Source organism: Larus michahellis, chromosome 1 (genome assembly GCF_964199755.1).
Source record: "Larus michahellis chromosome 1, bLarMic1.1, whole genome shotgun sequence".
Lineage (NCBI taxonomy): Eukaryota > Metazoa > Chordata > Aves > Charadriiformes > Laridae > Larus > Larus michahellis.
In genome coordinates, this window is record NC_133896.1 from 25,843,300 (window position 1) to 26,074,034 (window position 230,735).

The following is a 230,735-nucleotide window of genomic DNA, read 5'->3' on the forward strand; positions in this document are numbered from 1 at the left end:
AATAAAATGGTAAGTTTTTGTAACTTCTTAAATAATTTGATTCTGGTGATTTTGATGGAATTCTTCCTCTTATTCTCTAACCCATGTCCTCACAGCTGTGTCACATTTAATAAGACCCTCTTCAGTTATGATAAAACTTGTCCTAGAGTGGCCATACAAATGGAGTCTCCTTGCTCTTGTCCATCATCGTGGTCTGTTGATTTGCCACAAGATCTAGTCGTGCGTCTCTTCTCTTCTGCCTTGAGTGAGCTACTTCCAGTATCCCCTTGTTGAGGTAAACTTTCTGATGCCTAGTCTTCAGCAGCAAGACTTTCTGATAATTTGTCTGCATTTCATTTGAGTTACCAAGCAAAAAGATGACTTTTCCGCCCTCCCTGGTCTCTCCCACAGGTGGTGGGTGGAAGTTGTCAGTTGCAAAGATGGAGGCATTTTGTACGGGTAGCTTCATGTGAAAGTACCTGTGTGTGGCAGAGCTCAAGGATGCGTGTTTTCCTACACAAATTGATGGGAACATTTGCAGCATCTTGCAGACTTGCTGAGAACGGAGCAGTGACGGAAGGAAAGAGAAAGATTGTGGAAGATTGTCTACCTCAAAAAGTGCAGCTGTGAGAAGAGGAGGGGAGGATGCAAGAAGGTTGTAACTTCATTTTCACCAAGGAGCACGCAGCTGGGATTCAAGCTGCCTGAAGACATCATTGTAAACCACAGCTTTCAATTGCTGTACTAGTGTTGCTTTATGTGGATAACGGGAGTTGTAAGACAGAAGCTGAGGGAGGGTCTCTGCCTTGACCTACCCTCTGCATCTTCCCTGGTGTCTTTCATGATCAGACTTTTTTTTTCCCCTTCTGGAAGCAGCAGAGCCTTTTTACAGCTTTAGTTTCCCAAGCGGCAGTTTGGAAAAAGCTTCCTTTGCTCAGCATGTTTTGCTTTCCAGATGTCTTACTGGGGCACTCGGTTCCCTCAAATATTGACGTGACTACTGAACGCTTGATGTGCATGTAATGTCTCCTAAACTGTTTGGATCTTCTGCAGTCTGAGTGTTTTTCAAGGATGAATATATTGATAAAGTAGAGGCTGGGTGGATACCTGCAGGAGGGGAAATTAATAATATTGCCACCATAAGTGTTGACTGACTTGCCTGTGTAAGGGTTGGAAGGGCTGTGGTCCCTCCCTAAACTTACCTGGGTCGTGGCTAAGGTGGATACCAAGCAGGGACTTTTTATTGATGAAATCCTCTTCATGTTTTTCATCTGTAAGGCCAGGCTAAGGCCGTACCCTAGCCTTAATACAGGAGGCCTGGCTAAGAAAATTGAAAAAGAAACCTGGAAGGTTGGATGGGAACTTTGAGGCCAAAGCAGGAAGGTGCAAGAACAGTTCTTGGCCTGTTTGGTGATACCATGAGGTGTCAGTGGCTCCTGATGCTGTGCTAGGGCCAGGAGGGACCCTGCTCCTCACAGGGCACCGACACCTTGGCTCAGCCACGTCCTGCTGCTGCCTTCCTGGAGGCGAAAAAATGAGGAATGGCAAGAGAAAATGTGCTCTACTTGAGGTGTTTCATCATGTTTCTTACTATCTTAATACTAGCTTAATCCCACTTTTAGTTCCTCCTTGCTGCTCCTGTAGTCAGGAGCCTTAGAAATAAAATATAATGCATCCTTCATAGGCTCAGGTTAAAACGGGTTCCTCAGATGTCTCTTCCTGTGATTAACCAGCCATCTAGGTGTGTTGGCTCATGTACCATCCAAATCTTCTTTGCTGAGAAGTAATGATTACTTCTTTGCAAGTTAAAAATTGATGACTCTCCTCTTAGATGTCCTTCACGTTCTTCCTGGCCCTATCTTTTCCTTTCTAGAACATGCAACCCAGTTCCTTTAATCCTGCATTTATCCTTTATAAATGGCTATTTTCTGTGAATCTGTAATTGCTTGTTCCCTCAAAAATGTCTGATCCTGTCTTAGGGTGTTGTCCGTAGCAGGATACAGCTACAATACAACCTCACTGACATTGAGAAAGGCCCTCCCAGCTGAGGAGGAATCACGTCTCCTCTCTGAGCTTGATGGATGGCAGTGGAAGGGAGTGCTGTCTCTTGTGGAATGTAGTCTGCGAATCTTTTTGCCTATCAAGTGCTGCAGCAATCCTCTCTGACTAATGATCTTCCTCGGCCTTGAGTATTTCAGCATTGTCTTTATCAGTACAGCCTCACGTTCCCAGATCTTGGCAGCTGCATCATCCTTCCCATTGTAAAACCTGGTGGAAAATGTCTTGATTTATGGCTTTTATGTCTTACCCCTCAGAGATGCCTTGAAAGAACCTAACACACAATGTAGATAACTACACTTTGTGTTAAATTTGGTAGTGTGTTGATAAATAAAATGAACATTGTGTGTTTATCATGTGAAGCATGTAGAAATGAAAACTTTCTTTCAGGGCTTTAGAATATATATGGAGAGGGGCAGGGATCAGCATAGAGCACTGTAGTAGTCCGTCTGCATTGTCTACTGTGTAAAATGCACACAAATCACTGCATCCTCTATGGGAAATTTCTGATCCCTGGAGGCAGCCCAAAGCAGCTGGTTAATTCTGTTCCTCTTGCTGATCTTGCACTACGATGCAAGAGGTTTAGACTGCTTTCTTAGCATTGCAATTATGGCACACTCAGCAAATGGAAAAAAAAACCAAACAACCAAACAACAAACACCGAGCCCAACTAATATTTCAAGGTTATTTAAATGGTCACAATTGTATTATGTCAAATATGGTCTCATCAGAAAGTACAGTACTGTTCTGTCTCGCCTTAGTGCTGTTTAGTCCTGAGTGACCAAAAGCAAGGAGGGCTTTTTAAGGAGGGTAGTTGTGGTTGTACTGCCATAAAGTCATTGGTGAATGGAAAACCTGCCTGCCCTGAAACATCAACCCTTCTTACTGTACGTGGCTTGCTTGTTTTCCTGAGAAGGTTTCTATGTCAGCACGTTGTAAGGGATCACAAAACTTCTACAGGAGGTGGTTGTAGCATTGGATAATCCCAGAAGTTTGGTTCTACTTAAACCTCTTGCATAGAAATCATTAAAATGGGTTTATTTCACTAGCTGTTTGTTTGCAGAACTTTTGTTGAATACTCTCCATTCATGCTGTGTAGGTTTTGGTTTTGTTGGTTTGTTTTATATTAAAAACCTGGAGTTTTCAATGCACATGAAGTGTGAAACCATAGTTGGACAACGTTCTGACATTGGCAGCACAATCAGCTCAAGGAGTTGCTACTCCTGGTGACCTCCCTCCGTTCTTACTTCCACGTCCTCACTGCCGTTTGCTGCTCCAAACTGAGCCAAACGTATTGTTTGTGGAGCTTTTCTGTGAACTATATCATTAAACCGATCAACAGGATGGGGCCAGGGCAGGGGGATGGGAGCCTGAGCTCAGCCAACCTGGTGGGCAATCCCAGCCTGCCATCAAACTATGGCCAAAAGCTCCAAAATCAGCAAGTATAAAACTTAACAACTTCATTCTCTAAGTTTCAGGTAACTTCTGGTTTTGCTTCCGTTGGCATAATCAGTAATGACCAGCCAATTTTTCTTTTTTTTTTTTACAAACCCCAAATAGCACATCTTAAACTGGAATTGAATAGTATCTTGCTGTTGTGCTCCTCTGCACGTTGATTCTCTTGATGATATATAGCTCCTCTAAAAACTCAGTATGTTTAATGTCAAATTATTATTTAGCACATACTGAGGCACAATAGAGTGTCAAATTAATTTCCTAGATTATGGGGCAGATTGGTCCATGCAAAAGAATAGGACATTGTTTCGGTTGTCAGCTGGTTTTTCTGCTACTGACACGAGGCACAATGTACCTTTCAGCACAGAGAGTAAATCATCATCCACATAAATAATACTGCGGTCAGTTTTTAACCCCTAACGTAGCGTCAAGCTTTTTCTCTAGAAAACAGAAAGGCTCGTGAAATGTGTTCCACTCTGCTAAACAATTTTTCAGGGCTTTGGGCAAAATGATTCTAGAAGTCATACCTAATCAGAAGTTTCAACATTTAATTAAGGCATTCTGATACACACATAACTTGATATTAAAAAAAAAAAAAAAATACAAAAATCGGATGGTAAGCTGATGGATTCTTGAAGTATTAACAAGGAAAATGTGCAGCTCATTCAAAATTACACTGTATGGTCATAAACATAGCAAGGCTGAGAGGAAAATGAAATGGCCAAACCCTGAGATGGGCTCTGATCTTTTAGCCTGTGACAAGCTCTGCTCCCGCTTGTAGGCTCAGGTCCAGCAGAAGGTTTCATAAGGTATGTGGCGCTACCCTGCAATTAATCTCTCTATCTTTCTCCAGTTCAATTAGTGCATCTAAACTCCATGCGTTTGTCTGCCTTCACTCTCCCAGACACTTTGTTACACCTCTTTGCTGTGCAAACGAAGCGATAACTCCCCTCCACCAAAGGCCATCCATTTACTGTCAGCCCTGGCACCCGAATTCCAGCCTCGGCCAGCGGGATCACCAGTCAGTGTTACCTGCTGGCTGCGACGTGAATGGCAGTCTCCTGTTCCCATCTGCCACCGCGCTTCCAGCCCTGCAGAGCTGACACAGTGGCCGGAGAGGATTAATTCCCATTTCATTCTCGGCTGAGTAAACCATTAGTTATTTAACAGAACTACCAGTGGAATTACACAGTTGTTGGTGCAGGGTAACAGCAGACTCTGGGATAGGCACAGGTATTGTAGCACTAATTATCTGCAAATTAACATGGAGGTCACAGGCACCATTCCCTTCAGGATGAATTTCTCATTTGTGTGTGGGGAAAAAGGCATACTCGCCTTCCAGAAATACAAACCGTAGGTGGCTATGTTTAGGAAATGCCATTTTAGCCAACTGATTATTTTAGTCTTTGCCTGTTCTTTAAAAACTGTACTGGGCGCTGTAGCCGGACGTGCCCAGTAGCCACAACTCGGATGGTTACTGTACAGCCCCACCTGGCAAAACACAGATTTCAAACTGCGCGGGCTGAGAAACAAATGCAGTGCCCGGGTAACCAAAGCATTCGGTTGGTGAGCAGGAGACCCGGCTAGTCTTTTTTTGTTTCGAAGCCTAGGTCTGCCACTGCTTTTGGCAAGTGACTTTCAGCAAGTCCTTTCTCCCCAGTTTCCCATGTGAAGTCAGAATACTACTACTGCCCTCCTTAGTGATGCTCATTGCACGTGTGGGTGTGAAGCCAACCGTTTCTCAGCTATTGTTTGCTCGTGCAGATCCACTGAAAGTAAAAACTGTAAAAGTGTGTAAAAATCCTAAAAAATGTCCATTGCAAATCCTTGCACGAAATTTAAAATAAAGCCACGATACTACATTCACCACTACTACTGCTACTGGCTCTGAGGACTCCAGAAGACCTGGCAGGAAAGATGGGATACAATAAGGAGAGGATTCACAATTAGCAATTTTGGGCAGATTATCTAGAACAAATAATAACATTTATTCCACTCTGACACTTCCTGATATTCCACCCTGTATAATATCTATCATAAGGTAGAGGGCTCAGACAAATAGTTCTTCATTTGTCATGAAGTCTGACACAGTGGGATGAGCCTTTTACATGTTTTTAATAAATTTCAGCCAGCAGAATGAGTTGGGATGACCTATCCACGTCAGTTTTGATCTATGAGGTACCGCCCTGAAATCAAGTTTGCCGTCCTGTGAAGCCTCATCCTTCAATGAAATCAAGCATCTCAGCTCCATCAGAAACCCCAGCCAATGGGGATGTCCTTTTAACATCATTTTGTCTAATGACCCCAGCCAATGTGGATGTCCTTTTAACATCACTTGTCTAATGACCGACGCTAATTGTTGCTGTTTACTTTACACCTACGTTTCACATTCTTGTCATTCACTGAAAAGTGCTGCCCAGCCCAGAGACATTTTGGTAGCGATGGAGACAATCTCCGTTCACCACCCATCCTTTGACAAGGGATCTCCAAGAGGCGAGGACAAGACGATGCTCTCCAGTTGCCGCTGCACACCCAGGCGGCCATGTGGACGGACTGACCAGCTGTATTCCTGCAGAACCTCCCCTGGGGACGCCAGCACTTCAGCCGGCAACAAAACTTTGCTCTTAAAATACGCAGCCAGTGCACGTGCATTTCTGTTTCCAAAATGGCATCTATCTTTTTCACTTTCAGAAGAGGTTACAATCCTCCTTTCTTCAAAAAGTAAACTTGTGGCATTTTTCGTACGTTTGCTACTTTTCACAAACTGCTGCTCCACGCATAAAAGGGCAGTGGGAGGGAACAGGACTGAGATAAGACCTTTCCCCCACTAAAGCTGTGAATGTCTTTCCAATTTTCTTTCTAATCTCGCTTGCTCAGATAAGCACACACGTAGCTACTTTCAAACAGAAAGGATGTATTATTGCAAAGCTGTACAAGAGTATTATAAGGCTCTGGTTTCAAAGTCAACAACCTTGATCCTCCAGTCCCAGCACTGGGAAAAAAACCCCACCCTATTAGACCGAGTGAATTAAATTCATTCCAGTGCCACATGCCCACAGAAGTAGCTGAACCACGTATGTCGTACGTAGGCTCCTCTTTGAAAGCGGAGGCATGCTGTCTCACAGATGGTTCCCCCTCTCGCTCTCACCCGAGGAGAGCTTTTCCAGAGCGTGGAAGGAGCAAAGGCAGTTTTCTGGAATAAACACTGCAGTAGATGTCAGCTAATGCCTTTAGCCCCAGTGCCACTACAAAACAATGTTGACATCCTGATCCCGTCCAGGATGGCTTTTACAGATGCTGCCCATCCAGAACTAGTTTTATGGGTGTAACTTAGGTAAGTTACAGCGCAGCTTAACTTAAACAGCAGTTGCAGCTGTGATAGGTAAAGAGGGGCTGATGCTCCAGTCTCCCCAGCGCACTCAGCTTTGCTTCTGCTTCCCCCTCCAAGCCCCCAACGCTGGTGCAGCAGGAGAGCGAGGAGCAGCCCCTTGGGTCGCTTGTGCTTGTTCTCACCAGTGCTCTGCCCTTGGTGCAGACAGTGTAATGCCACTTCCCATGAAATACCTTTCTTCAGCTTCTGAAGAGGCAAGATGGGTCCTTCTGCTGCCAGTGAAGCTTCAAACCCATTACCTTGTTGGCTCAGCCATTATAGCTTTCATAAACCATGTGTGTTGCCACTTGCCTTTGCTGCCTTTTGCCACTCTTTGAAAAAAATAAACTCTTTCCCCCCCATAAACCAGAAAAAAATCTTTTATTAACAACATTTAAGAACAGAAAGATATCTTGTTGGAACTAGATGAGCTCTCAAAAATACCGCAGCCTTACATAGTGGCTAGCCAAGCAGGCAAGAGACACCCCGTCTGTGTTGGCTGCATCATGACTGCCCCACGTCTCCATGCAACATTGATGGGAGTGCCCTTCCCCTTCAAACCCACACAAACAACCTACTGAGATTTTTCTCCTGGGCAAATCCAACCTTAGACCCAGGAATCCAGGATCATTTTCTCCCTATTTCCTGCACTGCCAGAAGTTAAGGCATACCGAGATGTGCATCAGCAATTTTCCTTGCTTTACAGATCAGGCATGGAAGAACCTTTCAGTCCGGTAAAAGCTAAGGTAGTCTTGAGACACAGATCAGGGCTGCTTCAAGAGAAGCTCTTGGCCTCCACACTGAACTCCCAGCAGCTGGTTCCTGCTGGAGCCCCACACAACAGAACAGTTGTGACCTCAACACTGAACTCCATGGAGGCACTGGTAGGAGCAGCCTCACGTAGGGCTCCGAGGCACTCACCTCTGCCAGCAGCCTGAGGTAGGGCAGATTCAGAGAGAGGGAGAGAGGGGTGGTCTCTACAACACCTTCATATCAACGGTGACCAGCAGCATGTCCCATCCATGCTGCCAATAGGTGCTGTGGCATGGCCTGGGGAGACTGTGGGTGTATTTTCATCGCTGGAAGATGGGAACAACCAGGGGCTTACAAGTCTCTCTTCAGGGTCTTCCACCAGGATGCGTCCCCTGCATCCAAGTTTTCACAGGGAGGGTGCTGCACCCTCCAGTGACAGCGAGTGGTATGCTGAGCCCCCTTCCCACAGACAGCAGATTTTGTGGCCTCAGGATAATTACCTGGCTAGGTCAATGGAGACAGACTAGCCAAATGTGGAGATAAGGTCCAAAAAAAACCCAACAGATAAAGGACTTTGCGGTTGCTGAACTGATGTTCCTAAGATACTCCACATAAGGCAGTGAAGTACCACAACACAGAAGATTTTGTTTGCTTCTTCCTGACCTACACATCTGATAAAGAGCGACAGGGAATCTGGTCACCATCTTTCATGGGAAAATAATTGACAACTAGGAAATTAATTCCTCAAAGTAACTTTGAAAGCCTTAACCAAACTGTCTAAGATGATTTCTTTCTAAAAACTGACTGTCAGTTTGGAACAAGTTAAGGGATTGCAAACCCTTGCAAGTCCCCTTGATGTCAGTGGGAGTTCTGCGCTTACCGCTGGAGCCGGGATTTCACTGCTTGTAAAATGGATTTAAAAGAATAAAAAAGTATACAAAATATTAATCAGCTGATCATTTAGAAAATCATAGTAAGTGTTTCTCATCAGTGTGTATTACCTGCAATATTTATAACCACCCTGATGGTAAAAATAAGAACATTTATGTAATTCTCTAATTTTCCCCTGCACATGCAAATAAAAATCAATTAAAGGCTACTACAATAGTAAGAAATATCTAAGCAACAAACGTCAAGGCTGTAATCTTATCACATTAGTTTTGGAAACCTTTTACATAACTTGCATAATTTAAATATTTACAAAATATAAACTTTCTTGTCTTATCAAAAATAGGTCTTTGCACATTTAAACAACAGAAATCCTTTCACATGATGCTTTTTAAGCCAGGCATTAAATCATTGCATAAAAATAAACAACGTTTCACAGATGTAAAATAAAATTGAGCCAACATATGGAGGGGGGAGAAAATGTTTTCAATAACAGTTTAAATATTTTAGTGGTGTGAGCCAATCCATAAATTACATTGTGCATTGAACTTACTTAGGATGCAATGCAATGAAAAGTTCTAGCTGCTGCTTCTATAAGAGACAGCAATGTTTTAAAAAATCTTTTGCTTTATGGCAGATTTCTTTGGGCTGAATCTCGTATGGTTAATTGTCAAAATGATGGTGAACCACCAGCAAGGTTCAACATGGCAGGTTACTGCATACAGTCCAACAGTGGGGTGACAACCGGCTGACTCACCAATTATGTGTTCAGATACTGAGGAAATGCCTGCGAAGGATTTTATTTCCTTCAAAGAGTAAACTGTATTTCTGTCCCTCCTCAGACCTGTCCTTTGTGCGTTTGAAAGACAACCTATAAAAAATACCGAGGCTGCTATTTGGTACACATTCACCAAGCCGTGCTCCAGCCCCTCTTCTCCGGACACAGCTTGCTCCATGCCGATGGACCCTCCTCATCCACCCAGGCAGTGCCCAGCTCTCCGCAGTCACACACACTTTTCTGCATATCGTGCAGAAGACAGCTTTCCAAACAGTTGCAAAGCAAGTGCTTCATGGTCAACAGCAAGACATTTCCCCTATCTTAGTTTTTTTTCCCTAAAGCCTGCAGAAATGAACCATCTAGTCCCAATTTTAAAAAATACAGACATAAGGATTATATCTACCGTGCCTTACATGCTCTCTTAACTCTTCAGTCTCTGGCTAACAAGATCTTGAGTTTTCTCCACTGTACCTACTGACCACATGGATCTTCATGATGTTGTGGCTATTAAAGACTTGGAAAGTTTAGTATCTGTTCCTGCTCATGGAGTTACATGTTCAAACGGGTCAGCGGGAATCATTTTTTTGTGGTTTTACCTGTCCCTGTGTGCAGGCTGCTGTTCGCTCTGTTGCTTTCACACAGGCCAAACGCTTGGACTACCCATCGTTTGGCCATACCCATTCCCCCTGAGGCTGATCCCCCTGCAATCCCGCACGGCAGGAGTCACCGCTGCCTTACTGTGTGTACCAAACAGTGCGGGTTTGGCCGTGTTGTCTGTACTTAATCTTATTTGCAGGTGTGAACGTCGGTCATGGTCTCGCACCGCCGGCAGCGCACATAGCAGCACCAGACGAACTTGCACTCGCACCGTTCCACATGCCTGACGACGTGGGTGTTGTACCCGCGCCCACAGCAGAGGAGGTTGCAGCCGTCGGGGCCCTCTGAGGTACGGTTACATTCCCTTCCCTGAGTCCCAGGGATCCCCAATTTTTGGTCTTCGACACAGTAATTGGGCGATTTGTTCACATACAGCAGGTCTTCTTTGCCGATCGGTATTTTTCGCTGGCTTTTCTCTTTCCTGCGTAGCTTTTTTTTCAGTCTGTCTGATATTTGTATGCTGTTTTCATACTTATCCTTTAAGAACCGGCCAATCTTTTCAAAGGAGGACATTGTTTTCCAACAAGTTTTCACAGCGCAGGACCCGGAAACACCGTGACAACGGCAATCCACAGACATCAGCTTTGCTACAGCCTGAAAGCAAAGGGAGAACGACATTTGGACATGGTCTTTCAATCATCAGGAATACTGCCTGACATCAGTAACACAGTGGTCTCGAAGTACTTAATATTACAGCTGCCATTGCCATTTCAGTGATGGGGAAACCAAAGCACGGGAGGATACGTGTTAGGAATCAGGTTTCCAACTCTGGACCATCACGATGAGAAGCCTGACCTTCAGAAGCACTCTGCATTTGCACTTTGCAACGGCGATAACGCAGCAATATCAAACCACAATAATGAAAGCTTGCATTTCTGTCTGGCTTTTCATTCTGGAGGATCCTAAAGACCTGAAACGACACGTCCTGTGTCGCTCCTCCCACTGCTGGAATGCAAACAGCCCTTGTGGGGAATAGCAGGGGGGGAAGCAGGGATAGGGCAGGTGACGGCACCATTCCTACATTGGAAGACATTTACTGGGCAGGCCTATGCCATCTTTTAAGGGTGCCCTGTGGCTACCATCAAGATCACTAAATATTCACAAGAGATTCTGCAACTAAGACCACAGGAATGGCTTGAGGTCTCAGAACAGCATCTGTGGGACCGCGGCGGCTCCGTACCGAAGCGGCACAGGGTTCAGCCTGGAGAAGCCTTGGGGCAGACCCGATCTGGAAGAGCAGGAAGATGCCCACGTCTCTGAGCTCCATGGAAAGTCTATCAAAGGAGCCACTATAGCTCAGCAAAGGTATCTTCAACTTTGGTATTCTGGAGTAAATCTCAGGTGCTTCTCACTTACAGAATCAAGTCCTGTTCTTGTAATTCAGGCATACAAATACTATCGTGGGTTTCTAGTGTTTCCAGTTGCATAATGTCTCTATTTAACACAATTTAATAGTTGTGTTCATATTACTTTTATAACTTTCAATGTTTTAGCAAAATTTCCACAGTTATTATCAACATTACAATACCCTTAGATAGGCGACTTTTCCTTGCCCATGCAGGAGCACGCACTGGGCTGAACAAGAAGAGTCTGACCAACAGTGGGAATCTGCAGCCTGCGTTAAGCTTTTGCAACACACAAGAATTTTGGCTCAGTTTATAGGAGACCAAGCCTCAAAGAACCGGAATCTGTAAACAAGCAGTAACTTTTTTTATCTGGGACTACAACTCAAATAGTCAGCAGACAATCAATATAATACTTCCCTCTGGAATATCTAATAGTCATAGTATGAAATTTTACAATTAGACTTGTGACACATCTCACATGAGAGTTTGGAAAAGTGCACAGAAAAATCGTCTCATGCCCAGATACAGCAAAAGGACAAGGTATCATAATTTCTGTTTTGTTTTGTTTTACCTTTTTATTAACGAACTCTCTGGAGCCATCCTCTAGACTCATATGGGCCAATGTTAATGGTGTGGAAAGCCCATGTTACCACCTTCCATTTTACTAACCTTTCTCCCCATATTTAATTTCCACAATGAAGGCAATTGGGAAATGTACCAGCAAGTGTGAATTTTAAATTAGGTTATAGTAAATTCCTCTGGAAACTTCTCATGCAGCAAGGACAATACAGATTCAAATTATTCCTCTGCCGAGGAACCACTATTTCCCACAACCTTCATGACGTTTATTAAATTTCACCCTAAACCTTCAGCTACCCCACAGCCCCCACAAGTATTAACCGCTGTCAATCTATATTTTTCTCAAATTGTCTTAGGGAAGAAAAAAACAGAAGACAAGCCTATCTAACATCCTCCTCTGGTTTTCCCTGAAAAAGTACTTTCAATTCTGCCTGTTCCTAAGCCTTGATGCTGCAGCGAGATCAGAGCCCTGAAATCCTTCCGAGCCCTACTGACCCTATGCAGAACCAGAAATAAACTTGAGTCCCTGATTATTTGTAGCTCAAGCAGCACAAACGCCATCCTCAAAGTTTCAGCGCTAGTCAAGGCATGGAGCAGATAAAACGAGCTGTTTCTACCCTGTGTGTTAAACTAGGAATTTTCATCATGGTGAATGCGGTCACGGAAGTTTGGGACGAGTCCAACATGGTTAAATCCATCGATTTCAGTGGGAGTTGAGGCCTCCTGGCACGTTCTGCCCCAAAGATATTGACACAAGCCTGAGTTGGTATTTGCATATAACTCTACAAACATTATTAAAAATACACATGACCAAAGTGTTTGCTTGGAGTCACAGCTTTGGTGAATGAACAGGACCTATTTGTTGGTAGAGGTTACTACGGAAGCCAAACAGGCAAGGCATTCAAAGAACCATTAGCAAGAAAGAGCAGGTGTATGCCCTGACCTAGAACAGCCGTCAGCCTTTGCAAACCACACCTGGTGAAGTGACGCACCAGTACAGGAGGTATTGCCAGGGTCTGTGCATTGCTTGTGAGATTGGAGATTTTTGCCGATTCTGGAAGAAATAAGAACATTGCAACAAGCAGATGCTCACCCCAGAGCACGCACTGACCCTCTCAGTGGCAAATCAACTGGCAGCAATTCTTGTAGATACTTCTCTTCTCTCCTTCACAGGCTAGTTTCTGTTTAATAAACAGACTTGACCATATGCTCGTATCTGAAGAATCTATCAATAAGGAGATCACTGGGTAGTCAGAATATGCATCGTTAAGAGGTAACAGTAATGAAGGCAGGTGAGATTTTGAGATCCAACAACAAAAAGTCTTTGTCAGAATACAGATAACCTAATAAAATGTCAAGGAAAAGAGAAACATGCTGTCAAAAGATAAATCATACACACAATTTACCAACAGAGATTTAATGGTATTTTCCAATTTCTAACGATTAGTCATTCATATCAAGGCAAGTAACGAGAATCTCAAAGTAGTCTTAAATCATGTTACACTACAAGATTTCCAAAGTTACAGATGTAATCCTTGCTTTCACTGCAGTATGACAGGTTACTAACTAGGGAAGAAACAACAGGGGAAAAATAAACAAGTTGGCTTGGGGAAAGAAGTGTACTTCTAAGACTGATAAAATCAGGCATAGTAAAATCTGGATGAGGCAGAAGGATCCCGAAATTGTCAGAGGAAGCACTGGACATGTCTGCTAGCGGCTAAGGGTGAGCTACTTCCACGTGGGCACGTAGCCCAGCAGATGACACCCAGCGTCTTTCTCTGAGGATGAATTAATGAAAACTAAAGGGAGTTTCTAAACAGGAACTGAAACTGATGTTGGCATCTCCGATTGATATCAAACTATAAAAATGCAGCATATATTAGCAGTGTATGGACGATCAGACGAATGCTAGAGCTACAAATGTGATCGAGTGCAGAAGCACCAAGAACATCCATAGCAGTTACAAACATTTGTGGTTTTGTTCTGTGTTGCTCAGGATTCCCACATGAAGCTTTGATCCACTCTGTTGTAGAATGATTGATGGTGTCATCACAATTGTGCATGACCCCAGGCTATTGCTTCACAGCTGCTAGGGTGGGCAAGTTTTCTGATTGGATTCCAGCATAGTTTGGGTTGCCTCTACTGTCATGACAAGGAGCTGACGTCTTGCTTTGGTGGATCACAAACCATGCCGCTGGATGTCAGGCTGCCATGTGAACTTTAATGAACAAATCCCCATAGTTCAACATCTGACAAAATTTAGGGACTAGGAACCTTGTCTTGCTGTTTTCTTGCAAGCAAACCTAAGATGGTGCCTACAGAGCCAACACAGCCTTCTGGTGGGACGTGGCTGCGACACACGCCTGTGTCTCAGCAGCACACAGACTTACTGGGACGCCCAAGGTTACTGGGAGCGTGACTTCCAGACTGACTCCACAACCAGTGCGCAGTTTCACACCTTTAGATTCACGTGGCGAATCTTTTCAGTTATCCATGGCATGATGAGAGGATTCTCCCTAAGGGACAAAATTGCGTAGAGAACTTCAGAGGAGCACCGTTACTCACAGAAACACGATGGATAGATGTTTCCTTCTGTGGAAGCTGGGGCAGGTTTTCAGTTTTCTTAGGCTGGTCACGAAACCGACTGCCTGCTTGTGAGAAATGCTCAGTGTGGAACTGAGCAGGATCCATGGGTGTCGTGTTCGGCCACAAGCCCACCTGAGCAGTTCCTTTTGCCCCTATTGCCACTCGCTGCCCTCAGCCCCGGTGGTACTAGCACAACAGGAGGGTTAAGTGATGAACTGGATACAGTGCTGAACACTGTTCTGTGTTAAAAATTAACCTGAAAAAAAGATCATTTTTAGACTGACTTCCTTTCACCATTCCAATGCAATTAACAGAGGGAGCGGCCTGGGGTGGGAACGCGTGGCTACAACAGGCGGATGGGCAGAAAGCAGGGACTGGTGTGCAGCAAAGGAGAGTGTCAGTGGAATCACAGTTTGTATACCCCTTACTGCCAGTTAATGCTTAATATCTCCAAGCTAAGCTCTCCGTTTGCAGGCACTGGTCTCAGCTGTGAGACAGGGGCTGCCAGTACTTGTTTTGCAATGGGAATCGATGCCTCTAATCAAACAGCCTAATTTAAGCCACTGGTAGAGCTAATAGGACTATTCATGAATAAAAGCACATGTCCTGCTGAAGGTACAGCACTTAAGAACAGTTGCAGACTGTTGGTGAGTCTGTTACCAACCCACACAAGTATCAGTAAAAATAAACTCTCTGATGAGCCAAGCTAATTCAATGTGAGAACACCAGTCCCGCCAGTCAAATAAATCTCCACAAGCGGGAAACTGAGCAGAATTCTTCCATCAGTAAAAGAACACGAATGCAACAATAGTCAATCCACAGTGCCTGACTCCCCTTATCCTTTCATAAGAAGCAGAGGTGCCCGACTCACGTACGTACATCCAAGTACACTGAACATTACAATGCTAAAAGATGATGAACTTTTATCTTGTGGCAGAATAAGGAATGAAATCCAGATCTTCTGACGTTCAGGTTAGTACGCTAAGCAGTGGACAACTCGGCCAGAGGTCCCTTACTATTTTAAGATTGACATATCTTGGATTTAACTATGAAGTGTAGAAATGTAAAGTAGCATTTTATACAGAAATGGGAAAGGAACAAGAGAATTCTGCACATACCAGTTCCATTAGTAACTCCAAACAAACACAGAAGTATTGTCCCTGGAAGGCTGCTCTTGCAAGACAGAGAACCAGGAACACGATAGTATTTATTACAAAAGGTCATAAGGTACCAAAATATATTGCAAAACATCCTTCTTGTAAGCCCCAAAACATGAAGGTCAACATTTTCCAACATCTCCTAGTCAAGGATTTTGAAACTACAAAAATGAAGACTTCTGCTAAACTTTACTTCAGCTAATATTGCTGCTAGACATCCCAAGTACCAACGATAAACATTCTCTTTCACTCTGGACAGTGGTCAAAATATTTGCTTTATCCTACAGTTTGCCATTAAGTTACAAAATATTTATGCACGGAAGCTGACTAAATACTTTGCATATTTTCTTCCAAGATAATGAACAACAAATACACCATTTACACAAAACCAGTGAAATAAGGGTCTTCTGGCCTTTCAGGCTTGCAGTGGATGCTTTTTTTAAAAAAAACACCCACTGTGTCTTGAAAAAGGAATGAGCGTATGTTTTGTGTGAATCAAAGAAGCCTGTGACAGTGTACTTTGAAAGCCTTGTGGGAAAGCTCAGTATTGTGAAAAGCCTGAAACCCCAAAAGATGCTCAGGACCTACCAGATCCTGTTGGGCCAGATTCTACCCCATTCCCAGAAACTGCCAGCCTAGTCTAAAACTGTGGTTTCATGAAGTTATATACTGTAAGAGGTACCGCTCAACATGAATAGTAATAGAAGATGCTGCAGTTGCATGACATTAATGATGTGGACTCATAATCGATTAGATTTTCGTGCATGTAACCGTCATCTAAGACAACTTGGATTGATGGAAAATGAAGACTCGCTTGACCACATCTTCCAACCCCTTGTAGCTTTATCTCACTGTTTGAAAATACGTTATCTTTGGCTGAACGCACCCTTCCCCTTTGCCAGTCAGTCCTGTCCCCGTGACACAGGCCTGTGTGACCGCTATAGAGGAGATCAGGGAACTGATCGAACTTTAAAGAAAGCAACACCAAAAGAAAAGTTTCTCTTCTAGGCTCTGTGTGTGTGCGTTATTATTTAAAGCTGAATGGTTCCTTGGTACAGCGAGACCCCGGACAGTTGTGCTGTCACACCTGCAGCAACGAGTGACGAGCACAAGGATGGGATGGGAAGACCATAAGCCAACACTGTCACTGAAGACAAAAGGACAGCAAACTGCTGCTGCTGCTAACATAAAGCTAAAGGCAGACAAGAGAAAGGTATCAAAGGGAAGACCTCTATCGCTGCCACCTAAACACAGAAACCACATCTCTCTTTTTCTTTTAAGTTCCTCTGGAGCCTTGCAGCCTTCTTCCCTACACTTCCACTGTCACCCTGATCCGAGAAAATGGCACTGTCTAATGACAAACATGAGTATTAAAATAAAAATACATATCTGTACTGTATATTAAAAATAATTAAATTAAGACAGATAATTTTATGTAGATTATTATCTCCATTAACTATTCCTCTCTACAAACTTCATAAATGACCCTTTGCTCTTTCCCTAAGGAAATAATCACTTAATCTTCTGTTCCTCTTATGAACATCCCTTACTACACGATACCAACCACCTTCCCTTGGAGATGAATTAGCTGACTGGCATCTAATTAAACTCACGGTAACTGTTCTCAGCATCTACTTAGGTTTAGAGTTTGGTTCTTCTACTTCAGTCCAGAAAAGGGCTTATGTCCCTGAAAGATTTCCTGGTTTTCCAACTATATTACTTAATTAAATTGAATAACATATATTACCTTGTAAACTGTAAAAATTAGTTTAAATTAAAATAGTTTGCAATGATACCTCCATGAGTCTTATGACGGCTTACTATGGCTATTCCCCACCTATGGCGGATAGGAAAGTTGTTTTCAGTCAAACCCACTCTGATGCTGCTTCTGGCTACAGGAAATTGCTGAGTTACAACGGAGTCCATCAGCACGTGCAGTCGAAAAACAGAGGGTCTACATTTCTTTACTTTAGTTATAGCTGCATCACTGAGCAGAACAGATTTAAGGTATTATGGGTCCAGAGAGAGCCATTAAATACTTATGAGTTAAAAACTCCAAGGTAAAGCAGAGAAAGTAATTTTAAAGCAAGAGCCAGCATCTAGGTCTCTGCCATTCCAGATGTAAGCCCCGAGCACTAGATTACAGACTCACATCTCCCTGTGTTGGCTGTTTCTGCCCTTATTTATCATCCTCTGCAGAACAGGACAGGAGGACCTAACGTCACACACACTCCCCCCAAACATTTCCTCTGCAACTGTGGGTTTGAAGACCTTTGGGCTGAAGAAAAGCTATCCGAAGCCAGTCTCCTCTCACTTCTCTAACGAGTGCCCTACCCAGTGGGCTACTCTAAAACAGAGGTGTCATTTCCATCCCATCTTTTTAAATGGAAGGTTAACTCTCGATTCCCTCTCTGAACGATTTTAGACGATTTAGACCCAGACTGTGGATGGGTCACGATGCCTCATGTCCAGGCTGCCTGCTCATTCAGTATTAGAGAGAATTAATAAATGCAGGCCATGATAATAACAGAATAATCAGTGAAAAAACTCCTACTGTATTATGCTGATAACAAGACTACTTCAAGTTTGCTACAGAATATCAAATATCTATTTAAGATAACTCTGATTAGCACTCCAGATCCAATTCTAATTCTGTGGATTTGATTTTAACCTGTGCAGTTTAGTCAGTTAGTTAAAACCAGCTCTGATTCCGAGTTTGCACCCATGTGCCTTGGCAACGTTAGTGCTGTTCTCGCCCTTGGCCCCATCTGTACCCGCGGCCAAGGCCAGGCCTCGTTTGGCTGATGCCATTTTGCCAATGAAGGCGAACAAGCAACTGCTGCCGTTTCCGAACGGCGACACATACCTGCCTCCCAGCCTCATTGTTGTGCCGGTTCATGGCCGCCAGCCCGCTCCCGCTCTTGCCCGTTAGGTTCTTAAGGGGCACGTCCAGGAACTTTCTGCTGAACGACATTCCGTAGTGGATATCGTCGGAGCAGCCGCCCCAGTGCCAGCCCTCGCTGGCCGAGCCGCCGTGGCGCAGGCTCGTGTCGCAGGAGCACTCCGTCATGTTCCCCGCGCTGCACGACCGCGTCACCGAGTGCACGAGGCCCGCCGACGTCACAGCGTAAATGAACGCAGTCTCCTTCGTGCCTGCAAAGCAACACACCAGTGGGTTACTTCGTCACTCCCCCCGACTACTGTCCTGGTGGAGCTGGAGAAAGCGATTTTACAAGCCAGACTATTATTAAAAGGCAACAGTTACAAGTTTAAAGTCATCACAGCTTGGTCGGTAGAGTTAACTTGTTTAAAGGGGTGGATGTTCACATCCAAAAAAGACTTAAGGGCCTCTTCATATGACCATGCTATTAATGATGCTGTTTCTAGCTGCCTGTACCACGCGATTTTTGGTGACTTCTTTCTAAATCTGGTTGGGAACTTTACTTGCCACAGCAACTTTGAAGCCAATTAAGTTTTAGTAATAAAAAAAAATAATCAAACCCGAAACAAACCACCACCTCCCACCCCTTACTGTCCACTCTGCTCTTCACTGTTCAGATTGACTTGAAGAAGAAGAAAAGGTTAGTTCAGATCTTGGAGGAGGAACTTGAAGCTGTCACGATCCCAGGTTACATTGGTATAGGGCCAGAACTTACCTCATGCTAAATTTAGCAAACATTGAGGTTGTTCTAATTCACAAAGGTTGCAAACAGCCCTAAGAATCTTAAACCAGGCAGAAATCAGGATGGCAGAAGGGTATTTAGGCCATGTGCTTTTCCTAGAATAAGCTGACCATGGGAAAGACAGGGGTATAAAAAGCCTTGAACTGTTACACTACACCTCAGAAGAATCATGGGGGGACCTGCCAGTCCCGTTCTCTGAGACTTCTGGCATAATGTGGCACAGATCTTTAACCCGTGTTAAGCAAGGTATACTCTCCAAGCAAACTGAAAATCAATGACTGGCCATTGACTGCAGCTAAAATTCCACTGTACTAATGTTCACTGGTGTAAAAACAAATTGTTATTTCCAGTCTTCCAAGTTTCTGCTCATGGGCAGGAAAGTTCCTGTTTGTTTCTCCGGTTTGTATTAGTCTCTATTGGGTTTGTATTTTATTATTAGGTGCTGGTACCATCATAATATGCTTCCACAGGACCTACTAGTGAAGCTTGGTGGGTTAGCAGTGGCACTCATTTATGGATCTGCAGGAATAGTCCTTCCCATTGGACAGAACTGCTCCCCATTTTTTTCCCCTTTTCTTTTTTGGAATATGCATCACTTCCTATTGCTCATTTTACATTTTCATGGTTACTGTTTGGTTTTTTTTTCCCTGTTGTATTGCAGTGAAGACCGCACAAACACAAAATTAAGTACTACAATACTTAAGTTCACATCAATGGCTATGCCAAAAACCTTGAGCGAAGTGTTCAAAAGAAACTTGCAGGATCGAGACCTTTGATGCTGCCATTTGATACAGAACCCAAATGTCCCTATTTCAGTGTAAATTTCAGCAATCCCATTGGTAGTCGATGCAAGGAAAGCAGCTTTGGTCTTGCGGTGCTGAGCACCTAATTGAGCACATATGATACATTTTAAAGCGTTTCACATTGCATATGGTGCTGTGAGCAGATTTTCACCTGCAATCAAGTGACCTTTTCGAAATCCTATGTGTCATTACCCCACTCATTTAGTAATTATGACATAAGGGGATAAACCCAACATCAGTCTAAGAATAACAACATTTCAACACAGTTAAGTGGGTATAGTTGAAGGCACTGTCACCCACGGACGCACTGAGCAAAAAATCACAATAAGCAACAATAATTTTGGAAAGACAGCTGCCAGGTTTTGTCAGCTCGGGGCATTTCGTGTACCTGTGTCAGCCTCCCGGGGCGGATGCGGTAACCGCCCGCCACGACGGCGCTTCTCCGCCCGGCTCCTCCGGCCGGTCCCTGCGCCCGCCCCGACGGGCCCCCGGCCCCCCGCCCTCTCCGGGGAGATGAGAACCGGGGGACCCCCGTCGGGGGTGGGGGGGACCGAGGACACTCACCGCTGCTGAGCTGGTGCCCGAAGGCGGCGGCGGGGAGGGCGGCGGGGGGCGCGGCGGGTCCCCGGCGGGCGGCGGGCGGCGGGCGACAGTCCCAGCGTTCGTGTCGGAACTGGCTGCGGCATTCCTGGAGCCCCAGCCGGGCTCCCTCCCGGATGGCGGGCACCAGCTCCGGCTTCTGCTTGCACAGGTCCTGCTGCCGGCGGCTCAGCGGCGGGCTGGCGCAGCCCGGCTTCTCCGGCCCGCCGGCGGCGGCGATGCCCAGCCACCTGCAGAAGCAGCCCCCCCCCGCCCCGTCAGCGCCGGGCGACACGAGGGGACGGGCGCCCCGCAGCCCTCCCTCCCGCCCCCGGCTACTCACATCCAGGTGCCGCCGGCGGCGGCGGGGCAGAGGGCGAGCAGCAGAGCTGCCCGCAGTAGCCACGGTCCGAGGGGGGGCCCGCGCCCCATGGCCGCCGCATCGAGCCCCGACGCGCCGCCGCTGCCCGCCGCTCGGCCCCCCGGGCAGCAGGGACCGAAGGGGACGGTCGCCAGTGGTGTGTCGTCGTCGTCGTCGTCCCCCCCACTACTCGGCTCCCTCCTCCTCGGGGGGCAGGCGGCAGCTGGCGGGGGAAGCCGTCGGAGCGCCCTGCCGGGGAGGGCGGGCTGGCGGGGAGGGCGGCGGGAGGGCCAGCATCGGCAGCGCTGGGTTCCCTTCAAGGTGAGAAAGTTGGGGTTTGATGTTTTCCCCGGCTCCGTCCCCGGCTCTGCCTCCCACGGCCGCGCATTGGCCGCCCGGGGGCCGGGGCGGGCCGGGGCGGGCCGGGCCGGGGCGCGGCGGGAGCGCGGGGGTTGCGCGCTTGCTCCGCACCGCTCCGCCGTGCCCCCGCCGGCAGCCGTGAGGCTGGTCGCCAGCCCCTCCGTCGTGCTGGCCCTTTCCTCGGGGATGTGAAGCGCTGGGGGGCGGGGGGGGCGGGCGCGACAGCGTGGGGCTGGAGGCAGAGGAACCTGTAGGTCTGCAGTGATTCCATCCGCAGCGAGAAGAGAAGGCACGAAATACGGATGTTACTAAATCATGACATTCCCTACACTTGTTATTCAAGTTTTCTAATGGTTTAGCAGTATTAACTAACCGGCTCCGGAGCCAACATCAGTATTCATTAGGACAGCTTCTGTCCACTCTGTTAACTTCAGTGAGACACTCTTATCAACTACTACCTTAATAATAGTTACTCATTTTATACGTTAAAAGCCAGTGAGTCAGCCAGCACCTGATGAAGAGGTGGTGTTGGCACTCTGGACTTTCACGTCCTCTTTGATCTCCATATATTGCTGCTTCCTTCTGTGTAAGTGAAACACCTGCACTAAAAATACTCTGGATAAAATGACAGCTCTGTAAAGACTTTCATTTGACACAGTTGTAAACTAGCGTAATAGCTTTTGTTGACTGACAACAGCTCCAAGTGAAGAGCGCAATAAATTGTCTCAAATGACAGATGTGTGTTTTAAGAGTACAACATGTTGAGAAATAATCACATAATTGTGGTGTTTCCCCTGTCTTTTTCCCCATGGATGTGCTGAGATATTTTAAGAGCACGGTCTGTGATACATTTAAATCTATAAAATAACGTCTCCTTCCTACTTTGTGCTCATTTGCCTGTTCTTAAAGGGTCTCCAAAGCATTGCCAGTCCTCAGCAGATGCCATATGACCCCATAAGCTACTTAAACCTTCCGATATAGCTTTTTTTCTTGTTCTGAATTTTAGTCTGGAGAACATCTGCTTGTGGTTGCAGAGGAACTCAGTCCGGAGTGAGGGAAATGGATGGAGGACGACAACAGAACACGGGGAACCGGCCATGAAACAGGCCTGAACCAGCCAAAACTGTGTGGGCTGTGTCAGAGAATTATCTAATTATTCCAGGACACATGGTTTGTTTTATCCTCATTGCTGCTTCCTGGCTCCACCTACTACAGTTAAATCAAAGCCCTGGTCTAGCAGCCGTGTATTTCTTATGTGCTTCTTGATCTGCTATATGCATTTATCATCCACTCTGACATTATTTTTTCCTGCCAGTTCTTTTAACAGGGTTCATCCCTGTGGTCTCTTTGGTTTTTCGGGTTTTTTTGTTTGGTTGGTTTGGTTTGGTTTTTTTTTAAATTAGTGTGGAGCTTTTGGTACTAAATTCTTATATGTGAAGTTTTCTCTAGAAGCTGCAGAATCTTACACGCTAAAAACAATGTAAGATTTAAATTAGAAAAATATTGATTTCAAAAACTCCAATCCTATTTGTGGCATATTTTATATATGGTACAATAAATAATTTATCTCTCTGTTGGGTTCCCATATGCTGGGATCTGATTTTGTCTACATTTTTTTGCTACAATAATGATTAAGTAGTTAGGAAACGCCCTTGGTCATATACACTTGCATAAACTGAAACAGTTGCTCTTTGGAAGGCTGATGCTAAGAAAAATTAATATAAATTGTAAGGGACTTCTTGACATCATCCAGTTCAATCTCCAGCAGTGACTGGAAGGAAACCACATTTTTCCATGACCATGTGATATAAAGAAGTTTGGATTACTATGTATTTGTGTCCTAATCCCCCATCTGCCTCTCTTCCCATCTGTTTCCCCTACAACCACTCCCCCATCCATTGCCCGTGGCCCCTGCACCTCGTCTCTGGCTGCTGCAGTCTGGTTCCCCACCAAACCCCCAGCCTCTGCCCTTCTCCTGCCGCTCAGCTTCCTGCCTGCCATTTACACCATGTCTCTTCTTTATTCCCTCCAGCAACATCCTCCTCCCTGGCCAAAAGCAGCGCATACAGGAGTATTTCTATCAGTCTAGAGCTATGCGTCTGCATATAGGTTGGTTGGCTACTAGGAAGGGATGGGCAGACAAGTTACTTTGCAAGTTATGTGCTTTGCAAACCTGCAAAGGGACACGATTTGGCAATGCCTTGCGGATCTACTAAAATATATTGAAATTTGCCAAAAGTTGCTAAAGTCTGTAATTTTAATTCACTGGCACTTCAAAGCCCCCATTCACTCCATGACAGACAGCAATGTGAGTGTGAACCAGAAGCCAAGCCAAGGACAAGTGCCAAGCCTCAGTGATCAAAATTTACTATAAATCAGGGGAGATAAATTAGACTTACCGCTTATCTTACTTTCTCTGGCCAAGGTGGGGCTATCTGTGGCTATTCATACTAAAACGCATGCATTTTTCCATTTTAAAAAGAAGACAATAAACTCTGTTAAAAGAAAAAAAAAAGAAGGAAATGTGTCTAAGCTGAGTGGTATTTCCTGACTGAACATTTACTAATTTACTGTTTAATGATGATTAACATGAACTTAACAGAGCCAAATACAGATACATACATTTTTGATTCACTGTTAGATAAGGAAAAATACTCTGTCGTGCAGAATCTGTGTGAATAAGCAGATCATTGGACAGACAATATGTTTCAGAGAGAGACCAATTGTCTCTTGAAAAAGTTAGTGGCTAGTGCTCTCACTATAATCAAGGCCTGATATCTTATTTACTGCATGCAAGTACATACAAAGTTAACTTCTAAACAAGCCACCACTTTTGAAAGCTTTGTTCAAGTTATTTTCCTTCTCCTGAAGCTTCTGATGCCCAGAAGGCACGAATAGGACACAGCAGGCTGCATTATGCCACCGGTACGTATGGGCCCTACTGACCTATGGGGGCATCATCCTCTTGTCTTAAAGAACTGAGCAGAGATAAACCTGCCATCCATATGGAAGAATCTCCCAAGTTCTCTAAATCAGGTTATGCCTTCAGCTAGGAAATTTACCATGTTTGGTGACCAAGCACAAATTCTGCACTTCTAATGCAACAAATGTGCTTTCAACCCACCTCGGAGCTTGGCTGCCTGATGACGCCCGTCAGCCCTGGGAACCAGGGATGTGCCGAGTCTTTGTGTTGAAGAAACTGGAGCTGTGTCAACGTTAGGTGTTGCCACCAAGGTTTGTATGTGTTGGCTGTGACAAACCCTTCCGAGGAAAGCAGCCAGGCTGTTTCCAGGTGTCACGTGCCAGCAGAGACTTGTAGTCAGTGTAAAGGTCGCTGCCACTTGGTCAGTGGCCGCGAATTGCTGTGAGCTCACTTATCTGTCACACGGTGTGGGGCAATACCCCGATATCACAGCTGTACGGCAGCTCTCCACGCACAGCTCTGCACGCTGCCAGGGTTGCTGGGAGCTGATAGCTCCAACAATACTGCAGCATCGGCAAAAACCAGCTTGTGCCTTGGGAGGCCTGACCCAGCCCGGCCATCCCCGGACTCTTTTCTCTGCCCCGCTCCCTTCCTCCCGGTCCGCAGGCAGCGCTGATGGTGTGAGCTGCCCTGCTCCGGCAGCGGGGAAGGGCTGGATGAAGCCACCATCATGTCCCACTCCCCAGCAAAGCAGTGGTGCCCCAGCAGAGCGTTTGCAGCTTGGGGGCTGTGAGAGTACCGTACCCCCAGTGAGAAAGGACGTGAGGAGACATGTGCACGGAGACCCCAGGCTTGATGCTGGTGGGGTTCTTACACCCTTGGTACAGTGCCCCCTTACTCTGCAGCATCTCTGTGAGGTGTTGTCTCAGCAGATGAGTCTCAGGCTTTCGATAAACTCAGGCTGGCAGAAGAAGGGAGATTAGGAAAAGAGAAATGCCTCTTCTCCCATACATAGTCCTCTGAGATCTCCCCTGCCTCTTGCCCAGAGGTTTAACATTATTGCTCTCCTCAGTGTTATTTTTCATTTTAGTATGTATAGCCTGGAAATACACGTGCCCCTTGCTAATGTAGACCTGGCACACTGAGTTCACAAATGACCACGACGGCAATTAAAGTGCACCCAGTAAGAACACGGTGGCAGACGGAGACCTCACACACACACCCCACAAATGTGTAATGATTCCAAAGCTACACCTTAATATTATCTTTATAATTGCTGCACAACACAGTATACAGATCTGTGTTATCTACGTGCGTGGATAAGTTAAAAAATGGAGAAGTAGGACCTGGAAGGCAAGGAAAGAGCGGATCTGTCACAATCCCTTCTGTTCCTTACCAAAAAACCAGAAGAAAGTTAGCGTAGCCTCCAAGTAAGTTTTCTGGAGCCCATAACTCCGGTGACAGTTGCTGAAGCAATCGCTGAGCACATCTGCTGGCAATCTATGGCTATTGGTGATGTGCTGCCAGAAAGCCAGGGCTGGGGAAGAGAAGACTCACACTGACTTTGGAGTCTGCTCTTCCCCGTGCTCGCAAACCTGGAGGCAGTGTCCTGGACTTACCGATATTTACACCAGTGCTTGAGATCTGCTCATATTTTGGAGGATCCTGGAAGCAGATACAGGTTTCTTCTGAAGCGCTGCTAGCAAATTCTGTTCTGACACGGCCAGTCTCAGTGTAGGTATTTCCTAGAGTTACTCCAGAGAGGTGTTTTTGGCATACCAATATTAAGCAAAAGGTGTCAAGGGAAGGCTGATAAGGCTTCAAAGCATAACTAAGAGGGGTGTGAAAGATGTGGAAAAAAATTCCCCTTTTTAATTCTGATTTCACCCACAACCTACTTACTACTAAAAATTAAAATTAGCAGTAAAATTGTATTTCATAATAGTGCACCTTTATCCCATCAATGAATTTCCCTGGTTGTTTTGAGGAGGATGGGAAATGCTTTAGGAGACGTGAGGTTATGAAAAATGAAAGCTTTCACTGACATAAAATTTGCTTAATGTTTTTCATCATACTTAAAGCAGTATTATTTAAACTTATTGGGTTTTTTTTGTTTTACACTTAAAAGGTATGAGATTGGAGGAGGATTGGTGCTACTGGCTGGTGTGGCAGGACTTCTAGGAGGTAATTATGGACCTTGGTGAAAAAAAGTCGCTCAGGCGTGTGGAAGAGCCCAAGTGACTTTAATGGAAAGGGGAAGTCTGGAAGTTTTTAAATCAGTCTCCTCTGAGTGTAGGACCACCGCTTTGTTGCCGTAAGCGGAAGCTTTATAGAGAGGTTCCTGAGATAAGCGGGATGAGGCACCCTGTGTGCGCACACGTGTGTGTGTGTGTGTGCGGCACAGGAGTGTCACGCTCCCGCCCAGGTGGCTGTACTTTAGGTGTACAACAAGTGGAAGGAGGGGGAGCTGCTCCCCTAAAAGCACTGCAGCTCCGCTCGCGTTCCCGCCCCAGCTGCCGATTTGCGTTAACACTTTCCACACAGCCCTTTCAGAGCAATAATTTTGTTATATCTCGTAATAGTGACACGACTCACGCAGGCAGAGGTATTGCCATCCTGTGATGAGAGAACTGAGATTCAGAAAGATATTTAATTTCTCAGGTGCACACCATCATCAAATCCACTATTAGGACTTCAGTTCTTGACCGCTAATTCTCCAATGAGATGCTTATTCTTTGGGTGAGGATAACAATAGAAACAGAAGAATCTGCTCTGTAACAGTCATAACATAAAGTCGCCGCTCAATTTATTATATTCTCATGCATTGAGGCACAGGTGTGTGTCTAATCCGCAAAGCATTTGGTCCGGTCATCAGACCACTTGCATCATATGTGTGATCTACCTGCAAGGCCAGTTGTGAAAGGAGGAAGTTTAGGAAGAAATGGGAGGGAATGGTATTTTGTTGACAACCACAGCAGTCACTTGTAAGTCACCTGCTCCCTGCCAGGTGCTGGTGACGGGAAAGAACGAATGGCCTAAGTTTTCAAGTTCACAGTCTTTCAAGTGATCTGGCAACACTTAAAAAATCGCAAGCATGGGATCCAAATCATTAATTTCCCACCTTTTCTCCCAATTCCAATGATCTTACCTGTTTCAGTGCATTAATTTAATCTTTTCCACCTCAGCATTTTTCCTTTAGACCCTCAGTAAACCTTGCTTCACGTCTTGCCTGCCTTGCTCCCACTTATTGACAAAATTGCCAATCAAAGATTGACAAAAATAAAATAAAATAAAAATTTGTGCAGTTACACTCTTTTTAACCCAATACCTACATAAAATTGCCTGTTTTCACTGATAATGAGGACAACAGAAGTTAAAAATGAAGGTGCAAGAGACTCCCTAGTAAGAAGGTAATCTGTAACTTCACAAAGGTTAATTTTAAAGTCAAAAGGTTATGGGTTGCCTCGAAGTCGCAGGTTTTATAACACTTCCAACATTTTTGATTGCATTAGCTGATAAACATCAAATCCCTCCTTGAATGTTACTAAATCTTACTAAATCAGTGTAACACGTTACCTGTTTCCTGAGCCACCTTCTTATTTCTTCTCCTTAGTCATCCCCTCCTCCTCTCTTTCTAACATGCTTTTTTTGGCTGGGCCTGCTTCTGGGGTATTTGAACCCACTTAAACCTTTTAGCGCCATTGTCACAGAGAGTCTTTCAGCTTTGGAAATCTCACCCTTGTTATATCCCTGCAGCTGCGCTATTTATCCACTGTTGCACGAGGCAGGGCGGTTGTGGTTTAAAATGCGTGTAGCCACAGGCAAGATGCCAAAGTCTACAGGGTTTAGGCTGTCCCCAACTAATTGAACTCTCTGCTAAACTGGCGAGTTATCAAAGTAGCTGGGGTTTGACATCTCAGCAGCCTTGTAATAGCACGGACCTAAATCATGCGAAATTTAAGGCCAGTGCGGGTAAAAGGGAATAGTTTAGGTTGTTTGGGGAGGTTTTGCGTGGTTTTATGCCCTTCCTACAGGTAGTTTCTTATTGTGCTGATAATTATTTATTTGCACATATATAATAGTGCAAATTATATATGCACAATTGTCTTGACTCTTGTCTTTTGAGATGTTTGAGCGGTTCAACAGCTGCAAAAATCTCCAGTCACCACCAGCGAAAATGGGGTCAGCGTGGACCTTGAGCATCCACGATTTCCCCTACTCATGTGAGCAGAGGAGAGTATCCCTCAGCACGGCACGGGCAGTAGTAAAGATGCCTTGGGATTCATCCCGGAGAGTAGGCCAAGGCACTCTCCACCCCAACCCCGTTCAGGAGCTAGTACAGCCAGTTAGTCTTTGCTAGAAGAGGCAAGTGGGAGGAACGTGATCCGATGATGCCCTGGTGGGTCCGGCTGATGCCAGGACTCCATAAACACCAGCAGCTCTGAAGGAAGGCTCTCAGCTCCTTCAAAGTGCGGTGGCTAATGCTGACCCTGGCAGTGGAGCTGGGCAACTCCCTGCCGTTCCTCTCCTGTCCTACAGAGACAGGGCTGCTTCCCAGAGCGCTGGGAACTCTAGCCGGTTGCAGTTCCTGCGGTATGCGAAAGATTCCCCAGATGAAGCTTAAGGGAGCTCACAAACACAGCTGTAAAATTAAGTGCTGAGGTGCCATAAATATCTGTTTTTAATAGCGCACACAGTATTAAGTTTCCCTCTTGAATGAACGATTTATTTACAGCCTCAACACCAAGTTAATGACTTCTTCTGTCTAGAAATTAGACATATTTTTATAGTTTCAATATGCTCATAGCAAACGCTTTCAACCTTGTTATTGCTCAGAAAATTTAATTATCTCGTGATTCAGAATTTTCCTGCCCTTTAGCTAGTGAAGGACAACAGACAGGACCATCAAGTCTTTTAATTTCTCACTTGCATAAATATTAATCAATTTTATTTCCTAAGTATCCTTAGAAGTTGCTGTAGAATTTGCTCCGTCTCATCACTCTGCTCCAGCTGCACTTGGTACTTTTGTGTGTGAGAGCCTGACAGGTGCTTCATTGCTGTTGCTGAATTTCTCTATATTTCTACAGAAGTGATTAGGAAATAGGTTTGTATTATGATATTTGAGTGTAAGCTATATATGATTACTTAGAATTGCTTTTTAGTGCCACACATCCCATTATCTGTGTTTAAATGGAACATACACCCTCCTCAGGCGCACCCTGGGGGTGTTATCTGCAAGGGTCCCTAGAGAATCCATTCATTCATGGACAAACATCATGATGATATACAACAGGCCCGGTCCAACACCAAAAAAAGAAGGGAAAACGAGCCTGTTTTCTGGAAATGACTGTCACTATCTTCACCTCATCTTGTGTTTTCCAAGGCTTGTAACACTTCTTTAATATCTGTTGGAGCAAAGGGGAGGAAAGTGATAAGGATTTCTATTTTTATTATCAGAAGGCTGGCTTGGTTATCACGAGAATCCAGTGTCTCTGTGCACTTCTTGTCTATCTAACCTCCAGGCTACCCAGGAGACCATATTTGCTGGACAGTAATCTGGGTGATTCATTAGGAAAGATTTGCAGACTGACTTGGTGATAGTTGGCCTGTGTTTTGAAGTACAGCTTACTGGACACGTGTGATTGAAAAGCTTTCATGACTGCAGAGGACGCTTGGGTGTGTGATTCAGATGCAAAAATATACGAAAGAGAACTCAACTTATTTTGGTTTATTGTAGCTGCCACAATTTTTACGTCATTATCATGCTTTTGAAGCACTGGTGTATTATTTTTATTTTTACATTTGATATGGAAAATGCTATCGTTAGCAATGCCAACAAAAATGTCTCCATCAAAGTGCTTCTTCTGGTAAATGTAGAAACTGAGAGGTGAAAATATACTGACGAAGCCAAAACAAAAATATAAACTGAATTTGAAGGACAGAGAGTAAATAGTTTTCACTTACCTTTACCAATAAAGATGACTTGTATTGTTATGGGAACTGGGCACAGCAAAAACTAATGCAGCATAGTTAGAAGGGAAGCTTAAATACAAAATGTTAAGTGAATCATATGTATTCAAAATGGAGAGGAGCATATTCCCAGATCTCGTTATAAAAAAACCCCAGAGCTTGAAAATATTCCATATGGTCTCTATTTTATATCCATGACTACTTTCAAGGAATAAATGGCACTATCTGTACAGTATAAGTAAAGCAGAAAAATAAATGTCTGCTGAATCAAACTATACCAGGCTGTATTTATGTCATATAAACTTAACGGTAAGTGTCTACTGGATCAGATCCCTGCAGCAATATTGGAGGACAAAGTTTCATTGTATTATTTGTGGCTATAGAGGGGCTGTATATTAACTTTAAATTTACCTGCCTTACAAAAATAAGCAAACTGGTTTTAAAAAAAAAATAAAAAAAAATCAGATGTAAAACTACTCCCTAGCTGCAGAACCTGCGAGGCTCAGAAAGTGGCCAGGAGCTATGGAAACAACTTTTTTTTTAATAGAACTAAGCTTTAAGACACTTAAAGCTGTACGCCGAGGTGATGTGTTACAAGGTAGACTGCTTTACAGTGAGACTCCTGAGACCACTTACGCACGTGTGAGTGTGAGAGTTGGTGCAATTTACTCACCCAAATCCCGAATCTGCTGTGTTACAGGAATACAGCTCCACCTATTTAAGTCAGAGGTCTCCACCTCACCAACACAAAACTTTCCTTCCTTTAGTACACTGTCACTGCATTAGGACTGGGTAAAAAGGAGGACATGGCTGTGTAACTACAGCATGTAATTTCACCTATACAGGCGCGGGGGATGGAAGATAAAAAGGTAGGTAGGACAGATTTATGTGAAAATAGAGATTTGACGGAATTCATGTTCTGGAAAGCAAAACAAGGGTGACGAAGGAAGAGAACATGGAAAACTGAAATGCATTCATCTGTTGTCTTGTCATTGCCCAGTATGGCCTAAACCAGGACACCGCCTTACTTAAGTTTTCATCTTCTCACAACTTTTGCTTCTGACAGGTTTTAGTTGCACAGTGGACCCTGGTTGTAAACAGGAGTCTTAGCTCGGGAGAGGCATGCTGAGTCCGGAGGCTCGCTGAGGTCTGGAGGTCGTTGTAAGTCAGCGGTACAGCTCTCTCTGACCTTCTGAGGAAACAAACTGCGCAACTTGCCCCTTCTGCTCGCTGTCAGGACAGCCTGTAATCCTTATGAAAGCGGCTGCAGCATGGAGGCACGCTGCCTCGCTCACAAAGCCTTCACCACTTGTCCACCAAGATAAAGCTGATGGAGACCACAGCTTCACCAGCTGAGAGCTGGACGCTAGTCGGCAGGCTAAGGTGGTGTGTGGGGACTGGGAAAATGGGCTCAGTCAACTCTCCACAGGCAGGGGTAGGGGGAGATGGAAAGCGTGGAACCCCATGCGAAGTAAGGCAAAACGATGGAAGTGGAAAAGAAAGGCTGAAAGGTTTTGCAAAAGAATGTTCGACGAAAGGCAGGGAAAGGAAAAGGCTGGGAATGCCTTTCTGATAAATGGGAATTATCTATTTGCAGGACTCGTCAAGATGAGCCAGGAGAGCCCATGAATTGCTTGCATGCGGTCATGCTCACACAGAGCAGCGTGTGCATCCAAGTAAAGCACATGCAAATCTGAAGAACTTTGGGCTTCTGAGGTTTGTCATTTTCTAGGAACCTGGAAGCCCTTTTTGGGGATCCTTCTAAATAAAAATGTGAACGGTTGGAGGAAGGAATCTAGACATGAGGAAAAGGACACAGGTAGCTTGTCCTCACGTTGGAACTATGTGCAAGACATTAATACCAAACCGCTTTATCTACATTCTTGACTAGTTGGCTATAAAACACTTACGGATACAGGAAGCAGGTCTGTTAACAGCAGTTGAATATGTGGCCGTGACAGGGCATTTGCTTAGATGTTTTCATAGTATTTGTCTCTAAATCTCTCAACAATAATCTGGAAAGGTACTGGGCCCTTCTGCTGGGTATCTTCTTTTCCTTCAAAAGTAATAAGATATCATGTATGAACAAACCAGGATTGGACCTTAGATTTCTGTCTATTGAGCATCGCTTGCACTGCCATTAATATTGTTATGTGGTGAGAAAAAAACCCTGCAAATATTCCATCTGAAACTAAGAAAATAGGGCCAGGTCCCTCAATATTATTACTTAGTGAAAGATTTTAAGACACAAACGGAAAAATCTACCAGGGTTGTGTCACAGCATTTTTACCAGAGCCCTTGTAAATCAAGCCTTGGATTTTCTTTCACTTTATATTGAAGTGAGCTGCCACTTGGACATTAGCCATACTTTTCACTTCAGCAACTTGTCTGTGGCTAAATTACTGTCAAAACCTTAAATGTGCCAATGGATTTTTTTTTGTCTCCCCATCAGTTTTCCTTACCCAGACCTTCTATGTTCTGTGTAGAAAGCCTTTGCCCAGCAGGGGCAGCAACAACCTTGGACCAGGAAACGAATAGTCAGTGTGGTGTTTTCACTTATAAACATCCCAGAAAATGTGTGGCTGGGATGGAGGAAAGCGGCAGGATCATCCCAGCTTCCCCAAGCCCCGGAAGGAGGCAAAGTCCTGGAAGTCCTGGTTATGGTGGAGAGAGCAAGGCTAGGACTTACTTTCCCAAATGGAAGAAATCAAAGGAAGTCCACGGCAGGGAGGGCCTCTTCAGGACAAGAAAAGCCTTGCTAGATGTGCAAGTGCTGCCGTTTGCTGGCCTGCAGTCCTCGGTCACTTTGGCTGTGGAAGCCTGGGGTGTACTGCTGTGCTGACTCTCTCCCAGCAGCTGCAGGACCGTACTCCCTAGTGTTGTGATGGCCGTTCTGTTATTTGGGCACTGACACCTTCTAGGCAGGTCAGCTCACCTGAATTGACCTTCCCACAGTCTAAACGCAGGTTTTTCTGGAGGTTATCAGTCCAAACTTGAAACAACTGTGAACTTGGGGCACACGTAACGATGAAACGGTTGATATTCTGTCCCTCAGAATGCCCCAGGAAAAAAAACTTGGAAAAAACCTAATTGCCCGGGCTGGAGCAGCACTGAAGATGATGTGCCAGATACAAAGTAGGACAATTGCCTTGTGCAAACTGTGCGGCGTTGTCGAGGCAGCCTCTACTCCAAACTGGCTCCTGCGCAGCTGCAGATCACTCATTAAAATGACTTGCATCTCTACTGAATTTTAATTAAGAAAAGCATGAGGAGCAGGTGTTAACTTGATCTATAGACTCATTATAGTCCCTCGGGACTCCCTAGGCACAGTTGGATATAGTTACTGAACATTTAGAAGTTCCTGATTTTGACCCTTTTTGTCTCATTTACAGACTTGTATTTGTAGCAGGTATTTATTCATATTAATTTAACGATATTGCTTTGAAGCCAGACATTCAAACCCCAGGAGCTGCAGGACAAGTCCATCAACAGGACTTCAGCAGGGAAAGATGCAGCTAACTTGCGGAGAGACTGTCAGCTCCTCGTTCGCCTTTCCCCTCTATGTCTTCAGGGATGCTACCATTCACCCACTGGCGTAGCTGCTATCTAGCAGCTGCCCAGCCCAAATCATCTGACATTGCCCTGATTAGTTTACACACCTTAATTCAGCAAGGTCTCTCCTAGCCTGTATTGTTTTGAGTGAAGTGGGTTAGAGAGTAATTGCGTGAGCAGCTGTAAATCATGGCAATGGTGTTGGGGGTGTGTTTGTGTGCGTGAGGTGTGGAGAGGTGCTCAGGGCAATAAATTCTTCATAGAGCCAAAATGGGGTATGTGACCAAGGTATTTGACTCAGGTTTTTAACACCTATTTGATGCTTTTACTGCATAGTGAAGTCAGTAGCCCCTAAAGTACTTAGGCTGACCACGGACTTCAAGCACAGGCGTTAAGAGCCATAAGTTGGAGCTTTCAAGACACCAGCCAGGTACCTATCTCTGATCTGGTTTCTAAACTTGAAAAATAATCTGTAATATTTTCTGGAGTAAAGTACCTGACAGCTTGGCTTTTCTCACGGAAAGAGAGACATCCACCCAGCCCCCTTGTAAGGCAGTAGATTTGTTCTTCATTTTTCCAAATGAAGGGTCTTAAACCTGCATATCCCATACTACCATTAAATGTTCTACTCACCAGTTTACCTGGAGGGCTGTCTTCCCTCTGACCCAGCACACTGTTAAACAATCAAGCAGCTCCAGGAGCAGGTGCTGAGAAGGTACCACCCTAGGCCATGTTGGGGACCATGTCCTGATGGTGGTGGTGGCCTTGTGGTCAAATTCCTGGTCTAAATGATCAGAGTGGGGATGCAAAAACATCTACCTGCACAATGAATCCAACAGTCACTCCTCTGTTGAGTTGACATTCCTCTCTCAAAACTTTAGGCACCTATCAGAAGATTCTGAGACTTAGAATCATAGAATCATAGAATTGTTAGGGTTGGAAGGGACCTTAAAGATCATCTAGTTCCAACCCCCCTGCCATGGGCAGGGACATCTCCCGCTAGATCAAGTTGCTCAGAGCCCCGTCCAGCTTGGCCTTAAAAACTTCCAGGGATGGGGCTTCCACCACCTCTCTGGGCAACCTGTGCCAGTGTCTCACTTACTTTAAGTTCCCTGTACAGTAAGCAATATTGGACAAGTAATAGAGAATAACTCAGACCTTGGTCTTTCTCTGGTGACTATGAAGAAGCCTAGTGTGACCACACTCATAATTACTATGCCTCAGTTAGATATCTAGAGTTAAGGAGGAATCTGGGTTCTGGTGCCTGAAAATAGATAGTCCCTAGAAGTTGTCATCCTGGACTTCCAGGCTGAACATGACGCAACAGGCGTGTTTTGAGTATGTCTGCAGGCTCTGTTGTATGTGTTTCATAGCTGAAGGTGTGCTATTTTGATAGCTCCATCGGGGCTTCAGCGCTGAACTGTTCTAGAGACTGAGGAGCCACGCAGACAGCCAGCATCACGGGGTTACTAGACCCTGACTCCTTGTTACTGCACCGGAATGACGCAACGTGGAATTTAGGGATCAGCAATGGGTGGAGTGGTAAGACCTGTTATGATTTAACCTTTTACCATCGGCAGTAAATCCCTTTGTATGTATGTGTCTTAGAATAACTGGGCAGGACGCAGTGCACAAAGCAAGTTGAAACAGGATTTTACAGTAGCTAATAGATACCATTTGCTGTAAAGAGAGCTTAACAAAGGCCCTGAGATGAAAAAAACCCTATGAGTCCACACAAATCACTTTCAAATTGTAATCGCTCTAGTAAAAACTTTAGTAAAAGACAACATCACATTATTATATACGTGAAGACGTGATTCTGATTCTTTATTTTACCAGGAAGCCAGTTGTGGGCTAGATCATGCTGAGTGCTGCATTGTCTAATGACTTGCAAGGTCAGGTTTTCATGGTTTAAAGTATTTTCTGTCCTATTAAGATAAATAGGGATCAGCAGGTTTCTTTGGATGTGTTGGAGGCATTGAAGTTATCATAACTAAAGCCATAGATGATTAACTGTAAATATACAAAATTTTTGGAGCTGCTATGTGGAAGTAAAAGAAAAAAACCCTGCAGAAATAATAAAACTTCCCTGATTTATAAGACAATTGGACTACCATGCGGGGAGGCTGCATAGTCATTATCAGGCAGAGCAGAAGTATTACTTTAAGCTCCTTAATCCCAGAGAATCATAACGGAAATATGGAAGTTGATAATGAGAAGTACAAAATAAGAGATAAAAGACGTTTTCAGAACATGGCAAGTGAGAAACTCTGCCAAATACAGATCTGGTCTTCAAACTCTGGCAATATCCCAGAGAATTTACTGACTTTAAAGGGCTCCTGACAACTTTCATTTCACCCTCTTGATCTGTAGTGAGCTTTTCGTAACTGCCCTGACTTTGCCAAAAGGTGTCTGAGGCGTTTTGATTCCTCACGCAAGGATTTTAGTTCTGCAGTCTTGTCTTCACCCAGGCTCTGCCTCGCATCCTGAGAGCAGCACCAGGGCCGGCAGCGCTGGTGGACACCGAGCCAGGCCCTGGCTGTTTGGATCGCATTGCCTCTCACTGCTCAAGACAGGAAAAAAATAAATCACGGTATTGAGAACACCGTCTGCCGTGGGAAATTTCTCCCCATAATGAGGTATATGAGGGAAAAGCCTACTGCAGTGACTGTGTGCTAATGCGGCTCATCTCACTCTGTTAGGCATGCAGAGAAGATCCCTCCCTTTTTTTCATGGAAGCAAGCAGTGGGGAAAAAAGTTTGTCAAAAGTCGAGAAAAGACCCCGTTATCTGAGATTCATCTGAAAGGGACTGAATTCTGCTCCTCATTAGAGCAGTTCAATTCTAGAGGAAGTCAAGGAGATGCTGAGTAGGTGCTGTGTTTCACAAAGACTTCAGTTCACATTTCATCTAAACATACACTTTATCTTCAGTTCAGGGCTACTTACCACGGTGTGCCTTGCCAAGGCTGTTGAGCATGTTTGAGGGATTGCAGGAAGGGCTGCCCACAGCTGCCGAGGAGCCGGCCAAGCAGACAGATAAATGAACCTGGAGAAAGGAGAAGTCCATCGCAACGGAAACTGGTGCTGCAGGAGTCCCTGTTATGACCCTCCGGGCCCATCTTGCCCTTCAAGTCAATGACTTGAGAAGTTTTCTGGGACACGTGGCTCTAGGTACTGGCCCAGACCGACACATGTAACACTATTTTTAGTACCACCAAACCACAGGCGGGCAAGGTTAAAACGCATAGCATCTTTTTACTGTGTAGTCAGTGCTTTTCCATTCAGTGAGTAGTGTGAAGGCACCAGTAAATACTGGAGGATGTGTACCAGCACCGACACATAGGTGTGCCTGCATTACACACTGACTGCTCCAGTGTTTTGAAGATTTACATAGGTAAAGTTGGCTGTGCAGTTTGGAAGATGGAGTTTGGCTTGGTAAAGGCAAGCTCCATGAAGAGCGAAGTGCTAGTGCACACTAAGTGCTTACCACAACACAGCTGGTTTAAATCCGATACAGAAAATCACTGCCCTAGAGAAGAGGCATGCTTTACCCATGCTGCACTCAGTAGATCTTTTGCTCTTGGAATTGACAAAAACATAAGGATAACGACATTGATATTTTGCAGGTTCTGCCTGAATCTGCAACAAGCATCTCTCAGATTTCTAAAAGTTGCTTCTAAGATGAAGAAGAAACTTCTCAGGTCCCCTGAAAGAAAGGCTGGTGTGGAATAGAGCAGGTACAGATAGTCGTAACAGCGAGGTAAAACAAGCCAGATGCAAGGCTAGCAGGCAAACAAAAAGGTAAGACTGTATTTTTCATGCGAGCCTACAGAGGCTTGTTTAGCAGTTTGACTCCATGCCAAATAGCTTGCTGCACCTCTAAAAAATTGCTTTACTCTAAAAAAGTAATCTGAAAGATCCCTGGACTGCAGTCAACTTAATATCACACATATCTGCTTCTTCAAAGCATTCTATTTGGCTCAGCATAGCAACAGAAGCATAACTATTAGTGGTTATTTCAACCTTGAGGTAATTGGATGCCCTGCTACCCCACCCACTAAGCAAATAAATTGACTTTGATGTCCCTTTAGTATGTCACAGAATAGAAAACTAAAGGCCTTAGATTTAGCGGTGTGAAAGAGATTATGCTAAAGAATAACATTTTCAAATAGTACTAAGTGCAAAAATAGTATTTGTAGTTCATTCTTTCAGCTCCTTGTCAAGCTGACTTATCAAGGCATTTCCCTACAAATAGGGAAATCTTTTTTTGTTATAGCCATTTATTTCAAAGATACTCAGTGCGAGGGACTTGATCATGGTGGCCATCTACCCAGCAAGGCTAAAAACCAAGTCACTGTGCAACGTCTATGGAGTTATAGGAGAGAGGAGGAGTTATAACTCATTGGACACTGGTACATCATACTGCTATAAGTGTAAAGGGGTGCAAAAATAGCTGAGATTGCTGCTTTGTATGTCAGGGTATTTATTTTTTGCAGCAGAGTTTCAGTCTCTCTACCTGTAGCTTAAAGTATACCCTGGTTCTGCTCTAAACTCCATGTGCTGCTGGGCAGATGTTGGGCAGGAAACACCACTTCTCAGAGTACTTGTTCCCCAGCCTGATTATTTCAATCCTAGCACCAATTCCAGGGCTATTCCTGTCTGGATTAGGAAGTGGAATTCACCTTATAATTAGGCCTTTTGCTGTTTTAATGGTAAGTAATGGGACTAAGGTAAATTTACGGGGAAAAGAATCCTATATTACGAATCAGTCTTAATATAGTAGGAACATTTTAATGCTTATTCAGGCAAAACGTCATAGCAGATGTGATAATTCTAAAGTAAAGCATTGATAGCAACACGTGTGCTCTGACTGGAATTCAGACATTATAGTTCTTTTATTGTCTTAATCTGTAAATTTTCGTGTGTTCAAGCGAGTGATGTTTCCATGTGAATCTCAACTCTCTTCTTTCACATACCTATAGATGCCAAATATATTTGAAAGTTAAATGAAAAATGTACCTTGGTACCTGTTTTAGTCTGCATTCCCTTTGTTTATTCCTAAGATTACATGGATCATATATAGTGTTGGAACAAAGCTTATTCAAAGAACTTGTTTAAATAAAGATCAATTTGCGAATTGTACCAATAACTTTGTACAGACATATATATGTACATAGACATGTAAAAAATAGAAAACACACAGGAAAATTTCAACTTGATACATTTGAAAAATATTAAGATTCGGAAAACATTAAGACATCTGGGTGTACAGCACATGTAAACCATTTTGTGGTGAAACCAGAAGTGATGAATTGCACATTTGCTGATATCAGCTACAATATAAGTGTCAGCTCTTTCCTTTCCATCAATATAGCTGATGCTTCAGCAATAGGCTTTGACTCAAAAAAAAAAAAAAACAAAAACCCAGTTCATGCCTTAAAAACATTTGTGTACAGAACAATAACAGTAACAGCATGTGGATTTAAGTGAGCTACAAAAAAAAAATTAACAGAAGCAGAATTGTAATACACCTATCATTGATCATTTTCATACCAAAGACATCTGGCTGCACATTGTAGCTAGTGATATTAATGACATGATATTAAATCCCTCAACTCTAAGGTTGTGCAGCCCCGGAGTTCCAGACCCAAGATTATATATTACAAAATTTGCATACAATTATATTTCTTAGATAATTATATTGCTCAAATGCTGACATTTTCAGCATTTATGCACAGTTCCTGACCCGTCTTTCACGTAAAGCTCCATGCCAGCGAAAACCTTACATAGAAATTCAGGGACATTTACTGTAAGCATAGCAGCAGCATATCACAGAGAAACAGAAATATTCACACTGTCTCGCTAAATGTAATGTCGTTGTCTAAATTAGAAGCTTTGTCAATATAGCGGAAAGCCTCCTGAATTAGATACGCCAGATCCTCTTTTTGACGATCCTCCAATCAAGTCCATATTGCATGAGAATTTGCCATTATATCTCTACATAGCTTATCTCAAGGAGCAAGAATTCACAATACTTTGGCTGGAGATACAGACTGTGTTGAGTTTAAGAATCTTTGGCAAATACTAATTGCGGTGTTATGAATTTCTAGTCCTACTTCTATACAGGGCAGCCCCTCTGGGTGGTACTAAGGCCAATAAGATGTTGATTAGTTCTGTGCTATAATTTGTTTCTTCCCTAACATTTATTGAGGCTTCCTCTCCCAAAGGCAGTAGAGGCTAGTGGAGGATTAAATACAGAATTGTGAAGGGGGAAGCATGTCACAGAGCTCGGCGGATCCTTCATTAGATTCGTAATTACCTCATTCCGATTCCCTTCTGTAGTGGATGGTGGGAGAGAGGGGTGCCCTGATTGCCAACTTTGTGACTGGATTCATAAAAATCCATAACTGGATAATCTGTAGGGAGAACAGTGTCAGGGGGCTTTGCTCTCTGTCACCATTAACCCACCACCCAGCTGCTAAGCCTGGACCACATTTGGTTTCCCATCAGGGCACCACAGCTGTGAATGAATGTGCCGTCAACGTGATGGCAGGGGATCGGCAAACTGGTGCCCCCTGCAGTGGTGGAGCCTCTCCGTGGGGTTTCACCCAGACTAGATCTGCAAACACTGGTGATGTAGCTGGGCTACAGCATGAAACTAGTGCTCAGAGAAGGTCTTGTCCCTGCCAAGCAGGAGATGCAGGCAGTATATTCTGCTCCCATCACATTGCATCACACACTCATCATGACAGATTAAAAACCAGTCCCCAAAGTTCTTATGTGTTTTTGCAAAGGGGATTTTTCTTCTGTGTGTGGTACTGACTTCACAAATTGGCAAGTATTTTATATACAATCATTAAAAAAATGGCACTTCCATGTGGAAAGAAGACTTGCTTGGCTTACAGGCCAAGGAAGATGCTGAAGCACATATCTAGGAAGTCTTCCTGCATATGGCTACTCTCCTAAACTGGGACCATAAATAAGGTTATTCATTATATTTACATGCTACATTGAAACGGTTATAATCGGTCCCAAGTTTGAGTAATCTATCTCTATATTAGCTTTAGAACATGCAAAAAATAGAGTAGACATCTGTTCCATCAAAGAAGGGGTGTGTTTTCACTAAAAACACTAGAGTTCAAAACTTGGCGTCATCAGTAAAATGCTAATAGACATTTTCAAATTGTATAAACCAAGTGTCTAAATAGAGAAGTTTTGATATTGAAAGGAACCCATCCATATAAAATAGAACTCTTTAAAATGGAATGTAGCCAGTTTCTAAATACATTCAATCATTACAGTGTCTCTATAAATAGAAAACTAGATAGCGCTGAAGAGCTAAAGCAGTCCTTTCCAAATCGTTCAAGTGTATATATTTCTTCCTCTTTACTATCATTAATACACAGTTGCTTGAGCTACAGCTGTTCTAGCCTTTGGCAACAGTTCAAGTAACTTCCCCTCTTCTCTCCTTTGCATCCCTCCATCTTCCATTTTGACACCACAGAGTTGCCAGGGCATATCTCGATTCCATAAAGTTTTAGGAAAAATGACACATGTCCCAAACTCTGTTGATGTGTGCGCAGCCAATCAAGGAAGCATGTCATAAATAGCGTGTCATAAATTCACCACGGTCCTTCGATTGTCACTCAGGTAGTGGCAGATCCCTAGTCCCAGCCCTTCATCCAAGAGACGCTATGTGCTGACAAGCTCCCTCTTACTTGCACAGCCTGCTGAGAAGGATTTCAGAATAAACTTGATTTATTGGACCTCGGACATGGTATGGGGACTGAGAATTTGTTGCATAGTCCTGCAGTTGTGATGGTTTGCTTTGACTGCGGAAATATTTCCCCAGTGTATAGTGCCTTGATAACGTCATTGTTATGTGCGGACTTTCTTCAGAGGGATTGGATTTCACCACCTGCAAAAGAAGTGACATATGTGAGCGCTTTCTGCCTACACCTAGAAGGACACACAGCTGTGTGTACAGAAATGCTGAGACAGTTCTCCACAAAGCAGGTCCTGACATTCATACCTTGAGCTGCAAGTTGCTCACAAATAGTATTTTAGTAGGCCAACTTGGTACATACTAATTAAAGTGCAAAATATTATTCACTTAAGCATTGAAAACTAAATGTATAGGCCTATTATACTCACTTGGTTGGTTCTGTAATGCCTTTGTATATTAGACTCTGCTCTCTTCATTAGGGACAATTTACCTGAACAACAAGATTCATACTTAACAGCTTGTCTGTATATTTACCATGGGGAAAAATAAACTCAGGACAGCCCTGACTTGCAGGAAGGTTTAAATACTGCTCTGATCCCAAGGACTGATCCCAAGGACTTGAGGAACATATGCTCTGTCTCAGCTGTGAGCCCTGCGAGAATGTCTCACTCTCAGGTCTTGATGCAAATCTGTCCCAGCCCCATGTTGAGATGGAAACACTCATGTGTCATTTTTCTCCAAGAAGGCAGTTACGGTGCAATTCAACATCCCTCTCCCTGGGGCATCACACTGACGTAACCACAATGTGGTTCAGTAACTTTTAGTGCAGTAGAATGGTCCTCCTTGGACCCCCAAATATGTATAAAGCTCTGTAATTACCATGTTCAATTTGTATGTAATAAACAAATGTCCGTGAAATTAATGAGAGGGAAAGTGAAAGGTATGGTTGTCAGGAGCCTAACGACTGGGGGGTGTGTGTTCTCCTATAAGATGCAGAAGGTCTCACCTCAGTGAACACACAGTCACTGATGAAGCAAGTCCAAGAGAGGCAAAACCTCAGAACCTTGCACAGATGCAGGACAGAGGACCCCAACCCGAGCACTGGCACATCCAGAGGTAGCAGAAAAGGGACCAAGTGGTTAACTTAGTTTTAAAAGAGTTAATATATGCTGACTTGATAGCTCTGATGCTCATCAATTTTCCTGCTATATCAACCACAGCAGACACTTGAAAAAGCAGACTTCATTAATTAATGCATATATTTATGCGGAAGCATATTTGCTTTTTAGAAATATAATGCGTATTTACTATCACTGAACAATCAGAAACAATGTTCATATGTAGTGAAGCTCATAACAAATGAAACAACTCATACAAAATTAAATGTGAGTGAAGGAATAACATGTGCAAAGGCTTGAAAGACTGGGCAGAGAGGCTATGAGGGAGCTGGCAGAACTAAAAAAAGACCAGGAATTATCCATGTAGAAAATTAATATATCCTCTGATCAATTTGATACAGCTAAGCCAAGAACTGTTATTTGTTTTCATGCAATTACTGCAGGTTCATTTTTCTAAATTAGTGCCTTAGATCTTACAACTATTTCAAAACGATGCCACCTTGAACCAATCACCCAAACTGCATTCCTGTTAGGCATAATCTCCCAGGAATGCAATCTAATGTTCATCCAGCAGCCAGCCACTAATTAAGGCACCAAAATCCCAAGGTTGCTAGTTTCTATGACCATGATTTCATTGCCATTAAATTAGGAAATAAATCTGAATAAAAAAATAGGTTCCGTAAAGGTCTTTATAACTGTTGGCCAATCTATTTCTCCATAAGCATTTGTGAAGAATGAGGTAATTAAAATTCAGGTTTGCATGTGTGCGTAGATCTGAAAGTATGTTTGGGGCAGAAAGTGACAGAGTTATGCAAGATTTGTTGTCCCAGATGATTGATAAATTCCCTTTGTGAGTCCAGATCCCTTGGCAATCTGAACGAAGATTGTAGGATCTACTGAGCTGCAGATTTCTATGCTATCAGGGTGACGCAAGGGCCCTCTGAAGTGGGTTGGTGGGAACTCAAATAATTGATCAGGACAACCAGGGAAATAGGTTTTTGTTTGGCCAGCTAGTGAGAACTAAATGAGAACTGCTGAATGCATTTCATTTCTTGTTTTCTGACTGCAAAGAATGGCCAGCCCTCCATTCCCACACGGCCGTGCTTTAGCTCAGATGGCATTTACAGTTTACTCCTAAACTCTGGGAGTTTAGGAGGTCACCGTTTAAGAGAAAGAAAGTGAAAGTACAAAGCGGCAGATTTAATCCATCTCATCTGGTTTCATAAAACATGAAAAGTGCTGGGGTTTTATGCAGTGTTCTTGGCTCCATCCTTGGAGGCAAAATGCCATTTTCCTTGCACTAACTGCTTCAGCACCTGATGAAACTCCACTGGCCAGGATGCAGAAATAAACTGATGACAAAACTGTTAAAACTAACGAGGTATCAAAAGCATTCAAGGACTTTCTTTTTGCTTTCCTCAAGGATCAAATCTCATTTTGGGGGGGCTGATGGATTCTCCTGGGCACATCTATGCCTCTTTCAGGCACAATGCCCTCTTAAGCCTCATTAACAACAGCTCCGTGAGCCAAATTCTATCAGGGCTCCATGAGCCAAATTCTGATCCTCACCAAAACACGTACTGTCTGTTGAGATTCCTCCGGCAGAGAAACAAGGCCAAATCTGCACGTGAGCTCATACAAAATGATGGAGGACTGCATGAAAAACGCTGATGACCAATCATGCCCTGCTGTTTTCCACCCAGTTCCATACAAAGCATCTGACATATTTCATTTTGAAGCTCTCCATTTCACTCAAAAGCTCTGTGGAAATGGTGAGCATCAGCAATGACCCAAGAAGACACCAACATCTGGATTCTAGACAAAAAAGGGTCAATATAGCTGTCTGGGTAAAACGGAGGGGGGCATTTACTCCATGGGACTATTTATCCATTGCATAAATACCTGCTTGGTGACTTACTCCCCCTTTTCCAGGTCCATTTGGACTGAGCTGTGTTCGTGCCTCTCTCGTCTACTGAGCAGCGTAGATTAAAGGATTGGTTAACTAACCGTGCCAGCTGTGTTTGGTCCCAAAGCAGGACAGAGGCTATGGCAATGGGCTGAAAACAGGTGAACTGCTGAGGAGCCTCAGGGTGGAAACCAGCTGTGAGGTTGACACACAGCACGTGAGGTCAGACGGGTCTGGTAATGCTCCCAAACCTGTGCTCAGTCCCAGTGAGAGTGAGAGACTGTGGAAGAGAGTCCCAACCAGTGACAGCTCATTGTCTCCCCACTCTCTTTTGGGAATGCATTTGTTGTCCAGTAGACTGCCTCTGACATTGTATATCTGTCTGCGATATTTAAGGAGAAAAATCACAGCCTTATAGTTATTAATTTTTCATTCTGCTTTACGTAAAGGTGACTGCTGTGGCTAAGAGAATTAAATATAATCCACTGGCTACAAGGAAATAGTTAGGCTTGCTATGCTAGTCCTTGGCCAGCAGACACCGCAAGGACACTCCGGAGCCTATGCTTGAATTTTACTATCATCACCACTGAATTTCAGTTTGTTTAAACTACTCCCAGGTTTAATTAGGCACAGTATATTTTGTTTTCCAGTGTATGCTGTGGGTGTCTGATGAAGGAAACCTTATTTTTAGGTCTTTGCTTTTTTTGGATGTTGAAGGAAAATATATCACAGCTGTCCTGACATTTCTTCACAGCAAAAATTAGTGCTTCCCCTTCATTCTTGGTGTCATGGCCCACCTTTGTACCTGTGAAGCTCTGCGGAGCTTCTGTGCTAACCCTGCACACATCCATGTCCTGGGAGCAGGCTTGGCGAGGAGCGAGGCTTACAGAGAAATAGGCATGACTTGGCAAAATAAGCAAAGGGGTTTTATCCTTCTCTTGAGAGATTCAGAAAACATTTGGTGGTCTCTCTTATTTGAAGTAATGTGTTTTGACAGAAAACAAATTCCTAAATTCATGCTGGAAAAATGCTAGCATTTCACTTCTGTGGGTCACAGTCTTTTTTAATATTTATGCACTTTTGATAACTCTAATAAAAAAAGTTCTAGGATTTTCTCTGTAAGAGCTAACTTGTGGAGTTCTGTTCTCTAAGTGACACATCCAATTACCTGTGTCATTATTTTAGTGAGTAACCAAACTCCTGAGATTTCTTCCAACTAGTAGCTTCTTACTGGCTCAAAGCCCCCAGCTGACTGTGAAACACCATAAATTCATTAACTCTTGGTTTCAAGCAGACATCTTTCATTGCATAGTTTTTTTTCTCCAGTTTTAACTTTTTGGTAACAATTTCTTCTCATTCTATATTTCATTCTATGAAAGAACTTGCACCTGTCATCTCTCTTTTGGAGAGGAGGAAATGCAATCTTCCTGAAAGATATGACAGTTCAAGTTTTACGGTCCTAAACAGCTTTTAATGGGATAAATTGTGGTAGTTTCCCAGTCTTTTTACAAGCAGACAACCCAGATTCAGCTCATAAGAATGAAGATCCTTGTAGCATCACAGGCAACGTCTTCCTGTCCTAAACATGACTTTTTCTATAGAGGTACCAGAAGGCCTCTCTGTCCCTAGATCTAGCAATAAATTACAGCACGGGGTTACTATGAGTGCATGATTCCAGTTTTCACTGAAGAAATATTTTTTACTGGGAATCAGGAGCTAAGCATCTGGAAAGATATGAGTCTCCTTTATTCCCCAAAGCTTTTTCTGATTTCCAAAAGGAGTAATGTAATATTTGTGGGTCTTCATTAGGGCAATGAAAGATGTGTTTGGATTCTCAGCAGACTGACCACTCAAAATGGGAACCCGGGACCTGTCCTTTTGTACAAACAAGTTGGTGTCATGGGTACGAGGAAGGACTTGGTTGGAAGCTATAGGAATATTCTGGTGATCTCGGTGACAGTTCTTAAACGCTATACAAGAAAGCCAAAACTAAAACAGATCCCTCCTTTGCTGACGGGGAAGAGCACTCACTATAAAAAGACATACCACATACTCAAAATACATCTTAAGGGAAACCAGAAAAACTTTAAATATCTTGTTTTTCAAACTCTTGAGTTTCACTGGTTTGGCAGCCTCTGGGCTGATTTTGTGCCTAGATATAATAATGTGTTTGCTTATTCATTTTTGATTTAATCCATGGAGTCCTGTCATTTTTAATATATTGTGAAGATTCCTCACCAGAACTTCGAATGGACAGAAGAATATGTTCTCAATTGCCCTACTCATATTTTATCATGTCCCTGTTTCGCTAGTCCAGCTGTTATAAAACAGAAGACAGAACTTCTATAGATTTCAGACAAATAAGAAAACAGAACTATGGGCATGAGATTTGTGATTGTATAGTCAGTCACTATAACTATCCCAGATAACTCTTTCTCAGATACATGGAAAGTGATATACAGCAGTAAGACTGGTCTTTCAATTTTAAGCTCCATTTTAAATGTACCTCTGATTTGATGGGAGTCTGTAGGAAGGCTTAAGAGATTGAGGTGTGGCAAAAGATGAAGTGAGCCCGTGCAGAAGCAGTAGAGATATATAGTGCATAGCAATAATATAAGAACCTGGAAACTGTGCAACACCCTTTTATACAGGTTGCCTTTGCAGAAAAGCATTCTGGTTTTTATTTCAAGGAATCACCACGACATCAGTTCAGCCCCTCCTCGGGCAGCACTGCACTCTGAGCAGCAAGGGCTAAATGCTGCCATACAAACTGCTTCTCCACAGCTTTTATTCACACCTAATTTTAAGTCATGAATGCAAATCCCTTTGTGCACCTTTTGGTTTCTAGCCACCTGACAGTTAAAATCTCTCTTAAATACCTGGGATTGATATAAGCATCAACTATTACCTCATGGAAATGGCAGCCACACTTCCCTTGCAGGAATTCTTTGTAACGTCCCATGGTGATGACAAAGGTGTCAACAACTTCATAGCCGAAATTTTTTGCTGTATCCAGAATAACCAAGTTTTCATTCCACAAGTTTTGCACTTCTGCCTGCATTACAGATAAAATATTGCAATGCCTTGTCAGAATGACTGTTTAAAGGTTATTTTATTCTGCCACTGAAATGAATAGCAAAACTCCATTTTACATAAAGCAATTATGTATATTCCAAACTTGAATTACTGTAAATTCACTCTTGAAAGCAGCTCTTCCTCCAAGACTACTGTAGATTTTTTCAGAAATTTCTTAGAACTGGTTTTGCAGCACAAAAATAGTTACAAGACAATCTGAAAATGTTTCCCTCAATTACACTACAAATCAGGTTGATTTCAGTAAGATCAAGATTAAAATCAAGTTAGCACCAGCTACAATTACTTTTCAATAGTTGTGGAACTTCCTTCATAGAAAGAATTTAATGTTTAAAATATAATTACTGGGTAACTTTTTTTAATATATACTCAGCTAACATGAGGTGTATTTCAGAAAAAAATAATCCTATTATAAAGTTGTCTGTAACAAATGGTGAAAGTGCTCCTGTAAAAGAAAAATCCAGCTTCAAATCAAAGTCATTGAGACTGTTGCTTAAAAAGGAGTATAGGGCCATGAGTATCTTAGAAATGGTTATACTGAAGAACAGATTATTATTTCTCAAGACACTGCAGGAAGGCCAGGAATAGAAAAAAGGTTAGCCATAAATTTGTCAAGGCAGTGGATTTGACACTGAAGACAGAAGGGCTTTGAGAGTAGCTGGGGTAATCCAGAAGTTCAGAGCACCCAAACCACAGGGGTAATTTGGCATATGATTCCAATATTGAAAGGGAAAAGAATGTCGGTTATGCACTGTAGTTGATTTTTGGAGTTTTATAAACTACTGGATGAGAAACAGAAAAAGGCGGTCCTGGGAAGCCTTTAATGCTCTTTCTGTCCTTGCCTCACCTACCTTCGGTCAAACTTCTGCTTCTTCCTCCTAGGACTGAACTCCCCTGAAAGCTATGGCAGCAGCTATGACAACATAGCCGGACTAGGGAAGTGATCATCCCCTTGTACTCGGCACTGGTGAGGCCCCACCTCGAGTACTGCGTTCAGTTTTGGGCCCCTCGCTACAAGAGGGACATTGAGGTGTTGGAGCGTGTCCAGAGAAGGGCTACAAAGCTGGTGAGGGGTCTGGAGGACAAACCTTATGAAGAACGACTGAGGGAGCTGGGGTTGTTTAACTTGGAGAAGAGGAGGCTGAGGGGAGACCTCATCACCCTCTACAACTACCTGAAAGGAGGTTGTAGAGAGATGGGGGCTGACCTCTTCTCCCTGGTGACAAGTGACAGGACGAGAGGAAATGGGTTCAAGTTATGTCAGGGGAGGTTTAGATTGGATATTAGGAGACATTTTTTCACTGAAAGGGTTATTAAACATTGGAATAGGCTGCCCAGGGAGGTGGTGGATTCACCATCCCTGGAGGTGTTTAAAAAAAGGGTAGATGGGGCACTTAGGGACATGGTTTAGAAGTGGCTTTTGTCAGGATAGGTTAAAGGTTGGACTTGATGATCTTAAAGGTCCCTTCCAACCTCAGCGATTCTATGATTCTATGATTCTAACATTTCTTCATGTTAAGTCCAATCATTTCCCTACTGTATCCTAATTTGGTCATGTGGATAATTTAAGGAAATGGTTGGAATCAATAAGAAGACATTTGGTGAAGACAAGGCAGATAGATAGTACTAACTTAGAAAGAAAGAATGGGCAAAATCTGACAGGGCAGTCTCCATAGCAAAAAGGAGGGTGAGAGTGACAGTAAGTCACACACTGAATACAGCAGTGTGTTATGGTTGCAAAAAGACATGGGCGCCAGTCCCTAGTGCGATAGGAGCGCTGTACGTAAACTATGAAAGCTAATAATTTTCTCTTTTCAACACCTGTGAATAGCTGGAGCATTACACGCGGCGCTGGTAGGCACCGTTTACTCCGCTCTGCCCTCCGGCCCTTCCCAGCCCCGTCACATCCACACATTTTGTATGTGTTCAACAGAAAACTACCGACCAAATTGTAAATAAAAATATTGAATTGAATGGGTTACACAGCACATTGAAATGAGCCCACCTATTGCTCTGAGAGTCTTGGACATGATTTAAACTGACTGTAACATCCGGTTAACATACAAATCACACGCTAGATTCACCGGTACATTCCAGCTGCTCTGTAATGTTCTGGCTTCAATAGGTTGGTTAAGATAGATTTATGGAGAGCTGTGCGATGCAGCCAGAACAGTGAATCTGAGCCAGCAGTAACCGTGGAGGAAGCCTGGGGAGGGCCAGCACTCAACGAGGGCCAGCAATCTGCCTACCCCCAGTTCGATTTCTCAACTTTGGCAGCAGGATTAATGTCGGAGCTTCTTCTGGTTCCTGGGACATCTGACTGAGCACGGCATCTGAAACGGTGCTCTGATTGCAGCGGAATCCACAAAATGAGGCAAATCGGTTTGAATCTGCATCAGCAAGCCGTATGAGCAAATACAAACATTATTCTTTCTTTGATCCACTTGAAGCTTGCTCAGCAGAGGTTGCAACATATTTTGACCAGATAGCAAAATTATTGCTGAAATGACAAGTCTTCCATGAAAATGCACTCTAAATATACTGTAGATTACCTGTGACAGAGAATGTATTCCATCCACTGGGAGGTGAAAGCCCATCCCTATGGATTTGATAATTACCAGGATATTTGATAGATTTTCCCTGTTTGGGAAAAAAAAAAAATACACATTTTACTCAACAGACACATCAAAAGACATTAAATTTTTATGTTTTCAAAGTCCATTAAGTGTGCACCCATGAGAAAACAAATGAAATGTTGGTATTTAAAATTTTTGGTTAAGTTGTTTCTCATAATTTAGCATATCAAGACTTGGAATAACACCAAGCACATAACATTACCTGTTCAACACCTTTTGGATAATTTGCAGGTGATTGGAATTAAGCCACTGAACGCCACCTACAATTAATACGGTCTGGTCTGTATTCTCCAGGGGACGTGATCTGAAATCCAGAGAGGAAAAACAACACATGTTGCCTTAAAACAGATGGCAAACATTTTAACTGCATTGCATTGCATTTCAGTGAACTGTATCTGGCATCCTGATCAGAGGCTTGATGTCATTTTCTGCTGGTTTTCAACCACACAATACGGTCTGCACACGTTAGGTTTAATTGTTTACGGACTTTAATTGTAAAATGTGTTAAACATTTGTGAATAGAACAAGAATACAAACAAGCCAGCAAGAGAGTTTGTACGGTACCTCTGCAACAGTTGTTCTAGTGCTTTTTCAAAAGTTGGTCTCTGGTTTGCATTCATCCAAAACTGGGGGTAGTAGGAGTAACTGATAAAGGTTTTCCCCTCATTGATATTATGGTAACATTTAACATCATGAGTCTTTTGCCATTCCTGAAGAGTCTTATTCACTCTTTCTATTAGATAGTACATCATCCCTCGGTTAGTTGAGTCACCTATAAAAAGAATCTTTGGATAGAAAAAAAAGATATGACTTAGAAGCTGTACACTCCAAATTCCAAAAGCTAAGAAAAGAATACAGCTAGTCTGGAGGATTTTATACCCTTCTCATAACGTTCAAGAAATATTTCTGTGAGCTGCCAGTTCTCCAGCCCTGACACCTCAATACTAAAGTCCTCCTTTAGTAAAATCTGTGTGATCTGCTTAACAAAAAGTTATATTATATGTTTCAAAGACAAAAAGTACGGGTTATAGATGGCTCTAGATGCACAGTTAGTCCTGCATTTTTCATCCTTGCTGATAATTTCTTTTGCTTAAGTTTTTATTTACTTCCAATTGCTATTACAGAGCCTCTCATGATTTCTTGCAACTTCCTGCTTTCGTTCCTCCAGTTTTTCATGTGGTTTGTTCCTACACAGCACGTCTTGGTTAATGTCTGTCTTCCATAAATGTGATTCATTAGAATTTACACTAAAGGGACACAAACACACACACGCTCACACATCAATGGATGCAGCTGCTGCCTTATTTGTAGAGAGATGGGCTTTCTGCAATTTCAGAGAGGGAAAAAAAAAAAGGGTTATTTTGGTGGCAGATAATCTGAATAGAGTCCTGGCTTGTGTGATGTGGCCACCAGGAAGCATCATGGCCTGAAGGGAGTTAGAAGTGTTGTCACAATGACAGAAGAACTTCAAGTATCAGCAGTCTTCGCTGGGTTACTCTGAACTTGCAAATGACTGAAGAAGTCAAATTTGAGCTTGCTCCTACCCATTCTGTAGACTCCCCTGTCAAATCAAACATCTCTGTATGTGGAGACCACAGAACTTAATATGTGGGGTTTTTTAATGTAATTGCCCTATTTTTAGTGGATAGGACTAGCATTTCCTCCTGCTGAAGAGAACATGTAAGCAATGACACAAGTCCAAAGGGGAAGAGAACCCAGGTTCACTGTGGTTTGCCAATGAAACTGTGTGCGTAATCAGTTATTACCACAGTCATCTCAGCCAGAAGTCCACACAGAGGAGCATAAACGTAAAACTGGGAGTCAGAAACCCCACAGAGCCAAAACACAGTAACAGTCCTGTTCTCTGCCCAGCAGTATACTGCTTCTCCTACCTCCTCTGGCACTCAGGGTAGTTGGCACCCTCTAAGTTCGGTTGTTGTTGTTTGGTTTTTGAAATTTGATTTGGGGTTTGATGCTTTACCACTTCCACCTTGAATATTTGGTTATGCAAATAAAATTCAGACTGCACAAGATTACATGTTTAATTGTACATTTCCAAAGCTTCTCTTAGAGATTTTACGTGGTAAAGGCATCTGGGACTTCTTTCATCTAATACATCTCTATTTATCTATTTCCTTCAGGAATGTCACAGCTTTAGAGACTGATTCCAGTTCCCACTATGAACCTATTGTGAGTAAAAATAAGCCACAACAGCGTATTGATGACAGTTCCCACAGAAGAGAAGCAGTTTCAGATAAACATTCCCCGATCTGATTCGATGGCCAAGAATAGGCATGACAAGGACTTGAACATCCCATGCCTCCCCATTGTGGGCTGCAGAGAAGTCTTAGATAGATTATTTATGGTAGCAATCATTAAAACAAGCACCGAGGCTCTTTCACCTCCTGTCCTGGACCTCTCAAAGCTGCTTCACAGAGTAAATTCTTAAACAGCTGCTGTTTATTCTTGGACTGCACAAGGAGTTCCCTCACATGCAAGGGGATTTCCAACTCTTTTCACATTGTGTCAGAAGAAACCCCTTTAAACCAAGCATAACATGAGTCAGAGAAGTCAAGGATCCTTGCATCCTTGGAAGGACTGGTTGGGTATTCTCTCTTTCCCTCTTTGGCAGACACAAACATGCACACTATTATTTACAATTAGGAAGACAGACCACACTTACAATATGTCCTAATTCTAAAGTAGGTTAACTTGAGGTTTTAAACAATTCTTTTAACTTGCAAAATCTTTTAATCTCTCCAGTCTGTCTGTATCCACATCTTTTTAATCTCCCTTTCTTAAGTCCGTCACTGTAGTATGTAGATGTGTATCTATTTAAAAAGCAGTTCTCAGATATTAGCAGGCAAGGATATCATTAACTTGCAATGTGGGTGAGAACATTTCTGTGAAAACACAGAACATCATTAGCAGAATAACAAACAGGCTCTACTAAGTTACACACATAGAGCAGTTGGTAGAACATGCTAGATTGTTTTTCTTCTACTTCTAATAACATATGATACCATTTTGTTATCATTGCACATGGGGATTTCTAGTTGCAAAGGAACATATTCAGCTATTAATTACACTGATTTGGCAGATGTGGCATTTTTATCTCACTCATTCTACTGTGACTAAGATTCTGACTGATATTTTCTCCTTGTAACTGTAATTGGTCTACTCACATCTACCACTGAGTACAAATGGCAGAACAACACTTTTTGTGGAAAAAAAGGAGAGAAGAGCCATGGCCAAGGGCAATGAACATGAGGCACAGATGTCTAGTTTTGCCAACACTGTGTATTCTCTAGCAATTTAAGTGTGAAGTATCATTCTAAATATTTCCAGTGTCTCAAACATCGCAGACCATCGAAGACTGAGATAGACTCATCAGCCTCTCTCCCATTTTTTCTTTACGTCAAAACCAGAGCAAACCCCCCAGCCCCTCAATTTACACTATTAAATACTTCAGCGTTGGAGGGCTTTACAATTCCTAGATGCACACACACGTAAGCAGTGGATCCATAAGTGTGTTTTCAAGTCTGCTCTGAGGTACCTAGCTGGCCAGGTCTGCAGATGGGATGGCATACTTCTTTAAAACCAGTACCAGGAGAGACAAGGTAGGTAAGATCACTTCTCACAGTGACAGTTCTAGCCCTTAAGTGCCATTACGCTGGGAACCATATGAAAATATCATGTGGGCATTGGAATAGTATTATTGTTGTTGCCTGATGTTCTGAGAACATGAAGGGGGTGAAAGAAGTCAGAGCAGATTCCTTTAGAGCAGTCAGTGTAACTGGACAAAATAACTGTTAGGGCTCAGGTATGCTTCTTGAAATACCATCACACGACTGACAAGACTGCACGCAGCCCATCTCTGAAGGAGTGAGTTCTGAGTCTCAGAACGTCTCCATTTTCAGTCTTAAGTGAGCTTTTTGTGAGAAGGTAAAGCAGAAGGTCAGGAAATTAGATCAGACAGCTAATGCAATTGAGTGTCTGGGTGTCCATCTGGGAATGTATACTTATTCCTAGGAGAAGGTGTGGCCGAGCAGGATGAGTCAGGAATGAGACAGATGGCAACATCACACTGGTGAGGAAATTTCACTAGGGAAATTAACCTGAATACTCAGAAAATAATCTGCTAAGAGAATACTTAAGACTTGATGTAAGTGGGGAAGAGAGAAATGAGACAAAGTGGACTTGTGGTCGTACAGAAAACCAGATCAGAAGTGTAGGTTATCCTCAAAGATGTCAATTATAATAACCATATTAGATTTCAGTCAAGAGGTCTTTGACTGCTCAAGTCCATACCAGGACTGTATCACTGGAATCATGCAAACCTTTTTAACTCCAGCTACTTTTCTTCACAGTGAAATCACAGCATTGTTGAACGATACGTCATTAAAACTAGGACTGCAGTATGTGAAATCTATGGTCCCTGCCCTCTAGCTCTGATAGAGAGCTCTTTGCAGTTGTCACAGGAGGGGATCAGCAGTCACACTATGGAGGCTGTGTGTGCTGGGCTTTTAAAGGGAATGCTCTCCCATATGCAGAGAGAAGATCTCAGCTAGAAAGATGGGTGTGCATTCCTTGTAACCCAATGCATCCCAGGCTGATGGATGCATAGTACATCAAATCTGCACACACAGAGCACCCATTCATTAAGACCTTGTCTGCACCCAACAATCTGCTTCTAACTATTGGTCCAACCATGCTGTGAGACATGTAAATCCTAGAAAAATAAACAGATTCTTCTTTTGCTTCTCCCCACAGAAAATCCATGTGGAAGAGGAGGCCATTTGTAGGTAATTCTACCTGCTTTTCAAACTGCCCTTGCACAGAGCTGGCCAAACACATTTTCTTGTGGTATCACAGAATCATGCAATTTTTCAGAGTTGGAAGGGACCTCCAGAGATCATCTAGTCCAACTCCCCAGTATGCAGACCACCAGAAAGCATCTTTCAAAGCATCCACCTTTTGCAAGTCAGCTTCATTTTCAGCAAATGCTTGCGAGACTCAAAGGTTAAAGTAAGTGGTGTTTAGCCCCAGAAAGAAACCTTATGTCCTACAACTAACACAAGAGCTTCGATGAATTAGAATAATCATTCAATGTAACTGAATGCGTGGTAGCTATGGCCACATTTATTTCTATACAGCTGCATGAACTTACTATAGTTGTGTGTGCCATGTAGTGTTTAATATGATTTGAACCAGGGGCTCTGGGGATGATTCTGTATTTAGCTCTATGACAATAACGAGGAAAATGATGGCTCAGATGTGTAGAATATGAAAATTCCTTTACAGTCTGGCACAAGGCTGAGTCATGTACTGTTCAGGTCAATGGGGGATTTGTCTGCAGGATGACTAAAGGATCAGGCATACATAAGTTTGTAATTTTACCAGACAAAGAACAACACTTTCATGCAGACAGATGTTTTCAGTGTCTTCTCTTGCAAATGTTTGGTGTGAAAAATTCCATTATAGCTTACAGGCTTTAAAAGATTGTGTAAGCATAGTGGAATTCACTTCTTAACCAGACCTATCATTATAAATTAACCACACTTAGGAAATTTAAACACCTGTAAGTCTAAAACACTACTTAACTTTAAAATATTATTTAGAAATTATAAGTTAAGATTCCTGTTTTAACAGCTGAATTTTAAGTACTTCAGCAAATATTGCCTTTTCATATTTCCTGTTCTTAATTACACATGACTCAATGGTACTTTATTATAAGACTAAACTCCGAGTAGTATTTCTCAATGATAAACAAAATACATATCCCCCCTGCTATTGAGGCCAGCTTTCTATATGCTGCTAATTGGATAAATAATTACCTGTTAGAACCCCTTTTCCTTCACCCATTTTTTAAAGTTCTTGTACAAAAATCAAAGCATCATATCTGAACAGAATTGCATAAATATTACAGCAAAAACTCATTAACCACAGTTACAGAGGATTTTGTTGAGCCAATATAATACAGATATAATATTTTTATTATGATTGCCTATTTCTTTGATTCAATTAGGACTTATATGTGGAGTTCCCTAAGAAGAAGACAGCCTGCATCTCACTACTCTTAGAGTTTAAAATGGAGGAGAAAAAGGACTGTTGATATTAAAAGTGGACTGAATGAAAATCTACTCAGCCAGAATCACCTTAGCCTCAACACTTCAAGATTTGCCTGTTTACTGTGCCTGAAATGCAAACATATGACTGACTAGTCTTGCTAACACATCATAAAGCAAAATAAGGCCCCATAAACAGTTTTTGTGGATGTATATCCTTTTCTCATGTCTCCACCAATCTGAGCGTTATTGTTTCACTACAGGTGGTCTTGCATTTTTATGAGACAGAAACAACTTAGCTCAAACACAGTTTTATAGGCACACAAATTAAAATAACAGTTAATGATGATGTGAAATCAACTGGAAGTCATAGTCAGGGAAAATGAATTTCTGTTATAGAGAAAGGAGATGGTAATTTTAGAGATGAGCTCTGAAAAACAAATCAATTTTAATATGACATAAAAGCAGCCTGGAGTTAGAAAACTAATTAGAAAGCATTTTTGAAGGCTTATTTATGCTCTAGATAATAAAGAAGGGCTCTGTTTGGGTGACCATAAACATATTTCAGAAAGATTGACAAATGCATAAAAGAAATTAATGAGCAAGAAACATATTTGAATAGCATTTTACTGCCGTTCTATGTAACATGAGAAAAACAGAATAATTGCACTTAAAGATACAGTTGATCTTACACGTGCTGCATTTCAGCCAAAAAGAGCGTTCACTTTTCATCTTATTTCATCACTTGCTGAAGTGATCAGGGACACAGCACAGCAGCGGTTAACTCATTACATGCTTCCCTTCACATTCATTAGAGGTAGAAACACAAGTAGGCTTCTTTTCTTTTTCTTCTTTTTTTTTTCATGTAAAACTAATAGGGGCGCATAAGAAAACAGCCTGCATTTATCATAGTTGGAATTTCACAGTGGCATAGAGATTAACACCTCCTATTTAAAAGAGAAGACATAATCACAGACACAGTATTTATAATGTCTTATCATGATGTTTTTAATTGTAAGAAGTAAAACCAGCGGATCAGATTTCTGAAACCAAATTATAATTTTTCCAGGACAAAAATCAGAGACTTAAGCCTAGTGAATCACAAATGTCACTACTTGCTTTACCTGTGATTCCTGCTGAAATCTTGCATGACTGATTTTTTTATGAAGGTATTCAGAAGTGAAATTCAGTCATAGAGGGCTGTTAGTGTTTTGACGGAAGGTATGACGTCATTTGACCCAAAGACATTTCAGACATACATGTCTCTGCTTTCCTAAGAAAGGATTGGTAATTATGTAGGGTGTATGGAGGTTTTATTGCCTTAGTTCAGAATAAACTTTGAGCAAGAATTCAGATGATGTAGATCATGATACATGACTCCTTTGTAAAGGATTCTGAACTCCAGAGACCAGAGTTACGCAAGCTGAATATTCCGTGTAGTGGCTTACTAAAAAATCCCAGCATACAGAGGCACACGGGTCAGTAGAGCCCATTTTGAGAAGTGGACACAAGTGAGTTCTGTTGTTCTTAGCTAACTTCAGCAAATGACAATATAAATCAAACAGCATTCTAGATCACCTCAGTGTCCTCACTTGGGTTGATGATTTTTGCCCTTACGTTTTGCACTCATGCTTTTTTTGCAATCTGCTTAAATTTACAGTGTTGAAACCTTCTGCTTATTTTATTATGGAAACTATGATGTCGTTAGTTTAAAAAGTCAGTGGTCTCTGTACTGCTTAAAGAAAAGGTATATAATGGTTTAAAACTAATATCACAAATTAGGAAATATAAGTGTTTATAGATGGTTACCAAAATCTCTTGTATAGTAAAAATGTATTTGTTCACAAGAATTATATCTTGCTGGCTACTCAACAGCTCCCTTATAAAAGATCCAGGTTGCTTAACAATACATAATAGCATACAACGCAACTGACAGGCAAAAGTCCCTTTCAGTGAGCACCTGAAAAAAATACTTTTTCTACTACATTGCTTAGACTATGTAAAGTAATATTAAAGTTTGCCTTAATCACAGGCAGAATCAGGACCTTATCACCCAATGGTCCTCACAAAATGGTCCTCACCCAAGCAGAGGACCATTTTTCCTCATGTGATTTAGGTATGAAGAAAGTCTCGTAGTTCTTAAGTTCGTTCTACTGACACAAGGGAGTTGGTCCAGGCTCTACATTTATTTATTTGGTGAAAGAAGCAAAAATGCTGTTGCAAAATGCCACACAAAGTTAAAACCACTGCAAAGTTATGACAAAAATAACATCGGCGGGAAAGGTCTAGGAGAAATATACCAAAAGGGGAACACAGGTTAGAGTGAGCACTTTAAAAGAATAAACCAGTTAAATGGACATCTGTGCAAAGGCAATAGGAGTGATTCAGCAGATTTCTACAGAGCAGTGAAGGTTACCAGACAATGACAGAAGACTTTTGCAAAAGATGAAAAATGGGGAACAAGTGCAATTAGTTTTACAGAAAATTTTCTCGCATGGTGTTAATGTAGATCACATGAGATCTGGCTCTCATCTGACACTAGAATAGGCCGGTGACCCCAGAGAGTCACAACACAGTGGAATCTGGATCAAGCTCACAAACGTTCATTTCATATACTTGGTTTTAATGGACCCTTAACAAACGCTGTCCTGTTTTGGACACTGGTGAATGTGAGTGCTTGGGTTCAGGAGGTGGGAATGTCAGCATAATCCTCCCAGCAATACCCTGGCAATCCACTGCCATGATGATATATTGTTCCTCTGCTATCCTTCAATTGTCTGACCAAAGGGTGTTTGTTTATTGAAGCAGCCCGATGCCTGTGGAAATTAAAGACCAAAGCAAAGCTATCAAATTCTTCTGTATTTTTTGCTGTGGTCAATCCAAAAGTGCTTGGTTTGTACAGGAGGAGCAAATCAAGCCTCTCCTCTGTCATACAAACCTATGTTTTTTAGAAAAAATATGCTAGGAGAAACCCACAGCTCCATAGCAATGGAGAAAAACAGAGGCAGAAATGAAGCCAAATGGCAATGAAGGACTTTGTGCAGGAAAAGAAATGACCAGAAAAGGAGGAAATGTTAATTGAAAGGCTATTATTTTTGTATTTTTCTATATAGAAACGCTCTTGGATTTTATCAAAATGCCGCTTTTAGTTACTCTTTTGTTACCTAGACAATACACTATAAAAATCTTTATAACAATTAATTACTTACTTTCTGGATACTTGTATCCTCAGTAAGGTACCTGAGCCTCAGATCAGAGCTCTCTCTCAACAGTTTTACAGTCATAGCATGCTTATTAAGGAGACCTTGTATTTCCAAGCAACCACCTTAGAAGCTTCACTACAAGAAAAGAATGTGCAAGAAGACTTGGTAAGATTAGTGTGCACAAGCAATGCCATGCATTAGGTATGCAGCAGAAGAAACCCAACTTGCATATCAAGTGTGAGAAAAACTGTGACAACAATGCAAATCTGTCCTCCATTTACAGACCTTGGATACTCACTGCAGGTCTAACTGGTAACCACAAACACCGTAGCTCTTGAAACTCCACTGGTGTAACCCAAGCTCCTATGCAAAATGGCAGCAGACAACCGTGTCTGCATATGAGGCTAAATTATAGATACTGGCTGCTTTTCATCCATGTGGATTTTCCATCTGAATCTTTTTCCAGTTATAATAAAAAGGGATCTTTCCTACACATCAATCATAACATTGTTTTTAAAGCTTCAGGACACTAAATAGCCAGGTAAATAAAAAAAAAAAAATTAACACGTAAAATCTGTTACATACCTTTCTGCCCTCCACACAGCGCTGGAGCTCAGGTTTGGCGAGCACAGAGTATCGGCAGCCGTGGGGCTGCCATGTTATTTCTCTCCAGTCACAGGTCCTATTGTCAGAGCAGCTGAGGCAAGGGACAATCCACTGCCCTGGAAAACATCAGTGGGATGTCAGCACCTCCTGTGTATTTTTGTGAGTAGCTTTATTATACAGCAAGCAAGATATATTTGAGTATTTTGTCACGGGAGTTTTCCCTAAATTAAATGCCCCCCAGCCCTTTGAAGAGATAATTTTGTTCCTCTGTGTTATATGCCCTTTTCATTCATTTATGGTGGTAGCTTTTCCTTTCCCTGAAAGAGCTGCAAATGCTCAAATTGACAGTAGTTTGTGGGTTCATTTCTCAGTTCATGTTGCCTTTCTTGTAGCAGCTTGTCCTTTCTCCACAGAAGGGATATAAGAAAGGGAAAGGAGGTGAGGAGGATGAATGTGAAAAGAAAATATTCACCTTCAGAAGTGTCTAAAGACAAGATTCGTTTTCATCTACAAGATTCATCTCATCTAAAAGTTGGGTAGCTGGTCGAAGCTAGACTTTGAGAGACCCTTGTTAGAAAAACGAAGCAAGAGAGGGGATGACTTTCCATAGAAAATCCTAATTTCTTTAATTTGTGAGAATTCAGAGGACTTTTCCAGGCTACACATATACATTTCAGAAAGTGAAAGTAAGGTGAGGTGAATAACCTATATGATTTATTAGAGCCTATTTTCAAAAATTACTTCGTATATTGTGGGTTTTGGGCATCTCTTACCTAAAGTTGAATGGTTTTGTCATTTTGTTTTTTTAAAGCTATTCATTTCCAAAATCCCTCTGGAAGTTTGAAGGATTTAACCTCTGAAGGAAGACAGAAAACTTTTGAGTTGCCCTTATATTCAGATCAACACAAGAAACACTTTTTCTAGCCCCTACAAGTGTCCTGACAACATCTCCCAGTGCCTATGTAGCTCTGCCAGCAAAACCTGCTTTTGCTCTGATTAAAAGCATTATATGAGGAAGAGCGCGGGGGCACCCAGGTCCTTGTGTGAGTGCTATCTAGCCTTGCTAGCACAGCCAGGCTTCTCACCGCAGCCCAGCAAACAGCTCCGAAAGCAAATGTTTGCAGAGCAGACCTGGCCTTAGAGTTTGTGACCGTCACAGACAGACAGCATCTCTGCTGGGTGTGCTTCGCTGGGTGTGATAGATTGCTGCTACACAAGAAGCCACAGCAAAAAACCAAGGCTGCTGCCTATCGACATTTATCAGGCCAGGGACTGAGTGGGAGGCTGAGTGAAGCAACCCTGTGGGATCCCAGTAGCCTTGGGAGAGTCAGCTGCTACCTCAGGAGCAAGGGAATTTCCAGGGATGCAGCCTGCGCTTGCACTGAGCAAAAGCCCCACGCGAATATGTTTTGGTAAGTAGCAGGATGAGTTGTTTCAGCAGATAAAGAAGTCCTTCTAAAGAAAAACATTGAGAATTGTTTGTATGGGAGCCCGCACTGGCACATCTAAGGGCAGAATATATCCCATGGTGCTACGACCACGCAGCTCCAGCTGCTGTGTAGCCTGCACAGCTGCCACTACTTCTGCCCCGTGCAGAAAATGCTCACCCCACCCTCAGCTACTCTTGTAGATGATGTGGAGCAAATAATGGCAGACTGAACCTAAACAAAAGCCTGGATGCTGACTTTACCATGCTGTGGGTCAGTGAGCACAACCCAGCTCCCCTGGTTCCCATGGGTGTGGGTGTTTCCTGAAGGCTCCCCGCAGGGCAAGCAGCTCTGTTCAGCATGGAGGAATGACGGAGAGGAGGGACAATCAGGACCATGGTGGTAGGGTGCAAGCAGGGAGATGGAGCTGCCCAGTGCTCCTTGCTCAGGGGAGTTTCAAACTTGCATTGTCTGTGTCCTAATCACCTAGCTGTTTGTCGTTAGGGACAACATTCCTCCCTCTTCTTCTTAGCTGAGGACAACTTTAAAGCTCAAAATCCATTAGGACAGAAAAACAGCATAATTGTAACTTGGTAATTTTAGGGGGAGAAGAGAGACCTGAACTGTGGTCCCTGGTCCTATGTAGACATTTGATATAGGCATTAAAGTCAGTCTACGTAAAGGTACAAAGTGGATAACCAAGTTCTGGAGCAGGGAGTGCTCTTCCAGTTGAATATCTTGCTCAGCTGGGAAACTGAGGGCTGAATTAGGACAATTAATCTTTCTGGCAGCCTCCAGTGCTGGCCATTGTGAATCCCTTTCTCATGCTGGCCCTCCTTTGGCTTTCAGGTCCCTTGCTCCACGTTTTGGCCTCCTGGCTGCCAGTGGGGCCAGGCATACTTTGACTTTCCAAGATTTGTATCGCCACTTGCCCTTGGCTGCCTCTGCGCTCCCTTTGCAATCCATGGCTAAACAGTCATTCCCAGCTTCATAGCAGGCATATGAAGAGGCTGAAAAGTGCAATGTCTCAGATAACACAGCAATACGTGCCAGGCAAACACCTTCTATTGCTTTGTGCCTTTTGACAGAATCATAGAATCATGGAATCATTTAGGTTGGAAAAGACCTTTAAGATCATCAAGTGCAACAGTTAAGTTGAGTAACCATTGACTAACAGAGCAGGGACAGAATGGTTGGTTGGTTGATTGGTTTGAGGTCTGGACTCAGACCACTGCTGTAGAATACTTCCTAAATGATCCGAAAGTTGGTTTGGGCAATGGTTTATATTTAAAAATTATATGAAAACTGGGCAGGTTTTTTCCTGACATTGTAATTTTTCTTTCAAACCAAATACATAAAATTTCTGTCAATGTCTGCAACATCTGAGATCCCTCATTTTATAGAATTTTCTTCTTAACATCCTATACATTTACGAGCTGATCTGGTTTTAGGTAATAAACTAGAAAAGTAGAACTATATAAAATTAATATTGAGGAGCTGAAACATCTGAATAATAAAAGTTTAAACTTTGGCAACTGAAAGTGATAAGTACCTTTTGAAAAGCTTGTTTCAAATAGTTTGGTTTATATTCAACAGCTCTCTAGGTATATTAAGAAAAAAACAGATCCATTTTGGTATATGCTAAAGGTTAGTGGCAAATGTAAAAAAAATAGAGAACAAGGATATATGGAGATAAACTCATGTTTATAGGAAGCACTGACATTTAATGCTAACAGAATAGTTGCAGGTTTTGTATTTATAGATTTTTTTAAATTATGTGTGCAAATTTATGCATTTTTAATCCAATTATTATAAACTTTTCCTACTGTAACTTCACAGCAGTTAGTAAATGCGTTCTTAACCTTTAAAAATAAGATTGTGTTAAAAAATAAAACGAATCTCATATATAAAAGACAATTAACAGTGAAAAATTGCTAACAATCCAAATTAGTTTGGAAATTAAGCTTATTTTCTATTGTGATTATAAGTTGTTTTTTCCCCATTACATAAGGTTTTGCACACCATGCAGCTTTCAGTGCCATTTCAGTCAGCCTGTGTTTTGTGGTGCTTCAGCTGAAAGAGTTCACATCGGCTCTACCAGGCAAGGGAACATTTACTTACAGTTCAATGTAAAAGAGTAGGAAAGAGAGAGCTGCTCTTAGTTTATTCCCGCATTAAAAACTGGTAAAAACTCAGTTTTATGAAAGCCTGCAAGTAGGAGGTTTTCACAGGAAGAATGAAATTAAACTGGATTTTTGGCTCGTTAGTGCAGTTTATCAGTTGCATACATAAATCTTCTGCTTAAGATATGAGAATAAACATCGCCAATACTCCCCAAAACTGCTCCCCTAAAATGGCATGAAAAGAAATATACTTTCTAAACAATTCATTAGGACTGCTTAATATGTATTTTAAAAATATTAACCTGAAGTTAAAAGTTTTAACTAATAAAGGCTGTTTGCTTAATTTGACAGTTTTGTTTCTTCCTTCAGCCTCTTTTATTTTTATTCAACCTTTCCCATTGTCATAGCCACAAATACACACACTTTGGTTTCAAGATCAAAATCAAAGTTTTTCTATAGTGCCAAAGAATTATCCATATAAAAAGAAAAAAATATTCTAAACTGACAACTCAAAATTTAAGTATTTAACCTAAACTGATGCTAAACATACTTTGTTGATTTATGACTAGTTTACTTTTACATTTGGTGTCTATTTGGCACCCTAAGCCTTCTAAAAATCTTTTTTTCCATGAATAGGCCATAGAAATATTTTTTCTTTTGCTTTTACCTGCATTTATGAAAAATAAATTAAAATTATTTTTAAAAGGACACGATTTTGATGCTGCCAAATAAATGGCCTTAGGCCTAAAGACTTATGTCCAAACTGAAATTTGCTCCTTGTAGCAAATTTGACGAGTGTTGTGAGGAGACACTCATTTGGTTGAACATCAGTTTATGTCTCTGCTGGACCCAAATCCAGGTAGCTGTTGAAGGCAAAGAGAGAGCTCATACAGAATTACGTTAAACTGGATAAAGTTGCAGAAAGTGTGTAAAGAGGGACACGATACAATGAAAACAGGCAAGTCACAGCAACGAGGCAGAACATTAGCAATGAAGCTGTGATCTCTCACCCACCAGATTTTCTAATTGTCTGCAAACAGAATTTCCACAGGCTGTAGTGGCCTGATTCACCTGCAGGAATTTAGTGCAACTTGGGGTTCTCATGGTCTCTATCAAGTGTCTCTCTCTCAGGAGCAAAACACACGGTTAGTGCTTGCTGACTTCTGTGTTATTGATAATACGGCAATGCTGAACAAAGAGCTAATTTTCCTATGATAGCCTGGTTCAAACCCCATTGAATCAAAGGAGATTTTCTGAAGGAAAAAGGATTTTTGTTGCTACAAAAACCATAGTTTCATTCTGTGATCTAAACAAGATGGAAAGAGAGAAACTTCCCCTGTTGAATATTCCAATTTGTATTTATTGGTTAAAAATTAGAAAAAGAAAAAGAAAAAGAAAAAAAAGAAAAAGAAAAAGAAAAAGAAAAAGAAAAAGAAAAAGAAAAAGAAAAAGAAAAAGAAAAAGAGAAAGAAAAAGAGAAAGAAATGGTGTAAAAAAAGCACATATTTGGTAAGATGCTGAGCTTCCCCCAAAGAATAGTGCCATGGTGACTAGGACAGGAGGTGGTCAGCTCTGCCTTTGGTTAGACCCTGAACTACTGTCTCTACACTCCATCAAAGGACTAGAAATGAGGCATGAAATTGTGGTTGTACTGACCTGCAAAGCAGACTTCTAAGTTTTGCCATTAATGTCAGAGGAACCAAGGTTTCATCTCTGTCTCTGCTGCTCTGCCTCACCCTCTGACTGTGTCTGCATAAGCAGAAGCTTTTGTCAGCATAGATTGATTTTGCTGTGACGGTACCTCAGTATCCCTACACAACTAAGCTGTTCCCTGGCATAAGAACAGTGTGCAATGCTGCCTTACTTCTGCAGAAATTCTGAGTTTTCTTCTGAGAGGAAGCGACATTGCTTGGCTACTCTGAAAATTTAACTTATTTAAGTAAAAGAGAAGTTGCTGCTTTAGCCGGGAATTTGCAATTGCTCCCATATGTGTTAGGAAAATGTTCACTGCCAAGATTAGGATATCGTTTCGTTGTTACAAATTTGGAATGATTTTCCACAAAAAGCCATGCTTTCCAGTTCCAGTTGGAAGTTGTGACATACATTAAAACTATACAGCCACTTGTTGCCAGATACTGCAAACCCCAGACCTAGGCTCATTAGACACCTCTTGGCAATCTTCGCTTCATAAGCAGAAATTATTCTTCCCTGTTTAATATACTTGTCCTTTGAGACTACATCTTCTGAAGCTTGTTTCCATTTTAATTGTGTATATTATTCGCAATAAGGCTGTAAAAGATATTTTATATTCAGCTTCACTTAGCTAGATGCAGTATTCAAAAAAAGTATGTTATGTATCAGGAGAAAACAGATTATCTGCCCCGGAAGGACTCTTCTATGGATTTGGTTTGGGCTTTCTAGTCAGGAACTTTATGTCCTGATATAGTACCTTAGGATGGGTTGTGCTTCTTTATGATTCACCACTTGCTGTGTGATTAAAATATGCTGCTAGATACAATAGTGTCTCCTTTGTGCATTCCCTTCATATAACAAACAATTAATATATGTCTCTGTTACACATGAAGTGATGTATTCGGGCAGTTCCCACATTCCTTTTACTTTCTATTGATTATTCCATGAGTCTGTGCAAATCTACGGCTGTAAGAAGCTGCTCCTATCTATAGCAAGATAAAAAATACAGTTGTGTTAGTAGACCATACCGGAGTGTTGGGTTATTTTTCATTTGTCCAATAAAAAAATTGAACAAAATTACTTATCGTCTAATCAAGCAACAACTTAAGCTATGAATAAGACTGCATGCCTGAGCAGTCCTGTGGGTTACTCAGATTTGTGAAAGTACACTTGCATAAATCTTCATCCAACTGTGACCTAAACAAGAAGACCTGTCCGACGATCTGTTGGCATCTGGGTTCTCACTAAACCAAAGAGATATCTTGATTGTATTGGTTATTGTATAATGTTTTGATTTGATTTTTAAGGTCTAACTATATATATAAACACAAAATTGTAATTTGTTTTTGTGTTTCCAATGTAGAAGTGGAAATATAAAATTCAAACTGTTGTGTTCTTTTTGTAAAGCTAATTTCTACTTTTTAGTAGATAATCCCTTCCATTTAGAATAAAACATTTTTATTTTAAATGGTTTTGATGGAAATATCTCAATGCATTTTAGAGGCTACATGACAATAACACACCCTGATTAGAAACTTATTATGAAACAAATTGTCACGTAAACTAATTAACCCAATTTTAAACATCTGTAACTGTTACAAATGATTAGTTAAATTTATTGTGCATGGGTTAGTGCACGTCCATAGAAAAGAGGAAACATCCTTTCTAGTTTTACTTTGATGAGTTAATTTTCAGAAAAAGAGGATTAAGTACAAACCTTTTGTGTCTCCAGCTTCACAGGTCTTAAACACCGTCTGTGAAATTGCTGAGAGGTATTCACGAGACAGGGGCTGCAAGCCACAGGATTCCTCTGGACGAATTCGAGAACCACAGTCCTGAATTAAAATGAAATCTGTGAAAACACTGCACCCATCTATATGACTTTAAAATCCTCTTCAAGGACATTTAAAGAGGAGAAAAGTTATTTGGGGTTCGTTCTGCAATTCATTAATGCTTTGCTCTTCAATATATATATTTTAATATGAAATTTAGAATCCTTTTTCCATTCAGACAATGGTTTTGTAATAAATTATCCCAATCCACAGTAAACCTACAAGATACTACATTTGCTAAAGACACAAGAAAATTTATTAAGGCAAACATATATAACATTCATGTAATGTCATGTTGTCTCTACTTATCATACAATCTCTACCTATTTGCCCTCAGCAATGTTGTATGCATATCTGCAGTCATATGGAATATATTTCTGTGATGAAATGCCCCAAATTAGATTCAGGAGATAAAGGTGCATAAAGGAAAAGAGAAAGAAAAACGAAAAATTACAAGGGAAAAATGTTTGAGCTAGTAGAGTGGTTACAAAAACTCATTAGGTGTACTGAAGGAGAGGATTTAATATAAGTATAATCTTCTTGTGGGTCTTCATGTGAGATGTAATCCGTAGTGAACCTCAGACACTACCATAATGGTAACATAAAGAATGGATGTATTTGTGTTTAAAAACATCCACCTTTTAATTAATTTTCTTCATAGAAAAGAATCTGTTTCATGTTCTAGTTAAAGAAGAGTTCGCTAAGACCCACAACTAACACAGAAATTTTTTTTCTATGTTTATGCTTGGGTACAGAAATATGAGCTGCTGATTAAATCAACAGAATGTAGTAAAGAACTGGAGACTGCTAATGCAATGGCATACACTGTAAACACACTTCATAAGGAGCTGAGTTTCTCACATTTTGATAATTTCTAATACATTTTACAGGCATTAGGAGAAACATATATGAGAATTAATTAATGCTAGATGCCTAAAAAATTAGCAGTAACAATCTGGAATCCCAATGAATCAATTTGAAATTAACTTCCTTAAAATTTGCAAGCGAAAAGCATTATTGGCTTTTAGAAAACTTGAACATTATTCTACATGGAAAGCCAGAAGTGCTGCCAGCTCCCACAAATTTCAGACGAAATATCCTGCTAAATAGTGATTCCTTACTGTAAGTTTTAGTGCATGTGGGTTCTTACATTTTAAGTAACGGGCTGCATCAACCTTGTGCCTTACACTTACAATGTTCAAGCATCCACTGACATGCTATAAATGCCATCACAGCATTTGTGACATTGGGCAATTCTTGTGATTTTAGACATCTACAGTACATACGGCTGCATGAGTTGCTCATTCTAGTTTTCTTTGATCATTTCATCAGAGAAATAGCATTCCTGGGACACATTTTGAAGCTGTTTTAGATGTGCACTTCAGGATAAAATGAATCACGTCCTAAAAACACCTTTCTCCCTCAACTGTAACAAGAGTTTAGAACAATTCAGAGGCATATACCTACATCAGTTCAGATTTTAAAATTACTTTGAAAAAATACTCATCCTCCATACTGCATTGCCCAAACCGATGCTATTGCCAGTCGTTTAATCAGAAGTTAGGAGCATCCTGGGGTCAGTGTTAGCTCAAGAAATGGTGTCTGCTATCTCATATTTCATTGTCTCACCCTCATTTCTGTATTGTGATAAACTCACCAGAACACAATGAGTGTTTTTTTCACCAAAACTGAAAAGCTATGAAACTGGGACTTAAAGTTGTGAAAAAGATCATTTTATGACAAAGGAGAAAATAATATGAAAATTTAACCACGGCAATCATTATTTAATGTGATTTTATTTTTAAATACTCTATGAAAAATGCAGTTGTAGCCCTTTCTGGCTAAACAGAATATTAGCCATGGTAATGTTCAATAATTCAAAATTTGCCTTTTTAAAGAATTGCATATGCTTAGTACTACTAATTAGTTACAAACTACACAAATGGAAACACTTTTACTAGAGTGTGTTATTTCAAGAAGGAGTATTCTTGAAACCAAAAAGAATAATAAAATGTAATTTCTCCAAAATGAAAAAAGAATATTTCATTGGTATTTTCTTCACTGAAGCATGCCAATTTCTATTTTTATTTTCTAAAATGATATTAAAATTAATTTTGAAACTGTCACGTAATATCATTCACTGTTTCTATGAAATCATGGTACATCTAGGATGCTATGCCTAAATTGGACCAATGAGCAAAATGAAAATTATGTCCTAATATTGTCAAGGTGAAACTTGACAGTTAGTAGGATACGTGCCACTGATATAGATGGAGATATGAATCCATCCTGGAATTTAGCAAATACTGGTGGGTCTTGACTATGCAATCAAAAAACAAAGCAAAATAGTTGTCTCACAATTATTCTGATGTCACTAAATTCCATGATGGGGAAAAAAAAAAAGGTAAAAAAAAAAATCTTCCCACTGACTTCAAAGGGTTAGGGTCATTTTTGTGCACAAAGAGTCAATGAAATGGTAGATATGTGTGGGTTCTTTTGTACAGTTGTCCTGTTCTCTGTCTAATGGTCTATAACTAGGGAAAGCCGTTATGACAAAATGAATGGCATGGTATCTTCTAGTGTTAAACTGTGAGGTTGTCTTGGAGCCTGTGGGTCTGGACACACTGTACAGCTATTTGACAGTATTACTTCAACTAACATTAACATCAGAAAGCTCCTACCTTGCAGTAAAACAATTTGCACAGGACTTCACAAGAAAGCCTGAAATTCCTGAATGTGGTGCCATTGCTCTCAACATAGTGCCATAAAATAACTTAACAGGGATTTTCTTGTTCATACCTCTGCCCAGGGTATGTGTTTAAACAAACAAAACTCAATTTTAATTGCATTCCTTGGACAATATCATTAACAACGGTTTCATGTGGCTGGTTTATTACTAATCACAATCAATCTGCAGGTCAAACTACATCACTCATTCCCTTTGACTTCGTTGTGTTTTCTAAGTACGTAAACCACGAATTTTAAAAGACACTGCTTGCGTTTAATATGTAACCCACATATAAAACTATAGGGTCATGAGAGATTGTGAATCACCGAACTAGCCTTATTTGTTTCATCTTTACTTTTGTGGGAGACCAATCCTTTGTCATCATTGATATATTAATAATAACGTGCAAAATGAATCTGTGGCAGCTACAGATTTACTGCAGCTCCACCAATGTACAGCACATTAAGGGCTTTTCTAATTGCCTGCAGATTTTTTTAAAGTTTTCTTCAGGTGCTGCAGTGACATGACATCCTTCTTGCCTTGCCCGAAGACAAAACATCTCGTGATCTTAAGTATGTTTACAAAAGATCACTCGTGGCAAAGCTGAGAGCCAGACACGTAAACTTAAAATGATAGCTCTTGCTCTGTGTCTGTTCTCCCTGCAAACCCTAATTTTAAGAAGGCAGACATAAAAAGACCCTTGAAATGTCTGGACTAGAATCAAAAGAAAAATTCCCCTGCATTATGTACTTCAGTGCACAGTTAAAATCGACTCTTTATAAGATTGGTTTGGCATTTTGCTAGTAAACTTTCTTTTATCTTTAGAGAAGATTTTCTGGATACCAGCAAATAAAAGAGGACTAAAGCTTTCCTCGTACATCTAGATAGCTTTCAGTCAACATCAGATGACACTTAGATAGCGAACATTTCTGGAGTCCATCTGCCGTATGAAATGAGAATTGTTTTTGTTCTGACCACACTACAGTGTATTTGATTCTTCATAAAGTTTTAGCCTTTAAGAGATCATGCAGATTTTTGAGCCTGCTACTTCACAGTTTTCTCAAATTATTAATATGGAGCTATTAATGCATATGTTCTTTCATATATTTATAGTCTAGGTGCCGGATTTAATAAGAATTTTGTTTGTTTAGCTCAGCTTTCAATAACTGCACTGTATTTCCTCTCATATATTTCTACATATGCATATACATACATAGTTTCACTCGGGTGCACAAAAATGCTAAAAAAACCCCACAGTTTTAAAATCATATAGATGTGTGTGTGTGTGTGTATGAGAGAGAGAGAGAGAGAACCAAAGCATTATAAAGATGATCCACACTAATGCAGCTAACATAATGGAATGAATGTCATATATATAATACCATCGTAGTCGCAGTTATGCTTTAGATTAAGAGATCTAACTTAACTATTAATGGATTTTTAATTGCTGCTGTACCTTTTTACTATGTCCACCCTAACAAAAAAATGATTACTCTGAAATTACAGTAATTGCCTACTGAATAACTCCATAAGCTTCCACCAAACTGGAAGCAGTTAAAAGGAGAGAAGGTAAGAAGCCCCAAACTTTCCTAGGAGAAGTCATATTGAATAGGGACAAATTGTCCCTCTGTGTTTGTTTGAACAGTCAGTGCTCCAGCAATAACAGAGCACCACATAACAAAAATAAAGTTACTTTTAGGATCTACGGCTGCTGCTATCTGTCAGCTCAAAAAGATATTTTAAAATAGAAAGGTAGGATTTTCAGAATTTTTCTGGAATAATCCAACTCTGTCCATTCCAAGCTGTTGTTAAAACTACCATTTTTAGTGGAAGTAGATTTATGTTAATGAATTGAATAGTTTTGAAACTCCCATGCAGGACGCCTGTATCTAGGCTCTACATTCAGCTTCCTCAGTAAAAGTCTTCTTGCCCGTGTATTAAAATCCCTGGCGATCAATGGGGATGGTGGGCTCAATACCTAGGAAAACAGGCAATTTCTACTTAGGTACTCATGTCTGAAATTGCACCCAGCCCAAACCACTGAAGACTACCCCTACCAGACTAATAAAGGATTAGCGTCTCAGAATGTTTTAAACTAAACAATAAAGGAAATATAACTAAGCTCACAGGAATTCATTTTAGCATTGCATACAACCAACATGCAGTCGAAATCCCACATTTTTTTAACAACCAAAGCCCAAATGTGTCTGGGAACTGGTGGACGAGATAAACCTCATTCACTAGTTCTTTGCAAAGAAGGGAGGAGACCTTTCCATCCATCAAGCTCTGACCCTGCAGTCCTTCGTCCAGCGTTGCCCATCAGCCTGGCAGGTCACTCAGCCCCCCTCAGGCACCGCAGCCCTGCCTCATCTCATGATGCTGCTGCCACTGCCGTATTTCTTTTGACAGTTTACATTTTAGACATGGCAGAACAAAGCTTCCTGTGAAAGATGTCATTTTGAACGCTTTTCTGTTGGCCTTTGTAGGCTTTCTGACTTAACTTTATTCGATCTGGTTCTATTTAAGCTGACCCGAGTTTCTCATGAAATCCTTTCATCTCTCTTTAGTCCATCTTTTTCTACTATTTTACACATAACTAAAACTGGATGAAAAGTGATTAAAAATGATGCTATGGAAGGAATTCTAATAAAATTAGTCAAAGAGTGAGCTCATGAAATAGTGAAATTGTATCTTATTTCTCAGGAATAAATTGTGAGCAGATGGATTAGTTCCACTCTATCAACTTTATTAATATGGCAGTAATAAATGAAGGAACAGTTGGCGTATTGACCTCTATTCAACCGTCCCCCTCTGTCCGGCTGCATTATTCAGTGATAGATGAACCTCCAAAGATTCAGAGATTCAGGCTGTTTCAGTTCAACACCCATATTAACTAGATGGAACTGAAACTCCTGGGTGTACAAAATAGGTCTAGAAAGCTCTCACAAGGAGAGAGGCAGTCTCCCAAGAAATTTCAGTTCACTACTGCTTTTGGCTGGTAAACAATGACTATTATTATTCATCAAGCACTGTCTAAGACATAGATGAAGACATTGCCTACATCAAAAGACACACAAATCCATTAAACAAAGAATACAGGATTAATGGGTTGAACCGATGGAGTAATGTGTCCGTGTGTTGCAGCTATGTTTTAAAGGAAAGGAGCTGCCACCACTGCATTTTGTGGGGAACCTAATGTGTTCCATCTGTAAAATGGGATAATATTTCCCCAATGACCCCAAAGGCACTGTCACAAAAAACACATTAAAAGACTATGAGATGTTCAGTTCCATGGGGATCTGGTAGGGGCTATAAAAACACTTTAGAAAAGGAGTCTGGGCACTCACAGGGTTGGAACATGCAGTGCACAGACATGAGTAGGAGACTGGGGATGATATGAAAAGCTGAGATACTGGCCATATTGTCAAGGCATGGTGGAGACATCAGAGAACAGTCTGAAATGTGGACAAAGTGCAGCCATCAGTTTGAATTGCTTTCAAGTTCTTACTAGCGCTATTCTTGTTGTTGCTACAGTTCTTGTTTTGTCTTAAGAATACAAGCATATCACAAATTGCAGGATTTTTCTCTCTTAATCACAAACCTGTGACGGAAGAATGTCATATCTACACAATATCTTTACTATCTGCTAAAGAGCTTTTGAAAATCCCAGTAGGTGCCTTTCTACAAAGGCAACAGCCTCAAAGACCATATAGATTATATGGGCAAATAAATTTCATCTTGACACTAGAGCAGATGCAAAGTGGCTTCCTCTGTGCTGAGAACACTAACCTCACAGAAAGCTAAGGAACTGTTTGAGAAATGAGCACTACTTATAAAGAGAATATATTGCAAATTTCATACCATTATTTTAATGTTTTTTATGTGTGGAGAAAATAAAAGAATCCCTTCAATCTATGAAGGACTTTGATTCGATTACATTTTGCATCATATTAATATTGCACACGATAGTTTAAAGTTCTGCATTTGTGAACCATAGAACAAAAGTATTCTTGAGGACTAAAAAGAAGGACTCTTAATCTAGCAGAGACTTGTGAATTATGACTCTGAACAGCTCAGAGATGTAGCAGAATTAGTTGAAGTAAGAATGTGAAATCCAACTCCATTAAGAATAAAATATTGTAAACATAAGTTTTGGAAAATATGTCACACTGTACATAAAGATAATTACAGCTTCTTTTTTTTTTTTTCAATACTTGAAGCTAACATCTGCATGGATTTTTCATCTGCTTTCTTAGCAAACATGTTTTCCTAACTCAAATAATGATAATTTTTCCCAAGCAAGAACAGTGACGATTTCCAGCTTGTATCCTTTATAAACTAAAAACAAAGCAGGAAAAAAAGGAATGAAAAGAATTTAGTGTTTCTTCCTCCCTCAAAATGAAGATAAAACAGGAACAAGGAACAGCAGATAAGAAGAGGCTATTTTAGGTTCTGGTGGTTTTTTAGTTTAAAAAGTCAGACAGTAATGTTGACCTGGAGACTTTAAGAGCTGCATCAGTTTTGGATTCCCACCTAGTCCTCCTCTTTCCCCCTCTCTTTTTCCAGTACAAGCTCTGAATGCGAACTGACTTGAATTTTGCCAAGTCTACTATCTGAAAATGGGGAAAAGCTTGAGAAAACCATGTGCTTTGATAGTGTAAGAAGTAAATATTTTATATGATAACCAAGGGAATTAATAGGTATTTACTGTTCTCTCTCAATAAAGTGCTGATGTGGCCCTGACTCTTTTCCCTGGTAACATAGGTAAAAAATGTACTATATTAACTGGGAAATCCCACAGCCTTGTGGCTATTTTTATGGAGCATTCTTTTCTACCCTCCCATGCTTAGGTTATGTGGCATTCACGGTTCATATTGCAGAGACATCTAGACTCTACACCCTTCTATGTGGAAGAGGCACTTGAGCTCTAGCCTTGTCCCTTTGGTTTTAGACTAAGACCTTTATATCATGGCCACGCTGAACGCAGCAGAATGCTGCAGTCTGAAAAGGTAATCACTACCTGCAGAAAGTATGAAAAGGTATGAGAGAAGGAATGAGTTGAGAAGCATTACTCTTCATTCACGAATCCTGAAATTGAAATACTTTGACAATGTATGAAATGCATTGAAAAAACTTATGTTAGCCAAGGACTCGGTCCAGTGAGCTATACATCTACTAAAGCTACCGTTAAAGCTGCTTTTCACAGTAAGCAAGGCTTGCAGATTTGAACTCAGTGTTTCGGGGTGTACCATACCACAAGTACTTTCTCACTTTCAGCACAAAATCCTGTAGACCTTGCAAGAACATCTATTAACTTTATTTAGGGCTTGGGGCATACCGAGGTGGAGACTCCAAGGAGAGACTTAGGATGTTTGTGTCCAATTCACAGCTCTGCCTATTGTTTTCTGCATCAGTTTGGGCAGATGACTTGGATCAGCATCCAACACTATTCACATCTGCAACGTATCATTTCAAAACGCTCACTCAGTTGCCACCATTCTCCTAAGTGCCTAAGTTTCTTCTAGTGGGCATAGGCAAACCCACCCATAGCTCAGCAGAACTATGTAAGTCAGCCCCTTTAGCCCTGACAGAGTTCAAAACTCCCTTTGCCAACAGTGCTTGATCTGATAGGGGTTCTCAGGACATGCCACTGGGAGTGTGCATTGCACAAACCATTAACTGGTATTTCCTTGGTAGAACATTTCCCTGTGATATAGTAAAGAGAGTTTAAAGTCCCTCTTGTGACTGATTTGCAGTAGAGATTTCAGTTCAAGCTCCCAGTGTCCTCCCTCCAATAAGTGGGCTATAGGCTTTTCTGGGCAGTTGTGTCTCAGTCTCTCCCAAGGAAGCTGCTTGCATTTGCTTTGCACATACAATTAAATGCTGACTTGTAAAGAGCCTTGAACCTGCCCTGCCCACTGGCTAGATGTGTGTAAGGAACACAGGATGAAACTGGATGGAGGGAGCACCACCAGGCTCCCCGTTAACTCTTAACGTGAGAAAGGACTGACTGAAGTAGGTACTTCACTCCCTGAGAGAGCACGTGGCAATTCAAAGTGGAGGCCAGGCTCTCCTGTAACCCAAGACTGGATGTGTAACTCCCAGAGTAAAGATACGCTTAAGATACATTCCTCTCCGTATGATTTTCTGCAGGGCAATACATCCGACTCCCTAATCACTGTGGTGGCTCGTGTAGAATCTTATATTTACAATCTGTACTCTTCTATTTCAAATTTAAAAAAAGGTTATACACAGATGCTTTTTTGTGTGTTCTTTCTTCCCCCAGTTGCATTAGATGTTCTACTCAAAAAAAATAAAAATAAACCTTTCTCTGCAAGCTTTACCTCACTAACACTCCCTACGCAATGCATAAGGAGTCTAGTTACACTGCTTGTGTTTTCCTAGGCCTCAGGATGCTTAAATCTCTCTCTTCCCAACTGATTGCTTGTGATTCTTCCGCACATTCCCTGAACATGAGAAAAGGAATGTAATACTGACTTTTTTTTCAGCAAAATATTCATGATGAATAGCAAGCTGGTGACTGACAAACAGGATGCAAAAGAACTAAGCCCAATTCAACAGGAGCAGTGATTTTGCTTCTTTTTTCTTCTTATTAAAAAAAATAATAAAAAATTGGAAAATCAGGCTTTCCTTTCTTAGTCTAAATTGAGCTTAAATTGGCCCAAAAGATTGAAAAAGTTTTAGTGAGCCATGGACAGACTGAGAGCAAGATTTAGAGAGCTTTGTTACCTTGGGAAAGTAGTAAAAAACAAAGTTAAGGAAATAATAAATAAATGGACTAAATATATTCATCAAAAAAGCCAGAAAAGTTTATTACTCTACTTATGTTATGTTGGCTGCAGGGTGAATTAAAATGTTTTTTGTTTAAGGAATTGGTGCACACACTGTTTTATACAGAAATTGCTCTCTGTGGCATACTAGGTTTTGGAATACACATCAGAGTCGTGTATGGTCTGGGGAACATTGAGGAAGCCACTAATAGAGGCTCAGAAACACCAAGTGGAAGACTTCTGAAATCGTTTTCCCAAACAATGCCAAAAAAACCCAGCGAGTTCCTGCCTTTCATGTAAAGACAGAATCTACATGTGTGCGGAGGCTTCACTCTAATGGAAAGCACGCTGAGATCTGGTGGACAACAGGAGGTATTTCCCTTTGTGTATTTACAGTCTGCACTGACGCACATGTTTGAAGAGCCCAAGCACATGGCCAGCTTCGTGCATCCATGCGCTTTGATGTCGGCTGACTTCAATGGTGTCCCAGGGAACACACAGGGCCAGATCCTGGGAGCAGATGTGTTGAAAACGTGAGTCATTCAAGTCCGCTCCCAAGAGTTGAACGAACAGCCTCCTCTTCAAAAAGCAATACTCCAGGTGAATGGACCTGTGCTTGCTCTCCAGTGAGAGTGGCACAGATGGTTTGCCTGCTCAATACCAACTCTGCACTGAAAAATATCACCCAGGTATAGATGGCCAGAGGGATACTGAGGTGTGCCATGGGACCAGAGCTGAGCCTGTGGATGTGCATTCTGTGGAAGGCCACCTCAGCAACTACTGCTCCTCACCTGAGAGGTACCGAGAAGGAAAGAGGCATGTGAAATAGATGTGCGCGGGTTGCGATGCCCCCACTGAGGGCAGGGACGATCCCTAAAACCTTACGCTTTGCTGGCAGCTCAGTGGGAGGCAGGTCACAGCAGCTGGTAGCCCCACAAGCTGCAGTCTCACCATTTTATACTTGGCTCTCTTTTTAGAGTGGCTTCCGATGAAGGGCCCATCTCTGATAAAGGGTCCACCTCTGAGGCTTTTCTGGCCAAATGTCAGACCCTTCTCTTGTTAAGACATTAAGTGGTTTGTTTAAGTCAGTCAAGAGGCTCAAAGATCTTAGGAGGGTATATTTTTAGAAAGATAGAGTTTACACAAATCTTTCTAACTGTAACCAGAAAATATTTTATGAAAAAATATATTACTGATGTAAAGTGTAGAGCCTTGTTGCATACACAAAGAAATGTGAGGGCTAAACCTAAGAATGTATAAATGACACTAGAAAAAGTCTCTGTGCAAATGCCCAGGACATCTCCATTCCACACTATCCATAACTCATATTGAAGCTACTTATATTCAGAAGGTAGTGTAGCTATGGCAGTGCAGAAGGGAATACGATGGCTTTTACTCTACATGTATGAAAGAGAGGGAGAGAATGTGAAGATTTAAGAAGTGGTGGGGTTTTTTTCTTCTTTCTTCCTCTTGAGTTAAAAGCTTCAGTAAAAATACGATACTTAAAAGGAAATCAATCAACATCACTCGAGATTAAAGTTTCTTGGACAATGCACAAAATTATGTCTACCAAAACAGAAAAGATAAATGTATTTTTAGACAGTATCTGGTTATCATTTATACTTCCCTTTTACCACAGTGGCTTACGATGAAAAGAATGAAGTAATGAAGGACTGATTTGTCTTAGAAAATCAATCCATATTTCATTCAAAAGAATGTTTGAGTTAGAATGTTTTCCTTGCTGTCTAATAATAATAGCTATGTCCAGCACTAAATTTTACATATCCCCAGATATTCATTTAACATACACAGCTGGGAGACAGAAGTAAGACAGGCAAATCTGTTTTCCTAGAACACCTACAAATCTGGCCATGTAGTAATTTATTTTCTAAGCTATAATGGGGTCAAAATTGACTCTAATGAATTTGCAGCACACTTGCTGCTATAATCACAGAAGTGAATTTCACGGATTTTTATTAATCATGATCTTTTTCAAAAGATGCTGATTAAAGGTTTGCCTTCTGGTGCATAGCAGACTGAAAATGCAGCCTCCTTACAGCTTGATGGCTTACTGAGGAGCAGACTGCATGCAGGTAGCTTTCACACATGGGCAGAAACAGATTGCATGCAGTTAGTGCCAAATGAGCAGATTGAAGTCAGAATTCACCCTCTTTCTCCAACAGCCTGCTCGCAGTAATTTACTACTGTGTGTCCTTTTCATTCAGCTAAAGTAATCAAGCAGCCACTAGTTGAACAGGGCCCCCCTCACGAAAACCAACTAATTACTTCTGAAAACTGAATAATGTGCTTAGTGACAATGTTTCTTTTACTGCATGAGGCATGATAAATGACGCTGAGCTGAAGCCTTGCTTTGGTCAATACCGAGATGACATTAGCACAGAGATGAAGCACAGTGAAAACAGAAAAAAACCACTTTAAAATCAAAATTAAGGCTCCCTCAACAATATATTAAGACATTTAATTACAGCTTATTAATCACCCAAGTTCTCCTGACCTACACAAATAGTTTTACACAGCAATTTACTCGCCCTAATAGACAAACGTCTGGAAGATTTCTGTGACTCACTTCAGGTCTGGGGAGCAATGAGGAGGCAGATAATTCAGCCAGTGCAGCACTACAAACATAACTGAATCAAAATGACTCAGGTTGTTCCCCCCAGAATGTCAGAAACATGTTAACTACTGTTTTTCTTCCAAGGAGAGAGGCTGCACTTGGATCTGGGCAATGTTCCAGGCCCAGGTGGTGACCCAACCTACACTCGCCAAGATTCAGCACTTCAAAGAAATAACTCTGGATAGAGCTAAGGACTCCTCCACCTTTCGTATGTATTTTGAGTCATCCTATGAGGCATTTTATGTTTAACTTTCTTGTGTCCACTAATAAAATCAATTGCTGTAAATTCAGGCTTCTAGAGATGTGGAACAAGTTTTTCCTTCAGCAATCACATGTTGTAGCAAACCCTCCCACATAACAACTCACATCATTGTTTTCCTGACTGATAGGACTATTTGATTACAGGCAATGCCCTCTGAGCAGCTCTGAAACCATGGATTGAATATTATCTTATTGTTTAAATATTTTTGCCTAGACGGATGAACAGTCTAGCTGATGGATTGCTCTTAGCCTGCCCATACTCCTGGTTGTTAACCACCTATTTTTCATCTTCCTACTCTACCTAGGTAAGATACTGGATAACTTGCAATAGGAACTTCACTCAGAGTGTTTGCCCAGTAGTAACACAGAAAAACCCCTACAAATCCAGAACCAAACACACAGCTTATACTCCCTCCAGCACAAGCTCTCTTCCACATGGTAAAGGGTGGCCAGAACTTACGGTGGACACCGACACCCTGGCCTTACTGCAGACTTGGCTGTTGTGAAAAACTAAAACATTTCCAGTTCAGATCAGGCTTAGAGGATGTACTACAGACAAAAGGACTGAGATAATGGAAGGGACCTATTCCAGCAAATATTAGGTTACAGTATATTATGATATAGCATACATTAGATACCATTATATACAGTATACTGTAATCTATATTAGATACATGATAGTAATTTAACAAAGGTTAAATTAAGTATTAGTGCAAGGATGTTGTCATTTTGCTTTTACTTCTCTTTAATTCCCTCCTTCCAAATCCTTTCTACAGCCTTTTTATCATTTGACAACAGTAGAGATTGTCTAAACTTTATAGTCTTTTTTTATAGCAATACACAGATGTGGAGTAATCTTGGTGTGCCGACTCTACCATACTGATCTTTACCCTCCAGCTGCTAATACCCCTGTGTCTTATAAAAATGGCAGTTCTGCATGACTGAATCAGGGGAGGATACTTCTAGGGAAGTATTTCTGTTTGATAACTTATTATTTCTTTTCAGTTATTTTCTTTTCATATTTCTAACATGAGGAACAGAGTGAGAAAGCTTGAGGGAAGATCAGAAGGAGGAAAGGGAAAAGAGACGGATATGGGTTAAGTAAATGGTAAATGAGTTTCTTAAGGTACGTGGCTGTCTAGATGTGCCATGTTATGACAACTGAATAGAATTGCTTAAATAATTTTTTGCAATTGCTAAAAAATATTAGGAAATACTTCAAAAGACCTCTATTTTGCAATATTAAACTTGCCTTCTATTGTGTTGAAAGCATTACATAGGAGGAAACAACTCAAGATTAGACTGCTAGTCTAAAAGAACCATATTACTATTTTCATATAGAGTACACTAAAAAATCACACAGCAGATAAATTCTAGCTTACAATTTTGCACTTCAAAATGTCCGTACAAAGACTGATCTTAATGGACCACCACACTGAGATTATGGTGATTAAATAACTTCCTCCTTCTAGACTGATGAACTTCAGCATCTAGCATACTGGGGAATGCAAACGTACGCAGGTCCAACAAATGACCTCAATGCAGCTAAGAAAACCCGGACACACAGAGGCACCAAATGGTCTTCATGTTGCCAAGTTCAATGGCTTGGGAATGCCTTTGCTCTCTCCTGGCAAACCAGTATAAACCCCTTCACTGTATCAGAGCATGAAAGTGAAGCTCCATGTAAATGAGACTTGGATGTGCTGGAAGGCATCTCTTGTAAAGCAAAAATGCTGTCTCAGTCCTCTTCTGCTTTTCTCACCCTCCGCTAACTGACTGAAGTTGGGAAGTTAGTTCTGGGTTAGAGCCAAACAAAAGAGGTGCTATCATTATTTACGAGCGCTGGTGGTCCACTGGCAGTGTGCCGTTCATAACCAGTTTTTACAAGAAGTTGGACATTTCCCAAGATATTTTTTTTTCCCTGTCTTCTAATTGACCTCAGTGGCAGCTGTTGAATGCAATTATCGCAAAGGTCCACAAGGCTAACGAGTACCTCTCCACAGCAAATACAATGAGTTCCAAAAGTAATCTCTATCCTTTCACAATGCTTAATAGTGAATGCCTCAAATGCCAGGAGCTAACGCAAGGTGTAAGTGCCCCAAATACTCATTTTTGTACCCTACCAGATACAGCTTACATACATAATTTTTTTCCAACAGAGCAACTCTTCAGATCTGGTTGTCCTTCTTTCTGAAGTACAAGCTCCTTACCCTAAGCTCTCCTCACACAGAGAGTAATGGTATCAAAAAAATACAATGTCAAATCATGATATACTGTCAGAAAAATGACGGAGCGAAAGCATGATGATCATAACTTTATAGCGATTTTATCTGGAATAACTTGCCACTTGCAACATCCACATGTGCAGTGTTTAAGGAGTTGTCTGACCACATGTTTTTGCTCCACATCTGTCAACTAAGAGCAGAGATCTGTTTGCACAGTGTAGTGCTCTGGAACATTATGATACTCCCACAAGTATTTCTGGTTTATAAAGCAAGAAATGGGTTACCTTCAGGCTGTGGTATGTTCATCTGTGTTTTATAAGTTACGTTGTAGCACTCTTCATATTTTCTAAATTATATTAGTTACTTCAGATGACAAATGATAGAATTTCAAAATGAAAAGGCACTTCTATCATTAATATAAAATAAAATATATAGTTTTGAATCTTTCACATCATAATGATTTGCCACAGTCAAAGAGCACATCTGATTTGTTTTATTCCTCTCAAAAATGTGTATTTCTTCCATACAGTTCACAGAATCACAGAGTCACAAAATCATTCATTGGAAAGACCTCAGGAGGTCTCTAATCTAACCTCTTCTTCCATGCAGACTCAGCTATGATATCAGACCAGGTTGCTCAGGTTGCTTTGTCTATTCTGCATCCTCAGAAAACCTCCAGTCTGCATCACTTGACTGTCCTCAAAGTGAGACATGTTCCCAGCCAGAACTGTCCTGTTTCAATTTGTGACCATCAGCTTTTGTTCTGCTGTGCATCTCTTCCATAAAGAGCCTGGCTCCCTCTTCTTGGCAACCTCCTCTTAGATATTGGAAGGCTGCTATTAACTCTCCCTGAAACCTGCACTCTGGGTTAAAAAAGACCCCTCAGCCTCTTCTCAGAAGGTAAGTGCTGAAGACTAAATGTGCCCTAAGGGCTCTTTATGCTGTAGCTTGGCATGCACACAACCACCTGAGACCTGACGGTGCTGAGATTCAAGTTAGAAGTAGGTATTCACCTCTAAATTTGTCAGCAGAGGCTGTTTAGTAAATATTCTGGGAATTTATATGCCAGACTAAGACCAGTGGAAAACACAGCTAAGAGAACTCTGTAATCTCTAAGAGCCTAATGAGTAGTGCTGACATGTAGGAGATGCAAGTTCAAATCCTTTACATACTGATTGATGGGAGTTCAGTTAGTGGTTTAAGTGAAAAATCTCCAGTGGGATAACCAGGAATTAACCCTAAAGTAAGGGTTTGTCCAGCATGAGGATTCTACTTCACTTTAGGCAACTGTTTCCTAGATTAAAAAAAAAAAAACACAACAAACAATAAAAGTATTTTTACTATGAGCTGTAAATAGAGTTCCTAATTTAACCAGCTGCACTATACTTGTGATGAAGTTTTATTCGAATGATTGCAAGTTTGACAAGTCCTCTATTTGATGTTACTAGTATTTTAACTCCTACTTAGATAATTTGCAGCTTCAACTAAACAAGGAGCTGTAATTTAGCATTTACATGGAGTTTACAATTAAGTCTGGTTATCAGTCACAGTTCTGGTGTATAAAGACGATATTTTTAGCAATACAGAACTCAAAATATGTATTCATTTATATCAGCTTCTGTCTGCTTCATTAGGGGAATGGACACGGTAGCTCCATTTGCAGAACAACCTTTACAAGTATTTTATAATTTTCTAAGTTGTGTAGTATGACACCAAATGCGATTTATTAGAAACTAGCAATAGCACGAACCATTACAAAAACATAAACTAAGAAAAATCTATTGCAAATATATCTGCAGTTACAGCAAAGGGCTTAGCAGCCAGTCACTACAACCAAAGTGTCCTGAAAAATAAGAGTATCGAACAAAAATGTCTCGCTCCATTTTAAAACATGGCCCAGTAAATTAATCAACAGCCTGTGGACGGAAAGCTACGTGTGGCAGCTGTGCAGATAACAGAGGGGTAGGCTCTTTGACTGTCTTTCTACTCCCCAGAATTGCTTGCTCCAGGCAATCATCTCTAAGGAGTAACTAAACAACAGTATTTCTTTGGTTTAATAGATCTGATTCCTTTAGCAGGACAGAGAGCTGAGATGTGACAGAAATTCCCAGTTCTGTGGCAGGAGATGGAGCAAGCAGACAGGGTAAGATTCTGTTCTCGCTAAGCACAAGCATACGGTTCCCATTTACACCTTCCTGCTTTAGGTTCACAAGTTTAAGGTTGAGCACTCATATCAACGCTGGGTTGAGAAAAAAATACTCAGCATTGCCCAGGAACAGCTACTTCCATCCCTGCAATTGCTGAATGTTATACAGGCACAGAGACTTTTTTCTGTAGTATCTTTACTGTAAGAGCGCCCTTTCACAGATCATAGTAGGAAACTCGCAGGTCTTTTCTGAAGCTGCAAGACAGTCTGCAAAAATTGTGGAAAGCCAGAGAACAAACTCAGCAAATGTCTTCTGTCTCATCATCACCTAAACTAGACTTCTGGTTTTAAAGTGATCATGATCTCTGAGAAGGAGAAGAATAAGGTTGCTATTGACTTTGAGAAGAGCTGTTTTCTGTAATGTCTGGATGGCATGGGTTAGGTTCTCCAGCTCACTCCCTGGAGGATTGCCTTTCTCCATTCACTTTACTGAGGACTCTGAAGGACTAATGCTCTAGCTTAGGCATCTGAGAGAGATGCTCTGATTTGGACAGGGATGAACACCTCTCGCTAATTTGTTCAGGGGATCTTCAAACACACTACAGACGTAGGGAACTGAGATAAATATGGACATATTTAGGATGACACTGAAATCCAAAGCTGTCTTAAATTTTTTACCTATAACATTTTATGACAGAGACTATCTATTGACACAAGAGTATTGTATCATTCATATCTTGGCAAGTAAATTGATGCTTTGGCCCATGTGCCTGTTTAAAGGTGTCCTGTAAGTTATTAAGACAGCAGATGAAGCCATCTTTAGTGAAATGATAGAGAGTAGCAGCTCCAGAAGTTGATTCGGAGTATGCCAAAGCTAATAGCTTTCTGGAGGAACCAGAATAGTGCTCATTTGCCACTAAGGGCACTTACTGTAAGTATCCCCTGACACAGATGCTCCCATGAAGAGTTAATGTGAAATCAATGCTCCTACCAAGAGGAATGGAATTAATCCAGGTCCTTATCACGACAAATTATGTTTTCAAGCTTCTTAAAGCCCAGCACTTGCTCAGCAAGTGAGAGGGTCAAAACCACATACAAAATTAAGTGCATGATGTGCTCTTTACATCTTGATGAACACCTACCCCTAAGACTTAGACACCATCCATTTCTTTCTTCTTTCCAGGAAGACAACTTTTTCAGATGATCCTTACCTCTTTTCAAGCTTGGTATTTATAGTTTAAGGAACACTTTTGAAAGAGCCCAGATTGACAGCTTGGGATTTGAGAACTCAAAAGAATGAAAAGAAAAAAAAGTGCCCTTTTTGAACCGCTATACTGTATGTTAATTTGCTGTGCTGTTCATGTTATTATATTACAAAATAATAAAAGCAAATCATAATACTTACAGATCAGTTTTAATATTCCAACTGTTTTTGAACAAGTTATAATGTGTTTCACACCTAAAGGTAGGGAACAGTCACAAAAGTGTGTGACTGGGGCAAATCTTTATAACTTCATAAGGTGAGGGGCGAACACTTTGAATTTTTATTTCATAGAAAGTAAAGACAGAGCCTTCAGTCTTATCACTAGTGGGTTTATTTCTCTATTGTTTATTTAAATTATAAATGGCATTCCTAACAGATGATAAAACTCTGGATGAAGGGGAAAGCCTCAAGGCATATAAAGAAAAAGTAAAAAAACAAACCCACAAATTTATACTTTCAAATAAAATTATTATGGGAAAAGTGGTTTTGCTGTTCAATTTCCTTCATCACCAGTCTTCTTTTTTTTCCCTTTTCTCTTCTTTCACTTCCTTTTCCAAAACAAACCTTTATGCAAAAATCACATTACCTCTGTAATGACTTGACCCTGTACTGGTAAGAGATTTAGGAATTTTCAGTGGGTAAAGAGTCAGATCCAACACAGGACAAATTATTTAGGAACATATGCTTTCATTCTGCTGAAATATACGTATACAGAATATCCAGCACCCCACAAGTCTTCAACTTCCGAACATAACATCCATCTTCAGATACTCAGTAGTCACAAAGTGGCACCACAGTTATGACAGCAGGTTTGAACTATGTGTATCTCATGTGCTAGTGGATGCAACCAACATCCTGCTAAAGGAGTTTGCACCACATTCCCCACCTCCTGTGAACATGAGACCCACCTAACTTCGCATGCATGAGTTGTCACACATATTTTATCAGGATTGCTCAGGATGCAATTTACACAGGATGGATTTCATCTGGTCAAATATTAACAGCTGAAATACAGACACTACATCTTCATAGCTAAGCCATTCAGACAACTAAAATAGATATTCAAAACAGATCAGCTGAACTGTGCCTTAAAACTGCCAATTTTTCCCAGTTGATTACAAAGGCAGCCAAAGGAACAAGCTCAGCTGTAGAGCTCTACATTGTTGAAAACATAAGTCAGGTAAGACGGATCCCATCCACAGTGTATAGACTGAGAAAACTTCTCAGGTCACAGAGGGCTTTCCCTTCCATCCCACCACCATATTTTCATTTTTTCAGAGAGTGGGGACTGAGCAAAATATTTGGTACAGAAGGTAAACATAAGCCATCAATTACTAGAGCACCCTTTAGAAATGTACATGGTAGCTCTTCAGGTACCATGTCAGCTCTCTGGCAATTCATCATCAAATTTCTTTTAAGCCTGCTATGAAGCACAGAGGGAATCCTCACTACTATCCTCATCTTTTCTAGTGTCAAAGAGTAGGCAGCAGAAGACTCTGTCAATACTTTTTTCTACAGCAAACCAAATATAAAACTTAACGGGACACAATATATAGTAATTTCTTTCACAATCTGTAGCAGAACCAGTCAAAGAACATATGAGCTTTGAAAGGGCTTTGGAAACAGTTAATAGTGGGCAATAAGCCACAATAATGAAAAACAGAGCTTTGAGGCTAAACTGAAAACTGTACTATTTTCGATATCTTGCTTTCTAGGGGAACAATGAAATGCATTCTGAAAAGATGATACTCTTTTACATTTCTTTTTCGGTGGATTTACATATTTTTCTGGGTTCCTGTCTAAAGCTGATGATTACTAATTTAATTTATTGTAAACCAGAAAAGAAATAATCAAATTCCTATTGAGTGTGGTGTACCTTTAACCTGTGACTCAGTTGTCCATCTGCTTTTCCCTGAAAACAGCCTCAAAACACAGAATTATTGAAGTAGAACAAAACAATTACAGTGCTCCATTTTCTTTTTCTGAAACACTGTTCTTTCTAGCAGAGGTCTCTGTCTTTATTAATCAACCTTTCAGACAGGTCTGGTCTATAAAGCCTCACCTTAATTTGGCTTGTCAGGCATTCAAACTCTATCACACCTACAGAACAGGAATAAAGAGTTTCTTGCCCAACCTAAGCCCTGGTGGAAAGAATTATTAAAGAAGGTGTGGGTGATGTATTGACCCTGCTTTTCTGGGTTTGTGCCTGGAAGAGGTCTTTGAAAATGTCCCTTGGCTAAGGACATCGCAATTTCACCTACCTGGACCAAATACCAAAGTTGCATAATAAAGCCTACTGCTATTTTGGCCTTCCATAGCTTTTGTCAGCTGTGGAATCTTCCCACACAGAAGGACCGGGTTGACACTTTTAGATTTCTATGGTTATTTTTGAAGTCTTATCTAGGCTTAAAATGTGATACACAATGATTTTTATCGTTGAATTCAACATTTTTTGGTGGCTAGACCAAGCATAGTGTCAATAATCGAGACTGTTTGATCTTTTACTTATTACTAATGAGGAAGCCTTGAGCCCTCCTTTACTGGATTAAAGCATCAGTAAGGCAGAGTGGAGTGTGTGTAGGTAAAATCTGTAACGCAGTATTACAAGAGGAAAAAAGGCGGCCTAACATACTCCTGCTTAACGATGCACAAGTGTGTATGCAACCACAGTCCAAATTTTATCTTCAGAAACAACCAGACAGATACTGCATCTAATAAATTAACAAACATCTTGACAAGGTATGTCCAGCTCTTCTGGTACCTATGTATTAATACATGTTTCCGAGATGAGGAATGTAGCATCATTAAAATTGAAAAAAGTCATAATTTCAGTATTTGTATGTGATCACAGGTCTTCTTTTTGCATCTGCTTTTTACTGTTTCATTTCTGTCCTATTTCTGTTCCGTTGTTTCAACAGAACAGAGCTTTACATACTCTGGCTTTGTTCAGCACACTAGAGCTTAATGTAAGTTTAACACATGTGACACAGCTGATGTTAATAGACATAAATGTCCCCTAAAGTAGTTTTCCATACTTATTTTGGAACAGATGTTTTACCTCTTTTTGTGTCCTTGGACACTGGCCATTCCATAGGACTCTAACTGAGATACAATAGGAGGTGTGTGGCTAAAACACGTTTTGTTCAGCAAACGTGTCTTCCTTTCAGTTGGAATTACCACCAATATCAGAGGAAAGATTTTATCTGAACAGGAAAAATATGAATAATTTGCTTTCATTGTGCACAACTGACCAGAAGTGAAGAAAAAGTGTTAAATGCTTCCTATGACTACGCTGTAAAAAAGAAGTTAATTAGAACTTTACCTCTTGTGACAATATATAGCTTTTCATACTTGTACACAGTAATTATCTTCTGATAGAAAAGGCCATTTCAAACAAAATGCTTTTGTTTGTCTTCTCAATTTGGTCTTATGAACCAAATATGAAAAAAGATTTCTGGAAAACTTATTGATTATTATTAAGCTGAATTTCTGGGAAAGCATTAGAGCAGCAATATATAGTTTGACATCACTTTGCTAGCAAGTAAAATATGTCATCTGAAAATGTCTTTGTTTTCTACTACATCACAATTCATTAATTTAAACTAGATAGACATAATAGCTTGCTTTGAACAATGGATTAAAGTAATTGCTTTCTTTCTTTTTATACTTTTATGTAGACCATAACACCACAGTTCTTTTGACCTCCAACAACCTCATAATTCTTCAGAAATCATAAATGAAGCCTTTATTCTTGAGCCCACCTCAATTTTGAGTTAAAATCTGTATCATGAGTTTGTCTTCAATTCAGTGACTTCCTTTTTCAAATTCTGCCTTCATTTCCCTAATGTCCATATGTATGGTTACATAGCTCCGTAACAGAATGTTTACTGGATCAAAAACAAGGGAAAAGTCTCATTGTTCTGATGATGGCATCCATCCCAAACCGTATTAGCTACAAATAATTGCTTCCTAAATTGCTCAGTTGGCAAGGAATATCCTGGTTTAAAACCCTCTTGACCTTTATCTTTACAGAGAAAAGCTAGATTTCCGGCAATAAGAAGTCTCTAAATTACACTTCTCTCTTGTTTCACTGCTTTAAAACTGAATGGAAAAAGAAGCTCTTAAATTCAGATATGTGAAATATAGATAGAGCAAATCACTAGCAGTTCTATTTTATTTCTGTGTTTAGGCTAAACTAAATGCAGCACGGCACAGCTTTTTACAAAAAGAGCCTGAGTTGTGAGAATTACAGACACACGAAGCAGGAAAGAAACCCAGGAGCAAAGAAACCCATGAGGTCATCTAGCTCATCCTCCCATACTGAGGCAAGATCAAGTTTACCAGCAGTTTTACTAATCTCACTTAAAGTCTTCCAGTGAAGGGCATTCCGCAATAAAAAATTCTGGGAGAAGCCACATAATCTATTACTCATGAAATGCTAAGAAACATCGATGGGTGAAAGGAACGAGCAATAATGTTCTTTGCCAAATATCTGTTTTCCATTTCTTGTTTCTTCTTTATAGGACTTTCCTTTGTTTCATAGATGGATCTATAACTAACTGTTATTAGAAAGGAATTAATTCACAGGGCAAAAAGCAATTCTGTACAGATCTGCAACTATAAAGGTAATTAAAACCATTGCAATAGAGAAGAGACACTGACATGAATGAGCACATGGATTCAGAAAGAAGTGAAAACAGAATTTTAAACCAAAAAGGATATTTAACCAAAGGCCTGATAACAGAAAACTCCAGATTCTTTATGCTCATTTCAATTTAAAGTGTTACAAAATATGAATTCGTATAAAATACTGATTACTAATCCCAGTTACTTTTACACGAATATGACTAAGTCAAATTCTTCTGAGTGGAGTTTTTGATTAAATGTGACACGAAGGAGCACATAGTATCCTTTGGACCTTCACAAACTCTCTTCTTCAAAATGTCAGAGTAATGGTAGAGAAGCAAGATGAGTTTTTCTTTGGATGTGATGGAAATAAACAGTGGTTTACAAAATGGTAAATAAGAATGATAAAGAAATAAAATGCATAAAAATATAAAAACAATATTAGTGAATGTGCTCCCTCCTCTCTGATGAACTTCTGTGCATGAGAATACTAGGATATATCTTGTCACATATTTAGCTTTAGATTAAGGCAAATGTAGCACAGTTTCTAGCTTGGTGAGTGGGGAGTTGCAGTCTGGCTTGGCAGACGATGCTCCTACCTTAGAGTGCCAAAAGTCCAGAGGCTGAAACCCAGCTGCAGTCACGGGTACGATATATACACAGCAAGTCCAATCCCTCACTAGAACTAGGGTCCCTGCTAATTGGTTATATCCACTTGTATATCAGATGGCCAGCTGGCAGGCACAAAGTACTAGCTGTGGTATTCAGCAAAGTGGGAGTGCTACAGTCAACTCAGACCTTCAAAGACAGGTGAAATTCTGCTAGATGCAGTGAAAGTACTCCCTGCTTTGCTCACTGCGGTGCACACACACAAAGGAGGTGGAAAAGCTGCGTTCACAGGAAGAACAGAAAGACTAACATATTACGGGATGCATTCTGGCTTGAAAAGTGCCCAATGTTCTTCATGGAACTGTGGAGTCTTAAAAGTGTCCAATGTTGGGGAATCCACCACTTCCCTGGGGAGATTATTCCAATGGCTGACGGTTCTCATTGTGAAAAATTGCATGACATTTAAGGTAACAGAGAACCACCTTTTTGTACCTCAATCCATCATCCAGCGACATAAGAGATCAAAGTCAAAGAAAATTCCACTCATTTGGGATTTTGTCCAAGACAAAATATTTGCAGTATCAAGCAGATGTTAAAATTTGTAATTATCTTTTGGACTAAACTGTCAGCGAAAGACAGTTCAGTTTGCTCAGGGTTCAGTTGGGAGGGATTCATTGGGAAGCTTCCTTGGACGATAAAGGAGCTAGCGAGTGCTGGGAATTTTTCAAGAACTCTCTCCTGAAAGCACAAAAACAGTTCATCCCTTAAAAGGTAAGGAAAGTAGGTGGAGCAAGAGACCCCCTTGGCTTAACTGTGAGCTTCTGAGTCTGCTCAAAACCAAAACAGCAGCATACCAGTGATGGAAAAGCAGATAAATACTTGTTGAGGACTACAAAGGCATTGCCAGGGTGTGCAGAGATGCAGTTAGAAAAGCAAAAGCTCAGCTTGAATTGAAATTGGCCAGCGATGTCAAAAACTACAAGAAAGAGTTCTTCAGGTACATAAACAACGAGCAGAAGCAGAAGGAAAATACTGGCCTGCTGTTAAATAGGAGAGGTGAATTAGTCACCAGCAATGCTGAAAAGGCAGAGGTTCTCTGCATTTTCTTCACCTCTGTCTTTACCAGCACTGATGGGCCCCAGACCTTGGAACAAAAATCCAGGTTGATACAAACACAGACCCACCGCCAGTGAAGGCAGAGTCGGTATGTGAACTATTACAGGAGCTTGACCCCTACAAATCAGTGGTCCCTGGTATTATCCACCTGAGTGTGTTAAGAGAGCTGGCTGACGTCATTGTGAGGCTGCTCTCCATAAACTTTGAGAAGTCATGGAGATCGAGGGTCAACCCAGAAGACTGGAAGAAGGCTAATATCACCCTCATCTACAAGAAGGACTTACAGGAGTATCCAGGAAATTATAGGCCCATCAGTCTTAATTCAGTCCCTGGGAAAGTTATGGAATGAGTCCTCCTGGGGGCAACACAAGTCAAATCAAACATGTGATCGGGAAAAGCCAGTGTGGATTCACCAAGGGCAAATCATACTTGACAAACCTGATCGCTTTCTATGACAAAGTAACCTACTCAGTTGACGTGGGGCAAGCAGTGGACATTGTCCACCTGGATTTCTCCAAGGCTTTTGAGATGGTTTCCCACAGCCTCCTGCTAGAGAAACTGACGTGTTACAGTCAAGACAAGTGGTCTGTGGGTGGGAACTGGCTGACAGGCCGCATCCAGGGGGTGGTGGTGGTAAATAGCTCCTTTTCAAAGCGGCAACCTGTCACAAGTGTGGTCCCCCAGGGATCGATACTGGGCCCAGCTTGTTTTATTCCATTTTTCGGGTGTGCTCATTTCAAACAGGAATTCGCAGGTTCCCAGGCAAAATATATTATTAAGGGGAGTATCTCAGTCTTTCAGACAGTGAATGAATAGTTCAGTCCTCCAAGACTTTTTCTGATTTAAGCTCAGGTGTGTTACGATGCCCTCAGTCCTGTTTTGGAAGCTGACTAGAATGCCAGAACTGCTTATACAATGTGTTAAAAGTTCGTCATGCTCAGGCACTAGATTCAAAGTCTAACAAATACATTTTACCTGTCTTCAACACCCTTACCCAAGCTAGCAACAAACAAAAGTTAGAGAGAGAAATATATCAGTTCCCGGAGGTTTGCATTTAAAAGACTGCTGTTAAGAAAATGGGATATTGTATGTCATAAAATCATCACATAATCAGAGCAATAACAATGAGTTACGGTTTTGGCTGGGATCCACCAAAGTTTCCAGATGCCTTGCAAAATGCACAAGCCTACAGTCTGTACTCAGTTACAACAGCTTCAGTTACTTCGGTGGGATTATGCCAGACTGGCAGGGCACAGCAACAGCTGAATGCAAGCTCAGTCCTTATTTGCAACAATAAAATATAAAAAAATATAAAACAACTTAAGAAAAAAAACACGCAAGGTTATTACTGATTACAGCAAATAATGCTTCATAATGTCAACATAAAGTATGCAATATATCTGAAAAGAAATGCATGAATCTAAGTAAAATAAAGACAATAAATTGTGCCAAGCCCCTCCTGCGTTGCCATCCTCCTAACACTTTCCCGTCTTTGACATGCAAGAATTTCATGCAGTTTAGTGTCAACTTCTCTGCTGGAAGTTTCGAGGCCCTGTGTCTCACAGTGGGAATTTGCCTTCACGTCGTTTGTAATACGTGTTAGTTATCACACATATTTATAAAAGACTTCTGCATATTTATTATTTGTTTTGGAAATGCATTGTAGTCATGTGCTCAAATCTCTTTGAAATGTGTGGGCAAAGCTGAGTGCGGAATTGAAATCAGTACACACAAATGTGTATTTTTCAAAGGGACTGAAGAGGGTTGGGGTTCTGGGAGCCAAGCACTTTCTCATCCTTCAGCACAAACTCTTTCCAAACAAAAACAAAAAAAAAGGGTGGGGGGGTATTTTATCATGCCTACTGCAAGTTAAGAACTGCTAATAACGATTTCTCCCACTGTGATCTACAATGCTTTGCTTGCTGATGCCTTCAATATAGATGTCTTTTACATTTTCCTCTTAAAGGTTTTATGGCAAGTAGCATTGCCTTATACCGCCAGCTGCTCTGTCTGTACCTGAGAGTAAGCAGTACTGGGAATTGCCTATGTCTACAAGCTTATGGTGCATTTTCTCTGTCTTTATCAGGAGAGAGTGGGCCTGGGACAAAATGCTGAGTCTTGGCACCCTGCCAAGCAAAGTGTGGAGAAGCCCTCCCTGGGCTCAGGTGCAAGGAAGCAGAAGAGCTCCCTCTCTGCAAGTACTTTCTGCACCATCCTGCGAACCGGATAACTAATGTAACTGCCCGGCCAGGGATTCACAGACCATGTCTTTACATCCCAGCTCCCAAAGGCCTTGGTGCGCAGTTCACCAACAGCCCCTAAAGTGCTCAGTGATTTGGTGCAATATTTAAGAGTGCAGTAATCCTGTTTTCAACCAGGGGAAAAGGACATCAGTGCAGGTGTTCGCTCTATTCTGGGTTTCACCACTTGACCTAGATGACCTTACAGTCTTTTGTACTCATCTTCCGGTTCTGCTTGGGACCCGCCCAATTTATTTGCAAGTTTGAAAGTTTTCCTAACACCTACTTTCCTCATCTGACTGGGGAACTGGAAGGTTTGTGAGAGCGAAAACCTGTGTGTGAACTTTGCCAGTGACTGAGCTGATGAATGTTGTACTTGCTCCCTAAGGGGAGGTGGATGCCTGGGAGCATCAGCTCATTCAGAGCAAATTGCAACCTAATTCCCTCAACCTATATACATCCTCCCAACAAAATACAGCAGAATTCTCAAAGGAAATGAGAAAAGTGAGAAAGCTGAAAGGGAAAAGGAGGGGGAAAGAGAGAAGAAAATTTAAGTCCTATAAAACTTCAGGCAACAAAGTACCATAATCTTGTACTGTTAGCTAATTTTATTTTGTTAGTTTTGCTCTAAACGTGAACTTTAGTTACTCCAACCCTCTGTAGCAGTCAAAATATTACAGTGGAAGAGTGAATGCACAAATGAATAGGGAGCAGCAGTGGCAGAGGTTATCACAGACAAGAAGCTTTGAATACCAGAAATAAAATACTGAAATACCAGTGTAAGTGCACCTGCCAGGGACTGAGATCTACTGCTGTAGATGTTGCTCTCGCATGGCTATTCTGCTCAGTGAATTTGGTGCTTGTAGAGACAACTGTAGTGCTTTCCTTTGGTCACTGTAACCCATCTAGAGTATTTTGATCTCAAGGTTACTGAAACACAAATAAATTCTTCAGTCATATGTTCCTGCCATTTGTTTAGTGGTACACAGTACGCATACTGCAGAGACCCATCTTGTACATCCCCAGGCAGGGACTCTGCTCATGACTGGTGCTGCCTACAGCTTTCATTTAGATTTCAAGTTTTCAGCGACAAGATTTGAATTTTAGCTTAAAAAAACTCCTTCTCTAAATCGTTCCACACCCTTTAAAGAATGGAAAAGTCATGTCCCAAGATTTTAATGCCAAGATTAAAAGACAGTCCTGCATCACATATCTGCAGTTTTTTGATGTTTTCCGAAGATCCACTACACATACAGAATTCTTGCTGCCTACTTTTTCTCTTCCACATTAAGACCTCAGTTTATCCTCTGCTCTCGTTGCACAATCAGCTAGAGGATTCCAGGTATTTACTCCTAGGTTAGGCTTGTCAACTCATGCAGTGCAAAGAATACAAAGGTTTGGTAGAGGGAAAACTTAAAAGTATTTAACTGCAAACAAAAAGGAACAGTAAGAGGAGTGGTTGATTTGATAGCAAAACTGAGTATCTTGCAGATTTCTGACAAACGAAAGCTCATGTTGAGCTCATGTTGAGGAAGAACATAAAATCATATTTGCCAAAATACATGATGTGCACCATGTAATATTTTAAGGCATTTTACTATTAAAAATACAAAATGCTTCAATTATCACTTGAGCAGGTAAAGATTTCATTGAATAAATCTTTTTGTCTTGAGTAAACCAGCTACAGAATACTTGAAACCCTTTGATTTAATACTGCTGGTAAACCATTTTTAAGGAGAAATTTTAAAGGTACATGCGAGGTAACTATAACTAGCTGAGTACTTTGTTACTCTGTTAATAAATGAGTGGAAAAGATACTCACAACCTAAGGTCTGAATAGTTACGCAAGTATGATGCTTAGAAGATAAAAACTCAGTCACTCCAGCACAAAACATACAATTTTGTCTCTGTCCTTTGATTACTTGTCCTGCTTAGCAAGACGCTCACCTGGTGGGAATTGAGGAGACATACACTGTGAATTCACTAGAGGTACTTTCTGAAATTACATGTCTTTTGACCTGTTTTTTCCCAAAACATTTTCTCAAACTTTATTACTTTACCAGCCAATGAAGACCAGCATTTTTTTCATTGTGAAAGGGACATCAATGGTGGAACTGACACATTTTCCACAAACATTTGCCCAAACAAAGTGACCAGATGTTACTGATGGACATATAGACAGAAAGGCTAAAAGGAAGAAAGTATAAGAGGATATATTCTTTCTTTGTTAGTTCTGATTATTCTAGCAGATTACGATGTTACATCAATTTGTAAAGACTTCAGGAAATCCCAGTGTAAAACTAGTTCTGAAGAAGTGATTCAGGCTCCATACACGTATAAACAACTGCTTGATATTTATCAACGGCTCTGTGTAATCAATGAATTTGCTTCTCTGAATTACTAACGTAATATTTCACATAAATTGAAACAGATCATTTATTTTTTCCTTTCTAAAGAACAGGGTCATTTTTCATAAATATCAAAGCATGGCACCATGAAAAAGAGCAAAAAGAATTAGAAGACAAAAGTCATGAGCATTGATAGGCACAAGTATGTTTCTGTTTTAGGAATAAATAAGTACTGACTGTCCTGTTTTAGCACTGGACAAATGTGAACATGGATACAATTATACACATCCCAGACTTAATAAATTCTGCTTAAGACTTCGGGCCTGCAAAGATGGAGACATATGGTATTATTCAGAACAAGTTATCCCACTGACTTCAGTGGAAATGTCCACAGTGTGTGAAGCTAAGCGTGCATACCCCTTTGCAGAAAAATGCACTAAATCTTCATGTTTTCCCTCTGAAACCTCATCAAGCCATGGGGATTAGAGCTCTCCTCAAGTATGTTCTGTGTCTTTCTGCTGTCATTTGTATTGTTGTTCAGTTCCTGCATTCTATTAGTGATCCCTTTTGCCTAGAATTTACTTGGCAGCTCTTAGAGATTTTTGGTAACATTATAACCAATTTCCATGACATCCACCCTCTCTCATAATAAAATTCTGAAGTGTCAAAGGTTTGCCTCAAAAAAAAAAAAAAAGCAGCAGCAAACAAAAATTGTGCAACCTTTCCGTCAAGCATTGCATCTCTTGATAACGCTATTATGACAAACTACATAATTTTACTGAGGAATGTTTTTATTTCAATTCAAAGAAGATAAATGCTCAAGCAATTTATTTCCAATCCCTTTTTTTCATTTTTATCTGTAGCTTAATACCATGAAAAACACTAGGCTGTTGGACCAGGAAAGGTACAGCACAATGGAGACAGATATCAGAAGGAGTATCAGTAGGGTTTTTGAGTTGTGACAACATATTTCATAGAAGAAATTGATATAGCAACAGATCATGGGAATTACCTTAACTTACCAGGTCACCAGCCAAAAACATTCAGGGTTTGGTACAGGTACTGAAACACAGGTGTCTAGTGCTACTTGGGTGCATTAAGGTGTAAAAATGATCTTTAACATACTAAGCACTTACACAGAACTGGCAAGTATGCACAGTCCCAGTCTCTTTGGGTTCAGCAGCCTAGGGTGAGATGTGATACTGAGTTTCTGGTGTGACAAGAAGTCCATATCGAGCCAATTGATCCCTGTTCCGTTCCTCATTGTATCCTTTTCACATGGCAGTTCCTGGTAGGTTCCTTGGTCTTTTTCTAAAGTGAATTCATTGCTAAAGAAGCAATTGTTGGGAACTTCCCTGCTGAAGCATTTCCTTTCCTCGGAAGGACTCAGGCTAAGAGGTCTGAGTGATTGGAAGCAATCCTAAACCCTTCTCCCAACAGACCATGGGAAAGACCATGGCTGGGAAAGGGCTTGTGCCTTTGTATCCCATTAAGTTCAACAAACAGAGAGCTGACTAAGGAGTAGTGTTCATCTTGAGATACCAGGATAGTCACTTCTTTAAACTTTTAACCTGTTTTGGGGTTGTTTTAAGACTTTTATTCTTTTTTGCTGTTGTACTTGCCATCCATGCTGAAAGCACAGTCACATGGGGAATGTCTGAAGGAAGAAGAAAATAACGAGACAAAAATGAATAGAAAAGAAATCCCTAAAACATAAGTGCAATGGTTCCACAGGAAAGCGCAGGCACTATTTGTATTCAAACCTATCACTGGTAAGAACTGAGGGATGTTGCAGCTGTCTCCAAGTATTTTATAAATTAAGGCATCCTGCCGGACATAGGAGGGGTAGGCATAAATAAAACAGATAATTCTAATGAAAAATAAGCCAGTTTCTCACACCTAGAACAGGAATACATTAAAGGGTGTGATTCATTTTGAGAAACTCTCAAAGTAAAAATGCTAGCCAGGGCACTGGCCACACGTTGTGAATTACACAGATTCACAGACCCTGTAAAACAAATGACCTAGAGAAGACAACATCTCTTCAGGAGGGATTTCACTGTGTAAGTGAAGAAGGCTCTATTCTGCAATCTCTTTGAGGAGAATTTTTCCCCTTTTTCAGAGGGTTAGACAGAGGAGGCAATGCTCATTTAGAGGCAAAGGAATAACAGAATGACAGGGTAAGACATCAGCCCACCTGTACCACATATTACTCAAATTCTTTACTGAAGCCCAGAGGTCTTCTGTGTATGGTGGCTCATTGTCATGGCTGTTTCACTTTTCATGCCATGCTCAGACATTAAGCCACTCACAACTGGTCCTTCTTAAATAAACCCCAGAAGCCTTTGATCTGTTTTCTACAAGGCTTCCCAGCAGATATTGGCATCTACTTTATTTTTCAGACAACATGGATGGAATGAGATTTATGAATAACTTCTGTCCTCTGAAGCAGTCTGGTTGAAAGCAGCTGAGCACATGCCACTCAATGGAAGACTCGGGATCAGCAGCAGAAGTTTGTTTCCTTCCTAAAACTTTTGGGAAAATATATTTTCCAAGGTCAGAACCACTGACAGTGTGGTCAACACATGAAGACTAACAGTTTCAGACTGAAGATCCCAACTCTGGTGGACGCTAATGTTGAATATTTTCAACGAGATTAAGGTCCAAGGCAGCTTCATTGTGATGCTTATGGTGGAATTTTAAAATTGATGCATTTTACTACAAAGTACAGGCATCAACTCCAGAGCAATATGTGAGTTTTCAGAATGAGCCACAAAACCAAAAAAAAAAAATTGCTAAAAACATCAAAAAATAAAAGTCTCAAGTTCTAAAATTAATTGCCCCAGCACTGAATACTGTTCTATTTTTTCCCCACTAGCATACTGCTGTCTTGCTCATACAGAGTTGTGCATGTAAATGAAAGGAGTTTGAGATGTACAGAGACTCCAGCTGGAAAATATAGTCAGTTCAACACAATAAAATGAAATCATATCTATATCAACAAAAATCACATAAATAAAAAACGTACCAAAAATATTGCAAAGTAGAACATAATAATTCTTTATAAAGAGATCTCATACTGCAAAACCTAGGGATCCAACATAGCATTAGTGAAATGGTTTTGTCTTCTTTGGAATGCAGTGAAATATGCCCCAACCAATTTTTTTCAGCAAGTGGGTTGATTGTGTCTTTAGCAAAAGGGCAAGGATTCATTCCAAGAGTGGTAGTATATGCAAAGGTAGGCAAATGACCTTCAGACTCCATTTAAAGTTCAAGCTCATTTTCTTCCAGTAACGAGTCAGATCCCCAGGACACCCTTACTGAGGTACTCACGTATTCCATTCTGTTTTCTGCAATGAATCCCACCTTCCCTCTACAAATATAGTTTTAACCAGCCACCGTTTTTATTGCAACAGCCTGTGACTAATTCATGCAGATCATTATAAATGTTTATATTTATTTCAATTTGACTAATTAAAAAACAGATTCACTGGGTAAGCTTTTCATTGATAATCTTTTAGTTCACAAGCACCTTTTATGGCTGGAGGTTCTTAACCTAAAGGGAACAAGGTTGGCCTTGATTCTGACCTGGCTGCGACTACTCTGATGTGACTGATTTAAATTAAGTACTTCCTTGTTTATATCTACACACTCCAACCCTGAGCAAAATCATACATCAGCCATACCATGCTCTTTTACGATAAGTTCTGTAAACACCTAACCTGACAACATTTAACACACAGGTAGCACATTTTATTTGTGCAGCTAAACAAAATAGGTTGAAAGCACACACACAAAAAAGTATTAAATAGCCTGAATTCCAGATGGCTCGTTTGCTCCATAAAGTAACAGTATCTGCTGAGATGATCATGGAACTATAGTTCTTTCTCCTTACCAAATACATGCAGTAGGAAGTTTTCCTCTGCTCTTTTGTCATCTTCTTTGCTGCTCTCTTATTTCATGACCTCTGAGTTAATCCTTCTATTCTTTCTATTAGCAAGTTTAAGCAGGCAAACTTCAAACAGAGTAGCGTTGGGTCACAAGGTTTAATGGGCATGTAGATAATCATCTAAATTACATTTCTGGAGCTGATGGGCCAGACAGGCTTAGAGAGTAACTTTACCAGCTTTCACTGTTAATCAGCAAGGATTGTGTGTCTCAGTATGTATCTGCCTTTGCCTGCCTCCCCGAGGGGCTGGCTCGTACTGACTGATTAGCAAAGGCAGCTGCATTAGCTTTCTTCTCCCACAAAGTGTGTTATGGAGGCCCAAATGACTTGAAAGGCAAATGTGACCACAGCTCAAACACCAAGCACTCTCTTCTCATCACTGTGGAATTGCTGGCCCTCCTCTTGCAGATTATGATACTCAGCACAACAGTTGTTGCCAATTTTCATGATCTGTTAACGCTTAGGAAGCCTCACGCTGAAGGCTCTTCTTTCACATCTATTGTGGTATCATCAAGGGGAAAATTCAACAGGCTATTTCACATTTTCTGATGAATTTGAGAGCAGTGTATGACATGAACTGAAAAGAACACAGTAATTGAACTGTCAATAGTGAATGGCCTGGATTTCAGCTTTGAAACACAAACTATAGAGGGTTAGGTAAAGAGAATAACAGTTCTCTGTAGGATAAAGGCAATTTTACAGCTACAGAAATAGCAATGGATATGTACTGTGAACTTGATTTTCTCAGTGAAGATACTTATACAGCAAAATGTACCAAATCTGAGTCTCTTTTTTGTCATATATTGGTGGTTGTGTTTTATACCTATTCTTTTGATTCCAAAAGGAACAGGAGCAGTGGAAGATTGGCTTCCTGACTTTGGTAGAAACTTGTCCTTCAAGTGTTAGGCTCATCTTGCATAGTAAATACAATGTAAATACTCAATGTTTAATTTTAATGCTCTTTATCAAGCTGTTAAATAAACACAAAATCAGACCAATTAAACTATGATTAGCCATGCAGTAAACTTCCACTGTCTTACTTAGGTGCAATATAGGCCAATACCAGCAGTCTTTAGAAGTAACAATTGTTTCACATATTTATAACTCTATACAGAAAAGAATCTGACCAACTACCTAAGAAGTTAAACAACTTTCTATTTTGGATCTCAATTAAGAATATTCTACAAGAAGAAACTACTGAGGAACCAAGTGAAATAATCAAGAACAGTGATTTCCTTATTTGCCTCTTGAACTTTGAGAAAGGAAGTTGAATTCTGAGTTTCCACAAGCTTTCATAGACAGAGCTATGAAACGCCTATGTCTCTGTGACTTAGGTCCAACTACTTCTGACTGATGTTAGAGAAAGACATGAGTTAGGCTAAACACTTCCATAGTTTTCCAGTCTACGAAGCATGCCATTTCTCAAGCTTCTAAACAAGGTTGAGCAAATTTTCTACTTGATCTGGACAGGCCCAGAATGCAAGGACTGCCCCATATTGTTATAAAACCTTCAGATCCCAGTTTTGTTTCAAGTATTCACTGAGACGTGGGATTATCCCATTTCCCGGCTTTTGTGTGGCAGCCTGAGTAAGTTATCCACTCTTGGTGCCACAGCATCCTTGGCTCTTTCAATGGGAACATAAATGGTCAAACCGCTATGCCAGACCATGAAACTCACAGCAGGATTTCAGTCATGTCCCATCCTCTTTACTAACATAATGCACAGGGAAAAGGATCTGAATTTCAAATACGCATTGTGAGTATTTAGCTAGAAGAGGTGACAGACTTTAAGCAGTGCAGCAATAAATCACTTCAGTCTCCATTGTTCTATTGTACCATATGGCTGATTCGCAGAACTACTCTTTTTGCTTTTATTTTACCAAATCAGAATTATAGGATTATCATTAAAAGACCAGACAAATTACTACAAAGAGTTATGGAGTCATTACTATGACTCATTAGTCTTTCCCTTATATCATCTTCATAACAACGTATACCCTCTACTTCGCCTTACAGATTTCTAATGGCAAAATGTCACCAACAATTTCCACTAGTGTCAAAAGCTGAGATGATCAAAGCACAGCTATTATTTCTGGAGATGCAATGGTAGGCATACTTTTCTGCACGCTCATTTTTTGACCCCATATGCTAACAAAATAACTCTAGTTAGGTCAGATCCAAAGTACATTGAAGTCAATGGGAGTCTTGTCCCTTTTCAAAAGGCTTGGATTAAGGATATTTTTCTCTTCCTTTACTATCATACACTTGGCAAAAATTGGTACAGGAGCTGTTACTAAATCCAAATGACAGTCTGCTTGGAGAGTCTCAGAACTGGAAGAGCTGAGGTGTACTCGCACAACTGCGCACTAAGCAACACACGACTTTTTTGTGGCCTAAACTTGGCTTTAGACAGTTTTACCCCTCATGATATGTCTATGAGCATGACAGAAAGTCTTGCAGATGGAATAAGCTCAGGTACCAGAAACTGTGACAGCACATTAACATGGAGCTGGACTAGCCTGGGTGCCATGCAGCAGTGGCACCTTGTGTGTTCCCTATACATGCAGCAGCTCTCTCACAGCCCGCACAAGTAGCTCCACAACACTCTACTGTCACATCAGCAATTTAACAAATGCCACCATCCACAAAAAAAATGTAACCAAGGCACCACAGAGCCCTGGTATGCCACAAAAAACTACTGAAGTTTAACCTTATAACAATAACTTTTGCTCCAGTACAAACTGCAATGACCATTCATTAAAAAACAAACACAGATGCATGCGCAACATATATTTTGCAAATACTTTGCCCATATGCATGTACTGGTTTGTCTGCAACTTATAAAATGACAGTCTGATGGTGATTGTAACACTGTGTGCTGTCATACAGTCCAAGTTAATAATGAACTTTCTCTCCATGAATCAGGTACAACTGACAGAATGCAAACACTGACACAGCTATTTACCCAAAACATAAGCTAAGTATTTCAGCGAGGCTTCAGAAACTTTGGATGACATTTTCTTCCTCCCCACCCCCTTCTATTATTGTACTTTTAAACGTGTCATTGCACTTCCTGGAGCTTACAAAAGGATAACTGCTCAACTCCTACTTTGCAGTTCTCATATTTATGTAGCTCATCCAAAGACTTGCAAGGCTTTACACTTTACTGGGTTGTTAATTCTTACATCCTGACATGGCACAGTTAGAGATGGAAGCATGGAAAAATTATGGGTTATGCTCTGACCCCCTAATTAAGAACAGTTAATATAGGCAGTGCAAAGTCTGAAGGCAAGAGCTTGGCCCACCATGTTGATTGAGATAGCTAAAGGTAGGTTCCCTGTGGAATCAAGGAAAAACACCAGCTGTTAGAGGGTGACTGAGAGTCCCCAAGCACATCATCTGTTCCTCTCCAGAGATCTCAGGTGCCTTCACGAGGTGGTATCATTAGTACAGTACACAGGGTATGTCTCAAGGGCCCCCAGCTCAGGGCTGCATGCTAGCAGACACCTCTGCCTGCCCAGGGTCTGGCTCCAATGGTGCCCTCCTGTAGGCAGGGGCAGACAGAAGGAAGCAACCCTTCTGTGGTTAGTCAGGCTGGGTCAGGATTCCCCCCAAGCATTCAGTCTCCAGGCTGGTCTCAGGCTGAGGCAACTCAAGCACATGGTTCCCACTTACCCCTCCATCCATCAAACTGTACCTCTCCTGCCCAAGCTGGACCACACTGCAGAAATGCATGGAGGAATCACTGAGAAGGGCAGGGAGAGGAAACAAGAACAAGCACAAAAAAGTCTGTGCCACGTGGAGTCTTCTGCAGAAGTTACTGCTACCAGTTCTCTAGCAAAATGTAATTGATTCCAGTGGCGTCACTGTGCCTGTACTAGATTGAAATAATCCAAAATAAAAGCAAAAAAGGAGCATAAGCAAAAATCTATTTGAAATATGTGGGATGATTGCCTGATAACTCAGCACAAACAAAAACCCCATAGCTAACAAGAAAGATATAAAACCGTTTTTTCTGATAAGCTTTTCCAGAGAACAATGTTCTCCCAGGAATTGAATTGCGTACCCAGGGTTTCCTGTTGCCTGTCTCCTTTCACAGCCACCCACAATGGCTCACTGCTATTATTTAAAAAGGCATTTCAATCCTGTGGTTAAAGGCAAGGAATCAGAAAAACCTGGGTCTAGTCCAGTCTGTACTAGCTGTCCTTGATGGGCTCAGAGATAGTACTGTATCTACAGAATCTGCATCCACAGCACTGTATCTGTCTCAGCATCTCCCCATCCTGCAGCACCCTAGGGAGCAAGTATTGCAAGGCATCTATCAGGCTGAAATGTCCAATTATACCCCCCACCAGCACCAGCAGAATCTTGTTCACCACTTGCAATGACAGTGGTCATAATTTGACTCCCAAACATTTTTAGTCACACACTTAAGAATTTCTGCTTGGCTAGTTCCTGTGCAGATCTTCATCTTCTGCACCTTTAATGTGTCATGCACACCCATGGGATGATATCAGTAATTGTATGAAGGGGGAGAACAGCCTGAACACACAAAAGAATGGAATCATTCTGTTGCATCATTGAGGTTTATCTTTTATGGTTTTGTTCCTCACATAATGATACACTAATGATATTTTTCTATGGCAGCATAATAGCAAAATAACCATTCAAGTCAGGAGTCACCTAACTGAGTGTCTAGGATGGTGGGATGTTCCTAGTAAGACTGTGCTAAACTGCAAACACAGAGAAGAGGGAAAGGAAGGGGAGGACATTCTAAATTTCCCACTGCTGAGGTAGGAGGTGCTACAAACAACACTAGCTGGTGCCAATAAATTCAGTGGTGATGAAGAGTGATATCATTCCTGATTCAAGAAGTTCATAACTAACAGAATGCTGCCCAAGGAAAGGGAGCATAGGAATAATGAAGGCTGAAAGTGGCCTAAAAAATTCTCCCTCTTCAGGGACTTGTAGCAACCTAATACTTCCTCTGGCTAATGATTATAAACAAAATTAGTTAGTTGGCATCATCTCAGCCATTATTGGCTGAAAATTGTTGAATCACTAAATCAGCATTCCCATGGATCATCTTAAAGCACTGGTGGCAAGCTATCCATCAGTGATCTGTGTAACACACCATTTCCAGTGTACAATGCATCGTAATAATGACAAATGGAGCTGCTGCATGGAAACATCCGCTCTCTTCAGTCTCTGCCTGATACTTCTGGAGAGTTTTCCTGGAGGGTATCTGGTATTAATCTCGCATCACATGTTAAACAGGAAACTTAGCTATATAGAGAAGACTAAGCACAAGTAATATAAAATCAGGAGTGTAAGTAAAATGCAGTAAACTGGAAGACTATATGCTTTTCTCCAGGCAGCTGGACCCAACATGGACTTGAGCCTCAAAATTTGGACTCAAAATGCCGGAGAGTATGATGATGGTCCTAGTCAGGCACAGCCTACTGGAGATACGGGACAAAACCGTAAAGCAAATTTTAATTCCATGCTTAGAGAAAGAAATGCCTAAGTAGATACACAGCCAAACTCATTCTTTTGCTGCTTCTTCCCACCTTATGCCCTAGTTGTGCCCATTTTCTCTCTATGGCCTGTTCAGAGCCTGGCAGATGTCTGACAGTGAACAGTGATTATGGGAACCCTTGATTACCAGATGACAGTGCAGATTATGTACGAAGTCAGCTGTATAGTTGAAAGAAGTGAATGTTTGATTTCTAGAGAAAACCCAGAGCGTGACAATAATTCCCCCAAGGACAGGTCTGTGCTCTGTTGAGCTTTTGAGACCTTTCCTTAAAGCAGCAGATACTGACCACTGATCAAGATACCAGCCTAACAGTCACATCTCTGATGCTGAGATCCAAAAGGAGTTGAGCACAGAACAGCATAAATGTAAAGAAGATCCATCACAATGGTTAATTATTCCTCTGACTCATCTACAAAGCAATGCTTTAAATCATCACAAAAGTCTTTGTTATAATTAAGAAAATGTGGCAAGCCTTCTCTCCCTAATGGTGTAGATGTTGACAAGGCCAGAATATGCTGACTCTACAAAACATTTTGTTCTGAGATAGACACAGAAATTAACCCTCTACTTGCAAATTAGTCCAGTGTACTCATTATTTACAATTCTACCTTCTGTATGTTCAAAAATACACTTTTTAGAAGCACCAAGTTGTGCTATTAGATTTACATGTTTATTCACTTTATATTTTCAGTCAATGGTAATTATATGTCCCTTGACCTTTAAATATTTTAAAAGCCCTTCAAATAGTTTTTAGGTTTTCCTGAGCTGTTGTTTGACCGTGAATATTTAGGAAAGTTCCTGCAATTTCATCAGTTTTATGCAAGTGAATTCACTCACTAACATTGCCTGGCATATATAATGGAACAGGATTTAGCCATATGTTTCTGTCAGGACAGGTACTCCATCAGTGTAATTTGGACTTGCTCCCCTGAAATTAATTGAAGCATGCTGACATACAGCAGTTGAAGACATAAGCCCTCACTCTTCTTTTTATGGCAGTCTCTCTGTACCAGCTATCTAATCATTTTGTGGCTTTCATCTGAAATGCCTCCAATTTAACAGTGTATTTAGTTTGCTACATATTTGCTCCTCAAGGTTATGTGAACACTACTTTGTCTTTCACGGTGAACGGGCTGCAAGCACACAAAACCCAAAATAATTTACGCTTTATTTAATAGATTAATAGCAATGCAAATGTACTTCAAGTATTTTGTGTGTTTTCACCCATAAATTGCTTCTACAATTTCTAAACATGAAGGTCCTGCTCATTTAAAACCAGGTCTCTGTTTTGTTTTTTTTTCTGTACAACTATAACTACTCACTCGCAAGAGCTTTAAACCAACCTCCATGTGAATTTCTTTCTTTCATGAAGGAAGCAAAAGCTGCCTTTAGTAGCACCCATTACCACTCTTCTGTGCCTGGCTACTCATTCCTGCGCTTGCACCTACCCCTTCCCTTGCGTCCACGCAGAGAGATTGAGAATCTCGTCCAAGAAACTAGTCCATTTAAAAAAAATAAGTTCTCCCATCTGCTTCATGAGTAGCTGCAGGCAAGGAAAGGGATGCTTAAGTTGGCATTGCTCCTGGAAAAAATGACTGTCATACTATGCTCTCACCAGTGTTTCTGAAGAAAATTTAGAGTATAGACTAGAGTATTTCAGATCTAATAATGAGTGGGATTTTTGCTTGTCCCAGCCACTCCCTCCTTGAAAACAGAGTTAGCATTACAGACTGCACAAGAGCTAAAATCTCTAACTTAACAACTATGTCATATATGTCATAAAAATGTAATTTTCATATTCTAATCTCTTTTCATCAAATAACCCTCTTTGAATCAAAATATCTTCTTTTGAAGAATGAGTATGCTTTTCTTTATATTTTTTTCCATAATCAGAAAGCTTTAAAAAAAAAAAACAAAACAGAGAAAGAAAAAAAAAAACCTGACTCCAACTATTTTTTTTTTAAGTTTGGGGCATTTTTTGTTGTTTTCTGAAAAATTCAAAACCACTGTAAAAAATTCTCACCATCACTAGATCTGACAAAACTGAAGAATGCAACATGTGATTGCTCCTATAATGGATATTCTTTTATTCTCTGAAAGGGAAGTAAGCTAACTGCAAATAAGACAGGGTCTGGCTATAATGAGGCTGTATATTCAGTTCCAGAGATGCACTTTCTATGTGTTTGCAAGCAAGACACTCAAACCCAGGACAGCCAAGAAGGTCAGCAGCTGCTACCACAAGCACTGCAAAACCTGAGTCTGCACATGGCATCCACAGTGTCCTAAGGACAGAGGAGATGGGTGGTTTGTAATGGGGCTCACACTGAATCTAATGCAGCTAATGGGAAATACGGAAGAGACTAATGTGCTTCAAGCCTGTTCTACTACAGGACAAGTTCTTTGTTTCTCTCCTAAGCTTTTTTTATTTTTTTTTTCATTTAATATTTGCAGGTTCTTTGAAATCTTTGCATGAAAGCACTAGGCAAAGAGTTAATTCATGTTTCTATAATTGAGAGTTTGTACTTGTCTGGTATGAAAGGCATTGTAACTGTAATAGCACACAGTTTAAAATGAAGTTAAAACATTTTATTTTCCTTGGGAAATTTAAAATTTGAGATGAAAAAAAAAACTATTCTTATACCTTACATAACGAGAAAATGAAATTACTTTGATTTTATTTTAGAGGCTTCTTTCTTTCTAAAGGGTTTTCTCATCTCTACCCCTCAAAGACTATAGTAAAGTTCAATATAGTTATTATATTAGGCCTAGGTCTTAATTGCTTTTTCATCAATGGAAGTTTAGTAGACGTAAAGAGAAATCAACATATTGTTGCTGGCATCTTGTTGCCAGCTGCACTGCAGCCATTTGGCCTTACACAGTCAGCAATGTTATACCAGTATCTCATTATCAGCTCTGTTGGATTTCTTATGCTATCTGGACTCTAGGAAATGAATATGATAAAAGGGTTTATAAAAATACAAGAGATCATAGTACTTAAGAATAAGTTGTGCTATAAAAATCAGGAAAGTTTCTCAAGCTGTTCTCCTGTAAGTCCATTCTTTTAGACCTGAGAAAGCTGCAGGACAGCCAGAGCATCAGCCCACTGCACTGCACTGATTCTGGGAAGTACTTTTTCACATTTGTGCAAATGCACAGATAAAGAGAATGACACATACTACGGCTATAAAACATAATATTAGCTATCCGTTACTCACAAAGCAAATGCAAAACCAAATAAATAACTGTATTACTAAAATGCAAAAAAAACCCAAAACCAACCAACCAACCAACCAAATAACCCCAAAAAAACACAAACGCAGAAAACCAACAAAAATCCTGAACTATGTGGCAGCAGGACACTATAGGTACAAAAGTTCACAGTGTCAAACAAGGTTCCCTAAGCACATCACCCGTTACTTTACATGATTGCAACTCGGCAAAGATTAACAATCAAAGAGGTGGCATCCATGCATTTCAAGTGAGGCATAGATAAATTTGTTTGCATTTTAAAGATAATGCACAGGGCAAGAATGAATAAAATATTTGTCCTTTATGCCAATGTGTTTGTAGTCTGGGATCTTTCAGTTGAGGATAATGCTGATACCCCTGCCTTAAGAGCTCACTGTTTTTTGCTGCTTGCTTTGTATTCTGCCTGTCTTGGTATCACAGCGTCACAGGTGATAATGAAATGGCACCACTTCTCCAAAGGACACTTGATTTGAATATTGTCAATATTTGCACAAAATTAAGTTAAAGCACAAACCAATAACCTCTCCATTTGCAGCACAAGCAATACTGTCAGAATGCAGAACACACCATGAAAGGCAACCAAAGCTGCTGAAGGTGCTATGGTGATGCCACAGTTTATCCCCTACTAATTTGGTTTTAATGAGGATATTATAGCTGCTATCAAAAAGTAGAGAGGGCAATATTTTTTCCCCTTTTAGAGGCTGCAAGGCTTGGAACTACACCCTTCTTAATTCAATAGCCTTGAAATTAATCCAGGATTATTCAACTGCATGAGAATTGTTAGAAGACTGGAAACAACATCCTGCACTCTGTCTTTTTATTGTAACCTTCTTTATAGTATCATCTTGCAGTGAAACCTGAATATCCTAATGGGATTAAACATAAAAGAAAGTCAGGAAAAAAAATTGCTGGATTAGAATTTTAACTGAAGCCTTCTGTGAGAAAGACCACACCACTGTCAGCGACCTTTCTCTCCCCATGTGTGATCCCAGTTGTGCCTAGTCAAGTGTCCAAAGGAGACTCCATCAGTTCACGCTGTATTTATCCTTTTGCTCCTAAAACAGGTGTCTTGTTACTAGGAGAACAAGCATTCGTGCCATTGATCAGGGTGTATTAACCCGCCCTGCAAGAGCTCATAATGTTCTCTGGTATGAAAAGCAGAATGTAATGATACTATTTAAAACCTGAGTTTTGTATTGATAAAAAAACATCACTCTAAGCAAAAGGCAATAAATTCTGTTTTAGCAAATAGGGAAAAGGGGGAAAAAATGCAGGCTTTTGAGTGTTGTAGAATGCCATTTCTATCTCCAGCTCCAGCCTTCATTTGTTTTTAATTGCGCTCTCTGATAAGTTTGCCTTTAACATATCTAAAAAAATGTTAGTTTAGAATCTCATAATCTGTCTTCACAGCCCTCATTAGATACCACAAGAATGCTTTTCATCTCATTTTTACTCTAAACTCCTGAAGTCCTCCCTAGCTCTGAACAATTATATTAAGTAGAGAGCAGTTATTCACAGATGAGCAGAAACCCAAGCTCAATCAAAAGAAACTTCTAAAACACTTTTCATTTTTATCGTTCTAGATCTCTTTCCCTTCACAGGGCTTCAAAGATTCATACTCAGTCTCATAAATGCTATCATAAACCATTAACAACAGTGTAAACTCTAGTGTGGGAGGATGTGCATGAGGTTGAATTCCTGTTCTTACACCCAGATACATGCCCCAGACTGGGCAACAAGAGGAGCTTCCCTCACATCTTTCCAGCCAGTGTGTTCTCCTAGTAACATAACTCAAGCTCAACCTATTGCTGCTCTCCTTTTCATACTAATTCACACTTAAGGTGTCAGGCAAATTGCTCCACACCCAAACTGAAATCTTAGGTATTATATGTTTTGATTCTTACCTGTTTTACCATAGGAACTACTAGATCTAGTGCTGAGCTGGCACAAAGAGCAAGAAGATAGTCCTTGACATTTTGAGCTTGTAAGATAAGTGTAAGAGAAGAGACAAAGAACAAGTGGAGGGCCAGACAACACCATAATCAGGTATTCAGATCAGCAGTCAGTAGGCTATGACTACTATATACATTTTCTCTGACAGTTTTGATTCGCAGACTGAGATAATGTCAACATACAATTTGCTATCAACATTTATAATCTGTTTGGCTCCCGTTTTAAGCCCCTTTGATTATTTCTCCACAAACAAACAAACAAGCAAATCCCTCTTGATCTGTCCCACCACATAAAATCCTCTGCATTCTCCCACGCTGGTCTCCCAACCTCTTCTGCAGTTTATGGAAAGAAACTGGACAAGGGAAATAAGTTTTACAAAAGGGATATATTGATATATAATGATCTTCATAGAGATAAATAAAGATAGTATTAGATATTTGATGTGAGCACGGATGACAGTTTCAGCACTATGGTTTTGAAAATCCTGCTTCTTGGTTGGAGAATCAATTGTGACAAAATGCACTCCTTCAGAATGCTCTAATATTTAGAATGAACCCACTAAACCTTTTAATTTGCCTAAAATCCCACAGACAAAAGCGCTGCCCTTGGTTATGATTTACCATGTCATTTCCTTCTTTGAATTGACTGACTCATCTTTGCCCACCATACCAAGTACCAACGTTTAGTCGTCAAACTTTGGAATCCAAACAGCTCTGCTCCAGCCTGTGTCCTAGGTTTTCTACCTTACAAAGAATATCTTTATCACCACAGTTTCACTAACTGAAAACTTCACTGTTCCTTTCTTTCATTATCCTTCTTCCAATTTTGTGTTCAATTTAGCCTCAGCTCCCCTTCCCCAGGAGACTTTTAGACTCTCACCCTTTTTTTCATTCAAGAGACTCACTGCTTCACTGCTTCCTAAGGATTGTTATTTTTTAGGAGTAATTTATTGACATTCCCAAGCTTACATGCAGATAAATGTGTTGTAAGCAACAATCATCCCCTCCTTTGGAATCATCAGTTGTTTTTTTTTCCATTGTGTTTGTTGGTCTTCTAGAATAAACACTTTTCATTCGTAAATTATCTAGCAGCATTAGTCTTGAACATTGATAAACACACCGTCATCATAAATATCTTTCCTGGTAAAAGGATTTCCATGTTTCCAATGTCATAGATAGATAGTTATGAAAACTGCAGTCTACCCACTGCATGGTACAGAGGGGCTGTTTTCTCACAAGCAAACAACAGCTCTCTGATGGGTACGGTTTTGGCTGACCAAAGTAATGATTAATTAAACTGGAACTCTCAAATACATGGTAACTGTAATAGGTACTTATGCTGGACTTACTTTTTATATGCAAAATGTTGTGTAAATGCTGTATTTCATACAATTATTATTTGGAACTCAGATTCTAATCTCAGCAAAACCGACTCTACATCAGCTTTGGCACATGTACCCTAATTTATACTATCGGATGAACAGAAAACAGTTAAATTCACTATTACTTTGTAGAGCAAAAGAATATAGAAACAATACCTGCACAAACCCGCACATCATATAGTCATCAAACAAAGGCAGACTAGGGCGGTCCTCTCGATAAATTGCGATTTTGTAGCTGCTCACAACCTGAGGGATGGGCTGCGAATCATCTGTTACAAGAACAACAATTTTGTTCAATCCAAGGCCAAGGGGGTAGTTAGCAATGCTGCAAAGCAAAACAGGAAAGAAGCGGAATAAACACTAAAGAAACAAAGATTTACTCTGCTTTATCTATGGCAGCTAAACTTTACTTGCTTCTTGAGGCTTCTATTTCTAGCATTTTCTTTCTCTTACAAAATACATATGATTTTAAGTAAAAAACTGTGTAAAATAAGATTTGTAACAATTTACAGTTCCTTCAGGAAGACAGAATACTGACAGCAAAACTTAGTGAAAACAGCTTCAGTGGCTGTGAGAACAATTCTGACATGGAATCCATGAATGAAGCCACTAGGGACAATAATTCCTGGCAGGTCCAAGTTCACAGTGAAGTCAGCAGGGTGACAAACAAGATCAGAGGTGTCAGCTAGCTGTTGAAATTGTCCACTAGCCAAATGTGATGGAGTCCTAGACAAATGCAAAGCTGGCCTGTGCTCTTCTTCCCTTGGCAGGGAAATGAGAAATGCTGAAAGACACAGAACCAGCACATTCAGGGGTTTTACTTCTCAGTGTGAAGGACATATTGCTATTCTGTTTTCCTTTTACAAATAAGAAATCTCTTAAGTTTTTTGCATGTCTCCATGCTGGCTGCCAAGGTGGTTAATATTAAAAGACTAAAAATTTGTGTGGAAGAAATTTATAGGAGCTTTTTTTGAAATGATAAATCAAGACTAATTACTTATTGAAAATACAGGAATCATATTAGGCGTTAGGTCAGTAACAACCGTATAGACTGTCTGGTTATTAGCAGACATTCTAGGTCAAAGCATCTGCTTCATAATCAGTCAAAAGACAGTGTGTTGCATAGGTACTTCATGCCATGAAGCAAAGCTAGCTCTGTAATGGTTAAAGATTCTTCCGCCCAAGCAAATCTTTTTCCCTGCTCTCACTTTTATCCACTCACTAATGGCTAGTATGTAAATAGGCCAATTCTCTGGTACCTGACCTATAAACACTTTTTGTCCCTCCCAACATCCAAAAACAAGTCATGCCCAAAATGCCTATTGTGATTGTTCCTGCTTCTTTCTGTGAGAGAGCTGGTTGGGAAAGCCAAAACTGTGCCGGGGATCATAGTAGCAATTAAACATCATGGATGATTATGGGTCAGTGCTCAAACATGATGTTTAGTGATGACTTTGCTCTCTCCCCTATCCTCCAGCTTTATACTTCTCTAAAAGATCAGATAAGCTGGGACTCTTGCTGATGACCAGATGACCCACTTAGTGGGAAAGGCTGTGGATGTTGTTTACCTAGACTTTAGCAAAGCCTTGACATCATTCCCCACAGCATTCTCCTGGAGAAAATGACTGCTCATGGCTTGGATGGGCATATGCTTCACTGGGTAAAAAACTGACTGGAAGGCCGAGCCCAAAGAGTTGTGATGAATGGAGTTAAATCCAGCTGGCAGTCGGTCACAAGTGGTGTTCCCCAGGGCTCAGTACCGGGGCCAGTTCTGTTTGATATCTTTATCGATGATCTGGACAAGGGAATTGAGTGCACCCTCAGTAAGTTTGCAGATGACACCAAGTTGGGTGGGAGCGTTGATCTGCTTGAGGGAAGCAAGGCTCTACAGAGGGATCTGGACAGGCTGGATTGATGGGCCAAGGCCAATGGTGTGAGAGTCAACAAGGCCAAGTGCCAGGTCCCGCGCTTGGGTCACAACAACCCCATGCAGCGCCACAGACTTGGGGAAGAGCGGCTGGAAAGCTGCCCCATGGAAAAAGACCTGGGGTTGTCAGCCGACTGCTGGTTGAATATGAGCAAGCAGTGGGCCTAGGTGGTCAAGAAGGCCAATAGCCTGGCTTGTATCAGGAATAGTGTGGCCAGCAGGACTAAGGAAGTGATCGCCCCCCTGTACTCGGCAGTGGTGAGGCCGCACCTCGAATACTGTATCCAGTTTTGGGTCCCTCATTGCAAGAAAGACCTTGAGGTGCTGGAGTGTGTCCAAAGAAAGGCAACAAAGCTGTTGAAGGGTCTAGAGCACAAGTCTTACAAGCCTGGAGAAAAGGAGGCTGAGGGGAGACCTTATCACTCTCTACAACTACCTGACAGGAGGTTGTAGCGAGGTGGGGGTCAGTCTCTTCTCCCAAGTAACAAGTGATAGGACAAGAGGAAACAGCCTCAGGTTGCACCAGGGGAGGTGAAGCATTGTGAAGCATTGGAAGAGGCTTCTCAGGGAAGTGATTGAGTCACAATCCCTGGAGGTATTTAAAAGACGCGGCACTTGGGGACATGGTTTAGTGGTGGGCTTGGCAGATTGATAACATGTACAGTGGCGAGTTTTTTAATGCCTGGTTACTCTGAGACTGATAATCCTGCTGAAAGGTCTTAATGGAGTTTGTATTAGCACTTGAGAGAATTTTTTAGACCCTCGTTTACAGTTGGACTTGATGATGTTAAGGGTCTTTTCCAACCTAAATGATTCTATGATTCTGTGACAATCTCTTATAATTCTGATGAAAATGGATCATTCTGAATAAGTGAACTTGAACTTATTTCTTCTTTTGATCCCAGCTGCCCTACTCTGACTCATGTAAGCAGACTGTTGGCTGAGGGACCAAGCCCAGCGGGGCAGTAGCTTAGGCCACAGTGCAAAATCAAGGCTTGGATATGGAACTTCAAATTTTTTGCTGTCTGCTGTGTGCAGTGTAATGACAGTCTGTTCCTACCCAGCTTTGATGCTGTCAGTGACTGCAGAAGCTGGGGGAGGTGCTAGCAACTGTGCACTCCATAAAGCTAGGATTAATTACGGCTTGAGAACATATTACCATTGCCTTCAGGACATTGACAAAAAAATACAAATTGCTGAGTGTTGAACTCCCTCTGACTTTCCTGTGACTAATCTATAGGCATTCTGTGCTTTTGGAAACACAAATAAATTCTGTAATATTCTGGCATATTTCCAAATTTAAGGACACTTTTAGTTTTTACAGTCATATTTTGTCACTCATACCTTGGCCCTTTCTTCTCATCAAGATGTACTTGGCATTGACAGTTAGAGGGTTCTGCTCCTATCTTCACTGTCACCATGTCAAATGGGACTTCTGCGTAGTATTCTTTGATCTTTGGGTTAAACTGAGGATTCAAGTCCAGCTGTGGACTGGTGAAGATCTGCCTGATATGAGATAGGGTATCTTTATCTGTTCCAAGAAGGCATCAAAGAAAAAACCGTGAAATGTATGAACATTTTTAGGTAACATGCAACTTCTGGCAGATTGATAACATGTACAGTGGCAAGATTTTTAATGCCTGGTAACTCTGAGACAGATAATCCTGCTGAAAGGTCTTAATGGAGTTTGTATTAGCACTTGAGAGAAATTTTTAGACCCTGGAGGGATTTTAATCATTCAGTGCCCAATGACTCTAGTCAGAGTCACAAAACTCAAAGTCTGAGTAAGCCTTTGAAAATGCAAGGATTAGGTCTGAGAGATCCTGTCTCCAGTTGGTGAATTGAAACTTAAAGAAGAGTTAGGCCAAAATTCGTAACCTACTTAGGTACCAGCCTGTGTACAGGGTTTATGTACATGTGTAATTGCCAATAAAAATCAAAATAAGTTAGACATACTCTTACTGTTCATAAGAACAAGTCACATGTAGGTATCTAGACCCATGGGGTCATTTGTAGTACAGCTGGAAGAATGCTTTATTAAAATTCCCAAATCAACAAATTCCAGCTCCTTGCCTGTGTATGAAATCTCCACAATCAAATCCTATTTGCTCAAATGTATCCTTTATTTTGTAGTGTTTGCCAAACGACTCATGAGAATTATTTGCTGGCAACCCACTTTTGACAAATATTTTAATCCAACCTATTGGATTCAGATTTACAGTATAATTACACATTCAAAACTTGCTTTCCACATATACTCTCTAGTATGTGTTTAAAACTGGGTACTTCAGAAAATACTCCAGCCAGGAAACTCTTCTACTATAATATCTGAAAAATCTTGTGGCTTAAAACATGGCTTAAAAGGGTCACAAAGGATGCAAGCAGCTCTATGTGGGCCTTTTCTACCTTGAAATATCTACCTTGAGAAACAAAACAGAGCAATTTCAGCAGTCTTTTGCATGGAAGAAAATGTAAAGTAAGTTATTCCAGTGGAAGAGCAGAATTTGGGCTAGATTTGTAGGGGAATAGAAGCTTATAAGTAGACACACAGAAGGTATTTTTAAACAATCCTACAGATGGGTATAAATAGTTCTCCGGATCCTGTGTACCTTACCTAGAAAGCTTCTCTCACTACTAGCTTAAAAATGAGAAGGAATTTTCAAAATAAAATGAATTGAGGTATTTTCAAAATAAAATATGCAATCAGAATGGTGATGCCAGCCAGCCAGCCCGGGAGCCTTTCTGGCCTCTGACTGACACAGAGAAGTTCCTGGAGGCACCACGAGATCAGTAACAGAGGGGAAATGAGACTCAGTGGATAGAAAAGCCTTTCCACCACAGAGCAATTGTTTAATGTTTATAAAGCGACTTCTCAGATAATGTGTCAGTGAGGAGGGTGGCAGAAAGTAGTGCTCCCACCAAAGACAAATATACTTTAAATCTTTACATATCTTTAAATATACTTTAAATATTCCTACAAGCAGATATTTTAGAAAAACTCTTCATCTCTTAAGCAGCTCTTTAAAACTCCACCATGGAGCTGAAGACTGGCCTTATACAAGGATGATTAAACTCCATACAAGTTTAAAGGTTATTCCATAAGAACAAATGAATGCTAAAGTTCTTGGAAATAAGGGGCAAAAGTCTACTGAAGTGCGGCAAGGGATCAATGAGTACTGGAATACTCACATTAATATGCATGCATAGCAATGTTTAACTTTGTGCTTGAGGCTTATTGAACATAATAGCCCGATTATTGAGTGATTCATAAACATTCTTACTACTTAAAACCCCCCTTTTTTTTTTTAACATAACAGCCCACAGGCACTCTATTCACTGAATGGTTATGCAGAAAAACCCAATTGGTTCAAGTAATCACTCTTCTTCCCCCTTAGTGGTCTAGAAAGACCTTGACTTACCATAACTGCACTGTCTTTCTTTAGTCTTACTGGAATAATGCAATGCTGAAAGATAAACAGAAACAATTAATAATTTTCTTCTCTAAGACTGATTCACAGTCCTATAGGAGAAGGAACCCTCGTTGTGTTAATTATAAAAAATACAGTGCACTTTTATTCTTTTCAGTGTGAGATCTTTGCTTTAGGCTCATGAACGCCACTTGTGGGCTCAGCAGAACAACTCACACAGGTAAGGAAGGAATTGGTCTTTTATATGTAGTAAGCCAAGACCTTCCAGCTGGAATGCAACACAATGTAATCTAAATCATACATGCTATCAGAAGTAGTACAAATAGGAAAAACATACTGCATATAAAAGACCTTACTCTGATCCCTTACCTTCATGATTCTTCCTAAGGTCGGAAGGAACATTCTGCTTAGGACTCGCATTTTCTTGAGAAGAATTCCTGTCAATTGAACAGCAGACATATTTCTACATGAACAGAAGTAACAGAAACCATGGAAAAATTTTCAAAAATTTATATATGGCAACCCAGGGCATATGGTATTTTAATATTCTCCTTGGAAAGATGAACCTTCTGGATTCATGTTCCCAACACTAGGTATATTACTTGAATGAATTTGACAGAAAACACACATTCCATAATTAATGGTAGCATATAACATGAAAAAAGAAAACCAGAAATAAATTTCAAAACATAAATGAACTACTGGGAAAAGGAAGAGTGGATATAACCAAGAATAAAATAACCCAAACCATGTCTCTTAGCTGTTTGTATGATGCTTTTTTGTATATATTTGAGGTTAAAGTTAGACTTTGTTTCAAAAGAATTAGATATAAATGAAGGCCTGTGTCAACGTGAATATCTGTACCGACATTAGCATGAATTCATATAATGGAACAGCTATGTGTTTGATTTGTTTGTTAATTCAAAAAAATCCCATAATCAACATCCAGAGTGTACACACACACACATATATATATATAAATAAAAATCCTCAATGCAACAATTGCAATCAATTGAATCAATTGCAACAATTCATTAACATGTTAGTGGTGCCCATATTGCTAACTCCACAGTTTTCTTTCATATAGCATTTTGGGAGCATAGTAGAAGAAAGGCAGTAGGCTTCTCTCCAGTCCATGTACTGAATCTCTGGCTGATAAGACCTTTTCAGAGGTCCATTATCATTCCTTGTTTTCCTCTCAGTGTTTTCTGTAGAAGTTCTTATAAAGTAGTTTCTTCCTAGATACTGCTGCCCATTCAGTTTGGATTTTGAAAGACACAAAGTCACTGTCTGTCCCAAGGAAAGGAGGTGGCAATATTGTTCTGTGCAATCAGCTATCACTAATGTTTCAATGGGAGATGCTGAAAGCAATATTGAGGTCAATCATGGTAAAAAGTAAATTGTCCAATAATAAAACAGAGATTTCTGCATTATCTTAATAAGATAAGGAAATAAGCAGCTGGCAGATCAGTGTGTCTGTGTGTGTGTGTGAAAATGTAGTTCTGAGCTTGCAGTGTCTAGACACCGCCCTAATTTCATGCACATTCATGACTTCCTTCACAGGAGGGACTTAACGAACTATGAGAGAGTGTTTTCCAAACTATAAGTCATTTTGCACGCCTCTTTCTACTTGCCAAGGAGGTAATGGCTAACACCTGTCAAATACATTTTTTTCTCTCCTCTGTTCCTTTTTGATTGCCCAGTCCCAAACCCTATTGTAAGGTGAAAATAAGATGTATTAACTCTATAACATGTCAGATTTTGGTTTAGCCAGAGAAAACCTCAAAAGTGTGGCAGCCACCACCACTGCAAGGCCCCGGATCCCAAAGTAACGGTGTGACCTGTACGTGTAAACTCTGTAAGGGGATTGTAATTATCATCAGTCAACATTAAGAGACATAGAACTCTATCTAATTGCAGGGGGGTATCAAAATGTAATATTTTAAAATGTTAGTACAGAAAGATACTCAGATTAGAGTGTGTCCAGCAGGACTAGGGAAGTGATCATCCCCCTGTACTCTGGTACTCCCCCTGTGCACTGGTGAGGCCACACCTCGAATACTGTGTTCAGTTTTGAGCCCCTCACTACAAGAAAGACCTTGAGGTGCTGGAGCATGTCTAGAGAAAGGCAAAAAAGCTGGTGAAGGGTCTTATGAGGAGCGGCTGAAGGAACTGGCGTTGTTTAGAATGGAGAAAAGGAGGCTGAGGTGCAGGTCAGTCTCCCAAGTTAACAAGCAACAGGACAAGAGGAAACAGCCTCAAGTTGCACCAGGGGAGATTTAGATTGGATATTAGGAAATATTTCTCCACCGAAAGGGTTGTGAAGCATTGGAACAGGCTTCCCAGGGAAGTGGCTGAGTCACCATCCCTGGAGGTATTTAAAAGACATGTCCCTTTGGGACATGGTTTACTGGTGGACTTGTCAGTGTTAGCTTAACAGTTGGACTCGATGATCTTAAAGGTCCTTTCCAACCTAAATGATTCTACGATTCTATGATTTATCTCTGATGAAGACTGGGCTTTTTAATCATCAGCATCATTAAGTTTTCCTTTGTCCAAGCTCCTTGCAGTCAGTAGACTGAGGAACAATGCAGTTACGAAGTTCTTCCTCAGGCAGGGAGCGACTGAGATCCTGGACTCTGCAGAGTCCTTTCCTTCACATGCTGTTACTCAAGAAGGGACCTTCATCTATACGACTGGCCTCTTATTTACTTAGTATCTTGGAGGAGCTATCAAGCACAGATGTGTGCATTGCCTACATGCTTTGCAATTAGCTCTAACGAAACTAATGACTGTACGTCAGATACCCTAGGTGAGTACATGCTTGTGAATGTACCTTTTGAAAGATCCCCACTGTGTACATCACAAACTATTGTCAGTGAAGTTGTCCTTTAGGAATCTCTTTGATTCCACAAACGAGAAAACTAGCGGATTGACAGCAGCAATAGTAATGTAGCTCTGATGGTCTAAGCAGTCAGAGACATAAAGAATGAAGGATGTAGATAATATCCTTCATAAGATTAAAATATAAAAAGTAAAAAATCTAGTCACTTTTGTGGCTTCCAATGGATGTATTAGTTTTCAATGGTGCAATTTTTAATGGGTCATAATGTCAAAATTTAGACCATATTTCAGTATTCAGTAGAGTTATGAATTTTATTTGTTTAGATGATGTTTTGTAGGTCTCTCTTGAAAATGAGGAACCACTGGAGGTAATTTTGTGAGACATGACACTTGCAATTTTTTCTGTTTGGAAACTGGCGGAGTGTTTGCTTGGCTTCAGTCACAGAGTTTCCAGGAGGGCATTTGGTTCACAGAATTAAGTATCTTGCACTGATCTTCAAAAGAGAAATACAAAATTGCAGACTCAAGAGTGGGATTGGTTTCCTGGCACGTAAACGCAACAGTCTCTCTCCTTTCCTCCTTCCCTTTCTCTCTCATTCCTCACATTGCAGATCAGTTATCCAGACTTCCTTGCTGCTGTCTTCTTCTGACCCATGGTCCAAACCGTGTTTGTTTCTCAAACTGTCCAGGTGATGAGCATGACCAAGTTAAACTCCAAGAAATTATTCTCAACCCAAATTGAGTTTGAGGGATGATGCTTTTATTTTAACCTAAAAAAGGACTTGCATATGGAAAGCTAGCAACATTTTTCCAAATATAAAATTTTGTTTCATAAGAGCATTTTCAATTTTATTGAACCACTTAGGCTTTTGTGTTATGCAAATACAGAAGGGTTAGCTTTTCTCACTAATCTGATTCTCCCGTGCTACCCTGCTGCCTGGACACAGCCAAACATACTTGCCATGGTACTTCACAGCCCCTATTCTAAAAGACAGTAACGAAGTACCTCTTAGTCATATCAATTGAAACTGCATAAAGTTGAAAAACAGTGCACAAATAATGCAGAAAATGGATTCCAGTGCACATGTTAGGTAGTAGCACTCCATAACTTTGTCATATGTTATACCAATACATCTGAGATGGTCATTCTCACCTAGGATGTAACCATTTCATTATAGTTTGAGATGAGTTTCTAGAGTTGTTCTTGCTTCTCCTGTGGAAGGAATTCAGAGTTCACTAATATCATTTAAGGTTTCAATACTAGTCATGTGGATGAATTGGGTTAAGACCAGGAAACGTCTTTAAATCCTGTCTCCATCCTATGGATTCATGATCAGTGAACAGAATAATTGTACAAGACCTAAGTCAGAAGTCGTTATTTTTCCCATAAGTATCTTGTCTGGTTGGACTGCATACCTGAGTTACTTGGGGAGTAAGCTCTACTAAGCTCTTTCTTCCTTGCAATTAAGTATAATTACATGCATATCTGACACATGCATCACCATCATTGATTTAGCAATGTCAAAACACATGGTTTTTTATACAGTGAATGAACAGAATTATTAGCTTAGCCATTGCAGAAAAATACAGTGCAAAGAAGTAGACTGGCCTATGCCCTGGAGAAAGGTCATGGTGATTCTACATATTTACACACATACAATAAGAAAAAAAAAGAGGCCAAGGGTCTTGCTAAAAGTGAGTGAGTGGCACAGCTTAGATTAGAACAGAAAGCTGCTAAAGGTTGGTATGCTTTGATATGCAAACCTAAATATTTTGGCAAAAGGGCAGGGGCTTACACATGAATGCAAGCAGCTGCATCTTTGAGTTACATTTCATGGAGTGGAGGGCAGTAACAATAACACTTAGTGCATGCATGGAACCATGTATTTTCAAAACACTAATAAACAGTTACCTAGCATGGTGGCAAAGTATAAACTCCACTTTATAGCTGAGCAAACAAAGATACAGATGACTATTGACTTACTGAAAGCCACGCCTAATTCAATAAGGAACAAAATTAACACCTTATATAGTCATTACGGCATTCTCCAAGCAAAATGTACAAAATAATGTCATCCACACATTTAACTTGAGACTTAGTGGAATGGAGCACGCACATTGTCTGATGTGCCTCCGTTCCCAAGCCTTTGTTTGCAAAATCATATATGCCTGTAGTCAGTAAAGAAGTATGGCATACATGTGTATGAAAAGTCATTAGCCAAGAGATAATGAGTACAGAAAACATATTTTTACAAATTTTACACTAAACACATAGTATACCACAACTTTTCTCCTTCCCTCCATTCATTCATTCCTCCCTGCCTTCCTTCCTTCCTTTCTCCACCCCTCCTTATGAAAGTTAAAATTTCTCGCCAGAAGCTCAGTGGATCTAACCTTGTCGTTACAATATTTTTCCAGCTTTTCAAAAGGAGTTAAAACGAGGTTCTCAGAGCATCATGCTCTTTGACCTGTCTCTTGTTGGACAGAAAATTTAGAGCCACTAAAAATTATTAGTTCCTTTTGGAAAAACTTCCACCTGAAATTTTATGTTTTCTTTACAGCTTTGCTTTTAACTGATGAATAAATTAAAAGACAGTCTTAACCCTGGTAAGCACTCCTAATTTTGAGTTTACAGTTGTTCAGAAACAACGTACCTAATTTACTTCATCTTTACTAGAAAAAAAATTACTGTAGCTCCAATTAATTTTTTTAAGCCAGTCCTCTGCATTAGAAAGAGAAGCAAAGGGACAAAACTGTCCTATGCAGAAATCTAGCTACATCTCTAATGGCAAAATGGCTGACAGTGCTCCATGATGGGATGATGAACCTTCATCTCAAGTGTTATAAGCCGACCTGCATCTACTGAAGGATTAAGTTTTATGATGCTCACTGGAGCCACTGACATTAATATAATTTGAGAAACTACCCTCAACTTATCATATAATAGCTATCTTACCATGCTGTAAGATTTGTATGTGCTTCTTTAGTCATGAACTGGAATTGTTCAAGTAAACTGGAAAGCAACCAATGCACAGTCAGGACTGAACCAAGCCGCCTCATTGGGTCTACCATGTGATAAAGGTCGCGCAGTAAAGTTTGAATCTCGGGTGCAGCAGAAGGGAAAAGCTGAGAAGAGAGACACTGATTAGAGACTACACATTATAATTGTAAAATGCAAAGAAGTGAGAAATGATCAGCAGACAGTGTGTATAGTATACAGATGGATACCTATTAACATTCTTTCCCACACGCGTAGAAAATGACTGTCTTTCCCAGCCTTGCAAATCAGGATTACTAGTACTGCCATGGAAGGCTGACTACTTAGCCTCTGATTTGACTTCTAGATCTATTCAACTCAATCCCTCTTCAGGAAGTCTCATCAGTCTCCAACCCTAAAACTCATCCAGGAGGGCTAGAAAAAATCCTGATATCATGCAGACTTTCTGAACAACAGATACAGTTGCAGATCTTTTCTTTCCCCAATACCCATCATTTCCCTCATTAACTGCCATGCCGATTCACAGACACTGACTGTTATTCCTGCATCTCTATTCTTCTCTAAAAATTAACTCACTTGAAGTGTCAAGAAGACACATTACATTTTTCACCTGCTTTTTTGCCACTTTTTCATCTATATCTACTCTCTGGTCATGATCTCAGTGTTGTAATGTCTCCAGTTCTTCATTCACACCTGGTTTGCTTCATTATCATTCTATTTTCTTACCAACTCATTGGTCATTTACATAATTTTCCTCCTTTTCCTTTCATTTTATTTTCTGGTCTCTGTTTCTGGTTTAGCTGTCCTTTTCATTGAATCCTCAACTCAAATTCTCTGTTTTATTTCTTTATCTCTTTTAATTTAAATTCCAAAAATCCTCCAGATTAAAATGAGCATAACCTCTACCTCCCTGCTTCCCTGTCTATCCACCTAACACATGTGCCAGAGACAGCAAGGAATGGTAATGAAGGAGAAATGTTAAGAGATTTACATAAAATATGCATCCAATACAACAAAACCCTGTTTATTTTACCAGCTTAAATTGTCCAAGACTCTTCAGCTCCTTTATGAAAGTAATCATTGAATTTATCTCTTCTAAAGACAAACATTGCTCATCTTCTCTGTGGTAAGTTCCATCCTATGAAGGAAAGGGCAGCATATACTGGTGAAATCACATGGAAAGCAATGTGCTTTCATTAGACCCCAAACCCTTTGGTGATCAAAGGAACAAGTTACAACAGCTCTCAGTTTGCCCTAACCTCATCCAAAGTCATGTCAAGCCAGCTCCTTGATAGCTCTTCCCATTTCTCAGTCTAGAACAAAGTAGACTGTGCATTAGCTTTGTGTAGAAAAGTACCCATGGAAAACTACCGTGGAAAGAGACTGCATAAAGTATAGAAAATGACACGGACAGTTTGAAATGAAGGCTGGTCTCCTACAGAACACAGACATAGGTAATCATATCGTACGTGTGCATATGCCTGCGGCTTCCTACTTTATCCTGTCATAAATTGAGAACCCATCATGGATAATTTAGTCCCGTGCAAGCAGGGGGCTCCTCAGAAACGCGCCCTTAAAAGTGCTCAGACTGAGAGAAATACTGCTAAAAGTGATTGCAGCTTGTCAGAAATAGTTTTCACTAGTGATGCAAACTTTATACAGATCTTATAAATGCAAAAAATTGTAATTGGATCTTGGATTCAGAATAAGACACAAAGTTGTAGGAAACAAAGTTTAATTCCGATGCTCATGAATCTACTTGTCTGAGTTAATCAGTTCTAGGTTTATGAAAACACACAAGCCTGTATATTGAAAAAGACCATTTTAAAAAAAAATGGTGGGAAAATTACTTTGTTAAAGTTTTAATATATCTTTAAAGTACTGTACTTTGGGGAATGACATAATCTGAGTGGAATTTTTATAAAAGAAAATTCAGTTGTTCAATATAGTTACAGTTTTTTATTCCCTAGAATTCAGTAACAGGTAGTTTCGATTAAATAAATCCTTCATTCTATAAGTTGGCACCAAAAATTTCAGAAAAGCATACGATAGAGAACGAAATATTCTCATATAGTTAATAACAAGAAAAAGGTGGAACGAACTACCTTGCTCACAGTTGACCCATATATTTTTTGTAAGGCTTCTATGAAACTGGATGTTGAGGATTCATTAGATAAGAGAAATTTAAAAGTATCTTCAAAAAGAAATTCTTTGAAAGTTTGGTCCTGAATATTTGATTCATCCTCATCTTGAAAGTCAAAATTTTCATGCACCTATGGGTAAACAATGTAAGAATTTGTAGTTTGAATATCAAGTCCAGTCTTCTCATAACCACTTATACCACACTATAACTATTTATAAAAAAAATATGTCATAACAATACTAATAAAATAGACAGGATTATAATATAACAAATACTGTATCACATTTTCTGTCAGAAGTACACACCACAATGTTTGCTGACCTCCAGTGGATAGAGTACAATATTGCATTCTCATGTGAGAGCTTTTTTCCCATGTGTTTGATTTGAAATTTGATTTAAAAAAAATAACAAAATGTCAGCTTGTATGTTAACATAACTTTCGCAAAACTCAGGTATTTAGGAGTTACTACAGGTGAAAGTATAAGTTTTTCAATATATAAACACAATGAATAAACTCATGCTTATAAAATATGAATAAATTGGTCTTTTATCATAACACAAATATAACTTCAAGCTGCATGGGCTGTGTGCATACTACGGTTTCCAAGGGATACTATTCAAAGTCAAATGTCATAGTAATTATCAACTGTTAGTTTTTTAGAGTAATTTGTATTTTCATAGCAAACTATTAAACCCTACTGATTCACTGTACATTTATGGATTATGGCTGATGGCTGAGACTACTATACAGGCAAGTAAATATTATGCTTTATGTTTAGTTTTTTAAGAAACTCCTGGGAGAATTTTTTAACAGCCTGGTATACAATTACTAAATTGTTATGACATGTCACATTTCTTATACTAGCTAAACAAGTCTTGTCAGGCTAATTAAGGATACTGTCTTCATGGATTTTTTCAATTGTGCGAACTTTCATATGTCCACTTTTCCTTTGTGTTTAAAGGATTCTTTTGTGAAGGACAGAGGGATTGACTGCACTGTTGTTACTAGAAACTTGAACAGATTTTAACTGAGGATGAATGTTAAAAGTGTTCTCCTGTAATTTCCTGGGATATATTTATTAATTGTTTTATTAATTGTTTTGGGTTTTTTTTTTTTCAGTTTGTGTGTCATAAATATGGACAAAGATTTTATATACCTAGGTATACACACATATTTGTATGTATATATAGGGGGAATGAGAAGCAGCTGGAAAGCAGTACAACTTTTGTTTCTGGCCAGGCTGTTCTGAGGCAGAAGTGGTACAAAACCGGGACAGGGAGTTTATGCCACAGGTCACATTTCTCTGGCTTTGAGGGCCTTGAGGACCATCCAGGAAGAAGGCAGCACAGTGGAGGTCAAAGCAGGTCATGAACTGAAGTACAGAACAATTCAGGGAGAACTTTAATTTGTATTAAAAGCCAGTTGTGGTATTTTAACTTCCTCCCTTCGTCTTTGTTCTGGCACAGTTAATACTTAACTCTACTTTCATGCAATGCTTCCTAAGGATTTTGTTTCACTGGTATTCAGTTGGGGTGATAGTCCTTTAATGCTAAAACTGAAAGATCTGCACACTTACTGGGGTGGTGAACTTCACCTCAGGAGCTCTGTCCCTTAAAAACTGGTTTCTTCCACAGCAACTCTCCACTTTTAGGCAAAATTAATATTAATGTATTTGTACATTTCTCAGAGATTTGAGGGTATCTGTCAAACAGGGTTCCCTGCTGTGTTCTTTTTGGTGTAAGTTTTTTGTGTCAAGCAATAATTTGTGTAATTTTCTCACCTCAAGAACTACTGGGTATACGGAAGCGCCGAATCCAATGTCAAAGGTCAGCATTTGAAAACATTGGCTGCATCTGAAATACAGGAATATAACAGGAATCAGATTCAGAAATACAGGAATATAACAGGAATTCAGATTAGATAGGTACTGTTGTGAAATATAGAATCATAGAATCACTTGGGTTGGAAAAGACCTTTAAGATCATTGAGTCCAACCATAAACCTAACGCTGCCAAGCCTGCCACTAAACCATGTCCCTATATCAGCTACAATGACATACACAAACAGGTCCAGAGAACACATGCAAAAATATATACACATAGGTCAAGAGACAGCATGCGGCACAGACTAAATAAAATTTCTAAGAAGAGCCAGCAGCATTAAACATAGATGGAGTCAGATTGTGAACTGATGAAAACTGTGCTATATTAAAGTGTATTTATATGGCTGACTTTTAAATCAGTGAGGGAGGTGAACTACGTGGGAGGAAGAAATGCCTTTGGATGAGAATGAGGTCCTGCAAAAGTTTTGAGGACATTTGGAGGGAAATATATATGGCGAAACTCTCTGCACTCATTGAAGCAAGAGTTGTGCTGCAGCTATGGGGATGTTTAAAGGCACAAGCCAGAAGCTCTAAAAGTCTTGGCTTACATAAGCAAGAGATATCCATCCCACTGGTAAGAAAATATTTGGAGTTTGGACCACTCTATAGCTTCATCCCTGTTACACTCATTGCCCTCCTACCCTCCTCACTACCCTCTCCGCTCACAATGTAATCTTTATTCCCAACGTGCATAAGTCAAATAATGAGCTTTATATTACTGCTACTAAAACACCTGGGTTCTCAAATAGCTTTATAAAACATATAAATGTAATAAATAGTAATGTATTTAGTATTTATCATAAAAATGTCAGGGATGTGACATAACATATATCGAACAAATATTAATTTTAAATAATAAAAATATTACATAATAAAGGTTGATTTATGTGTAAGAACTGTTACACTCTAACAGAAGTGATTACAATGATTTAACACCCACAGAAATGTCACTGTTGCTGCCTAGGTATATTTCATAAGGTACATTTCATAAAGTATTCTACAGTGTCTCTTGTTCAGATTGCCTGCCGCAGCCAGCTCTGAACCCTTTGGGCTACTCTAACATGAAATATTTGACATATGACAGAAGGCTTACTGAAGGGAAATACAGCTTTATATATGTTGTGACTAGCCCAGTTGTGAGTGATTTCTGGTCATTTGTGCTGCCTGAAACACTTCATCGGGACACAGCATCTGGTCCTAAGTATTCATCATAACCTTTTCACAAACTAGAAAAACTCTGGATTTTGAAGAGTTTTACTCCTTAAATGCAGCACGTCGTCACTTTATAAGGAAGAATGAAATAGAGGGGATTTTTTTATTTTAGGAGTCATGTATCCTCTAGAGTTTTTAGTCTGTTTTAAGGAGCTATCTTGACAATAGCATAGCAAGGACCACTGCAAGTCACTTACCGGTTGAAAGAATTTGGTCCTGAGGCAGATGATTCACTGAAGACCTCAGTTATAAGTAGAAGTTTGGTTATAGCTTCCTTCATGTTGTTGAAGGCTTGTTGGGGAGAACTGCTTTTGAAGAATATCTCAAAAAACCTTTGCAGCTGTGAAAGAGATTACATATATTTTTGAAGAATTACAGTAATTCAGTGCTTAAGATCATAAATAAAAAAGCTGGTAGAAGTAAAAATTGCCTTAGAATGCCAACTTCAGTTCTTACTCATTTGCACAGTAAAAAGTGGCATGAAAAGCTCCAGGCAGCATACTAGTAGAGAATGACTTTTTCTTTACTAGTAAGTATATCAGAAACAAACTCTGTATTACTGTTTTTCAAAAATATTGCTCACAGTCTAAGCATACTTTGATAAAACCTTTTGCTGTCAACTGGTTCTAGGCAACAGAAACCACAAACACTTATTTCTTCAGCAGTAGGTCAAAGCACACTCAAAGTAAATGCCTTTTCTCTTGTTAACGTACTATCCCAAGGGCTATCCCACTTGACCATGACTAAGAATTCTTACCCCAGGTTAACAAGCTTTAAACAGAATATGGAATAAAGACGTTGAAAAAATGATCATCCACCGCAGCCTGTGTTTTGACTGAACTCTTGCTCATCTTGAGGTTTTCAGACTCGTGAATCCTCTCAGTGGCATATTCACTGGCCTGCACAACACTGTCCTCAGCTGCTTTCATCACTCATGTGAATTCACCCATCTCACCACTCCAGAGAGAGACTCAGGGAAACAACTGGAGCAACGCTGAGCCTCAGTGAAGAGTGGGCCATAGGAAGGTTTTGTTGCATCAGAGTCCTCTGGGCTAAGAAAGGTGCTGCCTTTGAACCATATTTCCATCAGAGTTATCACGCGGCACAGAACCCAATTAATGTCTGAACTATGTAAAACTGTTAGATAATTTAGTAGTACTATATGACCAGTTACATTTATATAGTAGAAAAGTACTATCTTCAGAGATAAAGCACATAAAGTACACATAGAACATGTTCTGCATTGATATTCAGAAAAGAAAAATTTTGGATTATTTCCAGGAATGTCTCTGCTAAATTGACTTAGATATGCCATTATATATTTTCGGTTATCACCCACTTACACATGTCGCAAACAAGTATCCACAGTAGATGCGCTAACCACGCCCGGCCTTTAGCAGAAGACCGTAACAAGGTTTCATGTGATATTTTGGCTCTAAAGCATGATCACAGAATCATTCAGCCACAGAATGGTTGAGGCTGGAAGGGACCTCTGCAGGTCATCTTGTCCAACGCCCCTGCTCAAGCAGGATCACCTAGAGCCGGTTGCCCAGGACTGTGTCCAGACAGCTTTTGAATACCTCCAAGGATAAAAGCTCTACAAACTCTCTGGACAACTTATGCCAGCGCTCAGTCACCCTCAAAGTATAAAAATGTGTTTCCTGATGTTCAAAAGGAACCTGCTGTGTTTCAGTTGTGCCCATGGCCTCTTGTCCTGTCACTGGGAACCACTGAAAAGAGCCTGACTTTGTCTTCTTTATAGCCTCACTTCATGTATTCGTACACACTAATGATATCCCCCTCTAAGCCCCTGAGAAGCTTCTCCAGACTAAACAGCCCCAGCTCTCTCATCCTTTCCTCATATAAGAAATTCTCCAGTGCCGTAATTATCTTAGTGGCCCTCCACTGGACTCTCCACATTCCTCTTGCACTGGAGAGTCCAGAACTTGACCCAGTACTCCAGATGTGCCAGAAGGGCAGAATGCTGGCTGATGGTCAACTTCGTGTCCACCAGGACTCTTAGGTCCTTTTCTGCAAAGCTGCCTTCCAGCTGGTTGGCCTCCAGCATGTACTGGTACCTGGGGCTGTTCCTTACCAGGTACGGGACTTCGCACTTCCTCTTGTTGAACTTCATGAGGTTCCTGTCAGACCATTTCTTCAGCCTGTGGAGGTCTCTCTGGATGACAGCATGAACCTCTGTTGTATCATCCACTCCTCCTAGTTTTGTGTCATTAGAGGGTACGCTCTATCCCATCATCCAGACATTTCACAAAGATGTTGAACAAGAATGGACCCAGTAGGGATCATTGGGGCACACCGCTAGTTAACAGTGATGTGTTATGAAGTATTCATCATGCTGATACAAGATCTTACAAAATAGTTCTGTGCACTCTAGTCCACAGGATTTTCTAGACAGCGTTGTAGCCTCCCCATGTGAGCATGAATACTGCCAAGCTGCTGGTCTGCATTGGTGTAGATTAATGGCTTTCAGTTTCTTCAGGCAGCATACTGCAGTGAAATGTAATAAGCACTTTCCACTTTCCTTTTCAAAAAATACTGTATCGTTGCCTACAGACAGCCATGGGAAATGCTGAAGTATGCAGCTAACACTGACCCCCCTTTGCTTTTTGCTCTCTTCAGTTCTGGTAACTCCATTTTGCTATGCTGGTAAACAACTGGTGGGTAGGAAGTTGATCTGCCAGTCTTCCTGTTCTTATCACCCCTGGTTCCCTTCCCAAGTGTTACTGACTAAAATAAATGTCCCCCATACACAGGTTTGGGCTGAAGGTTTGCAATGCCTGGGACTTTTTCTCCTCTTTTTGACAAAGATACTTAAAATGCCAGTAGGAAAAAAATAACAGTATATATGACTAAAGTTATAAGATTAAACCCTGACTTCCAGGAAACTGCAAAGCAAAGGGTGCACATATAGCCTCAACTCTGCCCTTTGGATATTTGCAACACGTTGAAATCTTGAATTACATCACACTGTATTTTTATGCTGTAAAAAGTTTTCCATGTGTACTGCAATTCCATGAGTCTCTAGGGCAAAAGAGCCCCGGAGCTGCTATTTAGAAAGAGATTATGCAAATCCTCAGATCACACTCCATTTCATTGCCACAACAGGCAGAGAGGGAGTCCGTGTTTCCCAAGGTCTAAGATCACCAGAGCTGTGTTTCTCCCACAGAGTAGTACAAAGATTAAGAACAAGAAACTGCATATTTTTCAAATCAGTTCTGATTTAGATTCATCTCTGAGTGAAATTGTCCCGTTTCAGTTTCTTGTTCAGGCCAAAATCAGTTAACTAAACTGTTAATGTGAAATAAAAAAATTAAAATGAAGACTCATCTCACCAAGGTGCGACCACATGGTGGTTCTTCAGCTGTCTTTGACAACTATTTCCAGCATCTCTGCCTGATCCTGAATCACTCACATTCCTGCTACACTGGCTTGCACCTTTTCTCTAATCTCCTAAATCTGCAGTGGGTATTGAGGGGTTAAGTGAGAAGCTGTGTTATTTTGCTGCACAGGGAACATAAGGAGTTGCAGAATCTTATCAGGAGCGATGGCATGACTGGAAGGAAGGGCAAGAGGGACAGAAAAAGCCTCATTAGCTCATTTGCTCCGTAAACCAATTCCTAAGCACCTCAACACAAAGGATACACAATGCATATATTTCTAGTAAGAATTGATGAAAGACAGGCTGATTTGCCTTATTTGCACTCGGAGCTTTCTGTTGGCTATTATAGTCAACACAACAGGCGTTAAAATAAAACTGGCTTCTCCAAGGTACTGCATTTTTGTTACAGCCCTCCTTAGCCAGACTAGAAAAGAAACATTGCACAAGAGGTTCTCCTTAGGGGATATCAGGTTTTAGAACAACGTTTATTCTAAGCCAATGGCTGAAAATAAATATTTAGTCAGGCTGGTTCAGGACCAGTGGAGACAAGAGACAAATACTTCAGGTTAAGTTCCAATTCATGAAAAAATCCTATTTAAACACGTTCAGGTTAGGTTTGACTCCTACAGATTCTACAGGATTCTCAGCAACTGATAGGGACAATGTAAACTATATGGATTAGGGGTGATAAAGTGTGAAAACCTGCAGCAACCTCAGGTTCTTGTGAGTATGCCCAACAAAGATATATAAATATCTGTGTTCAACTGCAAAATATTAAAGTCACTGAGTCGAAGGTTTCCTCAGATGATCACCACTGATGCTGATTCTCTCACCTTCAGAAGAAACAGACTACCTGTCCAGCAAGATTCAATCTCATTATTGATTGAATGTGATTAAAAGCAGCATTGAATAGTAAAAAGAGGACAGAATGGGAAAAAACAGCGGCAATCACAAGAATTTAGTCTGGGAGAAAGCTGACCTCTGGCTGGCAAATTTTTAAGCAGAGGAATAGGGATTAAATTTTAGTAGGCTGTAAAACTTGAGGCAGACATGCACATATATTTTGGACAATGACACCATTGTATACAGAAATGCAAGACTTCTCAGAAGCTTGAAGACATTCGTCCACATGCTGGATGCATGCGGTTAGAGATATGATCCACATATTTATGTAATGCCTTACAGAAGTGTGTAAATGCGGTCAAATTACATGGATCAAGCACATATTTCTGTAAAGGCAGAATGAACTAGAAATATTTTTAAGATTAATTTTAACTCATTGACCTTTCCCTCACTGATAACTGCTTTTGCTTTAGGATAAGCCACAGCAAAAAAAATATTGTCTAACTCAATATTAATTTTACAATGCTTTTTCTCTACCCACTTTGACATCCACTTTTTAAAATCTGCAGTCATTAAAATAAGGTTTATGATCTCAGTGACATGGATCCCTTTAGCTCCTCAAAAAATACACTGAATCACTAGTTAAAGACCTGACACGCTGAAAAAATGCAATTTAATTGACAAAAGAATTCTGATTTTCAAGCTTCATGTACAGTGCCATGGGGCCTGAAGGAGAGTAGAAGAGCGTGGCACCCCCAGGGCTGGATGTTATGGTGACTGTAGTAATTCCCTTGAGAGGATTTTCCTCTGGCAATTTTTCTGCAAATGAATTTCTTATCAGAGATGCTGGGGCAGCCAGCTGAATGGTCAGTTGAGGCTTGCCCTGAGAAAGAGTATAGAAACAAACTGTAGTGATCTTTCTGAGATTGCCTTCTAGCTCAGTCCTAGCACAGTCTTGCCTCCTGATGAGACAAACAAGAAAGATTTTCCTTAACTAACCTTCAGAATGGCAATAAATGCAAACTTAAAACACCTGCCTTCACTGACTGCATTGATTAGCTTTTTGTTGATTGTAATAGGCATTCAGAGGCACAGCTCGCGTGACAATTCAGTGAGGTGTCAAAATCTGTGGAGAAATCCCACCCTACGAGACTACATGGGTTATGTTTCTATATGAGCTAAATGTCTAGGTTTCTTTTATACCTCACTGCAGAACACAGACTCCTGAAGAGCATGATTTATGCCGTCCTAAGGTAGACACCTCAAAACGGTGACATTAATTGCAATCTAAAACTGCTCTGTTCCTCCAGTGACTGTACAGGGAATCTAAATGAGACACTGAAGACAGGCAGGTGATACACCACGGGAGTGCTCACACAGCCCACCCACGGACAATAAAACCCGTGTGCCTGGAATATACAGAACTGCTTGGAAGGATGTTTGTCCCAAACTTATCATGCTCAAAAGGAAGGCAACCATCAGCAAGTAACCAGGAAATTACAAAGTGACTTTTGAAACAAGGAAGGACTCAGCTCAGGATATAATATAAAAGCAGCATGAAAATTTGCAGCAGGGGGAGGGACTTTGGGGTGGAAACAGTAGCAGTCAAAACCCGGCCAGGCACTGCCAGAAGTCAGCCCGTTGGCATCACAGCATCTGTAGAGACTGCAGGGAATTCTAGGGTGTAAGGATGGGCATGGGTCCAATGTGGGTACATGTGAAACGGGCACACACAAGAGCTGGAACTTCTCCAGGTGGTGCCTGCAAGAAAGGAAGCTGCAGTCCCAGGAGAAAGGGGTTGTGTTTGTAGCCCATGCTACTTGAGAGACAGGGTAAAGGTGGGTGAGTGGGTGGGCGTGACTACTACTTCAGAGGGTATTTATAGAAGGACCTTTAGAAATATGCAATGTTTATTAACATTTTTGAAGCATCTGGTATCATGGTTTACCTGTTCTGTAACTGAAATTCTTAGTGAGTGTATTATTATTAGTGGTTGACAGTTTATTACATACCATCAGTTAGCCACTTCTGTCCTGGTTTTGGTTAAACAACGTGAAGTCATAATTTTTTTCCTGCAACATTAGCTCACCTTTGGAGGTGTAGCTGAGCTCTGAACTTGCCCAAGAGGCAAGGAGATAGAAGATAAGGGGCCATCGGGGCTACTGAGTAATTCAGTGTAATTTTGAGGTTTACATTTCAGGATTTGGTGCATCATATTTTGCAGGATTTGTATGAATAGATTGTGAAAGAACCTCACTGGTTCCTAGTTGTAGCCTTTAAAACTACATGGCAGAGTTATCGGGATGATACCTGAAAGCAAGGTTTACATCTGAGGAACCAAAGCATGACTTTTGGTTTCAAGAAATTACTCTCTTTGTAGTAATGGAGGGTGTCCTCTCCAGATTGTTCTGCTATGCATCAGAGCTGTTGCACTCTTTCTGATCAATTGGATCCACAGGGTCCCAAAAGACTTAAGGTAATGCCTCTCCTTGAAAATAGCTGAGGATATTTCCACTTGAATTAATTCAATCAATCTCTGATAACTTTTAGTATAGGCTCTGTACTCTCAGTTCATTTTTGTACATTCAGTCTCCTTACTGGAACTACATTTGATGAAATCTCTTCACCAAGTCCAAATGCTTTTGGGTATAAGTAGTCATTCATAGATACAAAAATACTCTTTTGCACACAAACAAGAATCTCTTTACGTATGGAAGTATCTAAATATCTAAGATATCTGCAAGAATACAGACTGATTCCTCATAGAAGGCCAGAAAAAACATATTTTGCAATGAAGCTATTTCCTATACTGCCTGCTAGCACAGGCAGACCTCTCTACTGATCACAGTATATAGAAAAAATTCGTAAGACATGTAATGGGAGAAAAATGTACCCATAATCAAAACAATGGTTCCAGAATACATCACAGAGAAAACAGTGCAGTAATTTATCATAAGTTTATAGTGTTAGCTGTAGGTAGGTCTGCTTATTCCGGCCCTGATTTATTGTTATGATGTGCCATTTCTCTGCAGCTCTAACATGGCTTTTGATGAAGGGGGAAACCACAGTATTGTTCAGCTATTTTATACAGTAAATTTCCCACGTATGTATATTTTTTTCTTTACATAACATTTTTTTAAGGGATATAAATTAATAGTTCAGGACAAAAAAACTTCTTATCCCTTAACACTTTTATAACTTATTTACATGGAGGAGAAAAGGCCATCTGAGAAAGGTTTCCTCTAAAGATCCTTGCTCTTAAGTACAAAGACAAAAAGCCACTCACTAGCTCCAGCAACTACAAAATTAGATCCTTTGACTGAGACTGAACTAAGGATGGTTTCCCAACCTTGCATCAACTTCTTAGTGGAAAAGTAAAGGTGATTTACTAACAGCATTTCTCAGCTTGCTTTGAGAAGCAGCAGTGGATCAGCTTGACTAAGGGAAGCTGGAAAGCAAAAAGGGAAAGATGAGAAGAAAAATCCGGATAATGGGAGGTAGGACTAGGGAAGCTGGGAGCCACAAAGGGGCATGCTTACAGAGCTGCCTGGATTGAACAGCCAGAGGAAGAGGATCCGTGGACCAGGAGAAGTGCAGAGAGCTAAGGGCCGGGATAACAGCATAAAGACTTACTTATGACATAACCACGTTATAAAGAATAATCAGCCTAGAGCTCTATCTAGCTAAACTGGGGTGTTCATAATGTGAAGAGCAGAAAAGAATTTTAACGTTATTTGTGCACTGCATGACAGATTGGCACAGCCATGGAGAAGATAAAGAAGGAAGGATTACCCCTTCTTTCTCTTAAGACAAGAATTAGGGATCTGAAATTAAGTACTCAGGTAGAAGTTTTAAAGCACACAAATATACTTTCTCAAGCAATACGTAAATAATCTGTAGAGTCTCATTGTTGCAAGATATTAGGAAGACCAAAAGCATTAATGGAGAGAGTTAATACAGAATTGCATGGCATAAAAGTCCACTGGATCTTATTAAACAAAGACATATATTCCACTCCTGGTTTTGTGTTTCTAACCTTGCAGATTACCAAAAATAGCTATAGTCTGTCTAGGGATGAGTACCACTTTACGCTTGTCGTGTTACACAGTTTCATGATGCTTTCTTCCCTGGTTGTTGCCAGAAACAGAATGTCAGACTAAGCATGTCTTTGATCTCCCCCAGTCCAGACAGACTTTCATTCTTTTATCAGTGAAAAGAGAAATGATAGGGCTCTAGATACTGTGAGGACAGAAAACAGAGATGGTGTTTATGTTATGCTCAGTCTCCCAGGAAGAGATGCGTTACAGCATTTGATTCTCTACACAGGCTACTTGCAAGAACAGTGAAATGCATATGCTAAATTTTTACAGAACTTAATAAACAGATTTAATTTTGTTCCCAAATAACCCTACAATCTAATTGAATAAGAGTTGATGGTGATTTTCCTTTGTATTTTCTCCTGCTAAGTGACAAGGCAAGAATATAGAATTCAAAAATAAAACAAAGGGAAAAAATTGTGAGCCTTTCTGCTGTTTCTAAGCATTTGCTCTTTATCTGCCTGTGTGTTTGGATCCCATCTCACAGTAAATAGCTGTGGCTATTACTTGAAGCAGTATCAAAACTGGCCACTTGAGGGCAATACTGCAACCTAATTTTCACACTGTTCGGCTCTAAGCCAGACCTCCATGTCATATTAAGAGATATATTTCCTGGGTAGGCAAAGGTCCAGTTTTATTTGCATATATGTTAAGTATAAAAAATATTTCTCTTTACTCAAGTTTCACAATGCTTAATACACAGAGAGAGAATTTCAGCAAGAGTTACAGTGATTTACACCACAGCAATCTTAACAGCAAACTGCTTTAATAAATTATGTTTACTTCACTGGACAACTGGAAAAGCGCTTAAGAGCAGAGGTTCAGCTGAGGGTACTGAGGGTTATGCAAGAACACCAGTCAAGGAATTCAAATCCAGGAGGCACCTGACTGACTATTTTGGAAGAGTAAAGGCAGGATGAGCCAGAGTGGAGGCCGTGGGAAGCTGCCAACAGCACAGGAGACCCTTCCCAGGTGACACAAGACGCAGCACAACTGAAGTCTATGAAAGTGCATCCCTTCATTAGGAACAGGGACCAGATTGGGAAAGGTTAATGGCAGGGCAAAGGAAGCACTTCACAGTGTGTTAAACCTTGAGATAATTAATCATAAACAACTGTTTTGCACACTAGCTTCTATAAACCAGAAAATTATTCAGGGGCCAGCCTTCTGCTCACATGCATCATGTCAATTAACGCAAAGGGAATCGTTGCATACATTGACAGAGGCACATCCCTTAATTGGTACCATATGCAAAATAGAAAGCTTCTATTTTATTATTAATTTTTCAAAGCACAGATGGTCTAAATAAGGGGTTTCCAAATTTACTCAAGGAAATAAGGCTATTACGCAAGTTTCATATCAAAACATTTATGTGGCAGAAAGCCATTCTCTCCCCTGCATTTCCTGCATCTTCCCAATCAGGGCCCAAATGTCGAGTTGCACTTTTGCCACTCCTTGACTCCACACAAAATCCTCACGCCAGCGCAGGATTTAGCTGCCTTTGCTTTCTGAACTGAGATACTAAAATATGTATAATCCAGAGAAAACCTGGCAGCTGGTGAGCAAAACACACTTGAACTCTTCCTGAACTGCCATTTGGCCAGTGCTTATTCAAGGAGTCATTCTGAAGCCTTGCCACTATGATTAGGGTAAGTAAATCTGAGTTGTAAAAATGATTTAGAATAGTTTACTAACAAAGAAGCAGTGGGGAATGCGGTATTATTTAATTCATGAAACTTCTGTTTTCCTTTACACTGTTTCTCTTAATCATTTGATATTATCTGGTAGCCCATCTCCAGTCTTCTTAAAAATCTCTCCTTCATATATACCACATTCTGGTTGTTTCTAGCAACCATAAAGAGTTGTTGTACGTAGGGGATCAAATTTTAAACTTAACATACTGATTTTGTGATAGTGATGTTGTAACTAAGTTAACCACAATTATGGATCCATTTCTTATCGATAATAGTTCAATTATACTGGTATAAGAAAATTTGCTGACCAGAGGCCTATGTACACTGAGGAGATCTCTATTGTGCAACACTACTGAAAGCAGCACATCTATGATGGCAATGCAACAAACTAAAATTATTCTCAGCTGTTCATTTAAAAAAAAATAATTCAGTCAGCTGATCTTGGGGAAAACCACATCAAACACCAGCAAATTTTTCCAGACCAAAGTCTCTTCTATGGAGGTGTTCAGTCCCCAGTGACACCCATGGGTATTCTGTTAGTCAGCAGAAGAACAGGTCTTAGAGATCCTTTCTGTCATTATTGACTATTGACAGGTTGGAGCTTCACAACCTAACAAACAATTTTCTGTCCTACACAATGGAGATGGCAGAAATCAAAGCTTAGGAGCTTTCTGGACCAGGTTCCTTGGCTGGTACAAATATGCATAGCTCCACTGGCTACTTTGGCAGAGGAGACCACTCTGCTGGCACTGTAGATGCCACTAGCAACAAGTGACACTCCATGAATTCCCAGTGTCTCAGTTCTCCTGGAGACTCCCTCACTCCTCCCAGCTTCTTTATAGGCCACACAGTTCATGCTAAGAGGCAGGCTTCTACACACCATTTTCCATTATTTTGTTAATTTGCATTTCAATCTATACATCACTAAAAATGTGCTTTCTGTGATGCCTATTTTTTGTTTATTCCTTGCCATTTTGACAAGTCTGCCTAAAGCTGTGGAATATATAACACCACAGCAGCAGTAACCAGATTGGAACTACTGTAGATGTGCTGCTGCTTCTATCTATCATTTTTATTGCTTCTTCAGCTGCCAAAGTACTCTGTAAATGGTGGCTGGCACCCCATTCAGCAGAACTCCCTCAGTGGGAATTATTTTACAGAGCCATATCACAATCACTAATGACTACTAGCCTTTAAAGTATGTCTCTACTTCAGATGCAACAGTGATGCTGCTGGACATTGTGCTATTTTAATAAACATAAAACAAAACTGGACCCCAAGATTTGAAAGCGAGTGACCATTACTCTTCCTAAATGTAAATAGAGGAAAATAGATGGCAAAATAATATATCTCCATGGGCTTCCACAGCTTCTGAGGGGTGAAAGAAAGAGAAATAGGTTCATCTCGCTTAATTTTGGCAATCTAGAATTTGGCATGTTCTCTAAGAATGTCATAGCCCGTGGAAGGAAGTAGACACTTTTAGCGGAAAACTCATCTCATTCCAAAATTAGAGTTTAAATCGGGTGGGATGATACATTCTCTAGAGGTGTCTGTTTCTCCAATAACTAGAATTAGATAATGAGCTTAGACTAGGCACTTAACTTTGAGAGAGCTAAAATTGTAGAACATACCAAATGGCTGGCATCATCAGCAGTCCTGACAGTGACACCACAGCACACAGACTGATTCAAAGCCAAGACCTGCTCCTACCCTAAGAGGGCTACATGGGCAAAGTGCACCCATCCTCATGTGGCTGCTGCAGGAGCTGAGCTATGTGACCTCAAGAAATCACTGCTACTTTGTGACTTTATTCCTTCAAAAGGAAAAAGGAAAGGGGCAGCCACAGAACTGTAGTTCCTTCATGAAGACCTGCCATGTTGCAAGCACAGTTCCTTGCTGAAAGAACAAAGGAATGAGAAGGCATGTTTGGAAATCCATAGGACTGTTGAGCGAACTAGACATCAAGAGAGACGGGTCTCTCCAGGCACTTGGAGATGTCCAGAGTTAATCCTATTAATGCACATGTGAAACATCCTTCTTCATAAAACCGGGACCACGGGAGGCCCACCCTCTTCATGGAATACTTCCTTCCCCTTATTTAGAAGTGCCCTGACCCTCTTCCATTCTGTTTTACTGCACCTAAAAAAGAAATCTAAACAAACCATTTTAAATATTTACTTTCCTTTTTTACAACACTGTCAATATCTGGGCAAAAAGACATTACTGCATGACAGCACCCACACTGCTGTACTTTAGAGAAAACACCAACCTCGCTGCTCCTGTCAAATGTCACCAATAAAAACGGGCTCTGAGGCAAGCAAATTCCCGGACCCTTCATAACCCCCAATGCACAGGGCAACTCTTCCCTGCTTCATGAAGCAAACCCCACCCATTCTGAGAAACAAAAGCTGTACATTAGGAGAATATGCACTGTCAGCTGTGGACTGTAAACAAAGAAGGGGGAAAAGAGAAGAAAGGTATTATCTGTTTTTCTGTCTCTGTACTTTGCCTGAAAGATGGAAAAATTAGGAAATGAAATGTTTTACCTTTACGGAAAAGTGCTTCTTCTTGGGTGGATGCCAGACAGTGGTGGTTGAATGAATGAATGCCCGCAGAGGCGTTAAGGATGTCACAAGCACATATGCTTTGATGATGACAGAAAGGTCTTGAGCTTTAAGGATGTCCTTGTGGTCTGATGAAGCTGACACTTGATTCCTGGAAAGTAATAAAAATACATAGCATTAATGAAGTGCTTTTGCAAATGAGGAAAACGAGCTATAAGAAAATAGTGAAATGGTGAAATTAGCGGAAATAGGGAATTAGCCTTTTTTTCTCTGAGTAAACCAACACAGTAGATGAAACCAAGCAGGATGGAACAAAGTTTTACATCATGTGTTTTTATTGCTTTCAGTATTTTTGAATCTTAATTCCCATACATAGAAATTAGCTATGTTAGGAGGGAGTTACGTTTGAGAGTACATATGGGTAAATGCATTGTGGGCATATTATAATTGTTGCAAATCCAGGACATTTAGCATGAAGGTAAAAAAGTTAAAGAAATCCAAGCAGTTTAAATAACAGAAGTGCATAGTCAAGGTACCCAGATTTAACACTGATTTGTAATGAATACAGAAAAAACCTCCGAACAACCCTATGGAAAGACTGCACTATTGTTAGTACTTTCTTCAGTGTAATAAAGGGACACAAACATGTGGTACTGCATACTTTCCCTAATGAAAGCCATAAACTATAATTCCAAACATTATGAAAGACCATGACACCTAGGAATAACCCATAATAAATCAGGTAAACATAAAAGAATTATGAAAGCTAACTTTGTCTAGGAAGTGACGTGGCACTCTAGCTACTGGCCTACAACTCCCACAGCCCCCACAAAAAAGAATCAGCCACAGAAATAGGACAGAAAAAAAACAAACCTAAGGGAAAAATCTGTTATTTAAAAGCTCATTACTTGGGAAAACCTGAGCTATACTTGCGCGTATTCACAAATATGGTTATTATTCTGCCTGTTAAAATATCAATCTACCTCATAGCAAATGCAATGAGTAGATGACTACAGAAATTATGGGTCTCTCAGACTGATTACTGGTGAAAGACACGGGGCTCTCTCTCCTCTCATTTCTGTGTAATCTTTGGCAATATGTGGCCTTTCCAGACCTCAATTTTGCTATCTGTTAAGGGAATCTAATAGTATCTGTCTTAAAGAGACCTTTTTTTGTCCTCTGCAGAATGGAGCATAGAATTTGTGAGTTACTGTAACATAGGAAAGAGCATTTGCACAGACAGTTCTCAAGTACTTCTTGGTTCTTCACTTAAGGGAGGGTCTCTGTGCAAAGGACTACGTACGTGTGTCTGTGGTAGGGGCAAGGCAGGGATGGGAGCAGGAAATAGCTCAGCTGTTCTGAGACCTAAACATTCAGGGGTGTCTCTGGGTCTGTATTTATCTGTTTAGGTGTTTCAGTGCCCTCAACATAAAGACTCACCTGTTCACACATAAAACATTCAAGCTTGGCTAGTACAGAAACAAACATTATGCAAGGATAAGAGATGCAATACATCCACATGCTCCCCCCATGCTACATTCTGCGTCCCTGACTCCCAACTAAAAGCACAATGAGGCACTCCCAGTTTCTGAGGGTGGGGTATCATTAGCTTACAACTGTGTGCTGCTGCTCTGCTTCCACCAGTACCGCAGATGGGCAGTACGTGTCTTGTCAGTGCTTTCGCCGCCCTGGGACGTGTTGCTTGTGGCGCTGGCCCTTGACAGCCCAGGCTGGCCGGAGCACTCTGGGGTGATGACTGGGAGCTGCAGGTCTGAAAAAGTACCAAAGGGATGAGAAGGAAAGCCAGCAGAACATTGAAAGCAGTGGTCGACTCCTGCTATTAAGGATAAAATGTGTAAAACACAATAGGTAGAGAGGAGCTACTAGCATCAGTTGAAAATGTAAATTACAAAATGCTGAGACTGTAACCCTTTTTGGATCTGCTAGCAGAGAGCTTTACACCCACCAAGCACCCCCTTCCAGCTGCAAGCTCAGAGGCTGAGCTGCAATTCCTGCTTTACAGGTGAGTGCATGAGCGCTGCACACAAAAAGCATCCCCTTCCCTCTTCTTCTTAACAGAAATCCTTTATCTCTAAATATAGAATACCAAAAAAGTTTGCTTCTCATGTAGCTCTGATGACAATTAATGGGGGTAAAAAATTTATTTGACTAAGGACCAAGGGACTTTGCCACTGTAATCACACAGACAGCTCAGTAAATAGCCACATATCCTTGTTTCTAGGTTCACTGTTTAAGCCTACATTTTCTAGCTACTGAAAGCTATGGGAGGCTCAGTTCTGCCACCGAATGCAGCGAGAGCAGGACTGATGTACCAGAGTCCTCAAGATTACTGAGGCATGTGACTATTAATAGTAATCAAAATATTGTGATGTGAGATCAGTCAGTGGGTGGCATGTATTTTCTGCTTTTACCGTGATGATAAAAAGGCACAGAGCCCTTACGTTATGTCATTATTTCATGTAGGGTTGTTTCCATTAGCTCTAACACACCTCACATTTCAAGTTCTTAAGTAATAGTCAGGGGAAAGTCAAGCTGTTCACATTATTCCCAAACCTTATTACTTATCTTTTTAATGACATACTGCACCGTGCTAATGTTATGAATTTATTTGTACAGCTTCTCTTTTAATGCATGCACTTTCCACTTTGGTGCATGAAATGAAAAATGAAACTGAAGTTGCATTTCTGGTGATGAGCTGTGAGCAGCCACTCAAGGAAAAGAACTATTCTTTTTCATACAGATCCTGTTAAAATGACATTGTGATTGTCTGTGTTTATCGGCTGTTCATCAGATCAGCTCAGTTCAGCCTTCCAAGCTAAACTGGGATCTAAAATTAATCTGGTCCTTTGCCTTACATGCACGCTTTAGCAGGATTAAAGGCTTACTAATCAAAACCAGACCCTTATTAATAAAGCAGCTCACGTTCAGATTATACTCTCATTGGCATCTTTGTGTTGTGCTACGCATTATAACTGATTTGGACTTTGTAAGTGACTACCTGTTTGCTGGTGGTACACAGACAAAACAGACTACTCTCTGCCTACTTGGCTGTGCAGTGATAACAGGAACAAGCCCGTAAACTCCCATTAAGTGATGTACGTTGCAGACTTGCTTCTGAATATGCACAGGGAGCATAAATCAAGGGCTTTTTCTTCCATATCCACCCTGTAAAGACACAACGGCATTTCACTATGGCAATTTCCGCCCTCTAAAGAGACAACGGCATTCCACCACAGTACCAATGGTCCAATGGTCTTACTGCAACTACTCCTATGCATCACTTTAGTTACCTAAGCAAAGTGTCTATATAAGCAAAATAGTATTCTTAGGCTTTGTCTTTAGGCAATGGAGGGAGAGAGAGAGACAAGTCCTTGGAGCACTAAGAGAAATAGTGGTTCTGAACTGCTCTCTGAAGGGGTCTGTTTTTTCACTGACTATGCAAGAAAACTAAGCTACTTACTTGCAGCTGCAAATAATTTCTGGAGTGTAAAGTTTGATCATACAGCTTTGGTGTTCAGGCAAAACCAGAATTAAGACACATAAAGGCCCTCCACAGTGCACCGATGACTTCAGAGATCTTTTGCTGTTTTATCGTCACACTGGTAAAAAGGCAAGACGCAGCGCTCTGCTGTTGCATCTGTCTAGGGAGTTCTGGAGCTAAGCCCTGTTCCCCTGTATCTTGGTACTGCAGCACATCCATCAGGAACAGCCAACAACTCCAGTTCAGATCTCATGGCCTACATCTTCAAACAGCACGATACTGATCTATTGACCATTAGTGGCACTGAAGTCACACAAAACCCAATGAATCCCATGACAGCAATTCAAGTTACCCCCTTGCCAATGCTGCCTAGGGGGGCAGACAAGAGACATGTTGTCCTACCTTGGTGGCTACAGCACACAACTGAAAGGAGGCAGAACTGTGCTTTCAGACCAAGCTCCCTATAACACATACACCTTTTACATTAGGCCATAGCTACATGACACCATTAACAGAACCACACAAAGGACAAGAACGACAGCTCTGCCCTTCTCAGCTGATCATCTGAAAGCCCAATTATGTCAAGGGTCCACATTTTTCCGCAATTGCTTCAGTTAAAATGACCATAATGTTGAGAAATGCACAAAACATAATTTCCTTATTTAAAAGAAATCAAATATTTCACTGAAAATAAGAACAGGGCAGCAGAGAAGGGCTGTTCAGCTCATTACTCAAAAGAAAGTAGAGTGTCATTTCCTTTTTAAAATATGGTTTTAATTGTGTTACTAAGGGAACAAGTAACCAATATAGTATTAATTCACAAGATAGAGTCTGAAAAGAATGAGATGAGGTTTGTACCTATATTTACCCCTCTTAAATGAGAGTTTTAGCTCTTTAAGGGAAATAGAAAAGATTACTTTAACATTAATTTGTTTCTCACTACCCAGTAAACCATGAAACAGATGAAAAACAGAAATGTTCTGAAATTCTCAAACTACTGGGTAGAAGATCCTTTGTATTGCCCTAAGGCATCACAAAATGCCTCAACATTAAAAAAATGGAAAACTGACATGTCTTAAAGAAGAGAAGGTTAAACAAATTCAGAGTGTTGGTGATTAACATTGAGAACTAAAAAACGGGCAATGCTTGTAAATTATTTCTCGTGCTTTAGAGCATCCTGTTTGTATGGTGCCTTACACACCTCTGTTGATTTTGTGCTAGCATACACCCAGCAGACAGCCCATCGCCAGGTGGCTGGAAGAAGGAGAAAGGGGAGTGAGACTGTCACAAGGTGCTTGCTCTTTTGAGAGGACACACAACATGTACATCATCAGGCAGAGCTAACGAGGGAGTGACAGTCCATCACTTTAGTAAATCTACTCCTAGTAATCAATGAATTCAATTATCATAATAATAAAGAGACGTCAGTAGCGCTGAACTGCAGCACGCTCGTCTGCAGCAGTTCTCATGGCAACTCTTCACCTGGTCTTGCACTGAAAAACAGTAGTACTGTTCATTAGAGCTGTAAATTTCTTAATCAACATTATCATCAATGAAAATTAGCCTGCAGTGCCTTTACTGTTTGCTGTAATTGCCATGTTTTTCTGTCTTGAAATCACTCTACAAGCTGTTGTTAATTAACTAGTCTTTTTGAAGTATGTAAATAACATCAACATTTTATAATAGAAGAGGTGAGGCAGGCTCAGTAGTTGGTATGTGTCAGGCAGCTTGGGAAACTAAGTTAAAAAGAGCCCCAGCATCCTAGTCTCATGTCCAGGTTACACCCCCTCTTTCAATAATCCAGATCTTAATATCAGTAATTTCTGTAGCAGACTCTGAAGACCAAAAGAAAAAAAAAAAAAAAGACGTAAATTAGAAAAGAATATTTTCCCTTTTAAAGTGGCTATGCAGTAATTGAAAGACTACACAAACTACAGAAACTGCTGGTTTTCCTGAGGAGCCGCTGCAGGCTTTGCCTCAAATAGCTTTTGCTGCCACCATTTGTGATGATCCAGTGTACAGCAAAGCACCTAAGGCCAGATACCTGCTTTCACTTAAAAAAAAATGCTTCACTTCCTTGAAATTCTGGCTTGAAGAATGTTTCTTATGCTGACATCTCTGAAATGGTACCATTGAAAACACCGACAAACAGCACCACTTTACCTCTGCCTAAAGTGTTCTCCATGATAAAATTTTGATGGGTAAGGAAGCCACTACAAGATCTCAGTCAAATTCACACATTAGCCCTCTAACCACAGCAACGGGTAAAACATAGATCTGAGGCACAGGAACAGCTGGGGGGCACATGTGAAAGGGAGGTATAAGATCAGCCAAAGCAAGTCAACACCTCTAGATCAAAACAATTAAGCACCTCTTTGTCACATGAACTGGTGGTAGATATTGTTCTGTCAACTGCAGTCTCTCAAAGTACCACAGAGTCAAACAGATCAGTTGACAGCGACAACTGATATCTAATGCAGCAGCTACACTGACATCTAATGAGGCCTTTCAAGTATTTTACACAGCTATGACTTCTTGCTCCCTCTCCCCCCGTCTCTGGCTCCCAAATTATTTACTTGTCTTTGGCTCAGAGTTCTGAAGTGTAACATGAGATTCAACCCATATGCAATAAAGAATAGCTGATTTAAGAGTTACAACGTGTGGCTGAGCAAAAGGTTTACTGATAGATAGAAGTACATTTGGACAAATTAAGACTTCGTGGAGCAGAGCCAGGTCAGTGTTGACTCGGCTGCGGCCATGTGGACTGTTGATAAATGGAACGCTTAGGTTAACATGAACATCTGGTGACCTGCAAAGGTAATGAATTCATCAGAAGACCCTACTGGCTGAACTAAGTGAGTAACACCCAATTGAAAGAAAAGGAAACAGAAGATGGATGAGAATGTGTCCTCTTTAGCCTTCCTTTTATGTTATCCTTTGTTGTTACAAGGAGGGTTATGATATGGTTTTGTTTCTTAAATATTTTAACTCAAATAGGCTCAATAGATCAAATAGGCTGTATTTTACACACATCAAACATGGAGCAAGGACAGATGGTTGTTTAACGAAGCACAAGGCTAGAGATGGATGAAATGCAACTAAGGTGCTGTGCTTTGTCCTGAGCCCAGCACAATGTCCGTTTCTTTCATGAAGGACATTGTAAGCTCAGGACATTTGTACTTGCGGAGTCTTCATCCAATTGCTTTTCTTTTCAGCAGGAAAAACATCACTTTAGAACATGAAAGTCCATTAATCCTGAAAGTATGCAGGAGACTTTCCATCTTCATAGAAGCCTTCTGAACTTCTTCCTAGATTTTCATAGTGGTAGTCTGTCTCTAGCAGGAGCCTAAATTCTCTCACACAGGAAAAAAGGAGAATGGCAGGCACCTCACATCATTTCTCAGCAGTTTCTGCAGCACAATATTCAGCAAGGACTGATAACAGGTCCTCTCCGCCTGCCTTGCAGGCTTGCTCTCGGACAGGGCATCTCGGTGAGTTAAAAGAACTTCATATTGCATCCTGTGCTGGGATCATCCATCTGCCTGACTGGCACAGGATGCTGGAGCACAAAGAGCTTATTTCTGAAACAGACGGGGCAAACTGCATTGCTACAACCTGGTCCTCTTCTGGTATTTACAGCTGGGCAATTTTCCAGCCATTGTAGGTTGAAAAGGTGTGTTAAACAGCTGCAAAGATTGCTTCACATCAGGAGATGCTTAAAAAGCTTTCATAGAGTCTTAGGCAGATTTCCGAGCACCTCCAGGACTAGAAGATTTTGGTCAAAATAAAGTCTACTATCCAGTACCTTTTGCTCAGTCATGTATAGAAACCTGCTCTAAGCTGCATAATCATGAAAGTAATGAACATTAAAAGTGCATTTTTTTCATTTTTCAGTGTTGATTTTGGAGGATGGATGATTTCAGTTGAACTGCTGCCGCTACATGCCTTGAGGTCATTGCAGACTTGTCACAGAAAGCAGACCTATTCCATTTAATTGCCTCCTGTTATCCATTTGACCTATGAGATGAAAAGACTCTGAAAAAAAAGATAAGTACTCTCCTATGGCTTACACATTATGCCTTGAGGTTGCTACAGAAAGAGAGAGAACCTTTAACACTCAGTTTTATAACCTATGGATTTAGAAAAGGGTGGCTGTGAAACTCAAAGCAGATGCTGAATATTTGAAGGAAATTAGGACGACTAGGGGCAATCCTGGCCCCCAGTGAAGTCCTGGCAAAATTTCCACTGATTTCACAGGAATATGGTTTCTTCCTTGATAGTTAACACTCCTGTGATGGTTTTGACAGGTGTTATTAGCTTCATTTGTGATGTGCACATTGCTGCAGGTTCAATATCCCACCCACTGCTGACTATTGATCTAGCTGTCCTTAAAAGGTTTTCATATTCAAAAGATGCAGTGACCCCTCCCTCTGTAATACAGTTAATCTCAAAATAAGCCACCCTGAATATTTAGAATGGGGAAATGTCAAACTATTAGTCATTTCTAGACACTTAAACTATCTAAAGTATGTTTAGTATTAAAAAAAAAAGTTTATAGTGAAGCAGATCTAGAGGGAGAAGAATTTAAACTGTGAGTTGGAATGCACTGAAATTCATGCTAAAAAGCACTTGTGAAGTTTCAGTTATAAAGACAAAGCGCAACATTTTGAAATGTACGTGTTGCTTATTTTCCCCTTCAAAACCATCAGCAAATACAGCTTCAGTTTAGATTAATCATTTACCATGGTTTTTTGCTTCTCTGTTTTAGCAGGTGCATGGAAAACAGTATTTATTAAATATAGTGATTGCTTCTTCATTCCTAAAGCATCCTCACAGTTAAAAGATGTGGGGGTGAGGGGGAGGAGGGGGAAGGACGTGGTCAATATTTGCCAGAAGGGTTGCTTCTTCTGTGTGCACCCTTCATACTAGAATTTAAATTTACAGATAAGCTATAAAACTCTGGAAAAAGCAACTCAGTTGCTCAGTTACGTGATTAGAACCACAGCTACAATTCTGTACTAGTAACAGGGTAGAACATGGAATAGTATAGGCCAAGGAATTAAATTCATTTAGCTGGTTTACTTCTTTTAAGTGTCCTCATATTGGTTATTACAGAAGTACATTTTTGTCCCAGCTGAGATCTGACCCTGTTGTAAAACAAAGAAAATCCTGCCCCATGTAGTTTATAATCAAATTAACTCAAAGGAATCAGATGCTGATTTTATTGGCCATTCTTGAAGCTCTTAGCAACTTCAGTAGCAGAAAGGTCACAGGCACAAAACTGATCACAACTGATGTGCAGACATTTATAAGGGCCAGCTGGAAAAGAAATGCATTGCCCTATAAATAAGCATGTTTCTGTCACAGAGATGTTGAATTATTATAAGAGAAAATAAATTTAATCTAGAATTTCTCTCTTACATAGGTGGACCAATGACGGTTTCCTTCCTCCCCTCACCTCATCACGCTTCCCACTGACTCCACAGTAACCCAGGGACGCTGGGGACAGGCAGGGCAGATTTGCTAAGCAGGAGAAGCAGAAAGCTGGAGTGGAGTTAGCAGCAGGCAGTAAACATATCACACAGTGAGAGCACAGGCAGACATCTGGGTTACAATGGCTCTCCCTCCCACCCAATTTCATTAGTCATGCCTATCCCAAGACCTTCTGTGTGATTAACACCATGAGCCAGCCCTGCAGGTGACCAAGTGAGCATGGAAGGCTGGTAGACACTCATACAGTCTCCGCACTAGTGACACTAAACAACAAATGCAGAAGGGAGGCATACAGCAGAAGTAAGACTTGAAAAAGAATTGGTGATCTGGATGGGTAGAGAAAACAGCTATGCACGGCACAGGCTGGGCCCTGGAAGTGATGAAGCAGGACAAATGCTCGTGTGGAAAGAGAGACTAGCCTGGACTGCTCAGGGAACAGGAAAATCAGGGAGGCAATGCTGTAAGCATTCCCACTACTTTCTCAGGCAAAACATGTCAAAAAGTGTATTTGCTGTGCATACATCAGGATGCCTTTCTTGTGCCCTAAACTGAGACCGGGCAGTTCTGTTGACATTGTGGACCTTAGTCCTCTCCATCTCTCAGCTGAGAGTAGTTCCACAAGGCAGCCAAGCCCAGTTGTAACTGTACCTGTGGTGGGACACGAAGTATAAGCACCTGAAATCTCTTTGCCAGTCATTCTCCAACTTCCAAGGGCTTCTAGGTTTGGGTTCCTTGCAGGAAGACTTAATTCACAGATCCCTGCAACAGCTGCAGCTTTTTCTGACCTGAGCAATAAATGCCAGGAGCCTTCCTTGCTCATTCAATAGTCACGCCAGAACTTTCTCATGGCCCAAGTCCCATATAGTGAGCAAACATCAGGAACCTGAATAAAAACTGGGCCAAATGCCCTGCAAAAGCAGGAGTAAAACCAATCTTAAGACTGAGCAGCCCGTGCTTATCAGTGTGTTCTATGTTTAAGATCCATTACCATTCTTATGCCTCATCACAAACCTACTGCCACATGTGCTTATCCTCCAGCAACTGCTTTCATCTCTTTCCTTCTCTTACTCACAATTTATCCACACACATCACATATTTTTGCCTTATTTGCTTCTCTAAATTCTTCCTCCGGTCTGTCTTTTCTAACTTCTTTTCTCCTCCCAGCTTCTCTCCTATCTCCTAAACAGGAGTCATCAGTGGCACGTGCATAAATTTTTCCCCCATACAGATAGAGCCAGTCTAAACTTTCAGAGTGACAAAAAGATTTTTCCATTAAAGAGACAAAGCAAACAAACAAGCACTGACCTGATATTTTCTACAACTAATTTTCTTTTCCATATCGATACAACAGAGATATGAGAAGGGGCATGCTCCCTTAAATACAAAACCTAGCAGCAACAAATAGAAAAACATCTTTTTTAAAATAACCTTTACCCTTGTACCCCTTGTTTATCAATATCACCCCTGTCATACATACAGTAAATCCAGTAATGCCATCCTTTCCCCTTGCTGCCTGATATTTCTTTCTACGATGTAGTGTGTCTTTAATTAGATCACATAATTCTTAAAACAGAAACTTTGTGTTTTCACTTTTACAGGAAATTGCTTGGCTCCTTGGGGGGGCTGACTAAATGACAAACACAGTAATAACAAACCAACTGATCCTCTTCAACAGGAATTGCAGAGAAGCCCTGTTGACTCAAACACTCAAGAGTGAAAGTACGTGACTGATTTGAAAGGAAACAAACTTCTGTGGAGGAAATACTGATGAAAACCACTCTTTCTCCAAATAATTTTAAAATTGAGGATCAAACAAATCCTAATAATTGGCAGCTTTGCAGTTGGGAAGAAAGGTCTGTCAGAGGATGCAAGCAAAAGCAAGAAGTGGAAAGAGCCGGCTTTATTGGATGAATGGAATGGGAGGATGTGAAATCTTGGCTTTATGTAAAGTTTGCTTTAATTTTTTAAGTTTGCCTTAATTTTTTATGTTTGCCTTTTTGTCCTCTTAACGTGAAATCAAATTATTTACCCTTCTGATCCTAATTTCACCTTCTATAGGTGAATTTCACTAATAGTAAATTAGATGTCACATACCCAGTGATACTGAAAGGGATTAATTTCTGGATTGAGACACTTTGAGGTCCAGTCTATGCAAAGACAACCCCCTGTGTCGTCTTTGGGACGACATCTAATGGGAACCATCTAAGTTCCCATTCCTGTTGGTGGACGTTAGTGTAGTCTATACAGGCAGTGTGGAACAATTCAGCTAATACTAAATTCTGCTGAAAGTAAATGCTCTTTTTGGGCTTGCTCACTCTGAACTGTACTTCTGTTAGTTTTGGTAGCTTAGATACCAAGTGTTACATTCAGATGTCCACACACAGACACCTACTACCATCTAGGACACCACAGGATATCCCTCTGAGCCTCCAGCTTCTGGACCAGACAGACATAAGTTCTGTGCCGAATCTGCCCATCCTACTGGGCTTCCTGGACTCTCCATGGTGTCTCAAGTGGCATGAGACCCTTGTGTTGAAACAGCTACCTCAGCCCCTAGGACACATGCTGATGTAGAGACTCTGTGATTTAAGAGATTAATTTTTTTATTTTTATTTTTTTACTTTAAGACACTGCAGCTAATTAGGTTCAAGATCTTTTTTACTGGTAAATGAAAGGTGAAGGATGGGCCTTTTTCTATCCAACAGTCCTTCAGCAGACTGCTAGGATAATCCTCCTTTACTCGGTGGGTAGGACTCAGACCCCTGCTGCCAAGCGCACCTACTACTTTGATTTCAATGGGATTTCAGCATCAGTCAGAATGGCTTTCCTCTTTGTAAGGAAAGCACTAATAATATAAGTATGGAATAAGATGTTTAAAAATGTCCCTTCCCTAAAGAGGGGAAAACACTGGACAGCTTAACAGACTGCATACGCAGTGGCTTCTAGCACAGTTTATGGACACCAGTGAAAATGTGCATATTTTAAGGGGAAAGCTCTGTGTGTGGTGAGTGCCTCTTGTGTTTGTGGTTTTGCGGTAGCAAAATAATAAAACTACCGCAATTGGCCTTTCTCCAAGTAGCAGGGCAAACCAATGTTTTTTAAAGGCAGTCTGTTGCAACATGAGTAGGAACCACCAGTTCCTGAAGTCCTTGAAATTTTCGGAAATCTGCTCAGGTTTGTCTGAAACTGGTACTATATCAGAATACTTTCTAATTCACTTCCCAGTGAATTAGTGCAAGGGAACCAAGGCACTAGGCATCACTGAAGACATACTTAAAACTCAGCCAAAACAGAATATGTCACTTACCCGGTGTAATATGACTTCACGATAAAGAACTCTCACAGGACCTGTGTAGATGTTCCTCATACTGTATGTTCCTTATGATCAGTTTTGACAATTTACTGCACCAGGAAAATGAAAATGTCCAATTTAAACTGACCCTCAACATACAGTTCTTTAAGGGAAACACTTCACATAAGCTTTAGATATTGATCAATCTCTAGATGAAACAGAAAAGAAATTAAAAGGGAAAATATGGTATGCTTAGGTTAGGAACCACACAACGTCAACTGTAGTCAAGCATCCAAGTGTCAGGTATTTAATCTAAGCTACTTGTCTAGGCTCCATTTACAGTCAGTGGTGACCGGTAATTGGATAGTTAAGTACATGCAGAGGGTAATTCAACACACCTACTTTAAACACATAGTTTAGGATAAAATAAAGTAATGCTTGAAGGTTCCCCTCACTCTCCACTGGCTTAAGGGGAAGACTAGAATACGGGTGCAGACAATACCTGACTTCTAAATGGTTAAATGAGATGTAATGAATCCTTTCCTTATGTGCTAAGTATAGCATAAATAAAAAGTGAAAAGAAAGGGGAGGAGAGGGAAGGGGGGAGAGGATCAGACCGATCAATCTTCTGTATTTGGCTGCAAACAAGGCTAAAAACTAATGGAATAAATGCGAGGTTGGTTGTTACTGTAATCCAAAACCAAAAAGGACGAGATTTTTTAATAAGCAAAGTTTATATAGAATAGATCATAAATCCAAAATAGCATTGATGTCAGATATTTAGTGGTGTAACTAAGATCAAAATGTGTCCCTGTGTAGTTCAAATAGATCTAATATGGTGCACAACAGTTTTTTTCCAGTTTCTATTCAAAGCTGAATTTCACCCATAGTAAATTAGAATTCGCTGGCAACTGGCCCATAACCTTTAAACTTTTCTGGTTGATGATCTTAATACACAAAGGCTTTTTATCAGTAAACTATGTCTGGATGGGAACCAAACTCCGTCTCCTACTCCTTCTCCATGCCACAACATTTTTGTAAAGCTGAACAAACATATTACACCGAACCCAGGGCTTTGAAGTGTAAACACCAATATACTACATTAACACAAAACAGTCCAAAAATAAGACACTTAGAGCCAAATTATTTCTGCAGTATGCAATGGCTAAGCAATGCACTATCTTTACCTGAAAAGATACTGCATGACTGTAATTTGTATTTAAGTGGTGCCTGAAATGGATTCTCATTCTTGTTTCATTTCTTCACCTATGCATTCATGACTAAAAATAAAGAGGAATTGTAAGCCTGACAGTGTCATTTCAGAGATTTCCTGTGACAGCTATTAAGGGACCATCATCACATATGCAGATTTGAAGAAATTAGGTTACCTGAAAAAGCTTTTGTGATCTGGCATAATCCCTCTTTTCTGCAAAGGAAATGCTGGATTTCTGGAAGTAGGTTTACCTGTATGTAAAAAGAGACATTTTAATGATTTGATTCAGAAAAATGCTTTTTCCTGGAGCCTTCAATGAGTTTGTGTTTAATTTATCAGAGACGCCTCACGTGCAAAACTCCTGTCAGTGTCAGAAGCGAATTAAAACTTTGCCATTCCTGCAACGTGGGATAATGAAGTTAAAGTATGGGCTCTTCCTCCATGGCCATCACGAAACAAAATTTTAGTCTTTCAGTCTCCTCCTGGCTGCTGAGTTTTCACCCCTTCCCTGCCCCCTTTTCAGTTTCTGCAGCTTCTCTGTTCTCTGCCAGTTATCAATCACTGTCTCCCACTGCATGGAAACAACATGAATTGCTGTGCTTGGGAAGAGTGGTAAGCTAACCTAGCTAAACCACATCCAGGCTCTGCAACAAAGAACTGTGGTGCACCGTGGTATGGACATGCCAACAGCGAGTAATGTTAGTCCAATATTTAAAGTTATCCGGAGATACGGGCCATCTGGTTTAAGTCCCTGCTGTGCTGCAGACTTCCTGAGGGAACTTGGACAATTCCTTTGATCACCTTATGTCTCAGTTATTCATGTGTGAAACTTCTGGGCATTGCTGAGTGCTGTAAGGATTATTATATTGCACAGTATTAGAGGCTCAGATATGATAATATCGGTAGAACGAGCAAAAAGCAGTTTGCACAAGCCTGGGGTGTTCTATGATCTGAGATCTGAATCCAAAACACATATATTTCTAGCAAACTGGAACGGCTATAAAAATTTCCCTTTGATTACACTTAGATAAGGCATCCTGTCCCAGGGAACCCCAGTGTACGTGCTCCTAGTTCTGACTTCTGTGGACACGCAGTGATTTTTTGCATCCTCATGAACTTCATACTTGAACTAAATACCTTTTAAAAGTAGCTGTGTTTCTCCCTGTTCTTCAGTTCAGAGACTATACTTTGTGGTTTTGTCATTATTATATTTCAAGTACAATGACACAGATAAGCCAAGCTTTATCCATAGTTTGGTCACATTTTTCCAAATAAAGCTCTCAGTTTAAATCACTTACATAGTTTCAACAACAAGTCAGGTGCTTATTTAGACATTTGCATATCTAAGTAACCTAAACTGTGCCCACAACATACTCAAAAAAAACCCCAACCAACAGTCCTGAAAATATCAAGAAATATTGGCACCACTGATGCTTTGGACTGTGAGTAAGCAGATTGCAGTGCCAGAAAAAGGAACTCCCTGGAGGCCCTGGAGAAGGACACTGGTCCAGCTCACACATTATCAATTGCAGGAGCACTGTCACTGTCTGGAGACATGCCTAAATTATGTTTACAAAGGAGCAATTAGATTAGATGAAACTCAATACTGATATAAGATGTGAAGCCTAAGTTAGTCCAGCTATCTTCTGCTTATGCTATTATTCTGTAACACTGCATGCATTGGCTAGTGGTTTCTCCCCATTTCCAAATGCTCCTTTTCCAATAGAGCGAATTGCTTAAATTTCCTTTTGACTTCTGTAGACACTTTTGCTGCCTGACATGCCAGTTGAGGGTTCAAGTTCAAGCCAAAGAAGAGAAAAGGAAAACTTGACACTCCATTGTAAAAATGTTCAGTATTTACACTGAAATACTTCCATCCAAAATAACATACTATGTCCAAATGAGAAATTGCTTTTGATCACTGGGTGTGATATAAAGAAGAATGAAATGTTGGTATCTGACAAGTATTTCTCAGTAGGTAGGAAACATGAAAAACTTTTTACTTGCTGTTAAACCTTTTGTTTTTATGAGTGAGTGCTGAAAATTAGCCCTGTCCTGTCATTCCCACAAAGTATAAGACAATAATTTTGTACCTTTTGGAATAACTCTAGATGATGCAAGTCATCTACTTGAATGCAGCCAGTACCATCGTTTTTTCTGGGAGATAAGCAGATCAAAAGATCCCAAGGGCTTATACGACCTATCAGGAAAGAAAAGAAAAAAGTATATTGAGAAAAAGAATATCATGCAATTCCTATTTGAACAAAAAAAAAAATACTTAGAGACAAACCCTGAGGAATGGCAGACTGTTGTAGTACTAAGTACATGAACAGCTACAGGTGCCAGAAGGGGAAAAAGACATATTCACTATCACAGTTCAAGGTCTGGAACTATATTCAGGTATTTCACAGTTGGCACCTCCTGTTATACCTGCCTACTGATGTCCTGTCCCTGGGTGTCTGATCTGTTTAGCATTCAGAAATGAAAAAGTTCAATAACATGGTGCTGCTTTAATTTGTTCTTTTTTCTGAACTCCTCAACATGAATACTTACAACAGACATCCCTGATACGCAGCGTGATCTTCTGAGGTCTTCCATTATTGGTAGTAAATTTTACAGGAAGTAATATTGGTAAGGCTATTGCAAACAGCAGGAATTTCTAGCCTGGATTTTGCTGTAGCAGCTCTCCAAATATCAGACACCGGATTGCCAACAGCTAGAACTGGTGTACAAGTGGGAACTAAGTTGCAATGAGCAAGTATCTAGCTTCTGAGCTACCTCTGATTCTTCCTTTCTGGGGCAAAGCTGACCTGTGAGACCATGGGATTCTATTATCAGGAAAAAAGCAACACCAGGCTCAGAGGTAGCTGCTTGAAGAAGTGACAAAACTAAAAACACCATTACAGGTTAGAAGATCTTGGGATTTTGCCACAGTGGTACAGTAATGTCAGTGTAGCTTCAAATGAGCTTAGTCAGCCCCCTCAAGTGGTTATTGGTTTTCTTCCATATACAGCCTTCATAAACTGGACTAGTTAGAGATGATGGCATCTCTCAAAAGATTAACAGAATCACTACATCTGTTGAGGACACCATGAATACGTTCATTAATGGGTAAACTATTTCAGTGACAGGATGACAATTAGGAACGAAGAACTTCCAAACAGAAAGGGCAGCCAGAGCAGCCGTACAGCATCCAAGGCAGGGTATAGCATTAGGTCACAGCGCTCTGCCAGACAGCTATTTCAGTGACTGGTTGGTTGGTTCTTTTTCCCAAGGTTGGGAAGATTAAATGCATTTTGTTTCATTTTATACTATCCATCTGTGATACCTTCCTAATTTTATTAGATTACTCCCTAAATTAGGTCCCACTGACAGCCTACAGAGATATTTACTTTGCCTGATTTCCCTCTCCAAAATGTAATTTTTTCCTATCCCAATAGCAATTGCAAATGCCAAGCAGGGTGAAGATTTCTCTTAAGGAGATTTAACACTCAATTTACATTAAGTACAGTAATGAACTGATTGTGCAGAATGGGTCCAGGACCATGAAAGTAACTATAAGCTTTTTAATATTTGTAAGCAGTGCAACAAAGCTGAAGAGTTGAATTTTTAGTTACGCTGCATGCATTACTGTAAAGAATCCTTCAATTCCACATTACGAGAAGCAGTGTTACGGAGTAAACATAATTAAGGCATGTGAAATTTAGGCAAGACAGATTCACTACATGCGCCTTTGTGAAAGAAACAAACAAAAACCTGCAGGGAGATAAAAATGGCACAGATAGCAAATGAAACATTAAAGAAACGTACAAGCAAATACTTCATTTAAGTGCAAAAGATTGACAGTGTTAACAACCTACTCGATGACCTCACCAGCTATGTAATTATCAGATAAGCAAGATGTTATGCCTTTGACTAGTAAACACCTTTGAATAAATCATTATAATTACATATAAAGCACAATGCCTAGCTGTGTGCAAATTGAAAGGGAGCTGGAGGGAAGTCCATTTCTCAGAAGCAGTTCATTTCCTTCCCTTGTTTATTGTTACACATCCTGGCCAGGGATGAATTTGATCCCTGACTCCAAAGGATATGCTGCACTGTCTATCATTTGCCTTTAGGACACAGCAGAGTGATTGATATGAATGTGCCAAAAAGAAGAAAAGGAAAAAGGGCCCTCAGACCTGGCATGTTTTTGAGCCAGTGCCCAGGAAGTAGAACAGTTAACTGCTAGGAAAAATTTTTCAGGAGGGGTTGAATGCCTGCCATTATTTGTATTTTCTATTTAGAGTAATTAGATATCTAGCCAGTTATTTCAGCACAGAACAATCAGAACCGAAACGCCTATTTATAGAAAACAGGAGACTTCCTATTAGAAAAACAGCGTACACCTAGTGCTGTCCCTCAGATACAGGCTGACAGACCAGGCTGACTTCTATTTAAATGTATCAATACATTCCTCATCAACTACACCTGAAAAGTTGTTCTTGGAAAACAAAAACAACATAGGCATGTGTTACAACAGTTACTTAGTTTTGGAACAGACTCCTCTGTGAATAGATATAGCCTAGAAATTGCCCGTGTCATTCCTCTCACAGTTTAGCTTCTTGTGGAATATTAACATCTGTGATCATAAGACCATGAGTCTGCCTCCCTTCTGCAAATCTGATAATTATAAAACTATATCTCAGTGAAAAGGTGCTAGTGTTATTAATATTCCAGTAACGTCACATGGCCCTGGCAAAGGTTCCCAAGCTGTCAGGCACTGTATTTTAACACATAAGATCCCTTTCACAGAAATTATGTCTAAAGCAAAACAAGATATAATGTGTGAGCTGAAACAGTCCACAATTAAAGAGAAAGGAAGAACAAAAGTGACAGTAATAACACCAGTCATCTGCATGGAAAAACTCATGTTTCAAAATGCTTTTAGAGATGTTTAATAAAGAAACATTAATAATGTCCACATTATTCCATCTTCAGTGTACACACTGTTTTGCTGGTGTCCTGCAGACTTCACATCAGAAGTGTCTTTGACAGGACATTTGCAGTGGAAGGTTAAAATGGATACTTCATATCTGAACAATTTAACTACTTGCAATATGCATTATTTTTTTCCACGTAGAGGGCTTTGTCTACAGTTACTGAAATCTCATTCGCCTTATTCAACAAAGCAGTGAAGCACAGCATGCAGGAGCAGTAAACCAGTTAAACAGTATGTAGTCCCACCTCACAAAGATGATCTCTACTGCTTTGTATTATTTTGCGTTTGGAGCGGACAAGCAGAAGAGCAGTAACTTCTTATGATGAGAATATACAACTGTCTGTTCATCCCCTCTCTGAGCATCTTGTCAAACCAAAATTGTTTAGTTCAGCCTCTTAATTAAGGCCTTGCCTACACAAGGAATGTTAATCTGCAGAATGGCATTTATTATGCAGGCAAAGTGAGCTAAATGTGGATATGGATGATGCTGGCAGCAGGATGCTTTTATTCATGTCTTTTAGGCCAGGTCTTTCCCTCTCTTCTCCTCCAGTCTTTGTAGCCCCGTCTTGCAGTCCCATCTTAAAAAGTGTTTGTGTACCTGAGATGTGCATCTCATGTTTACCTGGAGATATCAACCTGAGTTGCTAATCCAAGAACCAGTAAGTAGTACAGCATACTTTGATTCCAACCCACTGTGACGACCTTTAATTACTCTCATTCTGAATGAGTCAAAGTACATGCTCTACAATTTAGAGGGCAATAAGTTTTCAACTGAAAATTGATATAATGTACAAATTATAATTTTCAACAAGATACCACTGTTTTCATTGGCTTTGATTCTGACTTGTTACTTGGAATAATTAACAGGGTTAATGTGGAAAAATAATCGAAAAGATAATCTAGGCAGAAAAACAAACATGTTTTTTAGCAGCAGTGGAAACAGCAATGCAGAGACCAATAAAACATTTTATTTTTTCTATAAAAATATTCTCAGAGAGTTTTTGTATTCTGATATAGATCAAAGTGGACGGAAACAAAATGAGAACTGTAGGATTTAGTGGGGTTTTAAGCTTACAGCACATACATTTTATAGATGAACTTTAAGAATTTCTGAAGGTGATTTCTAAAATAAAGCCATCTTATCACTACCTTTGAAATTCTTCACATGAGCTATGGCATTGGAGGCTCGATTTTGCAGGAAGACTGTTAGATGCATGCAACTCCATGGAGTCTTTAATGTCTTATATGTATACACAGGAAAATATTTGATTTAACCAAGTAAGTTTCATCTCAATACCATAGCTTGAAATTTCATTTTTCAGTGTTAAGGTCCCCATCCTGAATTTTGAAATGAAAGAACTTTGAAGGTCAAATACAATTTTCATCTTTTATGCTTATCTTTCTGTACTTCATTTATTCTGGGAAATGAAAAAGCTGGTCAGCTTTATTTTTATTTTAATTTCTAGTCAATTTGCAATTTTGTACTCGCTCACACCATCACCCTAAAGCTAATCAATTTACAAGCACTAGAGGATAAGAAGATGACAAGAAACAGCCAGCATTTGCTTGTCAAGAACACATCATATAAGACTAGTCTAATTTTTTCTGACAGAGTAACTGATTTAGTGAACAAAGAGGAAATACTAGCAATGAAACAGTTTGACTTCAGTAAGTCTTTAGACACTGTTTCCACATGAGATACCTATCAGGTGAGGCATAGCTATTTGAAAAAAGTCTACAATATCAAAGTGGATTTTTTTGGCAGCAGAACCTCAAAAAAGCCCACTGTACATTCAGATCTGTTCAAATTTTCCATTAGCAAATTGAATGATGGAATAGTGAGTGCATTTACAAACCGCAAATGACACCCAGTTGAGGGGAATTACAAGCACTTTGGAAGATACAATCAGAATTCAAAATAATGTTGACATATGGTGCAAATTCAACCTGAGGAAATTCAAAACAAGTTCAAAGTGCCATAATTCAGAAGGAGAAATCAGATGGACAGATACAATAGTCCAGAGAACACTACTGCAGAAAAGGACCAGATTCATAAACAGTATATGGCTTAACAATATAATACTGTTGCATAAAAAAAATCCCCAAATAACTTTTGAGTTGTTGGCAAAGATTTCTTGGGACTGGAAGAGTTGAATCCCTCCTCTTTAGAATTGCAGCTTGAATTTATTCTATGCAACACAGAATTCTAAATAATAGGACTATTGAATTATAATCATAAACCTGCAGACATTAAGTACCACAAAAAAAACCTGATTACGAGTGTTATATGCAGCAAAAAGGTAATCCTGCTACTGCAGTTGTTGGTCAAACCTCACCAGTAACACTGTTTCCCAGTTCTGGAAAACATGGTTTCAGCAGAGGGTTACAAGAAGGAGGTGGGTTTTGGAAGACTTTGTGCTGGGTCTGACTGGGATGGAGTTAATCCTTTTCCTAGTACTAGAATATGTTATTTTAAGGAAGCTACCTCTGCCAATGGAGATCCTGAGATTTGTACATGATGTTTTTTAAAAAGAAATTCCCCTCCACTCCACTTGAAACATATTTCCAGGCACCTCTTTGCTGCATGGATGTGAAGAGAAGGTTTTCAGGAAAAGGTATTGTTTAGGTACTGACGCATTAAGCTGTATTCAAATATACTTTAGCATGTTGTAAACCTGATCTGTAAAAAAAATAATATTATGAATGTAAGTTTTAGGTTCATGAATCATGGCTCCTTGCAGTCTACAGGGGGGAAAAAAAAAGTCTAACTCCTCTGCTCCTGCAGGGTAATGGAGTGAGCACAGGTTGAACCTCATTTGGGGAAGAGGCACATATTTATGGAACTAGCTGCTTGTGCACAAATCCAACTTTAAACAGGACAGAGAAATATGTTTTACAAAGCAGGCTTCATCCCTGCAACGTAGTCAATTTATAGGAGCCAATAGTTTGCTAGTGAAGAGTTTAGAGTGGAAGAATTACCAGATGTCTGAAAGACAAAACTACTGCCTCACTGCCTGGCTCCGGACTCCAGGCTGGATTTTATGCCCTGCAGCATCTCAGAGGGCAGCAGCATCAGGCAGGCTACATGATGGGGTTTGGGGAGGTGGGAATTCTACACCTCTGAAGATCTGAGCTTCACTGATAACGCTCCCAGGAAAAATATCCTTTGAAGCCTATTTCTGGTTATGGCAGCTTGGCTGCCTCACTAGTGCAAAGATCAGAATGCCGCTGGCTGGACCAAATGCTTTCTCTTTGTTAACAATACAGCCTTTTACAAGTTTTTGATTTGATACCACTGTTTCATTTGTAGAGCTTTTCCTAAAGGAATGGCTCATACCTAGGTGTGCAGGAATTTTCCCCTTAAAGAAGTAGTTATTGGAAGTATTTTAATTTTTCTTTTGGCATGGTTCTTGATTGTCATGAGCTGTCATCAATTTGCACTCATTATGACAACCATGAAGAAATGATCACTGCTGAGCGAAGACAGCATAGGAAAAGATGGCGAGGTTTCTGATATTTTCTGAACTATACTGGAAAGCAGCTGTTCACCTGTCCATGTGCAACCTTTCTCTGTTCCCACAGCATGCTCTGTGCTCCTTGTTGAGACTGACTGTACTCTGCCATAACACACACTCCAGCCCAGTAACCTCCTGCTTAACTAGACAAATTAGGCTGAAATCTTTTTGGCACATGAATTACAGTGTAGCATTATAAGTGTAAAAAAAAAAACCCAAACCCCACCCTATGTATCAGGCTGAGATTGTTGGACGCAGTCAATTCATTCACAAAATACTTGGTACAGTTGCTGTATGGCAGCCAGGGAAAGGCTGCAGCAATCCTGAGGACAGTCACTATTCCCCCCCGTCCCCTTGAGGACGATCAGGGTTTTATTTTGGCTCTGGTACACCCTAACTAAGAGGGCCTGAAGCACCAAGGGAAGCATTCTTTGCGGAGAAGAGACTGGTGTGAACCAAGTGGAACCAGTCTAATTCCAAGGACAGCTCATCTGTCCCTCAACAGCTTGGCACAAAACATTGCCCTCTGCTCAAGAATTAATGCATAGTCACAGCTGAGCTCAGCATTTGGGGACTGAAATAGCTATCTGAAGTCCTACCACAGTGCCTCACCCATAAGACCAAGGTAATGCTTGACTATTCCGTATCTCTTCTGCAAATACTGCAGAGAGATGTTAGGTCTAACTACAAATGGGGAGGCATAATGCTTCCACTCTTGTCTGGAAAGAAAGAGTTATTTTATTAGTTTCCTTATATCAAGAAGAGCCAGGCTGCAAGCCTGCTTCTCTTGGCAATCCACAACAGAATTTTAAAACCACAAAAATAGATGAGTGTAACAAGCCAAAAGGTACCTGTTTCTTCCAGAACTTTTCTCAAATTTGGCAAGATGTTTTCCATTTTCTACCTGGTCTCACGATCTAAAAGTGCCTTGGACCTACCTACCAAGTCAACCAGTTACCATCTTCCTTACTGGAGTAATTGATAATACAAGGCAGAGGACTTTCTCTAAAAGAAGCAAAATAAATCTCTTGCAGGCCTAAATACAAGAATGGAGAAGAGACAGGACAATCCTGTCTCCATTTATGTCACATTCAGTCATGCACTAGGTTAACAATCCTTTCTTCAATCAACAAATTACCCTACTATAAGATACAACCATGAAAGGATTTGCAGACCTGCAGTGAATGATTCAAAGTGGTGTTTTTCAATTTGCAGATAACTGTCTGTAAGACAACAAAAGGTAATGCACAAAAAAATTGCAGTATTATTAAACTATATCCGTATATTTTTCTGTGCAACCAAAGAATGAGCAGAATACTGGAAATAAAAGTAAATAAAGTACATTCAAAAATTATATTAGTCTGACATGAGGAGAAGAGTATGCAGTATGTAAGACAGGTGCATTAGATGTTCTTACTTTATCAGGGAGAGAATGTGTCAGGCTAAGAATAATTCTCCACTGAGTTGTATTACAGATTGTAACTCTAATAACCTATAGTTTTTATCATGGCATAATCTGTCAACTCAAGCTAAGAAAAGATGCTGTCAAAATACTTTCTGAGCTACAGTAGGGTGCAATAGCAAACAAAAGGAAAATATGTAGTCCTGACCCAACAGCAAACACATCAGGGCAATTCCAACACTCAAGCCTGTTATTCCACTTCTGTGCTTACGTGCCGTGCTTTGGGTGAATATTCAGATTACTCTGGTACGCTCTCCACACGTGTACTTTTTGCATAGCAAGCCTCAGTGAAGCCAAAAGCATCTAGTAATCCAATATGGTATGCTCTACTTGTACGCAAGCTAAAGGTTTACATCCCTCGTTGCTCCCAAATGCTGAAATTCTTGCTCTATACTTATTTAATACACAGGGTAGGCTACTACAGTCAAAGCTTCTACATATGTTCCTCACTTGCACAGGAAAGCATTGTGGGACTGATGGAAATACTTCCATCCCAGAGGACATACTTGGTACCTCGTTAAAGCACATAGCTGTCAGACCTGCCAAAGCTCACCTCATCCATCTGTGTAGGTGCTTCCTTACCTGCTGTGAAGGTAGAGAAAGAAACTGTCTGACAGAAAAGTCAGATTGAGAGATATTAGAGACAGGCTACTGACAGTGGACTTGGAGAGAGAGGATATGCATGAGGGGAGGAGGGTGATGGAGCTGAGACACACAGGGATCAGAAGAAACTCATGGGGAGGGCAGCTCTATAGTTAAGGAATTCATTGTCCATATGCTCCATCTGTCATAGGCACTGGAAAAATTTGCAGTGATGTCCCTCTCCTGGTAGCAGGGTTTGGGGCTGAGCGTGAGAGGTGGCAATGCACTATGCAGGCATCAAAGAAAATAAATCAAAATATTACCAGATTTTCACATGTGCATCCTGCTGAGGGAGGAAAACTCCACTGCTTCATGTGATGAGGAAGAGGGCACACAGCTCTCCAAGCCTCAGCTCCACTCTGCTCTGTGCCAAGGAAGAAGACTGCCTGACACAATTGCCTTTGGACAACCCTCACTGCTACATGATCCAAGTTATTCTAACTGATAACTCTTGGGAACATATCCAGGGAAGAACTTTTTACCCCTGTTCTGTGCAGCCTCAGGCAAAGTCATGAGAAAAAGCAGCATGTAGTCATGAAGTGGAAGGATGTATCATGAGCGGGTGAGTCAAAGCAAAGTTGAAAAGAGTCCATGGCACAGCTTTTGAGTAGCGAACTGTGTGCTGCTTGTGTGCATATGTGCCCACTCTGGTCTGATATTCACAAGGTTCTTCAAGATCTCCCACTGTTTATTATGAAGTTATGTTATTTACACTTCAGATAACGTAAAGAAAAGTAGCAGTTTCAATATGTGAGGTAGATACCCCTGTCACTCACAGAGCAGAGTGGCAAAAGAAGGGAAACAAACACATGCAGCAATGAAGAACACACTGGGGACAGGAAAACCTCCTCTTGGCTGGATACAGAGATGTAAGATGAAAAACCAACAGAGTCATTTGATGCAGAGTAACCAGAATTCAAAAATTCTATTACAGAAACTTTTACTAAAACACCAATTTTTTTATGTTTTTTTTTTGGGGGGGAAGAAATTTAGGCCTGAAGCTCTGTTATTTTACTGTGAGAAACTCAGAGGAACTCAGGTTACAGTTTTCAGACCCATGCCTTTGTTGCTGAATAAGCAGAGTAGGAGTGCGGTGATCGCTGCTTCTGTGATAAAAAGCTCACCTACAGACGTGCCCAACAGAGCCCAGAGGAACAGCAGCAGGTGGGGGAACCCAAATAGCACCCTGCTGCTCCCAGGGACATCGCAGGGGAGGGATCTGCCCACAGATCACTCTTCTCTTATGCACGTGCACAAACATGCATGTATACGTACACACACACAAAGGAGCACAGAGGAAACCAAAATGACAGCTTGACTATACTTTCCATCCTGCCCTTAACCCCAACCTTTCTACCACTCCCACTCTTTGCAACACGAGGTGAGGAACCTGAGATGAGAAGCCCTCTGAATGATGGCACTAATCAGAATTAATCATTGACTTTAAAGGGCAGAAACTGTGCTAGAGCTGAGAAAACAGCCTCTTCCCTTCTATGGATACAGAGGAGCCTCAGGATAAGCAGCTAAGGAGCAGATGGCTTTATTTGTCTTAATGTCCTGTCTCATTCTAATTACAATTAATTTGGATAACAATGACAATGTTGAAAGTATGGTGTTTGATCACCTACGGAAGACAGACAGACACATATTTTAAAATCTGAATGGCAGCCCTTGATCACTTCACTTACAGCACTCAGGCATCCTATGAACACTAATTTATGTGTCAGATTCCTTGATACCCTAGAGGCAGGAAACATCAGAAGACTGAAAAAGAGAAGCTTAGGAATAGAGGCAATGGCTAAACTAAACAGTGTCAGTACACAGGCTCAGCCACTGGCCTGCAATCATCGTTGTGTTTGTTTTCTTCTCCTTGGGTGGCCATGCAATGCCCCAGGAGACAGTTCAAGCCAGTGACAGTTCCAAAAACTCAGCGAAAAGCAGGCCACCCTCCGTCAGGGAAAAAGAGTTTAGATACATGGACATGAGCCATACTGCATCACTTGTCCTCAGGATTAAGGAATTGACCCGTTTCATTTATGAGTTAGACAAAACCACAGAAGACAGTGATGCAATGATTAAGTCATGGCTAATGTAAGGGAGATTTACAGCTGTACCCCACAGGTGCTATTTTCTATGCAGCACCCCGGGCTGCCTTTCAGATCTATTCACCTGGCATGGGGTAGTGAAAGCCGGTGATACAGACATCATCCTGCCTACCATGTAGACCATCCATGGAACATGGACTCTAAAGCAGAAGTTGAAATTCTCTCTCCAAAGATTTTAAAAAAACATAGGATCAAATCTCTCACTTTTGGAGGTCCACAGATGCCCCCACATTGTTAGATTTGCAAAGAAAACGTGTGCTGTAACGTCTGGGTTGTAAATCAGACGTTGTGACGCCAGGTAGAGAGGAAAAAAACCTGCTGCTTTCTCCTACCTTACACATTATCCTGTCATAAAGAAGGCAACTTAACTAGTCTACAGGTACCTTCTGTGATAGTACTTTCTGGAATACTCCTTTCTTTCTATTCTTAGAGCTTTCTCCAAAGGTCCTCTAATCCTTTTTCTAAAGCCATAGCACTTTGTTCCAATTGAAAATGGGGTTAAAGCGTGCCAAAATCTCTATATTTAAAGTCCTTGTTTTCAGCCTACTCTTTACAGAATATTACCTCAACTAATTTTTTTGAAGACTGACTTCTAGACAGGTTCCAGTGATACTTTGTCTCACTCTGGTTGAGAAAACCAAACTGGAGTGAGGGCTTTTTTTTTTTTGTGAGAGAGTTGTTGAAGCCAGATGGAAACAAAAATAGTTTAAATGCCTAATTCCCATTTAGACAGACAAATACTTCTTGATTTGGTCCAAAATATCTAGGTCTTGTTCTTCTTTTGTTTATCAGCCTGTTTAACAAAGTACTTCAGTATGCTGATAGGTTTTCTATTTTATGCCTTGTAAAAAAAAAAAAAAAAAAAAGAATTGTAGCAAAAAGTAGTTTCTTCCAAATAAAGAAAAAATGTTTTTGTCTTTTTTTACCATTTTATACTAAAAGTACTTTTTCAAAGAACTGAACAATTGAATTGTATTCTAACTGTCACATCTAAAATAACTGTGGTTCTGCCACATTCATCTTGCATTTACACAATGCAGAAGAAAACTCAGTATATTCTATGTACATACACACTTTTAGCAGTTGCTATAAATTAAAAACGAAACTCCTTTTTATAGCTAAATATTTATTTTGGAAAGCATTACGACAAATGTCAGAAACAAAGTCATTACAACAATGAGCTTGTTATGGAAACACTTTATGCCTTGAATCATTTGTTTCAATCTTTCCAAACTGCATACCACTCAGCTCTTCTGTCCTTCCCTCTGTCCGAATATATTCTACTCATGTGAGGCACCATTGAGGAAATATGTTAAGACTTTATGTTTTTAATCTTGCTACCAGTTAAGGTTTCTCAAATCCTGTTTCTTTGTTACTTTTTAATCCAAATCCTTTCTATATTTTGCCCTTCTGTCGTGAAAAATGGACATTGATTTTGTAAGGAAACACACCTGCCAAAAATGATAGCAATTAATTATATATGGGTTTTTTCCTATCTAATCAAAGAGTAGGTGTCACTTTTAGTAATATTTTTCTGTATTAAATAGATTTTTTTCAGAAATCTGAAAGCTCTCATGACCAACTTGAAACCGAGGGATAGTTAGTTTTGATTTCTGAGTACGTCAGAGAAGCTTCCTTTCCCTTCAACATCTGTGCAAACTAGGATTACCTCCAAATGGACAACCTCGGGGGCCAAATAAAAGAATATTCAATATCACATTTAAGAATCAACTATGAGGGAGTACAATGAACATCAGAAGGGTAGAATAATCATTCCTCTCATGAAGGAAAGATTCCCATTTGGTGTAAAATAAGCCAGTGTAACAACAATATGGTGTGTGAAATTTTCAGAAACAAGTTCTAACCCGTGGGTGGCTACTGCACTTTTGATGTCTGGGGCATTTTTGGGATGCAGCATTCAAAAGAGCTGTCAGCTGAAAGTGGATGCAGCTGGAGAAGTTGGAATCTGAATCTAGGAATGGAGTGGGCTGGCTGCAAATTACAATGAAGGCCTACACAGTATATAAGCTTTTTGTTATCTGAACAAATAAAAGTCATGGTTGCTAAAGTGAAAAATAAAAATTAAAAAGAATTGCTTTGGTTTCAGCGGTGTGTAACGCCTCTACCTAAAATGGGAGCACAATGACGAAAGACACCACATTTCTCACAGCTGACCAGGGCTTGGAGCCAGCGAGTGCATCAAAAAGAGCAGCAGCCAAAACATTGGGCAACACTAATGCAACAATCCCTCAGGGAGAGCGCTCTGGCGGGACTGCTCCAGGCTTCTGGCTGGGCTTACTGTCATTCTCCCAGCACCTATATTAGTCGACAATCATCTGACATTTAGGAACAGTCATGTACCTTCATAAACCAGAGTCTCTGCCTGAACCCTATCGAAGCCAGGATTCATTTCTTAAAGTGAAGCATTTTAAAAATACTTGAATAAACAATTATCTGCTGTTACCTTCTTATCCCATAGGCTACAGTTACAAAACATTGCCTCAAACTCTTTTACAGGATTTGCATGTTACTAGCATATTATAAAGCTTGTATACTTACACCTTAATCCCTTGTATTTGTTTAATTTCAGAGGACTTGCACATTGCTGCTTTCCTTTGGCTGATGTGTGTATCTGCCTGGACACCGGTGTTTTTCAGATTCTATTAACATGACATAATTTATTCCAGCAAAGGTTTAATTTCTCACCGTGTAATCAGTGTGAAATATTTTAATTATTTTAAGTTCTAAGTCAGCCCAATAAATACCACTCTCCACCAGACTGTATGTTCTGTTTATATGACTAAAAAGAACATTAAAAGAAAAGTGTGTTTGGTAACTTTATGACTAAATGCTATATTTTGGTTTTAACTTGACAAAGTTCAATGCCCTTACATGTTTGTTATGAACAAATAAAGAATTTCCCTTCCTCAAGGAAAAGAGTGAATTTGAAACAGGGTTTTTAGTACAATTCTACAGAGGGTTTATTTTAGTGACGCACAAAAATAGTTTGTGTACTCTTCTGCTAGAAAACACGAATACGCTCTGTTAATAATTAGGAAGAAGAATACATATTGTTCAGAAAAATATACGATGCGTTTAGATTTTCTAACAAGAAACCACAGCATGACATTAGAAAGCAGCATTTCTTCGGGTATGTCAGGAACTGACCTGTCTTGTCCTGAAACCAATGATGTCTGTGTCACAAGATTAAGCATCCACTTTCAGCTAGTTAGCAAACCGCCAGGCTTAATTGCCAAAAGCAAAATTTAAAAGTGATCAAGACAGTGTATGTTTCTAGTATACATTTTCTTCCTAAAACTATATGAAGTTTCATCTGAAGGAAGCAGAAGAAACTTAACAAATATGAAGTATGCTTGTAACTCAGTATGCTCTGAGGATCACATTTCTACTTATTTAGCTTGTTTAGGAAGCTCCTCGCCTAACAACATGCAAAAAGAATGCTTCTTAAATGTATGTTTTACTTGTCAAAACTTTGCCCAGGACTCACATGACGTATATTTTGCATTAGTAAACCAACCAGCTTTGTATACTGTCAGCCATATAGTTGCACCAACAGTTAACCAAAATGATTTTTGGAAAAGAAGTTACATCTTCTACATTTGAAGATATACATGTATTTGTATAGTAACCCACAAAACACTTCTGTGGCTAGCCTCACCATTATTACTTTGCACAATATTTTAAATGACTTACTTGTGATAGAATGATCTTGTGCTTTTGCTGGCATGCTAGGATCTCCAGTCCTGCTTATTTAACCTTACCTCCACAGGGTTGTTTACACTTTCAGAACCTGATTTCAATTTACTTTAATTTTCTCAGAGACTTTTGTATTTATAAAAGCTGAGCATCTAGTGACCTCTTTACTCCTGACATTTCCTTTACTCTCCACTATGAAAAAGAACAAAAACCCCAGTGTCCCATTTCTGTTCCAAAAAAACTAAACTGCTTCCTTCAGTGGGTTGGTCCTTGTAATTGAAAATGGCAACCAGATGTTTACAGAACACACCAGCAATTTTCCTTGAGGCTTTTAGTCTTTATAATTGTTTGCTAAAGTTAGTTTGATTTCATGGAAACTTGTCTGAGGCTGTAACGAACAGCAAGTAGGGTCTCTTCCTAGCTGTACTCGGGACAATTAAAAATAAAAAAAATGAAATAAAAGTTAAGTTAGAACTAACGTTACCTACTCTTGTTAATATATTTCAAACTCTATAGAAAACCAGTCACTAAGGGAGGAGATTTCATTCTCTTAGTACTGATTTTTACATGCTGTCCCGTGAAAACCATCCCTATTTCAGAGTACGTTATTTGCTTTCTACCTTCTCAAACTTCAGCTGGCTATACTATAAGCACCAATGACTTTGGGCTCCCTTCCATTTTCCCCATTCATGTCAGCAATATTTTCTCCTAGATTCGGGGTTTCTAAGAATATTTTACATTTGAAGAAGATGTTGTAAACTACATATTTCTTGTTCCTCAGTTGGAGCCCTGAGTCACCACAGCTGATTCACACTTGAAATCTCTCCATCTGCTTTAGAAATCGCTGTTTTCCACCTTCAGTTCCTTGTCTGCCTCATTTTCTCAAGGCTAGTCAAAGACTTCAAGAAGTCTATGCCTCCATCTTGTTACCCCACAAGGGGACACACTGCACCCAATAAAATCTCTTTACCTAATATTTCAAAACCTCTAAGACTGAACACTCCACAGCTCCAGGGCATCCATTTGATTACTTCACCAGCTTAACCCACAAAACAGATTTCCTAATATCCAACATAACTTTGTTGTTGTTGTTGTAGTACTTCATGTCCTATTTACTATAGCATGAAGAACAAATTATTCTTTCTTCCTTGACAGCAGACTTTTAAAGTATTTTACATTAACAAGCACCTCTCTTCCCCAGTCATACCAGTCTTCACACTTATTGAAGAATGAGCATCACTGTGTCCTCCTGTCTCTACCACCTCCTCTAATTCTCACTACTTTTGCTGATGTATTATGTCTTAGAAAATGAAAAGTGAATGCATGACAGTCACCAGACATGGCCCTAGGGGCCCTCCAAAACCCACGGCTGTAGTTTATTCTCTGGATTAATTAGCAGCCCTGAGGAAACCATTACTGGCTGCACTTACAAAGTAGCACTTCTGCAAGTTCCTACCTTGCTGCTGGCCAGATGTCAGCGATTAAGCTGATTGTTTTTCTGATTTAGCCTCTGGTCAAAAGTGTAAATAGTGAGGAGTACTAGAGGTGATACAATACGTTAAAGGAATAACATAAAGATATACAGCAAGCAGCATGCATTTCATTCTAGGTCTGGCAGTGACTTACAAGGTTTCTATCCTAGTTTCTCCATCTCTAGCTCTGGTGCAGCTGCCTCCTAGTCCTACTGTGAACTGAACTGAATAGATACAGACATTTTCTTCCCATGGAAAACAGATTTTCTTTAAAGAGCAATTTTTCCAAAGGATACCCAACAAAGCTAAATGAAAAATGGACAAAGACTGACTTGGAAAATAGCCTTTGGGGAGAATCAAAACAGAATTTTCTTTCATGTGTCCTCAACTGTTTCTTCGGTCATGCACCATCTAGAGAGAGACAGAAACCTGCGGCTAGCATCACTCCATGTCTGCTGAACACCTGTGCTTGCTCCTGCACGCTCATGCTTCCTGACATTCCCCAAGCAGCAGCTTTTACAGGGAGCAACCGCCAGCTACAAGGAAGCAACAGAGTGCTCTATAGAGAGCTGAGGAGGGAGGCAGCAGAGGCCATATCTGCTATAACAATACAACAATTCTCAAATTGGCATTTTACAGCAAAATTACTTATGTCTGAATATGTTCAGGTTGCTTTAACAATGAGGGATTATTCACTCCTTGCTGTAATAACTAAGCAATTCCATGAGATGCCACCTTAAATATCAGAGAGATGTCCTGACCCCAGCACATAAAGAGAAGGGCCAAGATTCACTCAGCTTTGCTCCCATGGGTCTGTTGTCTCACTCATCCCTTCCTGTTCTTAGAGCAGCTCCACCCAAGCACCGCTCCCACATCTGCAAAAAGCCAGATCATCCTCATAGTTAGTTGCTGGAACCAGGGCTTAATTTACACAGCCAAGTACTTAAACCCCGCATGCTCTTAAAATGGCAGAAAACAGAACAGAATTCAGCGCATATTGATAAAGTCAGAAAAGAGGAAATAACTTCAGATCTAATATTTGCAATATATGTATAGTATATGATCTCCACTTAACAATCTCAGTTGAATGAATAGGACGTGAAGCTGCTACTGATTTCAGTGGAAATAAATATCAAGACTCACTGACTCAAGAGGTAAATATCAACCAAAGCTAAGATGGGTTCAATATTTATCTTACGGAACAATAAATCACAGAAAAAAATCCAAATCAATATATACACTGTAACGATCTTTCTAATGGCATGGCTAAAATTTCATCTTCAGTGGATGTCACTCAAACAGAAGCCGTAGTAAAATTTAAATACTTAACTGTAGTACTCTAAAAATAGAAAATGATTGTGTAAAATCAATACTATGAAAATGGTTTATGATTCTTTTTTTGAAGTCACTCATTGCAATTGCAAAAACTTCCACCAAATTAAGGCAGCCGGGAGCACACAATGTTACACTGCACTCACTTTGCCAGCAGCCTGAATAGATGTGCCTTTTTCCATGGCCAAACTGCCTGGCTATCACTAAGGTTATGCAGAAACTTTTCTAGTCCGAAAGCAGTGGTAACAACAGAATTTTGCACGTTATTGCAGAATGAATTAAAACTGGCTGGCCAGATTTGTAGCATATAACTGCACATGTTTTTCAGAGCCTGCAGTTTTCTGAGATTTGTGTAACTGTTAGTAAAGGCGAAGAATTGAGAAATTAAGGAAGTGCCTATTAAGGGAGGGTCACCATTGACTAATGAGGCAGGCGCATTGAGCAAAGGCCAGAAAAACTGATGGCTCCAGAAAGAAAGATACAAGTAATTTATGTATCTTAGAAGATGTCAGCTTCGGAAAGTATGGAATTCAGGAAAGGTTCAGGCAGCAGACAGTAACTCAGCAATGTTATTTTTGGAGGGCAGAAATGCATTTTAATGCAACAAATTTCTGAGATAAAACTTTCCTGTTAAAAAACCTGAAAACATTGGTAGGGCATCACAGAGCTGTAGGGACCCACAGATCTGTTCATCTTTGCTCTAGCCCCAGAGATGAGAACTTCTCTGACTGGAGGGAAAGGGAAGAAGACAGAAAACTCTGGAAAATATTTGGCGAGTTCTTCTCTGGCGTTTGCCACCATGGGAGGACCTAAGGGTGCTCTGAAGCCAGGTGGCGCATCCCACTCACCTCTGACAGAGCAGCACAGCTCTCTGCTAGGCTGAGGGAAGGAAGGCCTGCGGCTTGTGTGGCTCAGCACAGGAAACATCCTAGAAGAAAGCCCAGAGGTGTGGGGCTTTCTCACTCCTCCGGATCCTTTTATTATTTCCCACGAAGCTGTGTGACACCAGTTTCAAACCTGCTCCCAGGCTGCAGCAAAGGCAGACCATGTCCCAGAGGCTATGTCTCTATGAGCAGATTCTCACATTTTAAAAATATGAGGATGAAGGAAGGAAGAACACACCAAGCACATCTTCTTCTGCCTAGCTGGCAAACAAAACAAGTGTACCATTTATAGATGTGCTGGCCAATACAACCTGGTATCTTTCTCGTCAGCTGTTACCCAACTTCATTTGAGCTGCCTGCTTCACGATGGACTTATAGACACTGGAGAGACCCACCATGCTTGAATGGATCTACCCCAGCAGCCCAAGGTGGCAATCCCAGCTCTTTGCAAAACCTGACTACCACCTCTCTATCTCCATCCCTGCAGCAGACTAAGAGACGTGTTAAACCTTACAGCAAAACCAGCTCATCTAAGGCTGCCGAAAAAGGAAGACTCAAAGAGCTCAGAGCAGGCACAGATATCATCAGTCCACGGGCTTTTCCCTCCATGTGGGTTTAATTGCTAAGGAATGGTGAAAGCACAGCTACTTTTTGTTCAACCAAAGCTGCTCGAGAATTTACTGACAGAGCTATTTTTCAGTGAAAAATTAGGAGTTTGAATAATTTATATTTTACTGCAAAAAGCATCTGTACAGATTTTTCATAGGAAACCCATAAACCACAGTCTCTTTGACTGAAAGAAGAAAAAGAAAAAAAAAGATATTCTTTTCCTTTTTAGCCAACAGTTTTCCAGTTACCAAAACTCAAGATGTTTTGGTTGGTCTGTAAGAAGTGAAAAATTTCCACTGAAGAAAACTATTCTTCTGATGTTTCTCTCTGACAGCAATGAACTCAACACAGTGCTGCAGCCCAGGTGTGGAGGATCTCTCTGGAAGATCAGTGCGCAGAGCTGTTAACGTTTGGGTTTCAAACAGGAGCAGAACTGGTCCCAAAATGAATAGCGGGCCAGCACAAAAAAGTTAGGAATGTTTTGTGGTGAATTTTTTTCCATATATGACTTCAGCTAGAGTCTTGGCTCTCAGCCATTCTAAACAAAAAATCCTTTCAAATTTAAAGTGAACTTTGAAAGTTACACGAGTAAGACAGACTGCACAAAAATAAAAGCACCGGATAGAGCTGCTAAATAATACCAAGTAAGAAGGAATGACTCTTTTTATAGATTTTTCACAACACTTATGATCTATGTTTCTCAGTCCATTATCTATATCCTTTTAGTAGAGGCTTGAAGGAACATATTTTTTAATCATTTATAACACTCCTATTAGTAAAATATTATGACAAAGCATAGCTCAAAATACCCTTCTCCAAAATAAGGAGCACTATCCCATCCAGAACAGTAAACCCCATCATGTACTGGCAAAGAAAAATAACTTTGAGTGTAACTTGTTTAGTTCTAAGAAAAGATCATTGGTTTGGTATGCAGACATGCTCTTTTACTTACTTCTTGTTTTTAAAATGTAACTTTAAAGCTAAGCACTTACATAACACAGGGAAAAGTTAAAGGCAGACTTATGTTGCCATGAAATTGAATTAGTAGAGTCTTACTCTTTACCTTAAATTGGCAAGTATTTCACTTTTTTACATACTCCAACATCTGCTAGAAGCTGTAGGACATTCCTGGAAAATACCTAAACCCTTTTTATTATTTTTTTTCCCTTACTGGAAAAATACTACAGGAAGTACTGGTGCTAGCCTGTAAAATATAAATACCCACAGTCAAATTGATTTCTGCAGAGGCAGTGTATTGGAGAACTTCAGCCTGAGCTGATCACTGTAGCAAAATCTAGTACAGTCATTTTTTTTCTAGGTCATAACTGAATTTGGCATATCCACTTCCTTGGCCATTTGAAACAAAAGTATTTCACAGAGATGGAGCACATGTCCATCTTTTCTCCGCAGCCTGTCTGACATTAGCAAAGCCTGCAGACACACTGACTTGACACCCTGAGATGGAAAGTACTCAAGGCAAGGAGTGGCTGAAAGGTGCCTATGAAACCAGATTAAAATAAAAGAGTCAGATGAAGACAATTTAATATTTCTGCCAAGAAAATTGCACGTAGCTCGTTTTCAAGAAAGTTTCTTAAAGAAACTTGAAATTAGTGGTGGAATTTTGAGCAGCCTGAAGTATGCTAAGTAACTATGTTTTTCATCAATGAAACTTCTCTGATTGGTTAAAGCACAAAACTGAGCTCTCTAGTAACCTGAGGAATGTATTGCAAGCCTGAATGATGTAAGCGGCACTCCCTTTAGCATGAGAAATAACCAGCCATACCATTTTCCTATTGACAGAATGGTGGCCTGTGTATTTTTTTCAAAGCCTTCCAGTTCCGAAATGGACTTCCAACTGAGATCACAGTTTCAGTTCCTACCTCTAAGGTGTCCAAGAGCCATGGTCAGCATAAATATAACTGGTGCCCAAAACTCCTCTATCAAGCACAGTGTAACTCTACACAACAAAGATACAGTCCCTTGTGCAAGAGATCAAACTTCAGTAGCCTGCTTTAACTGTGGATCAAATTTCAACAAGTGCAAAATGCACTTCTTCTGTATTGTGTTCTTTAACAAGCTTACAGAACAATCAAAACATTACCAGAGGAAAAAGCATAACTTCATGCATACAGCTTTTCTTCAAGAGAAATGAGAAAGAACCAAATATAGCAGGTATTTGTTTTGTTATTAAATGCTCTACTGAAAATCCCTCCATTATTATATTGATGAAGTTGGTATGAGAAGACATCAGGAACCAAAATGATCTGATTTACTTGTTAATACTACGATGCTTCACTCTGCTGCATTTTTTTTTTTACAGAAGGAAGTATCTAATGAAAGAATCGTCTAATTGTGGGAAATTAGCTGCATAACTGGGAAGGGCTAGGATTTGGTTTGTATCCTTACTTGCATCCAGAGTTTATAAGCTTTATCTCTGTGGAAGAATGCTAGATCAACAGCTAACATCTAGTAATTAATGAATTAACTAAGTCCAATAATTCTTACTGTGATAAGGGGCCTCACGCCTGGGATCTTCCACCAATCTCCTGTTTTCAAGGACTGTGACTGTATATCCATGCTTTGCCAGGATGCGCTGACAGAGCTGACGCTCGGTTTCATGGTGGGCAGGAGGTGCGTACAGAACTGCTCTTCTCGTATGGCTTCCAAAGTACTGGAGAATGGAGTCATCGATCTACAGCAAACACAATGTAAAGACAATGGTTGTAAGAGAGGACACTCCTCATCAGTATAATATATACTTGTTATTTTTCACAAATACTGTGACAACCCAGGAAATATTTCTGATATAATTAAGGATTCTCTTTGTATCAGGGACTTCTGACAACAAATTCCATTTTGTCTGCCTTTCACTTTTTAATATCTTCGTATTGGACTGAAATTGCAAGGGTTTGAAAGCTCAGGGTAGCAATGGAGGATCTTCAAACCGTGGTCTTCCCTTCATGGAAACACCTTTGGTGAAATCTGGGCTGCTGTGGTGAGCTGGTAACAGTACTTGCCAGCTGACTTTGACTGTGGCCTCAGGTTGTTCTGTGGGTCACCTACCAGAGAGAACTTGGTGGGTCCCATGTCAATTGTTCCATGGAATATGGGTCCTATGTAGATGGTAGAGTGCAGGGGTCTGAGTTCTGCTGTGCAGTGTGATTAAGAAAAGTAAGAAGAGTACTGAGCTAAAAGCATGCAAAGGCATCCTAAACAGTACTGTAGAATTGCTGTGCCTCTAGAAAATTAAATGTAACCTTGTCATACCTTATTGCCTTATTAGTCCAACATGATCCAGCCCATAGGAGGACTGGCAGAGAGACTTGTATATAGGAGCAAGTGGAAAGGTATATGATGTCTCCAATGAATCCTAAGGAACCCTTGTGTTGTCTACCATTCACTGTCTTCCCACATAATGCCTAGGGACAATGGGATCTAGAGAAAACCCTTCCTCTGTATAGTAGCCTGGGATGTGAGCTTCTTGCAAGAAAAAAAATGGAAAAGAGCCACCCCAAAGACACAGAGATAGTGTGAACTTGACATTAAGATCTGAAAAGAGCAAATTACTGGACCACTGTCATCAGGTCTTTGGGAAAGGGGGATATTTTATGTCTTACATAAGGCATAAAACTAGGATGCTCCATGTGGGAAACAGGTCACTAATATCTGCGATAGCCTGTCTGTTCTTTTGCAATAATACACCATTAATAGACAAGATTTTATTTTGGTGAAAAGTATTTGCCTTTAGGATTGAAATATTCCAGCATTTAAGGAATTAAATTCAGGACATGACATTAGCTCTTGGCAAGTTCATGAACTTCAACATAGCAGTAAGTAGCAGCATGTCCTTTAAAAACTAAGTTATTCCATAACTTCTTATTTTAGTAAGCTTATCACTGGAGATAGGAAGTGCTACACAAACAAGGCACCACCATTTTGTGCACAGCAGACCACACTGAAAAGAGACTGATGCTTTGACATAAACAAATGTCATTCAAGATGTGTCCAGTTGTTTATAGGCCTATAGTCACTCTTCTCAGCAGTCTGTTCCCCAATTACAGGATGCAGTTTTATGTTACGCTTGGCTGAGGTGTAAGTTTCTCTGCGGCAGTGAGGAGCACAAACTACTTCAGATCCCTGAGCCTCTAACGCCATGTCTGCTTCTGCCCCAGAGCAGACACCCCCTGGGGGAAAGGGTTAGCACCATCATGGAGGGGACCCTGAAAAATATCTCGATACAGTGCTGTCAGCGTCTTCCCCATATATTTGCTAAATGTGCAGCGCAAAGCTACTTTAGACACGGGGATATTCAAGTAGAGGTTGATCACGTGCTGGCCGGAAGAAGCACAAATAGCACAGGGTGAAGTCACGGGAACTGCATTCGGTAACCTGTCAGACGTCCTCCCCGGCATCGCAGCGGTTTTAAAACACATTAATCAGGCGGCAAGCACAGCATTACAGCATCTCAGATCGCCCTTCCCCACCACAGCACCCGCCATTCCTTCCCCTCTGCCTTTGCACCTCCCTCCTCTCCCCTTATCTCCTCTCTTTCCTGCCCTCCTGCAGCGCCAGCAGCGCTGGCAGCCCTTCCTCTCCATTTCCCTCCCTCTTCCTAAATCCAGCCCTTGCCCCGGCCCCCTCCTGTGCTCCCTCTCCCTCCTCCTCCGGGCAGTCCAGCCAGACACTTCCCACTTTCCATCTCACTTGCAGCGTGGAAGAAAATCAGGAGAGAGAGAGAGGCAGAGAAATACCTCAGCCGTTATTTTGCGAGCAAATCCATTCTTCCATCCCACGTGTGCGGCACGGGCCAGCGTGGCGGGGTGAAGTGAGGACAGGTGGGGAGCGCAGAAGGGCTGCAGCCCAGGACACATCCCTGCCCAGCTTTAGCTGCCGATTGCGGCTTCTCCGGTGCCTGTCCCTCCCGCTGCAGCTGAGGGCGAGGGTCCCGCCTGCTGCAACAGGCCTTGGTGGCCCTGGTGGCCACTGGGGCCTGGAGGCCGGGCTGTGCCCCTCGCCAGGGCTGGCTTAGCACTGGGGGACAGGACCCAACGGGCCTCAGGGTGTCCCCAGGGCCCTGGGGACCCCCCCGGGGTCGGCCTGCGCCAGCCTGCCGGTGGCAGGATCTTCCACGGGAAGGGAGCTCTCCCTCACACCGCCATGGGAGGGCTGAGGCAGACAGTGTCTTCCCCAGCTCCCTGGAGATTAGCAGAAATGTTTACAAGGCTCTGGTTTGGCAATGGCAAATATTCAGGAGTACATTGATAGTAGCATTAAAAAAAAAAAAAAAAAAAAAAGAAAAAAGGAAGTTCAAGCAATTGCGGTAACCTAGGTCACTTCCACACAGCACAAAGGCAAACGGCCCTGAGCGGCTCCGCAGGGCCTGCACAGCAGCCGGCTCCCAGCGGCCACCTTTCACAGGGGCTCAGAGGGCTTGCGGGGGCCCTCGCACACCACCAGCTGCTCCAGAGGGCTGGACACGCCGTCCAGAGACACATAAAAATCCTTCAAGCTGCCAGTGCCCAAAGCCCCCAGATGCAGGGACAGAGCCGGCCTGGCTGGGGACACGCTCGCCTGCGCCCCCAGCCTCCCCTCCTGCTGCCCAGGCGCTGGACACCAGGCATTTTTATCCTCCCAAAAAGCCATGATGGGATCTTTGGAACACCGAGTCAACTCAGGGGCCTAAATTTAACAGCTTGGCCTGATGTCTAATCTGGTACTATTAAATAATATGAAGTAGCTCGACACCTTTTACGGTGCTTGCTTGAGATCCGTGCGCAGTGTTGCCAAATTTATTTCCTCTGCCCTTTCCTTTCAGAGCTATTTGCAGTCCAGGTTACAAGATGCAACGTGTCCTCTCTGTTTTCTTGCCAAGGCAGTGCAATGTAGGGCGGGGGTCTTTCTTCTTTTGTTTTAAACTACCCGTTGGCTACACAGAATTAAAAAAAAATATTCTGGCCAACTGCATGCTTGTAACAAGTGATTCCATAATATTTTCCAAAGCTCTATATAAAATGCCTTACATCACTGGCCATGCTGATCTAGTTACTACTGGATGTATTTCAGAATTTCCAATATTATAGCAATAGCAGTCATGTTTATACACTTAAAGAGTGCTGGTTTTTATAAAATGTTTCTCAATCATAAAAATGCAGTCTGGGCAGAGAGCTGGTATAAAAGCAGCAGAGTATGATAGATGAAAATAAGCTGTTCACATATTTCGATGCTTTATGGTTCTGATTTTTTTGGCATTCCTATAACTTTAATGTGCAGTAGGCTTAGACTAAAAAAAATGGATCCATAACATTTTGAATATTTGAGAATAATTGTTAAATGGTCAAATGTTTTCACATCCCAACCATTTTTTAGCTCTTCCCCAGTTTGAAGTCTCAAGCTATTTGTTAGCAGGTCAGTTTATTGCAGATTCAATACACCTTATGTGAAAGGGATTGGTAAAGAACATCTGCGGCCTGTGTCTTACCTAGAGAATGGTGTGGCTGTCTCCACTGAAATTAATGAGGCTTTACAGCAAAGCTGAGATTTCCCATATGATTGAGGATGAGGCTTATGTCAGCTTTGATATGATATACCTGCTCTTGCAGCTTGCAAACCATTGCACTTAGCTGAGTCACTGACCTCATTTTAGTGCAATAGGCTGTTACGTAGATGATCCCCAGCCTTAATAACTGGTCTAAACAAACCACAGTGGGCTATAAAGGGAATAAAAATGCATAAAAATGAATTTTGTAATTTTTTCAGTTTATAGACTAACGTGAAAAACACAAAAGAAAATGAAGTGAGCTCCATAAAATTTATTATGGATTTTCAAAAAATTATCAAATCGAAGGTATAGTCATCTGAGGTCTTAACGAACGAGATAAACAGCCCGGTTTATACAATATGAAAGCTCAAGAATTACGTAACCGTCCTCGTCTGAAAATAGACATCTATTATCTGAGTTGCAATTCTTAGTTCTGTCTGCCTGCAAGTTCCACATAGCTGCGAAGTTCTCTGTTAAAGAGAAAATGTTTTGACATTTTCCTTGAAACCAGTTTATCCAGTTCTAGGTTATGAATGTATAAAGATATAACTGATTATATTAGTTGCCGAAGTTTTCCGCTATGTACCAAATCTCTGGGTTGTTCCAAAAATCCAAAATTCCGTCAGTAACTGAATCTTATAATATATAATTACTGTCATTGTTTTGGCCAAGAAGAAAATAGCAAAGATATTTCAAGTTGAGGAGAGAAAAACAGTTACTTGGCGTTTTTTCAGATTCCAAGAAGATTGCATAATTCCATAAATATTGATGCATTGTCTCTGCCTGGCAAGGAAGCAGATACACAGGTTGAACTGTTGCCATAGAATTTCATTGACCATCACTTCAACTGCAGAAACAAAATTCTTCTTCCTAACATAATGGCCCAACTCATGTCTGCCTCAGCTTCTCTCAGGAAAGAACTCAAAAACTGTGAATCATCTTTTCAGCTACCCAGTTCTGGTGGTGTTGGTCCCTGCGTTGATTTCAGGCAGTCACTCTTTCACACAAAGCTGGCCAAGGCTGTCGGAGCCTTGTCCAATAGCTTCAAATAATTTGACTGCAGCTTGCTTTAACCCCACTGCTTTCTGCAGGTACTGGGCTGCTGCAGAAGAGATCTATGAGCCGCTATGCAAACCAAAAGGCCTTTGTCATGAAAGGGGTGTGCAACAGAAATACCATGAAAGACAACCAGCGTTATACAAACAACACTGGCACTACTGGCACTATTCGCAGGCAGTGAACTGCCTAAACTCCCATTTAGCCAGCAAAGGAAGCGTGGATCTACCTTCGCTGCTAAATGCCCGTTAGTACAACAACATTACAAAAAATCCGTGAGTGGGACTCCTAGAAATTACTGCACTAATAGTAAACAGCATTAATAAGAAGAGCAATAATAAAAGCTTAGCATGTGGTTCTAATGCCTTAAATCATTCATTTACAGGACTGTGCAGACCTTTATTAATTCCAAATGTGACTTTTAAATTCTTTTTCATGTTTGCATAGACGTTAGAAATAGTAAGTTGTTCATACTACAGTTATATTTGAAGTGCACATAGCTCCTGTATCAAGAAGTAACAGAGAAGTTAATTTCCTGTTTCACTTTCTGGAGGATATTTAAATGTGTTGGCTTTATGTTCTGTTAGATTTCCTAATCAGAAAGGACTGGGTTGTAGAATGAAATGGGTGGAATGTAATTCTGCTTCCAATTGTTTGCTGAATAAATACAGAACAAGCGAGACTAGATTATTGGCACTACTTTGATGGCTGGTTTCTGATGACTTCATAAATCCAAGAGCAAAACTGGAGTTATTTGCATAGTCATCACCGGCGCTCTGAGCTGGAAGTACAGAGCTATTTTATCAAAATGCCTTTGCTTTATGATTGCGTACATTTGACGGTACCAACTGCCTTGTCTTGAGAACAGATGATAAGCCAATCCTACCCATCTTATCAAAACAGCTATGTGTGAGGAAAGGGCTCCAATGAAGCGCGAGTGAAATTCTGCCTCCATTTCCCATTTGCTGCTGATGCAACCTTCTCAAAGTTCCCTTCCTGCAAGGTCTCCACCCTGCCCCTCTTTCCTGACCGCTGCCACAATAGCCTTGCCCTTTATCACCAAAATATCTCTAGCTATCTGCGCAGTAAAAATAGCTGTTTCCTCATTGCCTTTTGCATTTTACATTGAAAAGGGGGGAAAAAAAATGTCCCGCTTTCGTAGGGTGCAATGTGAATGTGGTATCATTCCAAGGAAACCAGTTGCTGATACCATACCATCTGTCAATTGCTTTCTTTGAAGAGAGGTTTCATACTAGCAAAGTTCTTTGTTCTTTTGTGGGGAGAAAAGAGTTCTTATCCCCCTACTGTATTCTATAAAATAAATATCCTTTTTAAGATTAAATTTACTTTAAAAATGTATCAAACCTTATTAGGCATAATGTAATCTTTTCTATCCAGAGCTCTCGCCGCACTCCATTTCTGCATAATAGCAAAAATCACCCCTTCTCATTCCATCATCCAGCTTCGTTTCTCCTTTTTTTTCACACATTTACATTTCAAAAGTTCCCACTAGCTTTGTCTTCTTTTCTTTCCGTTTCCATTCCCATCTCCCTTTCTCTTCCCCTGCACAAATCCAGCCCCCTCTGTGCACAGTCTCTTTTCTGTGCCTTCTGAGGATACTGTTGCTTTGCAGCCATAGTTCCCTACTCTGCCTCCCACATCTGCCCCAGCCAGTGACTCCTTTCCCCATGCCTTCTTCCATGATGCTCCCCTCCTGCTCCTGTCCTTCCCTGCTTATTCTGACCGAAGCTAGTATATTCCATCCGAAAAATCAACAGAAAAACAACAGACACATGCCTTTAGAGGGTGAAGTTAATCAGATTTGTTTTAAATGACTACATCAAGTCATGATTAATTTTGCATCAGAGGCAGTTATTTCCATTGACTATGAAGTCCAGCTTTCTGACTCTGATGAGCGGAACACTCAAGTAAAGACAGGATAACTCCACTCTGGAGTGGAGTTGAGGGCCTTGAAAGTGAAAACAGCTTTTTTCACTATATCTATTATATTTCATTTATTAAGATACCAGCCTCACCTACTCATGAAATTCTCATAAAATCAGCTGCTAGTCTTGCTTGTTTGCACATTGTTTTTGTCATGTGGCCTTAAATGGCCAGGGGATGTATCATAGAATCATAGAATGGTTTGGGTTAGAAGGGACCTAAGATCATCTAGTTCCAACCCCCCTGCCATAGGCAGGGACACCTCCCACTAGACCAGGCTGCTCAAAGCCCCATCCAGCCTGGCCTTGAACACTTCCAGGGATGGGGCATCCACAAATTCTCCGGGCATCCTGTTCCGGTGCCTGGAAGCAAGGCTTTTGTGAGTATGCATGAAATAATCTCCTTCAAGACCCATCGTCAAATTTGAAATCTCATTTTTTATACCTTAGCCATGGTTAGAGAGTTAGTATGCTGAAACAGTGCCTAGCACATAAGCAGTACTGACTCACTGCTTCCTCACAAGAGCAAAGGTACTGTTTCTACCTGGGCAAAACGTGCTGCTATGCAGAGACACCTAAGCTGGCTCTGGCTGAATTAATTCAGAGAGTGGAAACACATCCATGACCAGCTAATTAGCTCTTCTCAGAAGTGGCTGAGAAGCAGAGCTGAATCACTTAAAACGAGCACAATGGTTTTACATCTGTCTGGTACCAAAAGTATTTCTGGCACAATACCATGCCAGGCAAACCTACACGGGGCTTGTATGGGCTTTTTTGGTTGATACCGATTTCAGTTTAGATGCTACAACACCAAGTCTCCTCCTTACTAGATGTATTCACAAGTATTTCCTCATGCAGGAGGAAAATGTGTCTGGCTGAACCTGCAGACAGCCTGCTGCTGGATGTGGTATCTCCCTCTCATGCCTTTAGTGCTGGAGATTCAGAAATAAGCCTTCTATTTTTCAGGCTACAGATATTAACATTTAATTTTATACTAGAAAATGTTGACCTCTGTTCATGTGAAAATAAGGCTACGGCACCAGCTCTCCAGCAGCTTTTAAAACTCCTGTGATGTGTGATACCTGCGAGAGAAGTACTATTAATTCTGTCAGGTTTTCCAGGCTATGGACAAAATCTGCATTTTTGCAATTTAAAAAAAAGACAGTCACTATGTGCCTGACAGTAATGGCTCCATCCCAGGGCATCTTGGATGTAGTTAAAGTCACATTTACAGACCAAATTGGCAATTTCCAGCCCCATGCTTTTTCCGCATATGTCGGGAACTTTCCTCCCTCGCAAAATGAGACGAATTTTGAGATCAGAGATGCAGTGGCAAAGCTGCACTTTTTCTTCAGATCTCCCCCTCCTCTTCCCGTAAATGCTTATAAAAGATGACAGCTATTTTTTTTTTTACCCTCTTTTTTTTTTTTTTGGAGGCACTTGTGTAAAGCAAACTCTGAATGGAGAAATTATCAGTCCTTGCAAGGGGATTTTGCTCATGCAATACCAATCACAACCAAGTTCTCACAGCAGGCTCAACACAATACTGATTGTTTCTCTGAAAGAAGCAAGAATTAAATCTGCCCCTACCCAGTCAGAAGAGATTCTGCAGTGTGACAGACGCTATGGCTTAAAACACAGAAACACTGGGTATTGTCTAAAAAATATTACCTTCAGCAGGGTCTTCTTTTCCTTAAAACTTATTCGTGAACTTTACTTTCATAAAACATGTCGCAGTGTTTGCTTTAAGTCACTGTTTAACTGCACAATAGATTATTTTTAATAAATCTGCTTGATGGACTATTTACAGAATAAGAATACATGTGTGACTAGTCAATTAATTAAAAATATATTTTAAAGTGTTTTTCCAGATTCATACATGAACATCTAAGCCAGAGCTTTGATGAAAACTTGTTTCCAAGCTAGCTACTGTGGGTGGGCACGTGACTGTAAAATAAAAGAGTGTAAAGTTTCAGCCATGACATCTGTCTTAGATGTTACTGGATACCCAATAAAATCAAGAAAGATAACAGTTCTGTTATCTGAATAAGCAGTGGGCGAGCACACACAGTTCAAGAACACCCTCTCAAAGCAAACTGGTAGAGATTTTTGGAGATGTTTGTCTTTTCTGTTCCCTGAGATTATTACTATTCAGCCCACACAACCAGCAGAGCATTCTCTGGAAACCGAGAGCAACTTAAGAGTAACATCCCAACATGTGCAAGACATTTTGTTCCTTATGCTCTAGAGGAAACTTTCAAGACAAATAGGGAGCCAGCTATGGGTGGTCTTCAGAACTTGCAGAGGAATGTGTTAAGAGTAGCACAGCCATGGAAAACATACCTATAAGGGTTAACATAAGCATTTACATCTGTACTATAGGTTCAGCATGTGCGTGTGATAGTCACATCCAGCCATGCAGGCTGGAGGGCCATAAGTACAGCATGTTGTGAAAACATAAGCTTTCTTCTCATTTCGAACAGCCAGCGCACCAAGTTCAGTGTCAATCTGCATTTTTCTCAAACAAATTGTGAAAGAGGAAATTACAGATATTTCCAGCCAAACAATATGCTAGCAAAACGTTGCCATTATTCCACCAATTCTTACAGACTTTAGGTAGCCCAAGGTAAGATATTAAATGTTCTTTGCCGTTACAATAGCAATGAGGAAAAGGGAATGGACTGCAAGTGTCAAAAGTTGTAATGCAACGTGAACCATACTCGTCAGCTGTGCTTATTTCCCTTTAAATTGTAATTCTTCATGTCACATTGCTGAACAAATCTAAATCTGGGTACCTAGCGTACTAAAGCATCATTAAATATAAAATTATGACAAATGCAGCATGGACTAGATTTCTGCAACTCGTAAGAAAAATCTCTCTGACCTTCACATGAACAAGAATCCATTTTTTAAGCCTTAAGGTTAAAGAGTTCATGCCAAAGTTATTTCACATGTCTGTTTTCGATTGTTGCAGAAGATGCTCTTTACAACTGCTCTCCTAAAATCAATATTGCTGACCTTTCAGAGTGTGAACCCTATCTAATCAAAGAAGCAGTCTTCTAAATTTTTTTTTAAAAAATTTGAGCTGCTTTATGTGGATGCTATCCATAATCTTTGAAATCACAGATTAATATTTATAGTCCCAATACAGTTGAATATAAAATACCAGCGTAATGATAATTTCACGGTAAGATATCTGCTGCACTATTAGCAGCCCTCTATAGGATTGAAGAAAACCTGAAACATTTGCGCTAGTGCTGATCACAGATTCCAGAGTAAAAATAACTGCCTCAGTCTGGACCACTTAACAAACCACATTTTCCAACTAAAATAACAGTGTCTGCATTTGTTAGGTTTTAACACCCATTCTAGGAACCCTATACAAAATAAACATGAGGTCAGGTAACCTAAGGACAAAGTAAATTTTGTGGGACAAAGATTCTAAAGTAAATAGTGTGATTTGAAAATGTGAAAAGAGCTTTTTTGTATTTCTCAAATGCACTTCTTGTCAGCTTTTCAGCAGAATCCCAGTAAAGTTCAAAACTGACGAGCAGATAACTTTTAAAACAGGACAGCTGCAGTCCCAGTGCTAATTAATAGCCTCAGTCACTTTCATGAAACCCCACTGGCTCCTGATTTACGTGCCCGTACTGTAAAGCCTCTGACCCGATTCCTAAAGCCAAAATAAAATATGGTCTGTGCAGCAAACTGAAATCTCCCTGGAGTCACAGAGCAATGCCATGTTTCAGCCGAAGATTTCAGGAACACCACGCCAAGGAGCTGGTAACAGAGAAGTGCTTGCGCATATGCTGCTGTCATTAGATCACCCATTTGTTTGTATACAGATCTCAGACTTCCAAGCTTAGGGCTAATTTTAGCTGGACTCAGATGATCCTGCCAGACTCGCTATCCCTCTCTTTGCTAATTATTGCTCAGCACTCTGCTCCAGCTGACTTACCTTTTTCACTGTCTGTGAATTACCGCCAGGGAGGAAGCAGTGAGTGGTGCTTGGGGAGACCTCCTTGTATCTTCCTTGCTGTGTTTTAGTCAGTTTGCTGGGTGCAATCCCATTAACGACTGCCGAAAGGATGCTGCTGGTCATGAGTGGGGTCAGGGTCTGGCAGAACAGGCAGATGGCCACCACCAAGGCCAGAAGGAAGGGACGAGGGCGACAAAGCCTGCGGCACCTGGGGACTTGCCCACAAACCATGGCCTCTTTGCCGTCCTCACTTCACCCTTTGCCACATTGCAGATGCAGTCCAAGTAGCCACGTCGTGCCAGGGTAAAACAAAGTCAAAAGCACTCCTTACCCAAAACTAATGAGGGTTTTCCCCATTTCTGCTGCTGAGCGCTTTCCTGGTGCCTGGCAAGAAGTCAGGGTTTCCAGGGGAGCAGAGGTTCGGGAAGTGCCCTCCCATGGGGGTACGGGAAAAACCTGTGAAAAAACAAGAAGTGAGCAGCAGCAAACAGCAGCGTGCCATGGGGCGTTCTGCAAGGAGACGTAGAGAGCTCGTCCACACCACGCTCTCAGGAGAGCAGACCTGCCGGCAGACAGGTGAGGAGCAGAAATCTTCACCCCCTTTGCAGAAGGAACTACTCAGCCAGACAACAGTATCCAAGAAAACAAGAGGTTAAAGCTTAACACGTCCTGTCCACAGCTGAAAAGAGTATGAGAGTGTACCAACTTCATGAACAACCGTTTGCTGTTTTTTTCTCTCTTGCATTCTCAATTCCCACTTTGTTTTTACAGTTTCCTTCATTCCAGTCCTTTTAAATTGCCTCCTTCCTGTCAGCATGCACAGCTTTCTCTCTAAAAGTGATCATTTATCTGAAAACTGACAGCCTATGAAGAGTTTCGCTTGCATTTGTTTTGTCCAGATTGCGAGTTCAAAGTTAGGTTTACTTACTCGGTTCTTATCCTGTTAGAAGTTTTCCGTTCTCCTCTAATGGGCTGCTGATTAAAACCACTTGGAACAACCCTGGCTCATGATCCCAGCTCGTCTCACACACTCAGAAGGCAGGCACACGCACATACACACGCCATCTGAAGCCAGTTGGACCACAGATTTCATATAAATAAAGGCTGGACGGCTCAGAGGGTGGGGCTAAAGTAGCTCCGCTCAGAGCAGGCACGGGGTTTGGAGACTCAGCCTGGGATCTGGATGGGGAACAAGAGGTGTCCTTGCTCACACTGCATGCCTCGAAGCCACCATCACTGCAATTTTTAGAAAGCTGCTGTTGCAGCAATCAGTTTTAATTGAAACAATATTAATATCTTGCAAGCAGGAGAAATCTGAGCAGCACCTGCAGTATTTTAGTCCAGATTAACAAAAATGTTGTAAAAGGAAGCAGATTTACTTGGACATAAGCGTCACTGACAAAGCAGTTGTCAGTAATTTTCCACAGAAGATATAATATCTCATAGCAGTGTATAAATAAAACTTCTTACTGATGTCAAAGAGGGAAAGAAAGGAGGGCGGACAAAAATACTCCAGTGAAAGCACTTAGTATCTAAGCCACAGAAGGTCTTAGTTACTACTTCCCCCTGCTGACACAGGACAGGGACGAGACAGATGGGAACAGTTGAGGAACTCTGTTATCTTTATAGACCTAAACTGCTCATATAATCAAGTTTTTTTAGCTAAAAATATCTGTGTACAAGTCGTCTGTTTTACCCTCCATCCTTAGTTATTTTTGAAAAGAGTTCTTCCTGCACTGCCTCATACATAAGAAATGAGCGTTGTTATGATAACTTTGAGCCAACCTACACAATTCAACAGCAGCAGCATTAGCAAGTTAGAGGCCTATATACAGCAACAAAGAGTAGAGTATATATTTGTTTCAAGTGTTGGTGTTTATTCAGCTTTCAAATACTTTTTTTTCCCCCCATGCTAAAACCATCAATTTGCACATACAGAAAAATGCCACAGAAGTGATTCAACACGTCGTGCAGAACCTCATCTGTCACACGCACACTGCATTTTTGTTTTCTGTCTGGGGCTGTAGTTGTCTACATTAGATTCCTGGGTTATCCTGAGCAGGAAAGGAGTACAAAAGCTGCCTGTAGCCTCTTGTGATAGATGCTCGCCATCCACACAGAAACTCCTATCTCTGCTCGCTGGAGACACGTTGCTTGTGCTCCCTCATCCCAGCACACTGGCTCACATCCTTGGGCCCTGCCCCAGCCAGTCCGTGCTGCAAAGCCTCTGGCAAGACAACAAATCTGGCTGGTGGACATCGGAAAACCATGGGTTCCCTGCAGCTGGCTTCAGGGTAGGTCCATGTCGTACAATGGAGATGGGTGCCCAGGGAGCTGGTACATTCAAAGGAGGATTGTGGAGACACTGCAGCCAGCCTGGGAGCCACAGTAACCTCATCAGCAGAGGAAGAGAACATAACAGAGTCACTTTATTGTTCTAAGAGATTGTCCTGTGGTTTTTGGCATGCCCTGACTTCTGGACCCACAACCACCAGCTGGGTGGGTGGCATTTGCATGGTTGTCAACTTCTTCCAAATTCTTAGTGAGGGGATTTTAGTCAGAGCTTTATGTGCTATTGCTAGAAGACTTGATTAAAACCAATTTATAAAGATTTGGATTAATGGTTTATTCATGGTGTGGAGATCATACCCCTTTGCTCCAGTTCCACACTTGGACAAAGTAATCCTTTCTGTCTTCTCACCCTGTTCCCTCAGTTGCCTTCAGCACAGCAAGTAACCATGCTCTCCCTCCAGCCCAACATCATCTTCTCCTTTCAAACTCATAAGTGGGATCTTTATCCTCACATTTTCCCCAATATCTCAGAGCCAATTTATCCTTTATGCAACCCTGAGGCCACTCATGGGCTCCAAGTCTTTAGCACATTAGCACAAGCTGACAACTTTTACTCATTTACTGTACCAAGACTGATACTGCAGAAGAAGAGATGAAGGGATATCAGCAGAGGGCAGACAGATCACTGCCTCCTGCATGCTCCTGGGGACCAGCCTTGTGTTCATCTGCTTTTCCCAGATGTTCCAAGGAGTGAGCTGGCTTTTTCCCTATGTCTTGCGGTTTCTTTTCATGACAATAGCATGTAATGCACATTTCTTAAGCTGTAAATACTTTTCTCAATCACGGATAGAGTGCAATGAACATGACTCCTGTCATCTTTTCAATCAGGATTCCACTACATCTCTGGGCTTACGTCTCTACTGACTTATCTGGTCACATTCTGACACTTCAGAAATTAAGCCAGGACTATTGCAAATGGGGACTAATTCCCCTAGCATTAACTAGTCACTTAGGAAAAGGATATACGTGGATAAAGAGTCAGGCCTCCTGGTCTCAAGCTCACGGGAAAGATTCTTCAGTGCATAATGTTCAAATAACTGCAGTACACAATTATCTGTAAGATCAGACGTATCCAGCTAAGTATTTATACTCACAGGTATATGTACGTATTTCAGAATACTTAGCAGAAAGCTGCGAATCTCCTCTTTCTGACATACAAAATAAATTTAGTATTCATTTCCTATTTGGGATTCCCAGACCCGTTCCTTCCAGCGGCTGCTCCCAGTGCATGGATGAAGGGCTCTCTAGCCGGCTTACCTCTCCCTGCTCCTCCTGCTCACTCAGGACTGCTTGCCTGGATGCTCCCCACAGCAGCCAGCTGCTCTCCTGCTCTGCGTGAGGCAAGGTCCTGCAGGCATCGCTTCTGCCAAAACCAACCAGCCGTGTCTGTCAAGAGTGATCTCCAGTGCTTGCAGCCAGAATCCCAGTTCCATCTGCATCATCTGGAATAGACTGTAAGTGTTTAAAGACACCCTGACATAGAAAAGGTGAGAGGAAAGTCACAAGACTTGCTAAAAATTGCCAGGGACTAGGATTTGAAAGGGCTTAGCCAATATGCCATGCAGGCATGTAATGTGCACCATTCATCATCTCACTGGGGTTTTTAAGCAACCCGGCTCATGTTCACACAGCTTCCATTTTACACAAGTCTCTGTGCTTGTTCAGTGGTGAAAGCTAGTGACCACTGAAGAATGATTTCCATGGTCTAAGTAGTGACCTGGACAGATAATTGCCAGGAGCTAACCAAGAAGAAAATATTAGGTACAGAAAATTCGCAGGAATTTAAGGCCAGCTGAATAAATCCATTTTATGCATGCTTAACTTCACTCAGAGATCTAACACGAATCATTCTGCACCTCTGAATAAAGTTAAGGCTAGATATAAGCGCTTGTAAGATCAGGTCTTGATATAATAAAACCATTTTGCACCAATAATTTCACTATATAGAGGCTGCCAAGAAGAAAATATGTTTAACAACCATTTCACAATTGCTCTTTTCTAGAACAAGTTTCAAATTTCAAAGTATAGTGTCCTAGCAACCGTTTCAGTGATAAATGAGCTCACATGAAAAATAAACTCAAACAGATCATTTCTAAATTAACTGATAGTCAAGTCCTTGTAATCACATCTGTCATCTTCACAGTGCAAACCTATATGCAATTTTCATTGTTTATGGACAACTTTTAAAATCGTTTTTTATTTTCTAGCATGCTAAAAATTATGCCAAGGGCCATAAATTCTCACTAACTTCAAAAACTGGATAAAGGCTTTATGAACAATAGGCATTAATAGCACTGTAAATATTCAAGCATAACACCCAGTTAAACTGTGCTGGAGAAAGCCGGCTCAGCCACACCCTCTGCGATTTTGTACTTCACCCTGAATTCAATCCAGATTGCAGTTAGATTTGCGGTGTCTTCAGTCCTGCGTGTGGTCCCATTGTAAGTCATGAATGGGGAAGACTGGCACAGAATGAAGAAAATCAGTGAAATACATTTCATTACTGCTCCGCACACTGGAAGATTTGATACTACTGAAGTTTAAATTAATCCCAGCATAGTGAAAACCCAGACTCTCTCCCCTTTTCCCATTCATAGAACACTGTAAGCATTAGTGATATTGTGATTTTGTTCCACAGAGCACTCCAGAGAAAAAAGATTCACGTCTTAATCCAGCTTTGGCTCAGCTTTCTGATTTTGGCTCACAGAGAAGGCAGGCTAGCAGGGAAGGTTCTGCAAATCCTTGGAAAGCAAACCAGTCGATGTTAATGGGAGAAAGGTTTTAGGGGAGACTCCCCTTTTGGTTTTGCTTCTCATTATTGCTCAATTGATTTAATATTTTGCCTTTATGTAAGAGGCAATTTATTATAGGGACTACATAAGCAGTGTGTTTACTTCTCTTATCATAGAATTTAGTCAATATATATGTGTAGTTGATATATAGTCAATTTTAGATCCTTTAGATTCATTTTATCTGTGTGTTAAGAGCTGTGATTGCTGGATATTTTGTCCCAAGAAAGATGCTGTTAGGCCAGCAGTTCCGTGGGCAGATCAGCCAGTCTAGTAATTCCCTGCCATGGAAAGGGGAAGGTCTTGCTTGCTCCCCTCGCCCCTGCCTTTAGTGTCTCCTCCTCACCTCTGCTCCTGCTCTTTCCCTTCCTCTCTTCCTACCTGGTGATCATGCTTATTAGGTCTTTTCATGAGAAAAAAACTGCGCAGTTGGGTTGGTTTTCCGCCAGGTGAGTGAGTTGAATCAACTCTTGGAGCGGTCCAATGGGCCCCCAGTGCTGGTACGAGTTGAACAGCAGGAGAACACGAGTCAGAGAGGATGTAAGCAGAGGAAGGGAACAGGACCTTTTAGGCAGTGGCAAGGCTTGATATTCATCTCACCAGACTACTGAGCCCGCCCCAGCTTCCCTACAGTTTTAGGTAGGATCTCAGCCAACTGAATTATTTGTCCAGAGCCATCTCTTTGTATCTCACCATGTTCTTCACTACTATGTTTTGTCAGAAGGGTGACAATGAAACACAGGTATCTATTTATTTATATATGTTAGTAATACAGAGAGTTACTTGACATGACGGTAGGGGAAAGCAGATGAAGGCATATGAAGATACTGGTTCCTGCTTAACGGGCAAATTTGCACGTCAGGAGAAAGAAATAGACCAGTAAATTCTTTGCTTCCTCCTCTCTACAGTTATTCACTGACTCTTGACATGATCCCCTCGCAGCAGTTGTTCTGAGATGGAGACAGGGATAGCAAGTGGTAAGCATACTGGTTTGGAGGCTACTGCGAAGAGGAAGGAGCGATCCCTCAGCCAGGCCTCCAGGGTGACAGTAGGATGTATCCTAAATCGCTTCCTATATACTGGGAATGCATGAAGCTTGCATTCCACGGAGTTGCTAGAGCAAGAGAAGCAAATGTGAGAGAAAGGACCAGTCTGTAAGGGCATTTAGCACAGGGAAGAGAAGCATTTACAACCCTTTTATTTCTAACATTTAGCATTCTGCATTATGACTGGGGTTCTTTTTCATTTTGTTTTTGGGTGGTTTTTTTTAAAGTTAATTGTTCTAGTTTCTGTTCCAATAAACCCCAAATATAAAATTGAAATGTCGTAGTCCTCCAAGTCCTGTCACAAGGTATTTCCTCTTCTTTTGTGTAAACTAAATTTCATTCCCTTTTCACTTTAACCTGGCCTCATCATGTAGGTAGCCAGGACTAGCAGAATGTTTATATTTTTCTCCTGTCGCACGCCACAAGTGGACCCAAAACAGTCTGACAAATGAGAAAAGCCAAGGTAACTGGAAAATTCATGACAGTCATCCCTAAGCACCAGTTTTTTATACAGTTGCCCTCAAGTTCAGAAGCGAGACGTGTTTCAAAGCTTTATACATGTTTTGAAGCTGAAAAATACAACTAGACTCCTCATTCCATAAACACTCATCTTCCAGTTCACCCCCTAAATTCCTTAAACTATATTTTCTTCTATCCCATTACCTTTGGCTGCCTTTCTTCACTGCTTAGTTGGAACATCCTCTCTTTCTTTAGCAGAGCGGTTGCTTTGCTGAGACCACACAGACTTTTGAAGGACTATCCCAGCGCCTCCTCAGTTCGGCAGGCCCCTGATGCCCTTTGGCAGCAGAGAAATAAATGGAAGGCTCCTAAACCCAAGAAAATAGTGCTACCACTATTGTACGCGTATAAAACAAGAGTGCAAATGTTCTCAGGTCTTTGTGTTGTCCTCTAGATGACTTAATCTGTGCTGCTGCAAATGATGTGCCTGCCACAACTGTCAGACAAGCTCTATAATTTTGGACCAAGTTTTCCAGGTGCCAATCTCTTCAGACATTTTGGTCATTAAATTTTGGTTCACCCCAGTAAGTAAATATCTATTGAGGCGTACAACTTAGGCCACACCATGGCCTCCACTGGCTTCGGTGGATGAGTTCATGCATGTGAGTGTTTTAGGCACAAAGGAACAAGAACTTTATTTTTCCCTGTCAAAAGGCTTGGCACTGATGGATATTTGTTTAACAGAGCTCTTCTGTTGGCAAGGAGAGTTTTAAGACATCAGACAGAAATGCAGACTAAATGCTCACCTGTGCCTCTCAAGCCACCCGTACACTTAACCAGCCCCATCAAGACCAGCCATTAGTATAGATACTGGAGTATGCAACAGTTTATTCCAGTTTGTTGCATTCCCGTGGTGCTGCCAGAATATCCAATAAGCCAGTACAGAAATGCGTCACCTGGGGCACTTCACATATTGTGCACGTACATGAGAAGTTATTATATAAGCAAATAGAATACATGGAGCTGCCAGACACGCTATTTTGTTGTTGTTAAGGACAAGCAGATAAAGATAACCGTATACTGCTGAACTTACTGATCTGATTATAACTATACAGCTTCTCTCATGAGTCCAGCTGCCACGGCGTGATTACAGCAGAACAAGATAACAGCAACCACTGTGGCACAGAAGTTACTTTAGAAATACCCTTAAGTACATTACATCTTTTAAGCACTGGGTTTTGACAACCCGCTCCACACGGTATTTCTAAAAATAAGGATGAACAAGAAGTTTAACCATTTTTACAGCTAACAAAAGCAAGGTGGGCGGAATAAATAGAGTGGGGGAGGCCACACAGAAAGTCCCCGCTGCAGCTGGCACGAGGAGTGATGAGTTCTTTGTCTCCTGCCCCAGGCAGGGTCTCTGTGCTGCCTCTCAGCCCGGCTCTGCTGGGCTGCGCAGATTGCCCAAACCACGCCGGGCGATGGGAGGAAACGGCTTGAGAGCTGAAACTGAGGGAGGGAGGCGATGCTGAACCGCGGGGATACGGCTGGGAGGAGGCTGGACATCTTACCGTCAGTGGGGGATCCTAACCATTTTGATTAAACAGGTCATGCGTGAAACTAGCATTCCAGGCACGGGGGCTGTGGAAAAAGCAAGGTTAAGGAAGATATTTCTCAGGTCCGAGAGATCTAAAATGTTTTCCTGTCATTTTCTAGCCTTCACACCTAATTCAAATTGTCCAGAGGGGCTGAAAAGTGAATAGAAGCATTTTTCTACTTACTGGGTTGTTGGGGTTGTCTCTTTTGTGGGTTGTTTTGTTAGATTTTTTTAATTATAGAGGTATGTTCTATGACGAGAGGCAGATGTAGATGTTCTTGGGATTTGATTTTGCAAAAATTAAAATATAACCAAAATATAATCAAATCAGAATCCCTCTGAAATACAGTACGAAGTAGCTCGTATGAACAAGCGTACATGCTCGTACGAACAAGCTCCTATTAAAATTTTTAAATCAATCTCTATTTCCATACAACTATGTTTTGATGCACTTTTAAAACTAAAGCATATTGAAGATGCTATTTGCTTTGGAAAATAATGTAAAACCAGGTAGTGCCAACACAGAAAACTAATAAAATGTATATAAGGCTGATAGCTAATTTGCTTGGTTTAAAACAGACTTTAGAAAGAGAATTACAAAGAATATTTGGGGTTGATTTAAAATGATGCCATCAGTAGCCAAATATGAAATCAGGCTACAGTTTTATAATGTGCTGGTGTAATTACGAACAATATATTTAGACGATTCCTTCTTCATGAGTTTAAATATTGCTGCTTGAGGTTTAAACAATAGGGAAAAGGAAAACTTAGAATCTTTTCTATTTAAAGGCTTGTCAGTCTCCATAAAGAAACATTCCCAGTACATTCCTTTCACCCTCTTAAGAGAAGTCTTTAAGTAAATAGCTGTAGGTGAGTGTTTGGAAAGCACTTTCAAAATGAAAAGTACTTTAGAGTTGGTAAATCTTGAACATTAATGGAGATATTAACAACATCACATTGCAGTTGTATTTTTTGTCTTTTTTGGTTTTGAGAATCACCTTTAGTTTTCCTGTCCTGGGCTAAAACTTCCCTGAGATGTTTCCCCAGTGCATATGTTCGATGGTGTTTGTGTCTTACAAGAGCAATCACCAATCTTACAGAGGAGGTGGGCAAAGCGGTTCTGACGTAAGTGTTTCTCTCAAAGGTAATCAGCACTTCTGAAATCAGCACTTCTGTGTGCAAAAGCGTGCTTGAAGTCAGCGTCCAAGAACATTTCTACTCTGGATTAAAATGATTAACACATAATTTTAATTTTTGGGGGTAATTTTAAAATAACTGCTAGCTTAACTTCTGGTTATTCCTCAGTTCCTTGTCTGTTCCAAGTGTATTAGGCCATCAGGATCTCTGGGAAATGTATGGTATGCCTTCCTAAATTAAAATAAAGGGTCAACGCTAGTGGCTGTAGAACCATTTCATTTTCCAGACCTGACGAAGGAACACATGTTTTTATTGTGAGTTCGTTCAACTGTTGACGAATCCACCCATCTATAGAATGTGCTTTCTTTAAGAGTCTGAGATTAGTTTAGCCCCAAATAACACAACAGAGAAATTAAGCACATTTTAAAGTAATTTAAGTCAAGAATACCATATCCAGATGAATTCATCACAGCAGAAACACTCCATACTGTCACCTTTTCAAGCAAACCACATAACTGAACGTTTATTAAAACAATTTTTAAGTATGATGAGCACTTATTTTTACCCACACACAGAAACGTCATTTTAGTCTCACCAAAATAAAAGAAAACAGAGCTATAAAAACCATTTTCTTTATCAACACAGGGAAAAATAGTCCTGTATTTCTGACAAGAAAGGATTCCCTAATTCCACAGCACTTCCCTGACTGACCCATTCCAGCACTTAACTACACTCACGCTGGCAAAGTTTATCCAAACATCTATCCCACGTGTCGTTTCCTTAAAAGAAATAGTAAAACTGGCTTTGAAGTCAGAGGGCCACAATTCCGCAGGTGGAAACAATATAAAATTAGCTTCGCGTTCTTCCCCTATTTCTGTTTCACCAATTCTCATATGCGCAAATACAGTATAACTATTATTTATTCTTTTAGAAAGAAAGGCTTAGCGTAACCCTAATTAGGAGAACCACATTAACCGTCAACTTAATAAATAAATGTGTTCAGCAACAAAAGTATACTTAGAATTCCCCAAAATGTCATTTGTTATGAAAAAATACAGAAATTCTAGCTGAACAAATGCATGTGCTTTATTTAGTTTACGAATCCCCTCGCTGTACTCTTAAACTTCAGTAAAACTTTTCTTAATTGGCAGTAGCCCGTTCCATAAGCGTGGGCGCACAGATTTGATTCAATGTATAGGGCATTGCTGCGCAAATATTTAGAAAGAAGCAGAGCAGTCAACAGCACTCAGAAGTTTTCATAATATAAGGTGCAATACAAATAAGTATTAGGGCTATAAAAATGTTAAACCAGCTGCGGATCCTACCGTTGTTCCTCATTTTCTACCGCATTAGGTAGGTTTCTTGTACAGTCGTGAGGCAAGTATTTCTCTACTGTAGTTGTAATATGCTAGGGCTTTTTTTCAATACCTTCAGGATTTATTTTTTTTTCAATAAACAGAGGGAATACAGTTTGCAACAGTTAAAGTCACGTTTATAATAAAGACTTTAAATGTATTGTGAACTAATGTAGGAAACTACTAGTTTTTCTAAAATATAAGACATGACGTACTCAAGCACAAGTCTGCAAGGAATCATGCGACTTGTCAACAACTTCTGCATGCTCAGAGAGCTCCTAAATCTTGTGTCCTGTGCAAGATATATCTAGAGGAAAAAGCTGCTGGGGGTCTTTATAGAATATAGTAATTCTAACAGCAAGGTGCGTATTTGAAAGCGCTAGAGGAATATTACTGTATCTTGGTACAGATCAGCTGAAGCGTGGCGTTTTTCTTGCTTTAGTTACATTATTCTCAGTGCATTTTATGCAATGCTGTGAAGAGTAGCGACTGCGGAGACAGTGCTCGTACAGTGTGGCGTAACTTTAGTTATTCATGGATATCCCTAAGAGAGTGTAAAAAGCCAGTCCCGTCTCCCTCCTGCTATTCAGCCTCTCAGAGATTTTTAGCATAAGCGCAGGAGTGAACCTTCTGCTGTCTAGGTGAAGGCCACCTGGGTCCTCCTTCTGTCACCTGTCACCTCCATCGCACAAGAAAAGTGCACGGTCCAGACGTCCCAGGGAGGACGAGGGGGGAGATGACAAAACTTGCCAAGAAAAGCCAGCGAACAGTGGGAAGTCCCGCCCTGGTGAGGGGGAACAGACAGGGGAAAACAAACCCCGGAATTGCTAATCTTTATTGCGTGGGGTGGAAGAACATTTTGCAAAGTTTGATGGAGAAGAGAAGAACGCAAGTTACTCTGTACTCTTCAGAGAGACAACCGAGCAGGATTTTCAAAGCAGGAAGGGTAACTGTATTTCCTCTCTCTTTTTATTTCAGACCTAGAATAAATAAAACCTACAGCTGAGAAAAACTGTTACTTCTTCACAATGCAAACGGACAACACAGTTTACAAGGCAAAGACCTCTTTTTGTACTGCTACAGTGCTCAGCACATCGCTTCTCAGTTTGTGGTGCTACAAATACCTCCTCATCCTAAAAATTCACCCAGGTGCTGGGGCATTGAGGTGAAACTAAACCCAGGTGCATCGCATAAAGCCGAAGGGTCACCTAACCCAGCGTCTGGTGCCAAACAGCATTCCCTGCTGGGTGCCAGAGGGCTGTAGGACTGTCACGGGCATCCAGGAACACCTCCCTGGTTACAGACTCTCCTCATTTCTAGTGATCCGTCTTCAGTGAGTTTTTGATCCAGATGTGTTACTTCTGCATTGATGCCTCCGTGGGCTTTGCTTCCGTCAATGTCTCGGTCACTTCCTACCCCCATGTAAGCGATACGGCCAGTTTTACAATTTAAGCATGCCATGAGTGAAAAAACGCTGCTCTTTTCTCATATTGGACTGTCTGCCTCCCTGCTACTTCTTTTATTGAAAGACCCACCTTTTCCACAGCGCTCCTGAATTTACAGATCCCTGTTATGTCCTCGCTGAGCTGCCCCTTTCCAGCCAGAAGAGCCCCGGACATCTCAGCTGCTGCTTAGATTTGCCTACTTGGAGCCTCCTGTTTGAGCCTTTCCTAGTTTTGCTACATTTTTGCAGAGCGGACCAGGATTTTATGCTACATTAAGGCCCAAGCGCGCATCAATTTCCACTTTGTAAAACTGTTTTCTGTTTTATTCTTTCTTTCCTACTGAGTCATTCTTAGCACTCGTCTGACCTGGCATTTCCATAGAATTGCCTAGATAACTCCAAAACCCCATTCCTACGCAGCGGTAGCTACTTCAGAGGCCCCAGATGCAGGTAAATTAAGCTTCATTTTATATATTATTTTATATTTACATTATTTTAGCAAATGTTGAATTACGGCTTCCATTTTATCAGACACTCAGTATCATGAGATTGTTCTGCTACTTTTAACACGTCGCATTTTTGTAGTTTTTGAGAACCCAATATAAGTGCAAACATCACGTTACTGTTTACCCCACTTTAACCAACCTTTTACAGATGTTCTGCGCAGCAGAGTCCTGCTGGACTCCTCCAGCAGCCTCTCCTTCTTGGCAATATTGGTAATTTATTCCTTTACAATTTATTATTCTGTTTCGCAATGGAGCATTAAGGGACCTCCACTATTCAACCAGCGCATCACTGTTTTTTAAATAAACTTTAATGAGAGACCCTGTGTACATCAACCTGGCCACCTTTGTCTACTCAGTGAAGCGTTCCAAGGACGCTGATGGCCGTGAGGCAAGGGCTCTGCCAAAATGCAACTAATCACACATACGCTAATTCTAGCCTTTATCAGTTTCTATCAACGTACAAAGAAATAAAAACTCAGCTCATAGATCCAACTTGAAGTTTTTTAAAAATTGGCGTTTTTTTATTGCTTTCTATTCCTTTACGCATTTTAAAATACATAATTGCTCAGTTATTCCATTCGGAAGTTCTTCTAGAACTCTCCGTCAGGTTTGGTCCCACCAATTTGTTGCAGACCCGTTTCTACGGGTGCCTTACTTGGAGAGCAATCCTCAAGCAACCTGCAGAAAGGGCCCTCTTACTCAAATTTGTCTGACCTCTTGCGCAGTGAAGACATAATTTTGCTTGTCTTACAAATTTTCAGTCCCTTTTGCACCATAATCATGAGCTGACCCTTCAGCTTCTCTCACAGGATTCCGGTTTAGAAGAAAACAAAACAAAGGCACGTACAGGTTTTATTGTTCTACATCTTTGACTTACGCATTGCATTTTTCCCACATTTTTTCACATTTGTCCATTTCTATTTTTTTACCTTAGACACAAAATCCTAATGTACTCATGAGGACAAAGTTTTTTCCTCTTGTGAGTTCTCCAACTAGCTCCTCCATGAAAATATGATTTATATTGTCTCACGAAACAGTGAACCGATGCTCACACTGAAAATTGAAATTTTCATTTGGAGTTGCAGTCTCTGCACCATCTGAGGTATGGTTGGTTACCACCAGAGCGAAGGATTTTGCTACATAGAGTCTTAATTCTTAATGGACTTACTTCTTAGCCCTAGAGACGTAGACATTCAGTCCAAGGGGAGTCGAGATTACCTGTCGCTTATTTAACTTCAATTCATAGCACGGCACCAGTTTCCAATAGAACAAAGAGTTTGTTATCTCTATTGTCTCAACAGCCTCACTTAAAACCAGATATTCTAGTCCTCAAGTGTTTTTTTTTTTTTACTCAGATTTCCACAGAAATACATACACAGCGGGTTCAGTTCCCAGTTTTAATGGAACCTTACTTACACTGCTCTTTGCTCTTTATTTTCACCGACTTCTATGCTATTATTTTACCAAAGTCTATTTATCATACATAGTCACATTTTCCTTCTTATGCATCTACTTCTTCCAAGTTCATGGATTTAAAATGCCTACTTTTTTTCATTTTTAAATAAATGTTGTGGCACAAGCCTGGTTTCATCTTGGTTTAGGTAAAGCCTGCGTTTTCTGCACATACTCCTATTGCTAATGAGCCTAACTGCTTTTATTTCCTTCATGCTATTTGCATAGTGATGCACTGAAACACGGCTTCTCTCTCTCTCCTCCCCCCCTGCACGGCTTTGCAAAGCGACTATGGTCGTGATCTTCCAGCCTGACAGCCCCAAGAGCAACCCAGCGCTAAAGTAAAATCTTTATTCCAAAGGGAAAGTGTGTTTTTTTTAAGTAGTGGAAGGAAGTAGGAAGGAGAAAAAAAAAATGGAGTAATAATCTGGTTTCTGCTCAGTGCTGCTGCGCGAAAGAGCCGTACAAAAACAACAAAAGGAAACTGTCAGTGAAAGGAAATCTACAAACTATGTCCAAAATAAGCAAGCGGGGAAAAAATATAGAAAATCTTTCCATTATATTCAAGGTCAAGGGTCTAATTTTAAGATTGATTTCTGATCCTGTACAATAACACGTACAACTCACAGATCCAACTGTTTCTGGGGCTGCATTTAGGCTTCCTGACATGATCCTCCCCGTTAGACCAGGGATCCCACAAGCAGGATGAATTCCCTTTCTTCTTTCCGGAGCCGTGTGTTGGCTTCTACGTCAAAACCCCTGTCCAGGAAGGAATGTGGCAGCTGCAAAACACACGTACCATGGTTTTCTTCTCCCCATTTCCATCCGTGCCACAGAAAGAGCAGCGCAATCCTACCTTGGGATATCTCGACACAGTAGGGATTTTTAACGACATGGAAAACAGAACTTTTGTGTCCGTTTAAGCAGGTGCCGCTTACCCTCTGGAGACAGAGACAGCGAGGCAAATGATGCTTCAGCATTTGCCTATATATGCCTTAGTTACGCACCCACCACAGAAATGCCCGTCTGTACAATGAGCCTTCCCATGGGTCACGTCTAGCAACTTCTTCTGTAAACTCAGCTGCCGCCTTCTGAAACCATTTGGGGACAAACCTTTTTTTGACAAAGGTACAGGAAACACTAATTTGAAGAGTTGAGGTTGTTTTATTTTAACACCTAATACAATTCAAATTTAAAGGATTACTTGCACAAAAAAATAAACACATTTGGTATAAAAATTTATCATCACTTTAACACCTTTTTTTTCCTCTTATGGCCTGCGCCTTCTCTGGAGCAGAAACATATAAAGACTAATGGCACAAGTTTGTTTTATTCTACAGCTTTTTTTGTTTGTTTTTACATACTCAAGTACCCTAGAGGACAACAGCCCGCTGTATACAAGAACCATTTTCTTCAGCCTGCTGAATTAAGTTTCATAAAGAACCAAAGCTATAAAGGCATTTTAAAAACCATTGTCTCCTTAATTTTTTTTTCAGAAGCACTGCCTTTTTGCACCATTTATATACATAGTGTTACATAACAGCTCTTGAGTACAGTTCATGCAGCAGAATATATCTGTTGAATATAAAACATACATTTAAAATCTGGACTTATTGGAATTTTTTGAAGATTGAGTAATTGTAGAATGCCCACTGCTTAGAGAAAATGGTTTGATAGTACAAATGTCTGCATATGTTGGCCACTGGAACAATCCAAGGCTCACTGGAATAGTATCTGTAGCACATCAATGTGCATAAATAATTTACTTACAATATTAAAACACAACTAGCAAAATCAATAGTTCAAGATCTTATGACTGCTATGTTAACCCTTAAGTGGTTGCAAGGAAGTGTGATGGGGGGCTTCCTCCCCCTCCCAAGTCCCCTGTAAAACCTTTAGTATGCAATTTGTTTTCCAGATGAGGAAATTTATTTATGTCTACTGCCTCTTCTCTTCATTGCAGCCGTACACTGTGGACAGTACCATTTCCCTTTCGGTGCTTCTGTCAGTCCAACACATCCGTAGTGGAACCACTCAATAGGGCACTATAAAAACAGAGTTAAAGAGAAGGTTTGGGATTTTGGTTTTTTTTTTTTTTCAACACACCTGTCTCAAATACAACTCTATGAAAATTAAGCATGAGTAAAAAGCATAGATTCTGTTTTTCACACAAAGTTATGAGACAAAACGAGAAGAGGAGGATCTCAGTCCCTAACATACGCTCAGTAGACGAAGAAAAGCAATAAAAGTCCTAGGAGTCATATATGGATTCACAGAACGAAAGAAGTATTCTGTGCTTCAAAATTCTTAGTTGACAACGTTAACTGACACAACAGTAATCTTATCACTCACTTCTGTTTAAATGTAGCATCCTAGTAAATACATAATTACATTCAACTGTTCTTTTAAAACTTTTTAATTTGAAGGGGACAACTGATATTAGTAGTGACACAGCTAAAGGTTCCTAGAAATAAAGGACAATTTAAAGATGTGAAACCTTCCCAGTAAAGGGTGAAGCCTTCTAAAAAAACCCAAACTGTGGGGACAGATGAGGAAAAGTTTCCTGAAAAATGTTTCAGGTCATACGAACATTACACTAAAAAACTCTACTCTAAAACCAACTCTAAAGAAAACTAACTCCTGCAAGAAATAGTTACACACACAAGCCTCTCAAGAACCTTTTGATCTTTGTTACTTACATCTTGGTTATCACAGCCTACCATTTCACCATAGGACACCTAGTAAATAAGAAAAGAAACCACCTTATTAATAATTGTTACTACTTAAAAGCAATCCATGTTTTCAAAGGCCTAAAGTTCAAGTTCCTTCCTTTGAGGAGTTTTTCCATTAACAGCAGCGACAATATTTTCATTTTTCTTTTGCTACACAACCCAAAGAACATATTCACAGCAAATTGCTTTTCAGTATTTTTTATGCAAAAAAAAAAGATGCTTCTGCGTATTTCTGGGTGGATAAAAAAGGTCAGCATTCAAAACCTGAACGAAGCACATTTTCTAAAGAACAGCGCTCAGTACGTTATCAGTCCAGTTTTCAAGATTATGCTGATGTCTGGCATTTCCCTTGCATACATGACAATTTCAAGCACTTTATTGAAAACTATCAAAAAAAGCCAACAGTCTTAAAAGCGTTTAAAATAAGAAAAGGCATTTTTAAACACAAGTTTCTCATGTTGTCATTCTGTCTCTCAAGTTTCCGGGTGGCTTTTACAAAACTACATTTTTATTTCATTGTGGGTTTTTTTACCTGTGGAGTTTTTTTGTCTCACTTTTTTTTTTTTTTTTTAGGAAAGCAGGAGAGACCAGGCAAATTCCTTACTAACTTAGAATTTTAATTAAATTCACTGTGAACATGTCCAGTTTTGAATTTAATTATTCCTGAAGTCTTCACTAAAAGTTTTAAAACTCTCCATGTGTCACAACACTGGAAAACTTGCTTGTTTTTTAGCTTCAACAGCTGAGTTCATTATTCATATCGCCAGTAAGTAAATAAAAACAGATCAGAACTTCAAAAGACTGCAAACAGAATGTGTTTTTAAATTAGCAATCAGAGAAGGAAGTTCAACTACAGCGAAACAGCAGCTCTAGCTATATTCCAGGTTGGAAGCCATCCTTACCTGATTACAAATGCAGTATCGTGGCTCATTTGGATCGTAGGTCCAGTCCACCTGGCTATTGGAATCAGACTCTGGTATCACTGCCGTTTGCTGAGACAGTTCTTGTGCCAGTGCAGATGAAGAAGAACACGATGACAGAGACGAAGAAGAGGAAGATGATGAAGACTGCTGACTTGAGGATTTGTTGTTGTTTCTGAAATAGAAACAAAAGAAAAAAAGCATATCCTAATTTAAATTCATTTGCTGCCAAGTGAAAGCATCACAAAACAAGTACTTTGTTGACTCTGAATTACTGCAGTAAGTAAATCCCAAAGCGTCATTCCCTAATACAGTTCATTCAACAACTGCAAGAACTGAAATGGACACAATGCCCTTTGGAAAAGGAAACAAGTCTTAACAGTTTACAAGTGCTAGACAAGCTATTCTAATCAATGGAATTTAACAGCTTTAAACTGCCAAATGGCTTTAACGGATGTTTTTCTTCACAAAGTTGTCCATCAACAGCCTTGGTGTAAAGTCCCCATAAAAATTATGTTACCAATAAAACAGGAATTTACATATAAATAATGTCATGTGTCATGTACAATAGATAACTGTGTTCTGAAGATGACTGATTCAATGTTAATCTCCGCTCAAGCATCACCAATCCCTCCACAGCAACAGTGCCAGAATACAAATTCTATGCTTTTCCTTATAGGTCAGATCTGACACCCAAGATATCCACAGATGAAAAATGCTTCTAAGACAAAATTATTAACTGAGCTGTGAACGCACACAAATTTGTATGGAGAAAAAAAACACAAGTCAGTTTAAAAGGATGGGCATTTTGAGACAAACTCTTTCAAGTACAATTTGTGTCATAACGTGCCGTCACATTGTTTTGTTTAAAATGTTTTTTTAAATTTCATTTTAATCAGAAATAAAATTCTTTGTTTCCTGTCCTAGATGGTCAGCTATTGGAAAGCGTTGTGATTGTAAGGTCATGGCCCATGACCTTTAAAAGAGAGCTTAGCTGTCTTAAAAGATGTAATTGCAGTCAACAAGTAAGAAAACCTACTTGCTTTTTCTGCCACTTCGTGAATCTGTGGTTGATGAACTTAATGTCTGTGTTAATGTAGATGCCAAAGCTGATGATGAATATCCAGTTGAATCTCTGGATAATGAAAATTCTCTTCCAAGCTGAAAATCATTGTTCTTAAATGCTTCATAGCTGGCTTTTAGACTGGATGTTCGTCTTCCTTCCTTCATCTAAAAGGAATATGAATATTGTTATCAGATCACACAGTAGAGTTCTTTAAGAAGACATATACCAGGCTGCTAGCTGCTAATTATTTGCACAGGTTCATTAGTTACCCTATTAACAAAAAGATGTATAGTAAGTGGTAAAGAGGTGTAAGAACATCCCACAGGAAAAGCCAGAAAACAAGCTGTCCCTTTATGCAAGTTTTACAGGATGAAACTGTAGCATATAAACAAAAATGATAATATGAGAACTCAATCACATCAGCTGAAAGTGATCACGGGAATTCAGATTTTAAAAAAATTCACCAGTCTTCCTTCTTAATCAATAGTGGATGGCAGAGTGACAAGAATGTTTTGACATTACCTGTGCCGTGGCTTGCACTGCTTGAGCTGCTGCCATGGTAATTGCACCGGCCCCAGATCCTGAAGATAATGAGCCCAGGTTATATGATGCCAATGGTTGAGAAGAGTTTGTATTGTATGCATTGTTTGAAGAGGATGATGAATTACTGTTTCGACACCCTTGATGAACAGAACACATTTATGAAATTCAAAATGAAACTAAATTCCTTTGCATTTTAAGAAGAGTTATATACGATAACCAGTGAAAGAGTGGGAAATCCGTTTATGCATCAGAGCAGTCTGATCACTTGAAAAAAGTTTAAAAAGATCATTTGACACAGCCAGTATTGGCTTAAAAACAACAAAAAAAAATCTGTTCTGCACCTATCCTCATGTGCAAGGAGTCCGTTTAGAAAGACAGTCCTATCATATTCAGCTATCAAAGAACAGATGCAGCTGGCTATGTCTATGTCTATATAAACCCAATCTCCATTGAAATTACACTGATTACTGTAACTATCAAGAAGGTAAGAATTTGACGGCACACCTATACTGTTTCAATGTAAAACTTTTAACGATCTTGATTCTAAAAACTACAAATCACAGTTTTAATGCAAAATAGACTTCCATGGTCATCTACAGTCTGACAGCTGCTCAAACACAGTTACAATTTATTTGCCATCTCATGTGAAGTTCCTTCAAAAGAGAAGTAAAATGGATATGAGAGAGACTAGTTAATCTGATGAACAGTACTAAATTCCAAAACAAAGTAGTTTACCCACTACAATTTCTCACAATCTTTTGTTTTCAGAAAAGAAACTACAAAACACCCTGATTTTGAAAATGGGAAGAAAGTTGTGGGTTTTCTATTTATCTGCTACTCAAAATCACTTCTCACCTCTTTTGAAATAGACAACACACCAAAGAATTATATTTTATTGTAGCTGAATGCCATGTCAGACCAACCCTTAAAAAAAGTGTGAAAAAAAAAAAAAATATCTTTTCCTTTACTTTGGAAATTGTTGCATGCGTTTCTTTTTCCCAAATTAGTAATGCACTGAGTTCATATTTCTACTACTGGCTGAATGAAACTGTACTGTTATCTTCTTGCAAGCAGCGTAAATAAAAAGAAATGGCCAACATGCAGCTGTTCTATGACAACGAAGCTGATGCACTTCATGGACAACACAGATGAGTAACAATGCCTGCAATTTCTCATGTTTCAAATGACTGAAAATCCCAGAGGAAAGGGTATGAGCCTCTGATTTCAAAAGACTCACAAATATAACTGGGTCTCTCTTCCAATGACGAAGTAATAAAGTGCAAGACAATTAAGATTACCTGGTGTATTTTCTTTAGAAGCATCTGAAGTAAGCGTAGATAGAAGAGCTTCAGATTTAAACTTCTTTTCAGGAACATGATCTGTTGTACTATGATGAGAAGATGGATTGTGTTTTCTTTCTAAATGAAACAAATGAAAGGAACTTAAATGTAAAACATTTTCAGCTTGAAAGTCAAACTATAACAAGACATAATGAAACATCACTTTCAACTATTTTCCACCAGCAAAACCTTATTATTTCATTCTTGCACTTCTTCTGAATAGACATTATTATCATTGCATTATGCCTTCCCCCCACCCCTCAGTGTTTGGAGAAAGAAAAAAATGTTCTTAATTTTTTTTTTCCTAATACTACTAAACCAAAAATAAGGAGACATAAAAATTGGACATGTTTTTAAGTCTCAAATACTTACTCTCTACTGGAGTGTGAGAATGGGCGTGATGGTTATTCACAGGCTGTGATGGTGTATCCAGCTCCAGAGACCCTAAGAAGGTGGTAAAAAGGATAGGACAATTTCAGTGTCATCACTGGCAGTTTTGACTTTTAGATACTAAACGAATCTTTATAATATTAACCAAATTATTATGCAATTATATTTATTTTGAGTTGAAACCCTTCCTGTAGTACAACCAGAAGCCAGTGACAAGAAGTTTTAAAATAAAAATTGGTGACTACTGTTTTCAACTGTTGAAATCAAGAAGGTAAAATCAAGGCCAATAAGGAGAACAAACAACAACATTGCCCTCAACGTGCCACTTATTCAAATGAGTTGCACACAAGCTGGTAATGGTTGGAGAATACTGCACCAAAAATACTGACAATCTACACCAATATGAATGGAAAATACGATTTTAACAGGTAAACTGTATTAAAGAGGCATCTTATCCCACTGAGTCTATCTTCTCACATTGAGTCAAAACACACAAGCACTAGCAACACGTTTCAAGTAATCTAACATTCAACAGGAAGGGCTTCAGATCAGTATCCAAATTTTCTTAACATTCAAAATACACAGAGCAACAATCCAAAGAAGAAGGAAAAAAAAAAAAAGGCGGGAGGGGGATTGGGGGCACAAATACAAGTCTATGTCTAAGAAAACAGTTCTTGTAATATTAGCCATGAGGCTGAACGATCGCAGCACAGGAGAGACTTTGACCATAAATTTCCATTAGAACAATAAAAAACAGTTTGTGTATCAATCTTCGACAAAAAGATTTTGAACTAGCTGCAATACCTACCAACTTGCATTTATACAAAAGACGATTCAAGAAAGAAATCACATTCATTTTTCAAAATCTGTAGCTTCAACATTTCTTTACATCTTTCAGTGCTTTCAAAAATTACATGAGTGTATTGTATTACAAAAGTTTAAAGAAAATTATTCCAGAAGAGGTTCAAAGCACAGGGAGGCATTTTGGCTGAGCTAACATTAATCATGTTACGAGCTAGTCCAAAGGCTGCCCTCTGGTGGAACCTCAACAATATGTATTTTCTCCAAAAGCTAAAAATATTAAGAGGCTTCTACTTTTCACTATATTTAAAACAAACAAACAAACAAACAAACCTTAATGATGCAACACGCAGTCTGGTACATTTCTATTTTGAGTTCTTGAAATTCAACGTACCTACTTCACAAAACACATAGCTCTACTGAAGGTAGTACAACATCTTAAAACTGCAGCTGGGATTCCAACTAAAATAAAATAGTCCTTTTCTGCAGTTGCTAGTTCAGTAAAAGCAGTTTTCTTTTTGTTCCTGTTATTTGTAATAGCAATTACAAATAAAATATCCCAAACCTCCCAGCTTTTATGATAAAGCTCAAAGAAAAAGTATTTATTCCTAATCTCCTCAAGCGATTTAGGTTATTTTTCATGATCTTTGGATGTGAGAACGGTCACTGCCTCTTAGCTCCATAATCACAGTAGTTAAATCGACTTTGAAATTTATCATAATTGCATTTGAACTTGATATTTTAAATGCTGATGCATACAGAAAGGCCAGATTCTTCCACACCAACTTGGCTAAAAAGTTGTCGCATTACATTTTTGTTCAGATTCAAAATACTAGCATTGCTGCATGTGTTAGGCATGCAGGTTTCTTACCCCAAATGCTTGTCCCTTGATACCCCAGTACAAAACAACCTGTTCTCTCCCCTTCAAAAAAAAGAAAACCACTGAGTACCTAATTTTACTTGACATTCCACGGCTATAACTAAAATAATGACGCACCTCAGTTTGGTGGCAATCAACTCAAGTAAGAAACGGTACACTTTCAATTGGGTAGGTGGCAAGCTTAGGCTGAAGTACTTGTCTGATTATCTACAGTCATTAAAAACAGGTTTAAAGAACTCTGTACCTTACTGTAGCAATTCAGAAGTGCAACAATTGCATGAAAAATATCCTAATTACTCAGCCGTATTTTGACCTCACTGGTAAAAACCGAGGTTGAAACTAAAATTTGAAAATCACTGACTGATTAAAAGTATGCGGGTTAAAACACAATTTTGAAGCAAGTGGGAATACTGACATCCACTAAAAAGTGTATGAGATTTTAATTTTGCAAATTTACAGAAAATCTGTCAAGTTCTTAAAGAAAATCATGCATACTTACGTCTCTCTAATATTTCTGTAATTCCAGCATTATCTGCTTCAAGTTCCATTTTAAATTTAGCAAGTTCCTGGTCCAATTTTCTCAAATGACGGTCTACCTGTTTTTGAAACAAAGTAACAATAAATAGCACCCAGTTCTGGAACATTAGTATCTACACTCTTAATCTCAGGCTTGCTAAATATTTCCCTTCCAGCAATTCTCTGTCATGCATCGCTAAGCACATATGAAAACGTGTAAGAGGACTTTGGGGTGTTGTGCGTATGCGTATAGAAAGGACAGTACATGACATGCACTTTAGAAGAGGTTGGGCTGCACTGGGGAAACTGCAAGTTCACTGAATTGCAATTTGTATGCCACTATACACGAGTAAACTAAAGTGTTGAGTAAAAGGGTCTCTAAACTGAAAGTGTAGACTCCTGTGTGTTTGAGTAAACTATGACGTGCTGTTGGGTACTGAAAATTAACAAAAAAAAAATAAATCTGAACTTAATATCATGGAAAAAAACACTACGTTCCAAATGCTTTCTTCATCCATAGTCATCCAGCAGAATGTACCTGTCTCAAAACTATTAAAAGTTGAACAAGTTTTTGCAGTTACCAGCTAATTAAAAGAGAGGGGGTAAGTTCCAACTCTTGGAACTAACTTTTCGTTAGCTGCAGTGAAACTAAAGCAGACAAGAAATCGCTGTTTTATGTCTACTATATTTTAGCACAGTCTGACCTGCAAGTCCCGTTTCTCTGAGAAAGTGTAAAATAAATATATTTAAAATTCAAAATCCACATGCTATAAGGAAGAGTAACTTGCTTGTGGTCCCTTTTCAGAAAAAAATAAAATCAACATGCATGAAAGCCTTACGATTTCTAAAATTATTTCTGTATGCTTTGTATTTTAGTGACACTTAATACCCAAAGCAATAGAATTCATAGAAGTCAGTAAAATATTAAATGTTTCTTTCAGCAGCAAAACTATCTTTATGTAGCTGACATGACAGTACTGTTAGTACAGCTGTAGTGATTATCAAAATGTTTAGAATTCCTTAGGGCATAAATAAATTTAGGTAATTCACCACAAACCTTCTGTCCACTTACCAAATCATATATTTGATTAGCCAGTTGCACTTTTTCATCTGCATCTTCCAAAGCCTTATAATAATCCTGTTATAAAGAGAATTTTTTCAAAATTATGAACATAACTGAATTAATGTCATTCATTTTAAGCTCTTGTTATCCAGCGCAAACTGTAAGTTAAAAGGAGAAATTCAAGTCAGTTTTCAGAAAGACTGTGAAACTCTACTGTAAACAACAATCAGCTTAATTTTAGATGAGCAATATAATGCATATCAATTTATTCTTTATGCCTTAGGAAAAGCCAAATTACAAGATGTGGATGCTTCCTCCTACAGTGATATTTGGATTTCTATAAGAAATGCTACAAGAAAAGAAAGAGTCTTGGATTTATTTTACATTACACAGCATAAGGTTATGGACTTAAAATGAGATGGTGTCTTTTACTTTGTATGGATCTTTTGGACCACTGAAGATACTACTGCCCTTCAAAATGATGCTAAACGGTACTGTGAGGGGAGGCCTTTCCAGCACTGTAGTTAAATAGAGACAATGATGTATATGGTTTATAGTTTAAATTATTTTAAAATACACTTAGATAACTCATAAGTGTATTACAAAATAATTTGACTAAATCAATCCAATTTTAAAGTCTGCTTTAACTAAGTCTGCTTTAAAGTCTGCTTTAACTAACCACAGACAAAACTTTTTTTTTCTTTCAAAAAAGTATGTTTACACTCTTTTTACTCTAGATTTAAACAGGTTTAAGTGCCTTTTTATTCTCAGTTTCCACTGAAGAGTATCTAGCCTAGCTGAGAACTACTTGAAATTTTGGTTCAACTGAAGTCAAAAGCAAATTTTTCACTTATTCTAGTGAAGTCAGAGCTTCGACTTTTTCTTTTTTTTAAATCTAGAAATCTGTTTGCATTAATTAAGGAAAAAAACAAAAGTCTTGGCCAAATAAGGGGCTGAAGTAGCAAGTCTAGGAGACTACAAAGGAGTTTTTTCTGACAAAATGATGGACTACCCTGCTAACAATACCACCACCAATGCCTGAGCATTGAAGGATAAAACAAAACACATCCATCTTCTTATTCCTCTCTCCCCAAAGCTACATGCACCCTACGTATAACATATACAAGGACATAGGCAGAATCACAGGAAATGCTGAAGCTAAGCTTGAAGAATATCCTCTAAAAGAAAGCCAATTAACTTAGGCAACTTCACGTCACACAAGCAGAAACAAAAAGTCTGAGCTGAAAATGTAGTACCCAGTTTCCTCACCATTTCAGGACCGTAATTTTTAACATGCTAGCAAATACTGGGTAAAACTTGAGAGAAATGCTTGATCAAAGAAACCTTTCAGTCATTTTTCTCCTCCTAGGTAGTTCTATCCATCTCTGTGAAAGCCCAAGGGAAGTCACAGTTCTGAACACTTAAGTCTCCATCAATCATAAGCTATTTTTTTCCTAAGGTTATCTTCGTTTGCAAAAGAAAAATGTGAGCCAGTCCTGTGATATCCTTACTTTTTTGATTGATGTCATTTGTTCTTCTCTCCATTCAGGTTTGTTTTTCTTTGCGTTCATAAAAAATTCATTTACCCTCTGCTCAAGCTGATCCATTGCATCTGTAGCAGAGGAAAAGATTAAGATAAATGTTATCTTCTCATGTACATAAACATTATGAAATAAGGCTGATTTTTTTCTTAAACAAAGTTGACAGGACTGAGGTGCAAACTATTAGATAAAAACCAAAAAAAACCAAAACAACCAAGTGACAGTGGACAGAGGAGGGAAATATTTACCTTAATTTCCAAGAAGCAGAATTGCATTCTGGTAGGATTCTCATCAAGGTTCTTGTGCTCTCCAGCATGGGACAGGCAGGACTCCAAGTTCTAAAGGTTTTTTGTCCCTAAGAGCAGTGGTAGTGACTTAAAGCACGACCCAAACTCCTCACCCAGGGCTCTAGACTGCTGACTTTGGAACATTCTAGCCAGTTACAAACTGAGCAGGAAACAAAATGTTCTCCTAAGAGAAACAGTCAAATACAAAACCAAATAATTGAAAAAATTAGTGCCTCAAAAAGGTAGAGCAACTGAAGAGTCAAGTCACAGCCTTTAAGTCAAGGCCCTCTGCACTGTACGCTAGGAAGGGCAGGGCAAATTGAAAGCGCTCACAAAGTTATTCCCACCAACACCGCCTCCCCCCAGGCTAGCACTATGGGGTAAATGCACTGATGAAAAACTATTTGGACAAGATTCTCACTTGCATGAAGTTGAGAAATATCATAAGGGGAAAAATAAAGACACCAATTCTCTAACATTAACTATCATAAGACAGGAAAATGTCAACTACAATTTTCTTAAAACTACAACTACTATTTTCTTCGTTGTTTATTGACACAGGAACAGGGATTCCCTTCCCTTTCCCTTCACCCTCCTTCAAAAGAAAAAAAGAGCTGAATTTACTATTTCAACAGCTGGACACTTGTGCATGCAACATCTTGCATATTTCGAAAAACACACAGCTGCAAACTAGCTTTGACAGCCTTGCTAGTCTCAGGAGAGATGACAGTACTGAAAATGTTTTCACAGTACTCTCAGCTATACTGTCCAGATAGCAGTTTCACATTAAACATGACAATGCACCAACTAGCTACAGACTTCAGGCTCTGGGTGTAAAACGTTTAAGATACTTTCCAGAAACTACCCTTTGATGGTGGTCACATGATGGCCAACATCTCTTACCAAAAAAAAAAAAAAGTTAATTAACTGGTTCAAAAAACTCATGAATCCCCAACTATGATTAACTCTTCAAATCCAATGCAGCCCAAAGGTTTTCTCACTTTGTGAAAATTCACAAATAGAACTAACTGTTCACATAAATAACCAAAAATAATTCATACTATATGATCAAAAACATTCATCGATTTTCGCTATGCTGGGAATGTCCACCATCAAAACCAACAGGAACCTAACAACTGACTGGACAGAGAGCAATTAATCCCAAGCCAGAACAGTTGTGACATAGACTCACATCAACTTTACTGAGACCCAGACAAACAAAGTAGTCAAACTGTTTTGGTGTAAAACAGGTTTAAAGATGGGAGAATCTTTATGAGCATTTTCCACTTGCACTGTGTTATTCAGGGAGAAGATTAAGAAGCCTGAGCAGCAAGCAAGCAGCTGGCACTTTGTGTGGAGTCTTCTAAAAGCTTTGTTCTTTGACCAAATTGCTATAATTTGATCCATAAAGCCAACTGACAATATGTGCTATCTCCTGTTCCCAGAGTGCAAACAGCTAGGTGATAATTATTATTCTAATGGCTCCATAGACCTGAAAACAACAACAACAAAAAATCTTGCCTCTTTACTTCTTATTGAAGACACATATCAGTCCGTGTGAAATTACACAGGGGAAAAAAATTACACAGAAATTTGGTCTCTCCTGAAAAGGCAGAAACGGCAAAGGGGAATGCAGGTCAGATCTATTTAATTATATGAAAAGCTCTCTCTGGTACACTCAAGTTCCTTCACCTTCCCCGCCCGTTTCAATCCAACTGTGGTACTATATTCTGAGATACTAATTTATTAGATCACATTTCCCAAGAGAGTTGACAGAAATTCTATTAGGAGAGAGGCCTTTTTCCAGAGCTTAGCACTTTACCATGGAGGCCTGATGATCCATGATTTGAACTTAGAGAAACACATTTTATGCTCCATGTGGAGCTCAGTTAAAGCTCAAGAGTCAAGTCACAACTGAGATGGTCTTCATTTTTCCCACAGCAGCCTTATCAGGACATACAGTAGGTACAGCTAGTTTATTGTTTCTTCCAACAACAAACAACAGCACCTGCCCCATTAGAAGCCCACGTGGTCCAAAAAGGACAGAATATAAAGTCAACATTGACTAAAGCACAGCACCACAGTTATCTCTGAATTGCAACTCATGTAGGTTTCTGGCACCACAGTTATCTCTGAATTGCAACTCATGTAGGTTTCTGGGACAGCATCACTCATGAAAGTACTGTTTTCAAATACTTCAGAGACACTGAATCTTTACAGCAAGTCACTATGTCACAGCATGGGAACAACCTCCAGGTTTGCATGTAGCGTTCAGCGGGCAGTTTGGCAACTGATGTCGGAGATGCTACTACAGAAGTTTCATAAATGTCTTTGGATGCTTTGTCACTCATTGTGCAAGAATTGCAGAAGTCCCAAGGTCCAAGAGAATTTTTCTCTGGGCCTAAGGTTGGCCTTACTATACAATATTCAGTGTTATTTGCTATTTCCAGTAATACAATATGGTGTGTTATTTGCCACTTCCAGTTAAAGCAGAGGAAATGACACTACTGCAATTTTGGCAGCGCTAATTGTCTCAGTTCTGAAACACACTTCAAAAAAACTACTAGTTTCTTTGCCTCCCTACTGAATAAAGTAAAATTTGTGAACTTACTCAGAACTACATAAGTCAGTGAGCTACTCACTCCCTCTCCTGGTGTTCCCTAGTGGTAGTTACTTCAGAGGTATTATCTCCCATAAGGAGCCATCGCTCTGTGCCCACAACTTTAAGCACTGCACCCAAGACAAATGCTACAAAAAAATGCTACACCCAATTCAACGTGTCAATATCTGTTAAACAGACCTGCTGGGTACACTACAGTAAATATACAATGGAAAGCCCGAGACCGCACTTCAAAGTGTTTTCGGCTAAACTTTGTTTTCAAGAACTGTGCTCCCCTGGATTTTGTATTCCTGTATGGCATTCACTTGTTATTTCAACCCTTGCCCTTTCTCTCATTTTTCTTTACAACAGTCCGACCCTTCTGTATTGAAGACTCCTCTCACCTTTTGTGCAGTGTTTCATTAACAACGACCTTTACATCACAGTTATAGATGAACATTATTAATTGTGTGTTAAATGACACCACCACCTAACTAGGTGTTACGGGACACCTAAGTCCCAGATGAGATTGCATTAGGAAAGACGAAAAGGCTATGTATCCTGAAAACAGCATAAGGCAGTGTATTATATCAGGATATAAGCAGAGATATAGAATGGTTGGGGTTAGAGGGGACCTTAAAGATCATCCAGTTCCAATCCCCCTGCCACGGGCAGGGACACCTCCCACTAGACCAGGTTGCTCAAGGCCCCACCCAGCCTGGTCTTACACACTTCCAGGGATGGGATATACAACGTGATCTACAAAGAAACCTAAAGCAAACTGTGTATTTGGTTATGTGTCTGCTAGTGCACAACAGCCTATGCAAAAAATGCCTTCACATATGGTACTACGAAGGGAGCTGGCTGGAAAGTTTCAGAGACAGCCTGCGCTACCTGCTGGAGGAGTGGGACATAACTCATGTTCCACACCACCATCACTGCTCTTAGGGATCAAAAATCTAAAGAGTTTGGGACATGCCACGAAAATGCTTTTGGGAGCAGCACAAGCCCAGGAGCGAAACTCCTGTAAGATCCTACTCGCGCCGAGACCCAACTGCGGGCCCGCGGCGGGCGGGCGACTCGGCGGGACCGGGGCTCGGTGCCGCTCGCTGACTCGGTGCCGGGCGAGCGCGCTCCGCCCCTCGCTGCGTCCCGGCGGCTGCCGGCGCTGCGCCGGGCCTCCGCAGCGCCGCCTCCCGCGGCTGCATCAGCGTTCGCAGAGCCGCCGCGCCGGGCGCCCGCTGCCGACGAGACGCGCCCAGCACCCCGGGGACCCCGCACCAGAGAGACGGGGCGCGGGGTGCGGAAGGGGCGCGGGTCGGCGGCGGGGAGCGGAACAGCCCACGCAGGTCGGGGCGCGACAGCGCCACTTTGCCCCTTTTCTTTCTTTCTTCCCTCCTCCTCCTCCTCCTCCTCCTCCCCTCACGGCAGCGGTGGAGCTGTTGCCCGCGGCCGCCCCCCGCCGGCGGTGCGGGGCGGTGCGGGCAGGGGCGGTGCGGGGGCGGGCCGCGGCGGAGGGGGGCGGGACTCACGTACTCTGCACCTGCAGGTCCATCTCCCGCATCTCGGTGAACCTGTCGCGCAGATCCATGGGAAGCTGCTCGATCACTGCGGGGACAGGGAGGGGCGGGGGAGAGGAGGGAGGCGGTCGGTCAGTCAGTCAGTCAGTCACCGCCATGGGGGGGAGGGGGGGGCGCCGCCTCTTCGCCGCGGCTCCCCTCACCCCCACCGCCCCCCGGGCTCCCCTCCACCGGCCGCCCGGCACCCCCGTCCCGCACACACACTCACTCTCCAGATAATCCTCCAGATACAGCATGGCGGCGGCCGGGCCAGCGCCAAGGGGCTTCTCGCTAACGGGGGGATCGTCCCTTCCAATATGGCGCCGCCGCCAACAACACCGGCGCCTCGACTCAGCGAAAACAACATTGGCGGCGGACGGCGCTGGCTCGGGCCGCGCCCCCATTGGCTGCCCGCGCCGGTGACGCGCACCGTGCCGCGCGCTCTCCCCTCCCGCGGCCTCACGGGAGATGTAGTCCGCACGGTCGGGGAACTACGCGTCCCGTCATGCACCGCGGCGGCCGCCTGGCTGAGGCGGGGGCTGAGGCGGCCCCGGCCCCTCTGCCTCTCCCTTTCAGCCCTATTCGGCTCGGCCCGTCCAGGGTCCGGATTGTGATGTTTCTCCCGGGAGCCTCCTCTCAGCCCTCCGCTCTGCCAGGACGGGCGGCTGCCGGCCCTCCGGAGGGTGCCCCGGCCCCCCGGAGGGTGCCCCGGCCCCAGCGCCGCGAGTGTGGTGGGGAGCGGAGGGTGCTCTTGCTTGTTTATCCCTTATTTTAAATGGTCGCAGGTGGTAATAGTGCATAAAAGCACAAGCAATGACAAAACTATTGAAGTTACTCTTAATTTCGGCGTCTTCTGCATCAGTAACGCGGGTAGTAACAATACGCGCACATGAGAGTGTCAACTGCTGTGGGCTGCTCAGAGGAAAAAATATTAACATACGGTGATGATTGCAATCCAGTTACTTCTTATTGTAATTTATTTTTAAATGTTTGGGGATGAGTTTTCTTCACGCAGTTTCAATCCCCCCAATAGTTTACTTCATCACTATCTAATATTTATTGCTCTAATCATAGACTGATGCTTTTATCCAGGTGTGCTTTTTGACCGGGAGAAGGAATTCCTAGGGCTTGCGTGGTGTCGGGTGTAGGTACAGGCGCGTAAGAACTGCGGTAGCAGAACAGGCTGGCTTTCTGCCCTCTCCTTTTCTTGTTCTCGCCTGCACCATACCCATCCAGGCACGGAAGGCAAGTGTGTGCTTCGGCCAAGTCTGAGTAAAAACCCACACGGGATGTTTTTCACTGTCAGGACCAATGGAAAATGGCATTCGTTTCTCATGTTTCAAGTTCGTATATTGTGAGTAGTTAGCTAACGATGACTGAATTTTGGGAAGCGAAGCATAAATTTTGTGTGTAGCCTTCATGAAGACCAATGCTAGCTATACCTGGAATACATGGGACATAGCTAAGCTTTCTTTTTTTTTTTTTTTCTTTTTAATTCCTATGTCATTATAGATAGGAAAAAAGGTATCACAATAACTATCAGCTTCATGAAAAAAGTGCTGTGCCAAAGTGGTCGCTTTCCACACTGACTCCATCATTAGCCATGTAGTTGTACTGCCAAAACGGAAATATCAGATTCATACATAACAATGAACAGGTTTTAGCTGGTCATTAAGCTCAGTTAGCTTTAGTTGAAAGAATCTGTATACTATTGCTCCTATAGATCACTCTTTAATGTACGACTTCTGAGACACTGGTGTAGGAATGACAATGTTTTTGAAGTTTTGTGTGAGAAATTGCTTGGCCCCATTTTGTTCTGCAGAAGACAAGATTGACCCTTGCTGGGAAGATAAATGCCTGCACTTCTATTGCAGTGAAAGGGTTTCAGGCAGCCAGAGAACTTAGTCTATGCAAAAGCACGGCAAAGTAATGATATTCTATATTCATTTGGAGGAAAGCTAGGTGAATTTAGGGAAGTCTGAATTAATCGAATCACTTTCTTTTATGCTCAGTGGTGTCTTTAATGCTTTTTACAGGAACACCTTTGTCGTAGACATGTTTGGGAGCACATTTCATGCAGCAGAAGTTTAAGAGAACAATATTACACGCAAATACCGTGCAAAGACTCCACTGTTAGAGCCACAGCTGAAACACAGTCTTGCAATAAGTTCTTACTGTTTGCTTCATGACCAAAATCCTAGGACAACCAGGACATTGGGACCTTGTGACTTCTGTGATGCTCCAGTTTTCATGAGTTTGCCACATTCTCACTTTAGCAAGCTTGGGAATAGCCAGCAATACCTTCAGTAAGGGCTGTTGTGCGAGGGTATTTTCATCTAGTTCTGGTGTGTTGTGGCGCCCAGATCAAGCAAACCAAGAACCGCAGCTCTTGGGGCTGCGTCTCAGTCATTGCCTTTAGTAATAGCATGTGCACTCTCTACCTTAGGGGAAAGGGAAAGTGAAACCCCGTCATGCCAACAGAATGACAAAGACAAAATACCAGCAGGGCTGGCTGCTGTCTTCAAGGTATGAGTGCCCGCCTTTATGTTTCATGGTTTATTGGAGCATGTGAGAGGCTTTTATAAAAATAGGAACCTGCTTCAAAAATTGTTCGTTGTTGTGCTTTGCAGCAGGGGACGGCAGGGGATTATGTGGTAGAATACAAATGAAAATACAATACAACTTTCTTCAGTACCTATTGAAAAGCAAACCGGAACTTATTTATCTAGCTGCAAGTCTTCTTCAGTACATTTTTTTTAGACAGGTGGAGAAACTGCCACATTTTTCATTTCTGCCATTGTTAATTCATATTGTATAGTCGGATGAGTAGCCACACCAGCGTCAGTGGGATTGTGTGTATAAGTGCTACTTATCATGACATACTGATGGAAGTGAGCCTAAACTGACATCTAAGAAGTGATTATCAACTCAGACCATAAAAAAGAAACTATTTTTACAATGGAAAACTTCTCATTGTGTATAAATGTAAAGAATTAACTCTATTGATTAACTCAACATTTAGAACAGCCTAATTAGAACAGCTCCTGATAAGGAAACATGGATAAATGACAGTGTTTGTTGGGATGCAAATAGGGTGAAAAAGAACTAAACACCAACCATGAACTCAAGGTAAAAATAAATTCAATTTGTGAATTCCAATCGACATTACTCAAAAAAGTTCTTTACAGCAACAGAACTACGTAGCACAGAGAAAGAAAGGGAGGCCACAGGAGCTGCTGTTTTCTCCTGTTGTTATAACATTATTAATGTTGATGGCATTTCTCCAGAAACTGTTTCACATAAATCATGTATCATCACTTGTGACGGAATGATGGCATAAAAGAATATTACAGTTGCCTGATCTACCTAAAGATAATTGCTTGCATGGGTTTCATTAGTTTTAAACTGACAGGAAAAAAACTGATTAAAAACATGGATTTATCTTCTGATGTACGCTTCTCAGATGGGGTTAAGACTTTTACACCTTCTCCCTCTCATCTGTCCTTACACATTCCAGATCTCTATAATGTCCTTTTTCTATGACTCTAATTTCTTCTATCTCTTCCCATGTGTAGGGATGTTTGCCACATCTCTACCTCCATCCTTTCCATCTTCATATTCCTCTTGCTATCAACCTGTCAGTCCTTCTCTTTCCTTGTTCCTTCCAGATCCGTTCTGAATGATTTCCGGAGCTTTCTGTACCCATCTAGGACTCTCAGAGTTGCATATTTTCTTCAGTACTCTGATTTTTAACTCTTGTCTAATCCAGTGTTTCCAGACCTATAGTCCTTATGTTTTGCTTCCGTGTTTTCAAGAAGGACGCGTTTCTAATGCTTTGCTTGGAAAAAAATCAGGAAAGACCTCCCTAGCCCATCCCTAGAGTGGTGCTTCAGGTTTCAGCTGCTGCTGGTAGGTTCCTGTGCTTCGATTTTTCATTCGGGAGCCTCGCTGCCCGTTTGTTGCACACTTTAAGACACAGTGACAGCTAAGCGGCACCAGGCAGTGGTGCAACAGAGCCTACGTGCAACTACAAGCCTGGGTAGCTCTCAAACTACCAGAAATGAGCATTTTGCTTTTCTTTGGCACCTGCCACTGCTGCGCTACAGCAGTCCTGTCTGGCGGGCCAGAATCCATTCACCACGGTGCGCTGCTGCGAGCATGTGTTGTCCATCGCAGCATTCCTAGCAGTTTTGTCTGCCAGTGTCAGCATCAGGCCCGCTGCTCTCCTCACATGCTTTCAACTATTTTATTATAATTCCTCCTCACTTCCTGTTTGTTGCCTGCTATTTTTCTGCTGTTGCTGCCGTTTTTCCGTTCTTTCCAGTCCCCCCAGTCTCACAGTCCAGCTGTCCCTCCCAGCTGCCATGGACCCCACCATCTCCCATATTCCACCCCTTCTGCTGCTGCAGGGGCATCACCCACAGCCTCATTCTCCCTCTGCAGGAAATAACTATCATTCCTGCCGTACTACACACCATGGCTATTGGAGGACATTAGTTAAATAACTAAATTGTCTTGAGACTGAGCACCATGTAAGGGTTACAGCATGATCGTATTTGTTCTGGGCAATCAACTTTATGTAATGGGAAACTCCATCCAAAGCCGGATCCTAGGAAAAAAGCTGGGTGAGACTAGCAAATACATAATGTTACCCTTGTCTAGTGCAGCTCTGTGCAGAAACTTCACACTTCCACAAAATGATCCTCAAAAGGGCAAATTTGGCCCAGAAGTATTGTGGTTGGATGGTAATCTATCTGAGAAATCACTTTCCTTTTCTACTTATTACAAACTCTTTCAAATTCTGGGATTCGCATTCTTATTTCTGGAAGAAATCCATGACCCCAGATAATTAATTTGCTTTAACAGTCAACAGGAAAATGGAACTGCCATTTATCTTTCAGCTTGACTTTGTGTACAGACTCAGGCAATTACATCTTCATCTTTTAGTTAATTTTATCTGCTACAGACTCAGTTAAATTTACTTGCAGATTTCAGTTATTTCCTGAAAGTCTGCAGGATATGAGCAACTGCTGTTTATATATTAATCACTGCAGCGTTTTATCCTGACTTCCTAAGGAAATAAAGCTCATATGAGCAATCCATATGTTTGTGTACACACTTCTTTATCTGTCCTTTCACTCTGCCCTGTCTCTATTGAATTAATTGACTAATTTCAGCCTATCTGAAAGAAAAGTTATTTTGGAGAGGAATTGTGTACTCCTTAAATGCTGTGTTGTCCCTAACAGTTTTGGATTTTTTTCTTCCTTTCACTGAGGCAAAGGTTGCAGCACAAACCTGCCACCTATTAGACTCAAGAAAATCCACACACGAAAGCAATGAGTTCCCCGACTGTGGAAAAAGCTTCAGTTGTTGAACATAACTTATTCAGCACTGTTGCAAGCCACAAATGCACAAGGAAACAACTCAAGCAGTTTCAGTCCTCAAAGAATGTCTGGTTTGATTTTCTTAAAATCCTGAACGCTGGGGCACATGGCATGTGTGGGAATAAAGTTTGAAAATAATTATTTTAATGATTATTTAAATGCTTCTAGTAAAATTTAAAATTTCAAATGCCTTTAGCTGATTGTCTGTAATGAAAGATATTTCTTGCCTTTTTATAATTGTCAGATTTACAGTCATACTTTTTTCCATGAGGTCAGCACATTCTTGTGGCTGGAAGAGGTCCACATCTGCTAGCTTTCCAGCAAGAAATGCTATGAACGGCTGCTACGACATCAGTGGCACAGAATAGTGTGGGATATGACACTATCATAGGTGTCTTCCCCCTGTGCTGCTCAGAAGGCATGTCTTCTGAGAGTTGAGGTCTGCAGATGGAGCAGGTGAAAAAAAAAAAAAGGCAAAAGAAAACCCGAACGTTAGGAGATGAGAATGCAGTCGTATTACCCTCCACCCAAATTCATGCCCTTGTAGCCTCCTTTATCCCTGGAGCAAATGCAAAGAGGTTGAAAGCAGCAGCAGGGGGAGGAAATACTCCGAGAAATTTGCCAAAATAGTGACATTATGATTGACTGAAGGAGCAGAGCTGCCACAGGAGAGGATGCAGACTTTGAGGGCGGGCATGAATCTTCACTGCTCCTGGGCATACGCTGTCGGATACATGAGGATAACCCAGAAATCACCTTCTCCTTCGTGATCATTAAGCAAGGGCTGTGCACAGAGATTACGGCACCTGAGAATCCAGAATTCAGACTCAGAGGAGTTGCAGGAAAGGACAGATCCTTGTGACAGAATGCAAATAATGTAACTTCTTACAAAGGGAGGGCAGATCTACTGGAATTTAGCACAAGACACAGGTCTGCCTCTTTGCTGCGATAACGTTAGGCAAAACTTGGGGGAAAAAAAGGAAGAAGAACTGACTTTCTTGAAATTTTATTACTGGATGGTAACTTTATTTTATTACTGGATTTTACTACGTGATGGTAGTAACATTGTAGCTGTGATGCTCTAAAGATATAATCAAGTGATCCTTCTGGAGAACCTAATTTACATGATTATTTTATTAGAGATGTATACAATTGATGAAAATACAGACAGTTTGGAGAGCACGTAAGCTCCTCTCCAGCTGTCCTATTGACTTTTTTGGTGTGATGTTTTTAACTTTTACAAATATTTCACATGGTCTAAACATATCTGGTTTATACATCGTTGGTCAAATTTGCAACACAATTAAAAATATATCTGCTTAGCTTACAAGTGAACTAATTTTATTCCCTACTGACTTGCATTAGCTTACTTTAAGATGATTATTATTTACAATCTTTGTTCTGAAATGCAAATTCATCATCCCACATGTGGAGAGCCCTGTCATGTTAGTTACTACATAAATAAAGAATAAAAGGTGGCCACAGGCTAAGTTAATACCTAATTTGTTTTTCATCTCATGTATTGGTGGAGTAACCTTACCATATTTTTAGATGACTTCTAAAGGTTTGCAATCAGCACATACCGTAGTGATGTAACAGATTACCTAATGTTTGCATAAATGCAAAAATCTTTAATGTAAACAGGCCCAAGGTTATTTGAAATCGCATTGCTAAAACAGAACCGGCGATAAGTCCCATTGCAGTCCATTTTAGAAGCACTGATCTTGTTTCAAGTTTTCAGACATGTCCACAATTCTCATGTATTGCAAAGGCAATTCTTTCCAAAAAAGAAATCTAAATCTTAAGTGGGCTATATTCTTTTATTTCAGTGCGTGTGGAGAGTTTCCCTGTTAGACATCCCCCTTGTGACAGTACCGTGCTTCAGCAAAATAGGAAGAGAGTTCCATAGTCACTGTGGACTTAACTGGCATAATTTTAGTTGGCATCGATTGCAATGAGCAGCGTATTTCCAGTGTAGCAAGTGGTAGGAATGCCACTTCAAAACCAGCTTTTCTACCACGAGCAGGAGATCTTACTCACAAAAGAGTTAATTTTGGTGAAGAGGTTCTAATTAAGAGATTTGACAGCTCTCATTTTCATGCACGTTGGTTGCAGAGCCGTCAGGTCTTTTACATTCGCCTATGTTTTGCCCATTAAATTTGTTGGTATTGCAGAAGTTCTAAGAATTAAGGGCTTTACCAGAAGAGAGAGCTACTTCATGGGAGGCCACAAGTTGAATTTACAGCATGTCAGCAACTCTAAATTAATGTGGCAGGGGAACATATTTTTATTAAGAAAACACCTCCTTATTGTCAAATATCTGTCAATAATTTATGAGGAAAGTAATAAAATTACTGCATTTTTTACCCTAATTCAATTTGAAAACAAAAAGTAAGTATTTTTTCCCCAGTAATGAGAAATTCTGTATTCTACTTAGAGACAATCTCAGATCTTTGCTCTTCTCTGTGTCTCTGCCCTTAAGGATTAATGCAAAACACTTGGGAATGCAGCTGACTGGGAATTCTTCAATGAAACAATTTTTTAGCTGGAAAATACTCGTTCAGTATATACTAAGGCACTGGCAAGAACCTAGGTGCTTCAACAGGACTTCTACTGAAATGCAAAACTCAAAGAGAGCGAGAGGTATAATATGTGATCGTGAAACTCTCTCGGGAGATAAGCGGCAAATTCAAGAGTCTCTTCTACCTTATTTAGGTGTTGGGCCTGAGATTTTTTCTTCTTGATCTTAAATTAGTCCCCTGACTGCTAGGTGTGAGAAACCGCTATAGAGCTAGTCCAACGAATATTCTCTCGATCTGGGATGTTGGGTACACAGCTTCACGGCTTTGTTGAAGAGAATTTAAACAAAATGTACAAATGCAAAAAGCCGTAATCTATCTCTAGCTTAAGCAACCCACCGCAGTGTTGATTTCTTGGTGGCTGGAGACGATTTCTGGGACAGGGAGGAGTGGCAGACCTGCAGACTGAACGTGATTCTTTCCCATCCTAGGTAAATTCCTCTCACTGCCAGATTATTATCTGTGCATCCATAACGTTGAAAGGGTTTAGCATCATTTAATAAAGAAAAAGAACATTTAGGAAACCTTACAAAGTTTTACGGGATCAAAAAAACATTTCCTGGTCTAACCTGATATTGGGCATCTTTCAGCAATAGGGGAAAGATTTAATAAAAAATATTAATGATTATACATTATTATAAACTCATTTCAGTTTGACTGTGATTGTATTTATATCCTGATATCATTAAGAATGACTTTTGTTAGCAGTGAAATCTCATATTCTATGATTGACAATGATCTGTATATAGAAAAGGAGAGTCTCACCTGAAAAATTTGACAGAAAACTTGAAAAACTATATACTTTCCAAGACAGTGTTTTATAAATTTTTGAGAAAAATCCAATAGCATCTAATTCTTTTTACAAGGTAGAATCTTAAAACCCTCCGGTAACACTACTCATCCCTCTACTCCACTGTCATGAGACCCCACCTGGAGTACTGCATCCAGCTCTGGGGCCACCAACATAAGAAGTACATGGTGCTGTTGAAGCGAGTCCAGAGGAGACTGCGAAGATGATCAGAGGGCTGGAGCACCTCTGCTATGAGGACAGGCTGAGAGAGTTGGGATTGTTCATCCTGGAGAAGAAGAGACTCGGGGGAGACGTTATAGGAGCCTTTCAGTACCTAAAGGGGGCCTATAAGAAAGATGGGGAAGGATTGGAGCGATAGGACGAGAGGTAACAGTTTTGAACTAAAAGAGGGAGACTTAGATTAGATATTAGGAAGAAATTCTTTAGTCTGAGGGTGGTGAGACACTGGCACAGGTTGCCCAGAGAAGCTGTGGCTGCCCCACCCCTGGAAGTGTTCAAGGCCAGGCTGGATGGGGCTTTGAGCAGCCTGGTCCAGTGGGAGGTGTCCCTGCCCATGGCAGGGGGGTTGGAACTGGATGATCTTTAAGGTCCCTTCCAACCTAAACCATTCTATGATTCTATGAACACAACATTGTAACTTTCAAACATTTATCAGCTAATTAACATAGTAACAGGTAAGTATTTGGTAAAAATAGAAATAGGTCTTAATTCTTTTTTATCATGGATGACAACATTTCTTTGCTGTGATTATGTCTGGGCAGTTTTTCCATTTTGAGGCTAAACATAAATTCAGGTTACAAGTGTTTGCCTCTAAAGAATATTTATTGGAGGAAGAAAAGCCTAAAATAGTATGTCTTAGCAGGTCTCTTCTTTTGTAAATAGGATTAACACAAACGGTGCTGCCAGAACTTGATGATTAATGGTTCTAAACACTATAGATCTGCATTATGCAATGCATCTCCTATCCTTGAGATGAGGACTGTAATTTGTCAGTGTTGTCTAGAGCTAAAATTACAACAGGCAATTTACAAGAATAGACTGCAGTGCTTTATAATTGCATTTTTTTAATTCATACGGTCTTATATATGAATAAATGTTAGATCTCGGAGCAATGCATTCATTTTCTGTGTAGTGACATGCAATGACTGGATAATCAATTACACATTTGTTTAGCTTAAATGACCTCTAGCATATTTCTCATACAGTATGGCACCCGGTAGGCAGCACCACAGAATAAAACCACGCTCTTCCCACCAAGAAGCTCTCATTTTCTACTTTTATTTTCTCATCCCTGCTGAACCCCATAACTGGCAGGGTTTGCAGCTAACCCTTGGGGCTGGAGCACATTCTGGCTGTTCACAGGAATTACCTTCTGGGCCCTTGTCAGCACGCCCTTATGGGGGGCTGCTTTCTCATGGGCCCTCCCCAGCACCTCTCCTTGCCCCTGCTGCGTCCCCCTATTTTAGACAATGAAGGAATTCTCTAACTGGTCTGGGCTCATACCAGGTATATGGCTCACTGTAGGCTGCAGGGTTCATTAAAAGGCACAGGATATTTCATAGTCAAAGAATTTCTCTCTCTTAACCTCTCCATACTCTTTCACAGTATTGCAGAAAATTTCTGTAGGAGATGCCATACAGAAAAACCTGTTTCACAGCATTTTTTTTTAATGGGAATGCACTAAGAATCCAGTGTTTTGGCTTGTGATATGGTCTAATGTGCCCTAATCATTTGAATGGGAAATTCCATTGAATCGGTGACTTATGATTCTGGAATTGCTCAGTGACCTCAAGTGCTGGAGGACAGATGTAACTTGCCTTCTTTATTTACTGATGCTGGCTCATAAACGTATCTTTCTAGCTTGGACAACAGAGAGAGCTCCCTTGTGGGCCACTCAGTTGAACTTGACTGAAGAATGTCTGCCCCTGGAAAGAAAAATATTTGGTTTCCAACAGAGAACTGGAAGTTTCTGTGCCAAATGGGACAGTGTTTGGAACAAGCTAGAACAGAATGGAGAGAAGATTAAATTATCATGCTAGGACTGAAAGTTATTATATAGATAAGTGAAAACATAATACACCTATGCAGTGTTAACTATATAAAGCTAATGTGTAATCATTCCTTGGTGCTTCCTTTCAAAAATACAGGCCCATTTTGTTAGATGTAGAGCATAAGCAGCAAGTGATATGGTCACATCAAGCTTTTTAAAAGAAGACAAGTGCAGGTCAGGTAAGTCTTCAGAGACTTTACAGGGCCCTGCAAAATTTGTAGTAGCCACAGCTAAGCACCTTTGTATCTAGCATCACATACAATTAAGGTGCAGTCTGGAGGTGCTCTGTGCCTGCTGCCTGTTTTAGAAATGTAAGAATTTATTCATTATTAAGAATCAATATATTATACATATTTTTAGTTCAAAACCAGCATATTTGATTGAGGACAAACATTGTCATCTGGTGGAGATTTCAGCTTTAATCACCCACTCAGATTT

The 230,735-nt window shown here is 40.6% G+C and overlaps 3 protein-coding genes across 13 annotated transcripts; all 3 read right to left on the minus strand.

Moving 5' to 3' along the window:
• Positions 1 to 7,224: 7,224 nt before the first annotated feature.
• Positions 7,225 to 21,350, minus strand: WNT16 (Wnt family member 16). Its single transcript, XM_074598910.1, has 4 exons — positions 21,015 to 21,350; positions 20,657 to 20,922; positions 18,473 to 18,759; positions 7,225 to 10,532 (listed from the first exon to the last, which is right to left on the minus strand). Exons 1-4 carry the CDS (start codon positions 21,101 to 21,103, stop codon positions 10,068 to 10,070), a joined length of 1,107 nt encoding a protein of 368 aa, XP_074455011.1. The 5' UTR covers positions 21,104 to 21,350; the 3' UTR covers positions 7,225 to 10,067.
• Positions 21,351 to 39,042: 17,692 nt separating this feature from the next.
• Positions 39,043 to 190,172, minus strand: CPED1 (cadherin like and PC-esterase domain containing 1). 6 transcript variants are annotated; one of them, XM_074599053.1, is made up of 23 exons: positions 190,028 to 190,172; positions 189,079 to 189,555; positions 178,089 to 178,275; positions 156,955 to 157,061; positions 155,037 to 155,112; positions 142,976 to 143,132; positions 141,344 to 141,512; positions 128,961 to 129,103; positions 127,450 to 127,522; positions 125,631 to 125,798; positions 124,559 to 124,663; positions 123,484 to 123,653; positions 118,053 to 118,120; positions 117,675 to 117,719; positions 115,600 to 115,786; positions 112,485 to 112,653; positions 67,154 to 67,271; positions 60,174 to 60,310; positions 50,882 to 51,102; positions 50,520 to 50,621; positions 50,234 to 50,321; positions 47,497 to 47,643; positions 39,043 to 41,756 (listed from the first exon to the last, which is right to left on the minus strand). In XM_074599053.1, exons 2-23 carry the CDS (start codon positions 189,328 to 189,330, stop codon positions 41,553 to 41,555), a joined length of 3,093 nt encoding a protein of 1,030 aa, XP_074455154.1. In that variant the 5' UTR covers positions 189,331 to 189,555; positions 190,028 to 190,172; the 3' UTR covers positions 39,043 to 41,552. The 6 variants fall into 6 exon arrangements, 4 of the variants coding, with proteins under 4 accessions (XP_074455154.1, XP_074455342.1, XP_074455255.1 ...); XM_074599241.1 differs by lacking the exon at positions 125,631 to 125,798; XM_074599154.1 differs by lacking the exons at positions 189,079 to 189,555; positions 190,028 to 190,172 and adding an exon at positions 180,335 to 181,160.
• A 14,249-nt stretch (positions 190,173 to 204,421) lies between these two features.
• ING3 (inhibitor of growth family member 3) lies at positions 204,422 to 219,914 on the minus strand. Of its 6 annotated transcripts, none has more exons than XM_074599891.1 (13): positions 219,703 to 219,826; positions 219,451 to 219,522; positions 215,277 to 215,499; positions 214,999 to 215,099; positions 213,497 to 213,562; positions 212,408 to 212,504; positions 210,210 to 210,281; positions 209,796 to 209,915; positions 208,477 to 208,634; positions 207,928 to 208,118; positions 206,871 to 207,063; positions 205,936 to 205,974; positions 204,422 to 205,281 (listed from the first exon to the last, which is right to left on the minus strand). In XM_074599891.1, the coding sequence occupies exons 4-13, from the start codon at positions 215,092 to 215,094 to the stop codon at positions 205,165 to 205,167; spliced, it is 1,149 nt and encodes a 382-aa protein (XP_074455992.1). In that variant the 5' UTR covers positions 215,095 to 215,099; positions 215,277 to 215,499; positions 219,451 to 219,522; positions 219,703 to 219,826; the 3' UTR covers positions 204,422 to 205,164. The 6 variants fall into 6 exon arrangements, with proteins under 6 accessions (XP_074455992.1, XP_074456082.1, XP_074455719.1 ...); XM_074599981.1 differs by having other exon boundaries at positions 219,697 to 219,810; XM_074599618.1 differs by lacking the exon at positions 215,277 to 215,499 and having other exon boundaries at positions 219,703 to 219,914.
• Between the last annotated feature and the right edge of the window lie 10,821 nt (positions 219,915 to 230,735).

Coding starts and splice junctions, on each gene's coding strand:
- WNT16 (XM_074598910.1), bottom strand. CDS start 21,103: ATGGGGCGCGGGCCCCCCCTCGGACCGTGGCTACTGCGGGCAGCTCTG. Junction 18,760..20,656: donor CGGGCACCAGCTCAGCAGCG/GTGAGTGTCCTC, acceptor GTTGCTTTGCAG/GCACGAAGGAGACTGCGTTC. Junction 10,533..18,472: donor ACAATGAGGCTGGGAGGCAG/GTATGTGTCGCC, acceptor CTTTGCTTTCAG/GCTGTAGCAAAGCTGATGTC.
- CPED1 (XM_074599053.1), bottom strand. CDS start 189,330: ATGGTTTGTGGGCAAGTCCCCAGGTGCCGCAGGCTTTGTCGCCCTCGT. Junction 115,787..117,674: donor AGAAAGACAGTGCAGTTATG/GTAAGTCAAGGT, acceptor TTCTTGGAACAG/ATAAAGATACCCTATCTCAT. Junction 51,103..60,173: donor GCTGTGTGGAGGGCAGAAAG/GTATGTAACAGA, acceptor TTCTATCCAAAG/ATTCTTTTTATAGGTGACTC.
- ING3 (XM_074599618.1), bottom strand. CDS start 219,877: ATGGGGGCGCGGCCCGAGCCAGCGCCGTCCGCCGCCAATGTTGTTTTC. Junction 209,916..210,209: donor TTCTCACACTCCAGTAGAGA/GTAAGTATTTGA, acceptor TGTTTCATTTAG/AAAGAAAACACAATCCATCT. Junction 207,064..207,927: donor CGAAGTGGCAGAAAAAGCAA/GTAGGTTTTCTT, acceptor TTTCTATTTCAG/AAACAACAACAAATCCTCAA.